This window comes from Hemitrygon akajei, chromosome 8, assembly GCF_048418815.1.
Source record: "Hemitrygon akajei chromosome 8, sHemAka1.3, whole genome shotgun sequence".
Taxonomy (NCBI): Eukaryota; Metazoa; Chordata; class Chondrichthyes; order Myliobatiformes; family Dasyatidae; genus Hemitrygon; species Hemitrygon akajei.
Window position 1 is genome coordinate 29,987,917 of NC_133131.1, and position 288,358 is coordinate 30,276,274.

The following is a 288,358-nucleotide window of genomic DNA, read 5'->3' on the forward strand; positions in this document are numbered from 1 at the left end:
CCTTTAGAACAGAGATGGGGAGGAATTTCTTTAGTCAAGGGTTGTGAATCTGTGGAATTCATTGACACAGATGGCTGTGGAGGCCAAGTCATTGAGTATAGTTAAAGTGAAGGTTGATACGCTCTTGATTAGTCAGAGCCTCAAAGGTTATGGGGAGTCCATGATGGAATGGTGGAGCAGACTCATTGGGCTCCTATGTCTTATGATCTTAATATAAATCTGTACACAAATATGTTTACCTTAAATGACTTTTGACTCAATCAGAGTGGGATCCTTAGGCACCTCTGCCCCAGAATATTAGTCTTCACAGTAATCAGAACACTTGGTGTGAAGTATTGTCAGAACTGACTCACAACTGAATCACTTCCTCTTTAAGAAGCAGGCAGGTCAAGCACTGTCCTTCAGCCTGAAACTGGCTCAAAGCAAAAGAAACGCTTGCTTTGCTCCATAAATGTTGCCCAGTAATCATTTATTACTGAACTTCGCAAGTCACATGTCATTGTTCAGAAGCAAGGAGGCTGATTTCAGAATCCTGGACTTCCTCTGAAAGCCCACATCTGAACATCGTTCTTAATTCAGTTGATTTTGCAGTGGAAGAACACTTCACCCAGCAAGGACCTTTCAGAGTGGCGGGACAGGGTGTGAACCGAGCGGCCACTGCTGCCAAGTCCTTGCACCAGCACGGTGGTGCTTCAGCACCCTGTGACACAACAGTGAAATGCATTTTCTTTCGATTCTGATGCAAGGGATTCCACTGCAATCTCCTGCAAAATTGGTCACATCTAAGAGACTGGCGAGCCACCCAAGGTAGTGGGGGAGTTCTGACAAGACTCACCAGTACTATCACAGTGCGTGGCAGGAAGATGTCCAAGCTTGCAGGATACTTTGTTGCAGTGTGTTACTGGAAAACTGCGCAAGTTGTATGGTGCAACAGTTTAATGGGTACGTAGTTCCATTATTATCAAGGTTTCCAAGCACACTTTGTTCTAGTACAAATATGTGCTGACAAGTACTTTAATTGATTAGATTTGCAGTTATTCTTGAGTGGTACATCATAAAAAATAGTTAACTTACTGAAGAATCTGTTCCACAAAACCTCTTATACTTGCTAAATGTTTTAAAGAAGGTTACAAGACTAAGCAGGATTAAATGCAGTACATCTGGCAGTCAAGAGGCATTATTACTGGAATTTACCATACCTATTTGAACAGACTTCTTCAATTATTTCCAATTTTTGGGTTTGCTGGGCTATTTTAACGCAGATATTGTGGGTTATATGATGGGTATAAATCTTGGGACTCATAAGTGTTCATGGATGGAAGCTGGCTGCAAAATGGAAGCTAGCCAGAGTGCAGGCAAAAACAGAAAATTCAAAAGTTTGTTTAAAGGTTCACTTAATATCAGAGAATGTATATAGCATACAACCTGAAATTCGTAATCTTCACAGGCATCCACGAAACATGAAACTCTGCAGAATGAATGACAGAAGCATGGAAGCCCCAAAACCCTCTCTCCCCCTCCCTTCGCACAAGTAGCAGCAAAAGCATTGAACCCCCTCCTCACCACACGCAGCAGCAGAGGCTCTGACCTCCCTCTCCCCCCAACACGCAAGCAGCAACAGCAGCTATATAACCATATAACAATTACAGCACGGAAACAGGCCATCTCAGCCCTTCTAGTCCATGCCGACGCTTACTCTCACCTAGTCCCACTGATCCACACTCAGCCCATAACCCTCCATTCCTTTCCTGTCCATATACCTATCCAATTTTACTTTAAATGACAATACCAAACCTGCCTCTACCACTTCTACTGGAAGCTCGTTCCACACAGCTACCACTCTCTGAGTGAAGAAATTCCCCCTCATGTTACCCTTAAACTTTTGCCCCCTAACTCTCAACTCATGTCCTCTTGTTTGAATCTCCCCTACTCTCAATGGAAAAAGCCTATCCACGTCAACTCGATCTATCCCCCTCATTATTTTAAATACCTCTATCAAGTCCCCCCTCAACCTTCTCCAAAGAATAAAGACCTAACTTGTTCAGCCTTTACCTGTAACTTAGGTGCTGAAACCCAGGTAACATTCTAGTAAATCTTCTCTGTACTCTCTCTATTGTTGTTGACATCTTTCCTATAATTCGGTGACCAGAACTGTACACAATAAGAAACCTTAATCTCCTGATTGAGTGTTATGCTTTTGTGAAATTTAGAAACAGAGCGTGGAACAAGTGAGCTGGTTGGCCCAAGTGAGCTGCCCCATCCAGCAACCCTAGTCGAATCACAGGACAGTTTTCAATGACCTACCAACCGGTACGTCTTTGGAATTCGGGAGGAAACTGGAGCACTCGGAGAAAATCCACACATTCATTCATAGGGAGGAGGTACAAACTCCTTACAGACAGCATCGGAATTGAACCCTGGACTCCGACGCCCTGCGCTGTAATAGCGCCCCTCTAACCACCATGTTAGATTATTGATGGGTGTTAACTTACAAGGCGAAGTGGTAGGTTTGCTTGATCCCTGATGTGGTGAGAAAACTAATCTCAGCATGGCCTTCATAACTGGTAGCCCAGCTTAGGGGTCACAGTCAATGCCAATTAATTATCAGTGTAAGTACATGTCATCGTGTACGACTTGAAATTCATTTTCTTTCAGGCATTCACGGGAAACTAAAGAAATGCAATAAGAACTATACATAAACAAAGATGACAAACAACCAATGCTTAGAAATCATTAATTGTGCAAATAAAAAGAATAATACTGAGAACATGAGTCATCAAGTCCTTGAAAGTGAGTCTGTAGGTTGCGGTGACTGAAGTTATCCACATCAGTTCAGGAGTCTGGTAGTTATAATGTAAGAACTGTTCCAGTACCTGGTGGTGTGGGGCCTTAGGCTCCTGTACCTCCTGCCTGATGGTAGTAGTGCGGCTGGATGGTGTGGGTTCTTGATGATGGACGCTGCTTTCTTGTGATCGCGCTCCGTGTTAATGTGCGCAATGGGTAGGGAGAAATCATCCATCGATCCTCCTCTGGTCGTTAACCAAGGAGCATGGATTCACTTCTGGTGCTGGGGTTAAATGGTGCGAGTTTTCAGAATTCTCTTTGGGAGTAAATTTTCACGGACTGAAACGAACCAGAATTATCAGCGGTGGGGTACAGACTGGGGAGTGAAGCACAACAAGCACTGAAGCCCAGCACCAAATCCAAAGGGTTATGTACACGCCGTGTGTGGAGGTCAGCTGGAAACAGGCTCCACCATCACATGACACCTAATACATTCCGTAGTGTGGATTACCGTGACAAAAAGACTAAAGCAAAGATATCTGATAGAAAATTAGATTATTTAACTTGCAAGATAAAGGCAGTCAATGCTGAAACAAGCAGACAAACAACCACAACCATCTTGATATTGCATCTAATCTATAGGAACCTAGCGGAAGGATTTTCAAATGGTTCCCATTTGCAAACAGTGGTCTTGTTTTATTGCCGCTGATGAGTTTGGAATATTTGATTGGAGCAAGTGTTGGGGAAAAGGTAGCTAGAATGGAGATAGGTCTCCCTATAGTAATCACTATAAATCTTAATGCTCATTGCCAGTGTTTAGCATCATCCTCGAAATGTTGTCAAATTTAAATCCCACTGAATTGCTTAATCTCCAGGCAGACTCCACTCTAAAATAGTGACATTCTGATTTCTCCAAGAACCTTGTGCTGACTGTGTGATCTTTAGTGGATCTCATTCATGCAGGGGTGTTCAGTAAGATGGTAAGTTCAGAAGTACAGGTCTTATGTTTTTTAAAAGTCCATGATTTTAAAAAAAATCATTCATTTTACTTTTGGTAGATGATCACTTTCTGCGCCAATTAAATATTAGTATTGCATGCAAACTACCAGGAGGCAGCATGCATTTCTTTGTCCTCCCCACTGAGGTTCAAAAGCTGAACAGTGAATGGACCACACCAAGTACCAACGACTCCCAATCACTCACTACTGCTTCACCTTGTGCTCATTTCCAGGTGGGCTTGGATCCAGGTGGCCATGAGACAAGAGGGAGGAACATAAAGAATAGGGGTAAAGAAGGATTAGTGACTCAAGGAAGCAAAGAGCATACATTCAGAAAGTTATAAGAGTTTGTTTAAGTAATGACCAGGCGAGTGGGAAGATTTAGCTTCCTGGGGGATGAGGTTGGTAAGAATTCTCAGGAATATTTATACTAGACTCATTTGAAAAATTAAAGATTAAGGTGCTACCATCATAATTAACATAAAAAAAACAAAATGACATTGATTTTCCCATTAAGATGTGATAACTGGACAGTGGGAGGAAGACAATGAACTCATTTGAAAAAGAAAACTCTCAACCTTAACCCCGTTTCTCGCTCCACAGATGCAGCCTGACCTACTGAGTATTTCCAGCACCTTTTGTTTTTATTTCACTTGAAAAGTATTCTGATGAAGGTTGATCAAGATTCCGTGGACAATCACGAGAGAAGTCATTTAATCCTGGGTCACACAAAGCCTGTGCATTTCCTTAAGGCCATGATGTATAGTACCTTTAAACTACTGATATAAACATATAGGCATAATCATGACTGGTTGAAGTAGAATAAGTGAGGGAAGCTTTTGCCAATAGTCAATTCTTCAAAGACTAAGCAACGCTGATTTTTAAATTTGGGCATAAGATGCAAGAATGGGAGAAACAAAATATCTTTGATTTGGAACCCACTTTCTGCAGGATGTTGGAAACATAGTCAGTCAGAACCTCCAAAAGGAAAGTGGGGAGCCCATAAGATCATGAGAGATAGGATCATAATTGGGCCATTTATCCCATTGAGTCTGCTCTGCATTCCATCATGGCTGATTTATTATCCCTCTCAACTCCATTCTCCTGCCTTCTCCAGATAACCTTTGACACCCTCACTAATCAATCCATGATTAAATACATCCATGACTTGGCCTCAACAGTGGTAAGGGATTTCACAGATTCACCAGCCTTGACTAAAGAAATTCTTTCTCATCGGTTCTAAAAGACCCTCGAGAGAGAATCATCTACAGAGCAGGGAGAATGGGAGTAATGGGATTGCCCTAAATGGGACTAACCTGGACCCAGTCTCTCAAATGGCTTCCTTCTGTGCTGTACCAATTCTAATGACATTTGCAAATCATGGAATGAGGAAGACCGCTGTGCTTCATAAAGTAGAAATTAAAAGAGTAAGACAACAGGTAGAATGTGTGGATGGGATCAAAGAGCCACTAGCATTCTCCAAGGTGGCTTGTGGTTGTTGATGGATTGCCATAGAGGAAGCTGGTCCATTGGATCACCAAGGTTCTGACAGATGAATGAGAGACCAGTGTCATTTAGATCCTGATACAATTTTTGCCCTCTTTGGCCTGACAGATTCCACTCGCAGTTGCTGCCCATGTTTCAAAGTCAAGAGGCTGCTCTTTCTATGTTAATTTAAATGATACCTCAGCTAATGATGCATTTGCAAGTAGTTCCTTGCAGTATTTCTGGGACTTTCCCATTCATTATCTAGAATCTGAGTTTCCAGTTGCATAACTGTAAAATGCTAATGGATATTGCAGTTCTGCGATCTCCACTTGTGACCAGAAAGAGCATAATAACATAAGAAATAGGTGCAGGATTCGGCCTTTTGGCCCGCCAAACCTGCTCCACCATTCAGTAAAATCTTGGCTGATCTGACCATGAATTTAGCTCCACCCACCTTCCTTTTCCCTGAAACCCCTTATTCCCCTACTTTACAAGAATCTAATTGCTTAAATATATTTAATGAGATAGGCTCTACTACTTCCCTAGGCAAAGAATTCCACAGATTCACTGCTGTCTGAGGAAAATAAGGGTTCCTCCTCATTTCAGACCTACATCTACTTCCCTGAACTTTGAGGCCATATCTCATCATTCATCTAGAATGGAAACAACTTTCCTGCCTCTATTTATGCATTCCTTTCATAATTTTATATTTTTCCATAAGATCCTCTCTTATTCTTCTGAATTCTAGCGAGTATAGTCAAGACAACTTGACCTCTCCTCATTGGCCAACACCTTCATCACCAGAATCAACCATGTGTACCTCCTTTTGCACTGTCCCCAAGCTCAGTATAACTGTCCTCAAGTAAGAAGACCAGATGTATATGCAGTACTCCAGGTGTGGCCTCACCTGTATTCTCTGCTAAACCAAACACTCTTGCAAATTTCTACAGATGTACTGTAGAGAGTATTCTGACTGGTTGCATCCAGCCTGGCATGGAGCCTTAAATGCACAAGATCGCAAGAGCTGCAGAAGTTTGTTGACTTAGCCATTTCAATCACTGGCACAACTCTCCCTACCATTAAGGATATCTTCAGGTGGTGGTGCCTCAGGAATGCGATATCCATCAGTAAGGAACCTCGCTATCCAGGGCATGTCCTCTTTGCGTTACTACCATCAGGGAGGAGGTATAAGAACCCGAAGACCCACACTCAATCTTTGAATAACAGCTTCTTCTCCGCCATCAGATTCTTGAATGGTCCATGAACTCATAAACACCACCTTGTTTCATGTTTTTTGTATCATTCCTTTATTTTTGCATCTCATAGTAATGTCTGTGTTTTGCACTGCTACAAAACAGCCATGACGTCAGTGATAATAAACCTGTTGCTAATTCTGTACAATTGCAGCATAATCTCCCTGCTGTTAAATTCAATCCTTCAAGCAATGAAGGCCAATGTTCAATTTGCTTTATTAGTAACGTGTTGGAGACCAACTTTATGTGGGTCATGCAGAAGCACTCCCAAATTCCTCTGGACAACAGCATGATGCAACCTTTCACCATTTAAATAATAATCTGATCTTCTGTTGTTGCTTCCAAAGTGGATGACCTTGCATTTACCAACATCGTACTCCATCTGGCAGTCCCTTGCGCTCACTTAACCTATCTATAACTCTCTGTAGATCATCGCATCTCTCCAATTTGTCTTTCCACCCAATTTAGTGTCATCAGCAAACTTAGATATGCTCCACTTGGTTTCCTCTTGCAAACTGTTAATGTATATTGTGAACAGATGCAGGCCCAGCAGTGACCACTATGGCACTCTGTTCAGCACTCTCTGCCAACCAGAAAAACATCCTTTTATCTCAATCCTCTGTCTTCTATTGGTGGACGAATCTTCTAGCTTAGAGAAGGGCTCAACTCCATGCATCCTTAGCTAATGGAAATGTCTTTTATCCAGTACCTTTTTAAACATTTTCTGGAAATCCAAGAATACAACATCAAACTCTATCCATTGTGCTCATTATATCCTTAAAGAACTCCAGTAAATTTGTCAAACAGGATCTGCCCTTCCTGAATCCATGCCATGTCTGCCTGTGCTAGTTTACTTTCATTATCCATCTTCCCTAATCACTTTCTTAATGGTTCATTGTTGCTCTTAAAGTTTCCCCCAATCTTCCCATTACTCTTCATTGCATTAGCTTTTAGTTCCTTTTTTTCAATAGTTATCCAAGGTTGGCCCTCCCCATCCTCACTGCCCTTTGCTTTTAACTGGAATATGTTTGGGAGGGGTTGAACTAATTTGACAAGGGGATGGGAATTGGAGTGATGGTGCTGAGGATGGGGTGAAGAAGAAGAAAGCCCTTAACTCCAAGTGGACTCATTGGGACACCGTCGTGATGGCACTTTTAAAGCAGGCTTTCCTATTTTTACAAGGCCGAGTTGCTAGCTCGACGCTCAACCCAGCGCGGCTGGATTCGAACTCGGGAGCCTTCGCTCCGAAGTCCGACGCTGATGCCACTACACCACCAGCCGGCATGAGGATGTGGTAGTTGGCTTACAAACAGAGGCAATGTGTAGTGAGACTGCTAGCAAGGAGAGGCTGATGACTGAGCAAAATTGCAGTCAACGGGATGAGTTGCAAAGTAAAAGGGGGACAAAATTGAAAAGCGTGATGAACACATGACTGAGGGTGTTATATTTGAATGCACACAGTATACAGAATAAGTTCGATCAACTTTAGCACAGTTACAGATTGGCATGTGTGATGTCATGGGCATCTCTGAATCATGGCTGAAAGAAGATTATAGTTGGGAGCTTCATGTTCAAGGATACACATTGTATTGAAAGGACAGGCAGGTAGGCAGAAGGGGTGGGGTAGCTCTGTTCGTAAAAAAAATGAAATCAAATCCTTAGAAAGAGGTGACATTTGATCAGAAGGTGCAGAATCCTTGTGGGTAGAGTTAAGAAACTGCAAGGGTAAAGAGACCCTCGTGGGAGTTATATACAGCCTCCAAAAAGTATCCAGGATGTAGGCTATAAATTGCAACTTGAGATAGAAAAGGCCTGACAAAATTGTAATGTTACAGTAGTCATGGGGGATTTCAATATGCAGGTAGATTGGGGAAATCAGGTTGGTGCTGGATCCCAAGAGGGAGAATTTGTAGAATGCCTATGAGATGGCTTTTTAGAGCACCTTGAGGTTGTGTAATGAATCAGTTTTGATTAGGGAGCTTAAGGTAAAGGAACCCTTAGGAGACGGTGATCATAATATGATCAATTTGAGAGGGAGAAGCTATCGGTATTACAGTGGAGTAAAAGTTAGGGAGAAGGTGCTAGGTAAATTGAAAGGTCCAAAGTAGTTAGGTCACCTGTTCTACACCTCAAGTTTCTGAAAGAGGTGGCTGATAAGAGGCATGAAGGAGCTGGCCAATGTTGTTTGAAAGGGGATACAATCAGGGATGACGGCAGAACAGCAATGGTTGGAGTTCCTGAGAGTAATTCAGATTGCACAGGATTATACATCCCAAAGAAGAAGTATCCTAAAAGAAGGATGATACAGCTGTAGCTGACAAGAGAAGTCAAAGCCACATAAAAGCCAAAGAGAGGGTATATAATAGAGCAAAAGTTAGTGGGAAGTTAGAGGATTGGGAATCTTATAAAAACTAACAGAAGACATTCAAAAAAGTCATTAAGAAGGAAAAGGTGGAATACGAAGGAAAGCTAGCCATTATCATTAAAGATACCAAAAGTTTCTTCAGATATATTAAGAGTAAAAGAGAGGTGAGAGTAGATATCAGACTGCTGGAAAATGATGCTGGAGAAGTAGTAATGGGGGACAAGGAAATTGCAGATGAACTGAATGAGTATCTTGCATCAATCTTCACTGTGGAAGAGACTAGCAGTACATTGGAAGTTTGAGAGTGTCAGGGGTCATGAAGTGCGTGAAATTGCCATTACTAGGGAGAAGGTGCTTGTCAAACTGAAAGGTTTAAAGGTATTTAGGTCACCTGGACCAGATGTTCTACACCCCAGCTTTCTGAAAGTCATGGCTGAAGAGATTGTAGAGACATTAATAATGATCTTTCAAGAATCAACAGATTCTGGCATAGTTCTGGAAAACTAGAAAATTGCAATTGTCACTCACTCCACTCTTCGAGAAGGGACAGAGGCAGAAAAAAATAAATTATAGGCCAGCTCATCAGAGTGGTTGGGAAGATGTTGGAGTTGATAGTTAAGTTTGTGGTTTTGTGGTACTTGGAGGCATATGATAAAAATAGGCCAAAGTCAGCATGGTTTCCTTAAGGGAAAATGGTGAATGACAAATCTGTTGGAATACTTCGAAGAAATAACAGAGGATAGACAAAGGAGAATAGTTTTAGATCAAACTATTACTCCCTCCTTTTGTATGAGAGTATGAAGAATGAATGAATAGAAATGAAACAGAGGAGGACAAGTAGGAGAAAATGTGCTTGTAGGGATGAATTCCCCAACAATAGTGCATAATAGGTTCACAATCTACCTATGGATTCCGGTAGAAAAGTTTACAAGGTGTCACCATTGTAAACGATGAGAATGATCCACTTACCATAAATCTTGTGACCAACTAATAATACAGTAATTGATGGCACAGAAGGAGGCCAAATAACCCATTTGTGTCCAGGCTGAGCAAGAAATGAATATTTAGATCAGGGGTTCCCAACCTGTAGTCCATGGACCCCTTGGTTAATGGTACGAGTCTATTGCATAAAAAAGGTTGGAAACTTCTCACTTGGACCACAGCACTGCAGGATGTGGCCCCAAGGGTGCATCCATTTGCTAATTGGTGGCAATAGTTTCTTCCTCTACCGGCTTCTTTTCGTCTCCTTCCCAGTTCTGACAGGCTTCACCTTGAAGCACAAGCTCACTTCTCTACCCACAGCTACAAACCAATTTACATTCTAGATTTCCGGCATCTACAATTTAAAAAAATTTACCTAATGGTTTTTCCCATTTCTTCTGAAATGAAATCATCAGATGAAATGTGCTTCCTGGCTAGGGTAGTAAACAAACAGAAATCAAGTCATGAAAGATTTAATTATGTTTGTTTATTTGTTTACTAATTGAGATACAGTGTAGAACGGGTCCTTCCAGCCCTTTGACCCACACCGCCCAGCAATCACCCAATTTAACCCCAGCCTAATCACGGGGCAACTTACAATGACCAATTAACCTACCAACTGGTAAATCTTTGGACTGTGGGAGGAAACTGGAGCACCTGGAGGAAACCCCCCAGTCACAGGGGGAATGTAGAATCCCCTTACAGGTAGCATCAGGAATTGAGGCAGTGTTGCCTGAAACTGTAAATCGTTGTGCTGACCACTATGTTACCGTGCCACCAAAAAAAAATCCTTCTGCAGATGTTGTAAGCCATTCCTTCCTGGATCCTGAGATTTTCTCTCCTCCACCTTACTGGACCAAATCCTGACCCACTCTTCTTGTTTGCTGTCTGGCAGGTAAAGTTTCAGCGTCAGTCAAAAGCTGCCTGAAAATTTATCTGACTCCCCAGAGACATAAAGCCTCCCCTCCTACACCATCTGCCAAGCTACCTATTGAGATGAGTAATCTTATTCTTGCCAACCAGCCTGGCGTGTGATAATGGGAAAAATCTTCAGATTGCTTCTTTCCTTGACTCCAAATTTCAATCTGAGTCACTTTCTGGAATGGTTTCTTTCCCTCCGCAGTGAAGGAAGCAAGAAAGCAGGAACAGGAGTCGGCCACCTGACCCTTGAGACTGACCGGCCATGATCTGTTCCAGGCTTCAACGGTAGAGATCCAGAGGCCAGCAGAACTAGAGGACTGAGGTGTTTGGTAAGAGGGAAGAAATACAGAGGGGTTACATGGAGTTCGTTCTATACCCAGTGAGAAGCAACTACCTGAAGTGCATTGCCTGATGGGATGGTTGAAGCTGGGTCACTGACAGCATTCAAGAACACTTAAATATTCAACTGGACACTTATTGACTAGTGTCAGCGACCCACTACCAGGAGGTGGGGTTAATACAGAAGGTGTCCACTGCCAGACAAGGCAAATTGGACTGAATGTCCTGTTCCCAAACTGTATGAGTATTTAGTTATTTAGAAATACAGTGCGGAGTGGGCTCTTCGAGCTGCACCACACCGTCCCAGCAACCGCGATTTAACCATAGCCAATAACCGGACAATTTACAACGGCCAGTCAACCTACCCGGTACATATTTGGATTGTGGGAGGTAACCGGAGCACCTGGTGAAAACCCACACAGTCAGGAAAGAAAGACATTCCTCACAGAGGACACCGGAACTTAACTCCAAACTCTGATGCCCCAATCTGCAATAGCATCACCCCAACTGCTACAATACTCTGGCACCCAGTTCCCCATGGTCTTTCCTCAAAAAATTATCCACTTCCTCTTTAAGTATCTCCAGTAAGCTAGCCTTCAAAGACCTCCAGGATTGAGAATTCCAGAGATTCTCCACCCTCTGCATTCACCTCTATTCTAAAAAACTGTCCCCTTATCTTGTAACTTTGACTACTTGTGCTACTGCGATGAATACCTGATCACCTTTGAAGTGTGGTACTGAGCATGTACCAGGATTTCCTTCCGAACAGTAAACTGAAGCGATGGGACAATAAAGGAGTGGCAATATGCTTCCAAAGTCAGAGCAGTGTGTGAGAGAGAGGAAGCTGCAGGAGTTGGGTGGCACGATACCGTGGCGGTCAGTGCAGCTCTGTCCACTGCTGCTGATTACCGATCACCATTTATTGCCTACTGCTGTCTACGAGCATTCTCCCCGTGATCGCGAGGGTTTCCTCCCACGTTGCAAAGATGCATGGGTCAAGGTTGGGGTTGGTGAGTTGTGCATGCTAAGTTACCGCTGGAAGCCTGGCAATGCTTGCGGCCTGCCCCCGATGCAATCAAAGGTACATTTAATGTCAGAGAAATGTATACCATATACAATAGACAATAGGTGCAGAAGTAGACCATTTGGCCCTTCGAGCCTGCACCGCCATTTTGAGATCATGGCTGATCAATTCCTATCAATACCCGGTTCCTGCCTTGTCCCCATATCCCTTGATTCCCCTATCCATAAGATACCTATCTAGCTCCTTCTTGAAAGCATCCAGAGAATTGGCCTTCACTACCTTCCGAGGCAGTGCATTCCAGACCCCCACAACTCTCTGGGAGAAGAAGTTTTTCCTTAACTCTGTCCTAAATGACCTACCCCTTATTCTCAAACCATGCCCTCTGGTACTGAACTCTCCCAGCATCTGGAACATATTTCCTGCCTCTATCTTGTCCAATCCCTTAATAATCTTATATGTTTCAATCAGATCCCCTCTCAATCTCCTTAATTCCAGCGTGTACAAGCCCAGACTCTCTAACCTCTCTGCGTAAGACAGTCCAGACATCCCAGGAATTAACCTCGTGAATCTACGCTGCACTTCCTCTACAGCCATGATGTCCTTCCTTAACCCTGGAGACCAAAACTGTACACAATACTCCAGGTGTGGTCTCACCAGGGCTCTGTACAAATGCAAGAGGATTTCCTTGCTCTTGTACTCAATTCCCTTTGTAATAAAGACCAACATTCCATTAGCCTTCTTCACTGCCTGCTGCACTTGCTCATTCACCTTCAGTGACTGGTGAACAAGGATTTCGAGATCTCTTTGTATTACTCCCTTACCCAACTCTACACCATTCAGATAATAATCTGCCTTCCTGTTCTTACTCCCAAAGTGGATATCCTCACACCTATTCACATTAAACGCCATCTGCCAAGTATCTGCCCACTCACCCAGCCTATCCAAGTCACCCTGAATTCTCCTAACATCCTCATCACATGTCACACTGCCACCCAGCTTAGTATCATCAGCAAATTTGCTGATGTTATTTTCTATGCCTTCATCCAAATCGTTAACGTAAATGGTAAACAGCTGTGGTTCCAATACCGAGCCCTGTGGCACCCCACTAGTCACCACCTGCCATTCCGAGAAACACCCATTCACCGCTACCCTTTGCTTTCTATCTGCCAACCAGTTTTCTATCCATGTCAATGCCTTCCCCCCGATGCCCTGAGCTTTGATTTTACCCACCAATCTCCTATGTGGGACCTTATCAAATGCCTTCTGAAAATCGAGGTACACTACATCCACTGGATCTCCCCCATCTAACTTCCTGGTTACATCCTCGAAAAACTCCAACAAATTAGTCAAGCATGATTTACCCTTGGTAAATCCATGCTGGCTCGGCCCAATCCTATCACTGCTATCTAGATATGCCACTATTTCATCCTTAATAATGGACTCTAGCATCTTTCCCACCACCGATGTCAGGCTGACAGGTCGATAGTTCTCTGTTTTCTCCCTCCCTCCTTTCTTAAAAAGTGGGATAACATTAGCCATTCTCCAATCCTCAGGAACTGATCCTGAATCTAAGGAACATTGGAAAATGATTACTAATGCATCCGCAATTTCCAGGGCCACCTCCTTTAGTACCCTAGGGTGCAGACCATCTGGACCTGGGGATTTGTCAGCCTTCAGTCCCATCAGTCTTCTCATCACCGTTTCCTTCCGAATGTCAATCTGTTTCATTTCCTCTGTTACCCTATGTCCTTGGTCCATCCATACATCTGGGAGATTGCTTGTGTCTTCCTTAGTGAAAACAGATCTAAAGTACTCATTAAATTCTTCTGCCATTTCTCTGTTTCCCATAACAATTTCACCCAATTCATTCTTCAAGGGCCCAACATTGTTCTTAACTATCTTCTTTCTCTTCACATACCTAAAAAAGCTTTTGCTATCTTCCTTTATATTCCTGGCTAGCTTGCGTTCCTACCTCATTTTTTCTCCCCGTATTGTCCTTTTAGTTAAGTTCTGTTGTTCCTTAAAAACTTCCCAATCATCTGTCCTCCCACTCACCTTAGCTCTGTCATATTTCCTTTTTTTTAATGCTATGCAGTCTCTGACTTCCTTTGTCAACCACTGAGGCCCCTTTCCCACCTTTGAATACTTCCTTCTCTGGGGGATGAACTGATTTTGCACCTTGTGCATTATTCCCAAGAATACCTGCCATTGCTGTTCCACTGTCTTTTCTGCTAGGCTATCCGTCCAGTCAACTTTGGCCAGCTCCTCCCTCATGGCTCCATAGTTTCCCCTGTTCATCTGCAACACTGACACCTCCGAGCTGCCCTTATCCTTCTCAAATTGCAGATAAAAGCTTATCATATTGTGATCACTACTTCCTAATGGCTCCTTTACTGCGAGATCGCTTATCAAATCCTGTTCATTACATAACACTAAATCCAGAATAGTCTTGTCCCTGGTCGGCTCTCGTACAAGTTGTTCCAAGAATGCATCCCGTAGGCACTCTACAAACTCCCTATCCTGTGGTCCAGCACCAACCTGATTCTCCCAGTTCACCTGCATGTTGAAATCCCCCATAACTACTGCGACATTACCTTTGCCACATGCCAATGTTAACTCCCTATTCAACTTGCACCCGATATCCATGCTACTGTTTGGAATACCTCCTGGAATGTTTTTTCTTCTGATTTCCATTGGACTGTGTTGGTCGTTGACGCAAATGACTCATTTCACTGTATGTTTCGATGTACTGTACATGTGACACATAAACATACCCCTAAGACTCCAAGATATAGGAGCAGAATATGTTCTACTTAAACATCTGACCTTTCACCCTTAATCCTTAACGAGGGATTTCTTTGGCCAGAGAGTGGTGAATCTGTGGAATTCTTGGCCACAGGCAGCTGTGGAGGCCAAGTCTTTATGTACATTTAAGTCAAGGTTGATAAATTCTTGACTGGTCAGGCCATGAAGGGATACGGATGGAAGGCAGGAGCTTGAAGCTGAGAAGAAAATTGGATCAGCCATGAGGAAATTACAGAGCCAAATACTCGATGGGACAAATAACCTTAATTTCAACTGTAAATGCCTGCTCTCTGTGCTCCTGGTCATATCTTTGGAAGTGGGTGTCAAACACAGTAACAGCATTGCGTTTTATAAACAGTACATTCTGGTGTTGGGGCGCGATGAGTGTAGAACAGGTCAGGTGAGGGTCATTGGGGCTCCACTCCTCACTGAGCAGACAGTAATGCTGCTGGCTCGTGCCTTGTAAGAAAGGCGAGAAGGGTTTGGCTGTCCATGAGGTTAATCAATTCCATTGGCCACTCGGTTGCATTTATGGGACTGGTTCAGTTTACTTTAGCACCAATGGTGGTGGTTGGTTGGTGGTAGTGAACCACTGAACCAAGGGTATGTGCCTTGATAATGGTCACTGCTTGGCACATGCATGGTTTGACTGCCGTTTGCCATTTGCCAGCCAGTGCTCGAATGTTGTCTGGGCCTCAGTGCAGTGCAGACATGGTCTGCTTCATTTCCCAACGTGTTACAAATAAAACTGAATTACTGTGTCATACACCTCTGTCTGGGTGAACTAAGTCACTGGGCATTAGACATGACCTGTGAGGATATATTGGGGCTCGTTTACACTGCGGCTGAAAGTAGTTGAACTAACTTTGATACTGCTGAAGGTGCATCTCGTGATAATTGACTTACTTTAACCATCTTCTTTTGTACAAGGCATGACTACAACCATTGTCAGCTAACCAGAGCTCCCTTATGTTACAATCAGTTAACTACTGCTTGGAAGAGTACTGGCATTCATTTCAGCCAACTCGCTATTTCAATTTATAAGTTATGAATTACTGAAGTCATAGTGTACTACAGCACAGAAACAGGCCCTTCAGCCCATCTAGTCCATGCTGAACTACTCTTCTGCCTAGCCCACCAAACTGAGACTATTCTATTAACCGTGCAACCCCCAGTATTTGAGAAACCAGACCTCACACATTCTGCTCAAAGTACAATTCCTTCCCTTTTCTTTTCTGTGCTTCTTACTCATTATGTCTTTTACTTTTCATTCTCACTGCACCTTTCCAGATTATCGTTGCACCCAACTGCTGCCACAGGGCTTTCTACCCGGCTGTTAACAAGTCTTAGTCTCTATGCCGTGGAGTAGAGTGCAAGACATTAACACTTCAGAGCAGCTGGTCAGAAAATCACAAGCTTTTCCTGATGCCTTTCTTTTAAAAGGCTCCCTGCAAGGCAGGAGGTTTCATTGGCAACATTCCATCTGAAAAGTTGGGAAATGGCTGGTTATGATATTAGCTGTGAAGGGATAAATATTATTGCAACAAGCAAGTCATTAGACATGACTTGGTGAGGATTTGCTGGGGCTTTGTTAACACTGCAGCAAACTTGGAGCATGGGTTACCTCAGAGAACATGACAATTGCTGCAGCCACTTCTACCAACAGGAAATTGGGCTTCTTCAGCCTTTAGACCTTCAGGATGAGTTAAATGGCCGAAACTGCCTGACTGAAACCTCCTCATATTCTCTTCCAAAAGAAAATTACTTGTACATTGATCTGACTAGGCTTCTTAAAAAAGGCAGAATATATTTCCAAGTGCCAATACATTCTGAGATTAGTTGTGACTGACATCCTGTGATTATGGATGGGTCTGGCCCAGTCCAGAAACATTTACAGCAACAGCAACCGCCACTTAAAACAAGGGCCGATGTTAGTACACACAGGAAGGATATATCTCTGGAAAACAGAAGATTATTTATAAAAGCCTTTTCCTGTTGCGCAGTCCCATAGTTTGCAAACCTATCTTCAAACAATCTCACATAACAGAGATGTACCTTGCAGTACACTTCAGATTGTGTGACATTCCATTTTGTACACTGCTCTCACCATATATCCTTTCTTGTACATTTCATGATCATAACAAAAGGATAGGCATCACACTATGCACAACGTGCACACAAGAATAAACTACATCACTATCGAAACTCACTGCATCCATGACACAGCATCTCCTAGATAATTTTCCTATTATATCACTCTTGCTTGAATAAACACTTGCTTACTTTTGATTCAAACATTTTTTTGTCAGTTTTGACATCCTTTGGAAAGGGAATCCGTGCAATCCTGTTGGGCTACTATGATGAGGCAACATGGCCGTGGTTCTCCTCATAACCAGTCTGCTTGGTTCATCCGAACTTGGAAGATGGTGCAAGTCCCCGAGTAAGGGCCCTCTTCTAGGCTGTAGACCTTCTCAATCTCAGAGGCTCATTGAAGTGGGTTGGAACAGACTCTCAGCTAAATCTAACTAGTCTATGGAAGAAGCTGTGAACAGCTGATCTACGAGCTCCCATAAACAAAATGCTGGAGGAACCCAGCAGGCCTGGCAGCATCTAAGGAAAAGAGTACAGTTGATGTTTCAGGCTGTGACCCTTCAGCAGGACGGCATCCCTGGAAGTCAGTTTTACCAGCTCAGTTCACTGGAGTAGGCGTCTAGAGGATGGAGGTAAAACAATCCTTAGGGATTGACAAGGTGGAAGAATGTGGATCATAGGAGGCAAAAAGGCTTTGGTTTAAGGCTTGCAGAGGAAGTATGGGGCAGAGGGTATGGTGAAGGATTCTTACTGCTCTTAGCCAGCAAGGGGTGTTCTTATTGGGATCACTTTCAACTTCTCATTATCTTTTGCGAAGGTTCGATTACAGACTTCAGATGGTGCACACCTTCTTGTTGGCAAGTTTATGTTGTCTTTGGGCTGAAAATTTAAACCAAGCCCCCAGAAGAAGATAAGGTCATCTGTCCTGTCACCCGAGATTCTTCAATAAGAATCATGGCTGATTAGGCCATGGACTCAGCTCTACCTATTTGCCATTACCCCATAACTCAGCTGCCTATGGTAGGGCCTTTTTGCATCTTGGAGTATGCAAACTACCTCAGGTCATGCAGAGGACTTGGCCTACTCTTAACTCCTCCCATCACCACTTTGGCTGGTTAGGGTTAAATTTGAGAATGATATGTGATGTTGGAGGAGGAGAGATAGTAAAGCATTTCATTGTCTGGTGTGATTTTGTTGATAAAAGAATAAAATAAAAGAAACAATTAATACATAGAACATTGCTTGAAGGACCTTAGCAAATTATTTATTTTAGCCTATAGTCACAAAAGCAGCAAAATAACACACTGTTCCAAGTACAAAAGCACACTTATTGGCCTTTTGAAATTTTTTTTCTATTTTTAATTAACACGTTACAAAGTACAAAATATACTGTCTTTTGTTTGAAACATGAATTAATTTTACTTACAGTACATAAATCTTCAGTTTCAGCTTAAGACTAGCGAACAAAAGCATGTGCACTTTCTGACATTCACAGACAGACAGCACTGGTTTCAACCGAGCTCTTCTGTTCCTTAGAAAGCTTTTGCTTGTCATTTTTAATGTTCATTATAATTAAGGAAACAGAAGTCTAGCTTTAAAGTATACTCTTGGACTAGACCAGTGACTGAATCAAAGCAAACCCTCATTAAAGAAATAACTAATTGCCACATTTGTTTTGAGGCAAAAAAATATTGTAGTCATTTACTTGTGAGCAATATTCAACTTCTGGTACAGGCTTCCATTTCACAATGACTTGCCACTGTTCTGTTTAAGATTTTTTGGGAAGAAAACGTTCACTCTAACCTTGTAGTTCCAAACCTTTATCAACGTGCGGCATTCATGTCTCCCAGCAGCGGATGACAAGTTTAAAATTTAGTGAGTACCTTACCATTGTCAGGCAGAATCTGAGCCTCCTGTCCAGGCATTAAGTGCCGGTATCAAATTAGTAACACAATATTAAACTCTTGTGTGTTACTTTTTCCACACCCTCCCCATTCACAAAGCTAAACACTCAATGGTAGTTCTTAGAACATAGTGAGAATCTGCAGGAATCAGCAGGACTATTTGAACTAATATTTTGGGATGCCTGATATGCTGCCGTGTTTATTGTGTAGGTGATCATCCGGAAATTTAGGAATTATATTAAAAGGTCATTGAAGAATAAATCGCTGCAATTCTTTTTATATTAAGCAGATATAATCTCGGGTGTCCAGTGCTTACGTAGATCACAAGTAATCCAATATTAAAGTTCTCCAGATGGAGGACTATTCTAACTATAAAGTACCTGCTCTTTTATCAGCAATCAAGCACTGCTCTAACCACACACCACTTAAAACAGAGTGCTATTTAAGAAGATGCTGACAAGAAGTGTTAGATCTCATTAGAAGCATACATATTTTTCACAGTGTGGTTCCTCATACGATTTTCGGCGCAAAGTGTGCACTTGGAAATGACCTCCCCATTCCAAAAAGCGCACATAGTGAAATCTGAAGCTTTGTCTCCTGTCACTTGCCCTCTGAAAGAGTGGGCTTTGTGCTACCACAAATGCCCCCTGGGACGCTGCCGATGCCACAGCAGCTTTAAGGCTGTCTGCCTTCACCAGGCCCTCCCCAGCTGGACTGCCAGTTCACAGAACTCCCCACAGTTCAAAAGGTAAACACCTTTGATCTTGTTAAACAGATGTGTCAATGATAAGTGATACAAAGGCACTTAAAATGAATTATAAGCAGTAAACAAAAAGCACTAAATTAAAAATCAGTGTTTTACACTATTAAGCTATCACATTTCCATTCTGAGGGGCATGTTTTAAAACATTTCCTTAGAAATGTTTTTGGCATCATAACAATTTCTTTTAGAAATAATTGTTAAAGCCTCGGTATCAGTGAAAATCTAGTCATGGAGTACAGGTAAAGAAAAGCACCAATTAAAATCCCATTGCAATTATAATTATATTCATTCAGATACAAGTGTTTCTTCTGGATAATCATCCATTATAATTCTTGCAGCCTTTGATAGTCAAACATTCAATGAACAACACCAATGCACAACTTTCTTGCTCAAAGATGTCATGTACCTGCTTAGTTTTAGGTCAAAGGTCACCAGTATTCTGATTTCCTTCTTCATTTCTAGCCCAAGAGTATATTGTATCATCACAAGTAGTGACTGCTTTCTTTAATTGACACCAATTATAAGCTTCTCCAGCAAAAGAATGGAATATTTTGATGTAAAGGATTCTGTATGATAGCTTGCTGTGTCACAATACTATAGATAACACCAGGAATGTAATAACACCTGCATTTTAATAGTTCAATCACAGAATAAAAATAATTTTGCTTTTCTTCAATGCTGTGTTTCTCACCACCATCAGTCTGTAATAACAAACGTTAGCTGCTCTCCTTATGACTGGAATAGTGTTCAGAAAACTATTATATAACACTATTCAAAGTTAGCAGCTCTTCCTCTGAATGGAATAGTTTTCGGAAAAGTAACATATTATAAATCTTCACCTTACAATGCAACACCTATAATTTGTATTTAAAATATTCCACTTCTGTGGACTATTAACAACTGTATAGTGCAGTTGAGCCAAGTGGCCCAGTTGAATTGCATCCAATCAACTGTCCAGTTTTATACTGATTTGGTTATCAATTTAACTTGGCATCATTTACATTTGTGGTCTTAAAGATGGCTCTAGTTCACTCCAGCACCGTAGGGCTGACATCCTGTTCATTTTGGCTAAGGATAAGCAGATCACAATTAAAAGAGCCCACAGGGAGGCCATTTGCAAAAGAATTAGCAAGTAAGAAATACAAATTCACCCCAGTTCCATTCAATTGGAAACTTTTCAAGATGTAACACAAATAATCTGTGTACCAATTGATCGGTTATTTCTGAAAGAGTGAAATCTTGATAGAAATAACAATGTGTATAATTTAGAGTTAACAGGAATACTCCATTTTCCATACCAAAACTTGCTAATTCCTTTGCAAGTAGTTTCCCATGTGGTCTCTCTTTGTTACAATCAGTTTATCCCTCACCAACATGTACGTCTGGATGAGATTTGTACAGAGCACCTTTTCTTGATTTGAACCGCACCAAATTAAACTGGGGACTGAAGACGGATGGAATATTAATAGCGACACCATAGGCTTGCATTTCTTTGGTTGTTAATTGGGAACCAACTGAGATTCAACTCAGCTTATGTTTAATAACAACTGCCAGATAGGCATCCTTATCTCAGTCTTGATAGAATGGGTGCTGACCACCTGCAAGGTGTTAACTATTGAAAGGCATTATTCGGACATTATTTCCCCTGGGAGAACAGATTATTTGAGTTAGTTTGCAAGATGTTATAAATATGAGACATCCTCCATGAATGAACAGAACTGCAAACTATACCAAGCTCCTGAGTCTTGACATCATCAACAGAACAAGTAAAATCTCCAGTCAGCTAGTTTCTAAATGCATTTTAACTGGATTTCTGCTTCACGTCCACTCTATGGTTATTTATATTGGTCAAGTGCAAATATCTGCAGTTCCACTTTGCTGAAGCGGACGAGCATCATGGTGATGAAGGAGCTCTTTGCCCATTCCTTGTCAACAACCGTCAGTTGGCTTAGGTTTTAGTCAATTAGCTGAGAGTTGGTAGCTGTTAGCCAGAGGATGTCCAATCAATAGAACTGAGTGGTGAGCAAAACAGTGACTGGCTGTCAAATTTTAGCAGGGTTACCAACCTTCCTGTCCGCTCCTCCATCTGTGGTCAAAGCAGTCACTATTTGTGCAATACTGTGCAAACAACATACAACCTAATCATGACACAGAACAATCTCTGTAAACACACGCACGCAAGAACATCTGTCATTAAGATGTTTTATGAATACTGATCAAGTGGATTCTCCACTGCTTACATTACAGCACCACAGTAAGATTAAAGCATTTTACTGTCAAAACATTCAAAATCTTATTAAATTTTATTCCAAGAGACTACTTTTTTACCTATATATTGCTGCAAGTTAACATATAACTGCAAAGAGTTGTTCTGCACACTTGTGGCTTCTAACGCATCATATAAGTTTTGAATAATCACAGAACAACCTCACTAAAATGAACAGAAATTAACTACGTTAACTTGCAAGTTTAAAAAATCTAAATTGGATACAATCTGAACACTACCTAATTCCAGTTTATGCTGGTGTGCTTTGCTCCTTTCAAATAATTCACAACTATTAATTCCAAATTCTTTCAGGAAAAAAAAATTAAAAATCACTAAGTTCATTAAAAACACAATTGCAGCAGAAGGCAATTCGAACACGATCGGCAAATGGGAATTTGTGAGCCAGAGGGCGACAGTGATGTGACCCTGTCACGGAAATTGCCCACAACCACTCTCCCCCCCCCACCCCACAGGTTTGTTCAGCAAGAAGCACTCGAGCACTGTGGGTGGCGCTCGAATCAAAATGCGGTATTCCAAAATCTACTGAGAAATCCGTATTTAAAGATTACTCTCCTTCCTCACTTGCCCTTTAGTGTCGCTGAAATGCTGCATCGCCCTTTTGAAAAATACTTGCTACTGTAACTAGTTATGACGATGTGCAGGACAATGGGAATGGATTAATGGATGGGATTCGATTGATAGCTTCAGTTAGGATTCCAGCAAGCTGGAAATCCTTTTTTCAATACTGAGTGAAAATGAAAAACTAGCTGTAGTGTAGGAGCATATTTTCTACACGAACCGATTTTTTGAATGGCATGCACCTATCAGTGAGCCCTGGTGTTGGAAGAACGCACTGAAACATCGGGGTAGGTGTGCAAGCCAGCTTCGGGTCATTTGAACAAGTGGGCGAACATTCATTCCAATTAGCCTCTACTGAGAGGTACTTCTACCAGCTGAAGCTTCCTACCAAGGACCCAGCATCAAACGATAAAGCTAGTTTTAGTACGGCGATTTATAGTCAAGATCATGTAACCTAATATACAAGAGCAAAATATGGAAGGACTGTAAACCTGAAAGGGGAACAGAAAATGCTGCAACTGTTGTGAAGGGAGGTGAGTAACCTGCAATTAACCTTCTTCCCTTCTAGGCTGGGGTTCCCTGCTTTATTCAGTATTTTCTGCACAGGTTGTGTGTGTGTGTGTGGGTAACAAATCGACGGAGGCCAACTCCTTCCAAGATGCGAATGCATCATGGCACCAGCAGCCTATCATCAGCAGTAAATCCAGCTGCAATCTGGTGGGTTATTAGATCACAGATAACCGGTCAGGCACAAACACCAGAGTGAAGCTGCCCGTGTGAAACTGGACATATCAATAGCTAGCTTTACACTACGTCCAATTTCCTATTGCTTTTAAAGTCAAGAGGAATACTCCGGCCCAGTTTAAAACTGTTGGCTGATGATCTACTACCCATTCCCAATTAATGGGGAAGTTCCAAGTTCACTCTTACACTTTAAGAGGAAGAAAATAATTATAAGGTTGGACTGAGGAATGAAATCTTTTAAAAAGGGCCGAGTATGTTTAATATTGACTGAGGAAACATCAAGGACTAAGGACACTACAGAGAGTCCGACTATAATAACAATAAACACAAGTAAGTCTGCAGATGCTGGAAATCCAAACAACAATACTGGGGGAGTTCAGCAGCTCAGGCCATACCTATCGAAATGAATAAGCAGTCGACGTTTTGGGCTGAGACCCTTCGTCAGGACTGGAAAGGAAGGGGGGGGAAGATAGCAGTACAAAAAGGTGGGAGTGGGGGACGGAGGCTAGCTAGGGGATAGGTGAAGCCAGGTGGGTGGGAAAGGCTGGAGAGGAAGGAATCTGATAGGAGAGGTGAGTGGACCGTAGGAGAAAGGGGGGGGGGGGGAAAGATAGGCAGGTGTGAAGAAGTAAGGTGCCAGAGTGGGAAATGGGAGGGGGAGGGAAAAATACTGGAAGGAGAAATAGATTTTCATGCCATCAGGTTGGAGGCTACCCAGATGGAATATACAGTTACTCTGCTGCAAATTCTCCCCATTCTCAGGCAGAATGTCAGATGATTCATATACCACAGTATCACTCAGCCCAAGTTAGAAATTTAGACATAAAAATTCAATGAAGTAGCTAAAAAACAGACAAGCATAGATATGACCAAGTCACAACACCATCCCAATATCAATCGTTCACACCTTTCCATTGCCAACTAGTGATACTCTTCCAAATCAAGCAGTACTAAAAACAACTCGTCAGTAACAACTGGACAGCCCTGGCACTAAATGTTCCTTTGCATTTAGTGGGCTCACTTTGAATTTCACTCAGCACTTTCCTAGAGCCTCAGTTCCCTCCTCCAACACATTCACTCATATTTTGTGAAAATGGTAGCACACCCATACAACTTGAAAATAACATCACGGTCGTGGTTACATCAGCAAGCACCAAATGCTTTCTAAATAAGCAACATTTAGTATTCCACAGAACTTCTCCACAAAATAACTAGCCTTCCCTAAGCCACATTGACTTTCTTCCAATACTTATTTACTTTGTGTGACTCAGAGGGTTAAGATTAGAACGTTTCCATGTGTTTTTGTTATAACTGAAATTGAGAATAACAGCAAAGTTCTGACTGTGTCCGCCTTGATAAAATGGGAAGAAGGTTTCAAAATATCAGATGGTTCAAACTTTACTTTCAAACTTCTCATTTGTGGAAACAACCATATCACATTTTCCCTGATGCAACAGTCAATGGAATCAACTGGAAATCGTTTCAATTCTGGAGATTGGCTGGGGAGAAATAATCAAATCAGAAGTGATCTGAACCGGTTTTTAATTCAAAACATATGCCACGGTTGGTCTGCAAGTGGGGCTATTAACAAGCTAGAAATCAGGACTTAGGAAGAACTGCAGAGTAAAAGCACCACATCCAGAAATCAGACATATTTTGAAAGTTAATTTTCATGTTAGGATTCTTAAATTACATAAGATTTTCTATTTGTAATGCTAATACCACACAGTTCCTTGCTTCTGGGTTAGATTGCATGCGTAACATTCCTATACACTGCAAAGTTGGTATTCAAGTTACATCCTTGTGTAGTAATTTCCAAACATTTATCTTCTTTTTGACTTGGTTCCTTCAAAAGCAGTGTAACCTATTTGAGATCTGCACTGTGTTATCAGTGAACACCAACTGTGAAGGATTTCACAAAGCCCATCGTGATTAGGACAAGCCCTGGGCTGTGTACTATCCTTTGAAGGCTGTGTGTTAGTGTGAAAATTCTCATCATGTTTTTTATACTATTCAATAAACAGGCTGAAGAACAGAGTGAGACCCTTCAAATTTATCAGGGATGATTTAGCTATTAATGTAAAGGATCTAGGTTTATCTCTTGGCCTGAGAAACTTTGGAACTTCTGCCCATAATTTCTTATTCATTAAAATGAACAAGTTCTCTGCCAAAATGCCTGTAAGTTTACTTGTAAGATTAGTCAGCTCCATCATGGGTACTAGCCTCTGTAGTATCAAAGACATCTTCAAGGATAGGTGGCTTTCATCATTAAGGACCCCCACCACCCAAGTTATGCCCTCTTCTCATTGTTACTGTTGGGAAGGAGGTACAGAAGCCTGAAGGCACACACCAAACAATTCAGGAGCAGCTTCTTCCACTCTGCCATCCAATTTCTAAACAGACATTGAACCCATGAACACCACCTCACTATCTTTTTATTTTGTTTTTTTTGGCACTACTGATTTTAATTTAACTATTTAAGGTTGTTATAGCCGGGGGTGGTAATGGGGACAAGCCCCCACTACCTATTAAACGCTCCCAATGGCTTGCGCCTCAAATAGACTCTGCCAACCAAGTCCAGCTCTGGCCGTCACGTGTGTCTTAGCTGGTAAGCCTGGCAGACCCGTTTCTACTGACAGGAGAAGAGGCAAAGGCTGGTTACTGGCGCCTTAAAACCAGTCGCTTCGGGCAGACGGGACTCATCAGCCGTGGTTGGCAGCTCATCTGGAAGGAAAACTCTGATCTCAAACCTCCGCTGCCTTGCAGCTATACCCACTCATGGGGAAGGCTTTGGGAGTAAACCCCGAGGGAAAAATCTGCAGCTGGAGTCCCTAAGGCAGTCCTGCATTGAGTTCAATGATGCCTGGCAACTCCTGCAACGCTGCTGATACCAAACTGTATCGGCCTCTGAGTTCATCAGATGTGTGGAGAGAGGGAGCTTGCTACAGGGGCAACAGCTTGCTCTCCACATTGTACTGCCCCGGCTTGTGTATCTAGACAGCTAGGATGCAACGTCCATGGTCAACTCTGACCAACGGAGCCCATATATTTAGTAAACGTATATGCACTTGCTGTAATTCAGTATCTTTTCTCTATATTTATCTATCATGTATTTTGTTGTGCTGCTGCCGTAAAGTTAACAAATTTCAGGACATATGCTGGTGACATTAAACCTGATTGGGATGTGAGAGGCTGGTGAGTCACACACATCAACCATTTTGATACCTGTGTCCTAGAGTGTAATTTCACACCTACAGCATTCTTCATTTGTATTCACCTTGTTTGCTTGATGAAGTAAAAAGCATAAATAGAAACTAGCAATTAAATAGTTCTATACATCACAAGCTTTAATGTGAAGACACAGCCGACACTTATTATTCTGTATGGGAATAAAAGATTTCACAAGCTTTCCATTTTAGGGCTAAAACAAAACCCTGTTATAATTAAATTAAAATTCATTTGATTACTATTTAATGTCCGGCATCTTCTCAATATTGATTCAGAAGTGCTTTAATGAACCCTGTTCTAACATTATGTGGGATAATCCTCAAAGTTTCTGACTGTTCTGGGGTTTGTGCAGGGAGTATGAGAACAATGTTCCATTCCCAAGTGTTTTCAGGACACAAAACAGCTCCTTTGGAGTCAACAACGTTGATTGTTTGCTGCCGTTGACAGTTTAGGACGGCCTCCCCTGTTTCACTAGCATACCGAAGTTAATAGTCTGATCAGGTTTGGAGCGAACCTAACTACAATTTCCATAGCTAACGAAAATTACTGCGATCGGCCCCAACACGGGTGCGGCTGTTGGCATAGAGAGCCACCAACATAATGTTTATGAAGCTTGAGGATTTCATCTCAGACCTATATTTTATAAGGAAAAGCCAATGTTTCATTGTTCTCCCCCAATGGCGCCCACAGAACAAATACCATCTTTAGAAGAGCCTATTGTGTAAGCGGTATTACCTCCAATCTAAGCAAATCTTAACTATTTAGAAGAAAAGGGGTTACTCAACAGAACCTTCTTTGTTTTGCATACATGCTGGGGGAAAAGTTTGAGTCTTCTCAAAGAAGCACAAACTTTCACAGCTGGAGAGGAAGCAGAGGAGATTCATGAGAATGATTCCAGGAATGGAGGGGCTTTCGTATGAGGCGTGATCGATGGCTCTGGGCCTGTACTCGCTCGAATTCAGAAGAATGAAAGGGGGGGGGGGGGGGGAAATCGCATTGAAACCTATCAAATGTTGAAAGGCCCGGATAGAGTGGATGTAGAGAGGATGTTTCCTATGGTGGGCGAGTCTAGGACCAGAGGATACAGTCTCAGAATAGAGGGACGCCCATTCAGAACGGAGCTGAGAAAGAATCTCTTTAGCCAGAGAGTGGTGAATCTGTGGAATTCGTTGCCACAGGCGGCTGTGGAGGCCAGGCCACTGGGCGTATATAAGATGGAGGTTGATAGGTTCTCCATTTGCCAGGGCATGAAAGGTTATGGGAAGAAGGCAGCAGAATGGGGTTGACAGCAAAATGGATCAGCCTTGATGAAACAGCGGAGCAGGCTCGATGGACCAAATGGCCTAATTCTGCTCCTATGTCTTATGGTCTTGTGTCTACATCTTCACCAGACTCATTTCACAGAATTGATAATTTTGGTGGTGGTGTAGATCAGCTGCTTTTTGCATGGGTTATTCAACACACTGCATCCCAGCTGAAGTAGAAACTGCACCCATGGTCTCCTAGCCTTTCTACCACAGTTTGTACAATATGTGGATTGAGACTATATGTAGTGTACATGAGGTGATTGCCTATTTCTAAATTATTGCAATAATGGTAAACACCTGCTATTTCCCTAGGAGTAATTATTCACTATTTCCAGTATTAACCCCGCTATGTAATTCTCCTTCAAGAGGGTTACATACAAACAATTTCATGCAAGAATGAGCTTGTTAAAAACATGTAATGTTCTTCGACTTACAGCAAAGCAATCAGATGTATAATCAAAACTAAATGAGATCACATTGTTAGCATCATAAATTAAAAGCACCACATTATTCTGATCTAGTTGGTGCAAAGGGGGAAAATTAATGAGATGTCACTAATGTCACCCTGCCTGAACAATACAAACTGATTAGATGTTCAGTATCGAGCATGGTTGAAGCTCCACTTAAAAGTCTCACCAGTCTCTATTATAAGGTATTGCTCATTTAAACCAGAGACAGTTTGAAGTAATTTTTCAATGAAAATTACTATTGCAATGAATAACTAGAAAGATCATAGTTGATGATACACCAAGAAAAAATTTACGTTGAGAAGCTCAATTTTATTCCGACCAGTAATCCTTGACTATAACGTACAGTGACCAACGTAATCGGGTTCAATCCAGTTGTAGAAGGTTTATTGGAATGTGGTTCCATCGTCTCAAGATGCAGCTGAACCCTGATTGTCAGCCTGCCTGGAACTTAGGGCAGGATCTACTTTCCAGATGGGTAACATAATTATACATTTTGTAAATATTCCCTTCCCAGGCTAATAAGTTAGTTGTAGTGTGACTGGTCATAAATTAGCATAACTAATTCAACAAGAAGACAGATCTCTTTGACCTTGCTGCTTATTATTATCAATCATTCAATAAAACAATGCTAACTTCACATTATCGGGAGGCTAGCCAAACAGAGAGAAATTCATACTGTATGGGATCCGTTCAACAATTCTGGTTACTAACATTACTGCAAGGGCAAAAATGAACTGATAGCAAATACGCCACAGGAGTTAAAAATCCCACAAAATAAATAAGGAACAGAAGTTTCTCCTTTCACAAATATGGGCTTTTTCTGAAGTTTATATAAGACTAAAATGCAAATGTAGAGAGCACCAGTAACATTATTTAATGTGACAAAACTCCGGGAATATCATAGGAGATTACATTATTGAAGTGCCGTTTCCTTTGAAACAGTTACATTCAACCAGCATGGCTTTTGGCAGAGTTTACAAATGAAAAGGTTTTGCTGCCTTTGAAACTGAAACAAGCCGAGAGGATTTAAAAAAGATTTAAACAATGCTATTGGACCCAGTCTTCGGTATTTAATCAAGATGATGTTCCAAACTGCGTTGGGACAAAAATTTGGCAATAAGCAATGATCAACCTATTCTGAGGTCATGAAGCATCAAGACTTTACCAGTTAAATACCTGGCACTTTGATTCTTTTTGTAAGAAATCAGTACAAATAAAAAGCTGGTCTTCCACAAAAATATCAAAGCAATGCCAACCATAGGATTATGGGAGGCAACACAAGTGTTTGAAGCACTGAGTTCAAATCCTATGGAAGGATTAAAGGATTAACATTGTTTGATTCTCCAAGACTCTTTCACAGATCAATGGATGACTACAAATAATTCCCAGCAACAGATGGATGAAAGTTAGACAGGTCTATATACCTTGTGACCGAATTGGGGTTAAATCTGTTTTCTACACTTTTGATTGAGGTCTGCAGTCGCAGATGACATTTTTCTCAAGGATGATTTGGAATCCTAGTTCACCTCACATCACAATTCCGTGCTTTGCAGGTGAAAAGGCTGTTAAAAGCAAACTCTGAATACCCTTTTCCTTCATCTTTGATATTAGTCTAGAGAAGGTGAAAGTCCTGTCAACGAACACAAACTGGAATTTAGTTATGCCAAGAGGAACTAAACGACTTTTCTATGGGATGTGGGCAGAGCAATAGCTCTCATGCTAAGGTGAAGCCCCTTAGTAAAGAAGAGACCTCCAGACAAAAGAAACCACTTCCTTTGTCACATAAGAGGAGCGTGAGTGTTCCCGGGAGTTCTCTAGGATAGAAAATCACAAAATCTGCTGCCCTGAAGTCTCCCAAGAATTCGGCTCTCTCCCTCAGCATCTGCCACGCCTTAACTGGAATCGAGTGATCTATTTAAGATTGTGTGCTTTTTCTTTGCCAAACACTTGATTGGTTAAGTCAATGTTGCCTTTACATAAGCCCAGGAAATAAGCCCCTGAAGGGAATCCATTGCAACACTGGAATAGGAAACTGATCAGCGATGTAAGCAGCTTTGGTGATCAATGCCTTCCCCACAGTGAAAGGGCTCGCAATGAAACGGGAAAGTGTACTGGGTCATCTTATTGTGTTCCACAATCAAATAGTGACTCCTCACGTGAAGTGCTGAGAACTTTAGATGCTAATATCTGAGGACTCATTCCCAGCTATGCTCATAGCATAGTGGGAAAGCAGATTGGAGGAATTAAAGGCTTACTCAATCAATGAAGGACTCTTGAATTCTGAGGTAGAAACTAATCTAACTTTCAAATGAAAAGTGCTTTATTTCAATTTTTTTTTGCTCTGTTTCTGAATGATTTCTATGCTTCTCTAAATGTGAATTTATCAAGAGACGGTGTGCAAATACAGCTCCTGGCACTTTACAGGAAATGCTGACAAATCAACACTGTCAACAGGAAGGTACAGACAAGTTCAATAATATTTGCAATGTGAAGCCCATTGTGCAGCGGACTCCAATATTCGAAATACAGCTGCATGATGAATTGGGTCAGAAGACTGGCTACAGTGTAAACAGCAGTTGAATTAGACAATAGAGAACTGTTGGACTCTGGGGTGAATTATCAACCTTTAGAAATAACTTCGTTAAAAGGATAATCATTTCAGTGATTTACTAACCACAACTATGCGAACGCAATAAATGGAAAAATTACAAGCTTGTGAATGACAACTGACCCAACCGTTATGTAACATTACTGAGACACAATCAAAGGAAAAGTGAACAATACAGGAGCAGGAGTAGGCCACTCAGGCTGTCAAGACTACCCCACCATTCAATCTGATCATGGCTGATCAGTCCCAGGCCTCAACCCCCATCATAGAAGATGAAGGGTTAACCCTGGAGTGAGCATAAATTCACAAGTAAAGTGCATTAGATAATATTTCACATTGGGTACTCTTAGTCTTGGGTGATACCTATCATTGAATCAGACCTCTGTTTACCTGTAGTCAAAGATAGCTCATTAAAATACAACCGCAAAGCTGCTGACCAAGGAAATATAATTACGTAGGTTTAAATAAACAAGTCGCAAGAGTGATAAAATGGCGGAGGCAACGCCACTTGCGGCTGAGCGTGAGTCAACAACTGTTCATCACTGTGGAGAAGAGTTAACACCTACGATGTATCAGGGCACAGAACCACACCTAAGAAACTGTGAGACGGGTCCTCTGCAGAATGATGCGACTGCGCAAAGCATCTGAAGAAAATGCGTGTGTTTTAAGGGGAAATGAGACAGCAGGTGAGGTAGAAAGAATGCAATCGATCAAGAGGGGTCAGATCAAAAGGCAGGTCTGTGGGTTCAGCCTGGGCCCTCTTGCCGTGTGTAATGTCCGATACGCCTTTCCTGACTGGAAGTTGCAGTTAAAAGGTAATGTGATGCGGGAAAAATGAAAACTGTGGATAGAAATTATGATTCTTATCATTCTTAAATGCTATTTTCTGGCATAATAATTAGTAATGTGCCCAATCATGCTGGAATCATTCCAGGCACAGATTTGAGTTTGACTTCATGCAGTAAACACCTCCCGCATCAGCTGGAACAAGTGCTAAACCAGGACATCATCCTGGAGCTATCAAGCTTACCCAGCAATACGCCCTGCTAATCTTAGGACGAGGAGATCAAAGCTTATTACAGCCTCACAACAGGGCTGCAGCTACCTGCGTAGTTGGTGTTCTCATCCTGGTAATATAGCCAGTGAGATAATATGGGCCATTTCCTCTGTCCTCTGGAGAGGTTTTACAAGGCCTGCTTTAGGTCAGACCGAATCTGTCATACACTGTACAGTGGACACAGAACTAATAATTAGGCTGTTCAGGCTGTGACACACACGGAAGCTTTGGAGCAGCACTTGTTGAAATTATTTTCTGATCATGTTTTCTCCCAATAGCATGCCTTGTGCAACACAGGAATGCCACTGAATTGGAGCAAGAGGGCTTGGGGTTATAAGGAGAGGCTGGATAGGTGAGGGCTCCTCCCTGGAGTGTCGGAGGCTGAGGGGTGACCTTAAGAAGCTTTATCAAATCATGAGGGGCAGAGATGAGGTGAATACGTGAAGTCTTTCCCCCAGGGTAGGGGAATCCAGACCTTGAGGGCATAAGTGGAAAATGAGAGTGGAGGATTTAAAAGAGACCCCGGGGCATTTTTTTTTTCACATGGGGGGGGGGTGTTTACATGGAACCAGTTGCCCGAAGAAGTGGTAGAGTGGTACAATTATGACATTTTAAAAGGCATTTGGACTGTCATGCGGATAAGAAAGGTTTAAAGGGCAAACACGAGGAAATCTGCAGGTGCTGGAAATTCAAGCAACACACACAAAATGCTGGTGGAACGCAGCAGTCCAGGCAGCATCTATAGGAAGAAGCACTGTTGACGTTTCGGGCCGAGACCCTTCATCAGGACTGCTTAAAGGTTTAAACAAGGTTAAGGTTTAAAGGGATTGGGTCAAATACAGGCAAATGGGGACAAACTCAGTTAGGCAACTTGGTCACCAGTACAAATTAGGCTGCAAGGTAATTTTCCATGCAGTACAGCTCTATCTGTAGCACCTTCAACAAATTCAAGCAACCTAAAACTACAATTGTTTTTGTTGGTTTAATTCCACAGAACCAAAGGCTTGAGTAATTCAGTGCTTACTAAGACCAAGTTCAACAGCTGCAGACATTAGGTATCTGCAATAAAACCAGAAAATGACGGAAACCGTCTTCAGGTCAGACAGCAACTGTGAAAAGAGAAACCGTGTTAATGCTTCAACTTGGAAGTCCCTTCATCAGATCTGGGCAAGAGAAAAAAACAAGTTGGTTTAAGTTACTGACAAAGTGGAGGAAGGATAGATAATTCACAGGCAATTTCCCTGATGAAATGATGCTGAGGTTGCCATGGGGATAAGCTATAAAGGTGGTTGATGGGGGCTGTTACAGAGAGACAAAACGTGAACCAAGGAACATAAAATTTGAGAAGTGTGGTTCTGTGGGATGCATGCAGCAGGTCGCACTGTAAGAGAAGAACAATCTTTTGTCAGTGATAGGCCAGCCAGTTTTGATACAGAGAAAGCAAGTTAACTGATGTTGTGGAATGCGGCCTGGAAGACTAGTGCACCTTCAAGATGCCAGATTTTCATGGCTCTGGAGGCTGGCTGATTCAAGGCTGGTGCCACCGCCTGGTGCATCGTGGGAGATGGAAGATCGAAAGCAGCGAGCTGGCTGCCGGCTGTGTGCCCAGCGACCCGAGATCTTTGGGCACAGAGCTCGGAAGTAGCAACACAACAGACTTATAACATCGCAAATCAGCGAGTTGTTTCTTATTTGTCCTCTCTCGCTGTAAAACCAGGACACCTCTTTTTCCTTTATTAGGAAGAGAGAGAGAGAACCTGTGGTGTGTCAAATTACCGGGTGAATGAGTAGTCTGGGGCACTGATGCTTTTTTGCTGGGGGGGGGGGGGACGTTGCTTTGCTGCTGCTTATGCACGGGGAGGGAGGAGTTTGGGGGTCTTTGGGGTTCTAACATTTAACTGTCATTCATTCTTTAGGGCACTCCTCTGTTTTTGTGGATTTTACGAAGAAAAAGAACTTCAGGATGTATATTGTATACATTTTTTTACATTAAATGTACCATTGAATTCGATATTGAATCTGGAAGGCTACAACAAGCACAGCGGGAAGGCAAAGCACTGATTCTCAGGTTACAGGACACATGAGCAGAATTAGGCCATTTGGCCCATCGCGTCTGCTCCGCCGTTCCATCATGGCTGATTATGTTGGGCTTTGTTGTAACAGCACAGAAGGCCAACGGCAGATAGGTCATCTCTGGAGTGGCGAATTAATATGGCTCAGGATCATTCACAAAGAATCACCCACTTACGTTTGGTTTATCCAGTGTAGAGGAGACCACATGGGGAATGCCGAAGGCAGTTCACTGGAGTGGAGGAAGTGCACGTGAATCACCTGATCTTTTGGTGGGAGGGGAAGCGATTACAGGTATTGCATTTCTGTGGTTGCTATACAACAGAATGGGATTGGTTGGTGGACAGTGGAAGAGCAGACCAGGGAGTTATGAAGGGAACACTTCATTCAAAACACTGCAAAGAAAGGAAAACCCTGCTCACAGCTTTTCTGTCCCTTTGTTCATGTTCTCCCTCTCTGTTGGCCCCATTATCCCATCAACTGAATGATTTTGATTATGGCATGTCCCCATGACAAAGCTGGCCTCAGATATTTAAAGGTAGTTTCTATCCTAACCTTACACCACCTCCCTCCCGACCCATCTTTAACTTAAAATCAACTTACTTTCTCTTTCCCAGTTCTGATAACGGGTATTTGAACTGAAACATTAACTGCTTCTTCTTCCACAGATGCTGCCTGACCTGTAGTGTGTTTCCAACACTTTCTGTTTATCTATCTCTATTGCTGACTCACTTTTCTCCAAAATGATAGTTTTAAGACGAACTGTTCAGACGTTTTTGCTATGTTATGCAGAAAGTCATTCCGAATTCCTTCAGATTTAAACTACAGGAAACATGCAATGAGATCTGGTGCCTGCTGCAGCACTGAAAACTATATTGTTTTGTCTCATGGACCAATAAGAGATTGCGAGAATGATTGCGAATTTGATTCCAACTAAGAGCATCACAGTTTCCCTTGGTTGCTTAAATTTATTTGCCTCAGCTGGATGAGTTCTATCAGTGGTCCATGTGGTAAAGCACCACCACTTTCATTTCTGCAGGAGGCTGGTTAGAATACATTTCCTATTGGGGTACAGTCAAACACCATTATTTGGCCTATTCTCTTGGTTAGTAGAAATTGGTGAGTATTGGAAGTCCCAAACAGCTACAGTAATTTTACAGAAATGAACAGAGATGAAAACCAAGAAGGAAACTGATGCAGGTTTGATGAGATATTGTGAGTCAGACTTCTGGGATACAGTTAAGACTATTGAAAAACCAAAGGCGTGGCTTTGCTTGAAGAGCAAACTGGGAATTCGCAATCCCACACCAATCTGTTGTTTCTGTTTTAATCGTCCAGATTGTGGCAAAGTTCATGCAGTCAAGTCCATGTTTAGGTAACAAGGCCAACAAAATAAGTTATTTGGAGATTTGACACGGAAGTTGTAAATTGTTATATCTGCCACGACTTCAACCAACCAGGTTCGTGTACCAGCACCATTGGACTGGTGGCTATTTTAAACTGCCAGTTGGCACCTCAAAAGTCCAATGGAGTCATTTTGACATCAGTAAATGAGTAGGCAATTATTTGTGATGGAGCACTTTTCATGTTAAAGATACAGAAGCCAATGGAAAATATAATGTTGCACGTCACATCAGGAGAGTAGAGTGTTTTTGCTGGTGCTGAACTGAGTAAATCTGTCACTAATGCGATTTGCAATGGAGAATTTTTTTTTATGTTGTCTTGGGCGCAGAAATCAGTTGAGCAACATTGGGACGAATAACCTCTGCTTTCTGTGGTCCTGCAGCATCATTAATAATCAGTCATCACTTTCATACTGATCTTTTTGCTCATCTACTCTTATTCCAATTGGCCATCCTTCCCTGCCTTGCTTATTCAAGTGTCCATCATCTAAATTCCAAGAGGGAGACTACACCATTGGTAAGGTTTTCATTGGAATGAGCAGGAGGAAGGGTGGGTGGATCTCAACTCAAAACATGAGGAAGCAAGGGTCCATTTCAAGGGGCTTAGAAAGAGAATATTGATTAGATCCAGATGCCAGATGGACAACATTGTTGGTATTAATGTTTTGGAATACATTTAGGAATTGGTACCAGTGAAGAGAGGTTGATCAGAACAAAGAGATCCTTACAGCCATTCAGATCTGGTTGGCAACTTACGCATTTCTAAATGAACGCACTACACTCACCATATACCACACAGTGCTTCACCAACAACAAGTACAATAACCACTAGACAGAGTAAGAAAAGGAACTAACTAAATATTTGATTGCAAAGTTGAGATTGCAATCGGTTCACCAATGTGGCACAGCAGATATGTTAATGCCAAGCAAGATTATTACTGTTCAAAAGTCACTAGCTTGTAAACTTTGTCGCTACCATTGATTTCAACAAGCAGCTGGCGTCAAAAACACTTTTAAAAGTTTCTGTGTTTCAGCACGTTTTCTTCAATAATAAAATACAGTATCTATAAGGATAAAATGTCCCATCTGTAAATCGGGCTTGAATCAATTAAAAAATTTAGTTTAACAAAATAAAATCAATTCAAAGCAGGCTAGGGCTGATGAGTTCTTAGTTTCACAACATAACTTGGAATTTATCTTTTACTACGATCTTTCCTTTGTTAGTATTTCCCCCCCCCAAAAAAAGCGGACAGATGGCAAAGGAGGCACTTTAGCACTCTGAGAGGCCACTCTGCCTCTAGTGACTGAGTTCACCAGATAATACTGTGGAGTCTACAACAGCAAAACCCTTCCTCTACCCACCTCTAAAGGAGTGGATATTCCAGTGGATGTAGGGGTACAAAATACTTCAGTCCTATTTGATTCACAAACTGTGTACATAGAGGATAAGGAAATGATAGATAAGGAGGTCACCTGCACCAGGAAAGGAGAGTCAAGTTATCATTCAAGGGCACTCAGGCAACGGTGTGCAAATTACTGTATAAAATATAAATAGCACTACATTCTTTGCTCTGCATGGGCAGGTGGCACCTGTTAAAAATCAGGAAATGTAACCATTGTCACTGAGATAGAAGTGCCAAATTTGCTGCTACCTACTAAAAGAGAAACAATAAACCCCCAATTACAGAATCAAAAGGGTGAAGATAGCAATCACAATGTTCACTGCTTTCAACACTTCATATATGGTAAAGGAAATTGAGATCAGCCTTAAATAGATAAATGAAGGGCTGAGATACTAAAACCGTACGTACGGTGAACTGTAAGTTAATAAAGCCCCAAGCCAACGTAACTTCAATTACAATCTTACTTCTTGCCATTTCTGAAGATGTGATCTGCAACAGTATTGGAATGCCGCTTCTTTTAATTTTCCTTCCGAGGTTTGCCTATTCCCCTTTTTCAGAACTCTCCAATGGATGGCACATTGTTTACTTCGTTGCCTCTTTTGAAGCATAACTCCAGTCAAGAAAGATTAAAGGTTTATCTTAATGCTATATCATTATTGGCTTGAACTATGTTAATCCAGAGGTGGGCCAATCCTAATGGAGTGCAGTTACATTTAAAATCGCAAGGTAGACCACCAGTCGGGAGTTCCTCTTTGGAAATCTAAATGACTGGGTTGGAATCTCTCGCCCTGCACTTTAAAAGCCAGGATAAATTTCCCTCTTTACATCCCAGCAGCCTATCTCCAGATTTAGAGGTGCCAGGCTTGATCCTCCATTTTAGTGAAATTCAGAAGGATTCTATAATGGACATAACTTGTTCAGGTAGTGGATATTATTTGAAAGGGAACTGACCGCCCCTCATCGCTTTTGATTTGTCACTCGTCAGAATGTCTGTGGAAAGCCAGCCCTCCTCTAACAGCGTGCTGCTCAGATATTTGCCTCAATTATACCAATGTCAATCCTTAACAGCAAGCATTTTCAGTGGTTACCCTGATAATGGGAGAACAAAAGGATTAAAACGCAGGCTTAAGTTAACGCTTCTGTGATGCGCGGCTAGCACTTCCCCCAGTCTGATTGGTACTTGAGGAATCAGTAATGACGATGCCACAACAGCTAGAGCAGCATGACCATTAACCTACGTTGCAATGGCTGGTGGGATCATGTGGATGGTGTTGAGAGCCTACTGAATGGAACTTCCAGATGAAATGACGAAAAGATACTACCAAAGAATTAACAGCTGTCAGACAGTGACCTGAGATCTGAAAAGGATTCCAATGTCACCCTTGCAGTTAATGGCACCATGTGAACTTGCTCCAGGACTGGGTTACTGCCTCGTAGCAACACCTGGTATCTACAGATCAAAACTCTCCTGAACTTAATTAGCCACCTTACCACGCTCAGAAATCAACCTTACTACATTATGTGTCTTCAACCTAACCCAACCAACTCACGCAACATCAGCTAATCACCACAGCTGTTTCGCAGTGGCAGTCGGATGGGGTTGGGACAGGTGGCAAATATGGTAGAAAGTGGTTTCAACTTTACCAGTAAACTGTGACAAGGTTCACACAAAGAACACAATGGAAACATTCACTTTGGGCACAACTTCAGTAAACCAACAGCTCGCCAAGAAAACAAGCTCTCTCTCTCTCTCTCTCTCTATTTCGCTCTTCGTCTTCAAATCTAGGCTCAGCTTCAAATACCGTGCGAGGAAGAAACGGCAGAATCTTTGTTCCCCAGCTAATGCTTCTTGTTCTGGCTTACTTGAAGAGCATTGATCACACTGTTGATATTTTCTTCAGGTACCTGGAAACAAGCAGATGACATAATTAACAAAAAAAAAAATCAACAGAATGAAAATTTACCCAATCAAGTGTTCGTTTTAAAATCTAACCTATTAACAGTAGTTTAATTTATGAGAACTACCTTGTTAACTCAGGCTCCACTAGATCAAGAATGCACTAAGTATTGGAAGCAGCACCCAAGTTATTTGAAGTGCACCAGTAACACTAGATTACAGAAAGCAAAAAAAAAAACAAATAACAAAATAGGTTGATGTTCACTGGACTGTAATAGATTCAGAGAAATTTGATCATAATTCGCAACATACTGAAGAGAACTAGAAAGGTGAATAGAAGAGGATTACCTTTGCTGGTTGCGAGGGCATAATCTAAGATTTGGACATTTCAGGGATCATGTCTGGGAAATACTTCTGTATCTAGAATTTTGCAATTCCTTGCTGAGAGAGGCAATTGATATAAGGTTAACTAATTTAAAATTGTTAACCAAAATATTACAGTTTGAGGTATTTGGATGCCAGTCATAGGTCAGCCAATTTCTAAAGAGGGGAGCAGATTCATAAGGCTGAATTGTTTATTCTGTAGGACTTGGGTGTAGAATTATTACTTTTCTTGTGGTTTAACTTTCATGTGCTTGTTTGTATTTTCATATAATCAGCTATATGCATGTAATAGTTCAGAGAATTTTCCAGTGATTATGATACAGTTGCTTCTCTATCTTTTGAGGAACTTTTTAGTGTTCAGTAGCAGGTGTCACCCCACATGAATAGGTTAATTGTTATCGATGGAATTCTGTTATCTCTAGTTTGAATATGAGAAGACCACGATTACTTTTCAATCTGCTTTTTTTCTCCTTTGTTCTCCTGATGTTTCTTCTTCTTTGCTCTTCAATCACTCAATAAATCGATCGTACGCAAGAGGTGGCACGACTCATCCTTGACTTCCAAAGAACTTTGGATTGCGTAAGCATTGGCATCCAACAATTCCTCTGTGCAGATACTGTGCAGGAATGGACGCTTTGCTCAAGATTGAGTGGGTCAGCCGCGAACTGGGTCTTGCTGATGTCACCGCCGCATGAGCTCAGAGCGGGTTGAAGTGGGAGAGGTTTCCACAGACCACTGGAACACCAAGCTCATCCTGAGGCTCCAGACAAGCAACCACCAATCTTGAGCAAGAAGCCACGTGACCATCAACTGGAAGCCCCCCATCCCTCGCACGTGAATAAGAGAAACACGATCCGAACTCCACCTGGTTCTCCATTTTGGCTCAGTGAATGGTAAACAGCTGCACTAATTCTGATCAACCTCTCTTCTTTTTGACTGTGCAGCCAATTAATTGTTGCGCCAACTGGTTGAGTGAATTTGCCATCGACTGGGAACCAAACTGAGGCTTTTCTGGATAGTTCAGGCCTTAGCTTTAGCATTATGCCAATGAGGGAATCAGCTACTACCCAAATTTGACCTGAGGACAATCCACTCTGATATCAAATACCTTTAGGTTTACTAATTTATCTAAGCAGAAATTCACCATCAGCATTTGTCCAGAAGTTTTGGTGGAGCCCAAGGATGAGTGAGAAGGGCTTAAGAGAAAGTCACCATCCACTGTTTCTGCCATTGGCTTGCTGCCAGAAATTTCAACCTTAACCGAGGCGAGTGGACCTTGCGTATTTTCAGCGTCAGGAACCCTGGTGCTCGTTTCAGATGCTGGGATCAGGGTTGAGACTGGGCCAGTTAAAATGATACAAGTCCTCCTACAATGAGTGGGCACTGTACAGGGAATGACATCATCCCGTGCTTCCTGACCCCGAAAGCACATCAGGCTCTCCAGGGTTCTCACTTAGGAATACACCCATTTAAATGGAACAACAAAAAAGAATCCGGTTTAAAGTGCTGAAAGAAACAGTTCTGTGTAACTCAAATTTCAAGGCAGTAGTCCTTATTTTGTGAGGCGAAGTGATCAGTGAGACCATTCACTTGGGGCACTGCTTCCAGCAAGAGCTGTGACAACACTGTCTATATATGACCTCACTGCCTCGGGTTAAGGTGGGAACAACCGAATTGAATTCAACTTCAGTTTATTGTTATTTTAGAAACCACAACTGCAATGCAGTTAAAAAATGAAACAACGTTCCGCCAGAATGATATCACAAAAGCACACGACAAAACAGACTACACCAGAAGATGCATGTTTATTCAGTTTAATCACTGCCTGCAGGTGTGAGTGCTGACAGTGACCTAACTGTGGTACCCCCACACATTATCCAAAAGTCCTCTTGAGGCAGTGGAGCTTGGTGGGGTATCCAGCCAGCTCCATGAGTTTGGTCTCTGTGTGACTCAGTGCCTTCCAAAGGAGAAAAATAATAATGACAATATATATTGGTTATACAGAAACTATCAATTCTTCCTTATGGAGATGATGCATTAGATTATTTACATATTCCACTCAAAAATAATAAGCCTGTTAAGATTGAAGGTACTGAAGCTTTATTGAGGGAGTGTTTTTCTATATTTAATTATTCAGTTTTCTTTTAACACTGATTACTTACGTTGGGAAAAGGTTGCTGGACAAATAAAGCCAAAAATAAGACCAAGACCCGTGGCCAGGAATGACGACTCAGCTCTCTTTAAAAAAAGAATCGAGCTTACACAACTGGAAAACTTTGGTAACTAGAGTCAGCAGAGCAAATGGGCTTTTAATGGAGAAACTCTACAGGGACACCACACGCAGGGCTGCAGAGTGGAACAGAGCAGGATGTGGACGGCGGACGATTTCTTGCACTGTTTGCAGGGGGTCACAGTTCAACAGGTCTGCACTCAAAAAAGGGGGGAAGGGCAAAAAAAGCGAACACAGCAAGAATGATAACAAAAAATGTGCGAGGTCTGTTCCTTCATCGTTACACTTTCTCAGGCTAAAACAATTAGCAATAATCAATCTGCTGATAAATCATTCTCAGCACCCAGGGCAGTGAAGCAGACAGTGTGCGTGCAAACAGAAAGAAAAACAACATTTTACGCTAATGAAATGGCCATGGTTTTAGAAGATTGACCTCGATCAGTAACTTCAGCTTCACACGGATCACATTTTAACAAGCAAGTTCGTGAGAGTCTCACTGGGCCCACGCTATGACACAGAGGAATAAATAGTTTTAATAAGCAACAGTAATGCAAGGTGACAGGCTTATTTCTCTTTCAGAAAATAACACTGCGATCTGTGCTTTTATAGCCAGCCTGCTTCAAAACTTACCAGGGCATGATCGAACTTAAAGGTACTGATGTAGTATGCAGGGATATCAGCTGCAGCCAGGGGCTCTGCAATCTGAGCCACGATTCCACATTCATCTGATGGGAGAAGTTTAAATCTGTTTAACATCCTGCTGTAAACATAACCCTTCACTGTCATCCCTTCAAATAACAACTGGCCCTTTTCGATTAGTACGCAGTGACAGCGTCATTAAAGGAGATTTGCTTTGGGTGGACTGGACATTATAAAAGCTCTGGGATTGGCTCGAGCTTTCATGTCTTGCCCATTCTCACTGTTGCTCACCGTCCCCACACCTCCCACCTGATCAGCTTTCCTTTTCCGGTGAAGCAAAAACAGAGAATGCTGTGGACACTCAGCAGGTCTGTGGAAAGAGAAACATAGTTAACGTTTCAGGCCAAAGACTCCATTAGGCCTTCAGATATAGGCGCAGAGTTAGGCCATTTGGTCCAACAAGACTGCTCTGCCATTTCATCATGGCTGATCCACTTCCCTCTCAGCCTCAATCTCCCACTTTCTTCATGTTTCCTTTCATGCCCTGAATAATCATGAATCTGTCAACCTCTGCCTTAAACATATCCAATGACATGGCCTCCACAGCCGCCTATGGCAGCGAATTCCACAGATTCACCACTCTCTGGCTAAAGAAATTCCTCCTCACCTCCATTCTAAATGGACATCCCTCTATTCCGAGGCTGTGTCTTCTGGTCTTAGACTCCCCCACCACAGGAAACATCCTCCTCACACCTTCTCTATCAAGGCTTTTCAACATTCAATAGGTTACAATGAGATCCCCCAACTCTACCTTCTTTAAGTTAATGTTAAGATAGTTTCTCTTTCCACAGATGCTGCCCGACCTGTGAGTGCTTCCAGCATTTCCTGTTTTTGTCTCAGATTTCCGTCATCTGCAGTTTTAGGATTTGCATGTACTGAGTCAGCTTTATGGGTATAGCATTACCCTCTCTATTCTCCACTCCCCATGTGTAAACCTGGATCGCTACAGTCAGCAGGTTCATCTGTAGAGGACGTATGAACCCAGGTAGCTCATGAAGAAAATTGAAACAGCATAGATGAGAAAAACAGAGAACAATGCTTTAAACTGTAAAACACATGCACACATATGTGCTAAATAAATAACCAGAAATTGAACAGGATACTTCAATTCAAGAAGGAATAGAAGACGGCAGGAGACTGCTTTTCATGGACTAATCACTATATGAAATTACAATCAATCTTTGTATATAAGCCAATTTTACAGCCACACTCAAAAGTTACTTGTACATCGTGTTTTATAGGATTGCTTTTATATCACTGTTTTTTTTTTTTTTGTTTTTCTCATGTTCTTTTTGCTGTTTCTATTTTTTATTCTGCATCAGATCCGGCGTAACATTTCATTTCTCCTTTACTCTCGTGCCCTGAAGTTTGACAATAAACGAAGTAAAATCTTGAAGATATGATCCCTGAGAAGCTTAAGATCTAGAGTACAACGGAACACAGGTCTTATTTAAAGATAAGTGCTTCGATTTATGAGAGAAAAACAGGAACACAGAGACAGATGGAACTCCTTGTCTCAGAACATTTGATGGAATATGCCAGCCAAGAAGGCAGAAATGGGAGAGCTACTCACGTTTAAACTGTGCCCGAATGTTTATATATGACAGGATTGCTCCTATCTGCACAATGTCTAAGATACAAGACGTGTATTCTGAGAAATTTTCTGCATCAACTTCTCTGAATGAAATGCAGTGATAGCCATTTCTGATTTTTTTTCTCTTCTCTCTTCAATTCTCTCACAATCGCAGTCACCCACAGGCCCAATCTCCATGTCAGAGTGCACTGGATAAAGTAGTGATAAGCACAGAGATTCTGCAGACACTTCAGATCCAGAGTAACAAACGCAAAATGCTGGAGGATTGTGGCAGGTCAGGCGGCAGCTACCAAATCGACATTTGGGGCGTGAGTCCTTATGAAGACCACAGGATGAAGTAATTCCCTTTTGAAAGACTTCAAGGCAACTTGGAGTATACTAGCCAAGCAGCACTCACTCTGGGCCCGTGTGGGATAACACGGACTTACCAGGGCAGTGCCTGACCAGGTCAGCTGCTAGGTAAATAAACTGCCCACCTTTGCTCATTCCAGGCCCTTCAAGGGCACCATCCCCATCAATACCTCATCTATCCCTCATCCAATCCCCATCCCAATCCACTACCTCTACCTCTCCTACTCCTATGGTCCTCTGATGTGCTGTCATTCTGATCTCCACCCCAACCAGGTAACACTCTCTTTTCCACACTTCCTCCCATGCACCTCATGTCAACAGCTGCAAATGAAGTTCACCAAGCTACCCCGTTTCTAACATACCAAACAAGGCACGTAGGCATGTCTTAGCCCAGATAACATAGAATAGCAAGAAGCAAATGAGACATATAAGTGTTATGGAATTGACTTTATTACAATGAACTTAATTCAATTTCGTTAGACCTGCAAACTTCTGTTCTTTCACCATTTATTTCAGAATGGCACTGTCTCATTTAATAACTTGTCCCTCTTTCATAATCATACCTTTCTATCTCAAGCTAGAATTTAGAATTAAGAACGGGGGAGCCTTCTCTAAACAACTTTGTTCTTGAGCTGAGATTAGGAAAAAAACTAAAATCCGACGAAGGGTATCCCCCAAAACATTGGTAGTTTCTCTTTCCACCGTTGCTTCTAACTCAGTGAGTACCCAACTTCAGATTTCCAGCATCTGAAATATTCATGATTTTCATCTAAAATTGTGAATATCATATTCTGATTCAGAGCCAGGTTGCAGTCTCTTCAGAAAGATATATCTTCCTTAAATTTTATATTTAGTAACCTCTTTCCTTGGTTTATGGTATGTTTACAAGATGTTAAAAAAGCCAAAATTGACTGATTCATGTAGCTTTTCCATTCATAATACAAACTTGCTCAACTTGACCCCCTGGGAGCAACAACATTTAAGATTTACAGAGAAACATTTTTGTCATTGCCCCAAGATTCCAGAAAACTAAAATCAACTCCTTGGAAAACTTTGTTCAGCATGGCAGAAGACTGAAATCAAAAAGTGATATGAGAAAAATAAACTATAAAAAAACCCACACATAACAAGATTTGTACCATGACCCTTCCAACTCTGCATTAAAGGAATCATGACAAACTTGTCACATTCTTCAGGATGAATCGTACTTTCAAATAATTCTGCAGATCTGTGTCATGAGTTTATATCTTCTTTTTATCAATTAAAAATATTTGGATTGAACAGTGCTGAAAGACTTTAAAACAATTATGTAAATAGTTCAGTACAGAGATGGAACAGAAGGCAGGTTCTGATCTAAACCAGAAGACATATGACTCACAAAATAACAAAGATTGATTAAGCAAAGAACCTTGGACCCAAGTTTAAAATTGTTTCTAGTAAAATAGCCTCATATCCTCAAATAACAAGTAATTTAAGGATCTTGGTATATGACCTTTTCTAAAAACAAAATCTGTGAGAGATCCTATCAATCCTGGAAAAAGAACACTGGCCATTGTCCTGTTTTTTAGGGCAGCAAAATGCTCGTCCTTATCACAGAATGAAAATATCCCATATTAAGGACTTCTGTTTAATTTTCCAGAAGATATCTGAAGTGAACATAGAACATAGAATAGTACAGCACATTACAGGCCCTTCGGCCCACAATGTTGTGCCGACCCTCAAACCCTGCCTCCCATATAACCCCCCACCTTAAATTCTTCCATATACCTGTCTAGTGAACAGAACATCTTGGTCACAAGCTGACCAAGTAACTTGGGATGGGTATTTGTAGCTCAGAGTCAGCTGTTTATTAAAACGGTAAGTTTGAATGTGTTTGAGTTCACCCTTTCCAACTCTCTGGGTTCTCCCTTTTATGCATTCTTCTTTCTCCCGCTCAAGAATTTAGGTGACAGGGTGAGATAGTTCTACAGACCACTACTTTCCAAATCTTTCTGCAGCCAACCACAGGATGCCAGTTAACACGTCGCTCTAAGAGGGCATGGGACATAATTCATGGCATTCAGTGTCCAAGAGGTGGGTTCCTCACCACCTCCTCATGCAGATGAAGGAAGACTCCTCATCAATTAGTAATTCTATTTAATTAATCAAATATAAACTACCAGTATAATTAGGGGGATAAACAGTGTTATTTGCAGCAGTGTATGTGATTTCCCAAAGGTGTGTTGCAAGCTTGGTCCCAAAGTTGAGGAAATCTCTTCAAGAGTCTGGATTGGGAGGAGAAAGCTCCATTGGATTAGTCCCTTTAGGAAACTTTGACAATGGCTAGGCGATGAAGCAGGGTCCAATCTTAAAGTAGAATTACAAAGATGATAACACCTGGATTAGCACCACTTGCAAAGTGGCACTGGGTAAATAAATTTAGAGGATTAATTGTGTCACTCATGGATTGTATGGAGGAATTTAAGTCATGGTAAACAGTCACCAGTTTTCAGAAAGAGGTATCCCTTGTATGAGGACAGGCTTCCCTGGAATTGGACTGGGTCATTCGCTTCTTATTGGGTATGATGCAGAACCTGGTGAAAGGCCCTCTGTGAAATGCTAAATCTCTTTTTCTTTTTCTCCTTGCAGATGCTGGCTGACCTGCCGAGTACCTTGCAGAACTTTCTGTCATCATCGCTTGACAGGCAGAGTTTCCATCTCATGTTAAGACGATGGGAGCGAGGTGTATCACAAGTTGTTCAAGATTTTAAAAACCTGCTCTGTTTTACCAATCACCGTGCCTGCAATAAATTCAGATGAGCAAGAAGAAATCTCTGAAGGAACTTTTAGATCAGTTACGTACCGAATCCTAGAGGCTGCCCACCTATTCGAACCATCTTCCAAAGTTCACCAGACGCACTTGTGAACAGTAGATTGTTTGGAAACCTTAAACGTTGGTGAGATCAGGAAATAAATCAGCTTTAGTTGAAATTATTGTAAGTTAATTTTCAATAGTGAATTCTAAATAAAAATATTTTCAGGTTTCTATGTAATAGTATCTTTAATAATAGTATAGTTTTTTTATCTTGGTACATACAACAAAAATAAACCAATAGCAATACCAATATTAAAAAGGCTTAGAGATTATATATAAAATCTTTGGAAATAATTAATATAACAGGATGCTTTAGTGGTTGCCCTCGTTCCCTGATGTGCTGGGTGTGTGTTTCATTCTGCTGGAGGTGTAGGATGTGACTAGTGCTTCGCCACTTGGAAGGTGAATGTTCCTGGCGTCAGGAGCAGAGAGACAACAGCATGATTCACGTTCATGTGGACGTCAGCAATACAGGGAGTGTCTTCTGGTTGGCTGGGCTTGTGTGTCTGAGTATATCGGTATCAACTGCATAGTGGTGGGGAAATTGGAACTATGAGTGGGATCTCAGTTTGGTCAGAGAGTGACCATTTGATTCAGCCCCTGGGAGCTTGGAGTAGATCTTTCCTCCACCCATCCCACGTTAAAAAGATACATTTTGGACTCCATAAAATATTCCTCACTCTGCAGCCCAGAGAAACTCATGCTAGCCAACACCCTGCAGTCAGCTGAATCTTAAACCTTCACTTATTAAATGAGGCAATCAATACCAGGAAGGATCAAGTGCTCAGGTAAGTGGGCTAAGCAGACAGCGACTGATTATTCTCCTAGCTGCTGATAGTTCTTCCCTCCCTAGTTCTTGGAACAGCTGCTCAGTGGTAGGCCAACTTTAGAGGAAGTTGTCTTCTCTTGCAACTACACTGGAGGGGAATGGTTCTCGGGAACTTCCAGGGCAATATTTAATACCTAAGGCCGTTCCCCAATGAGAAAAGATGGTATCATTTTTAATTCCTTACAGAAATGCTTCCGAAAACTGCCCTGGTTGCACACTGATCGTATGCGGCACAGGAAGTTTTTTTGGAGTTCTCTTACCTCTGTTGTGTCTGTACGTCCATCACTAGCGAGATATAGCGTTCGATGAGGGAAAAGGAGAAGAACCGAATGTGACCACTCTCCTCACTGCCTATCGCAGAATCTTTTACACTATGACCACAGGGAACACAGATTGAGATGTAATGGATCTGGTCTTGTTACTGTATTCTAACACACATATTCATCCACAAATGTTTTCACTGAATCACAATTTACATGGACGTAGCAGAGAATATTTCATTTGTAGTGATTATTTTTCCAGGAAATAGGTTCAACAGTTATGAATCAAAACTGATTTTAAGTTCCAAGTTCAAAGTCCATTTATTATCAAAGTATGTATAGATTATGCAACCTTGAGATTCATCTCCTTACAGGCAGCCAGGAAACAAAGAAAACCAAATGAACCCATAAAAACCATCGAACGCCCATTGTGCAGAGAGAAAGAGAGAAAAAAAAGCAAATCGTGCAAAGCAAAAACCGCAAGCAAATAGCATTCGGAGCTGAAGTTCGCAAAGAGAGTCCCAAAGTTTAGTGTAGTTCAGTGCAGAGCCATGTCGCGGAGCACTAATCTGAATCGGCCCGTCCGTTGCCTCGGGCCCCTCACCGTGACCTTTCCAATCTCAGTATTTCACGGTCAAAAAGGAATCGTGATTTGGTTGTCCTTTAAACTAATTCCATTGGCTCTTTTTAAAAAAAAAATAGACTCTGTGACGAAGATAAATTGTTGTGATCTTTTTAACTTACCCAGTAGAATAAAACATGACATCCATGAGAAGCGTGGCTACAGTTGGTAACGTATCGGGGTCCAAGCTGGTGACACAGAACTTGTTACTGGGACTGGACAGTGGATGAATAACTGGCCTCTGAACTGTGTGACAGATTACAAAAACAGTGTGTCTGAAAGCCCTTCAGTAATGGTGATTACTGCCTGCTCAGCGTGGTCCTGCTGGTACACGGGAACATATTACAGCCACTCTTAATGACATTTGATTTCGCGATCCCCATATTTAACAAGCAACACTCAAAGAATGTCACAGTCACTTTCACATTTAGTGACTGCCGGAGAGGTTCAGAGGAGGTTCTCTCTCCCTAACCACACCGTACGTCCACTATCACTGTGCAGAAATTTAACCAGCCACTAGTCAGCGGTGGGAAGATCTGGGGAGTGGCAGTGAGCAAGATGTCTTAATTGACAAGTCTTCCTTCCGGGAAGATTTTATTAATGAGATAGAATTTGCAGAACCTGAAATGAATTATGGCTGGGATCATCACACGCTGTGCTGATGGTTGCAAACATAATCACAGGACTGTTAAGGCACAGCAGGAGAACGAACGTTCAGCCCAATGAATTCTTGCTAGCCTCTAACTTCCATTGCCCTGTGCTTTTGCTATTACCTTGCAAATTACTCTCTGCAATCACGTCTGTCTAGTTTCCTTAAGAAAGCCCTGACTTAAATTTTTTACTACCCTTACCATTAACCACTTCCAAATCATCGCAGTTGCTTAAGGAAATTTCTTCCTGCATTCACCCCATCTCTTTGCCCATTGTTTTGAATCTGAGTACTTCTGATTATTCTGCAAATGGGGAAAAAAAGCTCCATTCAGTCGTCCTATTAAACATGTCTTGATTTTGCAGCCCCCTGTTAAATCTATTTTCCCAGTTGTTTGCTCCAAGGGAAACAACCCCAGCTTCTCCAGTCTAACCTTGCCCCGCAATCCCTCATCTCCGCAGCCATTCTAGCAAATCATTTCTGGACATCCTCCCTGAGATGAGACGACCATGCGCGATCTTACCAGTAACTTATTCAGATTCAACATTAATGTCCTTGCTTTTGTCTCCATTGTTTATGATGCCCCAATGCATTGGCATTACTGCACACATTATCAAAGTGTCTCACCACATTCAAAGGCTTATGTACATTAGGGAGAATTCCTCATTCTTTCACACATTTGGGACAAGCCTGTTGTAAAGCTTGACTTTTTCGGGTGAGCACACCACAGTGGTACACGATGTCATGAGTGGCATCACTCGTCAGCTGACCCCATCTCACTGCCAGTTTGTTATTGTTATTGCAAACGACACGTTTCACTAACACAAGAGATTTTGCAGAGTAAAACATGCAAAATGCTGGAGGAACTCAGCAGGTCAGGCAGCATCTATGGAGAGACAGAAAGAGTCAATGCTTCCGGTAGAGACCCTTCATCAGGATCGGTAAGGAAGGTGGAAGAAGCCAGACAAGAAGTTGGAAGAAAGGGAAGGTGATAGGTGAAGCCAGATGAAGACGATGATAGGTGGAGGGGGGAGGGGATGAAGTGAGAAGCTGGGAGGTGATAGGCTAAAGGGCTGAAGAGAATGGAATCTGATAGAAGAGTAGACCACAGGAGAGATGGAAGGAGGAGGGACACCAGAGGGAGGTGATAGGCAGGTGAGGAGAAGAAAAGAGGTAAGAGGAAAACCAGAATAGGGAATGGAAAAGTAGAAAGAGAAATTACTAGTAGTTCATTCTGTCAGGTTGAAGGCTACCTAGATGAGATATGATCACTGGGAAAGGCTCTCTGATGCCTCCTCCATATCGGTGAGACCTGACAAAGATTGGGGGACCGCTTTGTCGAGCATATTCTCTCCGTCTGATTGGGGAGGATTTTCTGGTGGCCAACCATTTTAATTCCACGCCCCCATTCCCATTCCAACACGTCGGTCCATGTCGCAATGAGGCCACTCCTAGGTTGGAGGAGCAACGCCTTGTATTTTGTGCCAGCTTCTCCTTTCATTTCCCCTCCCCCCACCCACCTACCTTACTCATCACCTGACATCACCTGTCACCTATCACTTGCACTTCTTCCCCTCCCCCCACCTTCCAGTCCTGGTGAAGGGTCTCGGCTCAAAACATCGACTCTATGGATGCTGCCTGACCTACCGACCAGCATTTTGTGTGTTAGGACACATTTCACTACATGTTTTAATATAATAAATAAATTAATCTGAATCTGACTGTGATCAAGCCAATGTCTTGCAGAGCTCCATCTGATCCAGCACACACTTTGCCTACAGAGACACTTATTCCTGCACCTCCGTGGGAGCTTCAAACTGTACGTCTAGACTCCACTGTTCTCCTCTGCGGCAGAATGCCTCCCAACCTAAGATATCAGTCCTCTTTTGCTGGACCCCGTGACAAATCTGGCGATAGAATGAGAGGTCGTATACACCTGGAGCTGAGCTCGAGCCCACCAGTGGCAGGTTGACCACAAAGAGAACTTCACTCACAAAACTGCAACCTCACAACTACAGTTCAGTGTTGAACTAATAAAACATCTCCACTCTTGATTTGCATTTTTTTCTTTCCACCGAGGACATTTTTTCTCCCTGTTTCATCACTGACACAGTAATTGATTCCTTCACAGTCCTTGGTCAGGGTAATTGTGGCCAGTATGTGCAAGTCCCAATAGTACAGTGTGCGTTAACTCACCTAGTTTTGGCTTCACAAATCCATTGGTGATTCCTAGGTGGTCAGCAGCAACTGTCTCCCCATTTACGACCCTGAGGATGGTAAATTCTGCTGAGAGAGTGTGCATAACTAGGGGCAGATCTCTTTCCCGTACCTAAGAGTGAAAGAAATAAAAAATATCAAACCTCTTCTAATGCCTTGAATGGGAATGGGGTCAAACACAGACACAGCTCTAGGAATTCTCAGTGACACTGGAGATATTGAAAGGCCACAAGGTTAGAGCGTATTCTGGAGTTACGGTACATAGCAAATACTAATTCCAACAGCAGCCAGTCTTCAGACCTGAACAAGGATTGTAGATTGAATTTAAAACGTAGCTCTGAACAATGGTCTTCCTGGAGCTGCAGACTGGGGTTGATTGCAAACCAGGAAACTCATACACCTGAGATATCTGCATAGGTATGAAGGCAGCTAAAGAGAGACAATGCTGATTAACATTCAATCTAGGGTGCGGGTGCAAAGAATTAGATGTTTGAAAATGATGTGCGACTTAAATGAAGCACTGTCGACCCAAAGTATTGAAGTAAACGATGTTGTTGTAACCATTAAAACTGTCCCGAGTTACCACTGATCTTCCAATTCATTTGTCTTGTTGGGCTTGTGCTACTTTGATAATGTGTAAGAACTGCAAAACGCATTGTATTAGGACACTCTAAATGTTTCAACAAACACATACCAATCCTCACAGAGGGATCAGAAGTGGAGAGAGTGAGCAGTTTTAAGTGCAGTTTTATCAAGATCTCCGAGGACTTAACCCGTTCCCAACATATTGGTACAGCTTAAAAGAAGGCAAGACAGTGGCTATACTTCATTAGGAGTTTGAAGAGGTTTGGTATATCAACAAATATTTGGTATATCACTCAAAAACTTCTATAGATGTACTGTGGGGGGCATTCTGACAGGCTGCATCACTGTCTGGCATGGGGGGGACCACCGCACAGGACTGGAAGAAGCTGTAGAGGGTCGTAAATTTAGTCGGCTCTATCTTGGATGCTAGCCTACAGAGTAGTCAGGACACCTTCAGGGAGCGGTGTCTCAGAAAGGCCACGTCCGTTATTAAAGACCTCCAGCACCCAGGGCATGTCCTTTTCTCACTGTTACCATCAGGTATGAGATACAGAAGCCTGAAGTCACACACTCAGCGATTCAGGAACAGCTTCTTCCCCTCTGCCATCCGATTCCTAAATGGACATTGAACTCTTGAACACCACCTCACTTTTTAACATATATTATTTGTTTTTGCACTATTTTTAATCTATTCAACATACGTATAATGTAATAGATTTATTGACTGATTGTTTTATTATTATTCCTCTTCTATATTATGTATTGCAATGAACTGCTGCTGCTAAGTTAACACATTTCACAACATATGCCGGAGATAATAAACCTGATTCTGATTCTGAAGTCAAGTAAAGGTGGATATTTTTAGTGAATCAGAATTAGCTTTAATACACTTGTCATGTGCTCTGAAATCTGGTGTTTTGTGGCAGCAGTACACACACACACAAATTAAATAAGTATTGGAAACAGAGAAGAAAAAATACTGAGGTGGTGATCATTGTCCATTCAGATATCTGATAGTGGTGAGGAAGGAGCTGATCTTGAAACTTTGAGTGTGTGTCTTCAGGCTCCTGTACCTCCTCCTTGTTGGTAGCAATGACAAGGCAGCGTGTCCTGGGTGATGGGGTTCCGTGATAATGGATGCCACCTTTTTGAGGCACCATCTTTTGAAGATGTCCTGGATGCTGGGGAGGCTAATGCCCATGATAGAGCTGGCTGCTTTTACAACTTTCTGCAGCTTCTTATGCAGTGGCCCCTTCATACCAGACGGTGATGCAACCAGTTAGAATGCTCTCCACGGTGTATCTGTAGAAACTTGCGAGTGTTTTTGGTGACATACCAATTTTCCTCAAACTCCTAATGAAATATATACGCTGTCGTGCCTTCTCTGTAATTGCTGCAATATGCTGGGCCCGGGATAGATCTTCAGAGATGTTGACACCAAGTAACTTGAAACTGCTCACCCTTTCCACTTCCGATCCCTCGATGATGACTGGTGTGTGCTCCCTCTCGTTCTCCTTCCTGAAGTCCACAATCAATTCCTTGGTCTTACTGGATGTTGAGTCAAGGTTGTTGCTGCAACACCACTCAACCAGCTGATCTGTTTCGCTCCTGTACGCCTGCTCATCACAATCTGAAGATCTACCAACAACAGTTGTGTTGTTGGCAAAGTTTTAGATGGGATCTGAGCTGTTCCTAGCCACGCAGTCGTAGGTGTAGAGAGAGTAGAGCAGTGGGCTAACCATGCATCACTGAGGTGTGCCAGTGTTGACCTGACTGTCAGCGAGGAGAAGATACTATCTCAGATCTGCACAGACTGTGATCTCCCAGTGAGGAAGTCAAGGATCCAGTTGCAGAGGCAAGGTACATAAGCCCAGGTTTTGGAGCTTGTTGATTTGAACTGAGGGTATGATTGTGTTGGACATTGAGCCGTAGTCAATAAAGAGCAGCCTGACGTAGGTATTACTATGATCCAAGGCTGTGTGGAGAGCCAATGACGCTGCAGATCTGTTGTGGAGATAGGCCAATTGCAGCGGGTCCAGGTCCTTGCTTAGGCAGGAGTTGATTCTAGCCATGACCAACCTCTCAAAGCCCTTCATCACAGTAGATGTGAGTGCCACTGGGTGATAGTTGTTGAGGCATCTCACCCTGCTCTTCATGACTGTCACCCTTTCGAAGCAGGTGGGGAAACTCCAAATGCAGCAGTGAGAGATTGAAGATGCCATTGAACACACCCGCCAGTTGGTTGGCATAGATTTTCAGAGCCCTACCATGTACATCATTAGGGCCTGACTCCGTGCGAGTGTTCAACCTCTTGAAAGAAGTTCTGTCATCGGCCTCTGAGGCAGAGATCACAGGATCACCGGACGCTGCAGGGATCTATCCAGGCACTGTTTTATTCTCCTTTTCAAAGTGCGCATAAAAGGCATTGAATTCATCTGGGAGTGAAGCATCCCAGCTATTCATAATGCTATGGTTTGCTTTGTAGGAATTAATGGCCTGCACGCCCTGCCAGAGCAGGCATGCATCCAATTCCATCTCTAACCTCAATCTGAGTTGCTTTTTACCCTTAAACTATCCTTCTGCAGGTTGTGCTTCTGCAGTTCTGCATCACTGGTCTCGAACGCCACAGATCTAGCCCTCAGCAGACTACAAACCTCCTGATTCAGCCATGGCTTTTGGTTTGGGTATGTATAGTATGGTCTCGAAAGGCACACGCTCATCCACACAGGTCTTAATGAAGGTGGTGACAACCGTGGCGCATGATGCAGGTCCACGTAGAAATTTGACATTGAAATGGCTGTTCGGATTGTGGTCCTGAAAATACAGATCAAGGTGCAGCCTCCTTCCACAGATCTGTAATCTTTATTTACATAACCTACCTCTGTACAGCCCACTCCCTGGTCTCTCAAAATAATCCATCCCATGCTGGAGAGTTCTGTGCACCTGGGTACACAGTTATACGCACGCTCCCAATACAACACTTACAAACACAGAAAAGAATTGGACAACGTCTGTTCGTGTAATTTTGTGACGTTACCACAAAATCTTTCCCCAAGCTACCTGGTTGAGCATATATTTTTACAAGAGGCAGCGTTTAAAACAGCATTCATTTACAGTGAGCTCTGATAAGTGGACACGGAAAGGATATTTCCTCTAGTGGGCAATGCTTCCGAAAAGAAAGGGCATCCCATTAGAACAGAGATGAGGAGGAATTTCTTTAACCAAGTGGTGGTGAATCTGTGGAACTCACTGCCACAGATGACTGTAGAGGCCAAGTCATTGGGTGTATTGAAGCTAAGTTCTTGATTAGGAAGGGCGTCAAAGGATTTGAGAGAAGGAAGGAGACTGGGATTAAGAAGGATAATGAATCAGCCATGATGGAATGGTAGACCATATGTGGTGGATCGAATGGCCTAATTCTGCTCCTGTGTTTTATGGTCTCATGAGTTTATAATCCATTATCAATAATTTAGAAAACTGTCTGACTAAATGATATATGACTTGATCACTTTCCACTCCCCAAGGTCCAAGTTTTAGACTTTTAATTTAGGGTAAGAACATAAAAAATGTAATTTAAAGTGTAAAAGTTCTACTAGTCCAGCACTAACAAAGTCTCAAGCGTCTTAGAACTTTTTGCTCTCTATTCAGGCATGGCATGAGGTGGTTTGATAGAGGTGGACAAGATGATAAAGGGCATAGATCGAGTGGAGAGCCAGAGCCTTTTTTTCCCAGGGCAGAAATAGGTAATACGAGGAGGCGTAATTTTAAGATGACTGGAGGGAAGTATTGGGGGGGGGGGGTGAATGTTAGAAGTAAGTTATTTACATAGAGAGTGGTGGGTGCATGGACCGCACTGCCAGGGATGGTGGTAAATGCAGATACATTAGGGACATTTAAATTGACACATGGATGATAGAAAAATTGAGGGCTGTGTGGGAGGGAAGGGTTAGAGTGAACTTATAGTAGGTTAGAAGACCGGCCAACAATGTGGGCCGAAGGGCCGGTAGTGTGCTGTAATTTTCTATGCTAAAACTGACGCAGTGCACATCCAAGGAAAAGGCGCAGAAGGATCTTACCAGGATGAAGTCTGTTTGGTAGGTGGAGAGCATGAACACGGAGATATTGTGGTCTGCAAGTGGTGCAATAACTGACTTGGCAATCTTGGTGACTCCAATGGGCTGAGAGCTGGAGAAACTTCCACCACCAGACACAACATTCAACGCCAGCCACATCTCATCAGCCACACTCAGGAGGTCCGACCTCGGCAGTTCTAGAAAGACAAATAAATACCACACAGGCTATTACTTTCAATCAAAGCACAATGTGTGCCACAGTTTGTGAAACAATCAGACGACGGTATTTTCAAATGTTAAAAACCTGGAAAACAAACCCAAGAGTTTCTTGAAATAAGGATTAGCTTTACTTTTCACATTTACATCGAAACAGGCAGTGAAATCGGTCATTTTGAGTCAAATCAAATCAGCGAAGATTATGCTGGGCAGCCCACAAGTGTCACTGCACTTCTGGTGCCAACAAAGCACGCTCACAACTCACCAACCCCAACTGTGCTGTACATCTTTGGACCATGGGAGGAAACTGGCGCACCTGGAGGAAACCCATGCGGTCACGAGCAGAACGTACAAACTCCTTACAGGCAGTGGCGGGAATCGAACACAGTGTGCTTGCCACTCTGCCACCCTTTAAATTACAATGCCACAGGCAACGCAGTGAAGAGGCAAGAAGGGCCGGTTGGTTACGGCAGTCGTGTTGGTGCAGTCTATCAGGGAACCATGGCTGGGTCTTCCAGAGTAAGAGGATCATACAGCTTGACCAAAGTAAAGCGATTGAGCTACCTTGCCGCCCCGAGAACATTTTTGGGAGCAAAGTTGTCTAAACTCTTCTTTGGATCTTACAGCCATTCCCTTCTGTTGCAGTCGACTTTGTCCGGCATTGTTCCAGCTGCAGAGTCCCCTTTGAGCCTGTGGCAGCGAGCCCAAGTTCTCCCCTCGCTCCACTCCGAGCGGTGCGTAGTGGGAAGTGCAAGTGCGCAGATCAGGAGGCTGCTCTCGGCTTCGCTGGTCCAAGAGAGCGAAGTGGATGGTTTTACTGCCTTTAGCCCATAAAAATGGAGAAGATTGTTTCTGACTGTAATTACAATGTTTTGCACCTCTCCGCCACCTCTGAGCAATCCGCAGTATAACAGCTTGAAACAACATTGGACAACCTGTCAAAATCAGCCCCAAAGGTGCTTGTTTTGATTTATGTTTCTGTGCAGGAAGTTTAAACAGCAACCTGCCTTGGAGTTTCTGGAATGTATCCAATGTGTAGATTAATGTGACAGTGCAGATTAATTAATTAGTTATACTGAAATATCAGAAACCTACATAATGTGTTTGCTTGCTGCTGATTACTACAGGATAGATTGTAAAACTGTCAACTCTAGAATCAAATGTACATTTTTTCAGAGCTAAGCTACTGTGCTGCTTGTCTATAATCTATTGGGCTTCCAACTTCCAGGAGCTTCATGAGGATGTGTAGTTTAATGACCCTTCAACAAAGCGTTAGTGGTTTTTCAGGCATAAACTGATCCTTTAATGTGTTTATTGCATGTGCAGTCATTATGAAGCTCTTGATGAGAGTGGAATCAAGGCCTCTCAGTATAGATTTTGTGTTCATCTGCCACCCACACACATTATTGTCTGGTACGGTGCTACTGGAGATGCTCAAGTTGAAAACATGCTTGTAGCTGCCAGAGATATGACCATTTGTATACATAATGGGAGTATTGATGGTCACAGGTTAATGTGACTCGAGAGTCCTGTTCTTAAATAGTTTAAAAAAAAGAACTATTAGGTATCATTAAAACTTATTTAATATTGAAAGGTCCGGATAGAGTGGAAGTGAAGAGGATGTTTCCCATGATGGGGGAGCCTAGCAGCAAAGGGCACAACCTCAGAATAGAGGGACGTCCATTTAGAACAGAGATGAGGAGGAATTTCTTTAGCCAGAGGGTGGTGAATCTGTGGAATTCATTGCCACAGGTGGCTGTGGAGGCCAAGTCAATGGGAATATTTAAGGGGGACATTGATAGGTTTTTGATAAGTGAGGGTGTGAAAAGTTCCAGGGAGAAGGCAGGAGAATGGGGTTGAAAGGGAAATGTATCGGCCATGATGGAATGGTGGAGTAGACTCGATGCACTGAATGGCTTAATTCTGCTCCTTTATCGTATGGTCTAACTGCCCGATAAGAAATTTACCTTTGACATGTCTGAAACCCCACTTAAAAACCAAGTTTTGCTACAGGCGATTCCTACTCCATGTGCATATAGAAATTCAAGTTCACTGTCATATGTATGGACAGATGCAATGAAAACTCTACTTAGAGCAACATCCCAGGCACAAAGCATCAAAAACAAAGCAGCTGGATCATTTTAGGCAAGGATGTAGAAGGTTTAAAGAAAATAAATGTGAGAAGTGTTGCTATACTTCCTAGCAGGTGTGAACTTCTGTGTAACATTAATTAAAACGTACCTGCAAAGAGGTAACACTCACAAAATGCTGGAGGAACTCAGCAGGCCAGGCAGTATCTACGGATAAAAAGCACAGTCGATGTTTTGAGCCGAAGGGCCCTGGCCTGAATTGTCAGCTGTGCTCTTTTCCATAGATGCTGCCTGGCCTGCTGAGTTCCTCCAGCATTTTGTGTGTCTTGCTCAGATTTCCAGCATCTGCAGATTCTCCCTTGTTTGTCACTCTTATAGAGGATTGACTTGAAGCTCTCTCAAGAACAATCAGACTCTTTTTGCTTCAGGAAGGTCCTAAAGAGTGATGATGTTGGACCAATGTTGCTTTAGTAGCCAAAATTATGTGCCAGTTGTATATCTTCTCTAAAAGCAGTGTATAATTTGCTCACCTCTATCTGAAATACTTAAATATATCTGTTTATAATGTATGAAATTTAAATCATGCAGAAAATGTTTAGTGTATAATCATGACATTCAGCATTAAATAAACGTTCATTTTCTTTTATCCTTTGTACCTGTCAGAGACAGCGACTCAGTCAAAGCAGGCGTGAACAGGCCCATCTGCGGCCTGGAATTAATAATGGTTTACACTCTTCTCTGCAAACATTGTTCAACATAAAACTAACACGGTGCCAGTAATGAAGTGAGTGGTCACCGGTTCCGCACGGTTGACATAATGTGTGCATCAGTCACTGGTCCGAGTCAGTGCACGTCCATTAGCTTAAAAGTGCTAACTGCACCATAAGCAAAAAAAGGCAAGCAAAGTCAAATATGTCACACTTCGTGGACAGATGTTCAGGAGAAATGGGTTTTGAAAAACTCCAGAGCAACATTGTTTTTATTTATCTTTTTTATTCCTCTTATTAAGATGAAAGCAAATACTTGGGGATGATAAAGGTTTGAAGATTTAGATGCAGTAGTTCTGGGACTGTTCAGTCTCCTGGGTTCCCTGCTGTTCTCTGACAAAAAATCACCTTTTCCCACATTAACTCGCTTTGTCAGCAGGTAAATATCATGGCCACGAAAGCACACCAGCTCCTCTACATCCTCGGCAGGCTAAGAAATTTGGGGTGTCCCCTTTGGCTCTCACTGCGTTTTAATATTGCACCACAGACCGCATCTTATTCAGGTGCATCACAGTCGGTACGGCAGTTGCTTAGCTGAGACTGCAAGGAACTGCACAGAGTTGAGGACACAGTTCAGCACGTCACAAAGAAACAACCCTCCCTCCAAGGACTTCGTCCACACTTCTTGATGCCTTGGCCAAGCGTCCAGTGTAATTCTATCAACCCCAGACATTCTCTCTTCTCCTCCTTCTCATTGGGTAGAAGACACAGACATGAGAAAGTACATACCACCAGGCTCCAATTTGCTGTTATAAAACAATGAAATGAAATGATAAGATGAACTCGATCTCACAATCTAGCTCATCATGGTCTTGCCCCTTATTGTCTGCCTGCAATGCACCTTCTCTGTAGCTCCAATGCTTTATCCTGCACTTCTGTTATTGCATTTCCCTTGCACTCCCTCAATGTACTGATTTTTTTTAAAAATTAAGTAATGATGGCATGCAAAACAAAATTTTTCACTGTGCCTTAGTACATAGAACGTGCTTTATGTTTTATGCCTGAGGTTTTGGCCTTCACACATGCTTTTCCTCAAAGAACATGCTGTCACACTGAAACCAAGGGCGATTTTCATCACTGATGTCTGACTTTGCCAGGGCGTGTCTCCAGACGTATTGGGAGTAGCTCATAATGTCTTGATCCTAAATGGCAAGGGACCTTGTGGTGCCAGGGCCTTGTGTGAGCATACCTGCCTGCAAAGTGTTTAGTGTTTTTAGCGCAACACAGCGGAGTAGGCTCTTCTGGGCCTTTGAGCTGTGCCGACAATCCCGATTCAACCCTAACCTAATCACGGAACAATTTACAACAACCATTTAGCCTACCCGGTATGTCTTTGGACTGTGGGAGCAAACGGCAGCACCCGGGGGGGGGAATCCCACACATTCCATGGGGAGGAGGTGCAGAGTCTCCTCACAGAAGACGCTGCGATTGAGTTCCGAAGTCCAACGCACCGGGCTGCAACAGCGGCACGCTAACCGCAGTGTTACCACGGCGACCCATGGTAAGAAGCTGGGGCAAATTTAACAACTGGCTAAGCCCTGCCCTCTGCTCGACTGAATGTCAAATCTGTCAAGGACACTGAATAATTGTTCGTGTCCCTACAGTCAGAGGTATTCCAAAATAATTAAGTCAATGAGAATTGAAGTGATTCACTTTTACAATATTTAATATATCTACAAACCCAGTTAAGCAATTTAAAAAAGGTAAGGCAATGAGCTGAGGCAAAACCTTCTTACAAAGCCTCACCAGTTAATTTGTTCTATATCCCACAATATTTAATTTATACTCTTTATTTATGCGGAAATCATTTGTAGATTTAAATCTTACTTTCCTATGTAATTTTGTGTTACTGTGCTTTACACCCTGGTCTGGAGAAACGTTGTCTTGTTTGACAGTATACGTGTATAAACTTAAACGACAATAAACATGACTTGTTTTATTCAATTTCCCTTTCAATAAATGATAAGATACTTGTAGTTTTCCTAATTACTTACCGTACTACATATTTGCCTTCTGAAAATCAGATCCTTCTGTACCTCGGAACTCCCCAATCTCTCACACTTTAGATAACATACTTCATTTTAAATACAGGTGTCTCCCGCTTTACGAATGTTCGCTTTACGCCACTTCGCTTTTACAAAAGACTTACATGAGTAACCTGTTTTCGCATTACAAAGAGGATTTTCGCTTTTACGAAAATGTTTCCCATGTAAATTAATGGTTCTTCGCTTTACGCCATTTTGGCTTAAGAAAGGTTTCATAGGAACGCTCTACCTTTGCAAAGGCGGGAGGCGGGGGGAAACACTTGTATTCCTGGAATTGGAATTGGTTTAGTATACCGAGGTACTGTGAATAGCTTGCCTTACATGTGGTTCAAACAGATCAAGTCATTACACTGTGCATTGAGATAGTACAAGCTAAAATAGTAACAAAATCCAGAATGAACTGTAACAGCTATAGCGAGAGTGCAGTGCAGAGAGATAACATGGTACAAGTGCATAGCAATGTTTTGAAGTTAACTGTCCATCTTATTGTACTAGTGAACCATCCTATAGTCTTATAACAGCAGGATAGGGGCTACTCAGCCTGGTGATCTGTGCTTTCAAACCTTTGTATCCTCTGCCTGGTGGGAGAGGGGAGAAGAGAATGTCTGAGGTGGGTGGGGTTTTTGATTATGTTGCCTGCGAGGCTGCAAGAAGCTCAGGCAGAGTCGGTAGAGGGGAGGCTGGTTTTTGTGATGTGCTGAGCCACGTCCACAACTCTACAGCTGCTTGTGGTCACGGGCAGAGTCGTGATGCTTCCAGATAGGACGTTTTCCGCGGTGCATCAAAAACAAACTGGAAGGGTCGATGGGAGCATGCCAAAACTCTTTGGCTTCCTGAGGAATTAAGATGTCTGGGCATCCTTGGCCGCAGCATCTCTATGATTGAACCAAAGCAAGCTATTGATATGTTCCTAGAGACTTGAAGCTCTGAACTTTAGCACTGTTGATGTAGACAGGAGCATGTGTACCACCCCCCTTCTGACGTCAATGACCAATTCTTTTGTTTTGATGACATTGAGGGAAAGGTTGTTGTCATGACACCATGTCTCTATCACTTTCCTGTACTCCAACTCATTGTTATTTGAGCTAAGAGCCACTACAGTGGTAACAATGGCAAACTTGATACCACCATTGAGTTAGAGCAGAAACTGGCCACACAGTGTACAAGGAGTAGAGTAGGGAACTGAGGACCCAATCTTGTGGAGCACCAATGTTGAGAAGATGAGTGTTGAGATTTCTGCCAAAATAGTCAATCTCTCTTTTCCCACACTATTCTCTATTTGCCAGACCTTTGCGCAATCACTTGATCTTTCCTCAACTCTTTGGAGCCTCCTTAAGTTCCCTTCACACTCATTTTTCATTCTATCTTTGTGCCGCCAACGAGTTTAGCAAGCGTACTGTCAGTGCCATCGTCCAAGTCATTGATATGAAAAAGAGGCCTGAACACCAATCCCTGTGGAGCTCATTACAGCTTGCCAACCAGAGGGAGATTTCTTCATGCTTATTCTCTACTTTCTGTTTGCCAGCCGGTCCTGCACTCTCACCAATGCTTTACCTCCCACATTCATTTTTAATCACAACAACCTTTGATATCGCATCTTCCGAGCGCCTTTTGGAAACTGAAGTACAGTATGTTCACTGGTTCTCCTTTATCCAAAGGACGTTACTTCTTCAAAGAAACTCGGGGTGGTACCGAGGCACAGCTGGTAGAGCTTCTGTCTCAGAACTCCAGCAATCCTGACACGGGTGTTGTCTGCGTGAAGCTGGCGTGTGATTCCTTTGATTGAGCTCTGGTTTCTTCCCACCTTCCAAAACCATTTGGGATTTGATAGGTATAGAGGCCATGCTAAATTGTGGAAGAATCTGGGAAGGAACTAGTTTAAAAATGGATGTCTGATCTCGGGGTGGACTTGGTGAGCAGAAGGGCCTTCAGTGCTTAATCTCTACATAATTCTCAAATTGTGTCAACCTTGCCTGATTGCTTTGCATTTTTCTTAATAACCTGCTGCATAGAAACATAGATCTACAGCACCTTACAGGCCATTCAGCCCACAATGTTGTACCGACCATGTAACCTACTCTAGAGACTGCCTAGAATTTCCCTAGTGCATGGCCCTCTATTTTTCTAAGCTCTATGTACCTATCCAAGAGGCTCTTAAAAGATCCTATTATATCCACCAGCAGCCCATTCCACGTACCCACCACTCTCTGTGTGAAAAACTTACCCCTGACATCCCCTCAGTTCCTATTTCCAAGCATCGTAAAACTAGGCCATTTCAGCCCTGGGAAAAAGCCTCTGGCTATCCACAAGATTAATGCCCCTCATTATCTTATACACCTCTGTCAGGTCACCTCTCATCCTCTGTCTCTCCAAGGAGAAAGGGCCAAGTTCACTCAACCTATTTTCATAAGGTACACCCTCCAATCAAGGCAACATCCTTGTACATCTCCTCTGCACCCTCTCTACAGTATCCACATCCTTCCTGTAGTGAGGTGACCAGAACTGAACACAGAACTCCAAGTGGGGTCTGACCAAGGTCTTATATAGCTGCAACATTACCTCATGGCTCTTGAACTCTATCCCATGTTTGATGAGTGCCAACATATCATACACCTTCTTAACAACACTGTCAACCTGCGCAGAAGCTTTGAGTGTCCTTTGGACTCGGACCCCAAGATCTCTCAGATCCTGCACACTGCCAGGAGTCTGACCATTACTATTATATTTTGTCTTCAGATTTGATCTACCAAAATGAACCACTTCACACTTATCTGGGTTGAAGTCCATCCGCCACTTCTCAGCCCAGTTCTGCATCCTATCAATGCTCTGCTATAACCTCTGACAACCCTCCTTTGCTAATGGTTTCTAACATCTCCATTTAATAAATATAAAACCGGGGTTGCCAGCCTTTTTTATGCCATGGACCAATACCATAAAGCAAGGGGTCCATGGACCCAGGTATTGAACCAACCAGCCTGCTCTTTGTCTCCTTCCGTTCCCTCAGCACCAAGCACAGGGGCCAGGCCTACCCTCGGGACCTACCAGCGTACAATCAACACCTCAGGTAGCCCTCTCATGCTCGTCTCCATTACTTGAGGCCAGGGATGTGTATTGACCTTAGAAAGGGGCAGCAGAATTTTGGAGTATGTCTTAAAACTCTTTACGCAAAGAAAGAATCAACAGTTATTGGGCAAGTACAGACAGAGCATGAAAGAGGCAGCTGGTCGCTAGATAGATGAGCTTGACTGGAACAAATAGCCACCCTCACCTATTTTTATCTTATCAGGACAACAGGACAAATACACTTCCACTTGGTGTTTTGAAGACGAAGGATAAATCAATAAACAGATGGATCCTTCACTGCAAACTGAATCCGCTTTTCCAAAGCAAATGCTTTCAAGTTCATTACATCCAGGTGTCAGAGCAAATCAAGAAAGCCATGACACAAATGGACTTCACGTTAATTTCAGTATCAGTCAATACTCATAGCAAATGGTGCCTTAAATAACGGCCAAGCAAATGGCAATAATGGCTTTGAAGAGGATGGCAATCTGTGCATTCTGCTATATTTAATGAATGGAACACAGTCAACTATAAATAATCAGTATCAGTTTTGAACTACGGTCAAAGCTGACTAAAACTGCTTTCCTAATACGGCTGCAGTCACGGTTTGCCTTCTCTGTTTTGTTCAGTCTCTTGCATCTTGCTTTTAGTCTTCCTCAACCTTTTGCTATTCACTGACCAATTAGGAAACTATCTTAAGCCTAAACTGCTATTCTTCCAATTACCCCAAACATAACCAGGTGTGGCATCTTTGTTATAACTCCACGCTTCGCAGCTTCGTCTAGCTGGTGCAATCTTACGATGTGACAAGTCGGGCCCTGAAGACAAGTAGCTGTGCAATTCTTATGAATGTGCTACCGACACCAGGCTATTGAGGACTGCTTCGACTTTGACCCATGTTTTGTTTGGACGCTGGGTAGCACTGCTCAGGTGTCAGTTCGTGTGCCTGTAATGACAACAGCTGAATTGAAGCGGAACCCGTGACTCCCCAGTCAGCCCAGGGGCAAAATGATTCAGGCACCCCAGTGGGTGAAGCACCCACCCTGGCCACTTCCTCATAATTAGAACTCAACATTCAAAAGTTCCATTATCGAAGTATGTATACATTATACAACCTTGAGATTTGTCTCTTGACAGGCCGCCACGGAATGAACCCATGTAGAAAAAGATTGTAGAATACTCAATGTGCCAAAACGCATGTCATGCCCTCAAAACACTCTTAAAAAAATAAAACCCATTAAAAAAAGACAGCCGAACACTCAATATGCAGAGAAAAAAAGAAAACACCTCACGCAGAGGATAACTGCAAGCAAATAGCGTTCTGAACCGGTGTTTGCAAAGAGAGGCCTACTGTTCACTACAGAGCCCAGTCGTGGAGCAGCGATCTGAACCAGCTCTCCTTTGCCCTGTGTCCCGACACCCTGACTTTTACAGTCTGGCTCGCAGCCTATATAAACGTCCAAACATCAGTTTAATCGCCTCGACGTGCTCTGAGGCCAAGACCCCGCCACCTCGATTCGGCCTGCAACCGACCTTTCCGATAAGGCCCTGTGCTTAAATCTCCGTCCAAACATTGAGTTCTGTCCATTCGGTGTGCTCGGCTGCCCAGGCCTGGCTGCCTCAATTCGGCCTATGACGCAGTGCTTAAAACAACTGAACCTCGGGTCTTCCTCGGTCTCGGCAACGGGCCCAAATACAAAAGGAAGAACCGCCTTTGGGTGAGAACTCTCTCTTCAGATCGGGGCTCCACGACTCTGCTCTGCGCTGAACTATGGGACTCCTTTTGCGGCCTTTAGTTCTTATTTTGCAGCCTGAATTTGAACGGTGGCCCTAGATGACGGCAGGAATTCTGGGAAGCTGTTGTGGACTGCGAGGGGATTGGAATTAACATATATTCTGCAGGTAGTTTGCACAACCTGATTTTGTGTGGTAAAAGGCATGTGTTTAAAATTGTTCCACTCACTGGCCATTTAGCTTTCCTTCTGAAAGATTTAACAAAATGAACTCCAGTGATATTAAAATAGTTACCCGGAGAGCCTAAGTTGAGAGCAATTGATGGTTTTCTTGAATGCTCCGCCATAGTTTAGTGATCCTTCAAGACATCATTGAGGCTGCTCCTTATAAGCTGGTTGTTCCATTTGTGAAACGTAACACTGTGGCAGGAGGAGCAGAAATCAAGTATTACTGGACCTTCTATTGTCCTGACTTTTCCCCAATCCCAAAACTTTATCCTGTCTCTTTCTTGGCCCCAGTACTTCCACCCAAGGTGTCAGAACTCCATCCCGACCGCTCTCCAATTTCAGCACTTCATTCTGACTCCTCCCCAATCCCAGCACTCCATCCTGCCTTTTCCCTGCTCCCAGCTCTCCCCCCCTTAAGTCAGCACTTGCAAGTAAGTACTTCGGGAGGAGCTGTTGGGTTTTCCACTCGACCGATCAGTGAGCCTCGTGAAGTGGTTGCAGCCATGCTAGAGCTACTGTATGGGTGATAAACTATCGATAAAAAATGTCCCTATTCTGCGCTTGCCGTATCCAAGTTAGTACTCCCGGAGCTGAGCTTTCAGTGGAAGGACTGGAGAACAAAAAGATGAGGAGTCAGAGTTAGAAGGTGGTGGGAGAGGAGAGAGAAAGACAAAGTGATTGGTGAAACTGGGATGAAGTAAAGAGCTGGGAAGTTGATTGGTGAAAGAGATACAGGGCTGGAGACGGGAGAATCTGATAGGAGAGGACAGAAGGCCATGGAAGAAAGACAAAGAGGGAGGCGATGGGCAGACAAGGAGATGAGGAAAGGGGATGAAGAATTGAGAAGGGGGGGGACAGGGGCCATTACCAGAAGTTTGGGAAATCGACGTTCATGCCAACAGGCCACCCAGACGGAATATAAGGTGTTGCTTCTCCAACCTGAGTGTGGCCCTATCATGACAGTAGAGGAGGCCGTGGATGGACATGTTGTATGGGAATGGATAGTGGAATTAAAATGCATGGCCACTGGGAGATCCCGCTCCCAGTGTACTCTTTTCCATAGATGCTTCCCGGCCTGCCGAGTTCCTCCAGCATTTTGTGTGAGTTGCTTGGATTTCCAGCATCTGCAGATTTTCTTTTGTTCTTTTCAACTGGAAGCAGAGCTTTTGCCCTTAAACTTAATTTATTGCCTTCATGTCCAATCTTCACTTGATATAAAAGATTATTTTTAAAATTCACGGCTTGGTTGCAAATTCCTGATCAGATTTTGATTGTTGGTACAAGCACCCATCCTAACTATCATGGCAATGCATCTTATTGTACAGATCTGCAGTACAGCAAATCCATCCACCAGTTTTATGTTCTGTTTGCCACAAAATCTGACAGCTGTGGGAATATGCTACGCTCCAGGAGCTGACCATTTGATATAAGGTGCCATTTCAATGAGAGAAAATAACTGTGAATGCAGTCCGGTTGTGAAAATTCATCATTGGTTGCATAAGCTGGATGCACCACAGGATTACAGAGTTAGGAGGGTTAATGGCGCCTAACGGCGACTCCTTTGCTTTCACCTTCGGAAACAACTCTATTTCCATCTTTAATATCTCTATCTTTCCCTTTCAGGGTTCTTTTGAAGACCCTGACCTGGAGTTACACGCTGACTACGGTTCTTTGAGGGAATGGGACCCGCTCTCAGGGTTTCACAACTGGCCATTGTTCGACGCATCAAAGGCTCGGCCTAAAAGCTCCGCTCGCCTTCAGAGGACCGAGCTTTCGTGGCTCTGGAGACGGAGGGATCGCGGGTCGGTGTCCGAGCAGAAGACCTGTGCGTCGTGGGAGATGGGAGATCTACGGCTGTGTGCCCAGAGACCCCAGATCTTTGAGCACAGAGCTCGGAAAAAGCAACGCAACGGACTTTTAACTTCATAAACCAGCAAGTTGTTTGTTATGTCTCCCCTCTCACTATGAAACGTAGACACCCCTTTCTCCCTTATTAGGGAGAGAGAGAGCCCGTGATAGGCCGAATACCGGGTGAACGAGTAGTCTGGAGTACTGAACGTCTGCGTCTTTGCTGTTGCCTTGCTCACGCCTGAGTGCTCGGTGGCCGGTGCCAATGTGTTTTTGAGGTACACCTTACACCTGCTCGTTAATGCATGCATCAAATCAGTCAATTACGTGGCAGCAACTCAATGCATAAAATCATGCCGACCTGCTCAAGAGGTTCAGTTGTTCAAACACCACGATGGGGAAGGAATATGATCTAAGCAACCTTGACCGTGGAATGATTGTTGGTGCCAAACGGGGTAATTTGAGTACCTCAGAACTGCTCATTTCCTGGGGTTTTCACGCACACCCATCTCCAGAGTAGGGGTTCCTACCCTTTTTTATGCCACGCCTTGCTTTTTTAAGCAAGGGGGTCTGTGGACCCCAGGCTGGGATCAGAGAATGGTGTGAAGAATAAAATTAAACATGGTGAAAACGCCTTGTTAATGAACGAGATCAGAGGAGAATGGCCAGATTGGTTCAAGCTGACAGGAAGGTGACGGTAACTCAATCCAGGAGTTATAAGAATGGTGTGCAGAGGAGCATCTCCAAATGCACAACATGCTGAACCTTCAACTGGATGGGCAACAGCAGCAGAAGATCGTACACTCAGTGACCACTTCATTAGGTGTAGAAGGCAGCTAATAAAGTGGCCAAGATGTATTTGGTTTGCTTCACAAAGGCTGAACGTTTGCCGCAGGCTCCCTTTAAAATGAAGTGTTCTCCTGGCATGTTGGGTGCAGGAGGTCCCACGTTGGGTCTAAAGGGAGCTTTTCCAATGACCTACCTAATATTAGTCATCTCTCTCTCTCTTGATCCTGTTGAGATCCGGCTGTGTGCAATCTGCTGCTCTGTGTGCTTACATAAGAGAATTACACTTAAAAACACATGGCCAGTGAACTGCTTTAAGGTGCCCTCAGGTCATGGACCCGACAGCCTAAACACATCAGTCTTGTGGCTGACAATGACACGCTCACTTTCTTTAGTGGTAAGTTCTCTGGATAATTAATGCAGTAGTTGTGGGTGAATAATTTACCGTTCCAGCGAGGATGGGAAATATGATCACATATTCTGGAAGATGGCTCCATGAATTAATAATGCAGCCTGATTATTTTAAAAGATGGCTCCTTGTGTTCAGTCATGGAAACTTGTCAGTAAACTGACAAACGTCAACCCTGGCAGACATTCATTACTGCGTTTCCCAGCACGGGAGGGAAATTATCTGATGCTGCAAGATTTCTTGACATCGGCAACATGTGTGGCAGAGGGAATTGTTCAAGGGCCAGGGAGCCTCAGAACCTTGCCTCCTCAAGAACTGTGTGTGTGTGTGTGTGTGTGTGTGTGTGTGTGTGTGTGTGTGTGTGTGTGTGTGTGTGTGTGTGTGTGTGTGTGTGTGTGTGTGTGTGTGTGTGTGTGTGTGTGTGTGTGTGTGTGTGTGTGTGTGTGTGTGTGTGTGTGCAATGTGCCCTTTCTGCATGCATCCACGGTGCTATTCAATTGTTCAGCAGTTCCATTTCATATCGGAGAAATGTATGCAATGTACATCCCGAAATCCTTGTTCTTCGCAGACGTCCACGAAAACAGAAGAGTGCCCCAAAGAATGAGTGACAGTTAAAACGTTAGAACTCCAAAGCCCCCCTCCCCATGCACAGGCAGCAGCAATGCAATGACCCTTCCCACCCCCCCCCTTACTCTAGCAAAAAAAGGCATCAGCACCCTCCACCCACCAGGCAAACAGCAGCAAAGCCCCTGAGAGACCACGGCCTGCAGTACAACGAAAACAAATCATTCACCCGACAATTCGACATACCACAAGCTCTCCCTTTCCATAATAAAGGGAAAACGAGCTATCCCCCTCTCACAACGAGAGGGGAAACATGACAAAACAACTTGCTGATTTCTTCCAACTAAAGGTTCTGCTCGCAGTGTTTACTTGGCTCCGCGCTGAACTGAGGCCGTGGCCTGCTCCTGCTGCAGTGAACCCTGGCTTCGCGTCTTTCATAAAACTTCACTTCTGAACACAATTTGCTTACTTTCATTGGTCGTATAATTTTTTTTCTCTCAGGTATTTGACGGTCTTGTTTTAATATTGAGTGCTCTTGAGGTTTCTTTGTTTTGTCACTGTCTGTAAGGAGGCGAATCTCAAGGTTTTATAATGTATATACACTTTGATAATAAATATACTTTGTGATTTGAAGTTTAAACTAATAAAGATCATGTAAAAGGGCCAAAGTCTACACTCCACAAACATTACGATCTTGCAGTTTGTCAAGTTACTCAACCGCTCAGGTACGTGACATTAACTAGTAACCATTAACTGGTGACCTGAATTGTTTGAAGGAACAAACAGGAATTTAAATAGACTCAGTGACTGCCTGGATCACTTACAACACAATTCACATTTTGAGCTGTAGTAACCTTTAATTGTTACTGGATTTCAATCATTGTGGTTTCACACAGATGTTGCTGGCATTTATTGGAATCAAAACTGACTAAAGTACAGATGTAGTGACAAATCATTTTTCAAAGGCAAGAAAAATAATCTCATCCCTGGATTATGGAAGCAGTTCTGATTGGTGGGTTTGTATCCCAAGTGGTCAGGACACTTGGTTCTGCTGTCTACAGCAGTGAGGCTGACTTCCAAAACCTCAGATGCACAGTCAGCTTTGAAACTACTGATAGGAACCATCAAAACTAACTGACAGCATTGTTTGATATTTTTAATCAAGTGTCTAGAGCAAAGAGCAGCGAGCATGATTAATAAAACATCAAATCACTTTAGCACATGAAGTTCAACAAAGAGGCGATTTTATGTTTCGTTAGTCAGTTTCTTGAGTCTTTGCGCCAGGAAAGGTTTTCTGAATTTCAGTAAATTATGGGGGAGGGGGAAACAACTAATTTACCAATCTGACTTGGAAGTTCAAGTGCAGAATAATCCATAATGATAAACACAGGTGCCAGAAAAGTATAATGTGAAATACTGCCACTAATGAATTGGAAATTAGACTACAGGTGTAGATCATTATTACTTCATATTTGGAAGGACTAAGTGTAATTGGGTTTAAAGGTCCAAGATCGACTTTGCCTCCAAAGGAATTAATCCACTGGACAATATGTGCAAGAATCATTAGAATACCAATAGTTGTGCAGAAACTCCGCCATAGATGGTCCCAAGCCCAGCTGCGAAAGGAGGAGGGTTGGGTGTGGGGCTAACAACACCATCCCAGAACTACAAAAGCTCCAAAGCCCTTGTACCTGGGAGATGAAGGATCTTCACCAAGAAGACGTCTGAAATCGTGAGGTGAAAGCGCAAGCCACAGGGGCCGATCAACCTTCTACTGGCTCACGACAGCGGAGTCTGGCCAGACACTCTCAGTGGGGATTATGGGTTTAAGATGAAGTTCTGCAGAGGCTTCTGAAGCCCCCCAGCTTTTGTTTAAAATCTGAATTATTGACACAAACTAAATTATAGAATCATAGAATTTAGAGCATAGAATGAGGACATTTATTACACCGTACTTATGCTGGCTGAGAAACAGTTACACAGATTAACTCACTTTCCACCTAGTTCTGTCGGTAGCATTCTTTAATGACATTTGGGGTTTCTGCCTCCCTCGCCCTTTTGGGCTGAGCTCCAGATCTCCAACGCTTTATAAAAAGGACCCGTTCTCCTTCAATGGACTCTCCACTCCGAATGAGAAGAGTGTGGAAAGAACGATGAGGCAAACTTGGAAGAGGTTCAGTTGCAGCTTTACAGAACTCTGGTTAGGCCACGTCTGGAGTATTGTGTACAGTTCTGGTCACCCCACGACAGGAAGGATGAGGCTTTGGAGAAGGTGCAGAAGAGGTTTACCAGGATGCTGCCGGGTTTAGAGAGCACGTGCTGTCATGACAGGCTGGACAAACTTGGGTTGTTTTCTCTGGAGCGGCAGAGGCTGATAGAGATTATGAGAGGCATAGATACAGTGGACAGGGAGTATCTTTCTCCAGGGTTTAAATATCTAATACCAGAGGGCATACATTATGAGGGGGCAGGTTCAAAGGGGATGTGAGGGTTAAGTTTTTTACTCAGAGAGTGGTGGATGCTTGGATTGCGCTGACTAGTACGGCGGTAGAGGTAAATACATTCGATGCTTTTAAGAGACATTTAGATGGGCATGTGAATGTGAGAAAGACGGAGGGATATGGACATTGTGCGGGTAGGACGGATCAGCTTTCGGGCGTTTTTGATTTGCTTTCTAGCTGGTCCGGCTCTACATTATGGCCAAAGGCCGGTTCCTGAGCTGTCCTGTCCTATGTCCTATAATCTAAGTCATACCAAGATGCAGCTCAATACCTTAAGAGTCTGGATGGAGTGAAAGAGGCTACAAGACTGGCAGGTTAAAATGTTAGTGATCCAAGAAGAGGTTCAATACAACCCGAGGTTCCTTGAAGACACTGGGTGAAATAAATGAATGTTCAATGCTTTAAATAAGCAATCTTAAATCATATGGAGCTTGAATTGATTAATATGGAATGGAGGCACTGCTGTACTTCATGTGAATTATTCACTTTAGGTGCGAATTTCTGCTGGTGGTGAAATCTCCATATACCTACCAATGTAAATTAACCTCATATGTGGGCCGTTTATTTTATGATTGGTAATGCTTACGTTGGGATCAAATGAAAGAATTAAATAACTTGGAGTCAACATCCATGACTCAAGTAAGTTACTGGTAGAGAATACAGTTAAATTAAAAATAATAGATCTAGGTCTTGGAATTACTGGGGAAGGTAATGCAGGCAGTAAAATCAGACTGTTCTTCCTCCAGGGCCACCTATCCAGTTCCCATAATTTCCTTGTTATTTTTCTTTTACTGTAGGATGAAGAATTAGATTATATATTTCTTTTCCCAAGTACAGGGCAACCCAAACAGTTGTTTTGAAGTATAGTAGTGTAATACTTTCTGATATTACACCACTTTTCATTTCTTTATATATAATCCTCGTGCTTTAGACTTTGCTGTCTATTTGGCTGTGAACACAGACAAACTGCTAAGCAGATTACTCCTCTGACAAGCCTTGATCTGGCATCTTACACCATATGGGTCTCATCTCCTAACAGGCATCTGCCTCCTGAAGTGCCACAGCCAAAGACAAATGGTTCTCACAATAGATGCTTCTCTTAATAATATCAGGTACTGGTGCCTAGCTCAGGTTAACAGGGTAGGTTTAGCTTGCAGTCATTATGTTTCGGCTGTTGGAACGAAGTTTCCAAAATAGGCACAAAATCAGTATGGCTCACTTACTCCTGAGTGACCTTGACAACTTGCGGCTCTTCACAAATTTGTTAACACTGCTACTTTCAAGGCTGTATTTTGGATAATGCATGAGGGAATTAGGAGAGCACAATGCAGTAATAAGAGCACTGGGCTCTCCTGGTGTCATGTCAGACACCCTATCGTCAAACCACATTTCCAAAACAGATAACTCGGTCATTCGTTCATTTATTGTCTGAAGGACCTTGGAAACTGTTCATGCGACAACAAAAGAGAGCAGTTTAAAAATAACCCAATTGGTAGCAATAGCCCTCAAAGGACACAAAATAAGCTGCTCCATAAATGTATTTATTTCTCCGCTGGAGAACAATCCTTTTGTCTCATCAGCTCTGTACTTTTATCCAACATCAATATTCACCTGTAATTGGTTCTGATTTAAGCAATGTACAATATGAACACTATATCCAGAAATCTATAAATCACTGCCCTTGGAGTTTTATTCAATTTGTGGAAGATATTAGGTGCACTTAAGTAATAAAATAAAATGATTTCTAAGCCAAAGCTTTTTGGAAACCATTGAGGCTTTTACATTGCTTGGCCCAATACTCACTGGACACAGGGAGTCTTAAGAAAATATTTTTCAGTTACTGGACCAAAAAAAAATTGAAGAGCAGACTCTTCTATTTGAATGGTACTAGAAAAGAATGACTATAGTAAAATTGAGAGGGTCTCTCTTTTGTGACAACAGGTCGCAATAAACTTAAGGGCTAGACCTGTGACGTGGAAACTCAAGAGTTAACCTACAGGATTGATTGCTAGTTATCCTATTTTCTCTGCCAGTTGAAAATCATGGCTTACATTTTAGCTAATATGGTAGAAGTGAGCCTGGTTGCTAAATGGGTCAAGGCACCAGAACGCCCACGACTGAGATGTGTATCACACAAACAAAACAGTCAGCACACACATAAAAAGGAGGTTCTTGCAATACCAATGGGTTAAAACGGGGGTTCCCAACCTTTCTTATGCCTTGGACCCCTACCATTAACCGAGAGGTTCGTGGACCGTAGGTTAGGAACCCCTGGGTTAAGAGCTGGCAGGTCTGGTTCTGAATTGACCTTAAAGAGAGCAGAGGTGAAGGATCAGCCCAGGACTGACATCCCCGAGACAGCAGTAGCTGCTGTGCTGTGCCCAAGCCTACATGTCAGAGGAGAACCGGACTGGTTTAGGCTGCAGTATTAATATCTCCTGTCAACACAGCCTTTCCTTGGCTCACACCAGGGAGACACAAGGGAGGCTAACAACTGCCCTGTGAAACTGTACTCATTCCCTCCAGCTGTTGGCCAATCTTTACCATGCTCTTCAACAAAAAACACAGGGCAAAGCAAAAAGAGGAAATTGTTGGAGAGAGGAATTGAAAGAAGACAGCAAGACCTTCTCTGAAATAATTAAACGACACACGTTAAGTTCTGTTGCAAGGATTCTACACAATGTGATTCTTCACCTTTGCTATCAAAGAAGGAATTAAGGGAATGATATTCTGAAATAATTAAATGACCGGTACGGCATGCTCGGACCCCTACACTTAGCACGCGGTAACTTCTGTCCGCTCGTGGCAGCCAACATGAGCAGCCTTTCAAAAAAAAGTTGCCAAAAGCAGATCACACAGACTACGTGAGTGAATTCATTTTTAAAAGGAAGATCCATTTCCATCATTGTGTTCCTCCTGTTCACAGGTGTATAGATTAACATATTCCAGTTCCTCCCAACCTCCAGTAAAACTTTTGGAACATACTACTAACGAGGTGGATATATATCTGGCATTTACAGCAAGTTGTTGCATTCTAATCATTTTAAGCATTCAGAATATCCCTGCCTGGCTTTAACCTTACTGGTTTTTGGTTTGTTTTTCCGAGTGTTTTTCAAATCCTTTTAAAAGTGCAGACTATTCGGAAACAGCTCAGGTCCCTTGATCCAATTTTTGGGGCTGAAGCCAGCTTAATAAACTAGCAACAGAAACACTGCTCGTTCTGTCAAGGCTCACAGCGGCTCATTAAATGTGTCTGCGGACAAACTCCATGTGCACACCCTAGCCTGAAAATTCCTCTAAATTAATAGATTGTTTTTGTATTTGAATTTAAGTGATGCTCCATTTCCAAAACAGTAAAAAAAACAAATCGCCATGGAATCTGTGATAGTTGGAGGGATTAAGAACACAATGTGTTTGCCCTGCCTCTGAAATGCTTAAATGCCCCTTAAAGCTGCTATCGAAGTAATACACGACATCACCTCTGTAACAGCTGATGATCTCTAGTCATTCTTGAGAAATGCTGGAAATAATAGGTCAGATGATGTAACTTGTCATGGAGTTATTGGAAAGTCTGATCAGAAGCTTGGAGCACCTTTTGGAAATGCAGTACTACCTCACATACTAGGCTTAATTTTCCTCAAAGCTTTGCAGCGCTGGTGAGCAACGGCAGTCCAGTAGATATGCCACTGCTTAATTTCCAAACGGGCCACCTGAAAGATGACGGTTTGAGATTTTGTTGCGCGAGACCGATGAACAAGAGCGGGAGGTAAAATGACACACGTTAATTTCTGTCACAAGGATTCTAGACATGGGCATTCTTCACCTTTGCTATCAAAGAAGGAATTAAGGGAATGATTCTCGACTTTGTTAATGATGCGGTGATGCCTTTGAGAGACGGTATGGATATATTATGAGAGGTGGGGAAGATAAGAGGGGGAATAGGGAAATGGAAGTATATTCAAGTGTCAGAATGCTGGAACAGGGATTCAATTGCAGACATAGTACTGTGCACACAGTGATATTAATTGAATAACAAATCCCGAGGTGCAAACAAAGTTGGCGTCAAAGTACAGGCAGAGATCAAAACATCAGAAAAATCCAAAAACCACAATCAGGAAGCAGGCAGAGCCGACAGACAGACTGGAAAGGCTGAGGAAAACTCACTGGCACAGTCTAGCCACAAACATGTGAAAACACAGGACTGAAATACACTGAGCAATAAACAGGCAGATGATTGGTGGAGCACAATGAGACACAGGTGGCAGCAATACAGGTAATAATGAGAAACAGATGAGAGACAGAGTACTCAGTAACACAGGGGCCGGAGTAGAGCAGGAGTGGGGACAGGAGAACATGGCAATACAAAACCAGAGACTGACAGCTAGGGGGAAACGCATAAAAAGACAGAGTTCAACCGGAGGCACTGACATCAAGTGAATCAGTGCAGTGCACTGACATCTCCATAATCCCACGAAGACAGACAACCAGGTTGGGACACTGGGGCTCCGTTTTAGTTGAGAAGTAACTAAAGACCCACAATCAATGTACTGATAAATTAAGTAAGGGTCATTGACAAGGACAATATAGAATAAAACTACAAAGACTTTGATCATCAAAGCAACTTGGCAGCATTTAGGTTTGATCTCCTCACAATATTGAAGCCCTGCAGAAGGGTAACAGAATGACATCTAACTGCATCTCAATAGCTATGAGGATAATTTCAGGCAATCGTATATAAAACCTGCTATTCAAACAGTACCGGGGCTGAAGCAGTGGAGCCAAAATGAACCAATTAGCTGCTTCTGCTTGGGCAGATGAGCATCAGGTTTTTAACCCTGCTTACGGTACTACCAAGTACTGATCCTTGCCGAGAGCACACTTCACATGGAAGAAGTGCTAATACCTCCAGCTCATCTGCTTTCTATTGGACACCTACAACCCGGAAGAGCTTGGCGAGATGGGCACAGTAGGTAGTATCTTGATGCCAATGATGTCCTCTGATAAAAGCGACGGCAAATGTCTCTGCCAGTCAACACGACAAGGTCTGTATTCTGCCGACACGCCTCTTCTAAAGTAAGTGAGAAGGGCAGGTGTCCCTGCTCCAAATTCCAGCGTCCACTCAATGTCATCCATCAACTGGGGTTTAACATTCTATCATCTGCCCAATTTCTACAGTCATTTTCCCAGCTGTTTTGGGGTCCACTAAAGATCTGAAACTGGTGGTCTATTTTTGCCAGAATACAAGAAAGCTGTACGCAGCAAACCCCTGCAATAAACTCAACAACACGGGATAAGTTTCTAACGCATACAGCTAATATCTTGATAGGCAATTCTGGCCCTCTGGGTCCCATTCCTTTGCAGGATCCCACGGGTTTCAGAATCTGGAGATTTACAGAGGATTGATATAAACCACTTCAACCTCGAACTCTGTGAGGGGATTTGTGAGCAACTGTAATTAAACAACTCTCCCATCATGGTCTGACCACGGCGTGGATACTGGCATCTTGCGGCTGGTCAGATGCAAGCTGATTGCCACCATGTGGCTCGGGGTTTACACACAGGTTAAAGCAAAATCAATAGGAAGTTGTAATTATTCTTCACTGACAAGACTTTTCACCGCACTTCAAATAAATTATGCAGCACACTGGAAAGTGGTTCGTGTGCGCCTTATACGTCGACAAGAATGATAAATCCAGACGCAACCACCTCCCGTGGATCCCTCTGGGTGAGTTTGCAGAGTTGGAAGGCAGTACTGACATATCAGTCTTCTCAGAGAAGGCAGAAGTTCAAAAATCACACAGCACAGAAACAGGGACCTTTAGGCACCATGTCCAAACTGACTATCATGTACCTATCTAACCTAATCAAGGTAGAACATAGAATAGTATAGCACAGTACAGGCCCTTCGGCCCACAATGTTGTGCCGACCCTTAAACCCTGCCTCGCATATAACCCCCCCCCCCACCTTAAATTCCTCCATATATCTGTCTAATAGTCTCTTAAGTTTCACTAGTGTATCTGCCTCCACCACTGACTCAGACAGTGCATTCCACGCACCAACCACTCTCTGAGTAAAAAACCTTCCTCTAATATCCCCCTTGAACTTCCCTCCCCTTACCTTAAAGCCACGTCCTCTTGTACTGAGCAGTGGTGCCCTGGGGAAGAGGCGCTGGCTGTCCATTCTATCTGTTCCTCTTAATATCTTGTACACCTCCATCATGTCTCCTCTCATCCTCCTTCTCTCCAAAGAGTAAAGCCCTAGCTCCCCTAATCTCTGATCATAATGCATACTCTCTAAACCAGGCAGCATCCTGGTAAATCTCCTCTGTAGCCTTTCCAATGCTTCCATATCCTTCCTATAGTGAGGCAACCAGAACTGGACACAGTACTCCAAGTGTGGCCTAACCAGAGTTTTATAGAGCTGCATCATTACCTCGTGACTCTTAAACTCTATCCCTCGACTTATGAAAGCTAACACCCTATAAGCTTTCTTAACTACCCTATCTACCTGTGAGGCAACTTTCAGGGATCTGTAGACATGCACCCCCAGATCCCTCTGCTCCTCCACACTACCAAGTATCCTGCCATTTACTTTGCACTCTGCCTTGGAGTTTGTCCTTCCAAAGTGTACCACCTCACACCTCCCTGCGTTGAACTCCATCTGCCACTTCTCAGCCCACTTCTGCATCCTATCAATGTCTCTGCAATCTTCGACAATCCTCTAGACTATCCACAACACCACCAACCTAGATAGATAAAGATTAGCTTTATTTGTCATATGTACATCAAAACAGAAGTGAAGTGTGGCATTTGCTTCAACGACCAGGACAGTCCGAGGATTGTCCTGGAGGCAGCCTGCAAAGGTCGCCATACTTCCAGCTCCAACAAACAATGCCCATAACTTACTAACCCTAACCTGCAATTGTTTGGAATGTGGGAGGGAACGGGAGCACACGGAGGAAACCCACGCAGTCACAGGGAAAACACAGACTGAAATCGGCAGGAGTTGATTCCTGATCTTACATCCCAAGCACTTGATCTGTAGCCTTCTAGGTGTAGACGACTGAAGTGCTTGTGTAGATATACAAACAGGTTCTGACAGAAGGAGGAGAAAGGGAAAGAGGTTCCACTGCCTTGCCTGTGTGCTATGGGATATCAAGATTAATATGTACAGTATATGTATCCATTTATTAATGAATTCCATGCAACATTTTTATTATCATTATCATCACTTGTGATCGTTCTACCTGCATTGTAACCTGATGAAAAACATTCATTTTTACACTGGAGTAGAATTAGGCTGTTTAGCCCATCAAGTATTCTCTACCATTCCATCAGCGCTAATTTATTATCCCTCTCAACCCCATTCTCCTGCATTCTCCCTGAAATCTTTGACACCCTGACTAATCAAGAACCTACTAACCTCCACTTTAAAAATACACAATGACTGAGGCTGTGGTCTGCTCCAGCTGCAGTGATGCCTTTTGCAAAACTTCATGTCTGAATGCTGTTTGCTGACTTTGACAATTCGCACATTATTTTCTCTGTGCACCGGGTGTTTGATGGCCTGTTTCTGAATGGGCTCTTTCGGGGTTTCTCTGCTTGGTGGCTGCCTGTAAGGAGACGGATCTCGAGGTTGTATAATGTATATATACTTTGGGAATAAATGTACTTTCAACTTTGACCTGGCCTCCACGGCCACCTGTGGCAATGGATTCCACAAATTCACCACCCCCTGGCGAATGGGAACGGGCTTGATCACCTTACTCTGAAGGACCGCCTGAGAGATGTAACTGGACAGAATATATTTAATACTCAGTACCAACAGTAGCTCTGTAATAAAAACCATTAATCAGCCGAGTGAAAAACTGAAGGCCAATGCTGCAGATCAGGGTTCCTGCCTCTTGAAGGGCCCGAGGGCTTTATCTCTCTATGACTCTATTTGTTTTCCTTGGGCAGAAGGTCTCTTAATCATTACTTCTGTAAAGAAATATGAACGATCAACACAGCCCTGGAATATCTGTCATCTAAACAAAGTAACTCATCGAACATAAGATTGCACTGTGACCCATTGCACCTTCTAGTCATTTAGTGCCACCTATTAAATTCTGAATGGTCCACTGGTATTACAGGTTTCCCCTGCAATCCGAAGGTAGAGCGTTCAGATGAAACCGTTTGTAAACCGAAATGTTGTAAAGCGAAGAAACAATTACCATTAATTTATATGGGAAAAATTTTTGAGCGTTCCCAGACCCAAAAAATAACCTACCAAATCAAAGCAAATAACACATAAAACCTAAAATAGCACTAACATATAGTAAAAGCAGGAATGATATGATAAATATACACCCTATATAAAGTAGAAATATTGCAGGTATGGTGTAGTTTCACTTATCAAACTCGGGAAGACAGCGAGCCAAAATCGATTTGGAGTTAAAAAATTGGCACATACACGCCTACGCACGTACTCGCATATGTACGCACGTACATGCATGCGCAAACAACTGCCCGCACAAGGCTTCACGGTCATTGTAGTCTTTCTCGGGGTAAACACACGTATAAAGAGGGTGTCTTTTTTTCATAAAAGCGAAAATCCTCTTTGGTTAGTGAAAACAGGTACTAACGTAGGTCTTTCCTAACAGCGAGCTGTCATAATGCGAACGTTCAAAAAACGGGGGCCACCTGTATCCAGCACCAGCGTCCCCTATCTGCAGAAAAAATAATTCTCCTGGCATCTGGCATACTACCTCAGAGGCCTAAGATCATAACAAATCTCAATTAGTATAACCGACAGAAATGTCAAGCTAATTTATAAGTCGATTGCAACATTGAGTTGTGTGGATTGCCACAGAAACATCTATTGTTTGGCATGACCCCTTGAGTAGTTTTACATAGATAGAAGTTTAGGATTCAATTTTAATCAACTAAATAGTTTTTGTTCCTTTCTGACTGTTGCTTAACTCTACTCCTGAAGATGCAGCAAATTAAATCAGCTTGTTCTAAGTTGCAGAGATGAGACGGGAATGGACCGGACACGGCAAACTGGTGTTTAGGTGAGTGAGGTACGCCTGCCTGAGATAACACAAGTATGTGAATGCACTGGGATATACAGCACGTGGCATCTCAAATGTCCGATTAGAATCAGATGGCAGGTGGAAAATCAACTTCTTTAATAAGCACTACAATGGACCAAACAGAGTCAAGCAGTGCTGTTCTTCGGCTTATGCTTCCATTTCCCCCAGTCTCCACAGGGGTCAAGCGACTAAGAGAAGAGGCTATCTGGGCAGCTGGATGAGCTCTATGACTTATCTCCTTGGCAATCCTGACCTCACCCTATCACAGGTATTCCCTGTGCCCTATCCGTTCTTTTCTCAGCTTCTCTACCGTTTAAAACAAATTAGCTCATTCTCTAAGTGGCTCGGACCTGAATCATCAACCCCATGTTTGTCTCTCTGCAGATGCTGACTGACCAGCTGAGAGCCACCGGCATTTTGCGTTTTTATTTTAGATTCCCATCGTCTGCAGTTCCTCGATGTTCATTCGAGAGAACAGTCCGGCATTCTTCATGTTCAGTAAGGCTGCGCATGAGAGGAAATGGTTAACCAAAGATCGAACTTAGGGGAGCACAATTTCTTGACGTGAGGTTAGGGCCAGGCTTATTGGAGCAGAGATGTGTGCACAGAGAATAACTTTAACCAGTGACCAGTTAACAGATGAGCCTTTGACCCAGGTTAAGTTTCCTTTCGTACTGCCCAGACTGGCACCAGGAAGCAAAAACTGATCTCCACCTTCTTCAGTTCAAAGTATTCCACAGCACTTCCCATCACGAAAGCTGCCAGGTTGTAAAGAGCAGATGGGATAAATAAATGGTTAATCTGTGTTTGACTGCACTGGTAGATGCTTAAGCCTTTGCCTTGGCCAAGAGAAGAAATGTCTTCAGCGACAACAACAATTTTAATTTCATTAACATCTTTAACTCCCTTCAGAAATTCCACTCCACCTTTGTTTTCTCTTTGAAGACACAGCTTATTATATAGCTGCCAGTCTCTCCCAATTTTAACAAAAACATCTCAAAGCTCTTAAGAAGAGCGTTTTAAAGCATGTCTGACACCTCGCTAAGCAGGGGAAAATTAGGAGAGGTGACTGACAGCTATATTGTAAGCTGTGTCTTCAAAGGGAAAATGGAAATGGAGAGGAATTTCCAAAGGCAGGTGAAAGCTTAATCACCAAGGACAGAGTGATTAAAATCAGGGAAGCATCTGATAGGAGAGAACTGAAGGAGCACAAAGACGCGAGAATGTTGAATGAAATTGCAGAGAAGCAAGTGGTTATTAAGAGACTCAAGCAGAAGGGAGACAAGTTATCACTCAATTGTTGCTTAACTGGGAGACAAGGAGGACAACCAGCACAGGGGTGATGTGTGAACAGTATTCGAATCGCCAGGCAGCAGAGCTCTGGACAGTCTGAGCTTTACAGAGGTTTCCAGCTGTGAGCTGGGAAGACTTGAGTTAACAAAGGTAGGACCGAGGATTTCAAAGGCAAACGAGCTGAAGCAGGACGGTGTTAGGTGATGTTACAGAGCACAAAGCCAAGTCTGTGAGCAGTCTAGTTCCGCCCACTTCAAAATATCGTTATCCCCTCTGACAATTAAACACTTTCTCAGCTTGGCCTTGGAGAGTACATTGCAATCATCCACTCAAATTACGGAACAGAGCTCGGCAACTTCAATTCGGGCACCACACTGCAATCTTTAACCACGGGGTGGTGAATCTGTGGAATCTGTTGCCACAAATGCCTGGGGAGACCAAGTGACTGGGTATAGTTAAAGCGGGATTTGATAGATGCTTGATTACTGAAGACGTTAAAGGTTATGGGAAGAAGGCAGGAGAATGGGGTTGAGAGGGTAAAAAAGCCAGCCATGGTTGAATGGTGCGATTCTCCTCCTATGCCTCATGGTCTTAAACAAACAAGATGGAGACTTCAGACCCACAGGCAATGGCGTACAGTGTACATTCACGCCAGACTCCTCATTGTAACTGCTCCCAGTAACCTAGGATTCTTTCCGCTACTGACACTGGTGGCATGTCCAAATCTAAGGACAATATCGAAGTTGTGCTTCAAAGTCAATAAAGTATTTTTTTAAAAGTCATTAGTTTATTTGTTTAATTTTGAATATGAGGAAAGAAATACGATGCTTCTCCTTTAAGAAGTCAGTTCCAGACTTAACAATTATCTTACACAGGGGTAAAAATAATCCTTTGGCAAAGAAGTATGGATAAAATATAAATCCTGCTCAAATCAGTAAGTAAATAATTCCTGACTACACCACTGAGTCATCTGATTTAAGGGGTGCTTTTATTCTGAAATAAAAGTCCTGCTCGCTCACTTGATTAGTCATCACTTATTTTGAACAGCAGAAGTCAGGTATTAAAAGGTTTTCACCATGGCGACTGAGCTGTGAGCATTGAGGAATGCCAATCAAACGATGATTCACTGGATGCAACATCGTCATCTTCAGAAAACAGAAATGCAGCAAAGGTTAATGCAGCTTCATTTTAAATTGGCAAGTGCCTTGATGCAGTAATTACCTTACATCCACCGAGCAGAGCTCTGCCTACACTGAGAGCAAACCACATCCAGGCCAGAATAACATCACTTCCACGGGCTGTTTCTTTTTTAAATTTTGAGAATCAAAAACAGTAAAACACAGTTGGAAAACAACAAGTCAAGGGAACATTTTGTTGGGTAGTGCTGTTGCCAAGATTTGAACACATCATGACATTTACAAGTTCGATCTAAAATAAAAATCACCTTTGCCTTCTGGGGTGGGCACACAGCACTCGATCTCCTTGACCATTTTCACCATCCTTAGGGAACATAACCTTCTTAAATAACTCTTTTTCATTCACTTGAAAAATAAACTTTATTCATAAAAATATATACAAGAAATACCAATGGTGGATGGTTTTCTCCACATTCAGAGAGTTGTCCATTCATTTGCTCAGTGAGTACTTTATTTGATACCTCCTGTACCTAATAAAGTGGCCACTGAGTGCATGTTTGTGCATGTCTACTGTAGCCCATCCACTTCAAGGTCCAACATCTTGAACGTTCAGAGACGCTCTTCTGCACACTACTGTTGCAGAACACGGTTATTTGCCTTCCTGTCAGCTTGAACCGTTCTGCCCCGTCTCCCCTGACCTCTCTCATTAACTACATCCTTTGTTTTGCACCATTCTCCCTAAACTCTTAGAGACCGTTAGGTGTTAAAATCTCAGATCAGCAACAGTTTCTGAGATACTCAAACCACTCCATTTGGAACCAACAACCATTCACCGGTCAAAATCACCAAGATCGCACTCCTTACCCCATTCTGATGTTTGGTCTGACATGTCTGCATGTCTTTGTGCATTTCGTTACTGCATCTGGATCTAAGGTGGAATGTATCTGATGGATCACAATGTAGAAATACCCAGAGAGAGGACTGGGTGATTAGATATTTGCATTAGTGAGCAAGTGTACAGATGTACCTAATAAAGTGGCCACCGAGAGTACATTCTTGGTGTTACTGGTTGAATATATTTGCGTTGTCGGAGCATTTTATGCACAAAACACCACTGCCATTTATGTGGACCTTCTTGGATAGGGCTTAGTCCTTCAGTGTCTTGTGGCAGAAGGACCTTAGACTGCAGTCCTTCCTCACCACGACTTGTTGTGTCCTTTTCCCCCAGCACCTGCCTACCACTACCTGATGGGATTGGTGGCGAAAGGAGTTTTTCTAAAAGAGTATTTCCACCAAAGGCAGGTAATGAATTGTGCAGCAGTGAGGCCAGGCCCATCTTTTGCGACACCGGGGGACAGACAGAAGCTCAGAACGTAGTGACACATGGTACCTGCATGCTCCAGTTCTAAGCCCAGCTTGATGTGGGTCACACACAATGGTGGCCACCAGAACAAGGACAACGTTGGGCACTTTGTCCGGGCATTTGTCCACTGTGACCCATCAGAAACATTCTGTCTTAGACACCCAGATGAAATCCTCCAAGAGGACCACAACCTTGCCGTAGGGTTTGGAGGCTTGTGTGCCTCAATGACCCAGAGAACGATGTTGGCTGGAGTCAGGGCCTCGTGCTTTGGCTCACCCATCCCAACAGGTCAAAGGGTAGAGGTCAGACTAAGAGTGATCCAACAATCCTTCAGCTTTGGGGTTCGGCTCAGGACTAGCAACCCTGACTGGTCAAAAAAACATTTGTTATGGAAACAGCAATGAAGAATCCTTCCACATAGATAGAGATGGAGGAACTTAGTTTCTTCCCTAAACCCCAGTGGCGTAATGGGCAGTTAAATAAGTACCCGGATGAAATAGAGACTGTCACAGCAGAGGAGCAGGGCATGGGCTACACCTGTGCCAAGTACAGCAGTCCTGAGAGCACATGCAACTGATGACTAAATGAATGAGGGCCAGAGTTGGGAGCACTGAAGCAACTTGCTCTCCACTTCACAGCCATAAATTTCTTGTTTATTTTTAGATTTCCAATATAAATTGCTATGCCTAGGTTATAATACACAAAGAAAACCCTTTTTAAAATGACAAGGCCTGGACCTGTGGTACAATGCCATTACAAGAAGACACCTTTACATAGGCAGCTTGAGATATAACTGAGTGAACCAGAACTCGGTGTGGAGAACGTTGGGCATTGAGGAATATTTTTAGTATGTGACTAGCTGGTGACCATGCACACAGTGTACTAGTTTGCAGGTTGCAAAATTGATATGAAGGGTCTTGGTCCAAAACATCGACTGTTTACTCCCCTCCATAGATGCTGCCTGACCTGCTGAGTTCCTCCGGCATTTTGCACCTGCTGCTCAAGACACTGGTTCCTTCACGTCCACCTCTGCGACTCTGGTGCTGCTGCTTTACATAATTTCTCTGTCTCTTTTTCCTGCTCATTCACCCTTGCCGCTCTCTATTAGTTCTCATTTTTCTGAGGTAGAACATTGCTCAAACTGCTCACCCACTTGCTTCTGAGTCAGAGAGTTGTGGGTTCAAGCTGCGATCCGAGACATGAACTCACACAGCAGGCCAACGTTACTCATTCCAGGTGGCTTCTGGTTGTTAAAGAATGAGACATGAAACCCTCCAATGTATGTTAAATGTCCTTTAGTAAATTACTAGACAACGGGGTGATCCACAGGGGCACCCTTTGAGAGAATCGAAATAGAGCTGCCCTGCCCTTTTGCTCCACTTGGTGTCACCGCTGAGGCAGGCCGTGTGCTTGCGTCATGGTGTCGCGTCCCAATTTCCATGATGGTGGATCGGCTCTCGGGTGAAAGTGGGGCTGTTGATTTTGGTGAATGAGCAATTTTATACAAATATATAGCCCTGAACTTTGCCTGCATTCTGTAAGTTAGTGCATTTAAGTCAATTTAGTCAAAAAAAAGTGCTGCTGTAAAGCACCATTTGTGCTAATTGGAGGTCACAAACAGACGGACAGACAGAGCATGAGAGTTTTAGTAGAATATATATATATATACTGATTATTAATCATCAAGTTTGCTTTATACTTGTGGATTACTTCAAGGTGTTTGTAAGTGTTTTGGAGTTACTTAGTATTTAAGTTATGTTCACACTTTTAATTAGTTATGTGATTTTTGATGGTTTTTGACATTCTAAGTATCCTGAAAATTCATAAACATAATTTTGCCAGAGGGGAAAGCTTTACACTGCAAGGAAAAGCTAAGGATACAACTTTAGCAACTGAGGAAAGGCTCCTTCTGCAGTTCTTAATCTGCTCTGTAAACCCGGTCGTTCCCAGTGTCCTGCAGATTCTGAACGTTTTTACAGAGCGAGTTCAGCCTCCCAAGTACAAATCAGAGAAGTGTGGTCCGCAGTGTCAAATAAAGGCAACAAGTGTCTCTGGCAAGTTTCGGACTGTAGATCCTGTTTCCCTTTCTGCAGATGCTGCCTGACCTGGCGGGTGTTTCCAGTACTGTTTGCTTTCCTTTTGCTAAAAACAGATTACCCACTAACAAACACATCACTGCTGCGAAACCCTGCTATCAACAATCTGCCTGCACGCTACTAGCTGAACAACACTTAGTGATGTTCTGAATTCATTAAAAGGTGCTATGCAATTACAATTATTTTCCTTTCACCTCCTCCTGAACATACTTGTGCTCATAATATACTGTCTGTTATTTTCACCCAGGCTTTTTAATTTTTTTTAACTTATTGCTGAAATCCCAGCAACCCCGGATTTAACCCTAGTCTAATCACGGGACAATTTACAATGATGTCTTTGGACTGTGGAAGGAAACCGGAGCAGCTAAAGGAACCCCACGGGGCCACAGGGGGAACGTACAAACTCCTTGGCAGCGGCAGGAATTTAACTTGGGAGTGACTAGTACCGTAACGTGTTGTGCTAACCACTACACTACCGTGCCCCCCACCCCCGAGCTGTAACACACTGGAAGTAAACAGATTTGTTCAGTTCAGCATAATGTGTATTCCAAAAGAACTAAGAACTTGAATATGAATTCTTATGGCCTGAAATTCAATTTTCTCAAGACCTGGATGAAAGGGTTTGCAGGGAGATGGCGGCGAAGGGGCTGAATGTATATAATGGGTGGCCCAGTGCCAAGGCTAGTGCAGCCACTGCCTTCTAGCTCCCGTGGTTGCACAAATTTCCTCCCCAGGCTCTGGTTTTCTCTCACATCCCAAAGACATGTTGGTTAGTAGGTCAATTGGTCACTGTAAAATGCCCCTAATGTGTCAGGGAGCAGTTCAATCTGACGGTGGCGGGGGGGGGGGGGGGGGTGTAAACAGGATGTTAGCAAATTTAAAAAGTAGAATTAATGTAGTGTAAAAATAAGACTGAGGCTCCGGGCCTACTCGGGCTGCTTCGGGCCTATGGACTCACTTTAGTTCTGCTTGCTTTTATTGTTTGCACAGTTTGTGTTTTTTTCTCTCCCTCTCTTTACGCATTGGGTATTGGTCTGGTTTTCAAATTGGGGTCTTTTGGGTTTCTTGTTTTGTGGCTGCCTGTAAGCAGACAAAGCTGAAGGCTGTATAATTTATACATACTTTGAAAATAAATGTACTTTGAACTGTGAAAATAGGTGATCAAATGTATAGATTATACGGGCTAACGGATCAGTTTCTGCCTCTTCTCTCTCTGTGACTCTGTATTGGATGATATGTATTCCTGTAAAACTGGAAAACAGTTCTAGTACAGATTGGGTTGGACTTGAAGGAAGAAATTTCCTTAGCAACACTCTGAGGACAACCAGTTAATCTTTTTTAAACAACTTTGCCCTTTTCACATAAGCCTTCTTGAATAGTAATCCCTTGTTCTATAATTAACATTTCAAAAAAGCCACGAAAACAGCAGCTTATTCATTGCCTCAGGAAGGACCAGCTACCACAACATGTTGTTGGGACACCAGCTTCGCAATGCAATCTCTTCATCCAATCAGTGAACCGGTTTGCATTACCAGTTCGATAGCGGCTCCCACTTTAATAAAAAGGTGACTGCAGCTTTATAACTGTTGTGTCCACTCTACCAGAATCATAAAATTCCCGCTCCGATAAAGATAAGATACAAGTCAAATTGACTGACAGGTTCAAAAATTTAAGGTAACGAAAGGAAAAAACATTTGTGTAAGAAGGTGGTGCTTAGGTAAAAATATCAACCATGGTTTTAGGGAATGCCAGGGCTAGCACAATGGGCTGAATGGCCTAGTTCCTTTCCTATTTCATTCTTAGTAGGCAGTGCGGGTAATGAATTGGACTCACTGACTGAAGGTTTGAAGGTGAGCTGGGTTCACGTGACAACTCTTAACTAGGAAAACTGTTCTTGGTTTAATATAACAAAGCCTCGTACTCTCCACAAAACATTCTAAAATATTTTTAATGAAGAGGAACAAGATACAGAGAGTGCTAAAGGAGGGAAGGGGAGACAAGGTGAAGATTGAAAGTGGGGCAATGTTTTTGGAAAGGGGTTCCAATATGTTGGGGTCCAGACACCAATGCTAGCTGCTGCCACGTGCCAAGGATACTCTTCATAACCTCTACCACTAAGACTTTTTTCAACAGGTACATGGACAAAGCAGGTTTAGAGCGAAATGGGCTAAGTGCGAGCAAAAAGGACTAGCTTAGATGAGTGTTTTAGTTGGCGTGAAGATCCCGTTTCCTTATCGTCGTTTGCTAAGACATTATGACTTTAAGACAGGTGAGGGCAGCATATGCTTGGGAACACTAACATCTGAAAGGTGACCTCCCCCACATCTCACCCATCCTGGCTCGAAAATGTAACTTTAGTCTTCCTTCATCACTGGGTCTTAATCCTGGAACTCCTTCCTGTGGAAGAAACTTCACTGGAAGAACTGAGGATGGCCCAGCACCACATTCTCAAGGGATGAATGTGGAGGTGGGCCACCCACCAGTGAAATGGACAACCACGGCCTGCTCTCCAACTTGTTCATGTCTCACTTGAGAAGAAAAGGGGAGAATAAAAGCAGGGTGGATGGAAATGAAGAACTTGCATTCATGGAACACTGTGCAACAAGGTACAGGCCCTTCAGCCCACAATGCTGTGCTGATCTTTTAACCTACTCTAAGATCAATCTAACCCTTCCCTCCTACATAGCCTTTCCTTTTTCTGTTATTCATGTGCTTATCTAAGAGTCACTAAAATGTCCGTGATGTACCTCCCTCTAACACCAGCACTAGCAGGGCGCTCCAGGCACTTACCACTCTCTGTGTTAAGAATTTACCTTTGACATTCCCCCTATACTTTCCTCCAATCACCTTAAAACAATGCCCCGTTGTATTAGCCGTTTCCATCCTGGGGCAAAACCAGCTGTCCACTCGAACTATGCCTCTTTTCATCTTATACAACCTCTATCAAGCAACATACACAAAATGCTGGTGGAACGCAGCAGGCCAGGCAGCATCTATAGGAAGAAGCACTGTCGACGTTTCAGTCCTGACGAAGGGCCTCAGCCCGAAACGTCGACAGCGCTTCTCCCTATAGATGCTGCCTGGCCTGCTGTGTTCCAACAGCATTTTGTGTGTGTAACCTCTATCAAGTTGCCTCTCATCTTCCTTTGTTCCAAAGAGAAAACTGGCTCACTCAGTCTATCCTCATAATCGAGGCAGCATCCTGGTACATCTTCTCTGAACCTTCTCTAATCTTCTACATCCTTCCTATAATGGGGCAACCAGAACTGAACACGTGTGGTCTAACCAGGGTTTTGTAGAGCTGTAACATAACCTTGCAACATTCCTATGGCACCGTCTGGGGATATTTTGTTTGAACAGTGACCTGATTCAAGAAGCAAGACGCAGAATAATTTTTAAAGTCCAGGCGTCCTAAGAACAGCATTCAGCGAGATACCAAGCACAGAAGGAGTGCTCGAGGTAGGGAGAGGGTCATCCACGCAGATTAGTAAAGGTGGTTAAACAAGCTGACAAGAGACTTCCGCTGGAAATCTATCAGAACATTCAGGAGTAACGTCAAGCAGCCTCTTTTGTAGATGACTGGTGAATCTGCTATGGTTTGATCTAAAGGCTGACATATACTTGTGCGTTGCATTGATGCTGTAGGCAACGCGTACCCTACACTGTAGGGTGATGTGCACCTCTCCAGAAAAGTTACTCACGCGTCGCAGCGACGCAGACTGCAACAACTGTGATTGGCCCATTTGGTAGCATCGCATTTCCTCCTACACATTTCCGGTTGCTTCTTCTCCGCCATGTCCGTACACCGATGTGAAACAGATGAACCAAATCATCAAATCTACCTGCCGACATGCGAAAATGTTTGAAATGCATTTCCTCGTCCATGTCTCTCACGAAGAAACTCAACACAGTGGCATAGAAACCCCACCGCCAACTAGTGTTTTGGCGCACACCAACGCATGCTCGCTATGGTGTAGAGCAATGCAGAAGTGAAAATCAGCGTTACGGCGTAGCCCATACGCACAGGTATAAATCAGCCTTGGGGGGGGGGGGGGTGCAGACCCATGCAAATTAGTTGTGCTTGAAAATTTCAAAAACAATCCTCTTTCATAGTGCCTGTAAACTCAAAGCCAAGCACCTGGACAAGACTTACCTATTTCAGCAACAGACACAAAACGCTGGAGGAACTCAGCCGGCCAGGCAGCATCTATGGAGAAGAGTCCAGTCGGTGTCTCGGGCCGAGACCCTTCAGTATGATAACTTTCTATCCAAGTGATGTACTCTTTTCCACAGATGCTGCCTGGCCAGCTGAGTTCCTCCAGCATTTTGTGTGTGCTGCTCGGAAAATCCAGCATCTGCAGATCTTCTCTTGTTTGTGATTATCTATTTGTCCAGGATAAGATGGTTCACACTTCAAATAAAGGCAAGGACTTCATACACCAGTCAGATTTCCCAGCAATGCTAATTTAAAAATAAGTCCCTGTGTTTTAAATGGTACAGATCCCAATCTTAAGACATTTGACGGAGGTGAATTAATATCCCAAATGAGCAGATGGAAGGAGGAGTCCAGAAAGAAATACCAAACTATTTAGAAGGGCAGTGGGGCATAATAATGTGTTGTTGGTGTCCACTCAAGTGATGATGGGGATCTTTTGCTCCCCCTTCCTCTCATCCTTTCACTCTGCCCTCTGCCTTTCCAGTCCTGATGAAGCGTCTTGGGCCAAAACACTAACTGTTCACTCCCCTCCCTCGAAGCTGCCTGACACACTGAGTTCCTCCAGCATTTTGTGTGTGTTACCGATGATGGGGTGATACCGGTTATGGATTGGTCACCTCAACACCAGGAATCTCACACTTTGTAACTGTCCATTAACAAGTCCACTAGTATAATATGTCAGGCAAGCGTGTGGCTTCTGTCAGGCACTCTGAAGCTTTTCCAACTACAGGTGTGCGCCACTTAACGTCCATTCGGACAGCGTCCGATCGCATATACGTCCATAGTGCTGATCGGAGAACGTGATGTAGCAGACATAACCGATCTCGTGTATCGCATGTCTCTTGAGTGTAGTAGCATTATCTCTCTGTTTAATTTTCTTTTAAAAATCTTACCATAAAGTGCATCATGGCTTCCAAATGCAGCAAAACCACTCCTAGTGATAGCAGCAGCAAGAGGCAAAGTATATAATATGGTGTTCGCACAACGTCCAAATCACATAACGTCTGATTTCACAGAACGCATCGTGGACCTTAAGCGATGCATACCTGTATAAATACTTTTTAAACATTGTATTTGTACCCCAAGTTTCCTTTGGCAGCTTGTTCTGTAACCCACCACCCTCTATGTGAGAAAAACATCCTCAGATCCCGTTTTAACTCCTTCCTTCTCACCTTAAATCTATGCCAACTGCACTTGTTAAGGTAAATCTATGTCCTCTAGACTCCATTCATTCATTGTGTCATATGACTTGATCCTGGCCATGATTACTCTTGGCAGCGTATCATCATCATTACGTGCCATGTTGTATGATGTGGGCGATCATGGTCCTCCCGCGACCATGATTGTTCTTGGCAGATTTTTCTACAGAAGTGATCTGCCGTTGCCTTCTTCTGGGCAGTGTCTTCACAAGACCGATGACCCCGGCCATTATTGACACTCTTAAGTGGTCATATAACCAGGACTTGTAATATGCTCCAGTTGCTCATACAAACCACTACTTGCTTCCATGGCTTCACCTGACCCTGATCTGGGGAGGGAGGAGGGTTAAGCAGGTGCTGCACCTTGCCCAAGGCTGACCTGCAGGCTATCGGAGGGAAGGACCACCCATCCTTGGTAGAGATGTATCTCCACCCTGCCCCTGGAAAAAGATAGTGTTCATCAACCTTTTCTAAGCCCCTCAGAGGATTCTTGAAAATTTCAAGCACAAATGATTTTATATACCTGTGTAAGGTTAACCCTTGGTCTCCTGTACTCCAGGGTGTAAAGTACCAGCCTATCCAGCTTCTCCTTATACTTGAAACCCTCCAGTATTGGTAACATCACCATGAATGTTTTCTGCACCCTTTCCAGCTTAGTGACATCCTTCCTCTAGATGGGTGACCTGAACACACAGTTGTCCTAGTCTGGTCTTACCACCGTCTTGTACAGTTGCAACACGATGGCCTGACCAAGGAAGGCGATTCTGGCAAATACCTTTCTCACCACCCACTCTACCTGTGCCGTCACTGTGTACCTGTAACTGTGACAGAGCTTGAATACACGAGGATATCAGCTGACTGATGACAGAATATAAAAACAGGAACATTCTAGAAATACTCAGCAAGCCAAGCTGCACCTGTGGGAAGAAAAGCAGAGATCATGCTCATCAAAACTTCATTGGTTCTGATCACCAACATGAGAGGCATTGATCGTGTGGATGGTCAGAGGCCTTTTCCCAGGGCTAAAATGGTTGCCACAAGAGGACACAGGTTTAAGGTGCTGGGGAGTAGGTACAGAGGAGATGTCAGGGGTAAGTTTTTTACTCAGAGAGTGGTGAGTGCGTGGAATGGGCTGCCGGCAATGGTGGTGGAGGGTCTTTTAGGAGACTTTTGGATGGGTACATGGAGCTTAGAAAAATAGAGGACTATAGGTAAGCCTAGTAACTTCTAAGGTAGGGACATCTTCGGCACAACTTTGTGGGCCGAAGGGCCTGTATTGTGCTGTAGGCTTTCTATGTTTCTATGAAAAGTTTGTAGTTTCTTGTCCCACTGTTGCACCCTGCTCTGCCAGCATTTCCTGCATTTCTTGTTTTAATTTAAGCTTTCTCCAACAGTAGTTTTAATACTGTCTGCTAACAGGCCATGGGTGACAAATGGAAAATGGCTGCATGCCAGAGACGATGGTAGAGGTTTGTGAGCAGAGCTTTACAACAGGTGAGCCAGGTAGGAGAGGAGCTAGAAAACTGGTACTGTTGGCCAACAGGACGAACAACAAAGAATGCACACCCAAGTTCAGCTGAAAACACAGAGATGATTTCAGTGGAAATGTACGTATAAATGGTTATCAATGATATTGACCTGAGAGGTACAAGAATGAAGCCGGAACTGAAAGAGTTAGCATATGAAGAGCATTTAATGGCTCTGGGCCTGTACTTGCTGGAGTCTAGAAGAATGGGGGGGGGGGGGGGGTGGAACTCACTGGAACCTTGCTGCCCTAAATGCCAATGGGGTAACAGGCAGTAACCAGCTAATTCACTGTATATATAGATAGGTCTAGATAGAGTGGATGCAGTGAGGATGCTTTCTATCGTGAGGGAGTCTAGGACCAGAAGGCACAGCTTCAGAATATAAGGACATCCCTTTAGAACAGAGATGAGGAGCAATTTCTTCAGTCAGTAGGCGGTGAGTCTGTGGAACTCGTTGCTGCAGATGGCTATGGAGGCCAAGTCACTGCATATATTTAAAGTGGAGATTGATAGCTTCTTAATTAGTCAGGGCATCAAAGGTTACAGAGAGAAAGAAGGAGAATGGGGCTGAGAGAGATAATAAATCAGCCATGATGGAATGGTGAAACAGATTCAATGGGCCAAATGGCCTAAATCTACTCTATGTCTTTTGATCTTATAATTCCACTGAAGCTATCTGACTCTATAAGGGCATCATCTAGCAAAGTTTTTATCTCAGCGAGAATCAGTATTGAATCAATTTTGCCTCCTAGAATAAATCTTTCAACTTTCAAAGGGGTAAACAATAAAGTCATGTGTTTGCAGCAATGAACATACTGGAAGGACGAGAGTTAATGGGAGAAGGTGCGGTCAACCATACTAAAAGAGAGACCACTGAGAACAAAACAAGCATTAACGGTTCCAGAGCTGGTGTTTGGTTTTCTGTGTAACACAAGGATTGTCAAGAGGGTAAATAAAGCAAAAATGAGGAGGAAGTATAATTTTGCAAGATTTTACATGAATACTGGCAAGATCCGAGAAGTACTTGAACTGTGACAGAACAAATCTTACATTACCCAGACAGGAGACTGCTAATATTAGTCCCTAACGTTAGTTTGAGTCAGCTTATGGTTGCTCTTGGAATAAACCATGGGAGTTGGACAAAGCAAACAAATCAGATCTCTTCAAACCCTGAATGATGGAAATAGCATGGATTCGGCAGCAATGATAATATCATACGCTCTGTGCTGGAGCGTAGATGGAAAATCAATTTCCAGCAGGGTGCTTGTTGACAGCATGTGCCATTTGCTGCTACAAAATCCAAGTTGTTAAGAGGCTGATGAATAAGTTTGTGCCAGACAATAAAGTTCTGTCAAATAGAGCAATACAGCTCAGGGTGCGGAGACAGAAACTAAACCAACTGTCCACCTTTGATTCTTGGGTCTGCTGCTGATTATTGCAGAAACCCCTGATGATTGCTGGCAGGCTACACATGACAACGTGTGGCTGGTGCAGATATACATTCAGTGGCCACTTTATTAAGTACAGGAGTGGAACCCGGAGTGCTCTGCTGCTTCTGCAGCCCATCCGCGTCAAGGTTCGACATGCTGTGCATTCAGAGATGCTCGTCGGCACGCCGCTGTTGTAACGCATGGCTAGTTGAGTTACTGTTGCCTTCCTGTCAGCTTGAACTAGTCTGGCCCTTCTCCTCTGATCTCCTCAAAAACAAGGTATTTTCACCCACAAAAATTGCTGCTCACTCGATGTTTTTTTTTGTTTTTTGCACTGTTTATAAACTCTAGAGATGAGAAAATCCCAGGAGATCAGTAGTTTCTGAGATACTCAAACCATTCTGTCTGGCACCAGCACAGTCAAACACGAGGAAATCTGCAGATGCAGGAAATTCAAACAACACACACAAAATGCTGGTGGAACGCAGCAGGCCGGGCAGCATCTATGGGAAGAAGCACTGTTGACGTTTCGGGCCGAGACCCTTCGGCCTGACCCTGCATCTCAGCCCGAAACGTCGACTGTACTTCTTCCTATAGATGCTGCCTGGCCTGCTGCGTTCCACCAGCATTTTGTGTGTGATTCCACAGTCAAAACCACTTTGATCACACTTCCTCCCCATGCTCATGTTTGGTCTAAACAACAACTGAACCTCTTGACCATGTCTGCCTGCTTTTATGATTTGAGTTGCTGTCACATGATTGGCTGATTAGATACTTGCATTAACAAGCAAATGTACAGGTGAACACAAAGTGCACTGCAGACGCTGTGGTCAAAGCAACACATACAACGTGCTGGAGGAACTCAGCAGATCAGGCAGCATCTGTGGAAACGAACAGTCAAACAGTAATGAAGGGTCTCGGTCTGAAATGTTGACTGTTCATTTCCACGGATGCTGCCCGACCTGCTGAGTTCCTCCAGCGTGTTGTACGTGTTGAAATGTACAGGTGTGTGGCCACTGAGTTTATATTACTTACCAGGCCATTTGGTCCATCTTGATCCTGCTGGCTCCAAGCAGAGCAATCCCATCATTCCCCTTCAGTCTAGTTCCATGTAGTCCAAAAAGGTATCCTCTTTCAGATCCCCTATCAAAACTGTTCTGATTTATCTGCCATTTGCCTACACAAGTGGCTCGTTTACAGTTGCTAATTAACTTCCCAGCACATCCCTGGGATGTGGCTGGAAAGCAGACAGCAGTTCCCGTGGGAACTTCTCCGTTGCGGTGAGAATGTACAGACACAGCACACACACAGCAACTGAAGCCCGGATCAAAACTGGTCCATCTAACTGTGAGGCAGCGGTACTCACTGCTACAAACACCACGCCGCCCCCTTACACATATAAGTAACGTGAATCGAGAGACGCAAGCTCGCCAGATCTGCAATGGCACAAGAGGGTGCAGGGAAATCTGATCAAGCAGCTCTGGAGTTCTAGAAAGCCGATGGGAATATATTTACGAGTGGCGGATAAATAGACAACTACGCAGCAGTACCTGCAAGTCCAGCAGCTTACACCAGTACTCCCTTACTCACCAGTTACACCTGCAGATGGGGTTATCAGCACTGTCAACGTTATTAACACGTGTAGGCCTCCGTTAGTATCGATAGACCATGGATTTGCACCTAGGAAAGTTTCCAGGGCGCAAGCCTGGGCAGGGTTGTATGGAAGACCGGCAGTTGCCCATGCTGCAAGTCTCCCCACTCCACGCCACCGATGTTGTCCAAGGGAAGGGCATACAGCTTGGCACCGGTGTCGTCACAGGGCAATGCGTGGTTAAGTGCCTTGCTCAAGGACACAACACGCTGCCTCAGCTGAGGCTCGAACTAGTGACCTTCAGATCACTAGACAAACGCCTTAACCACACACCAATACAATTAACATGCACGCGCGTGCACACACACACACACACACACACACACACACACACACACACACACACACACACACACACACACACACACACACACACACACACACACACACACACACACACACACACACACACACACACACCCCGCCCCACCCAGTGGAGTGTGGTGCTTTGCTTCCTGCCTAACTCCACTACTGGAAATAACTAGGCGGCACACAGCACAATGCTTTGCAGTACCAACAACTCGAGTTCAATTCCCACCGCTGTCTGTAAGGAATTCGTACGTTCTCTTCTTGACCACTTGGGTTTCCTCCAGGTGCTTCAGTTTCCTCCCACAGTCCAAAGACGTACCGGTTGGTAGGTTAATTGGACATTATAAATTGTCCTGTGATTAGGCTGGGGTCAAATCGGGAGTTCCTGGGCAACATGGCTCGAAGGTCTGGAAGGGCCTATTCCAAGCTGTATCTCAATAAATAAATATTTTAAAAGTTAAAAACCAAGCAAACACAGTGAGCTTTGAATCAAAGAATGGTAAAGTTCATAGAAATGCCCTCTCACAGTGGCAGTAACCCGGGTGACCAAGGTCAGTCCTGCTGTCAGTAATCTGCACTTTCTCCTTGCAACTGTGTGAATTTCCCCCAGAAGCTCACGTTTCCTCCCACATCCCAAAGACACGATGGGCAGTGAGTTGGTTGGCCATGAGGATTTTTTATAATCTCAGTCTGCCCTCTACAACGCAACCCCTCTCAAACTTCTACAACTCAACCCAGATTCCGCCACTAACCCCCACGAGAGGCGGTAGGGATGGGAGAAGTTCAATTGAGATTAGTGTAGATGGTGAGATCTAGGTGGGTCAAAGGCTTTGCTTCCATACTTTGTGGTTCTAATGCTGTAAACATACAGTTACAGGAAAGAAATAATGAATTTGCCTTCCGCAACTCTGTGAAATGTCTGTGAAAACCCAGTATGTGGCATGCTGTTTATTCTTTTCGACCTGGAAGAATATTCCAGAAGCATTTCTTGTGATACTGAACAAGCTTTACTATAAGAATTATGGTCTTACAGATTAGGTCTGAGGGAAAAAATGGATCAGCCATGATGAAATGGCGGAGCAGACTCGATGGGCCAAATGGCTCAATTCTGTTCCTATATCTTATGGTCTTCACTCACCAGCCTTTGGGAACAGAGGAACAGTTGAAGGTGATGTGGGATTGAGGTGACAGGGTATGAGAGGAGAGGCTGAGGATGGAAAGACAAGTTACTGAGGATGAAGAACGAGTGAAGAGGAAGACTGATTGGTGCCTGTAGAAGGCACTTGCTTTTATCTAAAATGGACTTAAGATCCAAAGAGAGTAAACTCTTGGCCTTAATTTTCGAATAATGCCAGAGATGAGGAACTGTGGTTATAAGGAGGAGCTATGATTAATTTCCTTTCGGGTGGAGAAGGCTAAAGTAGCAGCGTTTGAAACTACGAAAGAGTGCTTTTCCATTAGCATGAGGATTGGTAACGGCGAAGCGATGAAGAGAATGACATCAATACAGTGAGCTGTTGTCCACTGGAACATAAGGTTGGTGAGGGTAGGGTAGCAGATTCGGTAATGATTTCCAAAAAGAATTTAGGATGCTGAGGTTGCAAAATGTAAGCATCACTGGAGAAAGAGCATTGGAGCGGGATATTGTTTGTCCTTAATGTGAGCCAGAGTCAACAGCATGAGCCATGAGACCATAATACACAGGAGCAGAATTAGGTCACTGAGTCCCTTCCTCCATCCCATCATGGCTTATTTAGTTGTCCTGACAACCCCCTGTCCCCCTTAATCTTTGACACCCTTACCAATCAAGAACCTATCAACCGCCACTTTAAATACACCCAATGACTTGGCCTCCACAGATGTCTGTAGCGCAGATTCACCACCCTCTGCGGGCTGCCGTCCTTCACTGCCCCGGGTGATCACACAGAGAGCATCTTGTGCCTCCATACTGCCCTCAGGTGAAAAGCAGAACGTCTGTGTTGCACAATCACTCCAGAAATTCCACAACCAGCGAACCTAATTAAAGGCAATTAAAGAGGGCAGGCTGCACACCCATTCAGGCACGAGTTACAGGTGAGTTGGTTGTTGGGCGTCTTCAGCACCCAGCACAAGGAGGAGATCCACAATCTGGTGGAACCCCTAGTGACCAGCTGGTGCTACAAACAGTATGAAGGTTCTGCAGGAAGTCCCAGTGTGGAATATCAGCTCTCACTATGTGCTAGCGCCAAAGATACACGCTGATGGGGAGAAATATTACTCAAAACACACAGTTAATGGCTTTGGGACCTGGGTGCATTCTAGCCAAATATCCTAGGTTCCTGAGGAAGCATCTAGGACATTGGTAGAGAGACATTGACAAGATCTCATTGAGTATCTGATTCATGTAGAAATCTACCCTTTCATTCAACCATACCCAAAACTCGCTTCTGAAGAATACACAACTCTAATTCCTGGGGTGAGAGGATTGCCCTATCTCGAGCAGCTAAATAAGTTGTATCTACATTCTTTGGAGGTTAGAAACATAACAGATCCTGAAGGGGTACAAAAGGATAAGGGGAGAACCTTGGACAAGAGGACATAGTTACAAGATTAGGGAATGAGGTGTGTCCGAATTTCATGGAGAAGTGGAATTCTATCTCTCTCAGAAGACCGTGGAGGTAGATCATTGGGATAATTGGGATATTTAAAGAAAAAGTAGATGTTTTTTTTTGAAGGAATTAAGGGCTATGGGGACCTGGCATAGAAAAGGAGATGAGGGCTAGGGTAGATCACGGAGAAGGGTGAGCAGGCTTGATGCGACAAGTTGCCCACTTCTGCTCCACCAAAGTTCTTGTAGAATCAGAAATGCAGAGCTCAGAAACAGGCACTTCGGCCCGTTTCACCCATGCTGACCACAGTTCCTAACAATGCTGTGTTCTTATTATTCTGAACTCTCTGCCTCAGAGGACTGTGGATGCTCAATTGTTAACTACGGTCAAACTGAAATGGCCAGATTTTTGGACAAGGAATCGGGAGGATGTTGATTCTAGTAGAAAAGTAGAATACAGGCACAAGATCAGCCCATCAGGAGATGCCTAACATTCTAGGATTTATTACTGAGCCAGCACCAGTGGCACCCTGAAAAATTCTGGGTCTGTCGGAGAGCACTGACTTTCTTCCAAACTTCTAACACTGGCCATGTAATGTGAAGCCACCAAAGCAAGAAATAAGTCATTCCTCATAGAAGAATAATAACCAGCTGATTGGAAAACAACAGAAGCACAAATTTAAAGATGCACCACAAACATTTACGCATGAGGAAAACAAACTATTCCCACGAAGGGAGTGTGTACTGTCAACAGAGATACACTCAAGCTCACTGAAGAGCGATTCCAAATCAATGAGCTACACAGAAGCTTAAACAAGGGCTCTCTGTCTCCCTACAACCTAACTTCAGTCGATGCTGAGCACATGCCTTGCTTCGAGATTTGACACCGATTCTGACTTGGCCTCCAGGAATCAGCCGTCCTCTGACAGGGCGGCTCCTTTCTGATCTTGTGCTCTGCCTTGGAACTCAATGGCACACCTGAGACCCTTCTCTGAGCGGGGAAGCTAGCGCCGTCAATGGAATCCATCTGTCCAACTGGCTCTGCAGCGTGACAGGAGGGTGAGCAACCGGTGGACTAAAACGTCTGTGTGTGTTCAGTGTGGAGCAGTAACTTGTCTTAAACCATTACCTTTGATTCGTAACTTTTAGAAGCAAATAAGTTTGCTATGTCTGCTTCTGGCTGACATCACGAGTTAACTGGCTGCTCAGATAAATTGCTTTATTTCATCCTCATCTCTAACATTACCTTATCCTTTCAGGAACTGGACCAGATGTGAAATTCCACTATGAAAGAAAACACTGAAAATGTCTGTGTCATTCCATGTCTAATGATCCTAATCGAAAGGTTGTTCATTTCCGCTGGAGTTAATCCTGACTGATCTACTCCTTACATCAGAGATTTGATACACCCTGATGTCCCTTTCCTACTTTGTCACTTCCTTCCATTGTACATTTTGATCCTATAACGAGAGTCTCAATACAACTTTGTTGACTTGTCATTTGGTTTGTGGACTGTTTATTCATTTAGCTGCACAGAGAGGAGTAGGCCCACCTACGTGCCACTCTGCCCTGCAATCTCCGCCAAACCCGATTAACCCTAACCTAATCACGGGACAGCTTACAATGACCAATTAACCTACCCTGTACATCTTTGAGTGGGGGGGGGGGAAGCTGGAGCACCCGGAGAAAACCCTCACCTTCCACAGGGAGGATGTACAGAGTCTCCTTACAGAATGGCGCCGGAATTGAACTCTGAACTCCAAAAGGCCCTGAGGCGTAACAGCATCGGACTAGCCACAACGCTACCGTGGTGCTGTTCACGAAAGGGTACAAATAATGATCTCTGACTGTAGTGCAGTTCAGATGTAGCAACTTGATAGGCTTCAGTTTAAAATGCTCGCATTGCAGGATGAGGACATCATTGTTCGGAGGTGAAGAAAAAGGAGTCTTGATTTCAGCATCAAGGATCTTAGAAAGAAGTACATGCAAGGCATCGAACTTAAAGGTCAGGAACAAACAAAGGGAAGATTTGGGCAAAATATCCTATCAATGTAACGAACAAAATCATCAAATGACTGCAGAGAGAAGAATCAGAGGCCGGAGTTAATAAAAGAGTTCCTAAAAGTTTCTAAGTCACATGCAAAACTTCTTGTCATAACTTTCGTCAGCACAGTTGGGTAATGTCAGGGGTCAGGCTGAATAACCCAACTACCTCAAATGAGCGCAGAAGGCATCAACGAGGGAGGAATTTTTGGAAGAACCACACATAGGTTCAGATGTGTGGGATAGATGCAGGAGCTCAGATGATAGTCGAGCAATGATGATAGCTTGTAGAGTTACTGCCTTCTGGTCCAGCAACCCACGTTCAATAGAGGAGTTGAGTATTGTCTGTGTCGTGTTTGCATGCTGTCCCTGTGACTGTGTGGATTTCCTCTGGGTCCCCTCGTTTCCACCCATACCCCTAAGATGTGCAGACCGGCAGGGTAATTGGCCTCTGTAAATCATGCCTTGAGGAATCCTGGGAAATTGATGGGAATGTGGAGAGAATAAGTTCCAGAGAAAATGGGACTGCTCTTAGAACTGAGTGGCTGAAATTTCCTTCTACGCCGTAAGAAATTATGCAGATTATTACTAGTCCAAGAGTGAAATGTGAACATTCTCGGAACGGTGGCTCTAATGAATTGATGGTCAGGTGACAGCGCCTTCTGCATTTTGCCTGGTCAAGTAACACGATCTGGGCTTGTTCCACCGTACTTAATGTCAGGGCAACTTTCTTCAGTGATAAAAGTGCTCACATTTCCAGATCATTCAAATCTATTTAACTAAGTCAGTCAGGCAAAAAAACCCACAAAGGCCACATTGATACTAAATCTGGCTTCATAATGCCTTCAAATAACAGCACCATGAAAAGAGGGTTGATCAGTTTCTGAGTCCATTTATATACAAACTTCGATACAGAACATCTTATTGCATCAAAAGCACACTATAAGGGCAAGACATGTGGTTGCTATTCTAATCTTTATGGTGGTTTGGTCTGATATCAATAGAAACCATTTCATATAGTGGCTCAAAGCTTTAGGGTTAACACCACATTTGACGTTACAGTCTTTAGTTAACTGGGAACTGGAAGCGACTTTAAAATCATCTACAAATGCAACTTCAGCCCAATTTACTACTTTACAGAGTGTACAAATGAGGCAGACTCTCCAGAGCATTACCATGCAGCCCTCTCCAAAATTAAGAGTCGTCACTGATGTTAATGGCATTTTGGAAGAGATAGTGAATGTTATGGTGTGAGACATAAAAACCTTACACCTGAGTGTTCAAAACATCAGCAGCAACTCCTGTTCTGCATTTTGCATTGCTCGTCATGTCAGGCTTAAGCGGAGAATTCAGCCAACTCCAAAGCCCCATCGACTGATCCTTGCAGTGCTGACTCAGGTATGACACGGTGTCATGGTAAGCTAAGAACTCGCAGCCTGAGCACCTTTGAGCTAAATCTTTTATTTCACAAAAATACAAATGAAAACCATCACGTTAATGTGATTTGGGATTTTGCCCCTTCGAGGAAACGGCAGGAAAGTAACTCCTTTCGAATAATAACTTGCATGTAAATAACACGCAGTCATTTAATGTGACAACTACAAACTCTGCTAACTGGTATAGCTTAAATCCCCACCAGCTCGCACTTCAGTTAAGTGTGAGCAAGGGGACAGATATTAATTTGGAAACAAATCAATATCTGCATCCAAGCAGTTAGCACAGGATATAATAAGCATCCATTATTTCAGACCTCCACTTAAAATTTCACATAATATGTGCAAGTGTGCACTGTGCTGGGAACACTGATATGTAGAAAACCTTCATTAATTTCATCACCAGTCAAGGTGACATCCTCAGTGCGCAGTTGCTGGGTGTATCTCTCTGGGGGAGCTCGCATTTATATGGGCTTGCCTCGGTCCTGATTGGCCACCCCTTCAGTTGACCTTTGAATTCTATTGGTTCACGTTTCTTTGACTCTTAGGGGCTCGTAGATAGTGTCTATGTTTGTTTACAGAGTTATCAGAAGGGAACCATGCTTCTAAAAATTCTTTTGCCTGCTTCGTGTTTGCCAAGCCCTAAGGAAACGCTAGCCAATAGAAATGTCCGCAAGCTAATTGCCAAACTCAGCGAACAGTGCAACATCAAACGCCTCAACCCAAGCGACCAATATTCACCAGCATCCTCAACCTTCCTTCATAAATCAACTTGGGCAATAATTTACAATCCCAAGAGCTCAGCCAGGACAGTAGTGTTGGTTTATGAAATCCTCCTCCATACTGCCTGTGACGGTTTGTGCTGATGTATTACGTGCTTAGTACCCCAAACAAAGTCTGGTGACCAGATCTGTACAAATGAGATGTTCCAGACAGAAAATTGCAACCAGAAAGTTTGGATTGGTACACGAATCATAGGGGTACGGAGGGCTATGGTCCCGGTGCAGGTCAACAGGAGTAGGCAGTTTAAATGGTTTGGCACAGACTAGATGGGCCAAAGGGCCTGTTTCTGTGCTGTGACTCTGACTGACTGCCTTACACTATGAATGCACAGTAATACCATCGTGATGAAAGCTGATCCATATCATAAGTACTTTTATTCAATATCATTCAACTATGAAGAGATTATCTTGCTTCTGTGTAAGGTGGAAGCTGGTGCGACATCACACTCAGATAAACAAGGTACAAAGATAAGACTCACATTGTGAACTGTGCTTCTCACTCTTGCCACACCAGGAACAAGGAGGAACAAGAGCTCCAGCACCCTTAATTCAGCCTTCAGTGGCTCAAAGTCCAAAGTAAATTTATTAACAAAGTACATGTCACTAAATACTACCCTGAGATTCATTTCTTTGTGGGCATACTCAATAGATCAATGAAAGACTTCACCAACAGGGCGGACAACAAGTGTGCAGAAGAAAATAAACTGGGCAAGCACAAAGAAAAAAATTAAATAATAATAAACAAATAAGCAATAAATATCAAGAACATAAGATGAAGAATCCTTGAAAGTGATTCTATTGATTGTGGGAACAGTTCAGTGACGGGGCAAGTGAAGTTATCAACTTTAGTTCAGGAGTCTGATGGTGGAGGGGTAATAACTGTTCCTGAACCTGGTGGTGTGAGTCCTGAGGCTCCTGTGCCTTCTTCCTGATGGCAGTAGTGAGAAGAGAGCATGTCCTGGATGGTGGGGGTCCCTGATAATGGATGCTACTTTTTTGCAAAAGTGCTCCACGTAGATGTGCTCAGTGGTGGGGTGGGCTTTACCCGTGATGGACTGGGCTGCATCAATACTTTTTGTAGGATTTTCCAATCAAGGGCATTGGTGTTTCCACAGCAGGCAGTGATGCGGCCAGTCAATATACTTTCCACCACATCTCGACAGACGTTTGTCAAAGTTTTAAACGTCATGACGAATCTTCACAAATTCCTGAGTAAGTAGAGGTGCTGCAGTGCTTTTCCCATCATTGCATTTATGTGCTGGGCCCAGGACAGGTCCTCTGAAATGATAACACGGAGGAATTTAAAGTTGCTAACCCTCTTCACTTCTGATCCCCTGATGAGGAATGGCTCATGGACCTCCTGAAGGTAATAATTAGCTCCTTGGTCTTGCTGGCATTGAGTTCGAGGTTGCTGTTGTGGCACCACTCAGTCAGATTTTCAATCTCCTTCCAAGATGCTGATTCACCTCCACCTTGATTTGACCAACGACAGTGGTGTCATCAACAAACTTGAATATGGCATTGGAGCTGTGCTTAGCCCTCGCAGACCTAAGTGTAAAGTGAGAAGAGCAGGGGGCTAAGCTCACATCCTTGTGGTGTACCTGAGGGAGATGCTGTAGCCGATCTGAACTGACTGGGATCTGAAAGAGAGGAAATCAAGGATTCAATTGTGCAAGGAGGTATTGAGGCCAAGGTCTTGAAGCTTATTGATTAGTTTTGAGGGGATGCCAGTCCTGATTGCTGAGGTGTCGTCAATAAAGAACATCCTGATGTACGCATCTTTGCTGTCCAGATGTTCCAGGGTTGAATGAAGAGTCAATAAAATGGCATCTGCTGTGACTTTTGCTTTGTGGACAAAGGGAAACGTCCAGTTGACAAATTAGGGACAAGTGATTTGGACCCTCAATCTCATCTGAACCATCAACATCTTGGTTCACACACAATGCACTCTTGTCTTTAATGAATTACTAGACTCTACGGCATCACAGAATCAGCACAGATGATGGTTTGGTTCATCAAGACTTCAACAAATAACCATGCAGTTGACTCTTTCTCCAAATCCCTGAATTTTTTCCCTCCAGGTATCCAAAATCAGAGGGCCACGACTGAATCAGTATGGGGGAGTGCACTCCAAATCCATTGACTAAGAAATATTTCTGGATGATGCCTGCTTTTTTTTCACTCTCAATCTCTGCACTCTGAGTGTCGCCCTTTAGCCACTCTTCCCTTAATCCAGCTAACTCTTGATCACATTAAACCTCGAATCCTGCTCACATCTCCATATTGTCTACATTACCGTCAGAATGCAATGCACTTGGCAGAAAGTAAAACTTTCAAAATTAGAACAAGAGGTGCAACTGATTTACAATAAAACGCCCGCTGAGAGTTGTAAAGTAATAAATTAAATTCATTTGACCTCTTATTAATCACTCAATATAAAGTTCAAAGTCTGAACAGTGGGAATCTCTAATGTACAAACGGCATTTATGAATGCTAATACAGTAAACTATGATACATTATATGTCGCAGTTTGTGCTTTAATTTATGACATGGTTAAATAATTTTATGTTTCTACTTGTTATATACAAAAACATAAAGTGACTGATAATGTTTAATGTTTGAAATTAAAACATGTGAATCGAATTTAGAATTAAGTTTGCTCTTGACAGTGTGATCACTGTAAAGGACCTGATCAAGGCAAAGAATAAACAAAGCAGTGTCAGCTTCACTGCCAATGAACAGAGCATTTGATCAAAGCTGAACACCTACTCAGGCTCCGAGCAACATTCCACTTGATTATTGAAGAGATGCAATCGAATTGAAACCATTTCTTTCCTGGGGATATGCCGTAGCCCATGCATTGTACAAAGCCGATTCAGCAGGGACTGGCCTTGCTCGAATGGCCCATAAACTATCAGGTGAGTCTCCAAGTTGAACAAATACTTCCAATGTTTTGCTAATCTCTGCAACAGAGGATGTGTGAAAGAGCCTGTGTGGAAGAGGCACTCTGAGATGTTGCCATATGGAAAGGATGATTTTCTTTCTCCTTAATTACACCTTCATTGTGAGAGATAATTTTTAAGGACACATGCATTTATCTTTTTACAAGAAGCTAAAACTCCAAGGGTTAATTGCCCTCACACTGCCTCCATATGTATGCAACTATATCTCTGCTTAAGTCAGTTACCACATGCCAATTTCAACCCCACCATACCACCCGTTTCATAGGGCAAAATGTCATCAGTTTAAGGTCCTTCTAACCCCCATCTTCAAACAACTTGGCTTCAAGAAACCCCCTGGTGCCTTGGCAGTGAGATATAAACTTCTTCTAGAGATCAGGGGTTTCCAACCTGGGGTCCGTGGTTAACGGCAAGGCTGCACGGCATAAAAAAGGTTGGGAACCCCTGTTCTAGATGTACAGGGCTTTGCACTCAAACATTTCTCTCGCTGGTAGGTCAAATAGGATTCAGCAGAAAGAATAAAGGCACTGGAGACTTACGTGCCAGGCTGAATTAGAGAAGTCGGGTACAGGCCAAATTGAGGCAGTGAGGCCTGGGCCCCAGACCATATCGAGACAATTGAACCCGATGCTTGGACGTCGATTTAGGTGCCAGGCCAGACTGAACTGGTCAAGGGGTGGGCTGGGGTGGGCTGGGCTGGTTCAGATCATGGCTCCACAAGGTTTACTCGTCTCTACGCTGGACTATGGGACTCTCTTCCGGACTTCAGTTCAGAGCGCTATCTGTTTGTGGGTTTTTTCCCCTCTGCACTTTGGGTGTTAGATGGTCTTTTTTTAAAATATGGTTTCTTTTATCGCTGATGGTTTTTTTATGGGCGTGTTGTGTTTTCCCTCTGCACGTTGGGCGTTCAACAATTTTTAAAAAAAATATACCAGTTCTTTGCGTTTCTTTGTTTCATGGCTGCTTGTAAGAAGACAAATCTCAAGATTGTATAGCATATACGTACTTTCATAATAAATGTACTTTGAACTACACAAGAGGAACAAGATCTCGCATTGCCTTCAGATGAGCAAAGCCCCAAAGCAACACAGCCTGCAAGTGTCATGGCATGACATGCTGATTATATGCTCGAGTTCCTTGTCCCTCTTGGCAAAAGCTTCAGTAATCACATCAACAATTGTACGAGGTACAGAATTGTATTAAAATATTTGAAGTTTAATTACTTTTACATCAGCTCTATTGATGTGGCCTGTGTTTTGATCAGCAACGTTTCCTCCAACGAGGAAGTTATTACATTGTTCACTGGATGAAGGACCAAGGAAACACAGTTTTTCTCATTTACTTTTCCACTGCATTTTCAAATCCACTTGGCAGAAAATGGCAAAAAAAGAAATGTTTTGTAGAAATTGATCAAGTACCTGCATATTAATCTTAGTGTTAACAAGACAACAAAAGACATTCATCTCGCCAGTTGAGATGTATGGTCTGTCTGCAGAAAACCTCCCAGCTCCTCACTTCGTTTCCCCTTAATCCATGCGCCCGCCTCCCCTCACTGGGTTTCACTGTTCACCTGCCAGTTGGTACTCCTTTCCCATCTTTCTGGCTTCTTCCCCCTTCCTTTCCAAGCCAGTCGAAGAGTCTCTGCCCGTAATGTTGACAAATTGTTTGTGTCACTTTTCTGAGGTATATTAAGCAATATTTTCTGCGAGTTTACCTGGAGGACCCCAGCGTCACCACTGCAGGTGGTGATGTCATCAACAAGCGCACCGCTTGCCTCACCCTTACGGACAGAAAGCAGGATCTACAACTTCTGTTTCTAACTTCCAGTAGACTAAGGAGAAATCCCCATGTCGCTGTGATTAGGATACTAATGTGTTGTTCTCGTGCTTGAGTTTCATTACTCCACAGATCATTGCTGGGTCCACAGTGCTTCTTGGAGCACACACAGCAGAGATATACGCTGTAATCTCAGCCCAATGACTCTGTGTCTCATCGACTTGGCACCATTACCATTATCTGTATCAACAACGCACCAAATTTGACAAGTGAAGAGGTGACTATTTAAGGCGTGTGTCCTCCTCCTCTTTCCTTCCTTCATCTCCATGGCAGTGCTTTTACCACTGCTCTAACTGTCAGGGTGACAGCTGCTTTAAGGCCTTGACCCACTTCCCACGATTCCCAGTAGCAACCTCTCAATGCAATACTGGGATAAAAACAAACCTCATGTTATTTTCTAAATGTCCCTAATTTCACAAGTTTTCAGCCAGTAAAACCAAACACAGCATCATTTAGTGCTTGAAAGAATGAAATCCAATTTCTAGGCCTTGTATTCATGAATACGTACGTTTGAATGCTGTTCATAGACTTCAGTTCAGCATTAAACACAATCATCACTCAGAAACTGATTGGAAAGCTGAGCCTGCTGGGCCTGAACAGCTCCCTCTGCAACTGGATCCTAGACTTCCTGACTGGGAGACCTCAGTCAGTCCGGATCGGAGGCAACATCTCCAACACCATCACACTGAGCACGAGGGCCCCCCAGGGCTGTGTGCTCAGTCCACTGCTGTTCACTCTGCTGACCCACGACTGTGCTACAACACACAGCTCAAACCACATCATCAAGTTCGCCGATGACACGACCGTGGTGGGTCTCATCAGCAAGAACGATGAGTCAGCATACAGAGAGGAGGTGCAGCAGCTAATGGACTGGTGCACAGCTAACAACCTGTCTCTTAATGTGAACAAAACAAAAGAGATGGTTGTTGACTTCAGGAGGGCACGGAGCGACCACTCCCCACTGAACATTGACAGCTCCTCAGTAGAGATTATTAAGAGCACCAAATCTCTTGGTGTTCACCTGGTGGAGAATCTCACCTGGTCTCTCAACACCCACTCCATAGCAAAGAAACCCCAGCAGCGTCTCTACTTTCTGCGAAGGCCGAGGAAAGTCCATTTCCCACCCTCCCATCCTCATCATATTCTACAGGGGTTGTATTGAGAGCATCCTGAGCAGCTGCATCACTGCCTGGTTCGGAAATTGCACCATCTCGGATCACAAGACCTTGCAGCAGACAGTAAGGTCAGCTGAGAAGATCATCGGGGTCTCTCTTCCCGCCATTATGGACATTTACATTACACGCTGCATCCGCAAAGCAAACAGCATTATGAAGGACCCCATGCACCCCTCATACAATCTCTTCTCCCTCCTGCCATCTGGGAAAAGGCTCTGAAGCATTCGGGCTCTCACGACCAGACTATGTAACAGTTTCTTCCCCCAAGTTATCAGACTCCTCAATACCCAGAGCCTGGAGTGACACCAACTTAATGTCCTCTACTGTGCCTATTGTCTAGTTTACTATTTATTGTAATGCCTGTACTGTTTTGTGCACTTTATGCAGTCCTGGGTAGGTCTGTAGTCTGGTGTAGTTTTTTTTTTTGTGTTGTTTTACGTAGTTCAGTGTAGTTTTTGTATTGTTTCATGTAGCACCATGGTCCTGAAAAATGGTGTCTCGTTTTTACTGTGTACTGTACCAGCAGTTATGGTCAAAATGACAATAAAAAGTGACTTAACTTGATTTGATATTTAGTAGTCAATCTTTTTATTTGGTCGGCTTCCATTGTGGCCACAAAATCACAGTGTCATGGAATTTGCAGGAGTGAGCCCAAGCCCATGTTGTCAGAGCTTTACTAATAGTTTTTCCAAATGTTTAATCAGTACCACGTCATTTGCCATTTGTTGTCATTTTCCTGAATTAAACCTAATCAGCTCATGGTTTATAGCATCATTTTCATTGGGGTTGGGGGAATGGACTCAAAATCTGCATGGGAAAATGTCTAGGCCTTTAACATGGCGAAGATTTTTTTTGTCCACTGTCTCCATCTCTCACAATGCTGTCAACAGAAAGGCTGAGGTTTGAAGGGCCCAGCCTTCCTCAATAAACAAAAGTGTGCTCTGATCCAATAGTGCTGAGGCCCGGTATCTGATTTCCTTTTAATTTATCTGCCCACAGGGTAAGGGATTTGCTAATTTTCCCCAAACTAAGAAGATATTTAAGAGTCAGCCATATTAGCGGTATTTGAGCTAAATGTAACACACACACACACACACACACACACACACACACACACACACACACACACACACACACACACACACACACACACACACACACACACACACACACACACACACACACACACACACAGTCGGCCCTCCTTATCCGCAAATTCTGCATGCGCGAATTCAACCAACCGCGAATCGCGAAAACCCGGAAGTGCTCTTCCAGCACTTGTTGTTTGAGCATGTACAGACTTTTTTCTTGTCATTATTCCCTAAACAATGCAGTATAACAACTATTTTACATAGCATTTACATTGTATTAGGTATTATAAGTAATCTAGAGATGATTTAAAGTATACAGGAGGATGTGAGTGGGTTATCGTGGATCGGGATCGAAAAAATCTGAAGTTCTCTTACTAAGTAAGTCAGAACAGGTATATCTGGTATTATTTAGCATCAGTCAAACTTTTGTTTTAGTATATAGTATATATTTTACCTTTCTATTCACATAAAACACTTAAGAACGTATGTTTCAGTGCCGGGCTCGGGAACTTCTCCCCGAGTTCAATCCAGTGACAGACCGCTATCGAGGGTGGTCTCCACCGTGCCGGGTTGATATGGAGGATCAAAAACCCAAAACCCCAAAACCCAATAACTAAACCACTGCATTGCTTAGTAATAATTGTAGCTTTCATCGGGGCACAGCCTTTCTCACTTTATCCTTTAAAATTGTTCTGATCGCTGACCGACTGTAGCCTAATGCTTTTCCAATGACCGATGGCGTTTCACTTCTTTCGGATCACTTTATTATTTCCACTTTATTTTCAATCGCGATCGTGATTATTTTCGTGAACAGAAACACTGCAGATTCAGATCTCTGCCGCTGGGTCCTAATATCCACCGCACTGAGACAGGTTGAATAAGGGACGAGCATCCACGAATTTTGGTATCCGCGAGGGGTCCCGGAACCAATCCCTCGCGGATAAGGAGGGCCAACTGTGTGTGTATATATACACACACACACACACACACGCCCCAATATAGATCAGTAGATGATTGTTACTGAAGGACATTAGTGAACTAGATGAGTTTTTAATGACAATTTGACAGTTTCTTGGTTAGCGTTACTAGATTAATGGTCCAGATCTGCAGCAGTTCATTCATTCCCTTATCACCATCTAGACTGCCAGGTACCAAAAGCGCAGTGGAGAATTTTAAGAACAAAATCCAATGAAAGCAAAGTAATGGTTTTTCCTGATCCTTTAACCACCCACCTCCAGACAGTAAACCAGCTTTTGAGTTAGCCAACATCAGCCAATAGATTATAATTCAATTTCTCCCACCTAAAACTGTTGTCAGTGAAGGCAAAGTTGGTCTGGGTAACTGCAAACAATCAGCTCCTAGTAGCTGCGGTTGTACAACACTTTGGTTAGACCACGTTCAGAGTGCACAGTTCTGGTTGCCACACTACAGAAAGATACGGCAGCCATAGAGAGGTGTGATGTCAGTAGTGAGGACATGTCATGGAATGGAGGACTGTAGTTATAGGGAGACACTGAAATGCTGGGTTTATTGTTGCTTGAATGCAGGAGGCTGAGGGGGTGACTGTCTAGAAGTTTAGATAGTATAGACTGATTTTTCCCAGGGCAGGGGAGTTTAAGATTAAAGGGCACAGGTTTAAGGTGAAACATAAAGGAGATCAGAGGTCTAATTTTATCATTCAGCTATAGAGGGTAATGGTTATCTGCAATGGGCTGCCACAGGAGACAGTAGAGGAAGATACAGATACAATGTTTAAATGGCATTTGGTTAGATCATGGAAATAACTCGGAAAATGTGTAGTGTGGATGGTTGGTGGTTGGGGTTGAGTTGTCTTCCAATCTTGGAAATTCACTTGCAAATTTGCCACGCAAACGAGGAGAAATCATCGGTGCGTTGTTCATTTGTGATATGTCCTCTGAATACCTGGCCTTATATACTTATCAATCAGCTGATTGGTCATCGCTGAGGAAACTCAATTGGGATGTAGGGAGGGGGTCTCATCGCTATTGGTTGGGTGGTGAACTCTGTGTGTTGTGCTCTGGAATTTAGCCCACATTGCCTCATAAATAGGACTGAGGTCTGTTTACAGGAATGATTGTGGAAAACCATGTTTCTAGGGATTCTCATGGTTAGATATGAAAGGCATGGAGGGATAAGGGCCTTATGCGGACAAATAGGATTCACATAGACAGGCACTACTGTGGGCATGTACGAGATCGAGGGAAAGGGCCTGCCTCTGTGCTGTACAATTCTATGATTCTGGGGAATGTGTGTGTCTGTGGATCCGCACCATCAAAGTCAAACACCAGCTGTCATCCTTCACCAGGACACACAAAGCGATGGTGGCCATCTGGTTAACAAGCAGCAGTAGAGGTGTCAATGGGTTAAGAAGAAAGGATGGGATGCAATATATTGGAGGCCAGGGATATGTAGGACCTGGAAACAGATTACCACACATGCAGAGGAAAAGATCCAAAGGTGCTCTCAAAATCTGCTTAAAGAGGAACACTGCTTCGTTTAGCCATATACTGGTGTCTGGTTGCATGATAATTAAACTTGAAGAAAATAAAACAGCCCCACCAATTCATGAGGATCTCCAGCCTACAACAACGCAAGGTGGAGAGGAAGATTCAGGCAGGCAATGAGAACCTCAAGCCTGAAATGTCAAGCATGTCTTGAAAACACAGAGAAGCCTACTGTAGACTATGGAAGCCTTACAAACCACATACCTTGGCAGCACCTACTGACTCGCCTATGCCAGGAGTAACATACCCCACACTGGCCTTGCCAGTCCTTCAGTATGAAGATGCATGCCAACAGTATCTGGTACATAGCTTTACCAGTTATCCTTGATGGTTGCGGCAATCATACTAGATGGACACAGGAAACTGCAGAATCAGGGATCTGAAGCAAGAAACAATCTTCTATAGGAAGATTCTTCTGAGAAGAACTCACCAGATCAAACAGCATATGGGAGGAGGGATTTGTGGCTCTCACAGATATTGCATTACTCATCAAGTTCCTATAGCAGATATTTTGTTACAGGTGGCCCCTGTTTTTCGAACGTTCACTTTACGACAGCTCGCTGTTACGAAAGACCTACATTAGTACCTGTTTTCGCTAACCAAAGAGGATTTCTGCTTTTACGAAAAAAAGACGCCCGCTTTATACGTGTGCTTACCCCGAGAAAGACTACCATGACCGTGAAGCCTTGTGCGGGCAGTTGTGTGCACATGCTTGTACGTGTGTAGGCATGTACATGCGTAGGCGTGTATGTGTCAATTTTTTTTCTCCAAATCGATTTTGGCTCGCTGTCTTCCCAATTTTGATAAGTAAAACTACACCGTACATACAATATTTCTACTTTATGTAGGGTGTATATTTATCATATCATTCCTGCTTTTACTACATGTTAGTGTTATTTTAGGTTTTATGTGTTATTTGGTTTGATTTGGTAGGTTATTTTTTGGGTCTGGGAACGCTCAAAAATTTTCCCATATAAATTAATAGTAATTGCTTCTTCGCTTTATGCCATTTTGGTTTACGAACGGTTTCATAGGAACGCTCTACCTTCGGATAGCAGGGAAAACCTGTACTCACAATACAGTTTGCAGGGGTGTGGGTACCACTGTTCAAATCAGATTTTTAACTCCATCACTAGTTGCTCTTTAGATAATAATCATCATCATCATCATCATAACTTATTTATAAAGCTCTTTTCATTCAAATGATGTAGTTCAAAATGTTTTAGAATGGGATAAAGTGCAACCATGAAAATGAAAGACACAAAGATGTTAGTTAAAAGCGAGGTTAAATAAGAGAAAATCTGCAGATGCTAGAAATCCGAGCAACACACATAAAATGCTGGAGGAACTCAGCAGGCCAGGCAGCATCTATGGAGAAGAGTACAAATCTGCCAAAGGGTCTCAGCCCGAAACGTCGACTGTACTCTTTTCCATAGATGCTGCCTGGTCTGCTGAGTTCCTCCAGCATTTTGTGTGTGTTGCAAGGTTAAATATATAGGTTTTGAGCTGGTGTTTAGATGTGTCAATGAAGTCTGCATCCCCATTGAGTTCTACAGTTTAGGAGTGTTGTTTAAGAAAGCTGACCTGCCAAATATCTTTTGTGGGAGTTTGTTTAAATTTAAGAGACTGGCAGAAGAAGATCTGAGAGCTCGAGCAGGGTTACAAAATGATAGAGATTCTGTGATGTGCTCTGCTCTCAGATCATTGAGAGCCTTAAAAACAAATAAGAGAACTTTAAAATTAATTCTAAAAGCCAGTGTAGAATAGTTAGGATGGGAATGATATGCTTCCTCATTCGGGTTTTAGATTAATGTCTAGCAGTGGCATTTTGATTGTGTTTTTGTTTGTCAAAAGATTTCTTTGGAAGGCCAGTATAAAGTGTATTAGAGTAATTTTTAGACTATTCAGCGTAAAGGCATGAGTTAGCTTTTCGCTATCATTCCATGACAGAAATGGATGCACCTTTGCAATATTTCTTTGTGTAGAAATGCTGTTCTGGTCACTTTCTTTATGTGGGATTTAAAATTCAATTAAATTGGGATTTAAAGATGACTCACTTTCCTGGGTCACTGCAGTTCCACAATGCTTTCAGATACATCAGTAGTGTCACCATAGCTGAAACAGTTCCTCAACAACTAGTGATGTTCCAACAGGATCACAATGACCAGCAACAGAAACCCAAGCAAACTCCCTCTGAGAATCCTTGGTGCAAACACATCTTCACTAACGTTACCTGGAATTGTGAACCTAAAATCATTCTCACTTGTATGGATCAATCTTTCATTGCTTTTCATAGGTTTTTATAGGAAAGTTATGAACCTGTGATGGCACTGAAAACCTGTGCCAACCAACTGGCAGCAGAGTTCCTGAACATCTTTAATCTCCCTGCTGCAGTTGAAGGTTCCCACCTGCTTCAAGAAAGCAATAATCATACCAGTGACCTAGAAGAGCGGGGTGATCTCCCTCACCGACTATTGCCCAGGAGCACTCACATCTACCGTGATGAGGTGCTTTGAGAGGTTGGTCATCACCAGAATCAGTTCCTGCCAAAGTAAGGACTTGGACCCACTGCAATTTGCCCGTAACCACAATAGGACTACAGTGGATGCAATGTCAGTGACTCTCCAACTGGCCCTGGATCACCCAGATAATAGCAAAGGCTATGGCAGGCTGCTGTTTATTGATTACAGCTCAGCGATCAATGCCATCGCTACTGATCAACAAGCTTCACAACCTGGGCCTCTGTACCTCCCTCTGCAACTAGATCCTTGACTCCCTCATTGAAAGGCCACAGTCGTTGACAATCAACACTGGCACGCCTCAACGGAGCATGCTTAGTCCAATGCTCTGCTCTCTCTATACGCACGACAGTGTGGCTAGGCACAGCTCAAAAGCCTCTATAAATTTGACACAAATATTGTTGGCAGAATTTCAGGTGATGACACGGAGGATTACAGGACTAAGACAGATCAGCTGGTTGTGGTGTTGCAGCAACATTGCCCTCAACATCAGTAAGACCAAGGAATTAACTGTGGACTTCAGGAAGGAGAAGTCGAGGGAACACACACCAGTCCTCATCGAGGGATCTGCAGTGGAAAGGCTGAGCAGTTTCTAGTTCCTGGGTGTCAACATCTCTGAAGATCAATCCTGGGCCCAACATTTTGAGGCAATTACACAGAAGGCACATCAAAGGCTATCTTTCATTAGGACTATGAGGAGATCAAGGACACTCAGAAATGTCTACAGATGTACCGTGCAGAGCATTCTAACTGGTTGCATCGTCATCTGGTGGGGGGGGGGGGGGGGCACTGCACAGATCGGAAAAAGCTGCAGAACGCTGTAAACTCAGCCAGCTCCATCGTGGGCACTCGCCTCACCAGCATCCAGGGGACCTTCAAAAGGCGTCACCCATCGTTAAAGACCCCCATCACGCAGGATGTGCCTGCTTCTCGTTGCTACCATCAAGGAGGAGGTACAAGAGTGTGAAGACACACACTGAACATCTCAGGAACAGCTTCTTCCCCTCTGCCATCAGATAAGCACTGATCTTCTGCTTAAACAGAGGTCACTATATATCTGGAGGCATTGTGGAGGGGGTGTACCAGTCTTGATAGAGGGCGGTATTAATATGTTCAGCCAGTCCTGTGCTGAATGGTCATGTGGAGGTAACAAAATCAATGTGCAGAGACTCACTTCACCCTCGAAAGATGAGACTGAATTTATTAACTCAGAGACTGATGCTTCTAAAATGATGTGAGCATTCAGGGTCGTTAAACTAAATTTCATAATTCTCCTTCTCGCGTATTCATCAACAATGCATCTCAGCCATTTTCAGAGAGAGAAAAACACTGGCTCGCTATCAAAACCATTCCATCGTCTGACAAGTTCTAACTACAGTTCTTAATGTTTTTTTTAACCACTGTCCGTGCAGAACAGCGACACGATTGCAGCGGGCACAATGCTGCCCAATAGTATGAGCAATTCCCTAAGTTTTGAGGTGTTTGGCAAATCTCGGGGGAGTACAGCAACTGAAAAATATTCTATTTGTTCAGCTGCTTTGTGCCTCTGGTACTGCCAATCCTGCACAGTCAGCACAAATGAACAGGCAGTTTTGGCATGCAGCTTTGGTGCTTTGCATTAGAAGAAATTTTTTAAAATATCTAATGTGGGGGAAGAGTATCGGGGACAGTGAAAGGGAATGCTTTTTTTCCTCTCTTTCATACAGTGCCACTGAACGCACTCATTTAAATAACTAGCCTTAAGAGGGAGGCTGAAGCTGAATAACACAGCCTCAGTGTTCAAGTGGGGGGGGGGGGGGGAGCTTTGCAGCCACTTTTACAGAACAGGGCTGTCAAAGCCATTTCCACATTCTGAAATGTTGGGCCCCTCCACCATTCCCCTCACCGGACCACTTACTGTTAAACAGCCTTTGTTTGAAAAATGCCCGTTTAAAAGTCCAGTGTTTTCCGACAGGATGTAAAGCGATACAGTGATTTAGAACGGAGCAATCTTTCTAAAACTTTCAGCATCTCCTTAACTTCTATGCCTCCGTTCTAACACAGAAGAAATGATCAAATGCAGATTTATGGGATGACAGGTTTTTGATAAAATAAAATGCTGTTAAGAAAATAATTTGTGAAGTGTGACAGAAAACAGGCACTGAAGAAGCTAAAACATTCTGACAATCCTGAACTCAGTTCTAAACGGACAATGAACCAACCTACCTCACTATTTTGCTCACTTTTAGCCATACTTATTAATTCATTTTTAATTACATAGATCTTTTAAATTGTAGTTTTATAATACTTTTAAATTATTGCAATGTACTGCTGCCGCAAAACAACAAATTTCATATGTCAGTAATATTAAACCTGATTCTGATTCTGGAGAAGTTTAACATACTCCCAGTTATTTTCCCTGGTACCTGAAACCACACTCCCTGCGCCATGTCGGAACTTACTCACTACTGCTTCCCAACTCCAGCTAAGGCCTATATTCATGCCGACAAACCTTCTGCACACCAGACACATCAGCGCTCTGTTTAACAGCTGTTTGTATTAGGAGCAAAAAAAAACAGGACCAGAAACAAATCCCATTACACGCACAGCTGCACGTTCATTGCATTTCTTCAGCACTTTCAGATCACTGCGCAAACCACAAGTTCTTCATTTTTCTTTAAGAGGAAGCTCCATTATTTTGAAAATGTATTTTTGTACTAGGCTTCACTGGATCGTGTCCATTTCACTCATTCTCCTGTGCACATCCTGGCAACAGGAGGCACCGAGGAGCTGATTCGAAATAAACAATAATTTCCTTGTCCAACTTGTGCAGTTGGAATTCAAAACAAGGTCAACTCTAATTTGCCAGAGCCTGTCTTGTTGCCTCAGCTCTCTTTCTGTCTCCCTCAGGTGCTTTGCCTTTTCATCCCTGTCCACCATATCACAGTTACCCCAACCCCAATTCTTAGACCATAAAACATAGGGGCAGAATTAGGCCATTCAGCCCAATAAGTCTGCTCCACCATTCATCATGGCTGATCTTGTTTTAACCCCACTCTCCCACCTTCTCTCTGTAACCCTCAACTCCTTTACAAGCCAAGAACCCAACAATCTCTGCTTTAAGTCCGCCTAACAACTTAGCCTCCACAATCCTCTGTCCAACTAATTCCACAGAATCACTCAAAGTCGGAGCCATCTTCCCATCTCTATACTTGGCTACACAGTCTAGCACATTCTCTGCCCAAACTGTTGCTGTACCATTGCTCTAATAGAATCTTCTCTGCTCTTCCTATTTGCCAGAGCATCTTTGTCCCAACATCTTTCACCTCCTCTTTACCATCCTTGTTGTTTCATGCGCCCCTTGTACACTAGAACCCAACTCTATTCTCACCATTCGGTTTCCTTTCTTTCCTTAGAGCCTGTGTAGGTAGAGTGGCAGCTCTTCCTCAATAAGTCAGTCTTCAGCACACCTCCACCTCAGCCCATTCACCGCCCTCGCCAAGTATCTCCCTCTCCTGTCCCAACTCTGACCACGTCTTCAACACATTCTCGTTCTGACAATAAACAGATTCTGACCACATGCTTGTGCCCTTACCACCCACAATCCCCCACTTGCTCTGATCAGCACCGCTTTATCTTCTGAGCAGTCGTGTGCAGCCGCACGGTCTCCCAACATTTCTTTTTTATTCCCTTCTGTGGTTTTTATTTGTCCCTTTGCATGTGTCCTGGCAAGGAAAAGCAAGGCCAGAGTGTAACACGTCACTTTCACAGACAAGGCCCGGTTACTCAGGAAGTAAGTCACAAAAATGGTCTGCGATGATGGGATGGTATCGGGATTGTCACCGGTGAGATGTAAATTAGTGCAGTGACAGAAGGCTCTAATCCCGTTCACTGTAGCTGATGAATATGAGAACTTGATTGTTCACTGATCTGAGTTGGATGTTAAACTCTGGTTTTTTCTCAATATATGCAATTCAAAGGTGGGGGAGGGGGTGGGAGGACATTTCCCTAAAATCTAGATCACCTAAGTGATTTAACATCTATAAACACTCAAAAGAAGTCTGAGCCTTGCTGTATAATTCGTGACATTGGCAGTCCTTTCACACACGGAGAGGACCCCTGACATGCACGATGTTGTTCAACAGGTATATAGAGAGCAAAAGGAGGTGGTACCACTGGTTCTGCTTCCGTGTTACTTAAAAGGGGACCTTTGGATCTAAAGGGGGAACGTGCTGGAAGCGGCTGCAGTGGAAATCTTTTCAGGCAGTTTTCACAGCACACATCCGTGCTGCTCTTCCTCCAGCACCTAAACATACCTCCACTACAGATCAGTACCAATGAGACCCTCCCCTCCAATTACCCAGCCAGACCTCCCCATTCCCGATTCCTGGGCAGTGAGTACCATGCCGACTTAGGACGTCTCTCAAAGTCTCCCATCCTTCTGCAGAAGGTGTCGCCTACAAATTGTGTGTGTGTAGGAAAGAAAATGGCTTCATGGTGCCCCAGTGGACATCACAGAAGAAGGTCTTCATCAAAACGCTCAAATGGTGCACGCCAACGTGGGGAAGTTGATTCGACTACCTGTGCGTGTATGTCTGTACAGATACATATAACTGTGTACTAATAAGATGGCAGCGTCGGAAAAGGGATCAAAGGAAGATTGAAGAGAAGGTTTACTAGAGGCAGCTGAATGGTCAGGCAGTAGGAATGCATTAAGGGCAGGTGAGGCAGTGACGAATCTAATGAGAATTTGGAGAAGTCGGACAAGATAACGATCCCATTTAGGAGAAGGAGAATGATTGCAAATAGTAAAATGGTACTTTGAAGTCTTAGCAGATCTGGTGCATCAGATGGAGCTGTGAGACACCAAACCAGAGAGCAGGGAAATGCAAAGTAGTAGACAGACTGACTCTCTCGTTCTGCACAACTTTTCACATTACAGCAACATCTGTGTTCACTATCAGCGGTATCTCCCTTCGCAAAGGTTGGGTAATCTACATAAAACAAATGATGGGTTATGATTTGAGGTCTGCTGATAACAAGATCAAAGATTAAAGCTAAGGATGTGGGCAGAGCTGACTGTCTGTGAGCTCCAGTCTGCATTCCAGAAAACTACTGTACAGTTTCTGCTTGTTTTAGCCAAATTATCTGAAAGCAGATTCTTTCCTCATGGGGAACTACACTAATTATGCTGTCGTTAACATCTGGTCTCATTATCATGTTGGCAACTTAAGAGGAGACAGAGGGGAAAGGGATACAGACAGAGTCCTGGAAGAACCTACAAAGTCCTTCAGGAGTTAAGTCAGAATAGAAACAAAATCAGGAAATTAGAGTTTACCAAGACACACAAATCAAGACAAGAAGCATGAAATAAAACAGAAAATGGTTAGCAGGTCGGGCAGCATCTACAGAAAGAGAAACAGATAGAGCTTCAGGGTGGAGATCCTCACCAAAACTGGGCTTTGACCTGAAGTATTAGCTCTTTTTAATTTCACAGATCCTGCCTGATAGTTTTCAGAATCTTCCGCTTTTATTTCAGATTTCCAGCATCTGCTCGGAATGAATGAAAGTCAGTCAGAGTTCCCCTGGGACTGCGTGGGAAGGTACAAGCATTCTTAGTGAGTGGTATGAATAGAGCAAAGCTCCAATATCTATCATATAGTAGCAAACAGTGGCTATCTGGCAACGATGGTTCTGTCTCGCCAACAGACTAACGGAACTGCAGTACTGTGCAAAAGTCTTAGGCGCACACATATATAAAGCTAGGGTGCCTAAGATGCTATATGTCAACATGGAACGGAGAGCGAGATTATACATCTGGCGGGAGCAAAGGATGTTGGGAATGGTGAGGGTGGCACAGTCCAGCAGATAAGGAGTGCCATGGTGGAGAGTGGGTGCAGACACACCCAACTCCGAGACACCAGGCAAGATCATTAGATTTCAATTGGTTTATTGATCATTACAGAATGCCTCTCTGGCACTTCCTGCTCCGTCCCGTCCCCTTTCCCTTCTTTCAAACCACGATTCACCTCTCCCTGCCGCCTTCCCAATCTCAGTGCCCAATATAGACCCGTATCAGAATCAGGTTTATCATCTCTCACGTACAGCAAGTCATAATATTTTTTTGCGGCAGCAGTGGAGTCAGCATTTAAAATTACTACACCACAATGCAACCAATCCCTTCCAATAGTTGTGAATGTGTTCTTACAGACAGAGCTTGTCTCAAGCTGGATGCTGAGCCCAAAGCATCTTCCCTGATCCCAACAGAACTCTGCCATCAGGTACCCTCCTTACCATGGGACTCAGGAAACGCTCGCCGAAGCACAGATCCCCAGGTTTACACATCACCATTATCTTGGCAGATTGACAACACCAGCTGCCTGAACACCCCCCCCCCCCCCACCCCAGCCTCCAAGTTTAGGCTGTGCTGGTCATCAAAGCAAATGATGCATTTCACTGTGTGTGTGTGCCCTGATGTCTTCAAAGGGAAGCATGCAGTGACCAGCTCCAAGCTCACAAGATTACGGCGGCACGATAGGTTGCACAAGCAAAGGGTTTGGGGCAGAGTGGTCATCAGATGAGATGGCTGAGGACTCCGTGCAGTGATACTCAGTGGAGATGTGGACAGGATTCCCGCAGGCAGCGGTGGTGATCCGAAGGATATGAATGAGTTGTTCAGATAACAATGGGCTGTGCCCTTTTCCTTTCTCTGCTGCTCCTGAACCTTTGGTGGCATCTGCCACAGCCTCCGTCCGAATATACATCGATCCTGTGTGCCTCTGTCAGTGTTGTGTTAATCCAGTTAGAGTCCAAGGGCAAAGATATCAGTCCATCACTGGAGAGGACAGAATTATTCATCAAGGAATTACCCAGAGATCAGACTCAAAGGAAACTGAGGACATTAAGGCAAGTGCTAGGACATCATATCCTTGCAAAGGGAGCCCATGAGGCCCTGTGGCACCACCAGTGACTTCTTGAACCTAGCTGGAGTTGCAGGCCATGGTTGGAAACAAGAGAGATGGTGCAGGGGTGAAAATCCTAGAGTTGTGTGTTCTCCACCCTTACATCAACATTCTCAACAACTGCACACCTTCTTGGACAATTACAAACAAAAAACAGAGCTTCCCCACAAAGGTTCCAAACCCTCTCAATCACACCACTTATCTCCTTTATTTTGTCTGCTATACAACTGCTTATTACCTACAACGTGACCACTATTACAAGGAAGTTTCCTGAGAATTCTTCTCCTACTGCCCAAAGCCTGTCCACTACCTACGTGGCTCAGGTCAGGAGTGTAATGGAATACTCGCCACTCGCCTGGATGAGTGCAGCTCCATCAACACTCAAGAAGCTTGACACCATCACAAGGCAGCCCTCTTGACTGGTACCCCTTCCACAAGCATCCAATCCCTCCAGACAACAAACAGTTTCAGCAGTGTGTACTATCTACAAGGTGCACTGCAACAACACACCAAAGTTCCTAAGGCAGCACCTTCCAGACCCACGACCACTACCATCTAGAAGATGAGAACAGCAGATATCAGGGAAGACCACCACTTGGAAATCCCCCTCCGAGACTCTCACCATCTTGACTTGGAAACCTATCGCCGTTCCTTCATTGTTGCTGGGTCAACGTCATGGACTTCCCACCCTTACAGCACTGTGGCTGCACCTACACCTCAGGGACTGCAGCGGTTCGAGAAGGCAGCTCATCACCACCTTCTCAAGGGCAACTAGGGATGGGCAATAAATGCTGACTTATCCGGCGACACCTACATCCCATAAATGAATAAATAAAAAAAGCAGCGGGCCTCTCCCGTAGGATTAGGCCGCACTTCCTCTGAATCTTGTGTGCACAGTCATCCAGGATAGTAAGGCCCAGACAAACAATAAACCCACTCACTTTGGCAAGATTTTCACCACTTGGCAAAAGGGAATTGGGATTAACCAAGGGTTCCCAGCCTGGGCTCCATGGACCCTGTGGTAGGGGTCCATGGCATCAAAAAGGCTGGGAACCCCTGGTCTCAGACAGTGTTGCAACAGAGGAAACCACTAAACTGATTTATTCACAAATTATTTACCAAAAAAATCAACAGTAGTTAAATGCTCATGGCAATTTGAAAATAAAAACCTACTTGAGGATTCTGGGGTCTTTGAAAAAAAGCAAAATGTCTCTTCATGGAATTGTATCTTGAATTAATAGCTCTTTTAACAATATAATCCATTGAAACACAGATGTACTGTATTTTTGAGGGAGGTACTTCCATCAAATAATTTAAAACTTCTGCAGGAGATTCACAAAACAATATGTTGTCTTACAAATATAGCTTTCTGCCGTTGCTCAAAACCTTGTGAAGGGATTTCAAGCAGGTGAAGTACTGACTTAACTTCATATAAACACATCAAAAGGAAATTTTTCAGAAGCCCCTTTCCTAGTATGCAGCTGGAGTTGCCATTTTAAGGATGCAGCACTTCTTAAAATAACCCCAAATCTGAGAGACATAATGCAGGACAGGAAGCCAATAAGCGACAGAGAAATGTTCCATTTTTGACTTGGAGACAAGCAATAGCGCTAGCAACAACTGTGCTCAGGAGCATTTGCAAGAGCAGCGTACTATCCAGTCGGCCACATCCAATATTTTATGGAAGGCTGAAGGAAAGTTGTTTGAGCACAAATATATTGGTAGACGGTCCTTTCCCCGTGGGATCTTGGTTGATAGATTACAGCAGTCAGCAGTTCACTGATGTATAATGTGGTAGTGACCTTCCCTCACTCTGTCAAATTCTAACTAATTCTTTTTAAAGAGACTGGATTCCAACCCAAGCTCTATATTTTAACTGTAAGAATATGTAAGGCACATTCTGGTACTCTTAAGGACTCTTGGTAAGAGCCTATTTATTATTTGTTAAGGCTGACCTACGTGTAGATCATGGGATTCAAGCACAGCTTCCCCGCAACAAGGTTATAATGACCACACAGACTTGTCTGTCAAAATACCTATCAGGTTAAAAATGCTCATTATTACTTACGCACTCGAGGGACTTTTGTTCAAGGTGAGATGCTCTCCTGATAGCGGCACTGACTTATATTGAAGGTTGAAAAGGTGACGGCCAAAGTAAACCGCTAGAAAAAGTGCTAATTATTCATGTTACAAATATAGATACAAAATGAAGTAATTTGTGAAGGATTCCTGATCAAAATCTCTGATGTTGAAAAGGGATTATTAAATGTGGGCAGATTTATTGCTTCAGATATTAATTGTTGCTGAAGGTTTTAAAAATAACAAATTTGTGGTCAGTGGTCTTTCCCTTTTTATTCCCTCAATTCATTCTTTATTCCTCTCAGATCTACATTTCTTTCTCCAACATCCGCGGCATATTTCTCAGTCCTTTAATCTGACTGACTACTGTTGGCTCAGCTCACTCAAGTCCCAGCATCTCTCGTTTCCCACCGTACACTCGCAGGTCTGCACTTTCACTAACTTGTCACACAAAGAGTACTAAAGCGAAACGCCAAGGTGTAAAAGCAGCATCTATGGCTTGGCAACAGCAGAACTGGGGCCTTTGTCACCCTTATTTCTGCTTTTGGACTGGCGCCCAGCCAGGAGCCCACTTTCAGAAACAGAAGAGCCTGACACTTTTTTAAATGTTTGAGTACTTAATTCCAAGGAGTTGAAATGGGTGGGGTGTACAGCCAAGGGAAAGCAAAGAATGGGGTTTTGGGGATGCTCCCTCAAGGGTGCGATGATCCCAGTTTTGGTGTATGTGGTGCAGTTGTGGCTGTCTCTTATTTCTGTACTACAGCAATGATCCAATCCATCTGGAAATCAAAAATGGATCCTGTCTACAAAGATGCCAGGTATAAATCTGCAGAGAAAGGTTGAGAAATGTACCCAACACAGTCCTTTTGACAAGTACTTTTGTGTGTGGCTCTGTTAGTCTGTGCCCAAATCATGTGCATGTCACTATGTACTGAGGTTTGAAGTCCCCAGTGTCGCAAAAGACAGATCTGTCCACGTTGCCGTGGACCTCTCAGCTGGGCCAAGCTGTACAAATTGCCCTTCATAGAGATGCTAGTGACAAACACCCTTGCTTATGCAAACAGGCTGCAGTCTGCACAGAATGTTCCTGAGGCTCTTGGGAAGATCCGGTGGTGGAACCTATCAGAATGGTTCACTGAGAAGACTGTCAAAAGCAGTGGGCAGAATTCTCACCCTACGACTGACAAACAAACACTCGGCAGTTGGTGGGAGTGGATCCTCTGTCAGGATTGTTCAATAGTGCCAGAGTCTCGGCTCTGCTGCATGAGGCCCTTGATGAGACCTGAGGCACCGTCCTCCATTTCTTTTCGGTGCTTTTGCCAAGAAGGTCTGAAGAGAAATGTAGTTGCCTTTGACAAGGTTCATCCCAAATTGCCGTAGAGCAAAGGACTACTGGCCACCAAGGAAACACACTGAGACAAAGTCAATAGCTGTGGCAAGGCTACCAAATCCATATAAGCTGCCCTCAGATCTGGGTGGTCTTTCAGTGCAGGGGTCCATCCACAACTGATTGTTGGAGAACGACACTTTCCAAGGTCCAGGGCCTTGAGCTGAAGGATGCACCAAAGCTCAATGTGGGCTCAGTGGCGAAAGGACACAGTTTAAGACCTTCCCACCATTTGCCGACAGAGGAGCTGGAACCTGCAGTTACTGCTCACGGAATGCATATGAAAGGAAAATTGATATTACACTAACATAATGTAAATATTGGGAGCAAACAGAGTGAAACATTACTCTGTGTATTTTTATTTATTTGCAAATGTTACAAATAAGTTATATTTTTTTGGAAAAATATCAGTGCTCAACTTATTTCAAAAACACTGTCTCCAATCACCCTGATTTAAAATGAGATTCAATCCTACTTTAAAAGTGGTCTTGCAGCATGTGTAAAGATGCAATAGGCAGGGACAGATCAATTATATTAAGAATACACTGGCGAACAGCAGCAGTAACAGAGCATTTGAAATCCAATGAAAATAACAAGTTGTCGAGCAGATTATAAGAGCTTCTTAATCTCTACCTACTAACTCCCATTGGCACTGACAGCATCTTGGTTCATTAGGCCACTGTTGTGTAGGCACTTACATATGAATTTCCCATCGAGAGTCAGCTGCTAATTCAGTCACAACAGCTGTCATCACTGGCTTTATCAACATTTTGCGAAGTTCATATAGCAGCAACAAACTCCCTCAATGATAAATACAACCAATGCACGAGTAAATCACGTTCTCTCACCTTTGAAGCCCTCTTCATCGACGATTATGGTGTAGTCTTCAGGAGTTTCAGTTAAGCTGAAGAACTTGCACCTTGATGAAGAGAAATTGGAAAAAAAGGTCATTAACTTGCAATATTTCAGCTACAGTTCTTTCTGAATTGAAACTCTGAACATAAGAGGACTCATGACTAAATTATAGGAAGAAAATGCTGGAAAACACTGATCAACATCGGAGATTTTAAACAGTGAATGTTTCAGATCAATAACCTTCAGTTATATTTTGTACCCAAGTATTAAGTTACTGTATAAAAACTTATTGAAAAGCCATGAAGGTATTACTGGTAAAAAAAATACGAACTATCCAAACTGGAAATGATTGAGGTAGCCTGTCTTAGAAGGCATCATATACAGTCACTGACCAGACTGTCTCAGAAAGGCAGCGTCCATTATTAAGGACCTTCAGCACCCAGGGTATGCCCTTTTCTCACTGTTACCATCAAGTAGGAGGTACAGAAGCCTGAAGGCACACACTCAGTGATTCAGGAACAGCTTATTTCCTTCTGCCATCTGATTCCTAAATGGACTTTGAAGCTTTGGACACTACCTCACTTTTTTTTTAATATACAGTGTTTCTGTTTTTGCACATTTTTGAAAATAATCTACTCAATATATGTAATTGATCCCTTCTATTTCAATGCACATGGCTTAACAGGCAAGGAAGATGAACTGGGGCTGTGAGTTGCCTTTAGGGACTGGGATATTGCGGTCATAACAGAAGCACGCTGAGTGAAGAGCAAGGCTGGCAGTTCAATGTTCTGTGATACCGATTCTTTACGTGTGAAAAAGAAACAGGTAATTGTGGAGGGCCATTCCCTTTTTCATAAGGGACATAACAGCAGTCTATTCTTCAGAATCGTCAAAGGAGGCCATTTGGGTATGGGTAGAACATGAAAATAAGGGGAAGACCACCATTGTTGGGACCCCCAACCCCACAGTCAGTGGGGACTGAGGAGCAGATGTGTCACGAGGTTGCATCTAGTTGGCGAGAATAGTAAATTAGGGCTTCAGTTTTCCTGGTATCAACTGGGCCCCCAGAGTGCAGAGGGCCTGGATGGGATGAAATTTGCATGGTGCATCCAAGATGACTTCCTCACACAAGATATAGTTCAAAGTAAATTTATTATTTAAGTACACATATGTCACCATATGCAACCCTGAGATTCATTTTCTTGTGGGCATACTCAATAAATCTATAGAATAACAACCACAATGGAGTCAATGAACGACCAAAAATTGAGCGTTCAACCAATGCACAAAAGACAACAAATTGTGCAAATACAAAATATAAAGAAATAACAATAAAAAAATAAATAAGCAATAAGTATCGAGAACATAAGATGAAGTGTCCTTGAGAGTGAGTCCATAAGTTACGGGACCACTTCAATGATGGGCCAAGTGGTTGAGCGAAGTTATCCCTTTGGTCCAACAGCCTGACGGTCGAGGGGTAATAACTGTTCCTGAACCTAGTGGTGTGAGCCCTGAGGCTCCAGTACCTTCTTCCTGATGGCAGCAATGAGAAGAGACCATGACTTAGGTACAGGGGACCTTGATGCTGCTTTCCGGCAGCAACACTTCGTGTACGTTTGCTTAATGGTGGAATAGAGGAATGTACCTGAAGGAGCAAAGCAGCACCTCCTCTTGATGAATGAGGCAGGCCAAGCAATTGAAGTGGTAGCTGGGGAGCACCTAACATTGCCTTGTGTTTCAAATATAGAGGATTCCAGTTAACTGGGCCATTGGGAGAGCCATTTATTTGTGATAACTCTTGAAGAACAGAAACATCGAGAAAATTGCCGGCATTCCTTTGCTTATTTAGGACACTATGCCGCTTAATTGGGAAAGGAGACTGTTGCCGAATGTGTTCTAACTAGTGGCAGTCGTGCACACTTTTGTGGCTGTTGAACTCTGCACTGTGCTCAGAGCAAAGAGTTTTTAAATAGTGTTTTAAATAGCCTGTGTTTGTGTTCAAAAAGCAGTGATTTTTGTCACAGGCAGTTAGCAGGAAGTAAGCAGTAAGACAATTCTGAATTGTTTAGCTCAGTTCAGTTTCAAGCATTCAGGCTTGCAGATGCCAGAAAGGCTGGGAGTGAAAATGAAATGATTTCACTACTTCAACAAGCTAGGGATTACGAAGAATTAGAAAGTATCGACAATTATACTGACTGTTACAATGAAAATGAAGATTCAATAACCATTGCATTGTATGAAGGTAATCCATTATCTGTACCAGGTATCTGGGCTGATATGTCCATTGCATACACTTGATGAATTCCTCCACCGATAATTATTAGGAACTAAAACAGTTTTATATGTCTGTAGTAGTACTACTGGTATGTTCTAATTTGTTCTGTACTTCATTTCAATTTTTAATTTGTTACGTAATTTGTCTTTTTTTATACCTTTCTAACTATTTCCATGAAACTTCAGCTACTTGGGACAGTTATTTAATTGGGTCAAAATGTACTGGTCCCTACGTGTCCCAAATAACTGGAATTGACTTGGCCTCCACAGCCATCTGTGGCAATAAAGTCCACAGATTCACCAACCTCTGGCTAAGATAATCCCTCCTCATCTCTTTTCTACTTCGATTCTGAGGTCCTAGCCACCCTCTCTATTGGAGGCATCTTTTCTATGACCACTATATCTACGCCTTTCAATATTTGTTAGGTTTCAATGAGATCCCCCCCTCACCCCCACCATCATTCTTATAAACTCCAGGAAGTACAGGCCCAAAGCCATCACACACTCCTCAAATATTGTCCTTTCATTCCCGGGATCACTCTTACCAGCCTCCGCTGGTCCCTCTCCAATGCCAGCACATCCTTTCTTAGATATGTGGCCCAAAGCTGCTCATATAACTCTAAATGTGTTCTGACCAACATTGTGTAAAAATTCTCAGTATTACATCTTTGCTTTTATATTCTAGCCCTTTTCACACAAATGCTAACAATGCACTTGCCTTCCTTACTAATGACTCAAACTGTAAATTACCCTTTAGAGCATCTTGTATTAAGTATCCTAAGTCCCTTTGGACTTCCAATTTCTGAATTTACTCCCAGTTTCGAAAATAGCCTCCACCTTTAATTCTTCTAGCTAAGTGCACTTTCCTACACTGTATTCCATCTGCCTCTTTGCCCATTCTCCTAATCTGTCCTTCTGCTGCCTCCGTTTCCTCTACACCTCCTGCCCCTCCACCTATATTTGTATCATCCGCAAATGCAGCCACAATGCCATCATCCAAATCGTTGACATATAACGTGAAAAGTAGCAGACCCAACATCAACCCCTGCAGAACAGCACCAGTCACTGACAGCCAACCAGAAAAGCCTTTATTCCCACTCTTTGCCTTCTGCAAGTCAACCAATCTTCTGTATGTGCTAGTATCTTCAAGTAATACCATGGACCCCTATCTTGTTCAGCAGCCTCATGTGCAGCACCTTGTCAAACAACATCCATTGGTTTTCCTTTGAATATCCTGCCTCAACGAATTCCAGCAGATTTGTCAGGCAAGATTTCCCCTTTACGGAAAGCACATTGACCTTGGTCTATTTTATCATGTGTTACCAAGGATCCCGAAACTTCATCTTTAACACTAGACCCCAACATCTTCCCAACCACTTAAGTCAGGCTAATTGACCGATAATTTTCTTTCTTCTGCCTCCCTCCCTTCTTAAAGAGTGGAGTGACATTGGCAATTTTTGAGTCGTCTGGAACCCTTCTAGAAACCAGTAAATCCTGAAGGATGCCTCCACAATCTCTTCAGCTACCTCTTTCAGAACCCTGGGGTGTAGTCCATCTGGTCCAGGTGACTTACCTACCCTCCGACCTTTCAGCTTCCCAAGCACCTTCTCCTTAACAATACCGACTACACTTACCTTTACCCGCTCATGCTCTCAATTTTCTGGCATGCTTCTGCTATCTTCCACAGTGAAGTCTAACACAAAATACTTATTCAGCCTGCCCATCATTTCTTTGTCCCTCAGAACTACCGCTCCAGCAATTTTTTCTAGTGGTCCAACATCCATTCTTGCATCTCGAACTCTATACAAATCAGAAATAAACCTTTTGGTACCCTGTTTTATATTACCTGCTAGCTTACCTTCATATTTTTTCCTCCCCTTATTGATTTTTAGTTGCCTTCTGTTCGCTTTTAAAAGCTTCACAATCCTCTAGTTTCTCACTAATTTTTGTTATATTGTATGCCCTCTCTTTTGCTTTTATGCTGTCTTTGACTTTGCTCCGCACTGGCCACAACTGCTTCATTCTCCCTTCTTTGGGATGAATTGATCCTACATCTTCCAAATTACAGGTCGACCTTCTATAATCCGGCACCATTGGGACCTGAGGAGTGCCAGATTAGTGAATGTGCCGGATTACAGAAGGATCACATTAAGCAATAGCTAACCGCCTCATCATACCTTTAAAATATCGTGTAAATCAGTACAAGTTAAATAATAATGAAACAAATATTAAATGAGTAGCAAGTGAAATTTTAATAAACTAATATACTGTACAGGCACAGATAAATGTACAGGAATTAAGTTATACAGAACAGTTGAGCAATTCCACTTCTAAAGTGAGACGTTTAATATACCTTCAGGCAAAGTTATGTGTCTGCAAGTGTGGGGTTGTCAGGATCATTCACATCTTCATCTTGAAAAATGAGTGAAGCATCAGGAACTGGTGCTGAAACTGGCACAACAGTTTCTTCAAAAACTGTTGATGTTGGTGGCAGCAGATCTAGGTGAGCAGAAGCAGAAAGCGGAGAAAGGAGGTCTTCTATACGCCACATTTCACGCGACCGCCAGGCGGCCGGGGATTCGGCGCTGGGCTCTTCCCTCTTCACTCGCAGTTACTGAGGGAATCCGCGCTAGTTTCTTTTCCTCCACTTAGTAACATGCTTAAATTCAGCAGGTCACCGTGTCTGATCTGAGGTCGTAGGCAGAAGAGAACAGAGTGCCGGCAGGCAATGTTGGAGGGCAGCGCGCGACTGCCAGCAGGCAGGCGAGAAGGCGAACTGACCCAGTGCGCGCCAGCTCCCCCGCCGCTGGCTGGTGCCGGGTGGCCGCGCCTCACGCAAATAATATTAATAAATGCAGGAAAACAAGCAGTAATCGCCTGTCTGGGCTTACAAGAGCGCGCCAACATGTGAACAGATCTAGTGCAACCAAAATAATGCACAGCAGATTGGTACGGTGGCCTGGGAAATTTTAAATTACAGTTGCGCAGAAAATTTGATATCAGTGCCAGATTATCGAAGGAACCGGATTACAGGTAGTCAGATTAGTGTAGGTCGACTGTAGTTCCAGGAATCTAGCCAATGCTGCTCTACCATCATTCCTGCTAATGTTTCCTTCCAATCAACTTTGGCCAGCTCCCCATGCATCTGTAGTCACCTTTACTCAACCATAATATAGTGTATCCTATCAGATTCCTTCTTATTTGCCCTTTACCTTTCCTGCCCACCTGGCTTTACCTATGGTCTTCTAGTCCTTCTTCCCCTCTCGCACCTTTTTCTCCAGCATCTTCCCCCTTTCTTCCCAGTCCTAAAGAAGGGTTTCGGCCCAAAACGTTGACTGTATTCATTTCCATTGATGCTGCCTGGCCTGCTGAGTTCCTCCAGCATTTTGTGTGCGTTGCTTGGATTTCCCGCATCTGCAGAATCTCTTGTGTATACTGATACACCTGACTTTAGCTTCTCCCTCTCAAACCGCAAGGTGAATTCTATCATATTATCATCACTACCTCCCAAATACTCCTTTACCTTAATTTCCCTAATCAAATCTGGTTTATTACACAGCACCTTATCCAGAATTGCCTTTTCCCTAGTAGGAAAAGCCACCTTGTAGGCATTGAATAAATTCCTTCTCTTAGGACCCAACATCAACCCAATTTTCCCAATCTACCTGAATACTGAAAACCCCAAATGACCATCATATTATTGCCCTTTTTACATGCCTTTTCCATCTCCTGTTGTAATTTGTACTCCCACATCCTGACTACTGTTCAGAGGCCTCTATAAATTTCCCATTAAGGCCTTTTTACCCTTGCATTTTCTTGACTCTAATGACACGGATACTTTATCTTGTGATCCACTGTCATTTCTTTTTAAGGATTTGATTTCATTTCTCCAAACAGAACCACCTTCTGTCCACCTGCTTGTCCTTTCTATATGATGTGTATCCTTTGCTGTTAAGCTCCCAGCTGTGCTCTTCTTTCAGCCACAGCTCTGTGATGCTCACCGTGTCATACCTGCCAATTTGTAACTGTGCTACAAGATCATCTTATTCTGTGTACTGAGTGCTTTCAAATATAACACCTTCAGTCCATATTCAATGTCCTTCTTTTCAATTTTGTCTCAATATTGCCTGAAGTTAAATTCCTACTATGTTCTTGATTTTTTTGTCTTATTCTTTATTCTGGAGACTTCAATAATCTCTCCTATACTCTCCTTCCTTTTTTACCGTATCCATACTATGCCATGCTGTAGAACCTACCCCCTATTATTTAGTTTAAATAGTGGTACATTTACTGTAAGTAATACGTTTAATTGTAAATGAAGTGTAAACCTTCTGGGAGGCCAGGGAAGAAATTGCAGATCCTTGTAGAGATATTTGTTTTTTGTTAGCAACTGGCGAAGTTCCAGAAGGTTGGAAGGTAGCTAACGTTCTTCCATTGCACATGAAAGGTACAAACTACAGGCCAATGAGCAAAGTTAATGGCAGGAATTCTGATGGAGAAGATCTACTATTATTTAGATAGTCAATGCCTGATCAGGAATAGTCAGAATGGTTTTGTGCGTGGGAGATCATTCTGACAAATCTTTTGAAGTAACTAAGGGGATGGATAAGGAAAGAGTAGTAGATGTTGTCTACATGGACTTTAGTAAGGCCTATGACAAAGTTCCGCATGGCAGACTGTTCTGGAAGATTTGGTCACATGGGATTCGGGGGAGCTAGCGAGATGGATTCAGAATTGCCTCGAAGATAGGAAGCAGGGTGCTTCTTGAAGGTTGACTTTCTGACTGGAGGCCTGTGACTAGTGGGTTGGATTGGGACCGCTATCATCGATTTGGATGTGAATGTACATGACTCGATGACCAATTCTGCTGATGATACTAAATTAGGGGTTCTTATTGATAGTGAAGCAGGTTACAATGAATTGCAAAGAGATCTCGATCTGTCAGGGAGATGGGCTGAGGAATGGCAAATGGATCTCAATGTAGGTAAGTCCAGGGTGATGCATTTTGGACAGTCAAACCAGGATAGGGCCTGCACAGTACATGACAGGGCACTGTGTCTGTGGAACAGAGGGAATTTGGAGTACAAGTGCACAGCTCATTAAAAGTGGCTGAGCAAGTAGGCAGGGCAGTGAAGAAGGCATTTAGCACGTTGGCCTTCCATCGAGTCATTGGGTTTTGGAGCAGAGATATTAAGTTGCAGGGTACATAATATTGCAGAGGTTGCGGAAGATGTCTACAAGGATGCTGCTAGGACTAAAAGGACCTGCGCTATAGGGGGAGATTGGCTATTCTAGACAATGAGAGAGGACCTCCAGAGGGGTATGGATAAGGTGAACAGTCAGTCTTAACCTCAAAGCTGAAGAGTCAAAACCTAGAGGGCACAGTTACAAGAGGGGAGAGATTTAAAATAGATCTGAGGTAACTTCTTTACCAAGAGGGTAGTGAGTACCTGAAGTGAGCTCCCATGCACTCACTACCCTCTCTGTAAAGAAGTTAAAAGGAAGTGGTCAAGGCAGGTACAACTACAACATTTAAGAAACATTTGGATAGGTACACAAAGAGGACAGGGGAGGGTTGTAGGTTTATGAGGCCAAACTTGGACACACAGGACTAGCGGGGAAGATGCTGTGGTTAGTTTGGACAAGTTGGGCCAAAGGGCCAGTTCCTGTGTATTACTCTTAAGTAAATAAAAATGGGGCCGTGTGCACCTTTAGTGACTCAAGATGACAGGAGCCAGAAAAACTGATTAATTACCAGAGACTAGGATGCCCCACTCTGCTTTGTCTCATTCTTTGGAAGCCCCAAAAAATCTCATGGCACTGAGCAGCACACAGGACAGAAGTCTCAAATACCTGGATTGGATGGAGCAAATTCCAAACCCGACATGCAAAATATAGCCAACATATTTGCACCCTGAATCATCTTACCCAGCCAAGGCTTAATGCCCTGGAACAAAGGGGGCATAGACTGTGTTATCAGCCAGCTGAAAAAGACAACCCCAGTTAATAATGAATAGTGTGAGTGGGCTTTAAGTGAGAAGAACCCACTTTTTCTTTCCATGCTGATTCAACTAATTCCAAGCAGTTATTCACTTGGTTATTAGTCTGAACTATTAGAAATTAGAATTTATGGCACAGAAGAAGACCAGCTGGCTCACAATATCCATGCCAACCAAAAGGGAATTCTAGGCCAATTGCAGTTCCAAGCTCTTAGAGCCATGATCTGCAGGACTATGGGTCAACTGCTCAACTGGACGACTATTTAAGTGTGGTGAGGTTCTCTGCCTCCACCACCTTTCAGGCATCAAGTTCCAGTCTCCGACACTTGCTGAATGAGATTTTTGTCCCACAAATCATTCTACCAATCAGCAAAGCAATACAACCTAGTTATAACCCTCCCGACCAAGGAAAGCAGGGCATTCTTTCTCACTGTGTCTAGGCCTTGTTTTGTGAAAGGCCCATTAACAATCGGTGCACCTTGCAATGAAATATAAATGCATTCAAAAGTGTGCAAGGCTTAAAGGAAACCATCAAGTAAAATTAATCTAAAGTGGAGAACTCCACACAGAAACAGATAAAATGCTGGAGGAACTCAACAAAGAAGGAATTAAAGAGCCATTGTTTTGGGACAAGACCCTCAGGATCCTGATTAAGAATCCCAGCCCGAAACCCCAGTTCTTTATTCCTCTCCATAGATGCTGCCTGACCTGCTGAGTTCCTCCATCATTTTGTGTACGTTACTCTGGATTTACAGCATCTGAAGAATCGCTTGTGTTAACTCTGCAGAAAAATTTGGCTCTTTGTGTCTTCCCACCTAACTTCACTGTGAGAACCAAACAATTCCTCAGCTGGTTGGGGCCTCTTGTGGACAAGAAAATGCTTCACTCGTGAGACGTTCGTTCTGATTTAACCATTACCGACTAGAGAACTGCTGTAAAGCACATCCATCACCAAAGAGCATGATTCATTTATCAGCCTTTAACCCACTGGTGGTTGGCTTCACTGGACACATGGGAACACCGAGCCCCTATCTGTGGGACTTTCAGAGAACGTGCAGAATTACTTGTCAGTAAACTAGTCAGGTGTGGAGGCAGGCAGAGCAGATGCTGATGTAATGACTGCAGAACAAGCAGAGCGAATGGATTTTTCCAGCTTTTGGAATGTTTCACAATGAATAGCACTTCTGGAATTTGCTGAAGAAACAAACATCTGACGCCAGCTATTCAATTCAAAGCGGCAGAATCTCTAAATAGAGCAACAGCTGACAGAATCAATACAGTCAGAAAAGTTCACAATACAGTAACTAGACAAGTATTTACTTAAACCCCATCTAGAAGGACAAGCATTGGATATAGTTTGATAATGATCTGTATGAGAAGGTTTTGTAATGTGCATTACAAAAGCTATTTTGGAAAGAATTGATCTCAATAGTTGTACCTTTATTGGAACAGAATTTGCCAATAACTAGTGGCTCAGTATAATTTTGAGAATTTTAGATACAAACATAGGCAGAAAATAATTGCTTCAATGACCAAAGGAAATCTTGGTCATTTCTGTAATACCTAAAGGAAAACTTTAGGTATTACAGAAACTTTCATTTTTTGTTACAGCATGAGGGCATTCAGCCCATTAAGTCCATGACTGCTCTCAGAGCATTCACCCATTTATTATCCTGTAACCCGTTCTTTCTCGCGTGTCTAGCAACCCCACACTGATTTGTCCACACCCCCCCATCATCTGTACACCAAGGCTAATAAACCCACTGCCCCATACACTTTTGGGATGTGGGATGTCGGGTGGAACCCCTGAATCCTGGCTACTGCAGCTAAGAGGCAGCAGCACTACCTGCTGCACCAATACAGAACTTGCCTTGCTCTCTATTTGCTCTTGATCAATACTTTGGAGGGAAGGGTTAGAGATTCTTTCTCAGCAACAAGCACAAAATGCTGGAGGAAGAAGTCAGCAGATCAGGCAGAATCCGTAGAATGAAATAAATAATCAACGTTTTGGACCAAGACTATCCCAGCCTCTGAGGATCTATTCTGGACCCAACTTATTGATGCAGTCTCAAAGAAGGCATGGCAGCGGCTATATTTCATTAGGAGTTTGAGGAGATTTGGTACGTCTCCAAACACACTTGAAAATGTCTACAGATGTACCGTGGAGAACGTTCTAACTGGCTACATCGCTGTCTGGGGATGGTGGGGGCTACTGCACAGGATTGAAATAAGCTGCAGAGAGTTGTAAACTTAAGACTGATTTATACTTGTGCGTTGCATCTACGCCGTAGGTACCGCGTAACCTACACCGTAGGATGACGTGCACCTCCCCAAAAAATTAACTCATGCATCGCAGCAACGCAGACCGCAACGACTGTGATTTGTCCGCTTGGTAGATTTCCTCCTACGCATTTCCAGTTGCTTCTTCTCCGTCATGTCCGTACACCGATGTGAAATAGATGAACCAAATCATCAAATCTACCTGCCGACATGCGAAAACGTTTGAAATGCATTTACTCGTCCATGTCTCTCACGAAGAAACTCAACACAGTGGCATAGAAACCCCACCGCCAACTAGCGTTTTGGCGCACACCAACGCATGCTCACTACAGCGTAGAGCAATGCAGAAGTGAAAATCAGGGTTACAGCATAGCCCGTACGCACAAGTTTAAATCAACCTTTAGTCAGCACCATCTTGAGCATTAACCTCTGTAGTATCCAGGACATCATCAAGGAGTGATGCCTCAAGAAGGCAGCGTCCCTCTTTAAGGACTCCCATCACCTAGGACATGCCCTCTTCTAATTCCTACCATCAGGAAGGAGGTACAGGAGCCTGAAGGCACACACTCCATGATTCAGGAACAGCTTCTTCCTTTCTGCCATGCGAGTTCTGAATGGACATTGAACCCATGAACACTACCTAACCAGTTTTTATTTTTTAGAATTTTTGCACTACTTATTTAACTATTTACTGTGATTCACACTTTTGTCTGTATTATTATGTATTGCATTGTACTGTTGCTGCAAAGACAACAAATTCCATGACAGTTGCCGGTGATATTAAATCTGATTCTGATGCCTGAAATATCAACTGTGTATTTCTAATGTTGCCAGACCTGCAGTTTGCTGGTTTTGCTCAAGATTTCCCGCATTTGCAGAACCTCTTGCAACTTTCACACTGCTTCTCTTTTGTCCTGTAAGCTTCCAAAGCTGTAACAAATCTCAATTTATAATAGGCGGTGGGATCGGAAAATGTAGGATGCAGGTGGCTTAGAATGGGAGTGGCACGTTGGAATGACTAACTTGTTTATTTTGCTGATACATGAGACAACCTAGTCTGGCTAGGTAAAAGAAAGACCGCATTCATCTGAAAGTGGAAAACAAGATCAGGAGTTCAACTCTTCCAGCCTGCTCTGCCATTCAATAAGATCACAGTAGAAAACCAAAAGGTAAACTACAGATGCTGAATAAACTGAAACAAGAACAGAAAGTATCAGAATTGTCTGAATTTTGTTAGTTCTAACATCAGTTCAACCTGCTGAATGCTTCCTTTATTTTCTGTTCTTTTTTTTCCCAGTTTTTAAGCAGCTGCGGGATTTTATTTTTATTTTCACCTCCTGATGAATTCACTGCCGTTTCGAACATTAGAAAGGCAGATCAGGCTCATGAGATGGAATGGCCTGATTCTAATCATCTCTTACGTTCATATGAATGTAGTCTTTTTTTTACTTAGCCGGACTTCATTGGCTCATGTCACGTACTGGGTCTCCTCTTGCACTCCAAAGGGATCTCTGTCCATCCCTCATGCTTTGTTAACTTTCTGGACTGGCTGATTTGATTAAAGCTTCAGCTCCATTTTCCTGCCTGTTTACCATAATCCTAGAGTCAAACTTTTTAAATGAATCCTTCAGGACAATTCTTTCTCAGCTACTTCAAAGTGAGTGGCCTCCTCACGTCATCAGCTGCAGATAAGACCATAAGACATGGGAGCAGAATTAAGCCACTCAGCCCATCAAGCCTGTTTTGCCATTCGATCATGGCTGATCATCCCTCTCAACCCCATACTCCTGCCTTCTCCCCATAACCTTTGACACCCTTACTAATCAAGAACCTATCAACCTCCTCTTTAAATATACCCAATGACTCGGCCTTTACAGCTGTCAGTGGTAATGAATTCCATATTTGCATTATCGTTTGGCTAAAGAAACCCTTCCGCATCTCGATATAAAGGGACATCTTTCTACTGTAAGGCTCCTAGACTCTCGTACAATCTCTCAACATCCACTAGGATGTTTCAATCTTCAGTAGGTTTCAGTGAGATCCACCCCCCCCCCCCACCTTTAATCTTCTAAACTCCAGTGAGTACAGGCCCAGAGCCATCAAACCCTCCTCATACGTTAACACTTTCATTCCTGGGATCATTCTCGTGAACCACCTTAGAGGGTTTTGGAAATCATTAAAGAATGCCACATTATCAGCTAATTGGGAAATAATCCACTTAGAAACTTGTGCTGGCAAAATCAATTTGAGGCAGATGCTAAACATGACTTGTTTAAGTAATTTGAGCTACAAATTAACAAAACAACATTTAGGCATCTTCATTGAGTAAATTTAAAACACAAAATGGGCATGCAGACTCAGCTAGTAATTAGGAAGGTTAATGGAACGTTGGCTGTCATTGAATGAGTGACGGAATATAAAAGTTGAGTAGCTGTGCTCCACCCATACAACTGTACATGGCAGTATTCATCTTATTGAGGTACAGTGTGGAATAGGCCCTTCTGGCCCTTTGAGCCACGCCACCCAACAATCCCCCAATTTAATCCTAACCAAATCATGGGACAATTTACAATGATCAATTAACCACCACTGGGAGGAAACCATACAAACATACAAACTCCTTACAGGCAGCGGCGGGAATTGAACCCAGGTCACCTGCACTGTAAAGCACTGTGCTAACCACTACACCATCGTGCCACCCACAAAAAGGCAAGAATCCAATGGGAGTACTGTGAACTTGCTTTCGTATACTTCTGGAGCCACAAGCAGACTTACAGTTGGTTCACAGTAAGTTCACCATGTTGACTCCTGGAATACTAGAGTGATCCTAACAACTGAACAGGCTGGGCCTATGTTCAATGCAATTTAGAAGAGAGAGAAGTGATTTTATTGACACAATTAAGATTCTAAGGAGGTATATCCAGAGAGGATGCTTCCACCTGTTGGACTTCGAAGTGATTATTTCAGATAAAGGGATCAATCACCCTTTTAAAATGGAAGCATTTCTTCCATCAGGGGCTTGGGAAGCTCTGGAATTCCATACCCCTGGGAGTTATCGACACTAAGCTACTTCCATCATACTTCTGGTAAGACAGCAGCGTGCATGTTCGAAGTCGCAACTGTTTGACCTTTACATTTTTTTCCCCCCGATCTGCTGGTTACCAAGAAAATCAGGCAGTGAAGGTCTGCCCCATGGAAGAGTTGCCCGGTAGCGATGAAGCTGAACTTCATGCAGAATGCGTTGCCGCCTGCTACAGGAAGGTGTAGCAGTCAGTGTGTGAAGGCTGCATGCAGTCTAACAAATGGAGCGAGTGATGGTCTTGGACATTGTTCTTGTGATCACAAGACCCAGCTGGACATTGGTAATGTGGAGTACTGCAAGTCTGGCTCACTGATCAATGGTGAGACCGGCGATGGGGAGCTGCAGGGCCCCGGTTGTAGAGCGGAAGAGGCCTCAGGCTGTTGGGTCGCCTGTTGTAGCTGCCCAGGGAAGAGATGCTGAAGGCAGTGTGGAAGAGAGCAGAGGTATGGCAAGCACTGGGGGCTGGTCCTTCCCATCGATACTGCCCTCCAGTGTTCGCACAGTGGAAAACAACTGCAATGTGTTAATCTGCGGATTGCTGCAGGCTTGCTCTCGCTGACAACATCCAGGCACCATTAATCTACAGGAAATTACACTCAGGGTCTATTTTTTTTGTGTGTTTACTGCTCTCTTATATGTGCTATATGTGCCTTCTGCTGTGTATGGCTGCTGGTACTGTGTTTTTCACCTTGGCCCCGGAGAAATGCTGTTTCGTTTCACAGTATTTATGCATGTTGACAATTAAACTTGAACTGGAACCGAATAACCTGTAGTTCAGCACAGATCTGAGGAAACCTTGTCGAGCAGCGAGCTTAACCGGCCCATCGCTCACCTCAGTCTTCGACACCCTGACCTTTTCAACCTGCTCGTCCAAATATTGGGTTGTCGTTCTAGGGAGTTGACCCCGCCACCTCGCTTTGGTCTATACCTGACCTTCCCGATTCGGCTTGGCGTTTAAATTGTCCAAACATTGGGCTCTGTCTGTTTGCTCGGGGTCTGGGCCCCGTCGCCTCGATTCAGCCTGTACCTGACTTTTCCGATTCGGCCCTGCGCTTAAAGTGAAGGAATACAGGTGAGCGACTTAACGTAGCAACGCTGAGGACGGATGAGAGGCTAGGCTGGCTAGAAGGGTCCTGATGAAGGATCTCAGCCCGAAATGCGGACTGTACTCATTTCCATAGATCTGCCTGGCCTGCTGAGCTTCTCCAGCACTGTCTGGATAAAACAGCTGATGATCAAGTCGCTGAGCAACAGCGTTGGAAATGTCGATGATGGGGAAAAGCAATGACTCCTCTCTGGCACCATGCAGTAGGCACTGTCTAGTCTGGCATTTGACCAGGTCCTGTGGGAATGAGCACAGAGAGAGTCATAAATAAAGACAAAGAGTGCCCATTCATTTGCAGTCACAGAATCCCCTGAGGGGCACTTGTCTGCACTTGGGTCCTGTGTGAGACAAGAAAAGAAAAGCTGTCTCTGTGTAGATTTTGTTTCTGCAATACAGCACAGTCAGCTTCAAAAACAAACTGACCGACATAGCACGTAGCCCATTGTCCTTACAGCCTGGCACGGATTAAACAGGAGCTTTACAGATCATGGCTCGATTTCCATTTGATATTAATTTACTCCTGTCTTTTAGCATTCCAGGTTCCTGACGGACGAAGTGTCAACATCAGTTGCAATGCTCCATCTCGTAAGGTGAAAGTAAACATCCGAAGCAGGTGTTCACTCTGCCGGCTGTGGTCCGGCTCTGCATTCCCCAAAACCCTCTTCAGGCCACTTGTACTCTTGTCACGGAAAACAAGTTTGCAAAAGCAGATCCCAGGTGCAGGATCATTGGAAGTTAGTAATCCGACTTACTCATTGATCAAAACACTCTGGGGCAATACTACCAACACTGTTCTAGTCATCTCTTGGTTTCATGGTGGCAAAACCTTCCAACTGCCTGTAATTACCATGGTGCACGGGACAGCATTTTAATGTAGGTTTCCAACAAAGTGTCTTCTATCAACTCCTCCTATGCAAGCCTCCAGTGATATTTGTTCCATCACAGCAGCTCCCTACACCCTTCACCTCCTCCCTACCTCCCACCTTTCATAAAAGTGCCAAGCATTTTGATTGTAACGTTTAAGAGATGCTTGATAAGGTACATGGATGGGAGGGGTACAGAGGGCTATGGGGGCTCTGTGGTTCAGGTTGCAAGTTGATGCGACTAAGCAAAGTAACAGTTTAGCATAGAATAGATGGGCCGAAGAGCCTGTTTCTGAGCTGTGGAGCTCCATGACTATAACTTCACATCTCTTTTAAAGTGCCTTGGTGTTTCTCTTCACCCAGGAAGTAACTTGGAATTTTAAAAGGCATGTAAGAAATGCAAGTGTTGTGTTACCGTGCTTTGGAGTGGGACGCATGGCAATGAATTATTACGACAGAGTACCTCACTAGATTCAAAGAATCACAGAAAATTTAACACGCTGAAGGAGACCATTCTGCCCATTATATCTGTGCTGGTCAAGAAGGGATGTTGAGCTTAATCTTACTTCTAACACAGGTTATGTAGCTCTGCATATATGTACCCCAGGCACTTTCTAATGTGAAGGGTTTCTCCATCTACTGGCCATGCAGTTTACAAGTAGGTAAGGTCTTTCTCCTCTTCTCCCTTCTAATCCTTCTCCCAGTGATATATTTAACTGCTCTCTCCAAATCTGTTGTTAAACCATTGTACAGAGGATAATAGTTTCTCCCTATTTATTGCATAAGAAGATCCTCATAATCTTGCACATTTGGCCGGTGGTATGGTGGCATCAGCTTTGGGCTTTGAGGTGAACGGTCCTGGGTTCAAATCCGGCCAGCCACTTGCATGCTTTGCATCCGTGCTGGGTTTCGCATCGAGCTAGCAGCTTGACCTCGTAAGACACACAGACAAATGCTAAGGAAACGGCAAAATCGCCACCCGATGCGCCACAAGGCATAAAAAGAACAACTACAATCTTAACAAGATCAATTCAGTGTCCTTCCTGTCTTGTGAATGTGCTAAGATGGTAGCACGATATTAATACGCAGCAGCCTCTCCAGACTCTGGATTGGGGATTGCTAAACGTTATGTGGATTTTCTGGTGTAGTCTGTTTTGTCGTGTGCTTTTGTGATATCATTCTGGAGGAACGTTGTTTCATTTTTTAACTGCACTGCAGCTGTGGTTTCTAAATAACAATAAACCGAAATTCAATTCAATTCAATTGTCTGTTCCAAGGAGACAACCCAGGCCCACTCAATCTTTCTGCACAGCTCGATTTTCCAATGCTGGCTAAATCCTCAGTTCTCCTTTGCCCCTCTGCAGTACAATCATATCCTTTGTATAACAAGGTGACAACAGCTGTACACCAAACTCAAGCTGTGGTACAAATCGTACCAACATAATCCTGCTTCTTTTATATTCTGTGCTCATGTTCTTGATATTTGTTGCTTATTTATTTATTATTATTTCTTCATTTTGTATTTGTATAGTTTGTTGTCTTCTGCACTCCGGTTGAATGCCCGAGTTGGGCAGTCTTTAATTCTGCTCTAATTATTCCATAGATTTGTTGAGTATCCCACAAGAAAATGAATCTCATAGTTGTAAGTGGCATCATGATAGTAAATTTTACTCTGATCTCTGAATAAAGGAAATCACCCCATCTGCTCTCCTGTCCCTCAGTGAGGAATCCTGATGTTTTCAGGGATCTGTGGATATAGACACCAAAGTCCATTTATCAATTCACATTTTTCAAATCCTCCCATTTATGATGTACTCCATCACCTCGCTGTATCTCCTAAAATGTCCCACCTCACAGTTCTTCAGATTAGCTTCCACTTCACAAACAAGGGAGAATCTGCAGGTACTGGAAATCCAAGTGACACACACAAAATGCAGGAGGAACTCAGCAGGCCAGGCAGCGTATTTGGAAAAATAATACACTCACTGTTTCAGGCCGACACCCTTCGGCAGGGAGAGTACCTTCCACGTGCTATTTTTCTGCCCAGAGATCCAAGGTTTGATAGAATTATATAGGATAGAAAGAGAACCTTCAGTCCAATTCAGCTATGCAAACCAAGATGCCTATCTACACTAATCACATTTGCCCACACTGGTCCATCTCCCTCTCAACTTTTCCTATCCATGTATTCATCTATCCACGATTTTCCAGCTCCTGGGTGCCAATATCTCGGAGGACCTAACCTAGACCTAACATTATTGGTGCAGCTATAAAGGCATAACAGCGGCTATATTTCATCGGGATTTTGAGAAGATCTGGTACGTCACCAAAAACATCCTACAGATGTAACATGGAGAGCATTCTAACTGGCTGCATTGTCTGGTATGGGGGTGGGGGGGTGTGGGTACTATACAGGATTGAAGTAAGCTGCAGAGCATTATTCACAGCTTTTTCCTCTCTCTATATCACCTATTTCATTGTACTGCTGCAGCAAAGTTAACTAACTTCACAACACGTGCTGGTGATAGTAAACCTAGTTCTGATCTGTTCAAATGCCTTTTGAACATCATAATTGTACCTGCCGCGGCCACTTCTATTTAACGGAGTCCAGTGGTGTAGCTTTACTTTGCTGAGATTGTAAAATGTATAATTCCACTCTGGATTAAACCTGGCGTGCAAGAGAGAACAAGTCAGGGAGATTGTTGGTGAGGGAAAGCATGGAGGGTGGGAGAGAGCTGAAGGTAGGGAGGAGCATGAGACGGGGAGGGCGAGAGTAAAGCTGGAAGGAAGAGAGCAAAGGTGAAGTGGAAAGCAAGAGAGAGTGGGGCACAGTAGGTGAGAACAGAATTTAAAACTTGGATGAAAACAAGTTCCCTTTTTTAAAATTATTTCACTATAATCGAACATTTTTAATTCTGCACTTTTACATAATTATGACTTTTTTTTTTAAAAATGTCAACTTTTAAATTGCTAATATTATCACTGCTAATAATCCTTAAATGTCTGCAATGACAAAGAAATTGAAAAACAAAACAGAGGTGGGGTTTAGCTGGCAGCCAAAGCTTTCAAGGGAGTTTTGTGGGTAGAACTTCCTCACTGTCACAACTCGGACCAGGATTGGCAAAGTCGGGTCCCTGCACGTGGATTGTGTAGGTGAGGGCAGATGATGAGTGACAATTTCAGAGGGACAGACTGGTTCCAGAAACTTAAACCAATAAAAGGGAGAAGCAAAATGTAATTAATTGCAATCTGTGCAATAATCCATCAGAGATTTGGCTTGATGTGTCATCAGTGAACAGGTCTCATCACAACAGCTGGCCATACATTTCACTGTCAAATGTTGGACTGATTCTTTGGGAAGCTGCTTTTTTTTAATGTCAACATTTCATAATGGAATCACGTTCCAGTGGAGAGAACTCTCTGCTCAGATGCCCATGAAGAATTCCTATCAGATATGATTTAACCTGGGAAGTTATGAACTTAATCTATACCACTTCTGCACTGTCATTCAGGCCCTAGAAAACAGTCTGAAATTGTAGGGCATTATTTGGAAGGCTTACTCATTATTTTTAATAGTTTCTTCTCCATGGTAGTGTGCTGTTAGCATTTTCACTGAGTTAAAAGCAAGAACATTACATGGAAACCGAGTGTCAGAAGTGCAAGAGCTGTATAATTCACCAGCAAACTGGGCCTGCACGAATGACAACTGGCTTTTTTTTTAAAATAAATGAAATAAACCTTTGAACGAGATGGTACACAATTCTGAAGCTTATGAACTGTTATGCTTTAAAATCCAGGGAACAGACAAGATGTTGTTGATAACTGAGGAAATTGAATTAAAGATTAGATTTATTTGTCACATATATGTTGCATCATACAGTGAAATGCGTCTTTTGAGCCAACGACAAACACGTTCCGAGGATGGGGGCAGCCCACAAGCGTTGCACCAACACCGGCTCTCCACACCATTCTTACCCTAACTTGTATGCTTCGGACTGCGGGAGGAAACTGGAGCGCCCAGAGAAAACCCACACAGTCACGGGGAAAACGTACAAACTCCTTACAGACACTGAACCCCAACCTTCTGATTGCCGGCGGTGTAATGCGTTACCCTACCGTGTCGTCCCAATTCCTCAGTCGCTCCTTTTCTCGGTATTTTCACTGCAGTGCTGTAGATTATTTATTTAAAGCTAGCTGGATTTTTTAAACCGTGCTCAAGCTCCAGTTATAAATGTTCGGAATGGGGGCGGGATATATGTACATGCAAGTACAAGAGATTCTGCAGATGCTGGCAATCCAGGCACAAAATGCTGCGGGAACTCAGCAGGCCAGGCAGCATCTATGAAAATGAATGAACGGGACTGGCCTGATGAAGGGCCTCGGCCCAAAATGGCAACTGTTTGTGCTTTTTCATAGATGCTGCCTGACCTGCTGAGTTCCTCCAGCATTTTGTGTCTGATCCATGTAAGTAACTGATTCTCCCTCACTCTTCATACTGTTGTCATCTCAAAGTGGGAAGATTTTCAGGCAAGTTTAAAAGGCGCTGAGAAGCCAACATTTGTGCACAGTTTTGCCTCCATATTTAAGGAAAGATATACCTGTGTAAGAGGCAATGCAGAGAATATTTATCCCGCTGGTTCTGCTGAAGGGTTTGACATTTGATGTATGAAGAAAAGTTGGCACTCTTAACAGGATTCTGAAGGGGATCAGTATGATGGAATTTGATAGGATAATTCCCCTGCTGGCAGTTTTTTTTAAGAAATGGGAGGTACAATTTCATAATAAGAAGCCCTGCTTAAGACGGAGTCAAGGAGAAATTCCTTCTCTCGGAAGGTCATAAACCTTTGAACTCTTTACATCAGATAGTTATGCAAGCATGTTCATTTAAAATTTTTATGGCATAGACTGACAGACATTTGAACCACATGGGAGTCAAGCATGGGAGAGAACAGGGAAGTGCAATTGAAGCCAAGACAGAATCAATCATGATCTTACTGAATGACACAACAGGCTTGAGGGGCCATTTGGGATACTCCTGCTCCTACTTTTTACGTTCTCCAGGAATGTAGCTGTCCCTATACTGCCTTGAGAGTCGAAAGATTCCGAGCCCCGCTCCAGGTTGCTGCGCGCCAAATCTTGGAGCCCCTGTGAGAGAGTGCTGCACTGTCGAAGTAGCCCCATCTGCTGTCCCAGGTGTTTGAATTAAATCCCACAGCGCGATCATGAAGAAGAGCTGGAGATTATCCAGTGACCTGGCCAATATTAATCTCTCGCTCAGCAAAACTGGGGGGAAATTAAAGCAAGTAGTCAGTATTCCACTTCTCTATGTGGTGAAATGTGTTGAATGAAAATTAGCAAACTTGTTTCCAAGCTATCAGTTCAAAAGTACTTCAGTGACTGCGATGAGTCTAGTGGCAACCTGAGAACCTTAGGGGAGTTGCGTTATAAGCTCAAGTCAAAATCTTACTTGCTGCAGACAGTTTCTTCGGTCTTTAGTAGTGGATGGACTAAAAGTAGCTTCTTCCATCAGGTAGTAAGATAGGAATGCTCTGTTTTCTTGATATTCGGTTGGGGGTAAAACAATAAACTGGGGGGGGTAAATCCTTACTATGAAGGTAAAAGATTTTGTGCACAACAATATTAAGTGAGACTAGAAACCTCAATGAAAGGGTTCGTGCTGACACATTAAGCAAGAGTTGACAATGGAAAGCAGAAGCTGGGTCCAAAAAATCCAGAAAGACAGGGCCACTTAAGTCAGTAGAAGTAAAATTGGTGTCCTTTTAAGAACAGACTACTGATTTCGATCCTAACTACTAATAGTTCTTTGGCACTGTGACAACTTCACAAAATATGCTGATGCTCACAGTTATACTTATTCCTTGATTGCATGTGGAATTGCTAGCATTTGTTATCCATCCTTAACTAACTCTGACCTGAAGAAAGAGTTGAGAGTCAACCACCTTGGTGGGTCTGGTGTTACACACAAGTCAGAATATTTAAGGAAGATGATTTTTCCTTCCCCTGAAGAACATCATTGAACTGGATGGATTTTCACCACAGTGCAGCAATTTCATAGTCTCTAATACCAGCTTTTATTTTGGAAAACGATACAGACTTATTTAATTATTTGAATTTCCGTTCAGTGGCCACTTTATTAGGTATACCTGTTCGTTAGTGCAAATAAATATCCAATCAACCAATCACGTGGCAGGAGTCCAATGCCTAAAAGCATGCAGAAATGTTCAAGAAGTTCAGATGTTGTTCAGAGCAAACATCAGAATGGGGAAGAAAAGCGATCTAAGGGATTTTGACTGTGGGATAATAGTTGGTGCCAGACGGAGTGATTTCAGTATCTCAAAAACTGTTGGGATTTTCATGCACAACGGTCTCTAGAGTTTACAGGGAATGGTGTGAAAAACAAAACGCAAAATCCACTGAGCTGCTTGGTGAAAACGCTGTGTTAACGAGAGAAGTCGGAGGAGAAAGACCGGACTGCTTCAAGCTGACAGGAAGGCGACAGTAACTCAAATAACCACGTGTTACAACAGCGGTGTGCAGAAGAGAGTCTCTGAATGCACAACACATCGGACCTTGAAGCGGGTGGGCCACAGCAGCAGAAGACCAAAGGGGGGTTCCATTCTTGTAAAGTGGACACCACGTGTAAATTCCCCATTTGCCATGGTGCAATTTAAACTCATTGTCTCTGGTTGCTAGCCCATTGAACCAAGCACTCTGTCACACAGCCTGCATTGTACTGAATTAGAAATGCTAACAAATTGGCTAAATAACTTGATGAGTACTCCAGAGGTCCCTGCTAATGATCTGGAGGTCTAATTTTAAGTCTGTGGAATTTAATATAATCAATTAAACAGTGTATGATTTAAAAAGTTATCCTCAATTAAGTTAAAACATCTGCAATGGCATCAAAAATTATTTTTGGAAAGGCCGTGCTGGCTTCGGAGAGGGTCCAGAAGAGGTTTGCAGAATGATCCTGGGGATGAAACGGTTAACATATGAGCTTCCTTTGCCTGTACTCGCTGTAGTTTAGAATAATGAAGAGGCTGTCATTGAAACCTACCAAATATTGAAAGGCCTAGATAGAGTGGATGTGGGGAGGATGTTTCAGTAATGGGGGAATCTAGAATCTAGAATCTAGGGCACAGGCTCAGAGCAGAGGGGCGCCTCTTTAGAACTGAAATGAGGAGGAATTTCTTCCTTTGTCTTTACTTAGCAATAGGTCCTTCTGGCTCTTTGAGCAAGGCCACTCCGGACAGCCCCTACTTACTCCTAACCCTATCATGGGGCAATTTACAATGACCAATTAACCTACCCAGTATGTCTTTTGAGTTGTAAGCGGACACTGGAGAACCCAGGGAAGACCCGTGCATTCCTCAGGGACGAGATACAGACTCCTCAAAGGGGATTGAACTCTGAACTCTAACAGCATCGCACTAACCACCACAGTCGGCTTGCGGAGGCCAAGCCATTGAGCCTACTTGAAGCAAAGGCTGATCAATTCTTCATTAAAAAGGTATTTGAATGTGACGGGGAGAAAGCAGGAGAATGGGGCTGATATGGAAAATAAATCAGCCATGACTGAACGGCAGAGCAGACTTGATGGGCTGAATGGCCTAATCTGCTCCTATGTCTTGTGGTCTTACAACAATGGGCTCGACTTGAGGATCCACAGGATCCACTTGGCCGCACTGGACTGCTCCCCTCACTGGAGTGCGATGAGTTGCTTCATCCTTCAAAACCAACAGGACCCTTACTGACAGGGATTATCTACCACCCTGCCAGCCACACCCACATCCCACGGGAGGATTAAAGAGGATCATCCAGGAATATATTAAGAGTATGATAATCAAGGAAGTTAAGGATGCCTAAAATTGCCTAAATTAAAACTAACATTTTAAATATGTAACACTCGCTTCACCTAGCGGTTTATATAGGGGGGTGATAACCCCCTGCCCGGCCAAACTTAAGAAATCTCATTTGGGTGGATGCTGTGCGATGTGTCCTGTTACAAATCAGTACCCGAAATAACAAACAGTACACATTATGTGATCAAACGATGAAGCTTTATAACTTACTTTGACTGTATGGTTAGTAGGGAAACAAAATATAAAAGAAAAAGGGCCCAAATCATAAGATTTAATAATAAGCAGCCTGTGCTCACACAGTTCAGTAGTCCTTCTCCCACCATCGGTCCTCTCCGAGCCTCACCGAACTTCGGAACCCCGCTCCACGTCCACCCTGCCCGGCGGTCTACCAAATCTCTCCATTCTCTCTTCTTCTCTCTCTCTCCCCAAAGCCCACCAAATCAAACACTTCCAGAATCACAAGACAGGGCAACAAACTCCTGATTGGGTAACCCCTGCATTCCAAAGCCCTTTTATCTCCAGCCATAACCCAAGCATTGCTGCTACAGAGAAACCATTACCTTAACAGTGGAACATTACAGAGAAGCCATCACATTAGCAGTGAAATCTTACAGCGAGTTACAAGGAGAAACATTTCACTTTGAGAGGTTTGATTAACTGGGTCTATATTTTGAGCATCACAAACACAGGTAACCCTGGCTACCTTGCCTGAGTCACAGTGTGGTGGACCTCCACTTCACTCAAGATGTCATCTAGCCTGACAAGCCTGGTGCCCAAATGAGGCAGCGTCAGAAACCAGAGGCACCCTCACGCAGATAGAAAATCTGTCCTTTAGGCATAAAATACACAAAGAATTCCATATCGTTATTTAAAGACAAGCATGCGACTTGGCTTGGCTGTTGGCATGCTGCAGAGTATTTACTCTTCCTCCAATGTCATAAACAGAAATCATCTGAAGTTTGCGAGGATTTGCTACAGAGGATGTGCAGGTTGGAGAAAGGCTGCTCAGTTCCACTACGCCACAGTTTTGCGTGATGACCACAGACCTTTGCCCATCCATCTCCAACCATACACACTCAGTGGACACTTTGCCAGTCACCTCCTGCACCTAATAACCTCCTACTGCTGTAGCCCATCCACTTCAAAGTTCAACACCACTGTGCGCTCAGAGATGTTCCTCTGCACACCACTGCCATAACGCATGGTTGTTTGAGATACTGCTGCCTTCCCGTCGGCCCGAACCAGTCCGGCCATTCTCCTCACACCTCTCTCAATAGCAACCCACAGAACTGCTACTCACTGGGTGTTCTTCGCACCATTCACTGTAAACTCTAGAGAGTGTTGCGTGTGAAATCAGCAGTTTCTGAGATACTCAAACCACCTCCATTTGGCACCAACAGTCATTCTACGGTCAGAGTCACTTAGATCGCGTTCCTTCCCCCAGTCTGATGTTTGGTCTGAACAACAACTGGACCTCTTAACCATGCCTGTGTGGATTTATGCATTGAGTTGCTTCCACGTAATTGGCTGATTAGGTATTTGCATTAAAGAGCAGGTGCGCAGTTGTACCTAATAAAGTGGCCACTGAGAGTACACTCCTGTCTCTTTCTCTTTTCTGCTTGCCTGCCCACCCACTGCTGCTCATCCTTGGGGTACTGACAGCCACATTCTACCCATTCTATGAGTAACCCTGACTGTATTCCATCTTACCATCATAAAAACTTTCTACTGTCTTCCGATACAGTGGCAACGACTTAAATTGTAACAGCCTAAATTTCAACATACTGTATACTGGCTACCAAAGACTTTTGCACCCTAAGGCATAGACTCAAGATTAAGAAACGCCTACTTAAATGGAGATGAAGGTAAATTACTTCCCTTGGAAGCTGTATCATTGAATGTCTGTAAGACTGAGATAAAAAGGGCTTTAGACTACTGGAAAACGGAGCCCGGATGAAGATGGGATCGACTATAATAGTAGGGAATGGTGGTGTAAGATCTAGTGGCTGTATTGCCTGCTCCTTGTGTTCTTTTAGAAACCCACCTTAAACTGATCAATGTTTTGAGTTTAGACCCATCTACTCTCTTTAACTAAAGACTATTATAGACCTTTCTAAATTCCTGATAGTGTGAATGAACCTACCCCTACACGGAATCAAGTGGTTAAAAATTACACTGTTTAGCATTAACCAGAAATGAATTTGGACAAGCCAGAGGCCACCGCCTTGGCTACAATATTACAGTACCGTGCAAAAGTTTTAGGCACACGCATATTCTGTAGCAAGGGTGCCTAGGAATTTTGCATGGTACTGTAGCATTGCACTGTATGGCTGCTACACAAAAAAAATTCATGACATATATGAGTGATGATAAACCTGGTTCTGACATGGGTCTCCACTGTAAACAGACAGTGGAAAGAGGGCAGGGAGAGGGGAATCATGGTTGTGAAAAGGGGAAGGGAGAGGGGAAGAAGTGGGAAGCACCAGAGAGATATTCTGTAATGATCAGTAAACCAGTTGTTTGGAATCAGATGACTTTGACTGGTGTCTCAGGGCTGGGTGTGTCTGCACCCTCGCCAGCAACAACTCCTTCTCTGCTATCTGTCCCACCACAGCACTCCACTCTCACCATTCCCAAACATCCTTTGCTCCCGCCAGATTTACAAACTCACTCTCCGCTCCACGTTGACAAATCCAATACTCTGCAAAATTGTTAGGAAAACTAGCTATGTATTTGTGCCTCAGACTACAGTATTGTAGTTCTTGTTTTTAATATGAAGTTACTGATGGCATCGAAATGGCCTTTAAAACGACATGCTGTGCCAGTGTATGTAATCCTGAAGTGAAGAAAAGTCTACTGCTGCTAAAGAAATTTTGTGCACAGAAAAATGATTCATCGGCTTGACGCATGCTATTAGCGACTATAACAGTTCATTAAAATGAAATCATTTTTAAACTCGTGCTGCATTTGCTCAAGATTTTAAACTGACTGCATTTTGTTCAATTCGGCATTTAAAGACTCAGCTGACAATCAGATTTACTGATATAGTCTGTGGTCCTCAACGTTAAGAAAGGAAAGAACTGAGATTTCACGATGATTTAAATAGAAGCTGAAATTTAAACAGCTTAGCATACTCAATTTCTTCCTCGAAGTGTTTACCAAGGAAAGCATTAATATTATGACACTCGTCACTTGCATGGACATCCCAGGCAGTCTCATGGGATCTAAAACCAATTATACTTCTAAGAATTAATGATCTGCTTTGGGGTGCTAAATGAGATTAAGGACAAACTGTACCAAGCGTTGGTAAGCATCAAGATTCAATGAACACAAGGGAGTTTCCATCCAAGTGGAAAAACGCCACACGGTTTTTAGTTTCAGAAAAAAGGCAATCAGAACAGAACCTTGAGTTTTCATTGCTAGGGTTAGAAATTATATTGCCGTGTTAAACAGATGCTACATGGACAGCTTAAGTGCAATGCGTCACCCGAGAATTAACCTCTCATGCACGTAGCCCGGGGTGCGAAGAGTGACAGAGTACATTGGGTACATCAAATCTTGGACAAAGTCTCATGACAATGCACTTCACAAAACAAAATTTTAGGACTGCCCTATTAACACAGTTAATGATTACAGTACTATACAAACATGTTAAGTGCATTTTTATAGCTAGGGTGCCTGTAACTTTTGCAAAGTACAGTATATTGGTTAAAATAGGAAGGTGGTTGAGGACAGGAATAAGAGTACTTCAGTTGTGATTCCCATTCCGACATGTTGGTCCATGGCCTTCTCTTGGGCCAACATGAGGCCACCCTAAGGATGAAGGAATAACATCTGGGTACCCTCCAACCTCATGGCATGAATATCAATTTCTCCTTCCAGTGGACAAATTTCCCCCTACCATCCTCTATTCCCCACTCTTCTTCTCACCTGCCAATTACTTCCCACTGGGGCCCCTCCTCCTTTCCATTCGCCCATGGTCCACTCTCCTCCACGATCAGATTATTTCTTCTGCAGCCCTTGACCTTTCCCACCCATCTGGCTTCACCAGCTAGCCTTCTTTCCCTCCCCCCCTCCCCCACCTTATTATTCTGGCATCTTCTTCCTTCCTTCTCAGTCCTGAAGGATGGTCTCGGCCTGAAACATCAACTATCTATCCATTTCCGTAGATGCTACCTGACCTGCTGAGTTCCTCCACCATTTTGTGTGTGTTGCTTAAAAGTATTAAGCTTTTTACTAGCTCAGTAGTATTAAGTGGTATCTGGCAACTAGAAAAGACATAATATACAGCACTGTGCAAAAGTTTTGGACACTCTAGCTATACATATGTGTGTGCCAAAGACTTTTGCACAGTACTGTAAGTTTTTATGAAATTTCATTATGTGGAGCCCAAATATTTATTTATTTATTAATTAAAGATACAGTGCAGAATAGGCCCTTATTTTCTTTGACACACGCCGCTCAGCGACCTCAGATATAACACTAGCATAATTATGGGACAATTTATGACTAATGGACTGTGGGACGAAACCCGACCACTCAGAAGAAACCCACGTGGTCACCATGAGAATGAACAAACTCCTTATAGGCAGCGGCGGAAATTGAACCCGGACCGCTGGTACCGTATAGCGTTGTCTCACCACTACACTACCGTGCCGCTCCACGATAAAATTCTAAGTCCACTACTTGTACTAAATAAATTGTTAATTTTACGGATTATCAGAAAGAATCAGAGATTTACATCAATGAAGTTAGTGTTCGTCCCCATTAGAGGAGGTGACACTGCCTGACTGACCTTGTACACTTCCTGGGAGAAAATCACTTCCCACAGGTACTAAAAAAGACCAACGGTTTAGAGGCTCCCCTTAATGACCACACTTCAAAGGCACTTAACTGTCCATAATACACCTCATGACAACCCATGATAATGAAAAGTACAACATAACTGTACGCCTTTACGGCAGAACATGGGGAGCATTGGACACCCAAAGAGATTTACGAGGCAGAAAATATGAACGTGCAGTTCCATCTTAAAATTACCTTTCAACGATACAGACGCCAGTGTGGCTCAAGCAATAAAGCTAGCAGAACGGGTGGTGGGGGGGGGGGGGGTGTTGCTGGTGGCAAGAAAGAACACAAGTATGCCAACATAAAAGTAATTAGTGGTTTAATTTCGACATGTTTTTTGGTAAACAGCCAGCCCTTTTCTCTCAGGCAGCCTGGAAAGATAGAATTACCAAATACCATTCTGTTTATCTTAGTTGTAAACAACATTTCATTTATCTTCTCTTTTACAAATGAAACTGTTTTCATTCCGCACACAAAGCTGATTTCATTACTTTGGTTATTGTTAACTTTCTGTCCTAACAGTGCTAAATCTGACTGTTTTAATAAAGCTAAGCTAATTCAGCTGATACGTTACTGTGCCATGGACTCCACTAGAGAAATATATTATCTGTTTACAGCCAGTCAGCATTGGAAATTTCCACCAGCACAAAGCCCTCCTCTGTCTGCAGCAAGATTGCAGCCTCACACATTCAAATCTCTTAGGAATCGGGGTATGAATTAACGCAGGGAGTGCAATGCAAACACTTTGCATGAAAGCAAGAAAAGTCATGAAAACCTACAAGAAATTAAGTGCGAATTGTTTTACTTTGAAGATGAACGTGCAATTTCGAACTTTTCATTTGGAAAACATTTATTGCCAGGCTGGAAGCAGCGGCATGCAGGCTGGGTTTAGGAAAACAGCTGTTGAGGTTATTAGTGACAACCTCTGTGCTGATTAAAATGGCATCAAACAATGGACCAGGAAACAACATTTTGCAGATGCTATTTCTGCTGGAGGGAGAGAGAGCAAGAACATTACTTGTGCTCTGGACTGACTGATTGCCTGCTAGAGCGAATACAAATTTTAATGTGAGAAGCAGAAACAGCTTGTAATTTCTATTACGATCATTAGCACTACAGTAATATGCATGATGTAAAGTTCCACAGTCAGTAATATCTGTTGAAGAAAATCCCTCAAGCAAAGGCCCATCAACCACATTTGGAGATTCTATCAACAACCTGGTAAAAATACAGAACACTGACTAACTAATATCTTTTAATGTTACGTTTAATTACCATCTGCCACATTTTGAAGATGGGCTAAATGCAAAAAATAAGACAGTTGAAATAAAGTGCTGGAAATATTCATAGGCATCGTCTATGGAAAGAAAAACAGGTCTAAAACTAAAAACTGCAGATGCTGTTTTGAAGGCGAATCCAGAAGCTCTCCACATGAGTTTCCAACACCACGGGCAGCCTAGTTACAGATGAAAGACTTCTGCTTCCATCCCCAGTCCGTGGAGCTCAACACATTATGTTAGCTACCTCCAAAAAGCAGTGTAGAACATCTCAACTGAGAATGTTAGACCTGGCATCAGCTCCAAGTCAGTCTTTTGTCTGGTGTTCTAACACACAGTATTGGAACAACTGAATCATTTATATTGGGCATTAAAGAAATATTTTAAAAAATATTGAATTAAAATAAACCTGTACAAAAAATGTAAAAATTAAGAAAAAATACATTCTTTGTGACTCATGATTTTCCTAGGTACTTTGCAGCCAATGAAGTATTTTTGAATTGCTGCCACTGTTATAATGTGGGAGACATTTTGTATACAGCATGCTTCACAAGCTGCAAAGTGATAATGACAAGACCATTTATATTTAAGTGATGACAGAAGGAAAAACAACGGCCAGCCACTACAGATAACATTTCTTTGTGCTTTTCACCATGTCAGGTCTGAGGTTCACTTGGTGGGGGGTGGAACAGGCTCAGTTTAATCTCACCTGAGGGGCAGTGTAGCACTCCCTCAGTTCTGCACTGGTTCGACAGCCTGGGCATGTGCCCATCTCTCCGGAGGGCCCCAGCTCAGAAGAGCCAACTGCTTCTAATCAAGTCGTGACTAAAACCCCTTATGAGTCTTTAAAAGCTCTCTGACATTTTACTGCAATTTGACATTAATTTCTTATTTTACATTTGTATTTAGAGATGCAGAACAGAATAGGCCCTTCAGGCCCTTTGAGCCACACTGCCTAGCAACCCACCCAGCAACCCCTGTGACCGAATCAGAGGAGAATTTCACAATGACCAATTGACCTACCTGGTACGTCTTTGGGCTGTACCTGGAGCTCCACGGGATGGACGTGCAGAGACTCCTTACAGAGGTTGCCAAGACTGAACTCCAAAGCTACTAAATAATTTTGCCAAAAAAATAAATAAAGGAACTTAGATTTGAGAGGTTAGTTCCCACACCCCTCTAGCTTGATCCTTAGGTCTGTTTTGTTCCAGCGGCACCCCCAAACGAGGTGGAGCACTGTGCTACAAGGGAAGGGGAGACCCTGCTTGGCTACAGAATTGACTCTGCACCCCATGAAACCTTATGTCATCAGCTCAAGGCAGAACCCTGCTGATGACCAACTTGTTCACTGACGAATTAACACTCCGCGATAACAGCAATGAACAGGAAGGAGCAGAGGACGCAGTCCAGATGCAGACAGATAGGAGCAGCTGGGACTGGCATCATGGTTGGCACAGCACTGTCAAATAAAAAGCCCACTCCTGTGTTAACTGCGTGGATTTCAAATGTCGGCAATATTTGAGTAATATTGTGAACACATTGTTTGATTAAATATTCTTTGTTCATTTAAATAATCCATTACAGGTTATATGTAAAGTACGTGACTGGCATACACCATTACGCCATCGTGCCGTAACGCCTCGCATAAAGTAAAAACGAAACTAAGACATGTTATTTCTCAACTCCCTGTTGTTCTTCCAATTAGTGTTATGTCTCGGAGGTACAAAACTAACACTAAATGGAAAGGAACACTGGAAAAGTAGAAAAAGCACTGTGTCCCCCGCCTTACGAATGTTCACTTTACACGGCTTCGCTTTTACAGAAGACCTACGCTAGTAACCTGTTTTCGCATTACAAAGAGGATTTTCGCTTTTACAAAAATCTTTCCCATATATATTAATGGTTCTTCGCTTTATGCCATTTCGGCTTAAGAAAGGTTTCATAGGAACACTCTACCTTTGTGGGAGGTGGGGGGGAGACCTGTAAACTCTAGCTGGGGGCTTCAACATCGATAGACAGCAGTGTCCCAATCCTTAACCACTGACTGAGCTGGGGAAGGCCTGAAGTTCATAGTTCTCAGTAAAAAAGCTGATGGCTATGTAACATGATTCATTTTTTTTTAAAAAAAGAGGGCCTGGAAAAACCCTGTTCCTTCACATATGGGAAACATTAGATTTTTGTTAAATGTGGGACAAAACAAAGTTAGGGATACAGTTACTACAAAGATGGTGTAATTGTAGACCGAGTAACAATTTAAGCACAACGTAACAGAAGCAGTACACAACTTAGCAGAGATGTCAGATCAGAGTGACTCCTCTGCATTGGTTGGTGCTGTCACAAAGAAAGCTTCTGGCACGTTGACCTTCGTAAATCAAAGTACAGGAGATGGGGTCTTATGTTGGAGTTGTACAAGACATTGGTGAGGCTAATTTGGAGTACTGGGTGCAGTTTTGGTCACCTACCTCCGGGAAAGATGTAAATAAGATTGAAAGAGGACGGAGAAAATTTAACAGGATTTTGCCAAGTCTGGAGGACCTGAGTTATAAGGAAAGATTGAATAGGTTGGGACTTTATTCCTTAAAACATAGAAAATTGAGAGGAGAGTTGATTTAGGTATACAAAATTATGAGGAGTATAGATAGGATAAATGCAAGCAGGATTTTTTTCCACAACTAGAAGTCAAGGGTTAAGGGTGAAATATGAAAAGTTAAAGGGGAACAAGAGGGGAAACTTCTTCGCTCAGAGGGTGGTGCGAGTGTGGAACGAGCTGCCAGCACAAGCGGTGCATGAGAGCTCGATAAAGCGAAGTTTGGATAGGTAGATAACGGTAGGAGAATGGAGGGCTATGGTCCAGTTCAGGTCGATGGGAGTAGGCAGGTTGAATGGTGTTAGCATGGACTAGATGGGCAGAGGGGCCTGTACTTCTCTTGACTCTATGCCTCTATGTTAGCATCACTTGCCGAGAAAAGGTGGGTTTGACAAGGTGGTAATAGAGGCTCTGGAGAGAGAATGAAAAGTAATCTCAACAAAGTACAGAGACGTATTTCCACAAATAATGTGAGCGCAGAGTGATTCCTTGCTTCTCTTAATAAGAGCAATCTATAGTGGAAGAGACAGGTCGCGGCAGGTGACAGTTTGATCACAGGTTCACCTACTTGTCACTCGAAGTGTCTGTCCTCTAGCAAGGGCAGGTGAGGAACATGGTGCTGGGCCGTTGCTATTCTCTGGACGAGGCATGGGACAACAACACCCAAGGCGGTCAACAGCATCCGTGACTGACCGGTGTCTCCAGAGTTGGATTCGCAATTCACAGCCCTCAACCACGACCCCACTGGGGCTGCTCCACATGCCGTCCTAGCTGGCTTAGTTCAACAGTCCTGTAGCTCTCGCCACAGCGCAGAACAAGAGCGGCAGTGTCACGGGGGGGGGAACACCACCTCCTTGCCGCACGCCACTCGTTCCTGGATATTTATTATTATTATTCTGTTATTGTGTAAGCTTCGTGCCCAAAGCCAAGACGTGCAGTAGGTGAAGGAACAGGCCTGTCCATACTTTGGCTTAACGAACAGGATGTGGGCAATAAATCCTGTCTCACCAATGCTGCCCACATCCTCTGAACAAAACCAAACAGAACACTATAAACTTGAATGGGAAAAGCAAAATCCACAAAGAAATTATATACTTTTAGAACACTCCAGTGGGGAAGGAAAGGAGCTGAAATGTTAGTGAAAGTTCAGGCCAGACGGGATAGTTTAAACACAGTGAACTTTGACCCTTCCATTATCTCCATTCCATCCAAAATTTTTGGTTAAATATATTTTAACCTGCCTAAAAATAAGTTCACATCAAATCGAGATGCGTAGAGAAAGGCAGGCACAATGCCTGGGGAGAATCAGAATATCGGGTAATTTAATATGGAGGAAGGACAAAGATTTAGGAGTCAAGCTCAAGAACAAACATTAGAAAGGATTTTGTTAGTTACACGGAAGGTGGAAAATGTGCAACTCCCAATCAAGAGTCAAGAGCACCAGGAGCATTTATAATGAGGCTAAGTGCTAAACTGGAAGAGCAAACTGGAAGGACTGTCAAGCAAGAACCTTCAGTGGAAAATGGTCCTGTCTTGCCACTCAGTTGGCAGATTCATGTGAAATTCTAGCTGACATGGACTTATGAACAGATGACTTGGAAACGGTATTTAAAAATAGTGAACTAGAGAAAATCTGCAGATGCTGGAAATCCGAGCAACATACTCGAAATGCTGGAGGAACTCAGCGGGCCAGGCAGCACCTATTGAAAAGAGTAAACAGTCGACATTTCGGGTCCTGTCGAAGGGTTTTGGCCTAAAACGTTGACTGTACTTTTTCCCAGAGACGCCGCCTGGCCTGCTGAGTTCCTCCAGCACTTTGTGTGTTTAAAAATCATGATGCCGTCATTATGGGGGGCAGCTCCACTGACCTAGGTTCAAACAGGATGTCTGGTGTACGTATGGGAAAAAGACATTGGTTACCTACTCTATATATGCCTCCAGTAATTCTATAAGCATTATCAGCCTCCTTCATGCCAGACAAAACAGGCCCAGCTTATCCAAACTGAAACCCCCTCGCTCCATCCAATTAACGTCTTTGTGCATCTTTTCTGCACCCTCTCTAGTTGAATCACACCCTTACTTACCGCATACAATACTCCAAGCGCAGCCTAGGCAAATTTTGTACAACTCTAACATCACGTCCCAGTGGCAAAATAACATTGTGGCATCCTCGCCATATAAATCACACATTTTTTATATGTCTTGTCCAAACTATAAAGAAATTGAAAAGACAAAAACAATGTGGCTGGAAGTTTTCCTCAACTGATAAATGCACAATAGGCAGAATTGTGTTAAGGAAGCCAGATACCAGGGAACCTTCTCACTCCATGTTATCGGCTCCCCTAACTGAAATCAATGGATACAGGTTGTGCAGTCAAGCTCTGGAACTAAAAACAAACTTGAACAAAGTTACTATCGAACTGTCATAAGGATGCATCGAGTGATATAGAGACCAGCGAGCCCAAGGCCTTGAGGCAGAATCAAAAGGATTCGAGACCCTTGACTGAGGAATTTATTACCCGGCAACTAATAAAATTATGTCACCACAAAGCAGCCGAAAGTGCAGATGAAATTGTGAAACTAGGTCCCAATTTAACACAAGCATGTGAGCTTCACCAAACCCCAGCTCTCAAGGTTGGGGACTGGGTTACAGCTTCCATTCCACCCCCCCCCCCTTGTCAATGTTTTTAGTTGCATTTGTGAGGTACTTTTGAAGTAGTGGTGGGAAAATAGCAGCCTAGACTAACTAATGGTCGCCACAGGCCTCGTAAACAGCACACTGACCACAAACTGTTAGTCACTGTGTACAATGGGATCACAGACTGTTTGATGGTCATGGGTTTCTTTTTGAACCTTTCCTGCCAGCGCCAATGAACTAACAGGAAAATGTCAATATTCGACGATCTTTAAAAAATGGGGGGGGGGGGGGAGAGTGAATTTGGCGGGTGAGGCGGTATCTGTGGAGGGAAATGGACAGTTGACATTTCAGGTCTCCACCTTGTGTGTTGCTCCAGATTCCAGCACCTGTGCCAGAAGAAAGAGTGAATTGTTGGCTTTTATCACATACACTCAGCCCACGAGTTTGCTGAACACTCACAGAGGGATGGACTAAAACCATCAGGACAAATTCATCCTGGGGATAACAAGACAGGTTTTTCCTCGCAGCAAAATTGTTCCCAGATGGCACTGCATGTGTAACTGTGTGCAACTTGGTGTTTGCAATTAATGAAGTTACAGTGCACATCACAGACTGTTCTGTTAGAAACTAGGAGAGTGAAAAGGGCAAAAATATGATATAAAAGCTTCATGAGCACTTGGTGCAGAGGACAACTGTCACATCATACTGTGGTCAAAGGGTCATTGCCCAATGCTCGTGGGCAAAAGCAAGTCAAAAATACTGGTGAGACGTAAACTCATTTAGAATTACACCCACAATCTTTACAGCTGAGATCAGTATTACCAACCTTTCTCATCTATGGACAATGCCTACCAACCCAAGAAAGCCTCAGTACAAAGAGAGAATTCAATTGACTTTATTACTTACATCCTTCGTATACATGAGTAAAAATCTTTACGTTATGCCTCCGTTCAAATGCGCAATTATAGTAATTTATAATAAATATTATGTACAACAGGATAGTCAATGTAACATAGAAATACAGTTGTGTCAGCATGAATTAATCAGTCTGATGGCCTGGTGGAAGAAGCTGTCCCAGAGCCTGTAGGTCCTGGCTTTTATGCTGCGGTACCGTTTCCCAGTTGGTAGCAGCTGGAACGGTTTGTGGTTGGGGTGACTCGGGTCTCCAATGATCCTTCGGGCCCTTTTCACATACCTGTCTTTGTAAATGTCTTGAATAGTGACAAGTTCACAACTGCAGACCAAACCTGAAGCTTTCCTGTGGACAAGATTATTCCCTCAACTCTTAAATAATGTGTCCAGTCTCATCTGAGCGACAGTACTTCAATTCAGCACATAAGCTCACCAAATCAAATCCCTGTAAGATTATTCCGACTCTTGAGCTTTTGATAATAAAATAGGTCTTTAACTGGAGTAATGGATCATAGAATCACTGGTCTGTTATGGCACAGAAGGCCAGTGATCCCACTGAATCTGTGCAGTCTTCTAGCAGATCAATCCCATTGGCCTCATTTACATGCTCTTTCCTAAAAACACTCTTTCTGAAAGGCCTTCCACTTCCCTTCTGAAGGCCCTGTTTCATTCAGTTTCCACTGCAGGCCGTGAATTTCAGATCAGAGTTCCCCCCTGGACAAAGAAGTTTTCTCTTATGTGTCATTTGCCCAAAATGATTAATCTGTGCCCCCAGTCTTTGAAGCACCTGGCAATGGGAGCAACCTCCCTCCGTGCAGCCCATCTAAACCCACTACAATCTTGCATGCCTCCCTCATGTTTCCTCAGAAACTTCTTGCAACCTAATCTAACAAATGATGAACAACCAACTCCCCCCCTCCACCCCCCACCACCCCCCACCCCCCCCAGTCCCTGGGACCAGTCTGGACAAATGTTTCCTGCAATTACTCTGCATCTTAGGCCAAAAGACCATAAGATATAGGAGCAGAAGCAGAATTAGGCCATTTGGCCCATCAAGTATGCTCAGCCATTTCATCACGGCTGATCCAGTTCCCTCTCAGCCCCAGTCTCCTGTCTTCTCCCCATATCCCTTCATGCCCTGACTAGTCAAGAATCTATTAACCTCTGTCTTAAATTAACCCAATGACTTGGCCTCCACAGCCACCTGTAGCAATGAGTCCCACAGATTCACCACCCTCTGGCTGAAGAAAATCATCCTCATCTCCGTTCTAAATGGGCGCCCCTCTACTCTGAGACTGTGTCCTCTTGTCTTAGACTCTCCTACCATAGGAAGCATCCTCTCCACACCCACTCTATCCAGGATAGGTTTCAATGAGGTCACCCCTCAATCTTCTGAATTCACTGAGTAGAGGCCCAGGATCAATAAACGCTCTTCATATGACAAGCCTTTCAATCCCAGAATCATTTTCATGAACCTCCTTTGAACCTTTTCCAATGTCAGTCCATCCTTTCTTGGATAAGGGGACCAGAACTGCTCGCAATACTCCTAATGAGGCCTCACCGGTGCCTTACAAAGTCTTAACATTACATTCTTGCTTTCATACTCTGTTCTCTTGAAATGAATGTTAATATTGCATTTGCCTTCCTCACCAGCGACTCAACCTGCATCTTAACTTTAGGGAATCCTGCACAAGGACCCGCAAGTCCCTTTACACCTCAGGTTCTTAACAATAGTTAAGAAAGCACAGCAATGCTTGTTTTTCCTCAGGACGCTGAAGAAAGCTGATCTACCTGAACAGATGTTGGTGACCTTCTACCACTGCACCATAGAGAGCATCTTAACATACTGCATCTCTGTGTGCTGTCTCAGTTGTACAGCAGCTGATAGGAAAACACCTCAGCGGATCATCTCTAGCGCACAGAAGATCATCGGGACGCAGCTCCCAGCCCTGGAGGACACCTACAGCTCACGCTGCCTAAGGAAAGCTACAAGCATCTGTAAGGACAATACACACCCATGCAATCATCTGTTTGAACTTCTTCCATCTGTCAGACGTTATAAGATTTTCTATGCCCGCACTCCCAGACTGAAAAATAGCTTTTTCCCCAGAGCTGTAATTGCTCTGAATCAATCGATCAAGCATCATCCATAAATTTGTTATATTGCTACTTTTAATACTGGTTTTATGGCTGTCATGCATCTGAGTTGTGCTTTTGTACTGCTGGACATTGCTTGTACTGGCTCGTTACTTGATTTTATTTATTGTTTATTTACTTTATTTGTTGTTTTATAGCATTGAGTACGAGAGTTGCAAACTCATCTTCGCTGTATTGGTGCATGACAAATTGTACTATGCAATGACAATAAAGATATTTCATTTCATTTTTCATTTTATTTTCATTTTTTTTTAAATTTTCCATTTAGAAAATAGTCTACACTTATACTTCTTCTACCAAAGTACATGACCATACACTTCCCAACACTGTATTCCATCTGCCACTTCTTTGCCCATTCTCTTAATCTGTGCAAGTCCTTCTGCAACCTCTCGTCTTCCACATTTTGACATCTTGCCTAAAGGCAAAAAGAACCAGAGACCCTTATCAATGTTTTAAACAAGTCATTATAATTTTTTTTAACAGTAGGGAAGTTACTTGGAATGTGTACTGTAAGACTGGCACCAACTTGATGACTCAAGTCCTTGCAAGTGGCAGCTCACTGCCCTGAGAAGGACGCAGCAAAACTGACAGTGCACGAGAAATAGTTTCTCACAACTTCCAAACCCCACTCTTGTCACACCGCAGACTCCAGGTTTAAGTATTTACAGAGCTCAAGTGTGACACTGCAACATGGTCCAAGGGAATTGTACCTCACCTTCATGTTTTTGGATATTATAACAATCAGTCCAGTAGTGAAAGCTGTCAAAATGAAGAAATATGCACCCATAGAACAGTATTTATCCATTATTTTATGGGAGTATTTGAATTTTCTGCAGTAGAGAACGGAATAAGTTCTCTTCTGGAAGAACCTCAGTAAATAATTTAAAGTGCACCATCCTGAGTTAATATTGCTTGCTTCCTTTGATGAAGTTTTTTAAAAAATGTGCTGAATGATATCCCACTGCAATGCCAACATTGAACAAAAAATACTGGCCTGCCCAGTACAAATGAATGTAAAACAAGACATGGTCTTTAAAAATAACCCAGCCCAAACGCATTAAAATACGAGAAAGAAACAAAAAGTAGTATTGTACGTGTGTGATTTTTTACAATTTAAATGTGAGCATCTTTTAATTCTCTATAATGTGCTGAGGATAATTAGTTTTACTATCTGGGTGGGTCCTAAAACAGATGGACGAACCACTTTAGGTCTGAGCTGGTGAAGATAAAAAGTTATCTAATCATAAACAAGAGAAAATCTGCAGATGCTGGAAATCCAAGTAACACACACAAAATGCTGGAGGAATTCAGCAGGCCGGGCAGCACCTATGGAAAAGAGCAAATGGTCAACATTTCAGGCCCAAAATGTCGAACGTGCTCTTTTCCTAGATGCTGCCTGACCGGCTGAATTCCTCCAGCATTTTGTGTGTGTTGCATAATAATCTATCTGGTTGCTTTTTGAATGCTGGTGTGGGCTAAGATGGGTTGAGGACAGGCTTAATGGAGGCTGGCTGCTTGCCAGCATTTGAGATGAGTACACTGTATTCCAGGTTAATCAGAGGACATCATTGCGAATACCCGATACATATATCTTTATTGCTCATTAGTAATCTTCCCAAGGTCTACCCAAGCAACACGGCAAGCAGTGGCAGGTATACTATTCCTTCAAGATCAAAGTTCCAAATCCTGCACAGATGATTCAAAAGAAGGTCTTCAATCTCCGCAAGCTGTGATGATCTGGCAGGAAATATGGTTTCACAAGCAGAAGAAAAATCTGCAGATGCTGAAAACCCAAAACAACACAGACACACAAACAAAATGCTGGAACTCTCCAGTCCAGACAGCATCGATGGGAAAAGTGTAAACCGTTGTCATTTTGGGCTGAAACCCTTCATCAGGACAAGAAGGAAAGAAGGTGGAGGGAGGGGAGGAAGAAATACAAGGAGGCAGTTGATGGGTGAAATCAGGAGAAGGGGAGGGGGTGAAGTAAAGAGCTGGGAAGTCGATCGGCAAAAGAGATACGTGGTTTAAAGAAATATGGTTTGCAACCTCAACCAACAGCTGAGAATCAGTGGGGATAAAAAGTGATAACATAGCAGGAAGCCTGCAATACCAGTCAGCAAGGCCGGGCGGATCGCTGCTACGTGAAACGAGAAGAAATTGTGCAGCTATCAGTAGATGGCATCAGCTTTTAAAAAGTGGGAACAGAAAAGCTATTTTATGAATACTTAGAGAACTGGATTTGAACTTTTAACAATCTCAATACACAGAAGCCACTGAATGCAAATTATGTGTGCATTGTTAATAAGCTCTCACACAAAGAAGTTGCAGATGAAGCAAATTTCCTTTTTAATGTTGATCCGACAGCAAAACTTCCCTATTTAATATGAGTGTATCAAAGTGCAATATTATGTTCAAGTGTCAAAAATTACAATCTATTAAATCGTTATTACATTTTTGAGCATCCAAGACACTGTACAAACTGCGACCTGCAGACATACCTTCAAAGGCCCTATAAGAATCTATTGATCTGACTTAACAATCAGAAGACTTGAGACCACATCTTTTAATTTTATTTATTTTTTTATTTAGAGACACAGCACGGTAAAAGGCCCTTCCAGTCCCAGCGAGCCCACGCTTCCCAATTCAAAATAATTTTATTATCAAAGTACATATATATTATATACAACTCTGAGATTCATTTTCTAGTAGGCATTGATAGTAAATACAAGAAACACAATGGAATCAATGAAAAAACACACCCAAATGGACAAAATAACCAGTGTGCAAAAGACAAGAAACTGTGCAAATACACAAAGAAATAATTATTATAATAATAAATAAGCAATAAATATCAATAACATGACATGAAGAGTCCCTGAGCATGAGCCCATAGGTTGTGGGAAAAGTTCAGTGATGGAGTGAGTGCAGCTGAGTGAAGTTATCCCCTCTGGTTCAAGAGCCTGATAGTTGAGGGGTAATAACTGTTCCTGATCCTGGTGGTGTGAATCCTGAGGCTCCTGTGCCTTTTTCCTTACGGTAGCAGTGAGAAGAGAGCACGGCCTGGGTGGTGGGAGTCCCTGATGATCGATGTTGCTTTCCTACAAAGCCCATGTGATCAATTAATCTACCAACCTGAACATTTTTGGAATGTGGGAGGACACCGGAGCACCTGGAAGAAACGCTCGTGGGCACAGGGAGAATGTCCCAAGTCCCTGCAGACAGTGGCGGGAATTGAACCCAGGCTGCCAGCCCTGTAAAGCGCTGTGCGCTTCAACCGCGAGACCACCGCGCTGCAATTAATGATGGCAAGGAAGAAAATCAACACACAAATGGGAGGCTGCGATCTAAAGTTCCCACTGGCCACAAAACAGAGTGCATAATTCCAGTCAAGCACACGGATGCTCTATGTGTCAGTTGACTACAATCACAACGGAATCACAGACCATTGTATCCATGTTAAACAAATGGGACTTCAAAGTAATCCCAATTAAAGTCAGCATCTCCGACACTGCAACACTCACTGGGTACTGCACCAGAGCATGAGACTACACTTTTACATTCTAGAGCAGGCCTCGAATCTAGATTTATGCAAGAGGACCCTCACTGAGCCACTATGGATGCATGAATGTGCATCTTTCCAAAGGTCCGTGCTGAAGAGGACTCACACTTCACTCGACTGAATGCTCTCACAATCACAACCCAAGACCCAAAAGAATCAATTCTATTCTGAAAGTATCTTGGGTTCTGGAGTTCACTCAAGAAACTTGATAAGTGTCCAGAACAAAACATCCAGATATTCATTCTCTTCACCACAAGGTGTACAGCTTCCAGCCCATCTGCACCTGCACCATTATGCAACTCAACAAAGCTTCTTTGGAAGTACTCTTCCAAAACGGACAATATGCACTCAGGAACCTCACAATTTCCGAGAACCCCCTCAAATCTCTCACTGTTCTTTCTGGGAAATGCACTGCATCTAAATAGCTTAGAGAAACCATCCTCAGAGCGATTGCAACGGTCCTATAAAGCAGCTCCTCACCACCTACTCAAGCACAATCAGACATGACCAATAAATGCAGACACTCATTCCGTGCACATCCACGTTCCAGAAATGAGCTCAGGGTCTTGGTTTTTGTCAACAGGTGGACTTCGCCCTTACGACCAGATACTTCTTATGTCTCCTGGAACTCTTCCAGCTGCTCACTTCTGTTGTGGACGTTACTCTGAAACTACCCCAACTTTCCAAGGATGGATCTATGCTTGTGATCTGCAGTGATAGACTGGGAGCCAGAGAAATTCTTCTGTAGATAGACACAAAGCCGAAGGCCCAGCTCCAAATCCTCATGGCAACATGCCGAAATGTTGGTCAGTTTCATGCAAGTGACTGCGTGACTGAACAGTACAGTGAAGAAAGAAAACGGACAAAACCAATGTTTGGGTCTTGCTCCTTATTCATGGCAGGATTTGAAAGGTGTGCTGCCAAGAGTGTAATGAGATCATTTCTCCTCCTCTTCCTCCTGTCCCTCAGAACACCTTTGGGTGGAAGCAGGAACTTGCGACAATTGCTGGTCCTGAAGGTATGGCATCTACAAAAATATAACGACAGATGGCAGATGGATTACAATGTCGTTCACCTGTTGAAGGCTAGGATGTGGAGAAGAAACACTTCACCATTTCTCTTCTTGATTCAAAGGAGCAGCTTCTTGTCATGCCTGAAATTTTTTGCAAAAAAAAAAAATTTCAATGGGTAAACCCTGGACACTTGTCATCCTTGTGCAAGTGCTCCTCGTCCTCCAGCTTTCTGGGTCATTTCGGAGAGGTAAAGTTCACAGAGTTGTGACCTGATATCAGACAGCAAACTTTCTTCCCAGATCAACTATGCAATCACAGTACCACAACAGTCCAGCAGGTCACCAGCTCCGCTGCACGAGCATTATCCTAGATGCATTTAACTGGTCAAGTTGAAATTCCCCCAACAACCTTGGTCAGATTCAAACTCATCTCTAGATCAACCTTCTAAAAACTAGTCCAGTAGTCGAACCACCACACTACAAACATTCAGAAAGCCAAAGAAATAATCCTCCTGCAATCTGTCAATTTCCTTGTCACCATCATCGGCCCCTCCTAATTCTCATCTGTGGTATCTTAGACTGAGTCACACCAGGGCCTCAATCTAACCTTCATACCTTGTCCACTATTTAAGGCTTAATTACCACATCCCAGCATCTCAGTCACTCTTGCAATGAAATCCCTACATCCATCCCAGATGTACTTATTTGATGATCCTCCTGTACTGCTATATTCTTGAAATTGCAAGCTCTGCATTAACACACAGCTTAACCTGTGTTAACCCACTGATTAATCACCGTCACCCTTGCTAATTTACGCAGCATTGCACCCTTCGTCCTGACGAAGGGTCTCGGCCCAAAATGTTGACAGTGCTTCTTCTTATAGATGCTGCCTGGCCTGCTGCATTCCACCAGCATTGCATTGCTTTGTCCACCACAAAAACATGGTCTCCTGGTGGCCACCCGTTTACCATTCCTGTTCCAACATGTCAGTCCATGGTCTCCTCTACTGCCACACTCAGGTCCGAGGAGCAGTGCCTTATATTCCACCTGGGTAGCCTTCAACCTGACGGCATGAACATCGATTTCTTGAACTTCCAGTAACTGCCCATCCTCCTTCACCATTCCCCATTCCCATTTCCCTCTCTCACCTTATCTCCTTACCTGCCCATCACCTCCCTCTGATGCTCCTCTCCCTTCCCTATCTTCCATGGTCTTCTGTTCTCTCCTATCAGGTTTCCCCTTCTCCAGCCCTTTACCTCTTTCACCAATCAACTTCTCAGCTCTTTTACTTCACTACCCCCTTCTCGCCGTTTCATCTGCACCTTGTACTTCTTCCCCCTCTCCCACTTTTGTACTCTGACTTCTCTCCTTCCTGATGAAGGGTCTCCGCCTGAAACGTCGAACGTCTACTCTTTTTTCACAGAGGATGCCTGGCCTGCTGGCGAGTTTCTCCAGCATTTTGTGTGTGTTGCTTTGCATTTAAAACCCTCATCTTCTTTCTCAAATCTCTCCATCACTTTGCTCCATCTCTACAAACTCCTCTACCTTTCCCTGTGGTTTTAGAAGGACTAGCTAACACCTTTCGTTAAAGCACACCACCCCTTATCTGTCCAGTCAGTGCCGTATACAACGGGAACACTTAGCATTAGATCAGCAGGCTGTCAATGGTGGCGGTTGTCTAGTGAGTTGACAGCCACCCTGGGACTACGCATGTACTTAATTACCTGTTATCTCCACAGAATTCCTAGTACTCCGGCTATAAACAAGTCTCAAGTGCCTCGATTACAAAATGCGAAATCCTAGAAGACAGTCGAAGTTGCCAACCACATGTCGCAAGTTCATCCATGCTATGCAGCATCTTAAAACTGCTCGGGTGGAAGTGCCAAAAGAGCAGATCACTTCCAGAATAGTTGGAAATCTAAACGATAGAGACAGCCATAAGCAGTCAATGGTTTACTTTGTCCAATTAATCTTGCTGACGAAACAGAAATATGCCTCAGGTTTTGTCGTTGTGCAGGCCTGTACCTAGTTCCATTTGAAACGTGCCTTAAAAAATCAATCCAGTTCTGACTTCTAGCTAATGTCTGGACAGCTTTTAAATTATTTTTTTTTTGCTGTGATCTGTGGGAAATCTCTGGTGAAAATATTCTGCTGCAGTTAGCTGTTCTCAATGAGGTAATGCTGAAGGTGTTTCTCGATGGTCTCCACACCCGTAAGTGGAGAGTGGGGAACAAAGAACAGAGAACAGCACTGCACAAGGACCCGCCCTTCAGCCCCTGCTGTTGTTCGAAGTTCAAAGTACAAACAAATAATTAAGGTACCGACGACTAATCCCTTCTGTCTGCAAATGGTCCCTATCCCTCCATTCTCGGCATATCCATGTGCCCAGGAGCCTCCTGAACATTTCTATCACATCTGCCTCCACCACCCCAAGCACCCACCACTTTCTCCTTTTACGCCTCCTTTGAACTTGCCCCCCTCTCCCCTCAAACTGCCTCCACTATGAGGCATTTCAACCCTGGGTGGAAAAAAAAGAATCAGTTATGTCTCTCACTTTTACTGAGCGGCTCCCTTCAGCTTCCACCACTCTAGAGAGAGCAATCAACCCTAGTCTGCCCAATTTCCCCTTAAGCCAAGAGCCCTCCGGGACAGGCCGCACCCTGGTAAACGTGTCCAGGTGTTCACTGCATTCTGGCTGATGCCTTACGATTGCCACATAGCGGTCTTTGATTGTCAGTCATCGAAAGGTCAGGGAGTGGACTATACACAGCTCAGACATTGGCCAAACATGAAACGTGATCGGACTGACTGGAAAGTGACCAGAGGCGGAGAGGCCATTCCTCAGAGTTAACAACTTCACATGACCTTTTAAGAGTGAAAGTAAATTTCCTTTAATATCCATTCACTCCGCACTTGGCAAACCATGGTTGCTACTTTTACTAGAACAGGGTACGCAAAGTCAGTCACTCAAGTATCTTTGACAGCATTCATCAGCCCCAATAATACATATATACTTTTTTTTAAGTTGTTCCTCTTCGAAATGCAAGCATTACAGCCAACCTTGGCATATCAACATACCTAGGAAAAAGGTAGTTCACTGCCTTCTTGAACCACGATAGCCCTCCTGGAGTTCCCAGATTAATGGATCACAGCTGTCAGACAAAAGACCAGGGTATCCGGTGCATGGAATTTGGTAACGGGGAGCATGGAAACATGTAACATCAGGCTCTATGACAGTTTCTATCCTGTTTTCAATAAGGCTTTGTCTGGTCCTCTTGTACGATAAAGACGAACTGTTGACTACTCAATCTGCCTCACTATGGTCCTTGCACCTTACTTGTCTCTCTGTACACCTTCTCTGTGTAACAGTATATTTTGCATTCTGCTATATTTTTTCCTTTATACTGCCTCAGTGTACTTAATATTTGGAATGATCTGTATTAATGGCATACAAATGCCTCATAGTGGAGGCAGTTTGAGGGGAGAGGGGGGCAAGTTCAAAGGAGGGAACCGAACTGAAGAGATTGGGGAAGAGGCGGTTGGCTCACAAATAGGGAAAGCTTGGGGACAGTGTGTGAGGGAGGATAGGCAGGTGATAGAGAAGGGATGTGCTCAGACAGATGAATTTAGAGGTGTCTATTTTAACACAAGGAGTATTGTGAACAAAATGGATCAGTACTTGGAGATATGATGTGGTGGCCATTTCAGAGACTTGGATTGCTCAGGGACAGGAATGGTTACTTCAAGTGCCGGGTTTTAGATGTTTCAGAAAGGACAGGGAGGGAAACAAAAGAGGTGGAGGTGTGGCACTGTTGATCAGAGATAGTGTCATGGCTACAGAAAAGGATAGATAGATAGATAGATAGATACTTTATTCATCCCCATGGGGAAATTCAACTTTTTTTTTCCAATGTCCCATACACTTGTTGTAGCAGAACTAATTACATACAATACTTAACTCAGTAAAAAAAAAATATGATATGCATCTAAATCACCATCTCAAAAAGCATTAATAATAGCTTTTAAAAAGTTCTTAAGTCCTGGCGGTAGAATTGTAAAGCCTAATGGCATTGGGGAGTATTGACCTCTTCATCCTGTCTGAGGAGCATTGCATCGATAGTAACCTGTCGCTGAAACTGCTTCTCTGTCTCTGGATGGTGCTATGTAGAGGATGTTCAGAGTTATCCATAATTGACCGTAGCCTACACAGCGCCCTTCGCTCAGCTACCGATGTTAAACTCTCCAGTACTTTGCCCACGACAGAGCCCGCCTTCCTTACCAGCTTATTAAGACGTGAGGCGTCCCTCTTCTTAATGCTTCCTCCCCAACACGCCACCACAAAGAAGAGGGCGCTCTCCACAACTGACCTATAGAACATCTTCAGCATCTCACTACAGACATTGAATGACGCCAACCTTCTTAGGAAGTACAGTCGACTCTGTGCCTTCCTGCACAAGGCATCTGTGTTGGCAGTCCAGTCTAGCTTCTCGTCTAACTGTACTCCCAGATACTTGTAGGTCTTAACCTGCTCCACACATTCTCCATTAATGATCACTGGCTCCATATGAGGCCTAGATCTCCTAAAGTCCACCACCATCTCCTTGGTCTTGGTGATATTGAGACGCAGGTAGTTTGAGTTGCACCATATCACAAAGTCCTGTATCAGTTTCCTATACTCCTCCTCCTGTCCATTCCTGACACACCCCACTATGGCCGTGTCATCAGCGAACTTCTGCACATGGCAGGACTCTGAATTATATTGGAAGTCTGATGTGTACAGGGTGAACAGGACCGGAGAGAGTACGGTTCCCTGCGGTGCCCCTGTGCTGCTGACCACCGTGTCAGACCTACAGTCTCCCAACCGCACATACTGAGGTCTATCTGTCAAGTAGTCCACTATCCAATCCACCATGTGAGAGTCTACTCCCATCTCCGTTAGTTTGTGCCTTAAGGTGGTCGTCATGGAGGAATTGTCTACGGAGTCTCTGTGGGTGGAGGTTAGGAACAGGAAGGGGTCAATAACTTTACTGGGTGTTTTTTTATAGGCTGCCCAATAGTAACAGGGATATCGAGGAGCAGATAGGGAAACAGATCCTGGAACGGTGTAATAATAACAACAGAGTTGTCATGATGGGAGATTTTAATTTCCCAAATATCGACTGGCATCTCCCTAGAGCAAGGGGTTTAGATGGGGTGGAGTTTGTTAGGTGTGTTCAGGAAGGTTTCCTGACACAATATGTAGATAAGCCTACAAGAGGAGAGGCTGTACTTGATTTGGTATTGAGAAATGAACCTGGTCAGGTGTCAGATCTCTCAGTGGGAAAGCATTTTGGAGATAGTGATCATAATTCTATCTCCTTTACAATAGCATTGGAGAGAGATAGGAACGGACAAGTTAGAAAAGTGTTTAATTGAAGTAAGGGGAATTATGAAGCTATCAGGCAGGAAATTGAAAGCTTAAATTGGGAACAGATGTTCTCAGGGAAACGTATGGAAGAAATGCGACAAATGTTCAGGGGGTATTTGCATGGGGTTCTGCATAGGTACGTTCCAGTGAGACAGGAAAAGGATGGTAGGGTAAAGGAACCGTGGTGTACAAAGGCTGTTGTAAATCTAGTCAAGAAGAAAGGAAGAGCTTACGAAAGGTTCGAAAAAAAATAGGTAATGATAGAGATCTAGAAGATTATAAGGCTAGCAGGAAGGATCTTAAGAAGGAAATTAGGAGAGCCAGAAGGAGCCATGGAAGGCCTTGGCAGGCAGGATTAAGAAAAACCCCAGGGCATTCTACAAGTATGTGAAGAGCAAGAGGATAATACGTGAAAGAATAGGACCTATCAAGTGTGACAGTGGGAAGGTGTGTATGGAACCAGATGAAATAGCAGAGGCACTTAACGAATACTTTACTTCAGTATTCACTATGGAAAAGGATTTTGGTGATTGTAGTGATGACTTCCAGCAGACTGAAAAGCTTGAGCACGTAGATATTAAGAAAGAGGATGTGCTGGAGCTTTTGGAAAGCATCAAGTTGGATAAGTAGCCGGGACCAGATGAGATGTACCCTAGGCTACTGTGAGAGGTGAGGGAGGAGATTGTTGAGCCTCTGGCAATGATCTTCGCATCTTCAACGGGGACAGGAGAGGTTCTGGAGGATTGCGGATGTTGTTCCGTTATTCAAGAAAGGAAGTAGAGATGGCCCAGGAAATTACAGACCAGTGAGTCTTACTTCAGTAGTTGGTAATTTGATGGAGAAGATCCTGAGAGGCAGGATTTATGAACATTTGGAGAGGTATAATATGATTAGGAGTAGTCAGCATGGCTTTGTCAAGGGCAGGACATGCCTTACAAGCCTGACTGAATTGTTTGAGTATGTGACTAAACACGTTGATGAAGGAAGAGCAGTAGATGTGGTGTATATGGATTTCAGCAAGATATTTGATAAGGTACCCCATGCAAGGCTTATTGCGAAAGTAAGTAGGCATGGGATCCAAGGTGACATTGCTTTGTGGATCCTGAACTGGCTTACCCACAGAAGGCAAAGGGTGGTTGTAGACGGGTCATATTCTGCATGGAGGTCAGTGACCAGTGGTGTGCCTCAGGGATCTGTTCTGGGACCCCTACTCTTTGTGATTTTTATAAATGACCTGGAAGAGGAAGTGGAGGGATGGGTTAGTAAATTTGCTGATGACACAAAGGTTGGGTGTGTTGTGGATAGTGTGGAGGGCTGTCAGAGGTTACAGCGGGATATTGATAGGATGCAAAACTGGGCTGAGAAGTGGCAGATGGAGTTCAACCCAGATAAGTGTGAAGTGGCCCATTTTGTTAGGTCAAATATTATGGCAGAATATAGTAGTATTAATGGTAACTCTTGGCAGTGCGGAGGATCAGAGGGATCTTGGGGTCGGAGTCTACAGGACACTCAAAGCAGCTGCGCAGGTTGACTCTGTGGTTAAGAAAGCATACGGTGTATTGGCCTTCATTAATCATGGAATTGAATTTAGGAGCCGAGAGGTAATGTTGCAGCTATATAGGACTCTGATCAGGCCCCACTTGGAGTACTGTGTTCAGTTCCGGTCGACTCGCTACAGAAAGGATGTGGAAGCCATAGAAAGGGTGCAGAGGAGATTTACAAGGATGTTGCCTGGATTGGGGAGCATGCCTTATGAGAATAGGTTGAGTGAATTTGGCCTTTTTTCCTTGGAGCTATGGAGGATAAGAAGTGACCTGATAGAGGTATATAAGATGATGAGAGACATTGATCATGTGGATAGTCAGAGGCTTTTTCCCCAGGGCTAAAATGGTTGCCACAAGAGGACACAGGTTTAAGGTGAAGGGGAGTAGGTACAGAGGAGATGGCAGGGGTATGTTTTTTCCTCAGAGAGTGGTGAGTGCGGGGAATGGGCTGCCGGCAACGGTGGTGGAGGCGGATATGATAGGGTCTTTTAAGAAACTTTTGGATAGGTACATGGAGCTTAGAAAAACAGAGGGCTGTGGGTAAGCCTAGTAATTTCTAAGTTCGAGACATGTTCGGCAGAACTTTGAGGGCCGAAGGGCCTGTATTGTGCTGTAGGTTTTCTATGTTTCTGAAAGAAAGTTTTTCAATGCAAATCAGTACATTGGGCATTAATAAACTAATAAACCAACATTATTTTCTCCAAAAACAAATATTGTCTTCATGCAGACATTTATCCCAATTACCTTCATCGGTATCCAATCAAGATCCTCAAATTCTCTGACAAACCCATACCATGGGCATATCTTCACCACCCGAACTGCCACTGTACAAGCCTGGCCACTTTCTGCTTGTAGGCAACCAGACTTGACATTAAATATATCAGTAAGATTGAAAGAGTACAGAGAAAATTTACAAGGATGTTGCCAGGACTTGAGGACCTGAGATATAGAGAAAGGTTGAACAGGTGAGGACCTTATTCTCTGGAAGGTGGAAGAATGAGGGGAGGTATGATAGAGGTATACAAATTTACATTGGAGAGTCCAAGGCCAGACAGCAAAAGGAGGAGGGTAGGGCATGGGGCTAGCACCCCACCTCGTAAAAGCCTAGAGCTGCAGGAACACCAACAGAAACTCCAAAGGCCTCATCCCTAGGACAGTAAGGATCTTCATCTAGAAGGTGCAGGATAGATTACACCTGGGGACAATTGAAAGACCGGCCCTGGACAGAGAACTCAGGAGAGCTCCTGTCAACGGCCTATGCCACTGTACAGGTGATGGACTCAGTACATACAATATTATGAGAGGTATAGGTATGGTAAATGCAAGCAGGTCTCTTCCACTGAGGGCAAGACTAGAACTAGAGGTCATGGGTTACCGACGAAAGGTAAAATGTTTAAGGGGACATGAGGGGGAGCTTCTTCACCCAGAGTGGTGAGAATCCGGAAGGAGTTGCCAGTAGAAGTGGTGAAGGAGGGTTTAATGTCAACATTTAAAATAAATTTGGATAGATACATGGATGGGAGGGTGATGGTCCGGGTGCAGGTCAATGGGACGAGGCAGAATAATGGTTTGGCAGAGACTAGATGGACTGAATGGCCTATTTCGGTGCTGTGGTGTTCTATGACTCAAAATACCAGCCTTGCCAGAGAAGTCCACATCATAATGATTGAGGTACTGACCACTGCATGAACATGTTTATTGAAGTAACACAACCCATCGGAAATCTGCAAATACATCTGCTGCCACATCTAATTTAGCACTGCTTACAACTTCTTCCACTCTGTACCAACAACGTGTTAAATTTCAAACCCCAGAAGGACAAATATCGCTTTATCCGTGTGAGTTTTTAATTTCCCAGATCAGCCACCTTTGTGGCCGTCCAGATTGAGAATGCTAATTTGAGCGACAGAGCTGTGAAATTTGAATGAATTTCCTCAACTCACTTCACCAGAAGGAACAAAGGTTCTTCAGTCTCAGCTGCCTTTAAACCTGGGTAGTAGGAACAGGAAAATAACATCTTATTGACACAGAACTATATTCTTCTCAGACTGCTTCTTGCAGTAAGCGAATACCAGAAAGGCAAAGCAAAAATAATGTAAATTATATAAAGGTAATGGTCTTGTCTCACTCTGGTTCTCCTGACTTGGAACATCTAATTATTAAGTGCTGAAAATTTTACTTAAAAGAGAGAGAAGTTCCCTTCCATGATTCTGACTGCAGTCTTCAAAGGCAGGTGTCAAGCAAGCACTCGATGTATTGAGTACTATGTTTCACACAAGGAATGGCCTACCCTGACGCCTTTCAAGTGCCTGCTGGGAACTTCAATCAGGCTAGCTTGAAGAAATCTCTACCCAGCTACCACCAGCAGAACCAACACACTTGACCATCATTAGACTTCAAAAGTAACTACCACACCATCCCTCGACCACGGGTCAGGAAATCTGACAAAACAGCGAGGCACCGGAGTTAATGACAACAAAGGGGAGGCAGTGGAGTGGCTGCAGGACTGTTTTGAGTCAGTCGAGCAGTGTTCAAGGACTGAATGAATACAGCACAGAGCCACGAACTTCAGAAATACAGGTGTGGATAAGTGTGCTTGCCCAAAATCAGTCAGAGTCTTCCCCAGCCAGAAGTCCTGGATGAACTAAGAGATTCGCAATCTTGTGGGCTAGATTGATGATGTTTAGAACTAGCAGCCTGGGTAAGTACAAAAGGTCCGGGTTGACCTCCAGAGGGCAATCTCACGTTCAAAGTGGCAATTACAGGTTAGACATGAATCACAGAGGGATGCTCAACAACAGTTGGCTGCTGTTGTCGCAACAACAACCTCGCACTCAACGTCAGTAAGACGAGAGACCTGACTGTGGACTTCTGGAAGGGCAATTCGAGAGAACACACAGCAGTCCTCATAGAGGGATCCGAGGTGGAGAGAGTGAGAAGTTTCAAGTTTCTGAGTGTCGAAATGTCTGAAATCCTAACCTGGTCCCAACATATCGATGCAGCTATAAAGAAGGCAAGAGAGTAGCTATACTTCATTAGGAGTTTGAAGAGATTTGGTTTGTCACCTAAAATTTTCAATGTACTGTGGAGAGCGTTCTGACAGGCTGCATCACAGTTTGGAATGGGGGGGGGGGCTACTGCACAGGACTGAAAGAATCTACAGAAAGTTGTAAAATAGTCAGCTCCAACTTGGATACTAACCTCCATAGTATCCAAGACATCTTCAAGGAACTGTGCCTCAGAAAGGCGGTGTCCATTATTAAAAACCCACCAATCAGGACATGCCCTCTTCTCATTGTTAGAGTCAGAAAGGAGGTACAGGAGCCTGAAGGCACACAGTCAGTGAATCAGGAACAGCTTCATCTCCTCTGCCATATAATTCCTAAATGGACACTGAACCCATGAACACTACCTCACATTTTTCTTATATTTTTTTTCTGTTTTTACACTATTTTTAATTTGACTATTTAACATACATACTGTAATTGATTTATTTATTTCTATATAATCATGTATTGCATTATTGTACCACTGCTAAGTAAACCTGATTCTGTTGCAATGCTTAAATACCATCACCTTCTGCAAAGAAAAACCAAGACATGTAAATGGCAATGAGGTTTCGCTCCCTGATGAACTCAGTGCCTTTCATGCTGGCTTTGACCGACAGAATATGGAGGCACCTTCACGAACTCTCATAACTTCCGACAACCTTGTGATCTCAAATCTCTGAAGGCAACGTGACGGATTCCTTCGGGAGGGTGAACCCACCGAAGGCATTTGGCCCAGATGGCGAATCTGGCCGCGTATTGAAGACCTGTGCTAATCGACTGCCTGCAGTGTTTACGGACATCTTCAACCCCTCGTTTTGCCAGTCTGTGGTACTCACCTCCTTCAAGCAGGCTTCAATCATAATCATGGTATCCTGCCTCAATGACTACTGTCCAGTAACACTTACATCCACCATGGTTAACTTATTTAATGATTTGTTGGGATGCAGTGTGGAACAGGCCCTCTGGCCCTTTGAGCCACACTGCCCAGCAAACCCTGATTTAACCCTAGTCCAATCACGGGACAATTTACAATGACCAATTAACCTACCAACCAGTAGGTCTTTGGAATGTGGCAGGAAACCTGAGTGCATTTACATGGAGTTCTGTCACAAAAAGCAGCATCAATCAACAAAAACCCCACCACCTAGGCCATGCCCTCTTCTCACTGGTACCAGAGGGAGTAGGTACAGAAGCCTTTTGGTCCCACACCACCAGGTTCAGGAACAGTCATTAATTTACAACCATCAGACTTCTGAACTGGCACGGAAAACTTACTATGAACTGACATCAAGACCTACAGGCTCACTTTCAACAACTCTATAGTTAATGTTCTCAGTGTTGTTTTTGTTTGTACAGTTTGTCTTCCGTTTGCACATTGGTGTTTGTCAGTTACATATAGTTATTCATAAAATTTCTTTTTCCTGTAAATGGCTACAAGAAAATTAATCTCAAGGTGGAATACGGTAACATTCACATACTTTGATCAAGTTTGCAGACACAGAGGCAGTGTGGAGAAATACCTGCATAGTGCATTCTGTTGCCAACTCTCTGCCAGTGTTGTTAAGTAGTTGCAGCTCCCCCAATCAACTCAAAAATCATGCGCCACTCATCAGTACAAAGCTTAAAAACCTCTTTTCTAATCCCCTCTCTGAATCACTATTAAGAGGATTTTCATCAGGAACGGATACTGTGCTTCTCAACTGCACAGCAAATTATTTCCCACAGCTTTCCATAGGGATCTGGGACAAGTCGGACTCCCAAGCTGAACTGCTTCTGCGAGCACCTCCACTCCACCCGCCAAGAGCGGAACCTCCCAGTGGCCAAACAGTTTCATTCCCATTCCAGCGCGTCAGTCCACGGCCTCCTTGCGTGCCACGATGAGCCCACCCTCAGGGTGGAGAAGCAGCACCTTATATTCCATCTGGGTAGCCTCCAACCTGATGGCGTGAATATCGATTTCTCCTTCCAGTTAAAAAAAAATCTCCTTCCTCTCCCCTCTACTTCTATTCCCCACTCTGGCCTTTTACCACTCCTTGCCTGCTTATCACCTCTCCCTCAGACCCATCCTCCTTCCCTTTCTCCTATGGTCCACTCTCCTCTCCAATCAGATTCCTTCTTCTCCAGCACTTCATCTTTCCCACCCACCAGGCTTCACCTATCCCCTTCTAGCTATCGTCCTTCCTCCCCCCCCCCCCCCCCCCCCACCCACACCGACCTTTTAATTCTGGCTTCGTCCCTCTTCCTTCTCAGTCCTGATGAAGGGCCTCGGCCCGAAACATCGACTATCCGTTCATTTCCATAGATACTGCCTGACCTGCTGAGTTCCTCCAGCATCTTATGTGTGTTGCTTCAAAACTAATGGCATCCCCTTCCTTAAATACAATGTACTGATTCAAGAAGCTAACTAGTTAAGATCCCAGCCACCAGCAAACTGAATCTACAATGCTGCAATTAAAGGACCACAGAGTATTAAATGAGACGGTTCATTAAAAACACTGCAGACAAATGAAAACAAACAAGGTGACGGTACCGGGCTGTGCTGCTCTTTCGAGCTGCTTGTCCTCCCTCTGCTGAATGGCTGCTTTACCAACTAATGAGCCTGCTGCACCCAACAAAAGAGATCTCGTGAGTACAAACAGCTTCTACCCACAGCCAAGATTCCTTTTTTTTTAAAACACTCTAAACTTCCACTGTAAACACTTCAAAACGATTTTTTACGACATTATGCTCTGCTTTCACATCAACCAAAACTTTGTTTTACCAGTGAGCAGACACCAAGTAACTAATTTCCCATCAATGATGCTTTTAAAGACATGCCTCAACAGTTTTAAATTTACATTAAAAAAACAATGCAGTTTAAAAAAAAACATTTTAAATGTACAGTCAGTTTTATCTCAATTACTTGTGTGCTGGTGAGAAACGATTCTTCAAAATCCACCTAAATTTCTAAACTGCTGGCAAATATACTGTAGACAGACCTCTGCAAGTAACAGCTTTTCCTACCAGGCAACTATAGCTATTTTAAACTAATTGCATTTTTGATGTGTGACAGGCAGTTCTGGAAGTTGGAAACTGCCCCTAGAATTACTTGACCTAAATATTTGCTAAAGGCATCACCACACACTCCCATCTCTCCAGGAGCACCCAAATCTTTTGTTCACACTCAAGTGCCCCTAAGTCAAAACATTCTCCAGTTTGGAAGACACCACATTTAATTGTGAACATGAAAACGTCTGTGGATGCTGGAAATTCAAAGCAACACACACGAAACGCTGGAGAAACTCAGCAGATCAGGCAGCGACTATGGAGATGAATAAACAGTCAACGTTTCGTGCGGAGACCCTTCTTCAGGAGTAGAAAGGAAGGGGAAAGATCTTTTTCCTGTTCAGTGAAACAAAAATATGGCATGCCAGGTTGTGAGGTGTGACTTATCAATACAAAGATCCATGGAATAGTCTCAATTATGGTTTAGACCTGTGGCAAAGGGCAATGGATACTAATATTATTTTTGTTGTGTTTAAAACTGCATTTGACTGGTTTGCTGTGGTCCAGGGAAATCTTCCGGCAGCCGAAAGCAGTGCTACACACTTCAGCAATGTGAAAGTACCCCAGAAATTCCCGATCCTGAACCTACAAAGATTCATAACAGAGAGGCAAAGAAGCAGAGATGCTGGTAATCAGAAATAATATCAGAAACTGTGGAAATTCCCGGCCGTGCCAGTGAATGAGACAGAGTTCATGTTTCATATCAACAAGTTTCCACTTGTAACCAGAATCAGTTCTCTATCCCCCTCTCTGGATGCTGCATAGAAACAGAAAAGCTACAGCACAATACAGGCCCTTCGACCCACAATGCTGTGCCAAACATGTACTTTCTTTAGGAATTACCTATGGTTACCCATAGCCCTAATTTTTCTGAGCTCCAAGTACCTATCCAGGAGTCTCTTAAAAAACACTATCCTATCCGCCTCCACCACCGTCACCGGCAGCCCATTCCACGCACTCACCACTCTCTGCATTAAAAAAATTTAGCCCTGACATCTCCTCTGTACCTACTTCCAAGCACCTTAAAACTGTGCCCTCTCATGCTAGCCATTTCAGCCCTGGGAAAAAGCCTCTAACTATCCACATGATCAATGCCTCAATGTCTTGCTAAGTATTTCCACCATTTTCAGTTTTTACATTGCTGTTCCTAAACAGCAGTGCAGTAGGGGAAAAAAGGCAAGTCACATCATTATTTCATCTACATTCCCAAACACAATCCCTATTTAAAGAAATAGTCAAGAGCTCCACCTGATTGGTATGAAATAGCAAATGATTCTCTAATGTTGTTCATAAACAGCAAGTTGTGACCCCCATCTTGTACAGTCCATATATGACCCCAAACCACCTCCTTCTCATTGGTTCTTAGTGTCTACTGAGTAATTTAGCCAACCCCCCTGGGCAGCTTTTCCCATCTGGAGATGGTCACCCTCTTTTCTTGGAGCACATTCGGACACCCAAGTATTGCTCACACCCCAAGTAGAAACAAAAGAAGTGTGAACACTGCTTCAACGGTGCAACTGAACAAATCATTGTGAAAACCCAGAAACAAGACATAACCCTCAACAAGGACGCATTCTCCCAGTAATACGCATCGTCAAAACACCACACTATCTGTTCAAAAAGCTTTGCTGTATGATTTTCCCCACTTCTCTCCACAGGTACGTGTCGAATCTGTGTGAGACATTACAGCAGAGCCCAATTCTACTGCCTCCCCATTACTGAAGACCCAGATAAGAACACTGGGATGGAAATTAGGAATGGAACCTGAGATTCCTCCAGGAAGGCTCCTCACAAAACCAATCCTATTTATCCTGGGCCTTTTGGCTGTGTTACCAGAAACAGGATTGTTACAGCTGACATACGTCGTGAAATGTATTGTTTTGCAGCAGCATTGTGTAAAAGTGAGAGGATCCAGGAATTCTAACTGATTTTCCTTTCCTGTTACCAGGCACCATTCCTGCCACTCACATCCTCGGTTAACTAGTACTATTAATTACCACTACTCCATTAACAAGGAAGATCAACCAACTCAGAACCCACTGGGGAGTTAATCGCTTCCAGTTTCTACCGTGGCAGTTCCACAGGGACAATAATTGTGCTACTAGATTTTATAAAAAGGCCCATTTAATATGTAATTATTTACAGTGTTAAGGAACACACCATCTCACATTCTGGTGCTTACACAGGTTCACATCCAGAAATACTCTTGCCACAGATGGATGGTCTACAAATAGCTGAGTTATTTTTACCACTGTTACAGCATTGCAAGACGAAAATCACAAAGCTCCTGATACCATTAATGTGATGGATTATCGAGAAACTTTCTAAACCATAATTTATGTGATTTTCCATTGCCTGGGTCCTATCTTGCGTTAAACCCTGTTCCCCTACCAATCACTAGCTCATCCAAGCAAAACCTCAATTTTCCTCCTCATTTTCAAATCCTTTCTAACGACGTGCTCACTGCAATATCCGTACCCTTTGTCCTTTGAACATCCACTCGTCTTATGCCTGGATACACACAGCATTCTACACTCAACAAGCCTACTGAGCGACTAGGGAAATTCTAGGCAGTTTCTAGAGTCGGTTACATGGTCGGCACAACATTGTGGGCCGAAGGGCCTGCAATGTGCTGGAGATTTCTATGCTCATTAGTTTTTCTTCTTCCCCCCCCCCCCCCACCGCCATCTTAAAAACTTCGTTTATATCTTTTCTCAATCTGAAAAGAAGTCATCGATCTGAAATGCTGACCCTCTCTCTCCCTCTCTACAGATGCTGCACAACACTTAAGTATCTTGTGCATTTTACGGGTTTGTTTCGCTGCTTTAATCTTGTAATTTAAACCCTATACTCCTCAGAATGGAGGGTTTATATCGCAACTAGATTTTAAACATCCATCATCAAAAATCCCCACCATCTGGGCTACGGAGTCTTTCTCCAATCAGGCAAGAGGTGCAGAAGCCTGAAGTCCCACACTACCAGGTTCGAGAACAACAACTTCCCTTGAACTAGTTGGTTCTTATAACAATCTACAACACCCTAATATGACCACTTTGCAACAAAATGCATTTTTGCTGTGTTTTCTTGTAAAATCTGAATTTACATGCAATAAAAAAGTAAATAAATACAATTTGTTTCTCCAACTTGCATTTCTTGATGTTATGTACAGACAAGACAGAAAATTCTGATACAGAATATTTTCAAGGAATGGAGCAACAACCCCCCCCACCCCAACTCAACCATCATAATCCAAGGGTCACCTGTATGCTCAAGATCTCCTCAACAGTCATGAGAAAAGTGCAAACGATCACTGACAACACAACGGCCAATTAGTTTTCAGTAGGCTCCTATGTACGACCTTGGGGTAATGGCAGATGTTTTTTTATGGCATCGGTTGGAATCACGGTGTGCCGGAATCACAACGATAACTCCCGTGCTCCTCTTCAAAATTTGACCCTTGGGATATTCTAATCTTCCATACTAACCTCAAGCCACATCGCAGGTGGACCTCACCTGCAACAGAGCACCTTCGACAGTGCGGCACTCCCCAAGTGCCGCATGGCAGAGTCCACACAACAGAGCTGGGGGAAGGGGGTAGGGTGGAGATTGGGGGCCAAGGTGGGCAGTAACAAACCAACTCCCTTACCCCCCCCCCCACCCCCTTTCGAGCTGCTGGAGCACAGACATATTGAGATGCCAGAGGAAAACTCACACCCAATCCCCATCAGCAATAAGAAGCCACCTCCACTACTCAGGGAGGGAGGATTGAGGACTCAACACTCATAAGCAAAGTACTTTTAACTTACCTACTATATTCAATTTATTTTACTGTCAACTAACCTAAAATGTACCAGTAACTTATGACCAGAACAAATAAGGTGTCCTTTCATTCACTGATAACCTTTATACACTTTAATCTGAATTTATTTACAAATCAGAGGCCATTATTTGCCCATTCATTTAAACCCAAATTGCTTGAGAAACCATAGGTTCCCCGTACTCACACTTAAGATCTCCTTTCTAGATGGAGCTCATCACTAAGCCACCAAAATGGAGTCCATCATCAACAACGCCCACAATCCAAGTCATGTCACTACCTTCTCACTACTACCACCAGACAGGAGGCAAGTCCCACACCACCAGGTTCAGGGACAGTTTTTACCCTACACCCATCAGGCTGAGCCAACATGGATAACTACACTCACCATTACGCTGAACTACAACCTACAGACTCACTTCCAAGGACTCTTTCGAATTCATGTCTTCAATATTATTTTTAATTGCAGTTTGTCTTCTTCTTCACATTAGTTGTCAGTCTTTGTCAAGTCAAGTCACTTTTATTGTCATTTCGACCATAACTGCTGGTACAGTACATAGCAAAAATGAGACAATGTTTTTCAGGACCATGGTGTTACATGACACAGTACAAAAACTAGACTGAACTACGTAAAAAAAGAGAAAGCTACACTAGACTACAGACCTACACAGGACTGCGTAAAGTGCACAAAAACAGTGCAGGCATTACAATAAATAATAAACAGGACAATAGGGCAAGGTGTCAGTCCAGGCTCTGGTTATTGAGTCTGATAGCGTGGGGGAAGAAACTGTTACGTAGTCTGGTCGTGAGAGCCCGAATGCTTCAGAGCCTTTTCCCAGATGGCAGGAGGGAGAAGAGATTGTATGAGGGGTGCGTGGGGTTCTTCATAATGCTGTTTCCTTTGCGGATGCAGCGTGTAGTGTAAATGCCCGTGATGGTGGGAAGAGAGACCCCGATGATCTTCTCAGCTGACCTCACTATCCGCTGCAGGGTCTTGCGATCCGAGATGGTGCAATTTCCGAAACAGGCAGTGATGCAGCTACTCAGGATGCTCTCAATACAACCCCTGTAGAATGTGATGAGGATGGAGGGGTGGGAGATGGACTTTCCTCAGCCTTCGCAGAAAGTAGAGACTTACTTGGTCTATTTATGCATAGCTTTTCACAAATTCTATTGCATTTCCCCCCCTACACGTCCCTGCAAGAAAGTGAATCTCACGGTAGTGTTGGTAACATATATGCACTTTGACAAAAAAAATTTACTTTGAATTCACTGTAATCCAGCATTTGAACAGCTCACACACAAAAAAAAACACCAGATAATCAATAAATTTCATTCCACCACAACAGTCATCTTCCAGCAGAACTCTCTGGGTTGGGGTCTCTAACCAACAGGAGCAGCCCGAAGTGGGTTGGCAGACGATGAAGAAAGTAAATATGCAAAGAACTGTTGAGAAACGGCTTGCCAGATCCCCGATTCTTTTTGTTAAAGCTGATTTACTTCCAAAGCAGCCAGTAAGCTAATGGTAACTAGTGACTATGAATTGCTGAGTTAAGCAAAGTGGCTATTGTGTGCACTGTCAACAAGGCATCAGGGTTATGAGGTGGACAAAGACAGATTGATGGGAGGATATCACTCTACGCCACAAGAGGAGGGCTGCCAAAAAGCAAAGTGGCCTCAGTTCCGATATACCACATTATTCTTGACTTACTCGGTGTGAGAACAAGTTAAATCAACAACCAGGCTCTTGATTAGTTACGGCATCAAACGTTACAGGGGGAAGGCAGGAAAATGGGGCTGAGGGGGAAAATATCAGCCATGATCGAATGGTGGAGCAGACCCAATGGGCCAAATGGCATAATTCTGCTCCTATGCCTTATATAGAGCACTCAGTTTGTGGAGTTCATGCAACGAAACAGGAGGACAATTTCCATCAGCGATGGATGGTCTTCCATCTAAACCTGCACTGGATTCCCCTCTTCCTCCACACCACCTCCTGTTTCAATCAGAGGGAACCAAGAATAACATAAGGTGGCATCACACAGCCCTTCTACGAAAGAAACACAAGTTTAGCATCTTCCTGCCATAGCCACTCACTCTATCTCCAACATGTCACCCATTCTGACAGAATGCTGTCAAGCTACATCAGCTGTGTCCACTCCACAAATGCCCTCTGACCTGCTCAGTCTACTTTGCTTTCAAACATCCATGGCACACGGATTTGTTCTGTAAATTCTACATATTTCAATGAGATTTTTTATGTTTCTGCCAATGCTGATGAGTGATCCCCAATTTCAGCATCAGTCACTTGCCTTTCGGAGACACAGAGCAAGGTCTGATATATTCGTAGAAGTTTTACTGGCGATTTCACATCTATTTAGAGACTGCTTAGAACAGCCACATAGAAAAAGAAACAGGCAGAAAGAGAAGTAAACGAGCCTGTTCAGCAGCTGGTCAGTAATCTGGCCTCTCTCTGGACACCCCCAAACCATAACATTACAGAACGATCGATACGTATCTATTGAAAGATTTCAGCAGCTCCAGCTTGGAACTCTAAGAGACACAGTTAAGGACAATGCAGCCCACGAGATGAAATTCTTACTGGGTGACAACAAAACTTGCTTTCAGTTTACCAGGGGATTTGGAAGCCCCCTCTGAAGAGGCTTCAGGTTGAGATTTTTTAAAGAAAGATCTTCCTGCCGTTCAGGAGCGAGATACGCCAACTAGTGGAGTGGTGTCACAGCAACAACCTGGCACTCAATGTCAGTAAAACAAAAGAGCTGATTGTGGACTTCAGGAAGGGCAAGACAAAGGAACACATACCAATCCTCAGAGGGACCAGAAGCGGAGAGAGCAGCTTCAAGCTCCTGGGTGTCAAGATCTCTGAGAACCTAACCTGGTCCCAACATATCAATGCAACTATAAAGAAGGCAAGACAGCAACTATACTTAGGAGTTCAGAGATTTGGTATTTCAACAAAAACACCCAAAAACTTCTACAGATGTATTGTGGAGAGCATTCTGACAGGCTGCATCAGTGTCTGGTATGGGGGTGGGGTATGGGGGATGCTACTGCCCAGAACTGAAAGATGCTGCAGAGGGTTGTAAATTTAGTCAGCTCCATCTTTGGCACTAGCCTACAAAGTACCCAGGACACCTTCAAGGACTGGTGTCTCAGAAAGGCAGCATCCATTATTAAGGGCCCTTTTCTCACTGTTACCATCAGGTAGGAGGTACAGAAGCCTTAAGGCACACACTCAGCGATTCAGGAGCAGCTTCTTCCCCTCTGCCATCCAACACTGAACCCATCAACACTACCTCACTTTCTTAAGATATATTATTTCTGTTTTTGCACGATTTTTAATCTATTCAATATACATATGGTATAATTGATTTACTTAATTTTTTTCTTCCATATTATGTATTGCATTGAACAGGTGTTGCTAAGTTAACAAATTTCACGACACATGCCGGTGATAATAAACCTGATTCTGATCCTGGATGCACCTTCTGCATCCTAGTCGTACTTTTAACTTGTTTTAAGGCCACCACTTGTGAAAATAACAGAAGTGGTGTCACGTATTGCGCTTTAAGGGTGTGATGAGGAGCACTGACATACATGAAGGAGTGTAATCTGAACAAAACTCAATTCAGTTTATCTGGAATTCAGAAAGTGTGATGTCAGAAATACCCCTGAACTTTCAACTTAAATCAACATTCTTTGTATATTTGAAATCTCTACACTTTTCAAAAATAAGCAATTTGACAAATTTGGTAAATTTCTATGGCATGAGGCACAACTGAACTAAACACACAGCACAGGACTTGAAAACTACAACGGCAAACAGGGACTAGATCAAGACCACCCAAAGTGTTTCATTTCTCATGTTCTGTCAGGTCGCAAGCACTTCTCCCAAATATGCACCATTTACAGCTTTGTCAGCTCCTTTTTAACAAAACCTTTCATTCCTCTTATATTGCCTCTTAGTCTCATCTTCCTTCCACGCACTTTCATGACTGTCTCCCGCATACTTCCCTCTCCCCTTCAGTCAGAAATAGCCCCTTTGAGAAACTCAACTCACACCACCAGGTTCAAGAACAGTTACTACCCCACAACCATCAGCCAACGAAGGGGCTAACTTCACTCACTTACCCATCTATTGAGATGATCCCACAACCAATGATCTCACTCTTAGGACCCTTTATCTTGTTATCTCATGTTCTCATTATTTATTACTATTTATTTATATTTGCAATTGCACAGTTTGAAGTCCGGTTGATTTTTCATTGATCCCATTATAGTTCCATAGATGTGCTGAGAACACCCACAGGAAAATGAATCTCAGGGCTGTACATGTCTACTTTGATAATAAAATTTAATTTGAACTTTGAAACTTGCACTGGTTCCAGTTTTGAAGCAGATTAGGTAGCCACATTGTCACCAAAGCTACCCACCCACCCAAAAAAATTCAGAAATTAAATCATCCTGCTTTAGAATTCACTTCAGATTTGAGATCGTGGGGATCTGCTTTCGGAATCATAGTGAAGTTTGACAGCCACTGAGACAAAGGCAAGATGGAGCAAGCAAGAAATTCAAGCAAAGAATAGGGAAGGTAGGTTTTAGATACAATGGCTGAGAGGGACAAACCTGTCATCGCTATGAGGTGGGAGAAGCTCCGTGAAATAGAGAAACACAGATTCATATACAAAAGGAGACAGAAGGAATTAAGCATACAGAGAGACAGAGACAGCTACTGCCCATTCAGACACAAACAGATCATTACATGCATGCATTCATGTAGACAACACCACCCAATGAAAGCTAAATTATTTTTCTGCAGACCTTCAGAACATTTCCCCCTCCACAGCAGGGTCACAGCAATGTGAACACGTTTTCTCAAATGCACCTAATACCACTCTATCCCTAATTATACGAGGAGATCAAGATGTAGACATTACTACAGGTGTGGTCTCACCAACACCCTGCACAGTTGCAGCAAGACGTCTACCTTTTATGCCCTTTGCCCTTTCAAAGAGACAGCGAGTCAGTTTTCACGTCAGCATTTTGCAGAGACTCTTTTTCGTTTATTTAATACCAATGCTTCTTTTCACTTTCCTCTTGCAATGGGAGTTCAAAGCAGACAATGGGTGAATTCTGGCCTCACTGATCAAATAAACTTGTAATCCTAAACGCTCGTTCAAATCTGAAGGCTCCCTAACCCGAGCCAGTCAACTGTCACTCAGCGCACTGAAGAGTTCTCCACAGTGGGGTAAACATTCGTAGGTTTCACCAATGTTCTACAAAGTATTTCTCACTGGGAGTGTCATGTACTTTCATTGTTAAGTCAACAAGCCACAAACAAGACACCAGTGACTCTCATTAAACATTAGTTAGAAAAGTGACATTCAAATCTCAGGCTTCAATGTCACTTTATGTATGTTATGCAAATGTACAAAGCCTATTGGAATGAGTTTTCAGGATGCAATGAAACTAGATCTGTTGTGTCAATATTTTTGCTTCGCATTCTCCAGATCAACTCCATTAAAAAATTATTCAGGTAAACATCTAAAGTTAGAAAGACCGCATTCAATTAATAAATTAGGGTTCTATTAAAAGAAACTGTCAGAAGGATAAGGTGTCAAGATTGAAGGCCAACCGAAAAGCAAGCAGATACCTGAAATTTAAAATAAAGCAGCCAACGTGGCAACACTTGGCGATACCAACAAAATGTGTCCTGAGGAAGGGTGTTGGCCCGAAACGTTGACTGTTCACTATTTCCCATAGGCGCTGCCTGGCCTGCTGAGTTCCTCCAGCACTTTGTGTGTGTGCAGCTTGGATTTCCAGCATCGGCAGATATTCTCGTTTGTGAAACACTGAACGAGTCTGGCAGCATCTGCAGAAAGAGATATCAAGCAACGCAAACAAGAGAAATGGAGTAACCAGTCAGGTTGAAGACAAGAAAGAAACTGAGTTAACCAAGGTTAATCCCCTATCTTCGGTTCCAGCTGATAAATATTTACTTCGATATAGTCGCTCTCAAATCCATGTTGGCACTTCCCAGGCACTTTACACACAGTGGCAACATTATTAGGCACACCTGCTTGTTAACACAAATATCTTATCAGCCAATCATGTGGCAGCAACTCAATGCATCAAAAACATGCAGGCGTGGTCAAAAGGTTCAGTTCAAACATCAGAATCGGGAAGGAATGTGATCTGAGTGACTTTGACTTTAGAATGTTTGTTGGTGTCAGACGGGGTCACTTGAATATCTCAAAGAAAGGCTGATCTCCTGGGATTTTCATTCTTGAGTAGGAGTTCCCAACCTTTTTCTATGCCTTGGACCCCAACCATTAATCAAGGGGTCTATTGACCCCAGTCTGGGAACTCCTGCCCTAGTTACTCAAATAACCATGCGTTACAACGGTGGTGTGCAGAAGAGCATTTCTGAACATACCACACCTTGAACCACGAAGTGGGTGAGCTACAGTAGCAGAAGACCATGAACGCACTTAAATTCACTCAGTGGACACTATTAGGTACAGGAGCTACCGAATAAATTCGACACTGGGTATATGCGTGTGTTAGTTATATAAGGAAGTATTTAAAGCTAATAAACCCAGTAACACAAAACAATATCGTAATTGTCACATATACTAAGGTTCAGTGAAAAAACTTTGTTTTGCCTGCCATCCATACAGACCATTTCACCACATTGCCAGTACACTGCAATGGTACAAGGATGGAACGCCTTCTATGATGCCCCGATAAAAACTGGTGAGGATCCACGGGGACATGATGATTTCTGTTAGCCTCCTGAGGAAGTAGAGGCACTGGTGCACTTTCTTGGCCGTGGCCTTCGCACGTTTGGATCTGGACAGGCTATTGATCTTCAATCCTATGAACTGATGAACTGGTGACCAAGTTTGCTTTACAATTAACTGTTTCCTTACAATTAACTTTGCACTAAGAGGAAGCCTAAAATAATGAGAAAGTAACTAGCACACGCTGCAATTGTTAACAGAAAATACAAACTAATGCTTAAAGCTTAGTGTGACAGAAGATCGCCCCATGAAGTAATGTCCTTCATTTCTTTCTCTTGTTTAAAGAACATAAGAAATAGGAACACACGCCATTCAGCAAGAATTTTATTTTATATGAGATTCAGCCTTCCAGCCCTTTGAGCCACGCCTAACCACGGGGCAATTTACAATGACTAATTAACCTACCAACTGGTAGGTCTTTGGACAGTGGCGGGAAACCCACGTGGTTACTGAGAAACTGTATAGTACAAACTCCTTACAGACAGTGGTAGGAATTGAACCCAGGTCACCTGTACTGTAAAGCACTGTGCTAATCACTATGCTATCATGCCGCCCCCAGAGAATATGGCTAATATGGCTGTGGACTACCTGCTTTTTCCCCATAACCCTCTGCTATGCAAAAATCTATCTAAGTTTTAAATATTTTTAATAAGGCAACCTCTACTCCCTGGGAAAAGCAGTTTCATCTCCTCTCCAGCCTATCAACTGTTCTGAATACCTTTATATCGCAAATCTGATCCAATCCCTCCCTACCCAAGATGAATGGCTTCCTCCAATGGGGCTCTCTGAATATCAGCCAGTTATTGTTATTCCGATAGATTCACTGCATTTTGACAACACAGCAAAAACAACAACAAGATAATGGATGGATAACCTGCTCAAAGAAACACTGGCGGCTCTGCATCTGGCTTCACCAGATAATGCCATGTTAGCATTCAAGAGGTCTTGAATAGAAGAGCAAAGGTGTTATGCTGAAGCTTCATAAGGCACCAGTGAGGCCCCACCTTGAGTTTTGTTAACAGTTTTGGGCCTTTCATCTTAAAAAAAGATGTGCTGGCATTGCAGGGGGGTGCAGAGCAGGTTTACAAGGATGATTCCAGGAATGAAAGGGTTATCATACCAGGAATATTTGATGGCTCTGGGTCTGTACTCACTGGAATTCAGAAGGATGAAGGGGAATCTCATTGAAACCTTTCGAATGTTGAAAGGCCTAGACAGAGTAGATGTGGAAAGGATGTTTCCCATGGTGGGAGAGTCTAGGACAAGAGGGCACAACCTCAGGATAGAGGGGTGCCCTTTCAAAACAGAGAAATTTCTTTAGCCAAAGGGTGGTGAATTTGTGGAATTTGTTGCCACATGCAGCTGTGGAGGCCAGCTCGTTGGATGCATTTAAGGCAGAGATTGATAGGTTCCTGATTGGACGTGGCATCAAAGGATATGGGGAGAAGGCCAGGAACTGGGGTCGAGGAGGAGATAGAAAAAAAAGGACCAGCCATGATTGAATGGCAGAGCAGACTTGATGGGCCAAATGGACCAATTCTGCTCTTACGTCTTATGGTAGTGATTGCCACACTCCCCCTCAGCCAGGTCCACCACTATCCGCCTCTCGCTCTCACTCTCAAATGGTTCACAGGGAAATCATGGTATATAACAGCTAAAGATGACTTAAGTAGCGTTAAGGTATTAATAGAAATAAAATCCAATATCCCAGAAGTATTGCCAATCCAACGCAACCAAGGTCCCAAGCATGTAGGTTTTGAGATCTTTGCTGTACTTTGTTTGGGATAAGTATTGGTTGGGTCACTACGAAGAATTCACCACTCTCCTTCAGACAAAATCAAGTGTCTCTTCTATCCATTCAAGGCAGCATGTTTTCTCCTGTTTGATGGAACATTCAAGCCCCCTGTCGACCCTCAGCACTGCACTAAACTATTGGTCTAGATTTCACATTCGGCTCCCTGGAGTGGGACTTTAACCTGCAACATTCTTGCTCATAAGAGAGATATCTTCTGAGCAGGCAAACACGATGCAACTTGACATAGCAGTCACACGAGCTTAGCTCCAGTGGGCCGGGTTGGGGGGTGGGGAGGAAAGTGTGTCTTTCACTCAGGACCTGCTCAGCTCCGTTCCAATTCATAAATGCAATCTGGACAGGTAGATCAGGGTTGCCGTGACAGAGCCTTTCCAGCAGGGAAGCCCTCTGCACTTGCTGTATTACTGTGCATTTACCAGGGGGGTTTAGCTCAGCATATTTTAACAACTAGAAAATTCAGCAAGCAAAGCTAGCGATGGAGACAATGGACCGATAGCAATCTACACGCCAGCTGTCAGGGTTTTTGGAGGTGTGTGGTGGGGGAAGGGAGGGACCAGTCAACATTTGCTGACACAGAATTAGCCCTCCTCAACCTGCTTGTCACTCTGGGTTCCGCAATCCACTTGCTACCCCCCTCCTCCAGGCAAAGAAAGAGAAATCTACTTCTCTCTGCTTCTGTAAGAGGGTGGGAAGGCGAAATAGGGAGCAGTCACCTCTTAGAATTGTGTTCAGAAGAATAACTTTTGTCAGGTAGTAGATGTTTCAAGAAAAACATCTTGGCTGTGGCCGTATTAATAACATACCTCTCAGGCAGATGTCCTGGGTACAAATACTAGTCCAGAAGCCCATGCATAAACCTCAGGGAGGAGGTCCAGGAGCTTGAAGGCACACACTTAACATTTTAGGAAAAGAGAACAGAGGCTACCTCACTATTTTGTTCTCTTTTGCAACTACCTATTTATTTTTTAAATTTCTTATTGTAACTTTAATTTTTTTATATATATGTACTGCAGCATATCTCCCAACACGTTAGTGATAGTAAACCTGATTCTGAAATTTAGGGCTCACATTCCAACCCTACACTAAGGGAATGCTGCACTATTAGATTTGGTGTCAGCTTTCAGATGGGGCCTTCAGGTGAGGCCCTGTTCGCATTCTGCAAGGGATGGAAACGCTCAAACGGCACAATTTCAAAGAACACCGGAGTTAACCTGATGTTCCACCAAATAATAATCCCTCAATCAACATTTCTGAAGATATTAACTGGTCACTTTGGTTAACGGAGTTTGCTACATGCCTACCTAATTCAGCATGAAAAAGTACCTCACTGGCAAGAAAGTGTAAACACAAACCTTCCTTCAGAATTAACCTCATGCATCAGATTAGTGTAAAATTCTAAATTTTCCAAACCACGTTTGGATGTTCCCCTTCAGAGTTCCACAAGTTTGATTCCTCCAAAGGATCCACCAATCACTTAAGTATAAAACTCAGGTTACTTCTGGTTCTCAGACGCTCGGCCATTCTAGAGTCGCCACGTTACTTCTTGTGGTGTTTGACTGCACGAAGCCGTTTCTTTTCACCTGCTTTGTTAGGGCTTATATTTTTTTTAAAAAAGAGACCTGCTGCTTTGCGGCATGATCGCTGCAACACCAGGCAATTTTTCCAGGAACAACATAGCTAAAGCATTAACCTCAAGTCAGCCATTTCTCAAGAGGTAGCACTTCTGTCCCCAGAAGGTTGCAACCTGAAACCCAGTGCCAAATACAAGGGCAATAGAGCACTAAGGGGGCACTGCAGCACTAGAGGTGCCATGTTCCAGACGAGCCACTGCACCAAGGTACCACCTCTTCACCTAAACGAAAACATACATGGACCACCAGTCATCCTGCAATCACTGAACACTGGCTGCCTGGCAGTGTATCTGATGGCTGCTTGTAGAATCTTGCTGAGTACATACCAGTACATACTCTGCCCCACTGAGCTCACTTCAAAACTTCGTCACCCTCTTGTCAAGTCTCTCAGATGTCCCATTAACAACTACAGAAAGGGACTTTTATCATTTCACAATCCTACATTCTGAGCAAAGAGCTTCAAACAATATCATGACTCACAGGCTGGGTTCCAATACTGCGAGCCTGATTCACTGATCAGCCTAGAGACTGGGCTGCCTGCCTAATTCCAGCCAGGATCAGGGAATTACCCTTGAGGTACATTGCCCAATGATGTAAGGAATAAGGAAAGAAGAATTTTTTTTTAAAACATGGGCAAGGTCAATTTTTAATCAACAACCCTCATTAACGAGGCCACTCCGAAGCTTAATTGCCATTAACCTGTTGTCCCCAGGTTGGGGTGCGCAATTCCCTTGGATGGGAAGAGAAGCAAACTACAGGAGGTCCTCAAGGCTTTAGTAACACTGAAATGATGGTTTAGAGTCAGAGTAGTACAGAATAGGCCCTTCGGCCCATCTAGTCGATGTCAAATCTGTTTCTCTGCCTAGTCATACCTAGTCATGCCTGAATCACATCTCTGCATACCCCTCTCGTCCATGAACCGATCTAAACTTTTCTTAAGTGTTGCAAATGAAACCCACATCTACCACGTCCACTGGCAGCTCTTTACGCACTTGCGTCACCCTCTGAATGAAGTTCTCCCTCAGGTTCCCCTTGAATATTTCATCTTTCACCCTAAGCCTATGATCTCTGCTTCTAGTCTGACCCAACCTCAGCGGAGAAAGCCTGTATGCATTCACGCGATCTACACCCCTAATAAATTTTATACACCTCTCTCCTCATTCTCCTACACTCCGGGGAATAAAGTCCTGACCTAGTCAACCCTGCCCTATTACTCGGGTCCTCAAGCCCTCAGGTCCTGCCTGCAACATCCTTGTAAATTATCGCACTCTTTCAATCTTATTATCTTTCCCATAGGTAGATGGCCAGAACTCCAAATTTGACCAATTATTTCATACAACTTCAACATAACATCTCGGCTTTAGTACTCCGCACTCTCATTTATGAAAACCAATGTGCCAAAAGCTTTCTTTATAGTCCTGAGTACCTGCGATGCTACTTTCAAGGAATTACAGATCTGTATTCCCTTTGTTCTACTGGGATGTTCTACCACATAGCTCAGTAGGAAAAAGAGATCAGGGAACAAACTTCAGTTAGAAAGTTCAGAAAAAAAGTAGCAAACACACATTGACACAGTCCTCTGACTACCACAAATCTCTGGAGAGGTACAACTCCACAGGAGGAATAGCCTATCTGTTAGTATGAGCACAAACTTCAAGCTTTGCAAATTATATTTCTTTTAACCTCACTAATATTGGCAGCAAAGTTTTCCAACAAAGACCAGTTGTTTGCAATCCCCAGAAACACAGAAAAAAATTAAGGCAATTCTTCAAGAAAGATAGTTTTCCAAAACTGAATCCCCAAAATAAGTGGGTGGGGGGGGTTGGCAATTTATACATGATTTATACTCCAGGGGTTACGGTAATTCTTCAAGCCCTAATCTTTAATGGCAAGAAAAAAAAAGTAGACATAAAAGCTTTTTGTTTACAAGAGCTTCTTAAATGAATAGAAAGTTTCTATATACTGTAATAAAATGTAAGAAATCTAGTTAATCATTTCATATTGATTCTCTCTGTGTCACTATTTCATCACACAATGCTCTGTAAAGTCTGCAGAGAAAGACAATTGGTTATGGCATTATTCAGATGTCACAAGTGCAAAGAAGACATCTCTGTGGAACAGAAATAGCTTTGATGTTCACATGAACGCCTTGACAATGTAACATGACAATAACAATCCGCATTTTCAGTGTTTATTTCAATGCTTGGATGTGCATCTTAAACAAGCAAAAACTGCCAAGCCAGGTCGAGAAAGTCACTTCACTAGTATAAATGCTTCAAATCCTACTTTACATATCCAACCCTCACAGCAACACCCCTCTGCCATCTCCTGATGCCGTCTATCCACTTCTTATTTTCTGCTCCAGGTCAAGCTTTTAATTTGGCCTTTAGTATCTTCCCTGCACAAACTTACTGGAAGACCTTAACTCCTGCTTCACCATATAGCAACAGAAGACACTCTTACCCTGGGAGATTCAAAGGCTTTGGGTTATGTTTAACACTCCATTTGGCTTAAGATTTTCACTACTAGGATTGACAGCTTTTATCAAGACTAACAACTTCTAAATCAAGGACTCACAAGGCCTTTAAGCTCCAGGTAATAGACTCCACTGAAACATTCACACAACACAGTCAAAGTTACACATTACAGAAAATAAAGCCCCTCAGCACATCTCATCCATGCTTTTATACAGGCTGTCCCTGGGGTGCAAACACCCGACTTGTGACACCCCTACATACAAATGACCACCCCCCCCAGTAATATTGTAAAATACAAAAAACCCGACGCACGTACGTATATTTACTCAAATACCAGAATTAGTTTAAATCCATCTTATGTCATTCATTATAATACTGCGGAGATGAAGCTACTATATTAAGTAACAGACAAGATAAAATCTGCAGATACTGGAATATTAAAGTGACTTTTATTTTCCGACTCATGGACAAAATCAACTTCTGGTGAAAATGGAACCTGTTTTGATCCATGTATACGGCCTGTATGTCTCAAAGTAAAATGTTATCATCAAAGTACATATATGTCACCATATAGAACCCTGAGATTCATCTCCCTGCAGGCATATTCTGCAATTCTATACAGCACTTGGTCATGGTGGTGTACAGCACAGATACAGGCCCTTTGGCCCACTATAACTATGCTGATATTACTGTCCACTTAATCTATCAGCCCCCATTAGATTACCTCCATTATCTATTCGCTGTCCTCTTAAACACAGTCTTTGCATCTGATTCCACCACCTCTTCTGGCAGTGCGTTCCACATATCAACCATTCTCTATGGCCCACAGGGCCAGAGACACTGATGCCCTGTAAAGTTTTCCCACAGGTCAGGATCAGTGAAACAGTAAATGAAAATCAAAAAGTATGTCAGTATGACTTAGTTCTTCCCGTCCACCACGTTTCCCTAGTTATTTAGCTCTTCGGAGTCTGCTCTGATGACAGGACTTTCCACACTGATGCTCATCCTGAACCAAGCCGCCCCTCCACTACTGCGGATAGAGCCCGTAACCATTTCTCAGCGACTTCCTGCACCTTCGCTCTCACTCCCTCCGATCCAGGATAGTGCTCCTGCGTACTTACCTTCAACCAGACCAGTCTTCGTCTTCAATGGGACTGCCCTCAACTTGTTCCCAGCACCTTCACTGAGATTCCATCAGCAGACTCATCTCTTCTTCCCCTCTTCACCATGGTCCAATTACCATCTCCAGATTTCCTCATGCCATGGAAGGAAGGCATTTTAGTCCATCGGGTTTAAGCCAGCCAACAGATCAACCCCATTACCCAACTAATCTTCCCTGTAACACATTCCAATCAAGATCTGCCACCCAGATTCTGCCGTTCACCACTGCACCAGGGGCAACTCTGAATTATCAATTTGCCTATGAACCCATGTCTTGGGGATGTGGGAGGAAATCAGACCAGGAGGAAATTCCAAGCGGTCCCAGAAAGAATTCAAATTCCACACAGACGGCGCTTCACGGGGATCCCTGGAACTGTGAGGCCACCGTTCTTCCACAGAGCCACCCAGCATTTTCACCAACCCCCTCCTCTCACCCCATTTCCCCCAGCAACCATAGGAGAAGCAGCACCTGTCTTTCACACTGGCAGGGAAGCGTGTGAACACTGTTCCAGACAGCAGCCATTATTTGACATTCCCAGAACCACCAGCCTTTGGCAATACCAGAACAAATAGAAGATGCAGAGAGCATTGTGGAGAGAGATACAATTATTGTTTCAGGCCAATAACCTTTCATCAGAAAGTGGCCAAGTTAGATGGCAAACAGGTTTCAAATTAGCCAGGCATCTTAGTTAGGCTTCCGTGCTTTTTAATTCTGTGACTACGGGAGAGGAGGGTTGGATGGAATGAAGTAAATATCAATGATAGGCTGGAGACCTAGACTAGCAGCCCTGACACAAGTGGGAGGTTGTGTTAGCTGAGCTAGGGAGATGAAGGATTGTCAATCAGATGATTGCTAAGATATAGATACAAATAGGAAATTATTTTGAAGAGAATAAGGGAGGAAAAGAATGTGCTACCATGGTGATAGTTAAAGTTTGATCTGTAACGTTTACCCGTTTCTCTTTCCAGATGATGCTCGGCCTACTAAACCTTCACAAATTTTTCTGTCTTTTTTTTAAATTACTGTAGATCCTTTTACCAAAATTGTCCAATTGTGACACAGACTAATTTGTTGAGTTCAGTGTTAAGTCACGAGGCCTGAAGTGTGTCAGCCTGGCCTTTGTTAGACCAGTGCAGAAGGAATCAGAGTAGGAGTGGAATGGAGAAGTGAAGTGACACAACAATTGAAGCTCAGAGTCACCCTCACAGATTGAATGGAGTTCCACCTAGTGCGTCACGGACTCACCGTGTGAAGGAGACGATGTTATGAGTAGTGAAAGCAGAATTTTAAACTGGAACGGAAAATGAAAGGCTTCACCTTTTCACATTGTTTGCTCTCTCTTCTCGGCAACTTAAATCAGGTGTAATTGGCACCCTTTTATGGTCTGGGTGAAAGGTCTCTAGTTAAGGTTAGCAATTCCTCCCCCCTGCCCCCCCCCACCGAATAAGTCTACATTTTCCTTGTTTTCACTCCACAAATCACTTTGCCACTTAGAGCCAAGAGAGAAGAAAAAAACTGCTTCGTTGATTTCAACAAAATTATATACTCTTACCAGCTAGGCAGCAGGTAAAGGAGCAACACACACACAGTGCTGGAGGAACTCAGCAGGTCAGGCAGTATCTGTGCAAAAGAGCGCAGACAACGTTTCAGGCCGACACCCTTCACCGGGTCAATGGATGCCAGCCTGGCCCCGCTGAGCTCCTCCAGCATTTTGTGTGCCTTGCAGGTTTTCTCCTGTTTGTGACTAGGCATAGGAATCTTAGGTCCCACATCGTCAGGTTCAGGAGCAGTTATTGCCCCATAACCATCAGGCTCCTGACAGGGCATTGGGTAACATCACTCACCTCAACTCTGAACCGATTCTACAATGCAAAGACCCGCTTTCAAGGATTCTTTACAACTTTACGTTCCCGGGTTTGTTTCTGCAGTCTTCTTTTGCACATTGGTTGTTGGTCAGTTTTATATTTTTCCTGTAAATGCCCGCAAGAAAATGAATCTCAAGGTAGTATATAATAACAGATAGGTACTTTGACACCCGCTCCATTTCCTACAATTATTCCGTCCCCAGTATTTTCTGCGCATCTGTAGTGCCTGCTCTGGCGATTGCAACTGGGTTTTAGAAAGCATTTCATTACAGTTCCGGCCCTGCTCCGGATCAACAACTCCCTCAGCACTCGCCACTGCTCCCCGTGCACTTTGAAAGTTGTGCTTCACAGGACGGGAGGGCCGAAAGGCGGGACACGCCTTTGCTCTTATTCCAGTGCACTCGAACCATACACTTCTGAACAGTTAAGGCCTCCCCGCGGCCATTCACCCACCCCCAGATCAACTGTAAGCTTTTTGTACGCAAGGGGATGCTGAATGGGTAAATAACGTCCGTTTCAACCGACCGCCGCAGCGGGAATCTAACCGAGCCAACCAACACATATATTAAGTACGTTATGCAGACGCTGCTCGCTCGCACCGTTCTGCGTTGCACTTTACAAACTGCATGCATTTGGAAAGGCAGTGACACAAACCAGGCAGCCCCTTAAAACGATTCGAAGGCCAGCAACGCCGGTTCGTCAGCCCGCCCGGCTTTTGCACAATATCACCCCGATTTCTTCGGAGCAAACTAAAAGTACACGCGACAACTTCTGAGAGAGAAAAAAAAATTGTTGCACGCCATCGTTGCGGAATTGAGCTAATGTGTGCATCGCGCCGATGTAAAATAAAATCTCATCAGATCTGCTTTCTTTGCTGAGAGAAAATTTAGCTGCAAGATCAACTAGCGCTGCATTAAACGGCCTTCTTTTTGCAATCAGTTTGACTTTCCTGCTGGAACTTTGGGTTGTCATTAAGATGAATTAACTCTCGTTGCATTTCTGGTCTGACAATAAACTGTGGGCTGTTCCGCACATGGAGGCCAGGTAACAAATCATAAAACACTATATATTAAATACCTGGGAGGGATATTTTTCCAAAACGAGCATATCCACAAAGAAGTGCAGCTTGATCAAACAGAATTTTAAAAAAATTAAATTAGCGCGGAAGGTTTAAATTGGAAGAAGTGCCCCGCTGCTAAATGTCAGCTAATATCTCGTAATGTTCTGAAAGTTATTGAGAAACCGAGATTCCTCCAGTATCTGCCGATGCCTGTGCACTTAAACAAAGGCGATCAAACTCTGTACTGGGATCGCTGTACGTTCAATAAACCAGGATACCAAGGCACAGAATGGGTTGTCTTTAAAATAGTTAACATGCAATCGTTGTGATTTTACAATTTTAAAAAAGGCCAAGAAGCAGATTTCTTATAGGGCTGGGGGGTGGAGGTCGCTCATTTAAAGCAGCTCCTGGGAGATCAGGTGTCATTGCAATTATAGCTGGCTTTCTGTGCTGATCCGGGTGCAGACTCCCCTCCGACCGGCGCTGCCTGGATACTGCCCTGTGCCCCCAGAAGCCGGGTTCCTACAACAGCCGCTACTTCAGGTCCCGAAATCAAGAGCCGAATGTCTGACCCGTTTTCATTCACAACTACCACCCCTCCCACCCCCCCGGCCTGCCGTTTATTTTAACTCCACTTTCCCGCTGTGTTTGAATCACATTATCCATCTGGAGATGACAATGACTGTTGCAGTAGGCCGGGATAAGTAGCTAGATCACTGCCTTTTTAACAGTTCCAGTCAATGCGATTACCTTTTATCTTGCCTCTCGGTGTCTCAGCAATGACATCAACTGTTGTTTTTCTCCTCCGGTGCAGTTTCAATTTAAAGACAGGAGTACAGGAGTCCCAATTTGATATTGTGCGTTTCTCGTTTTATTTTTTTTTTAAATTTTGCTCCACTTACCTTGTCTTTGAAGGCAGGAAAGCAAGTTTTATTAATCCATGAGTAAACAACTGGATGCCGTCCTTGGCTATACTTGCTACTTTCAGTCTGTGTTCTAAGATATGCAGCTCCATCTTTTCCTCCTTCTCATTTGTGGATCATCTAGTTGAAAAGCCTGCGAGACCCCGTCCTTATATGATTACCACTTGATCTGCAAATAATTTTTTTAAAGTTCCTTGAAAGGAGGAGGAGGAGGAGGAGGAGGCAGGAAGATTAGAGAAAGAGAGGAGGTTGGGTGGAAGAGGCAGCGATCTATCAGCATGCAGAATAATGGTCCCAGCAGTAGTCGCTGTAGCCCGGGCAGCTGGTTACAGTGTAACAAACAACATGCCACTCAAGAGGCAGTCTGCCCACACTACGCATGCCCGGCTGCAAGGCCACTCTGGGAATTGTAGTCCTTCAGTACTGCGCATGTCAAGTGCCGGAATGGTTGCAGTGCTATTGGAGTGGGGGGGGGGGGGGGGGGGGGCAGGGTTTAAAAAACATCTCTTCTGAAACGCAAGGTCGTTCTTGCTGACAGCCCAATTTTGCATTAAACAGACACCCAATACCTGGTGCAAAGCAGTGTTTCAAAATGCATCGCAAAATCGTTTTAGGTGCTTAATAAACTGCAATGCTTAGATAATATTAGATCTGGTTTTGTTTATTTTACGTATGCCTTTAAAAAGATTACCAAACCATTTAATGCCGCGTTTCCGTGTAAGTTCTACATATTGCCTCAAAAACAACCTCTTCCAAGGTGTGAGTTGTTCAGCAGCCTGAAGAAAGAGCTCTTTATTTCTGTATTTTAAGCTGCAATTTCCTAATCACTTAGGAGCAGAAAATGTTTGTTTTTCTATTAAGCCTCGCTGACAATTGTTAATGGATATGACAGCTTGTCAGGCAAGATATATTAGACATTTTAATACATTGTAGCTATTAAAATGAACAAAGAAAATGGGCGTTGTTGTTGCGCTTTTGCAACTTCACATGAAACTTTGTACCTACTATGAACTGAAAGATAAATAAAAAGAGCAGAGGAAATGTTATACTTTTGTTAAAAAAAAGTGCGTTCTCGTGTTTGTTTGCTGAACGTGAATATGCTCCAGTGAAAAAGAGTTCAGTAGATTGTATGGTTACAGAGAAAATTCTAACACTGCACAGCGGGCAATACAGCACTTGTGGAAAGGAGAATGCAAAGCGCCGAGTGTGTGGGAGGAAGATCTTAATAAACCCACAAATATATTTTAGTAAGCTCGGGGTCTCAGCGGAGAGAATTTGAAGGAGTTCAAAGAATCAGATTGAGTTGGGAATGCAGACTGGAAATTGAACCAGTCATAGTCTAGGGAGAATCGGGAGGTTAGCGCTGCCGGTGGAGATAAAGTGCAGGCTCGGCCAATCTCAACACCGTGAAAACTCACTTGGGGTATTGCAAACAGTTTTGGGTCCCTTAGCGAAGAAAGGACGTCAGAATCAGGTTTATTATCACCGGCATGCGTCGTGAAATTTGTTAACTTAGCAGCAGCAGTCCAATGCAATACATAATATATAGAGCAAAAATAAGTAAATCAATTACAGAAAGTATACTGTAAAAATGTATATTAGTTAGATTTAAAATAGTGCAAAACAGAAATAGTATTTTAAAGAGTGAGGTAGTGTTCATGGGTTCAATGTCTAATGGCAGAGGGGAAGAGGCTGTTCCTGAATTGCTGAGTGTGCGCCTTCAGGCTTCTGTACCCCCTTCCTGATGGTAACAGTGAGAAGAGGAGATGTGTTTACATTGGAGAAGGTTCAAATGAGGTTCACAATAATGATTCTGGGATTGAAAGGCTTATCATTTGAGGAGCATTTGATGGCTCTGGGCCTTCACTCGCTGAAGTTCAGAAATATGACGGGGTGGGGGGCTCATTAAAATCTACCGAACGTTGAAAGGCCTCAGTAGAGTGGATGTGGAGAGGATGTTTTCTATGGTGGGGGAGTCTAAGACCAGAGACATTAGGGGGACTTCCATTTAGAACTGAGATAAGGAGGAATTTCTTTCACCAGAGAGTGGTGCATCTGTGGAATTCGTTGCCACAGGCAGCTATGGAGGCCAAGTCTGTATGTATATTTAAGGCAGAGCTTGGTAGATTCTTGATTAGTCAGGGCATGCAGGGATACGGGGAGAAAGCAGGAGACTGAGAGGGAAAATGGATCAGCCATGATGAAATAGTGGAACAGACTCAATGGCCTAAATGCTCCTATATCTTATGGTATAAAACATGAATTTGAGACAGTAAATTGGTTTTATGTTTTGGAGTCACTAAACAACACCAGGAATGTCCAGTGTGGGATAATAATTAAGACCATGAAACATAGCAGCAGAATTAGGCCATTCAGCCCATCGAGTCTGCTCCATCATTTGATCATGGCTGATTTATTTTCCCTCTCAAACCAATTCTCCTGTCTTCTACCCATTACCTTTGATGCCCTTACTAATCAAGAGTCTATCAAGCTCTGCTTTAAATGTACCCAACGACTTGGCCTCCACATCCAAATGTGGCAATGAATTCCACAGATTCACCACCCTCTGGCTCAGGAAATTCCTCTGTATCTGTGCTTTAAAGGGGCATCCTTCTATTCGGAGACTGAGCCCTCTGGTCCTAGGCTCTCCCGCTATTGGAAACATCCTCTGCACATCCACTCTACCTAGGCCTTTCACTATTTGGTTGGCTTCAATGAGATCTCCACAATCAATCGGTTATCTCCTTCAGAACTTTGGGGTGTAGTCCTTCTTATCTACCTTCAGAGCTTTCAGCTTCCCAAGCACCTTCCTTAGTAATAGTGACCAGACTCACATTTGCCCCCGCCACTTTCGATTTCCAGGCATTCTGCTGGTGTCTTCCTCAGTGAAGGCCAACACAAAATATTTATTCAGTTCATCGGCCATTTCCTCTTTCCCCATTACTACCTCTGCAGTGCAATTTCGTGGTCCAATGTAGGCTCTTTCTTCTCTTTTACTCTTTATATACCTGAAAAAAACTTCCTATTTATATTGGCTAGCTGATTGTATTTCATCTTTTCTCCTCTTCTTGCTTTTTAGTTGCCTTCTGTTCGGTTTTTTTTTTAAACTGCCCATTTCTCAAGCTCCTCACTAATTTTTGCAGTAATGTATGCCCTGTCTTTTGTTTTTGTGCAGTCTTTGGCTTCTCTTGTCAGCCATGGCTCCCTCATCCTCCCTTTAGAATACTTCTGCTTCTTTGTGATGAAGCGATCTTCCATCTTCCAAAATAACTCCCGGAAACTCCAGCCATTGCTGCTCTACTGGCATTGCTGCTCACGTCCCCTTCCCGCTCCTCCCTCATGCCTCTGTAGTTCCCCATACTTCACTGTAATTCTGATAGATTCGATTTTAGCCTCTCGCTCTCAAATTGCTGGGTGAATTCTATCATATCATGATCGCCACCTTCTAAGCGTGGAAGAACATAGAACACAGAAAACCTACAGCACAATACAGACCCTTCAGCCCACAAAGTTGTGCCGAACATGTCCCTACCTCAGAAATTACTAGGCTTACCTATGGCCCTCTATTTTACTAAGCTCCATGTACCTATCCAAAAGTCTCTTAAAAGACTCTATCATATCCACCTCCACCACCGTTGCCGGCAGCCCATTCCACGCACTCATCACTCTCTGAGTAAAAACTTTACCCCTGACATCTCCTCTGTACCTACTCACTAGCACCTTAAACCTGTGTCCTCTTGTGGCAACCATTTCAGCCCTGGGAAAAGTCCTCTGACTATCCACACGATCAATGCCTCTCATCATCTTGTACACCTCTGTCAGGTCACCTCTCATCCTCCGTCACTCCAAGGAGAAAAGGCCGAGTTCACTCAACCTATTCTCATAAGGCATGATGCCCAATCCAGGCAACATCCTTGAAAATCTCCTCTGCACCCTTTCTATGGTTTCCACATCCTTCCTGTAGTGAGGCGACCAGAACTGAGCACGGTACTCCAAGTGGGGCCTGATCAGAGTCCTATATAGCTGCAACATTACCTCTCGGCTCCTAAATTCAATTCCAGGATGTAACTTGCAGGATTAGGTATACCCTTAGGCTTGAGCTACCCTTGGAATTTCACAGTTCCACATCACTGGAACTGTGAGGCAGTAGCCCGACTCACTGAACCACTTCTATGCAGCACAGAACAGATCCTTCAGCCTAACCTATGCCAACCACAACAACCTCCCTGCTAGACTCAATCGCCCACATTCAGCCGATAACCCTCCCTTCATATACCTACTCGAATGCCTGTTAAGCTGCACTGTTTTACCTGCTTCGACCACTTCCTCTGGCAGCTCATTCCGGATACTCACTAACTTCCATTTCAACAATGGGAGACAAGATGGAGTGGAAGCGGGGCAGGAAGTTTTACAAGTTTATTTATTTTATTGAGATACAGCACAAAGCAGGCCCCTCCAGCCCTTCGAGCCATGCTGCTCAGCAATCCACTAATTTTAATCCTAGAGTAATCACAGGACAATTTACTATAACCAATTAACCTATCAACTAGTACATCTCAGGAATGTGGAAGAAACCGATGCTCCCGGAGGAAACCCACACAGACGCGGGGAGAACGTAAGGTGCCGGTGACAAAAGGCCAGAAGATCATAAGACATAGGAGTGGAATAAGGCATTTGGCCCGTCAAGTCTGTTCTGCCATTCCATCATGGCTGATTTATTCTCCCTCTCAACCCCATTCTCCTGCCCTCTCCCCGTAACCTTTGACACCCTGACTAATCAAGAACCTATCAACCTCCGCTTCACGTATACCCAATGACCTGGCCTCATCAGCCATCTATGGGAATGAATTCCACAGATTCACCACCCTCTGGCTAAAGTAATTCCTCCTCATCCCTGTTCTAAAGGGACAACCTTGTATCCTGAGGCTGTGCCCTCTGGTCTTACAGTCCCCCACTACAGGAAATGTCTTCTTCACGTTCACTCTCTATAGGCCTTTCAATATTCGATAGGTTTTGAAAAAAGTTTGCCCTTGTAGGTTAAGGTATAGAATACAAAGTTTGGACACTATGCTGTAACATTTAACAATGATGATTAGGAGTATTGCGTGCATTTCTAGTCACAAACCTATAAAGAAGGGTATTGTTGCACTGAAGAGAGTGCAGTGGAGATTCAGCAGGAATTTGCCTGGACTGGAGGACTATAGTTATGGGGAGAGATTGGACAGGCTGGTAAACTAGGCTTGCTTTCCCTGGAACAAATTAGGCTGAGCAGAGGGCAGTTAAGAGGTATATAAAAATTATAAGATACTTGGATATCTTTTTCTCATGATGAGAGCATGAAAAACAAGAGGGAATGGGTTTAACGTGAGATGAAGCAGTGTTAAAGGGGATTTAAGAGGATAGGTTATTTTTATACATGGAAAAGTTGATATCTAAATCACACTGCCGGATGACTGATGGAGTCAGATACAATCATTACATTCTGGAGATATTTTGACAGGCTCTTAAACAGGCAAAGCAGAGCAGAATATGGGCTTAATGTGGGCACATAGGATTGGTGTAGATGAGCAAAAATGTCAATATAGGTATTTATTTTTATTACTTATCTATTTAGTGATAAGCGTGGATTCAGCCCTTCTGGCCAGGCAAGCCCAGCCAATCCAACTAACCCTAATCTAATTACAGCAGAATTTACAATGACTGATTAACCTGAAGAAGGGTCTCAGCCTGGAACGTCGACTATTTATTCATTGCACTAGACGCTGTTGAGTTCTCCTGCATTTTATATGCTTTGGATTTACAGCATCTGCAGACTTTCTCATGTTTATGACCAATTTTATGGTACCACTTTGGACTGTGGGAGGAAACCAGAGTGCCAGGGAAAGCCCAATGCATTCCATGGGGAGGATGTACAGACGAACTCTGAACTCTGGAACGGCCCAAGCTGCAAGAGCATTACGCTGTTTCACAAACCTTCCGCTTTGAGATGGTGCCGGTGAATCTCGGCGACTTCTGGCTGGAGGTACACGAAACAAGGAAAGCAAGTCAGTACTTTGTTAGTCACTCTTTATTCTGGTAAATGACCAACGCAAGCAATAGTCTGTGACTTCCCTTTGGACATGGAGGCAATTCGATGTGGCAGGACAGAGGCGAAGCTGCGTGCCCATCACCGAGAGCAAGAAGGACCTGAGGTTCGATCGCTTTCAGTGCCAGCCGAATCGGAAAGGTCGGATAAAGGTTGAATCAAGGCGGCAGGGTTGGGGCCCCAGAGTGTACCAAAGCAAGCGAATCCCATGTTTGGATGATAATTTAAGCACTGAGTTAGATTGAAAAGGTCAGGGTGTCGGGGCCAGAGGCGAGGGTTGGGCTGGTTCAGCTCGTTCCTCCACTCTATGCTGAACTGAGTGTCCAAGGACCACCCCTCATTGTGGACTTCATTTCAGAATGCTATGTGCTTGCACTTATTGCTCGTGTAACACGCTGTAAGGTTTCACTGCTAATGTGGTGGCCTCTCTGTGATGTTTCACTGCTAAGGCAACGTTTGGGCTATGACTGGAGATAACGGGGGCTTTGGAATGTGGGGCTATTTCTTGTGGGTCTGGGAGCAGGGATTTCGCGGTGTTTTGCCGGGGAGAGATGAGGAGAGAAGAAGTGAATGGAGAGAGTTGGTAGACCGCCGGACGGAGTGGACTTGCAGTGAGAGTCCGAGGGTCGGCTACACTCGGAGGAGGTCAATGGGAAACAAGTGAACAGAACGGTGAACTCCAACGTTGAGCATTAGACTGTTTTGTGAGAATAGGCCCTTTTCTTTTTGTTTTGTTTCTTTACTAACCACATAGTCAAATTAAGAATTATAAAGCTCAATCGTTTAATCGCATGTTGTGTACTGTTTGTTATTTCGTGGTACTGATTTGTAACAGGGGGCACATTGTGCAGCATCCACCCAAACAAGATTTCTCAAGTTTGGCCAGGCTGGAGACTGTCTTCCCCTAGGTTAAGCCGCTAGCCGAACCGAGAGTTACATTCGCATGATGTTTTTTTTCTCTCTGCACATTGGGTGTTTGACATTCTTCTTTTTTTTAATTGTTTTTTTTTCAGGTTTCTTTGCTTCGTGGCTGCCTGTCAGGAGACAAATCGTGCGGATAGTCAGAGGCTTTTTCCCAGGGTTGAAATGGCTGCCACAAGAAGACACAGGTTTAAGGTGCTGGGGAGTAGGTGCAGAGATGTCAGGGGTAAGTTTTTTACTCAGAGAATGGTGACTGTGTGGAATGGGCTGCCGGCAAAGGTGGTGGAGGGGGATACGATGGGTCTTTTAAGAGACTTTTGGATAGGTACATGGAGCTTAGAAAAATAGAGGGCTATGGGTAAGCCTAATAATTTCTAAGGTAGGGACAAGTTTGGCACAACTTTGTGGGCTGAAGGGCCTGTATTGAGCTGTAGGTTTTCTATGTTTCAAGGTTGTATAATGTATATATACTTTGATAATAAATGTACTTTGAACTTTGCTAGCCGCCACAATACCGTGGTGCATCAAGAGTCTGTGCTGTACGACCCTCTGACAGTGACTACCTGGCTGTAGGAGTCAGGAATTAATTCATGGATATGATGGCGAAGCAAAGCAAAGCCATCACCCAGTTTGACCATGATGAGCAATAAATCCAAATTGACAACTAATTTGCTCTAAAATTGTAGAGCTGTTCTAGTCTCCTACTATTGGAACAGATACTTACATTCCTTCAGATATTCTGGGTCAATCCCAATATTACCGTGATGTGTACTTTTCAAAAATATTTTTATTGATTGCAAGTTGCTGTGGGGCTTCCCAGGACTGTGAGGGACTGTATAACTTGAATGCCTTTCTTTCTTTATCAGTGTGGCTAATGAGACTGCAAACACTTTACTTCAAGGACTGAAGATTCAGTATGTTTTAATTGGCATTCAGAATGCAATCGTTTCTCTCTTTCACTCCTTTATATCCTAAAATAAGGAAACACAGTTATTAAAAACTGAGTGCTTAATGAAGAGTGAAAAATTGTAGTTTTGATGGAAACCAACAATCCAGTGTTATTGCTCAGATTTTGTTCCCCCCCCCCCCCCCCCACTAAAGACTCTGACTCCCGCCTGGATAAAATTCCACAGTTAGCAACAGTAGTCTTCCAGCTGCTTCTCCACACAGTCATCCTTCACGCTAGGGTCTAGGAAATCAGGCCTGGAGGGGAGGGAGGGGGGCGGGGGGCAGGAGGGGGGGGGGGGGAGAGAGAGAGAGAGAGAGAGAGAGAGAGAGAGAGAGAGAGAGAGAGAGAGAGAGAGAGAGAGAGAGAGAGAGAGAGAGAGAGGGAGGGAGACTGTCAGGGATATTGTTTTGTTGCTCATTGTGTTCTGTGTCATTCTGTTGAGCATTGTGGGCATGTTATGTTGGCGCTGGAATATGTGGTGACACTTGCGAGCTGCCCCCAGCACAACCACAGCGCAAATGATTCATTTCACTGTCATCGTCGTGGCTGTCCCTCAAGGTTGAGGATGATGGCCTTCGATCCGTCGCTCTATCGCAGAGCCAAGACGCCTGTGCGTGTATTTGTTTAACGTGTACTTGATGTTGCACTCCAAGAAGCACACGATACTTCACAAATCAACCAACTGATTCCAATGGCATGGAAAGCACGACGATTGGAGGTGATGGATTTGGTGCAGCCTTCATCCGCCTTCACAGCCGTTGAGTTCGAAGTAACTTTGTCTGCCTGTTCCACCATTGAGGTCTTGGTTGGATTGTTCTTTGTCAGGGACCTCACCCTAGACCTTACCACCATGGGTGACCCTACCAGGAACATAGCTCCAGACGGCATCACTCTCGGGATCTCAGGACCACACAAGCTTCTCCACCACGACAAGGTGACAATCCACGGAGAAGGCATATCACTGTATGCTTCTATATACATGTAATAAATAAGGCCTAGATAGAGTGGGCATGGAGAGGATGTTTCCTATAGTGCAGCAGTCTAGGACCAATGGGCACAGGATACAAGGATGTCCCTTTAGAACAGAGATGGCGGAATTTCTTTACCCAGAGGGTGGTAAATCTGTGGAATTCATTGCCACAGACAACTGTGGAGGCCAAGTCATTGGGTATATTTAAAGTGGACAGTGATTAGTTCTTGATTAGTCAGGGCGTCGAAGGTTATGGGGAGAAGACAGGAGAATGGAGTAGAGAAAGATAATAAATCAACCACGATGAAATGGTAGAGCAGACTCGATGGGCCAAATGGCCTAATTCTGCTCCTGTATCTTATGGTCTTAGGATCTTATATCCGAACCTGAATGTGGCAGTGATTGATCATCTGGGCAAAGGAAATATTGGAAAAATGGAACAGAAAGCATTTTAGAGAACAACACACACAAAATGCTGGTGGAACACAGCAGACCAAGCAGCATCTATAGGGAGAAACGCTGTCAACGTTTCGGGCCGAGACCCTTCGTCAGGACTAACCGAAAGGAAAGATAGTAAGAGATTTGAAAGTAGTGGGTGGAGGGGGGAATGCAAAATGATAGGAGAAGACCGAAGGGGGTGGGATGAAGCTAAGAGCTGGAAAGGTGATTGGCGAAAGTGATACAGAGCTGGAGAAGGGAAAGGATCATGGGACGGGAGGCCTCGGGAGAAAGAAAGGAGGGGGGGTGAGCACCAGAAGGAGATGGAGAACAGGCAAACAGCTAAATATATCAGGGATGGGGTAAGAAGGGGAGGAGGGGCATTAACGGAAGTTAGAGAAGTCAATGTTCATGCCATCAAGTTGGAGGTTACCCAGCCGGTATATAAGGTGTTGTTCCTCCACCCTGAGTTTGGATTCATTTTGACAATAGAGGAGGCCATGGATAGACATATTAGAATGGGAATGGGACGTGGAATTAAAATGTGTGGCCACTGGGAGATCCTGCTTTTTCTAGCCGACCGAGCGTAGGTGTTCAGCGAAACGGTCTCCCAGTCTGCGTCGGGTCTCACCAATATATAAAAGGCCACACCGGGAGCACCGGATGCAGTATACCACACCAGCCGACTCACAGGTGAAGTGTCGCCTCACCTGGAAGGACTGTCTGGGGCCCTGAATGGTGGTGAGGGAGGAAGTGTAAGGGCAGGTATAGCACTTGTTCCGTTTACAAGGATAAGTGCCAGGAGGGAGATCAGTGGGAAGGGATGGGGGGGGGGGGGGGGAACGAGTGGACAAGGGAGTCGCGTAGGGAGCGATCCCTGCAAAAAGCAGAAAGGGGGGGAGGGAAAAATGTGTTTGGTAGTGGGATCCTGTTGGAGGTGGCGGAAGTTACGGAGAATTAGAGAAATTGGGTTAACTACCATTTTATCCATTTAAGCTGTAAAGAGCTAGAGGAGGTTTTAGCTCTCTGGCCTGCTCCATTATAGAATATAACTTGCACAGTATAAGAAATATTTTCACAGTATGTTTGAATGCTCCTTATATTAGTTTTTGGCCCACAAGTATTGCCTCTTGAATAGTCACTAAGGACATCACAGTCAAGCCCATTCCTTTCCTCACCTACTTTCTTGGCAGTTTCCTTGCTGAAGGGATAACCAAACAGCAATTGGCAATACTTCTCTCTGATTTTCATAACTGAAGCACTGCAAAACAAAAAAAACTAATTCTAGATCTCCCACTTCCCTTCCCTCCGATGGAAATGGGCTAATTCAGCCCAGATGGGAAAATCAAATCTAGGTACTTTTGTGTTGTGAAATTCAGTCGAGCTGAGATTTTAATAGCACAGTCCCGACATAAAGAGCTCCAAAAGTAAACAAAGTAAATGGGTTAGAGGCTTACAAGAGACACAAAAAGAAAACATTTAAATCAAGGAGAGGATTAACAAAAGGGTATGTTTGGTAAAATAGCACTTTTCTTCAGCAGTGTTCTGAGTGGTAGTGGGGGAGGGGGTAGGTTGGCAGTTTGCAAGCAGGCTCGAGGCCTTTAGGCAGACTCCAGGCTGATCCTATAACTTTAGGAAAACTGTGTCTGGGATGGGGAAAAAGTACTCCATCTGAAAGCAAACGTTAAGTACGCTCTAGCCCTCCATGTTACTTTGTCTGGGCAAATAGTTACAATACCTTGCACATGAACATTGTACTCATGTAAGATGTAAAACTGGCTAAAAATAATTATTTCTCAAATGTAATTGTGTTCTGTGTGCTATTTAATTAAAGACTAAATAGCTAAGTATTGAGCAATTCCAATTTACAACCACATGCCCCAGAATTGTTCAGTGGAATCACTGAGATTTCAAGAGTAACTGAATAAGATTCAAAGATTTCAAATTCGAAGTACGTATATTGTCAGAGTATCTAGTTGGAGCTTGTCAGTCTGGAAGGCAGTCCATGTAAGAGAGGGAAACTCTGATTTCAAACCTCCGCCGCCTTGCAGCCATACTCTCTCATGGGAGCTTAGGGAGTAAACCCTGAGGACAAATCCGGAGCTGGAGACCCTAAGGCAGTCCGACGTTGCCTTCAACCTCGTTCTGGCAACTCCTGCAACGACACTGGTGCCAAGCTGTATCGGCCCTTGCCCTTCCCTTGGGCAATATCGGTGGTGTGGAGAGGGAAGACTCACTGCATGGGCAACTGCCAGTCTTCCATACAACCTTGCCCAGGCCTGTACCCTGGAGAGGGCGCAGATCCATGGTCTCGCGAGCTAATGGATGCCACCACCCATGTATACTGTATACAACCCTGAGATCTGTCTTCCCCACTGACAGCCACGAAACAAATAGAGAAAACTAGGAGACCGTTCGAAGAAAAACTTCAAACCCCCAACGTGCAAAAGAAGAACACATCACACAACTGGCAACATTTTTTAAAAAATAAACAAAGAACACAGAATATAAAACATTAAACCACAAATCATTAAACCAGTCCAGGCATAAAGAATTGAATTTTAAGAATAAAAGTCCTAAACTAAACCAATGAACTATGTAAGTTTTGAAATATGTGTTTCTTGACCTTACAATAGATATTAGGGGAATCTGGGGTAATTGCAGGGAAATGGTCCTGAGGTAAAAGTCAGCTTTGATCTGATTGAGTGATAGAGTGGACATGAGACGTTGATTGGCTCCTGCACTTGTTACTTATGATTCCTAGGTTCTTAAACGAGACGAGAGTTGCAATGATAAATATTGGAATTTTCACTTCATTTCTAATAAAGTTTATAGAATCCAGACAATTGATGTATTCAATGTTATCCTAAAAAGTAAAGCTACAAGGATCAAGAAAGTTTAATGCACAGGAGCGCTGCACTGAAGGGACATAATTTTGGAATGAGTGGACTATTGGAAGCAACATTCATTTCCCTCAAAACACACCATCACCCTTTCCCTCCAGAAATCACTTAAGAAAAATAAGACGACTGATGTAATTTGGCTCAGGGTCACATTGTTTTTACATTACAACTTCTGGGCCCTGAAGATATTCCTTCACCCTATGGGTCAAAAGCTATCACAAAGAACATGATAGTTTATTTTGAAAAAGGTTTTGCTATATTGTGCAAGTGAGCTTCTAGTCATTGTTTCCCTTTTAGACAGATTTACCATTCAGCAGAATTGTTATCTGGGTATTTAACATTACATCATCTCCTGGATGGCCATATTGTGTGCAATTAAGCATCCAAGGCTGAATCATATCAGACTATCAGTTTGTTAATAAGTTTCCAAAATAATGAGAATCTGTGAGGTATGTTGCTAAGCATTGTAGAAAAACACCTGAATGCATTTTAAAAAGAGGAAGAAGATGCCACAAGAGCTTTCTTGGACAATCTATCAATAATGGACAATTTCCCAGTTTTAACCAGCTTCTGTCTCCCATTTTTCAGAGTGTTACCTCCGCGCAGCTCTGTGTCCACCTCTCTTGTCACTGCCCTTTCGTAACAAAGCCGGAGCAATACAGTTCAAAGTTTTAAATGATCTGCTCTGTAATTAGGGTGGCGCATTAGGGCAACTCTCAACGCTGCTAGCTTACACCCAGGTTCTACCCCGAACTCACGTGTTGCCTATGTGGAGTTTGCACGTCCTCCTGGGTTTCCTCCCGGTGTTCTGGCCTCCCCCCACGTTCCGGGGGTGTGTGAGTCGGGAGGTTAATGACCACTGTAAGTTGTCCCTAATGTGCAGGCGAGTGGTGGAACGTTGGGGAGGCGGAATGAATGTGGGGAGGCTGCCAGGAGTGGGATTAATGTAGTGCTAGTGGGAAAGTGAGTGGTTGATAGAAAGTGAGGACCTGATGGGCCAAAGGGCCTGTTTCCAACCTGCTAAGTTCTCTGTAATTGTCTTCATCTGTCAGCCTGGATCATGGTTGGTGGTTACATTTTCCCAATATTGTTCTCTGTTGATCAACTCTTGCTTGGCTTTTTGTCCCTTTTTTAAAGACACATTGGAAATGGCTTCCCATCCCTTTCGTAAACTATTTGCTTTAGAATTCCTAAGGGATATCTATCTGGGCTTTCTCTTCATCTATATGCTTGCTTTTGCTAATTGTGTATTTGAATGCAGAGTGTATTTCAGGATACCAACTCTGCCTCTCAACATTTTCTATCTTGTCCTCAGCTTAGATTCTCAATCTCCCTCGCTTCCCCATGCCGATTGTCCCCAGTGTCTCCTTTCTGTTAATGTCCTCAGTCTCCTAGCCTTGCATCTAATGTCCTATCAATTCCTATCTCCATTAAAAACACTTTCTGATTTAGGGCTGCTATTCAAATTCATGGGCCTAAAAATCCCAGTCAGGGCTGTGGCTGTAACCTGCTGAATGTCACCACTTGGGAATCGGTCAAGAAAGCATGAATAGACTTCCTGTTCCTGCCAAGGACTTCTCCTGGTTATCAGGAACTCTGTCCTTTATGAACTACAGTGAAATTCCTACCATAGTCTTGCAGAGGCCTATTAAATGAATCCAAGTTTCTACCAGGCTTAGGCAATTGAAACTTCACCAAGAAATCACTTTCTTCACTGGGAGTTGTATTGAGAGAACTTGCTTTACTCAGTTTCTACCTCAGCCACCTCACCACATTCCACCATTAGAGAGATATGCCAGCACTCCATTGCTTGGGATAAACGCTCCCAATGTGCTGTCGTGGGTGGCTGTATCTCTAAGCTTCGAGCTGGAACAGGAAGAGGAGAGGAAGATGCCAATATTACGCCTGTGTGATCGATCTGCATGGATAATCATCAAAAGGCAATGATAGTGTTTATGAAGGCAGGGATATCAGCAACAGAAGAGAAACACGAGGATTGGCAACCAGATAAAAATAGCTTTAGTATTGAAGTATCTGTCTGCGAGGAAACTGAGTTTAAAACTGAGCGAGACTCAGCTGAACCTGGCAATAGGCAAGGTTATTTACCTCAGACAAACTGTGATAAATGTTGTATTTGCTATCATTCTTCTGGGGAAATATTGATTTCAAACAGTCTGCGATTAATAGCAATAAACCTTAGATTATTACAATATTACATGTGGCTCATAAGGAAGCTGATTCTTGTTTCTGAGGGAAAGGAGACAGGTTGCTCAACTGCAAATCTCTGGGTTACGCAGCCCATTACAGATCAAGCGGCAGACCTAGAGACATTGGCAATAAGGTCCTGCCTGTGGCAAGTCACGTAAGGGGCATTGCACAAGGTTGGAAAGGGTTGTACTGCTGCAAGATAGAGTGGACAATAATGCTGAAGGCAGCATTGACACCAAGGAGGATAGAGAGAACAGAGAGCTACAGACACACCTCCGCTGAGAATTGAACTGTACGGCAGAGGAAAAGGCCATTCGGCCCACAACATTGTGCCAAACCAGCTGAAAGATAAACCGCAATTCAAAGGCTGACTGTACTCATTATCACATGAACTGCCAATTTTTCAGCCGATGTTGCTGTTAATCATTCTGCTGCTGCACTCCCCTTATATATAAATGGAAGTAAACTAAACGCTGTCCTTTTGAGCTTATTTTGCATAGAACTTTTAACTAAAATATGCTGTGTGAGTCCCATTTCTTGAAGGCTAGATGTGGACTTCTATGCCTGGTTAGTGTGGGCAGGGCTAAAATTTAAACTTAAAATCACTGAGAACATAGAACAATACAGCTCAGGAACAGACCCTTCGGCCCACAATGTTGTGCTGAACCAGCAAAAAAGTAAATCAAAACCCCCTAAAAACGAATCCCTCCTACAATGTCCATATCCCTCCATTTCCCTCATATTCATGGTCTATATAAACATCTCTTAAAAGCCTCTAATGTATTTACCTCTACCACCATACCAGGCAGCACATTCCAGGCATCCACCACTCTCTGAGTAAAAATCTTACCCCTCACATCCCCATTGAACCTGCCCCCTTTGACCTTCAATGCATGCCCTCTGGTATTAGACATTTCCACCATGGGAAACAGGTACTCCCTGTCTACTTTATCAATACCTCTCACTATCTTATAAACCTCTATCAGATCTCCCCTCAGCCTCTTCTGCGCTCCAAGGAAAACTACCCAAGTTTGTCCAGCCTCTCGTGATAACACAAGCCCTCTAAACCAGGCAGCATCCTGGTAAACCTCTTCTGCAGCCTCTCCAAAGCCTCATCCTTCCTGTAGTGAGGCAACCAGAACTGTAATCAATACTCCAGATGTGGCCTAACCGGAGTTCCATAAAGTTGCAAAAGAGCTTAGAGTTTGTCCTGTTTCTGTTGTGCTGGTGGAAGGGGAATACCCTACTTCTGACTTGCAGTATGGTGCAAACTTCTTACGCACATATATAGAGCTGGGGTGCCTAAGACTTTTGCACGGTACTGTGTTTGTCAACATGGAGCGGAGAGCGAGTTTGTAAATCTGATGGTAGCAAAGGATGTTGGGAATGGTGAGAGTGGAGCGCCGTGGGAAGGGTGTGAGACAGGTGGCAGAGAAGGAGAGGCGGGGGTGGGAAAAGTGGCATGGGTGCAGACACACCCGGCCCTGAGACACCAGGAAAGGTTTTTTGATTTCAAACAATTGGTTTATCGATCATTGCTGAATGTAACTCATCATGTTCCCTCCCCTCTCCCTGCCCCCTTCCCACTCTCGGTGCACAGCAGAGACCCGTATCAGAATCAGGTTTATATAAGTTGTGAAATTTGTTTTTTATTGTTGCAGCAATATAGTGCAATACATAAAATTACTAAACTACTACGCAAAAGTCTTAGGCACCCGAGCTAAAATGTTTGCGCAGTACTGTAATATTGTAGCCATGGCTGTGGCTTCTGGCTTGGCAATTATGTTTCTGGTCAGTGATAAACAGTGTGATTTTTTACCACTTGATTCAGCGTAGGGCTAGGTTCATTCACACTCAGGAATTTGAAAAGGTCTATGATAGGCTTTAGTTAAAGAGAGTAGGTGGGTGTAAATGCAAGGCATTGATCAGTTTAAAGTGGGTTTCTAATAAGAACATACGAGGTAGGAGCGGGAGCAGGCAATAGATCCACTAGATTCTACACCATCATTCCATAATATTATAGATGATCCCATCTTGGTCTTGGCTCCGTTTCCCAATAGTCTAAAAATCTTTTATCTGAGTCTTACATATATTCAATGATTCAGGCTCTAATTTTCATTTAAGTGCATGCTTTTTAATCTTGACACCGTGCCCTCTTGGCCTAGATCCCAACAATGGCTCCCAACTTGGGGTCCATTGACCCCTTGCTTAATGGTATTGGTCCATGGCATAAAAAAGGTTGGGAACCCCTGGGCTAGATAGTTTTCCTTAGAGAAATATCATCCCAGCACCCTTCCTGAATTCTCAACCCCCCCCCCCCCCCCGTCCCCAAGCCTTTCAATAGGATCACCACCCCCTCCTTCAAGATGCAAGTGATCACTGGCCCAATTGTTATTCACAGGACAGGTAAGCCAGACAAAGCCAGCAATAGCTTTGAAGGCGGTGGGTAAATGCTCAGTGTCGGCAAGGCCAAGGGAGGGAGTGGAGAGGGCAAGTCAGGAGGTGGGATTGCAGGGATTAAGGAACAGGAATTGACTGCTTTTCATATGTTGGCATTTTGCCTAAGTAGTACTTAAGCAGGCTGGCAAGCACCTACTGGCAAGAGGCAGGGGAGGGGGCACTGGAACTTTCATGTGTCATACTTGGGCTTTGGAAGCAACTCGCTGCTGAATCAAAACCGTAAAGTTGTACGCATAACCATGGGAGTGCCTTCACTGCAAGCATTGCCGTAACTCCCACTTTATCTCAAGGACAGTTCAGATTGTCTCAAATGCTGGCCTTACTAGTGACAAGCAACTCCCACGAATGAATAACAAAAAGCATTGAATGATGTTTTTATTTGACCAATATGATGGTCAATTAGCTCTCTTTCTTTTCCTAATCACTATATTTCTGCACTTTTCTTTCTGCTGTTTTGCTGTTTCAGGAGGCAGCTGCATACAAAGAGGATAAGGGCAAAGAACAATCTCTCTAGGGTGGGTTGGACTAGTAACTATATTAACGGACAATTTTATTTATAAACACTGAATGGCTTAGAAACGCACTTGCCCAGGAATGGATGGACGGGGTGAAATACACACTGTCTGTGTCTCCTGACACAGACAAAAGCACCATGCTAAATCAACGCCAATAGTTTAGCTCTTGTGCAAGCAGAGCACAGTCAGAACTGCATATTCTGTTTAATGACCTAACACGTCTCTGAGGGATGAAAAAACTCACTGTGTTTGACCCCAATTTAAAGACAATCAACACCTCAAGAATCAGGATGGGAGTGGAGTCTTCAAATCTGGGCAGCTGCACAACCTCAGTTTCGAATGCTACACTGCCAGCATTCATGCCTTCTGTTGGTCTACCCTTAAGGTCTACATTTATATTTTCTAACAACCCCCACCTCCACCAATATGTATTGTATTCTTTAAGGCAATCTTTAAGTATCAAGGTTTTGTTTGATCATTTCATCACACTTCCCTCATGACATTTTATTATGGGGAAACTGTGAAATTAATACAAGTTTTTGAATAACTTGCACAATGTGATTTGGCTCTGCTGACTTTGTATTGTTAACTGGTAATTGTTTTATTATTGTTACATGTACTGAGATACTGTGAAAAGCTTTGTTTTGTGCGCCATTCAGAAAGATAATTCCAAACGTAAAATAAAGATCAGCTTTATTTGTCACATGTACATTGAAACGTATAGTGAAGTACGTACTTTTGTATCAAATCAAATTAGTGACCATTGTGTTCGGCAGCTCGCAGGTGCTGCCATGCTTCCAGTGCCAACGTACACTCAATAGTGACTTCATTTAGTACAGGAATGTACCTAACAACGTGGCCACAAAAAGCTTGACAGGTTGTGTGTTCAGAGATGCTCTTCTGCACACCACAGTTGTATATGAATCACTGTCACCTTCCTGTCAGCTTGAACCAGTCTACCCATTCTCCTCTGACCTCTCTCATCAATGAGACTTTTCCACCCACATAACAGCCAATCACTGGATGTCTTTTATTTTTTTGCTTTTCACACTATTCCCTATAAACTCTACAACTGCAGTTCCCAAAGTGGGTGATATGACCTGCCAGGCGCAGTGGGAGTTTCTAAAGAGTTGTTAACATAAAGGGGGCAGTATTGAGGGGTGGGGGAGAAGGTTCGGTAGCAAGGAAGGCAGGTAAGGAATTATAGACTTAATTTAAGAAATGAATTAGTTATATTAAGCATTTGATCCTCAGTGCCTCATAATTGATTATAATGATCACATAATCACCTCATCTCTTGCTAACCCACTTTTCTCTTAGACTTTGCTTGAAGCCCGTTATAGTTGTTGGAAAGCAATGTGACACTTTTATATTTAGACATATCATGACAAATCTGGACTGAAGAAATCATATTATTTCCAGACCTAGCCTGCACATTATTACCATGCACTACTGTAGTACAGTATTAGCTAGTATGATTCCCGTACTCTAATCAGGCAGTGACGCAATTCCTGGGTATTGGGGTACGGCGTTCAATGCGCTTTTGAATGGTCTTACTTGGATTTCCCTAGCCCGTAGCCCAAATAAGATATTGTGGTGACCCACTTCCCAGCGCACTTGAACCAGCTCACAAAATGGCGCGCGCCGGCATTGAGGCCGATCCCAAAGAGGGCGCCAAGCCTGCTTCACCAGCAAGGGGAAAAGCCCGCGCGTGGGACAGGACTGTGAATATGCACCCCCTACAGCATTCCCGCCCGGGGTGGGCGGGATCAGGAAGGCTTTAAAGCGAGGCCGCGAAGTTTGAATAAACCTCTTTTGTAACTGCAGCTCACCGACTCCGTGTTGTTATTGCAGCGCTGCGTGTAGCACACCGCTACAATTGGTGACCCCGACAGCCCAAACGATATTTGGACCGGAGATGAACGACGCCGCATCTGTTCATGCAGTTTCGTTAAAACTGCCAAGCTTCTGGATGCTGTGACCTCATCTATGGTTCCAGCAAGCAGAAGCCCAATTCCACATTCAGCAGATAATCTCGGATGCCACACGTTACTACTACGTGATGAGCTCCCTCGGCCAGGAGACAGCCGCCCAGGTTGAGGCGTTCATACAATCGCCCCCAGCAGACGGCAAATACACAGAATTCAAAGCCTTGCTCATAAGGACTTTCGGACTCTCACAGCGCCAGCGAGCTGCCCGCTTACTGCACCTGGTTGGTTTGGGGGACACAGCTGCACCACACAACTGCCTACCACCCACAGTCGAACGGACTAGTGGAGCATTTCCACCATCACCTGAAGTCGGCTCTCATGGCCCGCCTCAAAGGGCCGAACTGGGTGGACGAGCTTCCCTGGGTGCTGCTCAGAATCCGCATGGCGCCTAAAGAGGATCTACAAACCTTGTCAGCCGAATTGGTGTACGGCGCACCCCTGGTTGTCCCAGGAGAGTTCATACCAGCCCCAAGGGGGCAAGAGGAAGAACCCGCAGCAGTCCTGGGCAGACTACATGAGAGGCTCGGCAACCTGGCCCCCATACCCACTTCACAGCATGGGCAGAACCTGACCTGCGTACCCAAAGACCTGCAAAATTGTGAGTTCGTTTTTGTACGGTGGGGTGGACATCGGGCACCGCTACAGCGGCCCTACAAGGGGCCGTTTACGGTGATCAGAAACAACGGGTCCACATTCGTGCTGGACATTGGGGGGAAAGAGGAGGTTTTCACGGTGGACCGACTCAAACCGGCCCATGTGGACTTGGCGCAGCCGGTGGAGATTCAGGCACCGCGGCGCAGAGGCAGACCTCCCAAACAGAGTCCGACCCAGACTGTGGACATTGGGGGGTGTATCGCCGGTTCTGGGGGGGGCGTTATGTGGCGACCCACTTCCCAGCGCACTCGAACCGGCTCACAAAGTGGCGCGTGCTGGCATTGAGGCCTGTCCCAAAGAGGGCGCCAAGCCTGCTTCACCAGCAAGGGGAAAAGCCCGCGCGCAAGATGGGACTGTGAATACGCGCCCCCTACAGCATTCCCGCCTGGGGTGGGCGAGATCAGGAAGGCTTTAAAGCGAGGCCGCGAAGTTTGAATAAACCTCTTTTGTAACTGCAGCTCACCGACTCCGTGTCGTTATTGCAGCACTGCGTGTAGCACACCGCTACAATATCACTGCCTCACTTTATGTACCTTCAGGCTGAGAATCAGGGTTTGCCTGAGCTACGATGACTGCATAACTTTCCCCTTCATTGATCGCAGTGCTTAAGGTTGGACTTAAACAATAGGGAATTGACGGTGGCTGTTAATCCATAAGGCATTTGACAGAAGCAGACCAAATGAAAGAGAAAGTGTGGACAGTATAGTGTAGAGTATCTGAAATATGGATTTATACCGGCACTGACCAACCGACAGTAGCCAATGTGCTGGAGGAACTCAGCAGGCCAGGCAGCATCTATGGAAAAAAGTACAGTTGACGTTTTGGACTGAGACCCTTCAGCTGGACACTGCCTTCCAATATTTTGTGTGTGTTGCTCGGATTTCCAGCATCTGCAGACTTTCTCTTGTTTGTAGCCAATGTATGTTGTGTGAAAAAGATTTTTTTTCCAAACAAGGCAATGAAACCATCCTGGCTGCTTAAACATTTGAAGAGAAAGCTAATAAGAACTTGGCTTACTTTCAGTTATTTTGTGAAAACGTTCAGAAACGGAAAACACTTCAAAGCATGTTTGCCAGCACTTCACAACAAAACAGTTATGGTTTGCGTGCTTCAGACAACATTTCACGGCTCATTGCCAAATCTAGCAAGCCCCACACAATTGGAGAAGAACTGATTCTGCCAGCAGTAAGGGAGGTTTTGAGTACAGTTTTGCAAAAGCTGCCAGATCAATAATTAAAATGATTCTGCTCAGTGACAACCCTGTTCAAAGACGCAAAGGTGAAATGTCTGAGAATGTGGTGGGCACGTTCAGCAACATACTTAGGACAGCAGAATTTGCTCTGCAGTTGGATGAGTCAACTTTGCCAGGTAACAAATCCTTGCTTCTTGGTTACGTTTGCTTCATAAGAGATGAAAGCATGGTTCAAGAGTTGTTATTGGCAAGGGGACAAGAAGCAAGTATGAAGGGGAAGTCAATATCTTAGGTTGCTGAGCAATTTTTCAAAGGGAAGGACATTCTGCTCACCAGCATCCTTGTACAACAGATGGGATACCTTCAATGACAGGATGCCACCATGGGGTTATTACTTTCTTGAAAATAGCAGTACCTAACATATTTACCATTCACAGATGGCATTTTGTTGTACAAAACCTAAATGATTAGTTGTACAAGTTATCAAACGCTGGTGGTAAACAAATGGTAAATAAAATCAAGTCCTATGCTCTCAATTCACAACTACTTTGAAAGCTTTGTATTGAGAATGATGAACAGTTTGAATGCTTGCTGATGCACACAGAAGTAAGATGGCCCTCAAAACGAACCTGCTTGAGATGCTTCTATCAGCTTTTAGAAATTGTGATAAAATTCTTTGAAGACTTGAATGCTTCATTCAGTAGTCAACTCAAGAATATTTGGCATGACATTGCTTATTTGTCAGAATTATTCTCAAAGGTTAATTAAATCAACTTTGATCTGCAAAGAAATGCTGTGAGTCTTATCAAAGGCAAACCAGCCGTTTCCATAGTTTTGTCCAAGTTAACCCTTTTTAAGTGTGACTTTTTCTGATTTCTGAGCCTCTCAGATTTGGAAGAGAAAGAAAGAATATCCGATGATGCCCTTCAGGTATAGGTGCACACCTGGGTGAGCTGCATTAGGACATTTCAGAGAGATTCCAGGATCTTCTCTCGATCCTGAACACTTAACAGGAAGACTGGAGGAAGAACTGATCTCATTACAAAATTACTTTGCGCTAAAGGTGAGGTTCAAAAAAATCACATCAAGACTTTTGGTTGCAGAAAGAAATTGCTGAATGTGCACTGTCAAAAAAGGTCAAGATGTTCTTTATTGTCTTTCCAACATCATTAACGGAGTGCAGTGGCCCAACTTCTTTCAAAGTAATGAAACAAGACTGCAAATTACTGAACTTGGGAATCTAAGACTCCAGAGTGACATTCAACCTGATGCTGAGAAGCTGATAATCGCTGCACCAAACCCATCCACCTCATTGAAAGGTGAAAAAGCAATGAAGTAGTGAATAATTGAACTACTAACAAATGGTCTAAAAATTGTTGGTGAAAATTATTTTAATTAAATTATATAAATAATTTATTTATTTGCAGTTTTAAATAGATTTGAATAATTTTTGCGGTTCTTGTCATCTTTCATCATGCATCATATTTCAAGATTCTTTATAGTTTTTAAGTTACGGCCAGAAAGGGAGAGGGGGCACTGAGGATGTAGTCTGGGAGCCAAGGGGGCAGAAACCCAAAAAGGGTTTGAGAACCTCTGCTCCAGCTACTGTTTTGTGTGAAACTTGACCATTCTCTGTAAACTTCTCTGTTGTTTTAAAAATCTCAAGGGATCAGCAGTTTCTGAGATACTCAAGCAACCCCATCTGACACCAACAGTCGTTCCATGGGTCAAGGTCACTTAGATGATATTTCTTCCTCATTCTCTGGTGCTTTGTCTGAAAAACAGCTGAACCTCTTGACCACGTCTGCATGCTTTCATGCTGCCACATGATTGGCTGATTAGATATTTGCATTAATGTACAGGTGTACCTAATAAATTGACCACTGATAATTAGCATGCCCATAACTACACTAACCCTAACCGCACGTCTTTGGAATGTGCGAGGAAATGGGAGCAGCTGGAGTAAACCATGCAGTCGTGGGGAGAACGTAGACCGAAATTGAACACCAATCTCACAGATGGCTGCTGTAAAGTGTTGTGCTATCTGTCGTGCTGCCCCTTGAAGTAGTACAAAAGGAAAAAACAATAACAGAATGCAGAATATGGTGTTAGTTACAGAGAAAGTGTCATGCAGGTAGATAATAAGGTGCACGGGCCATGGAAATGTAGGTTGTGGATCAAGAGTTTGTCATAGATGAGCCTTCTAACTGTGGGATAAATGATGTTCTTGAGGGTGCTGATTCAGATTTTCAAGCTTTTGTATCTTCTGCCCAATGAAAGGGGGCATATGGCAGAATGATCGGAGTTGGAGGGCTTTTTATTATATTGGCTATTGTCCTTAGGCAGCAGGAAGTGTAGAGAGGGTCAATGGAGGGGAGGGTGGCTTTTGTGAAGGTCTGGACTATGTTCACAACTCTCTGCAATTTCTTGCAATCTTATGCAGAGCAGTTGTCATACCAAGCTCTATTTGGTGCATCTGTAAACTGGGCCTCTTGTTTCTCTGGAAAAGTGCAGAAAGCCCTCAGGGCTCTTTCTCCGACACTATCAATAATACTTTGCTAAGGCGGCCAGTGCTCAGTTTATTAGCTTCCTTCAGTTCTGTCACTGCCCATTTAAACACCTGCAGGTTTTATAACCAGAGAGTGCTCTGGATTTTGGTATATCTGACACTTCCACACCATTCCTTCCAACAACCTACACATCTCACTCTGGATACATCACAGCTAATCCTAACAGTGATTTTGTAATATTCAACAAATTTCCTGATTTATTCTTAGCTATGATTCTAAATCAGTCAGAATTAAAAGATTTTTTCTATTCAATTATGGGTTGTGGGTGTAATTTGTAGATCAGCACTTATTCCAATGAGTGTCCTCAAATTGCTGTATTCCTTCTTAACACCATCACTGGGCACAGATTTCTGTCCAGCAGTTATGCAGCAATTCTGATAACTCAATAGAGTGCGCAGTTTGGAGGAAACAGATTTGCAGATCCAGTGGATTTTGGTTAAATGGGACACATCAGGACCAGAACATTTTGACCCAATAAAGCGCCTGCCCCCGTAGGCTGAAGCTTTATGGAAATAGCTAATAGGTATAAAAAAGACAAGCTATAATTTAAGTGAGTAACAATTTATGTATTTAAATTAAATACAGAACAAATTAGAACACTACCAATATCTCTACAGTATTATAAAACTGTGCATTAGTTCTTAATAGCTATTGATGGAGGAATTAAACTGCCTTTTTCTTTTGATTGACTGTAAATGCACAAAATCAGTGCAGACACCTAGTGCAGATAATGGACTGCATTCATACAATATATTAGACTGGGGTTCACAACCTGGGGTCCACGGGCCCCTCAGTTAGTGGTAAGGATCCACGGCATAAAAAGGGTTGGGAATCCCTGCTTTAGAAGACTGCATCCTCCAAGTCTTCATTTTCATTGTAACATTCAAGATGACTGCCGATACCTTCAAATTCTTCGTAATTCCTAACTTGTTGAAGTCGTGAAGTTGCTTCCCAGCTGTTTCTGGCATCTCCAAAACTGAGTACTTGAAACTGCGATGAGTAAAATAGTTCCTAATTGTATTGCTACTTATTTCTTGCCAGCTGTCAGTGACAAAAAAATCATTGCTTTTTGAACACAAACTCATGCAGCTGAGGCTATTCAAAAACTGATCTCCCTCAGCACTGTGTAGTCTAATGGCCACGCAAATACACACAAGACTGACATTAGTTAGAAACTGCTCGTCAACAGTCTCCTACCCCAATCAAGCAGCACAATGTCCCAAATAAACAAAGGGAATCTGGTTATTTACTGAATTTAGTTCATGGGCTTTAAGAGGTGTCCCAAATAACTAGCAGCTCGGATTAACCGATGGTCTAATTAACCAGAATCCACTGTATTGTTTTTACCTCTACCTACTACTGGAATATCCTGTATATCTTGGTCACAAGTTTGGGAGGCACCTCGGAGCAGTCTTGAATAGCAACTGGAGTGCATTTTATAGTTACAATATGTCAATATTGGAAGGAGTGAACTAGCATGGTAATGGTAGTGGAACTAATTAAGAAGACTGCTTGACCAGGATGGTTAACGCAGGTCACACAGTAATAAATGTAAAAGGTAGGTAGTCAGACACTGCTTTTTTGGAAATTTTTATTGCCACTTGTCTGCCTATGCTTGAATATTAATAGATCTTACCCTGTGCAAGCAAGGGTTGCTTCATTATCTGTTAAGTTGCAAAAGGAGTTGAATGTTGTGCAAGCCTCAGTAAACATCTGAGCTTATCATGGTGGGAATATTGTTGATGAAACAACTGTTGGTGGGGGCAAGGAAGCTGCCCTGGGGAGTTCCTGCACAAGTGTTCAGGTCTGGTTTTTGGAGGTCCTAAACCAACTGTCATCTTCCTTTGTGTGAGGAACGACTCTGATTGGTGGAGATGTTTGCACTTAATAACCAGAATTTTAACACTAAACTCAGCCTTATGCCAAAGGCGTTCTCTCTGATTCCTCTGGGAATTCAGATCTTTTCCATATTAGACAAAAGTGCTGGATGCAAGTTATGACAGCATAATCCAAAATCAGTTCTGTTGAGCAGATTATCAGAGATGTTAGCACCATTATTAAGTGAGTAGACTGCTTGGGCAGTAAACTACCCAGTTTGGATGTGCTCTGCACTTTGAGGACAAGACATATCGGGACAATTTTCCACATTGATGGGTAAAGTTAAAGTCTGTCCCGAGCCTTATAGGCTCATCAGACAGACAGACATACTTAATTAATCCTGAGGGAAATTGGGTTTCGTTACAGTTGCACCAACCAAAAATAGTGTAGAAATACAGCAATATAAAACCATAAATAATTAAATAATGATAAGTAAATTATTCCAAGTGGAAATAAGTCCAGGACCAGCCTATTGGCTCAGGGTGTCTGACACTCCGAGGGAGGAGTTGTAAAGTTTGATGGCCACAGGCAGGAATGACTTCCAATGACGCTCAGTGTTGCATCTCAGTGGAATGAGTCTCTGGCTGAACTTATCAGGCCGGTGCTTATGCTGGTTTCCATGGCGTGAAGTGACTGAGAGTACGAGACTCTTCCCCCCCCCCCCCCTCCCAGATAGGACACCAGTCTATCGTGAGGTTAATCCCCAGCATTTTGCCGGTACCCATTTTCAGCTGGGTGGACTGGAAGACACAACATGGTGCCTCGGCTGGGGCTCGAACTCACGACCTTCAGATCGCTAGTCCAACGCCTTAACAACTTGGCCACGCGCCACACACATTGATGGGTAAATGACAGTGTTATTACTCTTCTGGAAGATCTGAAGGTTGCACAAGTTTAAGAGCAGAAGCTTGCAGCTTCACAACTGGCTGTTGTTTGGGCCATGATCCTTAGTTGCACCTAGAGTACTCAGTGTTCTTGTCAACACTAAACTACTTTGGCTAAAAATCAGCTTTGCTGATTACTGGTACCTCAGTGGGAGATTACATGAAACAATTACTAGGACTTCAAGTTGAATTTTGCTCTAAATCCACTGGGAATGGGAATGCTACTCTTGGGCTCCACCATTTAGCTGATTGCTTGTCCCCTACCATTCATGATTGGGTATGACTGGGTTCCTAATCTTTGATCTGATCCTTGCCTTTCAGATCACTTAGGTCTGTCTATTGGATGTTGCGTTTGTTATTAGAAAACATATCATCCTATGCGGCAGCTTCAACAGATTGGCACTTCTTTCTTACGTATGGTGCTCTGGGTGTTCCTATCTATACTCCTCAGTGAACTAGGCTATTCCATCAGCTTCATCATAATGATGGAATGAGGGATATGCAGAACTAGAGAGCAAAGGAACATGACCTTCATGCCACAATGTCTGTGCCGACCATGATGTCAATCCAAATTAATCCCACTTGCCTGCATGTGGTATATGTTCCTCTATTTCTTGCCTTTCCCATGCGCCCATCTGAATATCCTTTAAGTATTGATACCAAATCTGCCTCCACTACTTCCCCTGGCTCCACGTTCCAGGCACCTACTGCTCTCTGTCTAAAAAGCTTACCTCATAACTCTCCTTTAAATGTTCTCCCTTTCATCTTAGAGCTATAAGGAACATCAGAAATAGGAGCAGGAGTCAGTTTTCTGGCCTGTTGGATCTGCTCTGTCATTCAATAAGATCATGGGTGATCTGGCCGTGGACTTAGCTCCATCTACCTGTATTTTTCCCACAACCTTTAATTCTGCTACGTAAAAATATAACTACCTTTGTCTAAAATATATTTAATGTGCTAGCCTGCTTCCCTGGGCAGAGAATTCCACAGATTCACAAGTCTCCAGGAAAAGCAGTTTCTCCTAAATCTCTGTTCTAAATGATTCCCCCAAATCTTGAGGCTATGTCCTCTAGTTCTAGTCTAACTTACCAGTGGAAACAACTTTCCTACCTCTTTCCAATCTATCTCTTTTATAATTTTATATGTTTCTATAAGATCCCCTGTCATTCTGAATTCCAATTGAGGATAGTCCCAGATGACTCAGCCTGTTCTCATTGGTTAACTTCCTCATCTCTGGAATCAAGCTGATAACCCTCCTCTTCACTGCCTCCATAGCCAGCATGTCCTCTTCTATTTGACATTTCCACCCTTGGAAAGAAGGTTCTGACTATCTACTCAGACAACGCTTCTCCCAAATCTACATACCTCAATCGTCATCCCTTAGTCTCCAGTGCTTCAGAGAAAACAATCCAAATTTGTCCAACCTCTCCTGATAGTTAAAACTCTCTAATCCAGGCAACATTCCAGTGAATCTCTGTACCCCCTCTAAAACCTCTGTGGAAGCTCTTCCCAAAAAATATACACAGTACTCCAACTGTGGCCTCACCAAAGTTTTATTCAGTTGTAACATGACTTCTTGTTTTTGATACTTAATATCACAACCAATGAAGGCAAGCATGCTGTATATGCACTCTCTACCACCTTATCTATTTGTGTTGCCACTTATTGACTTGCACCCAAGGTCCCTCTTTTACATAAATATTCTTAAGAGTTCTACCACTTTCCTCTTACATTTGACTTTCCAAGGTGTCTGGATTAAACTCCATCTGCATTTCTCTTCCCACATTTCTAACTGGTCTAAACCCTTCTGAATCATTTGACAGCCTTCCTCTCTATCTAAAACTCTGACATTTCTGTGTTGTTTAGAAACAACTGTTCATCCCATCTACATCTTCATCCGAGTCATGTACATATAGCACAAACAGTAGAGGTCCCAGCACTGATTCTTGCAGACCACAACTGGTTCTCCAGTCAGAATGACACCTCTCCGTCACTACCCTTATATGGCCAAAGCCAGTTTTGAACCCAGTCTATAAAGCCTCCATGCAACCCATGAACTTTAATTTCTGGATCAGCCTTTAATAAAGGACATTGTCAAAAGTTTTACTAAAGTCATGTATACAACATCTGCCACCCACCTTCAGCACTCCTCAGAAAGCTCAATAAAATTTTTAAGACATGTCCTCCTCCTAGGCAAGGCCATGCTGACTATGCCTAATAAGTCCAGATCCTATCTCTATGAACCTACTCCAACATTCCCTACCACTAACATAAGGCTCACAAGCCTATCATTTTCTGACTTTTCTCCATTACCCTTTCTAATCAGAGGAACAACTCTGGCTATCTTCTGGTTGTCTAGAATCTCACCACTGCCTAATGAGAATGGAGAAAATCTCTATCAAGGCTCCTCTCTTGTCTATTTCATTAACCTGGGATCGATCCCATCTGGCCCCAGGGGCTTATGCACCTTAACATTCTGCAAGAGCCCAAAACCTTCTGTCTCTCTTGATATTAATATGCCTTTGTTTATCCCTCCCTGATCCTACTATCCTCCATGCCTTGGTGAATGCTGATGCAAAGTTCTTGTTTAGAATATCGTCTACTTTCTCTACCTCCAGCCATATATTCCCTCTCTAGTCCTTGAGTGGTCCTACCCTCCGCCTCTTGTATGGTATATACATATAAAATGCCTTGAGATTCTCTTTTATCCTACTACCAAAGGCATTTCAAGTCTCCTGATTCCCTGTTTAATTTATCTCCTGATTCCCTTAAATTCCTCAAAGGCCCTGTCTGATTTCAGCTTCCTCAGCCTTACCTGTGCTTCCTTTCACTTTTTGACTAAACTTGCAACATTTCTTATCATCTAAACTTCCCAAACCTTGCCTTCCTTGACTTTCCTCCTCATGCTGGTCCAAAATTCCGACCAACATTACAGATTGTAGTGTATGCCTTTCAAGTGTGTCTTTGTGAATGATGCCGTGGAACGCACGAAAAACCATTCATAAACCTTTCCACATAACTATGCCTCTAAAAATTAAGTCTTATTCACAAGGATGCTACTTACAAGAACATAATGTACAGATATTCCCGAAGTCCGCCTACATGGTACGTCAATCTATGATCTGTACATCAATCTGTGTGTGAGCCAACATCAAACCCAGCAGTTGTTTCCCCTATCCAGTTCTGGAATGGGATTCCCCAGCTGATGCAATGTCCTGTATTTGCATCTGTCCCCGTGTGAATATCTACTTGGAGAAGCAATTAGAAACACCAGAACCTTAAGGAATTGCTCATTAACCAGGGGAGACATTACTGATGCTCATGTGTAACTTCTGCCCTCTTCTCTGACCCTTATCTTTGGGAACAGCAGATCACCAGTAGGGTCAGTTTTTACTTTCTAGAGGCCTCTGGGTAAGCGGAAACCTTGGGGCCTCTGTCACCATGAAACTGGTGCAGGCATAATCTGCAGTGCCTTAGCACAGAGCACACAGAGTGAACTGCTTCAAGTGAAGCTGGCAATGGGTAATTGAAATATGAAACAACTCACCACAGAAAGCGCGATTGTGTTTCTCTTGCAAGAAAATCCTGAAAGATTTGAGTATATGAGCTGTCGGTTTGCATTACGATCAGCTGAAACATTTGTCAGTCCTTGATGATATTAGTACACAGTTATGCAGAAGTGTTGTATGAAAGGTTGGGGGGGGGGGGGAGATAGTGTTCACAGAGTCCTAGATAACTGACTCCCTTAACAGGCGTGATCACTTTACAGAGCGCGTTTTATTACATATGTTCCATCGTGCCTAAATCTCACAAAGGGAGGTTAAAGTTTGAGTGCAGAAGAAGAAGCTTAAAGAAACTGAAATTTCCATGACTGAAAGTATGATCAAAAGCTCCAGTTATGCCTGAAAATTAAGGTACCTTAAAAAACACCATCCATTTTGGGTCATTTTCTTCCACAATAACTCTAAAATTCTCTCCTGCCTCTTTATTCAGGACATTTTCAAAGTTCAAGTACAAAGTAAAATTATTATCAATGTCACCATATGTAACCCCGAGATTCATTTTCTTGTTGCCAAACTCAAAAAATCCATAATAGAATAATAACTGTAATAGAATCAATGAAAGACCACACTGACTTGGGTGTTCAACCTATGTGAAAAGACAACAAACTGTGCAAATAAAAAAAATAAGTAAATAGGCAATAGATAGCGAGAAATATATTGAAGAGTCCTCGAAAGTGAGTCCCTAGGTGGTGGGAAAAGTTCAGTGATGGGCAAAATGAAGTTGAGTGAAGTTATCCCCTTTGGTTCAAAAGCCTGATGGTTGAGAGGTAATAACTGTCCCTGAACCTGGTGGTGCCAGTCCTAAGGTCCCCTATGCCTTCTTCTAGCGAGAGGGGAGCATGCCCTAGGTGGTGGGGGTCCCTGATGATGGACGCTGCTTTCCTGCAACAATGCTTCATGTAGATGTGCTCAGAAGTGGGAAGGGTTTACCCGTATCCACTACTTTTTGTAGGATTTTCCGTTCAAGGGCATTGGTGTTTCCATACCAGGCTGTGATTACAGCCGGGCAGCAGCCAGAACCGTGCCTATGGTCTTGTTTACCAACTGACAGCACCTTCAGTTCTAATCCATACTTAGTCCTGCTGAACCAGGATTAGAGTACTTTTACAGGGAAGATGGGATCTTAGTAAAAACACGACAATAAAATTTGACTGGGTATAACTAAAACCTTTCATCAAGTCATTAGAGTTCACACTGTTTTTAAAACGCTTAACCCTACCCTTTGCTGAGGCTTATCAACCCAATCAACAATTGGCTATTTGGTAATGGATTTTAAGGCTGGGAATAGTGGAACTGATGATTAGTTCACAAACAGTAATTCATTTTTACTTTCATAATATTCGAATGGGAGACCTAGTCTCAGAATAAGGGAGCGGCTAATCGGGATTGAGATAAGACAATTCTTCACTCAGAATGTGGCATTTCTTTAAAGTTCACTCTCCAAGAGTGTCCAGAAGAACGTGTTTAAAATGGCGCTGGTGAAGCCCAGCCACTTCTTACTGGTGGCAAATAAAACAGAGAATACAACTAAATACTTTATTAGTAACGCTTTTTCTAGTCAAATTTATGGTGGGAGATCATAAGGTGAGCGAAGGTGAGGCTGCGTTGAAGGACGGAGCGTGTGGGTGTGAGGCGAAGTTGAGGTGAGGTCGAGGAAGGTTTGAGGCAAAGTCGGGGTGAGGTCAAGGCATACTCAAGGCAGGTTAGGATGAGCAGAGCAAAGTTAGAATGGAGGGGAGGCAGATTCGAGGCCTGTCCACTCAAACAGAGCGAGGTTTGATTGATCTTAAGTGCCAGGTTGGGTATGGGCCAAAGCATATCCAACTAAGCACAGGCTCCAGACCCAGAGTGTATCGATGCGACAGGGCCGGGATCATAGTGCGTGGAACGTCCCGATGTTCCAATAATTTAAATGCCGGGCAGGTTGGATTGAAAAGGCAGGGTGTTGGGACAAGAGGTGAGGTTTGGGCCTCCTTGCCCCACATCAAGAATATCGCAGAAATGACAGCTCGACTGCTTGAACCTCATGGCATCACAATCCCTCATAAACCAGTGGCGACTTTAAGGAAGCTCATCTCAAGAACCAAGAACCAGAGGAGATGTCAGGGTAAGGGTTTTACACAGAGAGTGGTGAGTGCGTGGAATGGGCTCCTGGCTCGGTAGTGGAGGCGGAAATTATGGGGTCTTTTTGGAGACTCCTGGATAGGTACATGGAGCTTAGAAAAATAGAGGGGTATGGGTAGTTCTAAGGTAAGGACATGTTTGGCACAGCTTTGTGGGCCGAAGGGCCTGTATTGTGCTGTAGGCTTTCTATGTTTCTATGTTTCTAAGGTACCAGTAAAGACAATTGACAAAAACAACATGGTGTACAGCATCACCAGTGGAGGCTGCAACAAGGACAATTGGCCAGACAGGACATAGACTCTCAAATCGTTTACAGGGACACAGACTGGTGACACAGAGACACGATCTACTGTCACTGATCTCAGTTCATGAAGAATGAGAAGGACACCACTTTAACTGCGACACCGCAGAAGTTCTGGGTGCGAGCAAACACAAGGCAGGCGCGCCAAGTTTTAGAAGCATGTTTCTCTTCTGGTAACTCCATAAACAAACGTATCAAAATAGATGCCTTCTACGAACCCCTAAGAGCCAAAAATACATGAGCCAATAGAATTCAAAGATCAACTGATAGGGTAGCCAATCAGGACTGAGGCAAGCCCATATAAATGTGAGCTCCCCCAGAGAGAAGCACCCACAATTGTGCACAGAGGGTTTCACCTCGACTGGCGATGAGACATCTGCAAGCTAATTGCCAAGCTCGGCAAATATCGCAACATCAAATGTATGAGAATGGTTTGAATGGATATGATCCAAGTGTAGCTAGGTGGGACTAGGTGGAAGATTAAGCAGGCATGGACTAGATGGGCCAAAAAGACTGTATCTATGCCAGTAGTACTCTATGACTCTTTAAATTACACCTAACACAACATGTGCTGGGAATGCATATTGTCTGTTACAATAAGTAGGTAAATACTTATAGCATTTGCACGTTTTCAATCATGTACGAGTTTAAATTGTCCAAACTTATAAAAAATAATTGCATAAGCAAGACTATGTCTCTCGCTATCTGATGCAATCTCCAAAGATCAGACACTGAAATCCCTGTAAGTAGGAATATTTTCACAATTGTATGGTAAAGCAGATAACAGCAAAATCCGAGCAATGAATAAATAAATATATTTGCAATTGTTACAGTTATCCTTCACGTCACATTTTACCACTGCTTGGGGTCTGGCCACTTTTGATGACTAATTTGCAAATTCAGAATGAAACTATCATTAATCGGCCAAGTTCTGAATTATATAGATTTTACAACTGTATCTAATAATAATTTACATTTTACTGTTGGTCATTCTTTATCATAGCATTGCAATTTAAAAAGATAGATTTTTCCTTTTCTGGATTAGGTTCTATTACGTCCCTTGAGTCAATATAACACTTTCCTGAGCCTATTTTTCTTGGTGATATCTAAAGATTAAAGGCTTGTTTCAGGCATTGAATAGCTTATGAGTTCACCTGTGTGCGGCAATGAGTTCTCTAAACAGATTATTTGATGTGATTCAAAACCCTGAGCCGAGTTTCACAGGAAAAATAATTCTTACTGTTTTTACCGTTATTAATAAGCAAGTTCAAAAGAAGAAGAAAGACCTAGAAAGAGTGGATGTGGAGAGGATGTTTCCTATAGTGGGGGGGAGTGTCGGAACAAATGGCATAGCCTCAGAATAGAGTGATGTCCATTTAGAACAGGGATGAGAAGGAATTTATTTCACCAGAGGGAGGTGAACCTGTGGAATTCATTGCCACAAATTACTGTGGAGTCCAAGCCATCGGGTATAGTTAAAGTGGAGTTTGATAGGTTCTTGATTAATCAAAGGTTACAGGGTGAAGGCACGAGGGGTAATAAATCAGCCATGATGGAATGGCGGAGCAGACTCCATGAGCTAAATGGCCTAATTCTGTTCCTGTGTCTTATGTCGTAGTTGTCTAAGAACAAAGTTATGAATCTTAATCATTTGAGGCTGCGTGCTCCAACTCTATCTACTCTGGAGGTTCTTGCCCCAACTGTGCGCAGTTTTAAAAAGTCTTGTTGAATTCATTCACTAAGTGCCCACTAAACTTGCTGCAGAAGGCTAAAGTTCATACTTATGTAGCCCTCTCACCAGGGCTTGTATATAAACTAGGCTTGTCAGCTATCACTACTAACAGCCACATGACTTAGTGGTGAGAAAGCCTCCTTCCATAAGCGACACGCCTCTAGGGTTGGTATGATTTGGGTTCAACCAAACTGGAAAGTTGGAATGTTCCGTGGAGAGGCATGAATTCCTGTAAATGCTGTGTAAGTATTGCCCCAAGCAAAGTTATCATGCACCAGAAAAGTAACAGATCGTAAATTGGCATAAAATTAAAAGGACATATATTGACCAATATTTGAACTTTAACAAACAGTTAACAGAGAATAGAACTGGAAAATAAAAGGGCCCATTACAGTTCCTATAAACTTCATATAACTTCAGAGCTTGTTTCTGGAGTAGTCGGCTGTATCGCTTTACGCAGTCGCTGAACCCATGTTCTGTGTGAAAGATGCCAGCCACAGTTTGAACTTCCCTCAAAGACCATCTCGAGTGAACTGACTAACTCAGGAGTAGTGGCACTTCCTGCTTGGAACAAAGCTGCACAAAGCTCTTCTGACAATGTTGTCTCTCCTTCAAATGCCATTCTGCAAGCGTCTTCCCCTGTGCCCTGCTCCACAGCTCCTGCCAAAAGACCCCAAACCAGACCACTGTCCTTCAGCTCTCTCGAATCTTCCATAGCATCCCACTGGGCAAAAGGTTACAACACGTTACCGAGACACACCTGACTGGCTGGACTCAACATTTCAAGGTTGGGCAAATGGTTCGTCATCTTTAGCTAAAGCCAAAACATCGGTCTTTGAAGCTAACAAGGCACACTATGTTGGCAGAAAACTGCTAAATAAAAATATCACCGGAAAACATCAGAGATCTTAACCAGGGCATTACATTCACCTCCCAGCAAAAATAGTCATGTCCTCATGACTTTGTAATCCTTTGGAACTTATCAACCCATTATTAATACCACAGTATTCAAATAAATGTTGTGATTTTGGGACCCCCAATCCATTTGTAAATGGAAGTAACAAATCTCACTATTAGGATTGACACCACACTCTTTTTCCCTGGTACATCCTATGCCAGCCTATCTGGGGGTTTCATAACAATGTGATAATTGTCAAAGCAATGCCAATTGACCTCTCTGGATGGAGAAAATGGTAGAATTATTAATACTTATTTCTACATTTAACAATTTAAAAGATGTCAAATTTTGTGTATTTTTTTAATGTTTCAGTTTACTCTTTATTTATCTGCTTTGTCTAACTCGTCTATTTGAATTCACTTCTGTTCTCTTATGACCCTCTAGTTCTTTCTCTAGCCTTTGGTCTCATTGGTTAAGAAGAAAGTCTGCTGGTCTTCTTATTCATTTTGTCCTATCACCTTCACTGTCAGCTCACCTTTTGTGCAATAATATAAAATCTTAACTCATTGCTGCAAGATGGCCCACTTCTGCAACACTCTGATATCGTTACTACAATGTTCAAAAGAGATTTAATACAGTTTGTGATTGAACACTGGAATTTCAACCTAGCAAGTGTGGGGAATGTATTGGAGGGCTGTTTCACAATCTCAAGACTGGATGAGATTAATAAAATGCTTGAAATTCTTCAGTGTCACTTAGAGCCCATGATAGTATTTCAGTCTGCTAACATCATGTTACTAATTCAAGTATGCTGTAGATACCTTCTTGGTTTCCATTGGGATCATTTGTTCCTATGAGTGTTCCAAATGTGTTAATTCTATAGCGTTGCCTCTGGCTAACTTGTACCTGTTTGATTGAACTCAGAATTATAACAATAGTTCTCCCTTATGGCTGAAATAAATAGCTGCTTTTCATACAGAAGCCTAGAAATATAAATGCGCCTAAAAACATGCACTAAGATGATGCCAATTGTTTGACTCACCGATTAGCACATATCAAGTATGCAACATTTCAACAGTATCACACACATCAGAGTTCAAAGTAACTTTTATCAAAGTATGCTACCCAGAGATTCGTTTTTTTGCGGGCATTCACAGTAGAACAAATAAATACAACAGAATCAATGAAAATCTACACACAAGGAAAGGCTGACAAATAACCAAAGTACAAAAGAAGACAGACTGTGTAAATATTAGAAGAATAATAATAATAAATAAACAAGTAAATAAATGATATTGAGAACGAGTGGTAGAGAATTGAACCAAATCAATGAGACCTGTCTATACAAGCATAGTTTCATGCTGATGATAATTTATTACAAAGAATGATTAAAGGTAATCAACCTGAAGTGTTAACTTTGTTTTATTCTCCACAGATGCTAAGTATTTCCAGCTATTTTTTTTTTGTTTCCATTACATACATCAGAGAATTGCATTATTTTACTTCTCAACGATTTCATGCTTGCATCTCTGAAAGAGAAACGGACCTGTAAATGCAGTCCCTGCTGGAAATCTGCACAGCTGGAGGGGTGCAGAGGGGAACACAACAGCAGTTAACTGTTTCACTGGCTGGGGACTTTGAGATCCTGGTTAAAACTATGGACAGCTGGAGGATGTCTGTGCATGTGAGAGGGGGCCCAGGAAGGTACCAGAAAGCAATGACAATAGGAGGTGGGGAGTTGCCTCAGGAACCTGGTATCAGTCCCCATTTGCAGATTATTGACCTCACTCTTGTGGCCAATGCCAGTGCAAGCAGCAAGATGCTGTGTCCACCAACAACAGTACCATTGTGCTCAGATACTTACTGGTACGTTACTCAACACGTATCTGAAAGTCACATACCTTACACACACTCAAAACCGGTCAACTATAGTAAATGTATGCACAACTGCACGCTCACAAGCAACTTCACAACACCACCGCTAACACTCTTCCCTGTCTCTTGCGGGAGAAGATGGCCACAAACATGGACTTGACACAGATTAAACCTGAGCTCTAACATGCACATGGACTGCAGACTTAACTTTTTGGCTGCTTGGTTTAGGTCACTAAGAATTAAACCATTCGGCCAGTCAAGTCTGCTCGACCATTCCATCATGGCTGATTTAGTACCCCTCTCAAACCCATTCTCCTGCCTTCTCCCTGTAACCTTTGACACCCTAACTAATCAAGAACCTATCAACATCCACTTTAAATATATTCAATGAACTGGTCTCCACAGCTGTCACTACCCTCAGACTAAAGGAATTCCTCTCATCTCTGTTCTCAATGGGCACCCCTCTATTCTGAGTCTGTGCCCTCCACTCCTAGACTCCTTCACTACAGGAAACATCCTCTCCTCATCTATTCTATCTAGGTCTTTCAATATTCTATAGGTTTTGATGCGATCCACCTCATTCTTGTAAACACCAGCAAGTACAGACCCAGAGCCATTAAACACTTCACATACATTAACCATTTCATTCCTGGAATCATTCTTGTGAATCTCGTCAGGACCCTCTCCAATGCTAGCACATCTTTTCTTAGATAAGAAGACCAAAACTGCTCTCACTACTCCAAGTGTGTTCTGTCCTGTTCCTGTTTCTGTCCAGCCAAGAATCCTGTTTATTAATTATTGTAATGCCTACACACTTTTGTGCACTTTATGCAGTCCTGGGTAGGTCTGCAGTCTAATGTAGTTGTTGTGTGATTTTTTTCTCTCTGTTTTTTTTTTACATAGTTCAGTCTAGTTTTTGTACTGTGTCATGTAACACCATGGTCCTGAAAAACGTTGTCTCATTTTTACTATGTACTGTACCAACAGTTATGGTCGAATTAACAATAAAAGTGACTTGACTTGACTTGACTGGACTTGACCAATGCCTTATAAAGCCTCAACATTACATCCTTGATGTTATATTCTAGTCCTCCCAAAATGAATGCTAACATTGCATTTGCTTTCCTTACCATCAACCTAGCCCACAAGTTAACCTTTAGGGAATCCTGCACAAGGACTCTCAAGACTGCTTGTACCTCTGATTTTTGAATTTCCTCCCATTTAGTAAATAGTCTACACCTTTATTCCTTCTACCAATGTGCATGTCCATACACTTCCCTTGTTATATTCTATCTGCCACTTCTTTGCCCATTCTCCCACTCTGTCTAGGCCCTTCTGCAGATTCCCTGGATCCTCAGCACTATCTACCCCTCCTCATATCTTTGTATCATCTGCAGACTTAGCCACATCAATTCCGTCATCCAAATCATTGACATACAGTATAACGTGAAAAGAAACTGTCCCAATACTGACCCCTGCAGAACACCACTAGTCACCAGCAGTCAGCCAGAACAGGACCCCTTTATTCCCATTCTTTGTCTCCTGCCAGTCAGCCAATCTTCTGTCCATCCTGGTATCTTTCCTGAAATACCATGGGCCCTTAACTTGTTAAGCAGCCTCATGTGCAGTACCTTGTCAAAGATCTTCTGAAATTCCAAGTGAACAACATCCACTGACTCGCCTTTTTCTATCCTGCCTGTTATTTCCTCAAAGAATTCTAATAGATTAGTCTGGCAGGATTTCACCTTAAGGAAACTATACTGATTTTGGCCTATTTTATCGTGTGCCTCCAAGTACCCCAAAACCGTGTCCTTAATAATGGACTCCAATATGGTACTACTGAAGTCAGGCTAACTGACCTATAACGTCCTTTCTTCTGTACTCTGCAACTATTCCAACATCTAGCAATTCTTGAAAGATCATTACTAACACCTTCAAAATCTCTTCTGTTACCTCTTTTAGAAAGTTGGAGTATATTCCATCTGGTCTGGGTGATTTATTTATCTTCAGACCTTTCATTTCCAAATCACCTTTTCCTTTGCAATGGCAACTGCATTAACTTCTGCCTCCTGACACTCTCAAATTTTTGGCATACAGCTGGTGTCGTCCAGTGAAGGCAGATGCAAAATACTTACTAAGTTTGCTCATCATTTCTTTGTTTCCCCATTCCTACCTCTCCAGTGTAATTTTCCATTGGTCTGATATTCACTCTTGCCTCTTTTTTACTCTTTATAAATTTGAAAAATAATGTATCCTCTTTTATATTGTTAGCTAGCTTTCTTTCATTGTTCATCTTTTCTCTCCTTTTTAGTTGCCTTCTGTTGGTTATTAAAAGGTTCTCAATCCTCTAACTTGCCACTAATTTTTGCTGTGTTATATGCCCTCTCGTTTCCTTTTATGCAGTCTTTGACTTTGCCTATTAGCCACGGTTGCCTCATCTTCTCTTTAGAATAGTTCTTCATCTTTGGGATGTAACTTTCTTCACCTTCTGAACTGCCCCCAGAAACTCCAGCCATTGCTGTACTGCTGCCATCCCTGATAGTGCCCCCTTTCAATCAACGTTGGCCAGTTTCTCTCTTGTGCCTCTGTAATCCCCTTTACTCCACTGTAATATTGATACATCTGACTTTATCTTTTTCTCAAACTGCAGGATTAATTCTATCATCTTATGACCATTGTCTCCTAAGGGCTCCTTTACCTTAACTCCCTAATCAAATCTGGTTCATTATATAACACTCAATCCAGGATAGCTCATCTCCTAGTGGGCTCAACCACAAGCTGCTCTAAAAAGCTGTCTCATAGGCATTCTAGAAATTACTTCTCTTAGGATCCAGCACTAACTTGATTTTCTGAATCTACCTGCGTATTGAAATTCCCCATGACTATTGTAACATTGCCCTTTACCCTTGCTTTTTCGATCTCCCATTGTAAGTAATATCCCAAATCTTGGTTACTATTTGGAGGCCTTTATATAACTCCCATCAGGGTCTTTTTATCCTTGCAGTTTCTTAGCTCTACCCACAAAGATTCTACATTGTCTGATCCTATGTTACCTCTTCCTAAGGATTTGATTTCATTTTTATCCATCCCTTCTGCCTACTTGCCAGTCCTTTCAGAACACTATATATCCTTGGATTTTAAACTCCCAACTATGACCTACTTTCAGCCACGACTTACTGATGCCCGCAAAGTCATACCTGCCAAGCTCTAACTGTGCTACAGGATCATATTTCTTATTCCCTGGGTGACCGTGGGCTTGGCTGCCTTGAAGCCATTGATGGTATGGAGATGGCGGAGGATGGTGATGTAATCATATTTGATTTTACTTCTCATAATCCAGCTACCATCTTCCCTCTGGCATAGAAGTTATTCAGACGTACCCCTCTTAACCACCGCCACCCCTCACTATCACCATACCCTTGAGGGTTTTGGATCTAGGACACCAGGATAGGCACTCCCACAGTCAGAAGAAGGTGATTACAATACTTCACAACATTATCCGCATCTGCTGGCTGAGATCCTGACACATGTAGGTATTTTAGTCATGCATCCTTCCCTCCTGGTTGTTCAGTTGCACATAGTGTTGGTGATGATGAAGTGTGAAATTCTTTCAGTGAGTAATCTAGGTCATAATTCTTGTTGGCCACGTTGGCACTCATTATTGAAGAGGGTTGCAGTTAGAACAGCACTCCTGAGCATGACATAGAGCTTGGAATCGGGTGAAGAGTCAAAACTAGTTGAAATAGTCTTTATCTCCCCAAGCGGGATCTGTATGCCTAGCGTTGTCTGCCATGCAGTAGATCCAGGCGGTATAGAGCCTCGCAGGGACACATCATGCCAAATTCCTGATGCATGGCATTGAACACAAGAATCATATGCTGTTGATCACACACATGTTCAGCAAGTAATGACATTTGTGGTTGTTGAGTAGTTCCAGGTTTACAGGAAGCCGAATAGTTCAGCACTGCCCGAAATTTTGCAAAGCCCATCCTCTGGGAAAAACTGCCTGCAATACCTTTGGCACGCAGCAAACCAGAACGATATTGCTGTCCTCAGGCACGTGTCCCCTCTTGGAACAAAGAGGAGAAACTTCCCTCATCTTGGGCAAGGAGCACCCGTGACAATAAATTGCAGCCTGCTATATCAGACTTTACTGCTCAAATTGATCTGATGCAAAGGTGTTCAGGATGACGTTGACCTTTATGTCCTTAATTACTACTTGATTTGGTGTGGACAGTGGTATGTTATGGGGCCACACAGGCACTGTTTGATAGCTGGAACTCTGCCTGCTGAAGTTAACAAATCTCTCCATCCTCTAGCTTAAAGTCTTTGCCTCTGGGTTTACTACTACTTGGACTGCTGGAAGTAGGAACTCTCTTTGTGCAACCTCCTTTCTGAGTGAGATCCTGTGGTCGGCCCCTCAGCTCCGGGGTCACTAGTCATGCTGAAGCCCATTTATAAATGGACAAATTATGAAGCCCAACTGATAGTCCACCATTGAGCACATCTGCAAGAAAGCAGCTTCCGTCATCAAGGACCCCCACTATCCAGACCATGCTCTCTTCTCGGTGCTGCCATTGGGGCAGAAGTACAAGAGCCTTAGGTCCCACAACACCAAGTTCAGGAACTGTTATTACCATACAACTATCAGGCTCCTGACCCAGTGAGGATAATTCCACTCATCTCAACTCTGAACTGATTCCAGAATCTAAGGACCTTCTACAACTCTTGTACCCAGATTTATTTATTTATTTATCCGCCTGCCTGCCTGCCTGTTTATTTATTTATTTGCACATAGGTTGCTTGTCATTCTTTGCTTGTGTGTAGTTTTCCATTGATTCTATTGAATTTCCTGTGAATGCCTGCCAGAAAATGAATCTTTGTGCTTGATTCTAATGAGGTCTGACCCAAATGATTCAATCCCTTTTAAGACTGATGACCAGACCTGTTTTCTTGAACTTGACTTGCCAAATTCTAACTGCATACAACCAAATTAACTTTACAAGGGAGTTTCTGTTTCACATGATCAGTGGAACCATTTTTTGCTTTATGGGTTTGGAAAGGGTGCCATTGAAATTGACATTGCGCAGTGCATCAGGAAATCCCAAGCTCAATTAGCAATTAGATCTACATGATCATTTGACCAGCAAGGGTATAGAAAACAAATGTCAAGCTATTTTATTCTGGCTTGTGTTCTTTTCCTTTCCAGTTGTGATGAAGGTTTTCGGCCTCTGTTCATTTCCCGCCATAGTATTTTGCCTGACCTGCTGAGTTCTTCCATCATTTTATGTGCATTGTAGTTGAATATTTGGACCAGTCTCGGGATGATGGCGAAGTGCAGAAACAAATATCACTGTGATGATTGTACGCTCTAGTATCAATTGTTTGGTGACAATAAAGTATTTGTATTGCACTTGTATTTATTTGTAAAAAACACCTGCAGAAGCAAATCAATGAGCTATTTTTTCCAAGTTGAGGTGGACAACCAACAGAACCGTTACAATTAGCTTCACTTAATTCAATCAATAAAACTTACGTTTACAAATAATACAAAATATAAAAATATATGCCATGCTTTCCAACAGTAATGGTTCATATCACTCAACAATTTCCAGTCATGAACTATTACCAATCACCTAGATTTAGCCTTTGATAAGCCCAAGTGCTTCACAGATGTTTGTTTAAAAAGGGGAAAATTCATTTAAGTTCCGTTTCGTAGCAACACACACAAAATGTTGGAGGAACTCAGTAGGTCGGGCAGTATCTATGGAAATGAATGAACAGTTGATGTTTCAGGCCAAGACCCTTCTTCAGGACTGAAAAGGAAGGGGAGAGATGCCAGAATCAATCTTTACTTTGACTACAGCAGAAAATAGCCTCTAATATGGAAGGAAATAGAGCAGGTATTTATAATTGTCAGCCTAAACGCTACAATCAATTTTCCAACCCTATCAAATGAAAATTATGATTTTTGACATATCCATTCTTAATCGCCACTAGACCTTGATGAGGATCCCATACTTAGAAATTCCACTGAGTAATTCTAGTTTCATATGTTTGAAAATAGTATTATTTCCTGAGAAGAACATGCGAACAATGACTTCTGAGCCGAATCCTGTCACATTGGGAATTCAACTAGTCACATCCAATTGTGTAGTTCACTTACACTTTACGCACATGCACCTAATGATAGAGTTCCCCATTCAAACTTCCAGCAAACTAATTCATGGCAAATTCATTCCCTGAGAAACACTCACATCAATTAGTAATGCTGCTTTCCTGTAGCAAGGAACCACCCTGAAGAGGTAGCAATCCATCGTTGGCAACTAAGCAAGACGGACAAAACTCAGCAGGCCAGGCAGCATATGCGCAAAAGAGTGTTTCAGCCCGAAACCCTTCATCAGGACTTTTGTGTGTGTTGCTTGGATTTCCAACATCTGCAGAATTTCTCTTGCTTGGTCTCCTTTAATTAATTTAGAAGATGAAAGGTGGCATTGAAACATACAGAATTTTTGAGGGGCTTCACAGGTCAAGCATGGAGTTGATGCTTCCTCTGGCTGGTGTGCCCAGAGCCCAGGCAGTCAGGCTCACTACAAGAGGTCCACCAACTCAGAACAGTTGAGCAATTTCTGCGACAGAGGGTGGTGAATTTTTAAATTCTCTCCTCACAAGAGACGTGCTCAGACTGAATATATTCAAGACCAGGAATAATGGTTTTAGATACTAAGGGGAATCGGGGGATGTTAAACTGAAGTGTGGAAGTGAAACCGAGGTAGAAGATTAACCATGATCTTATTGAATGGGGGAACGAGCACCGAGGGGAACAATAGCTGTCCTTTTCCCTTACAAGATCTTCAGAATCAGGTTTATAATCACCGGCATGTGACATAAAATTTGTTAGCTTAGCAGCAGCAGTTCAATGCAATACATAATCTAGAAGAAAAGAAATAATAATAATAAATAAATAAGTAAATCAATTACAGTATATGTATATTGAATAAATTAAAAATAGTGCAAAAAACAGAAATAATATATATTTAAAAAGTGAGGTAGTGTCCAAGGTTCAATGTTCTTTTAGGAATCGGATGGCAGAGGAGAAGAAGCTGTTCCTGAATCACTGAGTGTGTGCCTTCTGGCTTCTGTACCTCCTACCTGATGGTAACAGTGAGACAAGGGCATGCCCTGGGTGCTGGAGGTCCTTAATAATGGATGCTGCCTTTCTGAGACACCGCTCCCTGAAGATGTCCTGGGTACTTTGTAGGCTAGTACCCAAGATGGAGCCGACTAGATTTATAACCCTCTGCAGCATCTTTTGGTCCTGTGCAGTAGCCTCTCCATACCAGACAGAGATGCAGCCTGTCAGAATGCTCTCCATGGTACAACTATACAAGCTTTTGAGTGTATTTGTTGACATACCAAATCTCTTGAAATTCCTAATGAAGTATAGCTGCTGTCTTGCCTTCTTTATAACTGCATCAATATGTTGGAACCAGGTTAGATCCTCAGAGATCTTGACATCCAGGAACTTGAAACTGCAAACTCTCTCCACTTCTGATCCCTCTATGAGGATTGGTATGTGTTGCTTCATCTTACCCTTCATGAAGTTCACAGTTAGCTCTTTTGTCTTACTGACGCTGAGTGCCAGGTTGTTGCTGCGACACCACTCAACTACGGTAGTTGGCACATCTTGCCACCACCTGAGATTCTACAAAGAATGGTTGTATTGTCAGCAAATTTATAGATGGTATTTCATTTACGTACCTGTTTTTTCCCTCAGTCTACACCTATTCCCAGTCTCTTATCTCATGATCCAGCTCACTCATCCTGCCCCAGGCCCTGGTCTGGAAGCTATCTACTATGTTTTGTTGCTGTGTAGCTTTCCATGAAAACAAGTTTTGGGAGGCAGTGTGCTGTTCTATTGTCCTTGAGGAGGGTATAAATTCCACTCAGAATTGATGTACTGGGGGTAATAAGGGTCTGAAGTGATGTTGTAAGCAGCCTCAGTCCTGTGTGCCACTTAGTACTGAACTGGGAGATTAAATTGCCAGTGGTCGTAACTTGTGTGGGAAATGCATCAAATTCACACAGACACAATAATGAATGTCTTTCAGAGTTTGAAGCAAACACTTTTATGTAGTGCTCTCCTTGCAAGCATGTGCTCGGTGGAAGACGTTGGTTCGATTTTTTTTTAGAAACTCTCCTTACGTCAAAGAATAAAATATATTGTTATTAGTTCTAAGTTGGATTATGAATCTTCCAAGCTGTCCCCCAGCGTGAAGGGATCGCTCAACTCAGGTCCTGAAGAGTAAAGGAAGCTTATGTGTGAGAATTCTTTCCTGTAAAAATTGTGTTATCAATTATGCTCGATTTATGATTTTCTTGTGAATGCTGCTTGTATGACGCCATGCGTCTGAGGGGCTGCTGCAAATAAGTTCTTCATTCCACCATTGCTTAGAGCAATAAACTTGACTTTGACTAATAATGGAATAATAATAATAATAGAGATAATTTTGATTTTAATGATGGAATTTGTTTTCTATTCTGTTGAATTGTTTTCCCTGGAGCAAAGGAGCTGTGAGGTGACCTTCCAGAGGTCTCCAGTATAGAAGAAACATAAGGGGCATTGATAATATTGTTTTCCCAGGCTAGGGGAATCTAAAACTAGAGGACACAGACTGAATACACGAGGGGAAGGATTTGAAGAGTATCTGAGGAGTCTGTTTTTCCACACACACACACACACACACACACACACACACACACACACACACACACACACACACACACACACACACACACACACACACACACACACACACACACACACACACACACACACACACACACACACAATGATAGGTGATTGGAACAAGTTGCCAGGGAAAAGTGTTGGAGGCAGGTACAATTAATACTTTCAAGATATTTGGATGAGTTCATAGGCAGGAAAAGTTTAGAGTATGGGTTCCCAACCTGGGGTCCATGGACCCCTTGCTTAATGGCATAGAAAAAGGTTGGGGACCACTGGTTTAGAGGGATATGGGGCAAATGCAGGTAAATGGGACCTTGTTTGGCCTGGACTGCTGGGCTGAAGGGCCTGTTTAATTCTGTGACATTGACTGGGATTCACTCCACTGTATACATGATGATTTTTCTACCAGGTGTTTTAATTAGTTTTTTCATAATTCTACCAGGTAGGATTTATGAACAAGGAAATCGTTTAAAGGTAGTATTAGAAGAACACACAGTGACCTAGCCAGCTGGGCCACTGCTTTCTGGCTCCAATGACCCAGGTTCAAAGCTAATGTCTGGTACTGTTTCTATGCAGTTTACACGTTCTTTCTGTGATTCTATTGGTTCCCACTGAGAGATCTGGTTTTCCACCACATCCCAAAGTCAGTTGGGGTGTTTGGGTAAATGACCATGTAAATTGTTACAGTTGAACCCACGTCCGTCACTTCTGCTGGCAGCTCATTGCCCACCACACCACTCTCTGAGAGAAGAGATTTCTCCTCAGTGAATGTGAGAATGAATATGAGTTAACGCTGGGAGACCATTCAGTTAAGCAATGCAAGGTTAGGCACAGGGCCTTATTTCCACACCTTTTCCTTCCCTATGGAGCTGACCCTGACCCGCTGCCTTCTATTGGTCCTTACTGACCACGGAAAGATCTTCGAAAGACTGTGCAAATTTATAATTTTAGGAGTTGCGATCAAATAGTGTTTTGTAGCCTGGAGCTGGGAGATGTACGGACATCACCACTGCCACGTTGAACTCAGTGTTCAGCTTCCAGCTCTGTGCATGTGGCTTGCAGCTGAGTGAAACACAGAGCCTCACCCTCCATGTCGGAATTACCCAGTCACGGCCCTTGATGCAATACTTACCCCGAAGGACACAGCCAACATTCACCACGGGTGAATACTTCACCTTGCCTAGCTAACAACCATGGTCAAACCCAGCATTAGAAACCTTTCCATGTATAAGGCAACATCTTTACCATGAAATAAAGTCTCCTTGGGACAAATCCTAAAAAATCGATTTGACCATGTTGTCCATTGGTATAAAATACATTGCTGGCAAAATTTTGCAGGTCAGGCAGTATTGGCAGAGAGGGAAGAGGGGTAACGTTTCAGGGCAATGACATTTGGCCTCAGTGGAAGTTTTGTTCAGATGTTTTTCCAACGTTTTGTGCTCTAATTCAGATGTTTGGCATGTGTAGTGTTTTATATTTGGATTGTTGTCCATTAGCATCTTGGCAAAAACAGCAAAATGCATTTCATGTGTAGTTTCCTCGGCCATCAAGCGGGCAATCTTTTCATTTAGTGGCCGCAGAAATGATTTTAAAACACTCATTCCCCTTTAAGTTAAGAGAATGGCATATTTTGATGCATTAATGTTGCCTCTCGAAAGCTTAATATAACAAAAAGCCAACATTACTAAGTGTATAATGGGCACAGGGCTCTAATTTGGACAATTCACTGCAGTGAAATTATAAATGGTTTAGAATGGTGAATTCCTGAAACACCTCATGCTGAAGATGTTGAAATATAAACAGAATGCTAACTGGTTTGAAGCAGAGAGCTCCTTTTTAGCAATCAGCTGAACAGGTAGCACTGGAACACAATCATAACACACTGTATCTAAGTCTGCACTATTGGGGTAGCCAGTGACCCAGATTCAATTCCCGCCATGATCTGTAAGGAGTTTATACGTTCTCCCCGTGACTGTGTGGGTTTCCTCCGGGTGCTCTGGTTTCCTCCCACAGTCCAAAGACAGACAGGTTAGTAGGCTGCTCGGTCACATGGGTGTAACTGGGCAGCACAGACTCATGGGGCTGGAAGAGCTTGTATCTCTAAAATAAATAAAAACAATTACATGGAAATACATACTGAATCTTACACTGAAACCACATTTTCACTTTTAAACAAAAGGAAATTTATGGCATATCATACTTACCATGAAAAAGGAAATATGGAGCGTGTAGAGAACCCCTAGCCTGACAAGTATTAGCAATATCTAGGATGCAGGACTTTAAATGGAGATCAAACTGATGTTTTTAGACAATGATAAGGTAGACAGATGCAATAGAACTCACTATAGGAGCATCAGTAGGCTACTTGAGCCTATCCTGCTATTTAATCTTTGTCAGAGTCATGGTGTTCAGAAACAAGACCTTAGGCCCAATGTGTCCATGACAACCATTAAATATCCATGGACACTAATCACATTTACCAGAACCTGGTCTACAGCTTTATGCGCCTTGGTGATTCAAGTGTTCATCAAGACATGCCTTTAAAGTTGTATCTGCCTCCACCACCCTACCTCCCTCGGGGTAAATAAGTTCATCCTTTGCCATCTCCTTTACACCTTTTTCCCCAACCCTAAATCCCTAGTTTTGACACCTTTGTAATAGGAAAAGTCTTTACAGTTATCTGCCCTAAACAACTGGCCTCATCATTTTGTGTGCTTAATCAGATTATAGATGATCTGCCTCAGGATTCCACTTGTCTTCTGTACCAATTCCACCGACCCCTCAATTCCCTGACCTTTCAACAACTTATCTACCTCCTTTCTAAGTTCTTCCAGTAAACTGCCACAACTCTGCGTGACTGGGAAAACAGTCTGGCTAATGTTATGAAACATGTCAGAATCAGAATCAGGTTTAATATCACCAACACATGTTGTGAAATTTGTTAACTTAACAGTACTAGTACAATATATATAAAATAGTTAAATTAAAAATAATAGTGCAGAAGCAGAAGTAATTTAAAAAGAGGAGGTAGTGTTCAAGGGTTCAATGTCCATTTAGGAAATGGATGGCAGAGGGGTAGAAGCTGTTCCTGAATCGCTGAGTATGTTCCTTCAGGCTTCTGTACCTCCTCCCTGATGGTAACAATGAGAAGAGCCCTGGGTGCTGGGGTCCTTAATGATGGCCGTCACGTTTCTGAGGCACGGCTCCTTGAAGATGTCTTTGATAACATGGAGGCTAGTACTCATGATAGAGCTGACTAATTTTACAACATTCTGTAACTTCTTTCAATCCTGTGCAGTACCCCCATCTCCCTCCCATATCAGATGGTGATGCAGCCTGTCAGAATGCTCTCTATGTGCACCTGTAAACGTTTTTGAGTGTTTTAGGTGACAGACCAAATCTCCTGAAACTCCTGATGAAATATAGCTGCTGTCTTGCCTTCTTTATAGCTGCATCAATATGTTGGGCCCAGGTTAGATCCTCAGAGATATTGACACCCAGGAACCTGAAATGTGTTTAAATATCTGTCACAGTACATCTACTGACATATTCATTAGCCTATTTCCTCAGCCAGCTCTTGATAACTCTTCCTGTATATATTCGTAGTTTCCATTGTTTAAGGTGAGGACTGAAACACAAGATACTGGAGAGCTCAGCGGGTCATGCAGCATCTGTGGAGGGAAGTGGGCAGTTGATGTTTTGACTCTCCATTTCCCTGCATAAATGCTGCCAGATGATAGCACTGTAGTGGGCCACATCTCAAGTGATGATGCGTTGGATTACAGGAAAGAGACAGAGAGCTTACTGACCTGATGTCATGACCACAATCTTTCTCTCAATGTCCACAAAACAAACAGCTTGTTACTGACTTCATAAATGGTGGTGGGAGGTGTTTCTGCCTACATCAATGGTGCTGAGGTAGAGAGGATTGAGAACTTCAAGTTCCTAGGTGTGAACATCACCAATTGCCTGTCCTGGTCCAACCACAGAGATGTCATGGTCAAGAAAGCTCACCAATAGCTTTACTCCCTCAGGTGGCTAAAGAAACCCGGCATGTCCCTGTCGACTCTTACCGATTTTTATCAATGTGCCACAGAACGCATTCTGTCTCACTGCATTATGGCTTGGCATGGTAACTGCTTTGCACACGACAGCAAGAAACTGCAGAGTTGTGGACGGAACCCAGCACATCAAAGGAACTAGCCTCCCTTCGATGGATTTTGTTCCTGCTTCTCACTGCCTCAGTAAAGCAGCATAATCAAAGACTCCACCTGTCCCAATAATTCTCTCTTCTCCCATCAGGCAGAAAATACAAAAGTCTGAAAGCACGTACCACCTGGGCTCAGGGACAGCTTCTGTCCCACTATTATCAGACTCTTGAATGGACTTCTTGCACGACACGATGGACGCTTGATCTCACAATCTAACTTATTATGATCTTGCACTTATTGATCACCTGCTCTACACTTTTCCTGCAGCACTTACACAATATTGGGCATTGTTATTGTTTAACCTTATTCTATTTCAATGCACAGTGTAATGATTTGATCTATTTCACCAGTATGCAGGAAAAGCTTCTCACTGTATCTTGGTACACGTGACAAATATAAACCTATACATCTTATTTATTGCTGCAGATTCCAACATCTGTGGTTTCTTATGTCCCTATTTAACTTAAGGACACTTGTTCTGAAGTTGGGTTTTCCCCCTCAAACAGCTCCTGGAAATCTTCCATGTCATGATCGCAACTCTCCAGATGATCTTAACTACATGATCTTTTACTCAATGTCACAAAAACAAAGGAGCTGGCTGTGGACTACAGGAGGAATGGAGACAGGCTCACCCCTGTTGACATCAATGGATCTGGGGTTGAGAGGGTGAACAGCTTTAGGTTCCTAGGCATCCACATCACCGAGGACCTCACGTGGACTATACATACCAGCAGTGTGGTGAAAAAAGTACAACAGTCTTTCACTTCAGACGGTTGAAGAGGTTTGGCATGAGTCCCCAAATCCTCAGGACTTTCTACAGGGGCACCATTGAGAGCATCCTGACTGTATGGGAACTGTACCTCCCTCGATCGTAGGATTCTGCAGAGAGTGATGCGGACAGCCCAGCACATCTTCGGATGTGAACTTCCCATGATTCAGGACATTTACAGAGTCAGGTGCATATAAAGGGCTCGAAGGATCTTTGGGAACCACAGTCACCTCAACCACAAATTGTTCCAACTGGTACCATCCAGGAAATGGTACCACAGCATAACAGCCAGGACCGACAGGCTCCAGGACTCCTCCTTCCACCAGGCAAACAGACTGATTAATTCATGCTGACACAACTGTATTTCTGTGTTATATTGACTGTCCTGTTGTATATCTTATCGTACATGCTATTAATTACAAATTACTATACTTTGCACATTGCACATTTAGATGGAGATGTAACGTAAAGATTTTTACCCTTCATGTATGTGAAGGATGTAAGAAATAAAGTCAATTCAATTCAATTATCCCTCATTGGGTTTCCCCTATTTGATACCACTCCATGCCTGAAACTACACTGCTATTTTTCTGGCCCTTTCAAAAACAATCAGATGTTGTTAATGCAACCAGATTTTGATGAAAGGCATCCAGAAGTGATTGATATATGAGGGAAACCAGATGGGCTGGAGCGGGTCTCATAATCCCGACAATGGCCTAAAGCTACCCCAAAGCATCCAGATGTGTTGCTTTGTTCAGCAAGCTTTGTTCATGGTTTTAACAGAGTGGATTTTCAAGGGTCTTGCCTGAGGGTTTCAGAGCAGTTCTGTCCCACCAAAGAGAGATGGAGTCGGGGTGGGGGGGGGGGGGAAGAAGTGGGGTGAAGAATAGACTATGATATTCATTCCTCCACCTGTCCTTGTGGTAACATTTCTTGGGTAGGCAGTAATCCCATGTAAAAATACAGATCAACACCCCATAGTTCTTACACCATCCAATTACCAGCTTTAGAAGAACAAGAAACAACAGCCTAGGTATGGAGCAGTCCAAAGGTGAACTCCTCCTTTGCGCTGTGGTGTAAATGCACCGTTCCAACAACACATTGTTAGTGGATTAGGATGTCTAAGAAAAACAAGGTGTCAAACTAAAATCTGCTTCGTTCTTGATAAGATCCATCAAAACTGCTGATTTGTAAGGGTGGGGGTAGGGTCAGGAGTGGAGTCAGATAGGCAGAAAGAGCCGGACGACGATAGGCTACATCATAATGTTTTGCACAATGTCGTACCTCAGGTATCTTGATCCAGAGTTTTAAATTAACTTTGTGAGTGTGTGCCTTTGTCCTTTTGAACCTGCAATCTTAACTACAACAAAAGCAAGTCTTGTTGGCTCAGTGGCTTAAGCTATTAATATGTCAATGTGGATGAGGGATGGAATATTGCAGTAACAACAACCTAGGCTCCCACATTACTCAAAAATACAATCACTGTTATTTAACTCTATTGTCTGATCGAGGAAGGCACGAAACAAGAAATGAACTTCAGATGGCATACTTTTAGAAAATGGGACATAGAACTTAAATTGTAGAACTTTATTTCTTAAAACACCGTGTCCAGAACTCTGTAAGCAAACAAGTTCAATATGTTGAAATTATAATATAAAGCAGTCGCAAACTGAATGCTGACCGAAGTGAATTGCGGGAATATAACACAACACAGGAGTTTCAATCCAACTGCACAGTGTTTCCACAGTAGGAAAGATTCCAATTTTAGCTTGAAACTGATGCTTGTAGAGTTCTAACGTTGTATGGAGTATGTATATTATCTGCTCACTATGCTAACCCCCCCACCGCCCAGCTAAGCAAATTGCTCTCATTATGGCGAATGCTGAGTTTTGCTGACAACTCATCTTTATTTTGAGACTTGAAATTCTGCTCCTTATGTGGTACCTGAGGATATTTGCAAAGTCTGGGGAGTGATCATTAGCCTTGGTAAAAACCCTGGTTGCCCAACAGTTTATACTGGGAGATAATTAAGTTTCCAAAATATAATCTAAAGACTGAAGAGGTTCAAAGGATCAAAGGTTCATTTATGATCAAAGTATACAACTCTGAAATTCTTTTTCTCCAGATAGCCATGAAACCAAGAAAGAAAAGGACGGCAGCACAATCATTAAACCCCCCCCCCCCCCCCCCAAATTCCACCTTCCCGCACAAAGAAACAAACAGAAATGGAAACAACAACACACACAAAATGCTGGTGCAACGCAGCAGGCCAGGCAGCATCTATAGGGAGAAGCGCTGTCGACATTTCGGGCCGAGACCCTTCGTCAAACAGAAATGGAACTGGGTTATCGTCCCCAAAACCCCTTCTCCTGCAGGTGAAAAAAAACTGAGACCGATTTTGTGTAAAACACAGAATACAAAGAAATAAGACTGAAATAAAAGTCCACAGTCCAAGTCCACATCCAAAACATAGAAAACCTGAGCGACATTCTCCCGCTCTGTAGCAGAGCAATCTCAACTGTGATAAAAAGGCAGCCACCCCTCTCCATAGCTGATGCACCATCAATAACTCACTCTGAGACGTAAGAAGCGAGATATCGGCTTTTATTGACAGGAAGAATGAACAACACTACATCCTGGAGAATGAGGCCGGGCTCAGGCCTCAATCGCCTTTATACAGGGGTCTGTGGGAGGAGCCACAGGAGCAGTCCAGACAGGTATATGTAGTTCACCACAGTAGCACAGAGATCTCACCAGCGATAAAAAGGCAGTGTCCCCTCTCCGTGGCAGAGTGATCTCACCAGCGATAAAAGGACAGTGTCCCCCCTCCATGGCAGAGTGATCTCACCAGTGATAAAAGGACAGTGTCCCCCCTCTGTGGCAGAGTGATCTCACCAGCGTTAAAAAGGCAGTGTCCCCTCTCCGTGGCAGAGTGATCTCACCAGCGATAAAAGGACAGGCTATTGTGGTGTTTACCATGATAGGGCAGAAGTTATGCTCTAGCAGCTGGGTAATAGGTGGGGTATGGTTGCAGAGCAGTGTATTGCAGGGAGGAAGAACATATACTGAAAATATTTACATACCGCTAAGGATATGGGGGAGTAAATGACCAATTGGTCAGTCTCCAGCTGGTATCAACCAAGTCTCCATATAGTGGAGTCAGTGCATTGCACATTGCCTTTGAAATCTATTCCACAGAGAAAACCGTTGCTTTGAAGTCAGTAGAATGAATTTTGGAGGCACGATACATGATGGCACCAGTGTGCTAAAACGTTGACGACTGCGATGAGCTTGTGCTTACCTACCCACGTGGCAGGGGTTACAAGTGGAAATTCACGCCAGGCTGAATTTGATACCAGCACCTTGCAACACATTCTCAAAAGACACAAGAGATGAAAACTTCTCTCGTACGTTCCTGGCTGGCCAATGACCACAAAACCCGGGCCAATAAATAATTATTTGCAGATGTTCAGTACAAATTCTTTGGGAGTGAGCAGCATCTGAAGCATTTAGATTATAAATACTTCTCTTTAACAGGGATAGTTTTTATTTTTTGTGTACAACATAGGTAGAAATAAACTACATAACATGTTTATTTAGTTTAGTTCTTCAATACACGGGTGGGACCACACACAGAAATTCATGTTTTGGCAACTCATTTCAGTCGGAATATTGAATGTGCGAGGGTTTGGATTTTGGATGCTTTGGACTATGGATATTCAGACCAGAAATCTTCTTCTGTGTTGCTTGTATTGATAATTCTAGTGAGTAAATGGGTCAATTTCTTCCAGATGACTGAATCAGAACCAGATTCAGACTTAATATGACCGTCATTGCAGTGAAATTTATTGCCTTTGCAGCAGCAGTACAATGCAACATTTAATAATCAAAACAAGAAGTGAATTACGGTAGATATATATCTATATTAAATAGTTATATTAAGTAAGTAGTGCAAAAATAAAAATAAAAAACTAGTGGGTTTCAATGTCCATTCAGAAATCGGATGGCAGAGGGGAAGAAGCTGTTCCTGAATCATTGAGTGTGTACCTTTAGGCTTCTTGATTGTAGCAATGGCAACAAATCAGGACATGGGTGATGGGGGGGGGGGGGGGGGTTCCTTAGTGATGGACACTGCCTTTTTGAGCCATCACTTCTTGAAGGCGTCCTGGATACTACAGAGGCTAGTGCCCACGATGAGCCGACTAAGTTTACAACTCTGCAGCTTATTTTGATCCTGTGCTGTAGCCACCCCAAATCCCACAAACCAGAAGGTGATGCAGCCAGTCAGAATGCTCTCCACGGTACATCTGTAGAAACTTGTGAGTGTTTTAGGTGACATACCAAATCTCCTCAAACTTGTAATGAAATATAGCCGCTGTCGTGCCTTCTTTGTAGCTGCATCCATATGTTGGGGCTGGGATAGATCCTAAGAGATATTGACACCCAAGAACTTGAAACTGCTCACTCTTTCCACTTGAGTAAATAATTAATATTTATCTATAATACAGAGTTTTTGACCTTTACCGTACTTCTATTTAGCTATTAATAATGAAAGCCAAGAAATCAAACAATCAAAAAAAAATCAATGTTCTGTTTTCCACCTTACTGATGTATACAGAAAGAAGATTCCACTGAATAACATCTGATTCAATTTCCCGTAAAGGCAAAATATGTATGGGAATGAACTTACCAATGGAATATATCCTCTGCCAAACTTCCGAGGAAACAGACCATGTGGCTAATGGGATATGATTTCAAAATTTGATGATTCTGATCATATTTTGAAAGGACCTAGCAATGGTGATCATCACGGAAAATGGTAAGATTGTCACTTCAGAAGATTTTATCTCCCATTCCCTAATGAAATCAAGTCTCTTCCAGACTGGGAAAACGACTGTGACAAGCTTTGAAAATACATCATCTGAGAAGCAGAATCGCAAACTTGAAGTACAAGTGTCTCTCTTTCTACTGCCTGCATTCTCCACCCTTCAAACTTTTGCACATTTACAAAGTGAAATAGAATGCTCACACTGAATTAACTTTTTTGGACCGATGGCTGCAACTTAGCATCTGCATCGCTGCTGTGTAAACGGACCTTGTGACGGAAACATGAACTCCAACATGACTGTCTGTAATTTTATATTTATTTAAGATTCAAGATTGTTTAATGTGATTTCCTGTGCACAAGAGTAAGGGAGAATTAAATAATTGTTACTCCAGATCTAGTTCAACTCAGAATATAGGGGTGTCCTTTTAGAGCGGAGATGAGCAGGAATTTCTTTAGCCAGAGAGTGGTGAATCTGTGGAATTCGTTGCCACAGGCGGCTCTGGAGGCCAAGTTACTGGATGTATTTAAAGCAGAGGTTGATAGACTTTTGATTAGTCAGGTCATGAAGGGACACCCAGAGAAGGCGGGAGATTTGGGCTGAGAAGGAAAATGGATCGGTATGCCGAGAAATGATGTTATGGACGAAATGGGAGGTGAGGATCTCGATAAAATCACTGTCACTAAAGAGATAGTGATGAGCAAACTAGAGGGCCTGAAGGTAGATAAGTCCTCTGGTCCTGATGGAATGCATCTCAGGGTGCTGAGGCAATTGGTGGAGGTTATAGTAGATGCGCTGGTAATCGTTTACCAAAATTCTCTAGACTCTGGGCAGGTCCCAGTGGAATGGAAGACTGCGAATGTCACACTACTTTTTTAAAAAGGATATAAGCAAAAGACAGGCAGCTATAAACCAGTTAGCTTAACATCTGTAGTTGGGAAAATGCTTGAAGCTGTCATTAAGGAAGAAATAGCGAAACATTTAGAACGGAATGGTTCCATTAGACAGACGCAGCATGGATTCAGAAAGGGCAGGTTCTGTTTGACAAACTTATTGGAGTTCTTTGAGGACATAATGAGTGCAGTGGATAGAGGGGAACAAGTAGATTTCATATTCTTGGATGTCCAGAAGGCATTCGATAAGGTGCCACACAAGAGACTTATAAATAAGGTACGGATGCATGGAGTCAGAGGAAGTGTATTGGCATGGATAGTGGATTGGTTAACCAATAGAAGGCAGAGAGTTGGCATAAATGGGTGTTTCTCTGGTTGGCAGTCAGTGGTGAGTGGGGTACCGCAGGGGTTGGTGCTGGGCCCGCAGCTCTTTACCATTTACATTGATGATTTGGAAGAGGGGACTGAGTGTAGTGTAGCAAATTTGCTGATGACACTAAACTGAGTGGAAAAGCAAATTGTACAGAGGATGTGGAGAGTCTGCAGAGGGATATAGATAGGTTAAGTGAGTGGGCCAAGGTCTAGCAGATGGAATACAACACTGGTAAATGCGAGATCATCCACTTTGGAAGGAATAATAGAAGAGCAGATTATTATTTAAATGGTGAAAGATTGCAGCATGCTGTTGTGCAGGGGGACTTGGGAGTGCTTGTGCATGAATCGCAAAAAGTTGGCTTGCAGGTACAACAGGTTGTTAAGAAGGCAAATGGAATGCTGGCCTTCATGGCTAGAGGGATTGAATTCAAGAACAGGGAGGTCATGCTGCAACTACTGTATACAGGGAACTGGTGATGCTGCACCTGGAGTACTGTGCGCAGTTCTGGTCTCCATACTTGGCTTTTGAGGCAGTGCAGAGGAGGTTCACCAGGTTGATTCCAGAGATGAAGGGGTTAGCCTATGAGGAGAGATTGAGTTGCTTGGGACTATACTGTCTGGAATTCAGAAGAATGAGAGGGGATCTTACAGAAACACACAAAATTTTGAAAGGGATAGATAAGATAGAAGTAGGAAAGTTGTTCCCATTGGTAGGTGAGACTAGAACTAGGGGACAATTGCCTCAAGATTCAGGGGAGAAGATTTCGGACGGAGATGAGGAAAAACTGTTTTTCCCAGAGAGTGGCGAATCTGTGGAATTCTCTGTCCAGGGAAGCAGTTGAGGCTTCTTCACTGAATATATTTAAGAGACAGTTAGGCAGTTAGATTTTTACATAGTAGGGGAATTAAGGGCTATGGGGAAAAAGCACGTAGATGGAGCTGAGTTTACGGACAGATCAGCCATGATCTTATTGAATGGCGGGGCAAGCTCGATGGGCCGGATGGCCTACTCCTGCTCCTATTTCTTATGTTCTTATGTGTGACCACTCACTGTGAGTGAAGCCACAATATTCCTGCTAACTTTGAGAGCATGCTGCCATTTACTTCATGAAAGGAATGGCAGACTTCTTGCAGGTCAGTCTGTACAGAAGAATATTGGCATTGAGTGAAAGGCTAATTAATAATCTGATGTCAGCTTGGAATTAGTCCATTCTCAGAGTGAGGAAACTGAATCATTATCAATTTGAACATAGATCAGTACAGCATAGTACAACCCCCTTGGCCCATTATGTGGTGCTAACCTTTTAACATGCTTAGAGATCAATCTAACCCATCCCTCCCACAAAGGCGCATGAATAAGGAAAAATGGAGAGCTACAATATTTAAGAGTCTCTTAAATGTTTCCAGCATATCTGATTGTACAACCATCCCTGGCAGAATGTTCCATGCAATTACTACTCACTATGTAAAAAAAACTACCTGCCATCCCCCCTATACTTTCCTTCAATTACCTTCAGACGTACAAACACAGGAATTGTGAAGAATTGCCAATCCTGGTATTCTTTAAAGCTGAAATCCATACTACAGTAAGTCCATAAAAAGGGAACTGGGTGTGGTGAACTACATATACCTGTCTGGACTGCTCCTGTGGCTCCTCCCACAGACCCCTGTATAAAGGCGATTGAGGCCTGAGCCCGGCCTCATTCTCCAGGATGTAGTGTTGTTCATTCTTCCAGTCAATAAAAGCCGATATCTCGCTTCTTACGTCTCAGAGTGAGTTATTGAAGGTGCATCACTGGGAAAGTCCTGTTGGCTCACTTATTGAGGAAGTAGATAATCCTTTGAAAGATCGGGGAATTGAGGGCTTGGGGGAAGGAAAATAGACTATATGAAATGGGGGCACAGGGTTAAGGGGTTGAGTATTCTACTCCTCTTGCTTTTTTCGTATGTTCTTACATTTCATAATTTCAGTAATTGCTATCCCAGAACAGTCTGATAATTATGTATTTCAAGGGAATGTGAAGCGATAAATTTAGGCCATAAACTCTCTTGAGGCCAGAGTAAAACCAAATCATGCAAAACTTAATATTTCTTCTCCCACCGGCAAGCAGAATGACTGGAGAACTCTAGGAATGTATAATTCGCTGCAATGGTGTGCCCCAAAGCCATTAAATGTATCTGTTTCTTCTTTTGCTTCTTGGAGAAGCAAGTTGCCCAGACATGGGAATGTCAGCATGAGAGGTGTTTGACAAATACAGGGAATATCTCTCTCAAAATCCACTACCAAAACACTTTGTCATCAAAAAGGGCACTTTGAAAGGAAAGCTGGATGACTGCCTTTTGAATGAAAGTGCACATGCAGCTTTTAATCAAAACAGAGATAAGCTTTTGAGTCATAGATCATAGTAACGAGCACGGAAACAGTTGGGCCAATTCATTCAGACGGTACGAGACCCTCCATTTGTTGGCCTTGACCATGGATGCTGTGTCCCAGCTGAATATATGATATGCAAGCCGGGGCAGTACGATATGGAGAGCAAACTGTTGCCCATCTAGCAGGCTCCCCCTCTCCATGCAGCTGATGAATCCGCAGGAACAGCAGAGACCGATACAATTTGGTACCAGCAGCGTTGAACTTAACATAGGACTACCTTAGGGACTCCAGCTCAGGAGTTTTCCCTTCGGGTTTACTCCCAAAGCCTCTCCCATGAGTGGGGATAGCCACAGGGCAGCAAAGGTTTGAGATCAGAGTTTTCCTTCTTTTAGATAAGCTGCCAACTACAGCTGAAGATCCCCATCTGCCCAAACTGGTAGGCTTTAAGTCTAACCAAAGTGCTTATCTAAGAAAGCCCCGTTTGCCTACCCAACCTAAGTTGGCAACAAAGAAATTATGTGAATTGATGCAACTTATATTGCAGATAGAAAGATTGAAATAATTAATAATTTGCATCATATACCCAGTGCAAGGACAAAACATTCAGACTTGATCATGCCACCAAAGATACTAAAATCTATTTGCATAACAAATGAACACAATCACACCTGTGTAACAACCATGTCAACAAGGTCAAACGACAAGGAAAATAATGGAATAGCAGTTTGAGTCCAATAAAGACTTGCTCAGGCCCTTACTGAACTCTTGGTTGGCCAGTAAACCCAGTGAGCTACTCATCAGCTCAGAAACTATCTGGTAAATGAAACAATACCGCCCTTTCAAATCAGCCCAGCATTCCAAACTGAGCACAATTGGAGGTATGGACTGTTGAGTTCCTCCAGCATTTTGTGTATGTTGCTTGGATTTCCAGAAAACTGCAGATTTTCTCGTGTTTGTGATTCTACTTCTATACGGCAAAGTCTCTTCTAGGGACTCCAACCCTGACAATTGTAAGACTTCTCTTCCACAGGAGCTCAGTGAAACCCTTTCTCATTGCTCCCCCCTCTGTGATCTCTGCTGCTCCTACCACCTTGTACTTCTTCCTCCCCCCCGCCTCCACCTTCTTACCCTGAGTTCTCATCTTTCCATCCAGTCCCGATGAAGGGTCTTGGCCCAAAACGTCCACTGTTCACTCTTCTCCACAGATGTTGCCTGGCCTGCTGAGTTCCTTCACCATTTTGTGTGTGCGTTGCTTAGATTTCCAGCACCAGCAGATTTTCTCGCGACTGTCAGAGACATGATGGAAATATATATGATCTGGGACATTCAGCAGAATCTAAATTTCACCATAGTGAAACCAAGGAGCCTGATAATCTTGTAGAAGGGGCTGTCAGGAATTAGTCGACACAGAGGGAGGTGGAACTAAATGAGTATTTTGCATCAGTCTTCACAGTGGAAGACATTAGCAACATACCTGATAGCCAGAGGTCTCAGGGAATAGAATTAGATACAGTCAAGATTACTAGCGAGAAAGTGCTTGGGAAGCTAAATGGACTAAGTATAGATAAATCTCCCGGACTGGACGAGGTGCACCCACAAGTTACGAAGGAGGTGGCTTTGGAGATTGTGGAGGCATTGGAAATGATCTTCCAGGAATCAATAGACTCTGGCCTGGTTCCAGAGGACTGGAAGGTCACAAATGTAGTTCCACTGTTTAAGAAAGGAGGGAGGCAGCAAAAAGAAAATTATAGACCTATTAGTCTGACATCGGTAGTTGGAAAGCTATTGGAGTTGATCCTCAAGGATGAGATTATGAATTACCTTGAGGTGCATGACAAAATAGGCCCAAGCCAGCATGGTTTCATGTAGGGAAGATCCTGCCTCACCACCCTATTGGAATTGTTTGAGGTAATCTCAAATAAAATTGACAAGGGAGAGGCTGTGGATGTTGTGAATTTGGATTTTCAAAAGGCCTTCGATAAGGTGCCACATAAGAGGCTGCTTAGTAAGATGAGGGCCCATGGAATTACAGGAAAGATATTGGAATGCGTGGTACATTGGCTGATAGACAGAAAGCAAAGGGTGGGAATAAAGGGATCCTATACTAGTTGGTTGCCGGTTACTAGTGGTGTTCCACAGGGGTTGGTGTTGGGGCCACTTCTTTTTACACTGTATATCAATGATTTAGATTATGAATTAAATGGTTTTGTGGCTAAGTTTGCAGATGACACCAAGATAGGTGGAGGAGCAGGAAGTGTTGAAGAAACGGAAAGGTTGCAGAGAGACTTGGTCAGTTTAGGAGAGTAGGCAAAGAACAGATTAGATACAATGTTGAGAAATGTACAGTTGTACATTTTGAAAGAAGAAATAATCAGGCAGATTATTATTTAGTTGGAAAGAAAATTCAAAAATCAGAAGTGCAAAGGGACTTGGGGTCCTCATGCAGGATACCCTAAAGGTTAACCACCAGGTTGGATCGGCAGTAAGGAAAGCGAATGCTATGTTGGCATTCATTTCAAGAGGAATAGTGTATAAGAGTAAGGAGGTGTTGATGAGGCTCTATGGGGCACTGGTGAGACCTCATTTGGAATACTGTGTGCAGTTTTGGGCACCCTATCTTAGAAGGGATGTACTGATGTTGGAGAGAGTTCAGAGAAAATTTACGAGGACGATTCCTGGAATTCAGGGACTAACATATGAGGTGCGTTTGTTGGCTCTTGGACTGTATTCATTAGAATATAGAAGAATAAGAGGGGATCTCATAGAAACATTTCGAATGTTGAAAGGTTTGGACAGAGTAGATGTGGAAAGGCTGTTTCCCTTTGTGGGTGAGTCCAGGACAAGAGGCCACAGTCTTAGAATTAGAGAGTACCCATTTAAAACAGAGATGAGGAGAATTTTTTTAGCCAGAGGGTCGTGGATTTATGGAATTCGTTGCCACATACAGCTGTGGAGGCCCGATCATTGAGGGTGTTTAAGGAGGAGATTAATAGGTATCTAATTAGTCAAGGTATCAAGGGATATGGGGGGAAAAGCCGGAAACTGGAACTAGATGGGAGAATAATTTAGCTCATGGTGGAGTGGCGGAGCAGACTCGATGGGCCGAATGGCCTACTTCTGCTCCTTTGTCTTGTGATCTTGTGATCTCGTGGATGCCAGAACAAACACATCATAGCATTACACCCTATAATGCAGGAGCTAAAGATAGGAAACATTTTCATTAACCTGATGTCTTCATGACAGACAGATCTATCAACTGGAAAAGGCCCAGAGAGGTTGGACTATTGGTTTTAATAACAGAAAGGAGGGACACAGAAGGCAAGAATCCATTGACCAGTAGGCCTACTATCTGCCACTGTCAAAATGTTAAATACTTAATAAGGATGTAACACCAGGAGACTTAGGAAATAAGAAGACATTTGATCAAAATCAACATGGCTTCATGTTTGACAAATTTGCTGGAATTGGAGATGTACCAAACAAGGGGATTAGTAAATGTAGTGTATTTGGACTGGATGAAGGTATTTGTTAAAGTGTCACACTAAGTTTATTGGTCAAGATTGCAGAGGATAAGATATTGCCATGGGTAAGGGAATGGCTAGCTAACTGAAAACAGAGAATCAGATTGAATGGTCTTTTCTGATTGGCAAACAGTAACTCGTGAGGTGTCCCAGGGATCAGTGCTGGGCTTCATCTACTTACAATTATATTAACGACAAAGGTGAAGACATCAGATATACTGCAGTCAGATTTTCTGAGGATGCTAAGATAGGTGGGTTTGCAGGAAGGAAGGAGGACACAGCGAGGCTGCGAAAGGCTTTTTGTTTCCAAACAGCTGCGCAAGGAATTGTTCCATTTGAATATAATCTTGGGAAACGTGAGGTTATTCACCTTAGCTGGAAGAATGATAAAGCAAATTATAATTGGAGGAGGAATTTCCTCTCTCAAAAGGTCACGACTCTATAGAATTCTCTTCCCCAGATATCTGTGAAGACTGCCATTGAATGTCTATGATCAGGACTGACAGAATCATGACCTACAAGAGAGTTGGGGAGAGAGACGGAATATGGTGAAGAGGCTAAGAGTGGATGAGTGAATGGCAGAACAGGCTCAAGAGGCTGATTAGGTCCCTCCTGCTCCTCGTTCTCATAATAGGAACAGATTTGATTGTTATGATGGACGAAGGGCTTTTATTTGAAGTTTAGGGTCACAGTTAGCAGAGCCTGGGAGTCCTGCTTTCAGCGTTCACTGAGCTAGCTCCTGGTTTTCTGCTCACTTAGAAAGTTTCATGAGGTGGGTGGATGGACGATGAACAAGAAAAAAATGTTTTACATATTTACTGTTGAGGAAAGTAAACCAACGTCAGTGTTTTATTGCAGACTTATTAAGGACAGACATTCTGTGTGATCCAGAAGCTTTTGACTGATTGATGGTATATTGGCTGCTGAGTTTTTCCAATATTTTCTATATTTTTAAAAACTTTTATTTAACTATCTCTACGATCTGTCTTCAGCTGTCAATGATCTCCCCTTCAATCCCATTAGTCTTAATTTGGCTAAGGCTAACATTCCCCTGTGTGGAACAAAGCCCAAATCAAACTACATTCATCGAATATATCCGTTGAATTCTAGGCACCCCTGGAAGAGGTTCTTATAGATTTTTATTTTCCTGATCTAAAAGAGCCCAGAATATATCTATAAGATACATTATTTTAAAACGAACTGCATGAAGTGTTTGACGCATAGTCTGCAAAGAAAATTCTTTGTTGTAAGCATTTCATAATAAGGTCCCAAAGATGAGTCTAAGGACGTACAGCAAATGTGATATTGGTTGTGAACAATAATTATTGCTTTAAGGCTTTTATTTCTTAGAGGATTGTGGCATGTGATGAACGTTGTCAGGGAGGCAGTCTGTCAGGAGCCTTTGAATAAAGAGGACACATCTTGTCTTGAGAGTCTTGCCTCTCAGACATTTGTCTGAACACTGCAAATTGACTTGTTTGGGGTTAGGAATCCACAGGCTATCATATCCTCCAGAGAAATGCCTGTAAAAATATATATTGCTTGAAGGAATTAGGTCAAAACACAAAATATAATTAATACAAACTAAAGGGAATTAGAACAATTGAATGATACATCTTCTTGTTAATTCAAGCTGGTATAAAGGATGCAGTGTAATCATTTATGGTTATAATGATCACATGACTGGTATGGCAAAACCAGCAAAGAAAAACGTTTATCATACATTCTCAATTCAGAATGTCCCAATTGTTTTACATGAATCACTTTAAAATGCGGTCATGCAAAAACTATAAATGCATCATATTATTTTCAGTAGCATTTACAGGTTACTTTAAAATTACACAAACTTTATTAAATTGGCCTGGATTATACAATATTGATAACTAATTTTGCCTATTATACACTCAATGGCCACTTTATTAGGTACACCTGTACTCTCGCTTGTTAATGCAAATAGCTGATCAGTCAATCGTGTGGCAGCAGCTCAATACATAAAAACAGGCAGACATGGTCAGGAGGCAACACGAGTGAATCTGCAGATGCTGGAAATAAATAAAAACACAAAATGCTGGCAGAACACAGCAGGCCAGACAGCATCTATGGGAGGAGGTAGTGACAAAATTTCGGGCCGAAACCCTTCATCAGGAGGGTTTCTGATGAAGGGTTTTGGCCCGAAACGTTGTCACTACCTCTTCCCATAGATGCTGTCTGGCCTGCTGAGTTCTGCCAGCATTTTGTGTTTTTAGACATGGTCAGGAGGCTCAGTTGTTGTCAGTCCAAACATCAGAACAGGGGAGAAATGTGATCTAAGTGACTTTGACTGTGGAATGATTGTTGGTGCCAGATGGGGTGGTTTGAGTATCTCAGAAATTGCTGATCTCCTGGGGTTTTCATGCACAACAGTCTCTAGAGTTTATAGAGAATGGTGGAAAACCAAAAACATCTAGTGAGTAACAGTCCTGTGGACGAAAGTGCCTTGTTAATGAGAATGGTCAGAGGAGAGTGGCTGGAATGATAACCACTGTTATAACAGCAGAAGAACATTTCTAAATGCACAATGCATCAAACTTTAAAATGGATGAGCTACAGCAGCAAAAGACCACAAACATACATTCAGTGGCCAGTTTATTAGGTACACAAGGTACCTAATAAAGTGGTGTCTGAGTGTATGTATAAAGAAATGCATCTGATGTGGAGTATTTGATTCTGATAGCCTACTTTTTTTTGTAATCAGAGATCTTGGTCACCTAACAATTGATTCATTTTTTTAAACACCTCTGGTGTAACTCCTTCGTGCAATGATAAATTGCAAGTTTATGCCACATTATGATGTGGGAGCACGGAGGAACATCTGGAAATCTCCAGGAAGGCCTTCTTAGTTGCTGCTGCTGTTGGGAGGTCCGGGTCTCTGTTGAGAAGAACAGGCCCCCAGTCCTCGGGGTCGCATTGCCGGTAGCCGTTGGCGGGGGCGTCGTAGTGCGCTCAGCAGAGGATGGTGCTCAGAGAGGCTGTGCCGGAGAGGATGGTCGGAGGCTCGACTGACTCGGAGTCCGCTGCGGTTGGGGCACTTTCGCCGTGCGCTGCATCTGCAAGGATGGGTCCCACGGAGCTTTCATTGTGTGCTGCGTCTGTGAGGCTGAGTCCTGCGGCGCCTTGTAAGTGCATAGCGGGGGTATTCCCTTCTGCTGCCTGCGTGGGATAACGAGTCTATTGGGACCCTGAGGGCTTGTGGAAACTGTGTGGTGGTTTCTTTCAAACTTATAGTCTTTTAACATCTTTGGACTATTTTTACAGTGCCCATGGTCTGTTTTTTATCAATTATGCTATTGTCTGCACTGTTGTAACTATATGTTAACTATAACTATATGTAACTATGTGGTTTTGTGCAGGTTTTGTAACTTTAGTTTTTGGTTTGTTGGGTGGTAGAGTTGGTCTCCTGACTTGGTGTGTCTGGGTAGTCTTGTTTTGTCTGGTGGATTTGGAGCTCCTTTCCACAGAACGCGCTAAGATGGTAGCGCGATATTAATACGCAGCAGCCTCTCCGGACTCTGGAATTGGGGATTGCCAAACGTTATGTGGATTTTCTGGTGTAGTCTGTTTTGTCGTGTGCTTTTGTGATATCATTCTGGAGGAACGTTGTCTCATTTTTTAACTGCATTGCATTTGTAGTTTCTAAGTGACAATAAACTGAAACTGAACTGTACTGAACTTCACATTTGTTTTAAAAATAACGGGCCAGATTGAATTCTGCAAATCATTTGAACAATGTTTAAACTTTACTTGAGCAAAAATTTAGATTAAAATAGTAGCGTACAAGTCAGCAACTTATGGATAGGTTTGTAAATTCTGATTTCATTGTAGATTGATGATACTTTCTCACTAGTTTTCTGTTTGCTCCCAAGTTTTTATCATGTTTAAAGTTCTCTCTAAGAATTATCTTGACCTGGTTAATTTGATCTAGTACTAGAAATGGAAATAGGTGTAACACACACACCCAATACATATGCTCTGGTCCAGGAGTTCCCAACTTTTACCTCATAGAGGGGTCCTTGGACCCCAGGTTGGGAACCCCTGCTGGTCAGTACGTGTAACAACATCTTTAATATATTTGGTGACACAAGAGACTATACATTCTGTAATTTGTAAACAAATTCTGTAAAATAAAACAACTGCTGGAGGCACTCAGCTGGTCAAGCAGCAACTGTGGATGGTATCCACAGTGGGTCGAGATGTACAGTGGAGATTATCCTGACTGGTTACATTATGGAAAAACCAATTCCCAAGAACAGAGGAGCTTCCAGGAAGTAATGAATACAGCCCAGTCCATCACAGGAAAAGCCCACCCCACCACTGAGCACAACAAGGAGCACGGCCACAAGAAAGCAGCGTCCATCATCAGGCACCCCCACCATCCAGGACATGCTCTCTTCTCACTACTGCCATCAGGAAGGAGGTACAGGAGCCTTAGGTCGCACACCACCAGGTGCAGAAACAGTCAATATCCTTCAACCATTAGGCTCCTGAACCAGCATAGATTGTAGTGTATTTAATATTTCAGTAACATTTGAGTATATTGTTAGATTGAGCATTCTTTGTTTGTTTACATAATTCATTGCGGGTTATACGCAAGAATTATGTGAATGGCATGTGTCATTACGCCACCTCCTGATATGTGAGAGCCTTATCAAAAAAAAACAAAGAAGAAAATCTATGTAGGTAAATATCTTGGCTCCTGTGTTTATCTTTCAATTAGTTTCTGGAGTTACAAAACCTAACAGTGGTGACGAGGAAGTTTTAAAGGGAACCAGAGATGACCTACTTGTTGAAATGTAGCACGATTCTCCTTTGGAAAGGTAAAGAGACATTCAAGTTTTTAAAAAGTCAGAAAATGGATCAAATTATCAAGCAATGAGTACAGCCTCATGTTCATAAACAGTGAGTACTGGTGATGATAATAATTTTTTTAAATGGCTGTTTATGTCAGAAAGACAGATACAACAGATAACTGGATGATGTATACTGAACAAATTGACCAGTAATTTGAAGCACATGAAATAGCAGGTGAAAAATAACTGCCAGTGTTGCTGAGTGTAATGGGTGGAAAAGCAAACAGTTTGTTAAGAGGTTTAACTGCTCCAACCAATCCAGCTGAAATGAGCTTTGCTGATATCAGGAACATAGTGCAGAAACATCTGGAACTGAACCTGCTGTAGATTGTTGAATGCTTTAGGTTTCATAAATGGAATCAAAAGGGGAGTCAATTTGAGTTTAAATGATTGAATTGAAGAAATTGTCTGAACTTTGACAGTTCAGTGATGGGCTTATTTAGGGATTATTTAGGTTGTGGAATCTTTCAAAAATGACTCCTAACTGAGCCACAACTCTCATTTAAAAGAGAGTCAAATCACCGTATCAATGGAAACAGCAGCCAGGGACACAATTTAGTTGCAGTAAGGAATAAAGGTTACTGTGAATAAAATAGTAATGTCTAAACAGAAACTTGCCTGGCCGACCTAATTGTGCTAGCATTGTGGCAGGGGCTCACATACACCAGGCCAGACCAAGGGCAATACTTGCAGAAAATCCAACAAAGAAAGACACATACAAAGATCATGTCGGGCAGACAGAAATAAATGGACTGCGTAGGGAAGAGAAAAAGATAAAAAGTCAAATTGCATTTACAAAAAGGGCATCAGTGTGCATTTTTTTAAATGAAAAATCTGATGATGACAGTGGCACAGGACTGTTTAGCCTCGAGATTTACAATGTGAAAACTTACTGAGACAAACAATATGGCTTACACCAGAAGTGAATGGCAAATTCATTAAAATGGAATTGGACACTGGCTCGGCTGTTTCAGTCATTCCACAAAATGAGTTTGATTGGCATTTCAAAGATACTGAACTTAAACCTGCAGATGTTCAACTAAGAAGTTATACTGCAGAAAAGATAACTCCTGTGGGAATGGCATTTGTAACAGTGAAATACAACAACCAACAAGTCACGTTGGGCTTGTAAATGGTAAAGACAGAAGGGCCAGCATTGTGGAGTTATAATGAGCAGAGACAATTACAACTTCATTGGGGATCCATCCACCATTCGCAAACCATGTTCCCTGCAATAGAGTCAACTGAAAGTGAATTGAGAAAGGTGTCTAATGATGCCATGGCAGTGTTCAAGGATGGCATTGGAAAACTCAAACATATCAAGGGTAAAATAATGCTAAGTGAAAATGCCATGCCCAAATTTTGTAAAGCCTGTCCAGTTCCATATACCATCCATGATAAAATAGCCAATGAGCTAGATTGCATGGAGGCTGAAGGAATTCTTTCCTAGACTGAGTGGAGCCCATTGATAATGCCAGTAGTCCCAGTAGCCAAGAATGATGGGTGTCGGGATCTGTGGTTGTCATAATGGGGGCATTGGGAGCGGACCCAAATGCAAGACACAGACACTGAACTACCAGGAACAGGACTAGGCATGAGAAGGAAGCAAGGTAAGTGGGGAAGAAAGGATACTGGACATGACACAGGCCTGAATGAGACAAGGATTCCAGGCCTGGGCTAAGTCTTAACTAGGATAGCAGAACCAGGACATGGAACTGGGAACTAGGAACCTGGGCTCGGACTCCAAGCCAGAGACTGGACAAGGACCCAGAACCTGGGTCTTAACTCGGGCTCAGACTCCAGAACTAGGCGAAGACAAGACGTGGCTACAGGACAGGGAGAGGCAACAGGACTGGATGTGAGACTCCTGGACAGGACAAGGGAACCCCAGCACAGGACAAGGGAATCTCAGCACCAGGCTGGGCAAGGTACTCCTGGGCTGGGCAAGGTACATGGACAAGACAAGAACACAAAGCCTTGGATTTGACAGGACAAGGTTCTTGGACATGGCTAGGACTGGACGAGACCCCGAAGCCTTGACTTGGTCAAGGAAGAGACAGGAACACTGGGCCTTGGTCGAGGGAGAGACAGGAACATGGAACACAGAGCCGGGACCCCTCCTTGGGTACAGGACATAGGGCCAGGACTCATACACAGAATGCAGAATATGACAAGACAGATATCAACACAAGGTAGCAGCAGACAGCCAGACCTACCTAGCAAAGCCATGGACACAGACAGTTCCCAACACTAGGTAGCGGCAAACAGCCGGGCCTACCTAGCAAAGACATGGACACAGACAGTTCCCTACACTAGGTAGCGGCAAACAGCCGGACCTACCTAGCAAAGGCGTGGACACAGAGACAGTTCAAAACAACAAAAGACAGTTCCTTATCTTGCTCCAGTGGTTGAACTTGACAGCAGTGAAGCCAAGGCTCCAGGAGGCAAGTGAAGGGGAGGGGAGGGATGCAGACAGAGGGTTTGGACAGGAACAATCCAGCAGCCAGTGGCTGAATCCTGAAGCTATTTATGAAGCCAGCCCAAACGAGAATCAGGTGCCTCAACAGAAACTGGGGGAAACTGGAAAACCTGGAATAAGGAACATGGACTGGACCGTGAACTGGAATGCGGATTACACGGACTGGACCATGACAGTGGTGATTCTAAGGTCACCATCAACCCAGTACTGAAAGCAGATAACTTTTCAAATATTTTTGGAAGAAGAATCCTTTAGCAAAGTGCACTTAGCTGAGGTCTACCTACAGATGGAAAAGGAAGAAGATTCCAAAGTGTTTCTTAACATAAACACTTACAAAGTGATTTATCGCTATAATAAGCTCATTTTTGAGTAGCATCTGCACCCGCACTCTGGCGGAAAGCTATGGACCAGGTGCTGCAAGGCTGGCCAGGCACTCACTGTTACCTGGATGACATCATTGTTACTCGTGAGGATGGTAAGGTTCATCTCCCAGTATCTCAAGAAAGACTAGATTATGGGTTCAGAGCACAATGTGAATTCTTTAAGCCAAGCGTCATTTACTGTGGCCATACCATTGATGCGCAAGCAGTACACAAGTTTGCTGAGAAAACTCAAGTAGTGGAGGATGCCCTAAGGTGAAAGGTTGTATCACAGTTCTGGTCCTTTTTAGGATTTGTCAATTAGGTTCCTGCCAAATGTGGCCTCTGTGCTCCACCCTTTAAATTCATTATTGCAGAGCGGGAAGAAATGGAAAAGGCAGTGTGAGGTGGCTTTCCAAAAGGCAAGGGAAATGAGGACATCAGACACTGTACTGACACACGCAAAATGCTGGAGGAACACATCATCCAGTGAAGCTTGCCAGTGATGCCTCTTCTTATAGTACAGGGGCTGTCATGTCACATGTTATGAGTGATGGAAGTGAACCCACCATAGCCTTTGCATCACTTTCCCTTACCACTGCAGTGAAAAATTACACACAGGTTGACAGAGAGGCCTTTAGTCTGGTTTGGGTGTAAAACATTTCAACTAGTACTCGCATGAGAGGCAGTTTACCCTCATGATCATCAACCGCTAGTGTCCATTTTCAATCCACAGAAGGTTGTTCCACTGACGGCACAGATGCAGAGATGGGCTCTGTTTCTTGGAGGACACAATTACAAGATCAAACTCACGAGGACAACTAATCGTGGAAATGATGATTGATTGTCCCGTTTACTCCTGGAAAATGAAATACTGGAAAAATTTACAAAAGAAGACATTCCTCTTGATGCATTTTTCCTAATGCAATTCAGAAATCTTCCTATTACAACAGAGATGATCCAAAAGGAAACGAGAGAAGACCCCACACTGTCTCTGTAGTATTGGGTTGGGGATATCTCTCTGCCAAAGGACGTGGAAGACTCTCCTTCCCGCCACTAGCCTGTAGGTCAGGTCACTCTTGGACGAGGAGTAACACCTACTTAGCAACCCCCCCCCCACCCCCACACTCCAATTTGGATCATGAGAAACCATGGGAGCAGGTGGTGGACATCACAAGTCCTGGTCATGAGACCATTGAAGAGTTTTGATAATGGCTGGGATCACCCGTCTTGTAAAGAAACCACCCAGAAGGCCAATTCTGTAGAAAAATTTGCCAAGAACAATCATGTCCACAATGAATGCCTGTGACATACGAGACAGCACATAATGATGATATGGAAAATGACTAGAGAGCAATACATTACATATTTGACTTGAGATGCATTCTATATTGAGTTAGAGTTTATAACTAAACAGAGAGGAGTGTAGTGTATTTAATATTTCAGTAATATTTAATATTGTAAATATATTTTTTGATTAAACATTCTTTGTTTACATAATTCACTATGGGTTATATGTAAGAAGTAGGTGAATGTCATAAGTCATTAGGCCAACACACCATATGAGAGTGCCTCACTAAAAAAATGAAAAAGAAAAACGAACTGGCAAATATCTCAACTGCCATGTTTTTCATTTGATTAACGTTCAAAGTTCAAATTAAATTTATTATCAAAGTACATATATGTCACCAGTATCAAACCCTGAGATTCATTTTCTTGTGGGCATACTCAACAAATCCATAATAGAAGAATAACCATGACAGAATCAATGAAAGACTACACCAACAAGGGCAAATACGGAAAGAAAGAAATAATAATAATAACCATGAATAAATAGCAATAAATATTGAGAACATGAGATGAAGGTTCCTTAAAAATGAGTCCATAGCTTGTGGAAACATTTCAATGATGGGGCAAGTGAAGTTGAGTGAAGTTATCACCTTTGGTTCAAGAGGCTGATGGTTGAGGGGTAATAACTGTTCCTGAACCTGGTGGTGTGCTAGCCTTGAGGCTCCTGTACCTTCTTCCTGATGGCAGCAGAGACAACGTCTTGGGTGGTGAGAGTCACTCATGATGGATGCTTCTTTCCTGTGACAACATTTCATGTGGATGCACTTAATAGAGGGGAGGGCTCTATCATCGACGGACTGGCCTATATTTGTTTCTATACCAGTCTGTGATCCTGCACCAGGACTGATTGTAGAGGGCAGATAAACATTTTAAAGAGACAAGGAGGATGGATGATGCATTCATTTCTAGAGTTACAAAACATAATGTAGATAACTTCACTTACCTCAACACCGATGTGATACCATAACCTTCACCTTCAAGGATTCTACAATTCATATTCTCAATGTTATTTATTATTATATTTATTATTTTCTGTATTTTCACAGTTTGTTTTCTTTGTTCATTGGTTGTTTGTTTGTCTTGCTTTGTGTGTAGTTTTTCATAGATTCTATTGTATTTCTTTATATCTACTGTGAATGCCTACATGAAAGTAAATCTTAGGGGAGTGTATGGTGACATATGCATACTTTGACAATAAATTTACTTTGTACTGTGAAAGCAAAGAGCTATCGACATTTCTGGTACATGGAGCTTAGTAAAATAGAGAGCTATAGGTAAGCCTAGGAACTTCTAAGGTAGGGACATGATTGGCACAACTTTGTGGGCCGAAGGGCCTGTATTGTGCTGTAGGTTTTCTATATTTCTATAAAACCTACATCAGGTTTGAGAGTGTAGAATCTTTTTTCTTTGAAGTTTTCCTCCTTCTACAGGGACTCTGTGAGTCCCTCCCTCACCGCTTCCCCCACCCCTTGGTGTGTTCCACCTATGCCTGGCAGTTCTTGCCTCATTCTTTCTCTTCATCTCTTTACACTGGTTATCTTCCTTCTACAATCAGTTCTGATGCAGGATATCAGCCTGAAGCTTGATGTCTTGTGTTTTTTTTCAACTTTTATTAGTGCTTTTGGTTTTTAGAAATACTTGGCAAGACGTACATCACCTTTTAACAGAACAGTGATATTAAAATAGATAAACGGTCAAACCTTTTGTCTGGGTGTCAGGTCTAATGGCAAAATTCACCCTGGCTTCCTTCTGGAGGTCCTGGTTTTTAGTGGCGCCTTTGACCTGAGCTAGTGGTGGCTCTTACTATCTTGTGACAGATGACTAACATTGTCCCTGCTAGTGTTGGTCTGGTGAAGTTCTTATAAGAGACCTAAGGGCCGTGTGATCCCCTGTGTCCCATACAGCCAGAGATAGAAAATCTGCCTGGTGAACTGCGCTGGGTTAAATAAAGCAGCCCGGCTTTAGACAGACGTGCAAGAGCAGCTTCTTGGAGAAAGTTGGACGATATTGTGTTCAGTTCTGGTTGTTTCATTATTGAAAGGGTGTGGAGGCTTTAGAGAGGTTGCAGAGAAGATTCATCAGGATGCTACCTGGATTAGAAAGCATGTCTTAATAGGAAAGGTTGAGTGAGCTCGGGCTTTTCTCTTAGGAGCAAAGGAAGATAAGAGGTGACTTGATAGAGGTGTATAAGATGATGAGAGGCATCGACAGAGTGGACACCCAGTGTCATTTTCCCCAGGTAGAAATGGTTAAAGTGAGAGGGCATTATTTTAAGGTGAATGGAGGAAAGTAAAGGGGAATTTCAGAGGTAGGATTTTTTTTTATAAATGGCTCTGAGAGTGGTGTGTGCATGGAAGATGCTGCCAGAGGCAGATACATCAGACATGCTCGAGACTCTTGGATGGGCTGATGGATGAAAGAAAAACAGAGGGCTATGTTAGAGGGAAGGGTTAGATTGACCTTGGAGTAGGTTCAAGTGTTGGCACAACATTGTGGGCCAAAGAGCCTGTACTGTTTTATGTTCTATGTTCTAAAGACAAGTCATTATTCTCATCTTATTTAAAATCTAATTTAATGTTCAGAATTCATATTTTAATTTCCATTTTCACTGTTGAGGCCTCACCTTGGGTACTGTGATCAGTTCTGGGCACCTCGTCTTAAAAGAGATATGCTGGCATTGGAGAGGGTCCAGAGGAGGTTCACAAGGATGATTCCAGGAATGAAAGGGTTATCATATGAGGAACGTTTGATGGCTCTAGGTCTGTACTCACTGGAATTTAGAAAGATGAGGGGGGGATCTCATTGAAACCTTTTGAATGTTGAAAGGATTGGACAGAGTAGATGTGGAAAGGATGTTTTCCATGGTGGGGGAGTCTAGGACACGAGGGCAAAGCCTCTGGATAGAGGGACATCCATTCAAAACAGAGATGCAGAGATATTTATTTAGCCAGAGGGTGGTGAATTTGTGGAATTTTTTTGCCATATGCAGCTGTGGAAGCCAGTTCATTGGATGTACTTAAGGCAGAGATTGAAAGGTTCTTGATTGGACATGGCATCAAAAGTTATGGGGAGAAGGCCGGGAACTGGGGTTGAGGAGGAGAAAAAAAGGATCAGCCATGATTGAATGGCAGAGCAGACTCGATGGACTAAATGGCCTAATTCTGCTCTATGTCTTATGGTCTATGACTCTATGGACATGTTTTCAGAAGGTTTCAATGTAAAATCAGTTCAAATAATTGATTTTTTTCCTTAATTTTAATATGTTCCATATATTACCAAACGTTTGTGAGAATTGAAGGCATTCACAAGCAGTCAATTATCCCAATCACACTGGGTGGTGGGGCCTTGTGTCAAAGCCATTATGCACGGCCAGTTGCCTGTCATGACGCTGGCCCCATGAAGCATCCAACACCTGTTGACATATGGAGAAGCAGTTTTACTCAGCAAGGAGTAGTTCTGGAGGGCCCAGAGCAGATAGCATCCGTCTTGGCCAACTGAAGCTCTGCCCAATCGTACTTTGGGTTCAGTTCAAGTCTGTGTTGAGTTATTTTGATCAAACCTTTATATTCCTTTCTGTCACTGCAATCACCTTTTGTCTTCTGCCCTGTTTCTATCCACACCTTTGCTCTTGCAGGCTCTGGCACTTAGTCACCACCACAGTGTCACTGAGCAGGGCATCCTATAAATAAGTGGAATTGGGCACTGGGTCCACAAAAACACTTTGAATGAGAGCATGGATTCTGCCTAGCCAAGAGATATTGCCAAAACAGTTTTATCAGTGAAAGTAACAGTTTGCACGGTAGTATGGGTTGAGATTATTGGAGAGATCAGAATCGGTCAGGTTTAATATCACTGGCATATGTCATGAAATTGGTTTACTTTGCAGCAGTAGTACAATACAATACATAATAATAGAAAAATGTGAATTACAATGAGGATATACATATATGTTAAATTAATTAAGTACTGTAGTGCAAAATCAAAATTTACAAAAAAGCCATAGTGAGGTAGTTTTCGTGGTTCAAAGTCCATTCAGAAATTAGATGGCAGTGGGGAAGAAGCCATTCCTGAATTGTTGATGTGTGGCTTCAGGCTTTTGCACCTCCTTCCTGATGGTAGCAATGAGAAAAAGGCATGTTGGTGATTATTTTGATTTTTAATTGCTTAAAGCAAAAAAAAACACACTTCAGAATCAGGTTTAATATCTCCGGCATGTGATGTGAAATTTGTTAACTTAGCAGCAGCAGTTCAATTCAATACATAATCTAGCAGAGAAAAAAAGAAAAATAAAATAATAATAGTAATAAATAAACAAGTAAGTCAGTTACATATATTGAATAGATTTAAAAATGTGCAAAAACAGAAATACTATATATTTAAAAAAATGAGGTAGTGTCCAAAGCTTCAATGGCCATTTAGGAATCGGATGGCAGAGGAGAAGAAACTGTTCCTGAATCGCTGAGTGTGTGCCTTCTGTACCTCCTACCTGGTGGTAACAGTGAGAAAAGAGTGCTGAGTGTCCTGAGTGCTGGGGGTCCTTAATAATGGACACTGCCTTTCTGAGACACCGCTTCCTAATGATGTCCTGAGTACTTTGTACGCTAGTACCCAAGATGGAGCTGACCAGATTTTAACCTTCTGCAGCTTCTAATTCCTAAATGTACGAATCAACCAGCCTATTTGTGCAGAGATAGATACAATAAAAGGAATGAAATTACTGACCAATCATCTCTCTTTCATGCTATTACTTAAGAGTACAAGTGTTTGACCTGACTATCATACCATATCTCAAAATGCTGGAGGAACTCAGCAGGCCAGGCATCGTCTATAGAAAAGAGAACAGTCAATGTTTCTGGCCTAGAACCTTATTAGGACTCCAGTCAGCCCAAAATGTCGACTGTAATCTTTTCCATAGATGTTGGCTGGCCTGCTGAGTTCCTTCAGCATTTTGTACATGTTGCTTGGATTTCCAGCATCTGCAGATTTTTTCTTGGTTGTGACCATACCATATCTCGTGGGTTTTCTTTATCATTAATGCAGATTGACAGCTGTTGGCATTTTGCCTTTTCTTCTGCGAACGAGCACCTTGCTTAATCCTGAGCTGAAATATTAGCATGGCTAAGAGAGAGAAACTCTTATTGCACAGTCCAGATGAAAGGTCTCGACATGACGTGTCAGCTCTCCATCGAACTGGAATGCACTACAAGGAATTTACACAACCCTCATCTATGAGCCAGATGGACATATTTTCCCTTCTCAGATGCTGCCTGCCGCATTGAGTTCCTCTGGCCATTTTTTTTTTTGCTCAGATTCCTGCATCTGATGTCTCTTGTGTCACCTACTGTTATGAAGTCTTTGGTACATGGGCAAAGTTACTATTTTTCTTGTGCAAGCTTGAACTGAAAGATAATCCAAATCTGGGAGCATGGTTTTTTTTTAAACTGAAGCTTACAAACTATGCCCAGCAGGGGTCACTGAATGGCAAGAAAGAATTTGGCGGGACAAGATCCTTAAATGAATTTCACCTTGCCTAAACAATCTGAAATTACGTCTCCTTATTGAGTAGCTAGTTTTTTTGCAAGTAGTTGGATCAGGACTCCTTGAAGCATAGTTAAGTATTGAACAACTTTAGTTTGACTGAAACATAAAGTTTGACAGACTTTATCATTGCAAATATGTGAGTTGTTTCATTATGTCTCCCCTCTCGCTGTGAAAAGTGGACGCTTCTCGTTTCCTTGATTGGGGAGAGAGAGAGAGCCTGTGGTATATTGAATTGTTGGGCGAACGATTAGTTTTTATCGTACTGCAGATCATGGTGTTTCTTGGGGACTTTGCTATTGCTTGCATGCTGAGTGGAGGGGCTGATTCCTTTTTTTGTGGAGGTGGGTGGAGAGGATTGTCGCTTTGATGCTGCTTGTGCCTGCAAGGGTGGGGGGGGGGGCTTTGGGGTTCGAATGTTTTTAATTGTCAGTTATTTGTTGGGGCACTCCTCTGTTTTTGTGGATGTCTGTGAAGAAGAAGAATTTCAAGATGTATACTGTATACATTTCTCTGATATTAGATGGAACCATTGAACATGTTTAAATATTTATTCAGGAGCTTAATCAAAAGAGAGTGAAAGCCAGAAGTACTTAACAATAGACTAAATTAGGTTAATTAGGCTTATTGAATTAATTGCACTTCCAGGTGAAGGCAAAGTATTGAAAGTAATTTATGTTAATTTATCAAGTGGTAATTTGGAAATCCCCTTTCCCTGTTAAAGATCTTGTATGGGTGGCGGGGTGAAGACACGCCTCTACCAAAGGAGGTATAAGGCCTTCCTTCCGTCCGCTAGCCTGCAGGTCAGTCTTGAGCAAGAGGTAGCACCTGTTTAGCCCCCACTGCCCCGATCAGGATCAAGTGAGGCCATGAGAGCAGGTAGCGCGGATGGTTGTATGAGCAGCCGATGTATATCACCAATCCTGGTAATGCAACCGTTGACACCAGGCAGACAATCTCTGATGAGTATTGATAATGGCTGGGGTGGCCTATCTTGCAAAGACTCTGCCCAGAAGAAGACACTAGCAAACCACTTCTGTAGAAAATTTACCAAGAACAATCATGGCCATGGATAAGACCACAATCATCTATGTCATATGACATGGCACAAAGTGATGATGATGATGAAAAATCTTGACTGGGAAATCTACTCTAGGTTTTTTTGGGGGTGGGGGAATCTATTTTACAGTGGGAAGAATTTTTACTTGCCCCATGAACGTACCTCTGATCTCTAGTCACTTTGTGTTATGGGCTGTTGCTTTTTTTTCCTCAGGGGAAAATTATGTCATCTGGCTCATAGATGGGGTTGTGTGAATTCTCTGTAGTGTGTTGATGCAGCCTAAGGGCCCAGTTCAAAATGGGAATAGCAGGAGAGGGGAAACAATGGGGTATCGTTTGCAGTCTTTGCTCTAAAGTAGAAATAGAAGAGAATCTTCCTTTCATTTCGTGCACATGACATGATCAGTATTGAGAAAGCCAGGATGGAACATTCCTTCCTGATTTCACTTGGGAAGCTCAGGCTTGATGTCAATGTTGATCTTACTGGAACTGGACTCGGAGACATGAGTTCAAATTCCCGCAATGACACTGGAATATTCAAATTCGGGTGCTTGAATAAACCTGGAACAAAAAGCCAGTAGCAACAACGTGGCCACAAAATATCAGACTATCATTAAAACCTACTAAACCATTTAGAAAGGACATCTGCCGCTTTTGCTCACTGTGGCTTCTGTTTAATTTTGGACCCAGCAACCTTCAGAGTAGGGGTTCCCAACCTGGGGTGCGCGGATCACTCGGTTAATGGTAGGGGTGTCACAACCACAGATTCGGCAGCGCAGTAGGTACGGCAATTGCGCTTGTGAATTTGGGCGTGTTTATTTAAAGGTGATAGTATTTAATTCCATACTTGTTGTCGTAGTGCTTGTCGAGACTTGGACAGAGCACAGCAACGCTTGGCTGCCTGTTTGCTTTCGGCCTTCCCTGATGTGGTGAACTACATATACCTGTCTGGACACGCCCCTCTGCTGACTGCTCCTGTGGCTCCTCCCACAGACCCCTGTATAAAGGCGATTGGAGGCACTGCTCCTCCCTCAGTCTCCAGGATGTTGTGTGGTGGTCTCTTGCTGCTGATGGTGCTTTCTTCTAGCTAATAAAAGCCTATCTCTCGCCTCACATCTCCAAGAGTTATTGATGGTGCATCACCTGAGAAATTGTACTCTCAAATCAACTGACCCTGAAGACTAGTGATATTCGCTTAATGTTTAGATTTTCTTTTCAGCCGCAGTATAGGCTTCGTTTTCCATTTGAGAGTTTTAGTTAACGGCCCTATTTGGCTGAGCGTTTATTGCTTTATTTTCCCTTTAACACGGTTCACATTAAAGCTTGTATATTATTGACCTGCTTCAGTGTCTCTCACTCCGTACTTGGGCCATATCCTAACCTGGTAACAAGGGGTGCCTGTCGTAAAAAAAAAATGTTGGGAACCCCTGCGTCAGGCAGTGGAGGATGAAGATGAGGAATGCTTTATACACTAAAAGGCTATGAAGACTGTACGTATTCAAGACAGAGTTGAATATAGATGCATAGTGAAGAGTACACTGACTCGTTGCATCACAGCCTGGTATGGAAACACCAGAGCCCTGAACAGAAAAGCCTACACAAAGGGCTGGAAACAGCCCATTACAGGTAAAGCCCTTCCCAGCATTAAGCACATCTACAAGGAGTGCTGCCACAAGAAAGGAGCATCTGAGATTGATGATCCCCACCATTCAGGCTAAGCTCTCTTCTCACTGCTACCACCAAGAAGGAGGTAGAGGAGGCTTTGGTCCCACTCCATCAGGTTCAGGAAGTTATTGCTCCTGAACTAGAATGGATAACCTCACTCACCCCAACTTTAAATTGATTCCACAAACTATGGACTGACTTTCGAGAACTATACACCTCATGTTCTCAATATTTATTAATTATTTAATATTATTTTGTTTATTTTGTATTTGCACAATTTGTTTTGCACATTGACTGCTTGTCCATCTTTACTGGGTGTAGTTTATTCTTGACTTGATTGCGTTCCTTTGTGTCTGTTGGGAATGCCCGGGAGAACACTACTCCAGAGGGTGGTAAATGGTGACATATATCTACTCTGATAGAAAAGTTACTTTGAATGTTCAGATTCAGATTCAGATTCAGTTTATTGTCATTTAGAAACCACAAATACAATGCAGTTAAAAAATGAGACAATGTTCCCCCAGAATGATATCACAAAAGCATATGACAAAACAGATTACACCAGAAAATCCACGTAACATTTGGCAATCCCCAATCCAGAGTCCAGAGAGGCTGCTGCGTATTAATATCGCGCTACCGTCTAGTGCGTTCCCCGGAAAGGAGCTCCAAATCCACCAGACAAAAACAAGACCAAAAACTAAAGCTACAAGACCTGCACAAAACCACATAATTACAACATATAGTTACAACAGTGCAAACAATAGCATAATTGATAAAAAATAGTCCAAGATGTTAAAGGACTGTAAGTTCAAAAGAAATCACCACAGTTTCCACAAGTCCCCAGGGTCCCGACAGACTTGCCATCCCACGCCGGCGGCAGAAGGGAGTACCCCCGCTATGGACTTCCAAGGCGCCGCCCGACTCAGCCTTGCAGACGCAGCACATAATGGAAGCTTTGTTGAAACCAGCCTCGCAGACGCAGCACACACCGAAAGCGACCTGAGTCCGTCGAAAGGACTCCGAGCCCGTTGAACCTCCAAGCCGACGACCATCCCCTTCAGCACAGCTTCTCCGAGCACCATCCTCTGCTGAGCATATTAAGACGGCCCCGCCAACAGGACTGGGGGCCTGTTCTTCCCAGCAGAGTCCCAGACCTCACAGCAGCAGCAGCAGCAACGAAGAAGGTCTTCCTGGAAATTCCCGATGTTTCTCCGTGCTTCCACATCCGTTTTCAATCGGTTATGATTGCGCACGGCACCCCACTTCACAAATAACAGATAATCAGTTCCGGAGTGGTCGCGCCGCCATCTTGGATCAATGTTGAATAGCTTTAAGGGAGTTAACTAAGTGCGGGAAATGGCACAAAGCTAAAAGATCACCTATGAACTTATTGGAGGTAACGCCAGTAGCAGGCAAGGGATATGACCTGCCCCTGCTCCTATGGAAGCTGGCTGGTGGCGTAGTGGCATCAGCGCCAGACTTTGGAGCGAAAGCTCCTGAGGTCCCCTATGAGAGACTCATCCAGAAAGTCATGAGGCATGGGATCAGTGGAACCTCGGCTGTTTGGATAAAAAATTGGCTTACAGGAAGAAAGCAGAGGGTAGTAGTGGAAGGAAAGTATTCTGCCTGGAGGTCAGTGACTAGTGGAGTGCCGCAAGGATCTGTCCTTGGACCCCTGCTCTTTGTGATCTTTATAACTGACCCGGATGAAGAGGCGGAAGGATAGGTGAGTAAGTTTGCGGATGACACAAAGATTGGAGGAGTTGTGGATGGAGCTGTAGGTTGTCGAAGGTTACAAGAGGAAATAGACAGGCTGCAGAGTTGGGCAGAAAAGTGGCAGATAGAGTTCAATATGGATAAGTGCGAGGTGATGCACCTTGGAAGGACAAACCAGAAGGCTGAGTACAGGGTTAATGGTTGGTGACTTAAGAGTGTGGATGAACAGAGGGACCTCGGGGTTCAAATCCATACAGCCCTCAAGGTCGCTGCACAGGTTGATAGGGTAGTTAAGAAGGCCTATGGGTTGCTAGGCTTCATTAACAGGGGGATTGAGTTCAAGAGTAGAGAGGTCATGTTGTAACTCTACAAATCTCTGGTGAGACCACACTTAGCGTATTGTGTTCAGTTCTGGTCACCTCATTATAGGAAGGATGTGGAAGCTATGGAGAGGGTACAGAGGAAATTTACCAGGATGTTGCCTGGATTGGAAAACAAGTTTTATGAGGCAAGGTTAGCTCTTTGGAGCGTAAACAGATGACAGGACACTTGATGGAGGTCTACAAGATTATGCGAGGCATAGATGGGGTGGATAGTATTGGAGTATAAAAGTTGAAATTTTGCTGTGTAACCAAAACTATGTAGTCAGTTTTGAAACTTGCTATTTGCTATGCATGTATCCAATTCTGTAGGAGAACAAAATCTTAAGAATGTAGAAGACAATGGTGTGTTAATGAGAGGTAGCTAAGAGATGTAGATTAGAACATGATTAAGTCACGAAATCTTAAGAATGTAGAAGACAATGGTGTGTTAATGAGAGGTAGCTAACATGATTAAGTCAATGGGTAGAAACAATAGTGGCGGATGTACGTGTGATACGCAACTATAGACCGATTGCATATGCTAATGCAACTGGACCAGGAGATTGCTATAAAGAATGCTGTGTCCAAGGATTGGTGGGCAATCAGTGACTAGCTCAATGACTGTCTCAGCTTTGATTTGCAAATTAAATTCTTCTTGAAGAATCTTCTACCTCTCCTGGTCATTTGTGGGGCACAAGAAACCTCGACAAAATTGGCGACCGCGGCAGGACCGGAAAGAGACCTGCGGAAAGGAAACGGCAGGATTGGGGATGCTTCCCAGTCCTCTAGGGACCCCCACAAGGCTAACAGAATTAAGGGTGCACCCAAACAAAAGGTAAGCGCTTTTTGCGACAATTTGGACTAAGAATTCTGTTGGTTTTGGGGAGGTCTTGGAGTCTCAGAAGTGTGGAACCACTGCCGAAGGGTCTTTCCAGTCCAAAGAATCTGGCAGAATTGGGGGTTAACAGGAGGCTAGAGGATTGATCAAGAACACTGCAGTGAGGGTAAGTACAAATAAGTTAATAAGAAGTTAAGTTAAGAAAAATTCCATGTGGTGTTGGTAAGTCCCTGCGGATACCGCTTGTATAAAACGAAGGTCTGAATGGGCAGGGAAAGGGAAAATAGAGAAAATCCCTGTGGATACTGCCTTAAGAGATAAGGGTCTGA

General features: G+C 43.2%; 1 protein-coding gene across 1 annotated transcript; it reads right to left on the minus strand.

The window, feature by feature from the left end:
• Positions 1–18,291: 18,291 nt before the first annotated feature.
• Positions 18,292–205,241, minus strand: LOC140731770 (cytosolic arginine sensor for mTORC1 subunit 2). The gene is made up of 9 exons (XM_073053550.1): positions 204,928–205,241; positions 127,845–127,915; positions 56,099–56,292; positions 51,417–51,549; positions 48,694–48,817; positions 47,950–48,060; positions 46,849–46,931; positions 41,993–42,087; positions 18,292–38,756 (listed from the first exon to the last, which is right to left on the minus strand). The coding sequence occupies exons 1-9, from the start codon at positions 205,038–205,040 to the stop codon at positions 38,691–38,693; spliced, it is 990 nt and encodes a 329-aa protein (XP_072909651.1). The 5' UTR covers positions 205,041–205,241; the 3' UTR covers positions 18,292–38,690.
• Positions 205,242–288,358: the final 83,117 nt, after the last annotated feature.

Bases quoted from the DNA above. Each gene is read 5' to 3' on its own strand.
- LOC140731770 (XM_073053550.1), bottom strand. From the start codon at position 205,040: ATGGAGCTGCATATCTTAGAACACAGACTGAAAGTAGCAAGTATAGCC. The intron at 51,550-56,098 runs GTAAGATCCTTC...TTTCACTCTTAG, and splicing joins ACCAAACAGACTTCATCCTG to GTACGGGAAAGAGATCTGCC. The intron at 42,088-46,848 runs GTACGTAACTGA...TTCTCCCATCAG, and splicing joins TGGGCAGCCTCTAGGATTCG to ATGAATGTGGAATCGTGGCT.